Source organism: Vanacampus margaritifer, chromosome 9 (assembly GCF_051991255.1).
Source record: "Vanacampus margaritifer isolate UIUO_Vmar chromosome 9, RoL_Vmar_1.0, whole genome shotgun sequence".
In the NCBI taxonomy this organism is placed as follows: Eukaryota; Metazoa; Chordata; class Actinopteri; order Syngnathiformes; family Syngnathidae; genus Vanacampus; species Vanacampus margaritifer.
The window spans coordinates 27607228-27851020 of NC_135440.1; the positions used below are offsets into that span (position 1 = coordinate 27607228).

Genomic DNA, 243793 nt, shown 5'->3' on the forward strand with positions numbered 1-243793 from the left:
AAAACCACTCATAATACGAGTCTACAAGTACAAAAGTTTTGCTGAGCTTAACTTTGGTTTGTTCTATGAATGTTTTGGGTAATTATTTCATGAAAACGTGACTGTGATAAAGACTTCTTGGCCATGTTGGTTGTTTGCTACGGTGTGAAAGTAATTATTTGGAGTCACGTTAACTGAAAATGTATTTTCATTTTATATAAATGTATTGTGGCAGAGTATAAGGGATGTAAGACGGCGGCGTCCACGCGAAAATGGCAGAAAAGTCCAAACAAGCGTCTCACATCTGCAAATTAATTCCAATTCTCAATCCCAGCAAAACGAGTGGCCGTCATAAAAACTAGTTGTCATATCAAAATAAAAATAACGCAAAAGTACTCACCCAGCGAAGAATCCTGACGGGTGCTTGCAGTGTGTGCAATACTGCCACCTAGTGGAATAATAAATTCATGTTTATGTTAGCATCTGCTTGGGAAAAATAATGTCCATATTTAAGTCATATTTAATTGCATCGCTCATGTTGCAATGAGCAGCCAGACAGTTTTCCCTGTCGAAAAAAAAATCCGTTTTGGATTCTCTGGCTATCGTAAATTAAACACCAAAAGTCAAAGGAAAGACAAAACACACTTGTGGAATTCTTCATTAGATGGCAAACATGTTGCTTTGAATTGCAATTTAATTACAACTGCAGTGAAATGTGCACTAAGCCCATTCCTGAGTATTTGTCTGTAAATTTCTTTCCATGGCAATAATTTGCAGTAGTGTGAAAACGTGCCGCATCCTCCCGACAAGTCTGACTTAGTCACTAGAACACCTCAGGCTCCGTTCTTGCATCGCATCTTGTTAGATTGTCGTGACCTAACTCATTTTGCGGCCTGCGACACACTTAACATGTTGAACGTGCATCCGATGTGTGCGCCGGCCACAGCCTCAGCACAGGTTTCCACCTCAACGAATTTGCCCTCATCACCTGTGATTTGCAGGTAGGTCAACACGTAGGGACAGACGAGGGTCGCCGAGTGCGCCCTCCTGACACTTTACATGGCAAATGCATCTTTTGGATGGACGGATATTATTAGAGGCACTCAGTGTCTTATTGGCCGCATTATTATGTCAACTGACAGGATGTGCATTAGTTACTTGAGTGGCCGCGCTGCGGATTGGCCATAATGTTGACACACTGGCGGGCAGGCGGGCGAGGCCAATTTGGAGCGCAGCGTGAAGTGGGAAGAACCTGAGGCAGATGCGCACGCAGCTTTCATGTGGAACCGTCGCAGCTCAAGTTCCCATGAAAGAGGCACTAATGGGTTAACAGTAGAAATGAGCGGAGAGGGGAGGGAAAATCAATGCTTTTGTTGAGGGGAAGAAAGAAAGCCTTTCACAGGTCTATGTATCATTAAGCAATTGAGAAAGCTAATTAGAGTGTGGGGGTGGGGGAGGGGGGTGTACGGATCTCGCAGCTAATTATTTCCATGGCAACCAAACCTCCTGTAGATGATCTGTGGTGGTGAGTCAAGCAGAGCAATTAGGAGGCCAGTCTCGCACTGAGGAGCAACAGTGACCCCTAGTGTGTGAAGAAGGACATGCCCATGAAAATTGCAATCGCGGTCGTAGCAACAAATGTTTACAGATCAATAAAGATGTTTGGCTGCAACAAGGTTCGTTGAATTCTATCTTTGTTCATCTACAGTACGCCAGCAATATATATTAGGTGGCGGAACAATAAAATGTTCTGCACAAATACAATAATGCAGCACTTTTGTGTTTAATCAAGCAGGCCCACATTTCACACTTAGTTGAATAATAATGATATCATTTGGATTTCATTATTTGTATGTTTAGTGATTTGTATTGCCTTGAAAATCATGTGACAACACACTCCCACACATAATAAGTATATATAAAAAAAAAATCACCCTTTAACATAATTCTTACTAGTCTGTACTTGTACGGTGCCCCAATTCGCTTATTTTTTTAGTTTTTTAATTCTCGGAGTGAATAATATCATTAGGAATTCTAGACATCCCAATAATGTGTAAATGCTTTTCTCATAGGGTTTTCATGTTTTTGAAAATGTTGCACCGTACGCTTTTTTATTAAGCTTTTTTTTTAAAACTTTGCTTTTAAATCTCTTTACGTTTGTACTAGCTGCTTTCAAAACTTTAATGACAGTATGTGACATATTGAGTTACGTTGTGTATGAAATACGCTGTAAATCAGTGATACCATTTTTTTTCCTAGGTACTGCCTAGGTAGTGATGAACATCTCAACGGTGTGAATGTTTTGGTTTGTTTCTTAAGTGGCTCCCTTAAATAAAGCAAACGGACGACAGGGTTAGGTCAATCGTGACGTCTATTTCATTTGGTGTTAACACGGAAAAATAAACGTGAGATCTCGCATGTCCGTGAGGACGCGGGGGAGGTCCTTCAGTGTCTCTGTTTGCTGGGGTCAATCTTCTCCAGGTGAACCAGAGGTTTGAGCTGCTCAGCAAAAGAGCGCATGTCCTCCGACACGGTGTCCTGGCCGGCGGGCGCCAACACGCTCAGCTCCACCAAGTAAGACAGCGACAGACGCTCCGTGTTGTCCGTGTTCCCCGGGACCAGGATCCGCGACAGCTTGCTGACCACCACTTTCATGGCGCCTTTGCGGAAAATGTGCCCATTGGCCACAAACTCGTGGTCCATGCGGAAGCCCATCTCGTTGAGGAAGTCGGGCAAGCTGTGCGAGGCGGCCACGTCCACGCAGTTGCGCACCAGCGCGTGCCGGCTCTTGTCCCCCACCTCCGGCTGGCCCAGGTAGCGCAAGTGCCACGGGGCCGCCGGCTGCGAGAGGGAGCGTCGGGCCCGCAGGATAAAAGGGTTACCTTGTTGGCCTTTCAGCAGATAAACCAGCTCGTGGTCCGTGAAGGTGGAAGGTTCCATGTTGTCGCAAAGGCCTCGCAGGCGATGCAAAAGGCTTTCCAGGGCCTGGTCCAACACACTTCCTGAAGTCAGATAAACAACGCGGTTCTCAATGACACACGGCTAGGCCCGGTTGGTGATCGCAATCAATTGCAGCTCGAGCACGGTGATCGGCTGTGAGCGAATTGGCTCACTCAAACAGGGCAAGCAATCAGAGCGGACCCTTTCCTGATATGCTTGCGTGGCGCAAAAAAACATTTGTCTCCATTTTTATTTCATTTATTTGTAAAACACAAAAATATTCATAACGTTTGCCATCTCAATGCTACAATCCAAGCCTCTGGTAAGGCAGCAAACATCATCCTCTGCTGGTCAAAGTTAGACATTGCAACTTATTACACCATAATGTTATTTTCCCTTCAAAGTATTATTTTTTCTTAATTTTTTATTTATTTACAGTACTTCACGTTAATAAAATGTCGAAGCACTCTGGTTGTCAATACACATGCTTTAAAAAACACATTAAAACAATAATGATCAAAATGGAACAATTTTTGTGGGACCCCATATTGCCCAGCCCTATGATGAGTAGATATAAAAATAAAAAACTTGCTGTTTAAGTGCAAATTTTATTTATTTATTTATTAGACAGTATAACATCTCCAAAACACTTAATATGACCCCCACACATCAAAATGCTCAATGTTTCAGTACTTGTGGTAACACTTCCTGTTCTCGAACAAGGATTCCTCTCCTTTCGATGTTCCCAAGGCACACCTGTCCCAAGTTTGAAACCCTTTTAGTGTGCAAGCCCACCGCGTGAGAAAAGGCTCCAGTTATCTTCGATTATTTTTATGGCCAAAAAGGCCCTTGTGAGTGATCTGCGTAATGTGTGACATATCGGCACTTAAATGGGCTTACTACATACTGGCACTGCCTTCAAATGCCGTTTACTATCTTAAGATTGTCCACAGTGGTTCAGTTGTTTTTGCTTTGTACATTGAGTGTGCAAACATCTCGAATGAGAATTATACACAATATATCGATGATAAAGCCATAGCTGAAATAAAGGCTTACAACATTGAAGCTACACCATAATAATTGATGTACCTTGATTTGCACTGGTTTTGCATTTGCTTCCCATCTTATGTTCGTTAGCTTTGAGTGCTTATGTTTGTTTGCTCTGACTGCTCTTAAAAATGGACCTAGGGGGAGCCCTGCTAGTCAAGGTCTTGAGGGTTTTTTGACGTTTTCATGGGATTTTTTTTTTTTTTTACCCAAATGTGTTACAACTACATTTGTTTCATTGTGTTTATAAGTATTTTTAATATGTGCCTAAATAAAGGAAATGTAATTGGTATTGTGACCTCAAACAACGTTTTTGTTTGTGTACTGAGCGGGTAGTAAGGCTCTATCGATTTAACCATGGTGTAAGAGCTGTTCGTATTTCAGGTCTTCAAGTGTCTACGTCAAATTTGTGTTTGCTCTGTGAATGGAACTTGCCTTGCAAAAGATACTCCATCATGTTGATGGTGCCGCCGGTAACGGGCATCACAGTGACTGGGGGAGCCTCCATCTCTTTTCGGGAACGGCTTGCAATTAATCTCTATAAATTATGAAACAACATTTTTAAGTAAAGAATCAGTCAAAGTTAGCAGAAAAACAGTGGTGAGTCACCTTTGACTTTTCGAAGCTCCAGCTGCTGAAGGTCACCGGCAAAGACAGCCGCTGTCCGTCGATGAGGCTCGGTTTAGCCTCCGCAAGAAACCGCGAGGATCCAGTAGGCCTCGCGGTCGACTTTGTGTAGCTTTGTTAGCTATCGAGAAATGTCACCGCGTTCGAGAGTTGAGTCATCCAAACAACGTCCTGTTAATCACACTTTTAAATGTCGCGACTTGTTATTCAAGACATAAAGGCACCAGACCAGATGGGGGATATTCGCGGGTCTGTTCATTCAATCGATGTAGAGCGTTGTAACCTAGCGAGCTAAATAGCAGCTAGCACGCTAACTAGCAGCTCGTTAACTTGGACGGTGGCTAAAATGTTTGAATACGCGGCAAATAAAATAGAGCAGGTTTGTCTGGGAAGCTATAGAAGACATTAGTAAACAAACTACAGTAAAAGTTGTGCTTTTTCGCTACCCACTACTGTACTTCTTGTTACTGCTCTTCTTCTTGTGAATAATAGAGTAGATGCCACGGACTTCCGGGTTCCAACACTCGTACCCCCACCCCTGCTCCCCCGCTCATCGGCGGGAGGGCGTCTCGGCTATCTGAAATGCTTCGTAAATTGAGACAGACACTGCACACTCGCAGCCTCGCACCCGTCGACAGGAACATGCAACCGAGGGGCACAAAGGCGGAAGCAGCAAATACTGGGACGCGGCCGGAAACGGACATAAAGTTGATGGGTTAAAAAGTCGGAAGTCCCGCCTCCTCCGTGGCATATAGTCTATAGACGATTGGCAAACAATGAAATGGTGCATTTCCGCTACCTACTGGTAATTCTGAAAATTGAAATAATATTATGTGCTGTATCACTTTCTGTGTTTTGCGATGGTTTGCAAACTACAGTTTGGCTCTGGCTTTTGCTCTGGTGTACAAATCCAAACAACAACAACAATGTATTAAATGAAATTTACACAAACAAAAGATCTTGGATTACAATTGTCTTTTATTAACCACTTTGCAAAAGTTCCTTCCACTTTATGCTCATTTCTTTACTGCCTCTGCCACTGCGCATATGATACATTTTCTTTATCTTGACTCGTTTTTTTTATTGCTGCTGTTTTGCAGCTTTGATACGCTTCTGCCTGACGTAATCTAAGCAGCTGAGCCATTCTTGGACGCACTGGTGCCACCTGGAGGAAGAAGTCAAGTAACGCGCGAGAGTGCGTGAATTGGGCGCGACTTAAAACACTTTGGTCAGTCAGCCAAGTATGAAAATATAGCGCTAGCAAACATCCATGCGACTTTAAGCTAAGCGAACAATGCCGTCCGCGAGTACATTATTAATTTCTGCTCAACCCCCGCCCACCGCGGTGTGCGCTGCAATGACGTCACGTCGCCTTGCCAGCGAATTCAACTGCACAAGTTAGTGGCGCTTTTCTTTCTTCTCGTCTTCGTTGCCCTTGCAATCAAACATGTCGCTCAGCGTTGCTCTCGGGCTGCCGTCGTGCTGCTCCGTGCAATACTCGCTTGCTCTGCTGTGCCTCGTCGCCGTCGTCTACAAACTGGTCGTGATCCTAATTCAGAGGAGAGATGCCATTCGAAACTTTGAGGCGTTCACGGGACCGCCGGGCCACTGGTTCTTTGGGCATGTCTTGCAGGTAAGGAACAGAAGATGACGCGCGCGCAGTCAGTCTCGTGCAAGTCAAACGCTTTTGCAGGCACGACACTTGTTGGTCATGCTTGTTCGCTCTCTCTCTCTCTCTCTCTCTCTCTCTCTCACTCTCTCGTGTGTTTTGTTTCACAGTTCAAACAAGACGGGACGGACTTGGACCAGATGGTCAAATGGGGGGAGCAGTATCCCTACGCGTTCCCCCTGTGGTTTGGTCCCTGTGTGTGTTACATAAACATCCACCATCCGGATTATGTGAAAAGCATCCTGACGTCAACAGGTGTCTCGTGCATTTTCATTCTCTACTAACAGATAATCATGAAGGTCAGCATGCGAGACCGCAAAACCACCTGAAGGCCCAGACATACTTTTACAACCCAGGTTAAGAGACCAATAGAATTGCGTAACGCTGAAAAACATTTTAGTTATGTTTAAATTATGACTCTCTTTTTTTTTTATTATTATTTCAGTGCACACTTCCAACAGACTCAGCCAAACACACATTTTCTCCTCCGTCTAAATTTGGAATTCTTCACACGATCATTTCAAGACATACACAAATATTTTCTTAGTTTTGTTATGTCTTATTTGTTACTAGTTATAGATCATATAGTTGTGTTTACATTCTCTCAGGGTATGTAAACTCGAGCACGACTGTAGGCTTCATGTACATATAAGCTAAACGTAACGTAGCTTATAGATACCAACATGCTTTGAACCGTCACCAAAATTCGCATGCACATCTCTACTCGGGTCAACTTCAAACAATTGCTACAGAGTTTTGGATTTCACACAATTGTTTTTCTCACCAGCTGCTCCAGATGATGCAAGCAGCACAGTCGCATGCTGTTAAATTGTGTTATCGTTTAATATGGGAGGTTTTTCAGAAGAATTCTATCATCTAATGATCTCATGTCATGTGACTTTGTGTCTCCTTATTTACCTTACAGAGCCAAAAGATGATTTTGCATATAAATTCATCAAGACCTGGATTGGTAAGACAAGCTTTTTTTCCCTCCTGCTGCCAAAAGTAATTAGAGTATATCCAGTTCCCGTTTTTATGACTTGATACAAAAAAAAAACAATTTCTCTGCACACAAAATAGTTTTTCTCTTTATAAACATGCGTAGTGCTCAAACTGAGACGAAAGCGCTAGCTAGCATTAGCTCAATTGTTATGCAACCCAAAAAAAAAGCATGTTCCCAAAGTTGTGCAATAACAAAAATACTTCCCAAAACTCCCTGTATAAGTTTCTTCAGAAAGATTTTTTTTTTCAGAACATCATGTTTTGAGACCTGCAAAAAATATTTGCTACAATACTTCACCGTACTTCAAATGTCATTTGCACCCGCGGATGAAATTGTGAAGCTTGTGGTCAAATCTTTGCAAAACGTTGCACACCTTGCCGGGTTCATTCAAGTGAACGGCGTGAAACCCGGCGCACGATGTCAGTCGCGTTGCTACGCAAAGAGGACGTGGCCTACGAGAAAATATTAAAAGACCGGAATTGCTCACAATCAAATGAATGGCGAGTTGTGCGCCGTTAGCATAAAAAAAATGACAAGGGTTCAATATTTCATCCACAGCTACATATGAAACGGTAAATATGGTTAAGTATGATTGCAAAACACAATATATGGCGACTTCTGCTCGTTTCCAGCTGTCCTTCTTTTGCGAATATTGAGAGACGACTCCACCGCTGTAGGTGGCGCTATACACCATAGAGATGTCATTTAACAGAAGAAGACCAGGAAGGGAGTTTGCTTTTGTCATTTTTGATCAACCGTAGCGTTTCTTTGCTGTTTTCTAAATCTAAAATAACATGAATATTTGCTTCTTTAATTCATCCCGAAAGATTTAGTGATCTGACTTGCGTCCTCAGGTGACGGCTTGCTGGTGTCTCACGGTCAGAAGTGGTTCCTCCACCGAAGGCTCCTGACGCCGGGTTTCCATTATGACGTGCTGAAATCGCACCTTAAGTTGATGTCACAATCAGCTCAGATCATGTTGGTAAGGACTATGATGATGTTTAACAGACCAAAACAAAAGTGGAATGAAAGCGTACAACGACTTCACGTTCAAAACTCCGTGCAAATCTTGTAAATGGAAATCAATATTGAATCGTTGATGTGAAGCAACAGTGGGAATGTTCGTAGTGGTGTAAAATAATCAATACTTGTGATGTCTGATACTAAATCTTGACCCAGATTGTGTTTATAGCTCTGCAATGACAACTTGTCGCGTGTGAGCACATCCTCAACTCGTTTAGCGTATTTGTATAGCGAGCGAGTACTTTGAACCTTCAGGGAGAGAGAAATCATTGGCAAGGATGTTTTATAACTTATAACTAAAAGTCACATTTAAATGCACTTTAGCGAATGAGCCCCCCCCCACCCCAAAAAAAAAAATCAGTACTTGTCAATACAGTTTAATTTATTTGAATAGAAAGCAGAACTTTGGCGCCATCTTGTGGCAATTTGGTACCAATGAACTATGTTAACGTGAGAAAAGAGGAGTTTTCAAAGCCCTGCCTATTCCAAAAGTAGTGCTTTGGCACCATCTTATGGTATGTAGGGCTCAGGCGTGTAAGGATCACGAGATCATCGGCTATGTTGCAACTCCGTATTGCATACAAATTCATTTTTGAGCAAGAAAAGCTTAAATGGGACCTGTGGACTCGCTAGGACAAATGGGAGCGTTACTCGCGGACCGGCGAGTCCTTCGAGCTCTTTGAACACGTCAGCCTGATGACGCTGGACACCATCATGAAGTGCGCGTTCAGCTGCAACAGCAACTGTCAAACCGAGAGGTGAGTCGGGCGTCACGTCGGCGCCGGGCGTCACGTGCGGCGCCGGGCGCCAGCGCCGCACGTGACAAACGTCAACGTTTGCTTTTCTGCTTTCAGCGGAACAAACGAGTACATCAAATCGGTGTACCAGCTCACCGATTTGATCAACTTGCGCTTCCGGACCTTTCCCTACCACAACGACCTCATTTTCTACCTCAGCCCGCACGGCTTCAGGTTCAGGAGATTCTGCAAGCTGGCTCACCGACATACTGGTAAACACTTTTGACAACGGAGCTCAAATTGGGGCAAAAGTAGCTTGCGGGTGTCCAGTCACAAACGAGTCCTCACACGGCAAATCACACACAAACACAAAATGACCATTTTAAACAAACTCATTGTGTAGATATTCATTGCGTATTCAATGAAATTCTGTGTTTAGAAAAAAAGAAAACTCATTCACTGCCATAAATTCATTTAAAAAACGATTATTAAAAATTAGGGGCAAAAGGCGATTAATTTTTTGAAATTGTAATTAATCACGTGACTTCACTAGTTAACTCACGATTAATCACAAATTCTATATGTTCTAAATGTACAATAAAAAATTCATACTCTTGTTAACAAAAGTGGAAAAAAATGTTAAACTGATAGAATTAGTTCAAATGATTTTTTGACATTTATAGCTGTCAACGGCAGTGAATGAATAAAAAAAGAAAGAAAGAAAATATTATAAAAAATTCGGGGCGTCAGGTGATTAAAGTTTTTAATTGTAATAAATCTTATGACTTCACTAGTTAACTTGCAATTAAGCACAAACTTTATGCACAAAACTAAATGTGCAGTTAAAAAAAATCTAGATTTTCTTTTATTTTTTTTTTTACAGGAGAGCTCAGTATTGTTCATTCGATTTGACATCATCATTGCTCTCCTTTTTTTTTTTTTTTTAAATCCAACAAATCAATTAAAAAAAATTTAATAAATGTTTTTTTTTTTTTTAATACATATACATATATATATATACATATACACACATATATATATATATATACTTTTTTTTTGTAGAAAAAAAAATCTAGATTTTCAACAAAAGTGAAAAAAAAAAATCAAATAAATCCGTTAAGTCAATTAATACATTGAATAATCGATAGATTCTAAAAATATTCAATAGTGACAGCACTATATTTTTTAGACAACATGTGAGTGATTACATTGCAAGAAAAAACTTTGACGTGATCCACAAGGTCAATTTTCAAGGTCAGATTATAGGTCAAAAGGTCAAGTTACTAAAATATGCACCAATTGTCTAAATGATGAGCAGATTTGGAACCCTTGTTGGTTTCCTTAAAAAAAAAAAAAAAAACTTTTGTGAAGATTGACCCAGTCGTTCCTGAGATAAGAGTGGCCACGCCCCCTTTTGACCAAAATGCCCTCGTTTGGCAGGCCGTAACTCCCAAGCCGCTGCTTCGATTGACCTCAAATTTTAGAGTTCGCGTTGTGCCGTCACTATCAACAAGTACACCGAGTTTTATTCCAATCCAAATCTGCTTGGTGAAAACCACACATCGTTTCTGTCTTTGTCTCTTCAAAGAGGAAGTGATAAGAAAGAGAAAAGAAGTCCTGAAGGAGGCGAAGGAGCCGGAAGGAATCCAGACCAAAAGGAACTTGGACTTTCTGGACATTCTCCTCTTGGCACGAGTAAGTTGAGCGAAGTTGAGCCACGTGATCGTCTGGTTGCAGACAATCACGACAATAAGCACCGAAAGCTTTTGGGATGGTGCAATTGTTCGTCTTGGAATGACGACAGGCTCAGCATTTGGCAGCATTTTGAGGTTGCAAACTGCGCATAATCAACTCGTTTACACAGTGGCATCAAATTTTGGCGTCGAATAACACATTTTGGCTCAGACTCGTTTACTGGTGGATATTTTTGACTCGAATGACTACAGATTTGGAATCCTTTCACACAAAACCTGTTTTGTGAAGATTGACCCGGTAGTTCCTGAGATATAAGGGTTGCAAGGAAGGTGGCCACGCCCCTTTCCCCCCAGAGGGATTGACCTCAAATTTGAGATTTAGACAATTACAGTACAGACAGTAACGTGTTCAATGCACCCCAAATAGTCTAAACACCGTATTGTGATTAACTCATTCACTGGCAGCCATTTTCGCTGAAGCAATCCCCTTCGCTCCCGACTGTTTTACCGGATCTGGACTGATTTTGCAAGGCCCACAGTAGATTGTGTTCGATTGCAATAAAAACATGGAACCTACCAAAAGAAAAATGAGAGTCTCTTCTTTCATCCGGAATAAAAATATAGCTAAGTTTCATCATTATTCACAACATGGCCCTGGTTGATCTCTTATACTCTGTTGCCACCTGCTGGCCGTTTTTTAAATAACTACCATTGCTTTAAACATTCTCTTCAGTTCTGAGGCTGCATCAAAGCCTTCTGTATGCTCTAGCATAAAAAAAAAAAAACAGAAATACGTCTTTGGGATCTTGGGAATATTTTTAAATCGAAGGTTTTTGGAAGCAAATGAGTCGACGTCGATTGTTTTGTTTTCCGTGAAGGACGAGAATCAACAGGGACTTTCGGACGAGGACATCCGAGCCGAGGTGGACACGTTCATGTTCGAGGGTCACGACACCACCGCCAGCGGCATCTCCTTCGTCCTGCACACCCTGGCCTGCCACCCGCAGCACCAGAACATGTGCCGGGAGGAGATCGCCCGCGTCCTGGACGGCAAAGACCACATCCAGTGGTGAGAACACATTTTTCAACCGCCAGCGCCTCACGTCGACAGTTGAAGAGTTTGACGATGAGCGCGGATCGTCTTTGCTTAGGGAGGATCTTGGCAAAATGACGTACACCAGCATGTGCATCAAAGAATCGCTGCGGCTGTTCCCGCCTGTGCCGGGAATTGCCCGCAAACTCACCAAAGACGTCACTTTCCCGGATGGAAGGACCATGCCAGAAGGTTTAAAAAAAAAAATAGAAAAAAAAGAAAAACTGTGGTATTATGGCAAAATATGCTATGCTATGTTTATAGCATTTAGCCTACGAGTATGATCGAACGTACTCGTCAAGTCCAAAATGTTTACTCCACGTTGGCAGTTCCACACCTGAAAATATCAATTTTTTTATATTTTCTAGGTTCTCTGGTGGGCACAAGTGTGTATGCGCTCCACAGGAACGCGACAGTCTGGGAAAACCCGAATGTAAGCTGCTGCTGTTGAAGACACTTTAACACTCAGTGGCATTTTTGGCAATGATTTTTTTGAAGCGAGGATGGTATACGTTTGGAAACAACTTTCCTGGCGCACAACCACCAGTAGATGGCAGCGATGCCTCATTTTAGACTTTGTCCACTGGAAGAAAGCAGAATTTTGTGCAACCTACCTTTGTTCTACCACTGATGATATCCGTCCGTTATCTGAACCGCTCTTTCGCGGTTCTGCTAATTCTAAAAAAAAAAAAAAACAGAAAAGGGCAGAATGTCATTTTTTTTTTTCTTGCTAACATTTTAGCATGATGCCATCCTGGAGTTTTCCAAATCTCCCTTCAAGGGTTTGATTTGTGTTTTCTTTTGTCATCACAGGTGTTTGACCCACTTCGCTTCCTGCCAGAAAACATTTCCACAAGGCCGCCGCTTGCATTCGTGCCCTTCTCTGCCGGCCCCAGGTCCGTTTGTTTGAGACGCTGCAAATGCTCAAGCTTTTGCACCAAACACAAAAAGCCGACACTTTTTTTTTTGGAAGCTCAAGAACTGATCCACTTCCAAATAGCAAGTAGCTCTTAATCCAATGAGCGGTCGGCGATCATCAGGTGTGCCGAGGGAAAGGATCCCGTTTCACTGCATTTGACACAAAACTTTTCGTTTACAACCAAAAAAAAAAGGACCATTTCTGTCTATGCCGGTAACGACCGTAGAAATAAGTCAAAGCGAAGATTATTACGATTAACTCATTTGCTCCCAAAAACATACATAAAAACGTTCTATTTTAAATATTGCCATGGTCCCAAAAACGTATTTATACAGCAATATTTATACTTTTTTTTTTTTAACGTTTATTTATGCAAGAGCATCCAGACAGATTTGATGCAGCCTCTGACCTGAAGAGGTCACTTAAAGCAATGGTAGTAATTACAAAAAACGCCCAACAGGTGGCAGCAGAGTATAAGAGATCAGCCAGGGCCACGTTGCAACAAACAGCATAACTATATTCTCATGCCAATTGCTGCAAAACGGAATCAGATACAAAAATAAAAATAAAAAATATGAAAGAAGAGACTCTAAACTTTCTTTTGGTAGCTCCCATGTTTTTCTGCAAAATCCGTCCAAATCCAGTAAACCAGCCGGGAGCGACGGGGGTTGCTTCAGTGAAAACGGCTGCGAGTCAATGAGTTAATAACACAGCAACATGCCACTGTGGTGCCATGGAAAAGTTTGTCTTTTTTAGTTGAAAAGGGCTTACCTGAACTGGAATCTCGCCAACGTTGCATTGTGGCCAAAGGTCGAACCCTTGCTGGTTGCTGCGCCTTTTGCTGCTGGAAATATTCCCTCCTTGCTGTTGTCATGGTAACGCATGCGCGACGTATGTTTAGTTTTACGTTTGGTTTGCTGCCGCCTCTCACAGCAACAAACAGAGAAGGGCTAACCAGCTAGCTTATTAGTTTAGCAAGCGGCACAAGTTTCCAATCCAATGGAAACTTGTTCTCTGCTGTCAACAGGTTTTAGTGGATGTGACTCGACTGTTCTTGCTTTTGTTTTTTTTTTGTCGTAAAATGCCAACTGCCAATTGAATTCATAAATCGTAGCCCTAATTGGATCTTATTAAGTGTGTGTGCGTTCCCACTTTTGTAGGAACTGCATCGGTCAGAACTTCGCCATGAACGAGCTGAAAGTGGCGGTGTCCTCGGTCCTGAGGCGCTACGAGCTGATGGCGGACGCCAGCAGGAAGCCCAAGATCCTCCCTCGGCTGGTGCTTCGCTCGCTCAACGGCATCCACATCAGGATCAAACCTCTGGACGTCTGAGCTCATCACGTCGGCGACCACAACAATCTGCAAAATTGCACCCGTGCCTTCCTGCTGCCCCCGAGACCCCCGCCGCCATCTCGCTTATTGCACGTTTACGTTTATTCTTCGTTAAGGGGTTTCTTGGATTATTATTAACGTTTCGGTTCACATGCAAGTTATCTGTTGGCGACGCTTTCCTTTTTTTTTCTTCTTTGCAAGAATAACAAAAGCAATGCATGACCGTTAATGCACTTTTCCCTTTTGCAGCTAGAAATGTCATATTAATGTTTTGTTACATTGATTTGTAATAAAAGTGAAATGTGACAACACTTCCTCAGAGTTCACCTTTTTTACACCGCGTGAACATTTGACCTGTGAGCTAAAAGTAGTTATTGAGTGGCCCAGTGAGTTCAAAGTTCACCCAAGAGGTGGTCAATGTTTACCAAACATGACTTGGAAGTTTCTTTCCTTGTAAGACGCATCATTAGTTTTGAATTCAGGATCGTAGAACGTCAAATTCGTCAAGAACAAGAGCAACTCATTTATAAATCGCTTTAGGGGCAAATGCTTAACCTCACTTTCAACTGACATAAATTTGCAACAGGGCTGTCACTTATTCAATTCGTTCAGAATCGTGTGTTGCATTGATTATTACAGCAATGAATCAAGTTACCAGATAAACCCATTTTTTCGTCAAATTTAAGAGGATTCGCGGGCGAAAACATGATTTTTAATTTTTTTGCTTTACTTTACTTGGTAGGTCACTTCCATAACAGAGCGAAATTCAAATAGCATATTATTTGTACGCCTTAGGCGCATCATCTCACAGAAAAAATTCCTTGCTCAAGTTACTTTCCCGGGGCTTTGCATACCAACGCTGCTCGCTGGAAGTGGCAAGTTCTGAGAATTGCTTCTGTGAGGAAAAAAAGATGAGCTGTAAAGCGGAGTCCATTTTGATCGTTTCGTTTCACAGTTGTATTTTACAGGAGAAGTATTCCATTCAAGGATTAAAGAAAGCTAGTAAAACAATCTTTGACTGTAAATATACTTTCTATTTGATCATTTTAATTTGACATTAATTCTAAGATTCATCTCAAGTAAACAGGGATGTGATTTGACCAAAGTGAAATTATCTGAAAATTTAGGCGGGGGTCCGGGGGCCGCTGGCACCCAGCTAGGTCCAGGGCAGTGCCCTGGTGGGGGGACAAGGGGGGCGCAGCCCCCCGGAGCTCATGGGTTTTCCGTGTTTTTAAGTACTTTCAATGCACTCACATGACAAAGAAATAGACAAAACAACAGCATAAATTTTCAATGTCTATTGAACTATCCCATATAAAATGGCAGTTTTAGTCAACTCAAAATCAGTCACATTCAAAAACATTGGACTGCCTTTGCTTTTAAAAACTATCACTGAGAATATCATCATATCTAACTAATGTGATTACTAAGTTAACACATAAATAATGTTGAAGAGTTCAAATTTCATGAACAAATAATTGTATCATGACCAAATGAAAAGTAACTCATATTAGAGCATACCACGAATGTCTTTGTTATAGCAGAAGATGTTATCTGTCGGAGTCATGTGCATACACAATGAACTACTAAAAAAAAAAAAAAAAAATCGGAATTTTTAAAAAAAAAAAAAAGCGGAATTCCACGAATTAGCGGAAAAATCACATCCCTGAGTAAATATCCGTTACAAGCTGTGAAGAAAAAAGTAGAAGCAGAAGTAGAAAATGCGATTATGGAAAATTGTGCGATTAATTAGTTAAGAATTTCTAATTGTTTGACAGCACAAATATATATATATTGCACTTTATTGGATTTAAAAATGTGTAATTAGCCACTCTAACAATTTGATGCAGTTTGGAAATGGAAATCGTCGATTCTTTGTCATACCACTAGAGGGCGCCTGCGTACAACTGGTGCTGTTTATTTATATCACACTGACAATAATGGACCGAGGAAGGCAGCAAACAGCAAGCTTAAACAGGTTTTTTTTATATTTTTTTTATTTGCGTCCCTTGACATGATGTGAAAGAAAAAAAAAAAGGTTGAGACATAAAGTGAAGGTCAAGAAAAAACTAAAGGGCAAATATTAAAGGTATCCCTGATGGTGAGGTGGTCTCGGACCCTCCTCCCTTCACCCAAGCCACGAAAACTTACATAAAGAGGTACACTTCACAGCTGGCATTGAGTCACATTCATTCATTCATTCACTCATTCATTCATTTAGACTGCCGCTCTCCATTGAGACCAGCAGTTCACATAAATGCCGTCTTAAACCAGCTCGAAATAGGAGTCAAATGGGTTTCTTTCTTTTTTTCTTTCAAACTAACGACCGCATGTCCGCAAGAACGAACATTTCGTTCCCCCGTTTTATAAGTCCTTATAACCATTTAGTGCATTGCTCAAGAGTTCCTGAGAAGAAGAACAAGTGCAGCATAACAAAAACCAAGGCAACTTCATCCTGTTATATACATATTCGATTCGGTTACAATACAATTCTGTGCTAAACAAGAAGAAGAACATTCAAAGTATTCGGACATAAAATAAAACAAACCAAAAAAGTTTTAATTTGGTCCCGTGCGAGTTTGTTGATGACGCCCCAGCTTAGCGCAGTGCATCTTACAATTTGCACCAACAGGAGGCGCTAGAGGGCAGAAGCAAGCAGTGCTGCGTTTGAGACTACTGGGAAATTGCAACTTTCGCTATAAAGTCAGTGAGGAAGATGTGGGTCGAGCTGTTTGTAAGGCATTCTCGTAGAAAGAGCAGGACGCATGTGCTCGTAATTTGTCACGTGTTTCATAAACAAGCAATTTTCACCTCAAGTGTCGCCGTTAACGGACGGACACGCCGGCACCACACAGAGTTGCTACAAAACGCGCTAGCCTGTTAGCTCATGAGCTAGCTAAAAAGAAGAAAAAGCAGCTTTAAAATAGGCGGATATATTTTTGCGGCTCAAAATAAATGCTAGATGTAAAAATGTATTTGATTGACAGTTGGCAGTTTGGTGGGACGTCTTTTCAGCCAAAAATGGCGTCGACCATTTTCAAACCTCATTTGTCATAACCAGCGCTTTTGTATTCATTCAAATTTGCCATTTTTTTCTTAACTCATTCACTGCCATCGACGGATATGGACGTCAAAAATGTATTTGAACCTTTTCGATTAGTTTAACATTTTTCCCACTTTTGTTAACAAAAGGTATGAATATCTAGAATTGTTTTTATTGTATTAGAACAGATGTAAAATTTGTGATTAATTGTGAGTTAACTAGTGCAGTCATGCGATTAATTATAATTAAAAAATTTAATCGCCTGACCCCCCTAATTTTTAATAATCTTTTCTTAAAAAAAAAAAAAAAAAAGATTATTAAAAAAATGATTTTAAAGAAAAGATTATTAAATATTAGGGGCATCAGGTGATTACAATTTGACTTCACTAGTGAACTCACAATTAATCACAAATTTTATATCTGTTCTAAATGTAAACCAAAAAATTCTAGGCTTTTATACTCTTGTTAACAAAAATGGAAAAAAATGTTAAACTAATAGAAATAGTTCTAATTATTTTTTGACGTCTATTGCTGTCAATGGCAGTGAATGAGTTAACAATCGTGATGCGTCAAATTCAGAAGGCATTTTTATTTTCACTTTTAGTGGCCGGAAATATGAGGAGCAATTTTTTTTTTTTTTAAGTCCCACAGCTTCTATCAAATAGGAATTCATTAGAGGAAATATGATAAATATCAGCTTAGCCGATGAGGCGTTGCGTTTCAAACATCCCGGCTTTGTAGAAGGCGACGCAGATGCAGAAAGTCGCTTGCAGGGGTCCGACGTCATGCCAATAAACTCATGGTATGTTGAAATTGCTTCCCCCGCTCGGCGGCTACTTTTGGTCTTTCCTGAGCTCGTTGGCTTTTTGGGGACTCTACAGACCGTTACACTCATTTGGACTTCCTGCCACATGAATAATTGCCACCTGTGGCGTTTTAAACACAGGTGTAGGCAACCTTTTCCAAGAGGCATCCTCGTAAAAAAAAATCCATTGCGAGTTGGAATAAGAAAAAAAAAATGTCAAAATGAGGTTCAAATCAAAGGCCGCGGCTGTCGGAAGAGGCCGGAATGTTCTTGTGCAGTACCTGAAAGGGTTCACGCGTGCAAGGAAGCGCAAAGAAGGGACGAGGAAGCCACGACATAAGAAAATGATCAACCCGGGATTTCATCTCGCAAAAAAAAAAAAAAAAAAAAAAAAGAGCAGAGAAATAAATAAACACAATAAATAAATAAATAGAGGAAAAAAGGGAAAATGCTGTCGTTCATCCCCTCGCGACTAAAAGTGTGCGTTGGAAGGCTGACACCGAAAGTCTTTTAAAGGGCAGAAGCAACTTTGACCAAGACTTGGTCTTTTTTGGTCAATCAACACAGAAAACTTTGGAAGGAAGCTTGAAGAAGTTCTTTGAACCCAACATTGGCTAATTATATATATATTTTTTTTTTTTAAGTGATCAAATAACAAAATCTTTGGTTCTTCCAGCACCAAATGTAAGCAAAGACAGACGCCACTTGGCTGCACTTTTTACGACTGATGGAGCTCGTAGCGCGACGCGCAATGACAATATGAATTCTATTCATCGTTGCTCCATTTTGCAGCTCTGAATTTCTGTTTGCACCGTGAGCAGCGTCCCGGTCAACGCAAGTATGAACACCAACATCCAAAAGGGGAATCATATCTTCGACATGTTCCCGCTTGTCGAAGCAAAGTCTGGGCTTTCATGTTGCTTTCGTGGAATCAGTACCAAGCAAAAAAAATTCCATCCATTTTCAACCATCTCATTTTGGCTTTATAGCGCCCTCTGCTGTTGACTGAAAAAAAGACAAGGCTCACCAGTTTTCTGGCTTTGCGAGCCCGAGGGAACTTTGACGTCAACTTCAGTCGAAGGCGGAGGGCATGAACTGCCAATCCAGTAAGAAGAAGGATCTCTGACGTCTATAGTCGTCAATGGCAGAGAATGACTTTAAAAATGGCAGCAGTGTGAAACTTCCAATGTGGAGTAAACCTTTTGGACTGAAAAATACGCTTGAACGGTACTTGCAAATATGTTTGAATGTGCTTGTAGGCTAAATACTACAAACTTAGCATTTTTTCCCAATAATGCCACCATTTAAAAAAATGTTCATGCGTACGTAAATATGATTTATTCATAATGTATATGATTTATTACGTCTGCAGCACATGATTTCCATTCAGCATTTTTCCCATAATGCAACAGGGTCAATACCTCATGTCATTATAGGAAAAACATGCTATGTTTTTAGCATTTAGCCAACAAGTATGTTCAAATGTATTTAATTAGCATATTTGCAAAAAAAAGTATTTTTCCAGTCCAAAATGTTTACACCACATTGGCAATTCCACGCTTGCGTAGAAAAAAATGGCTCAATCTGCTTAATTCTTGTTCCTCAAACACAACATGAATCAGAACGCTGTGGTTAGACGATGTTTCCCGTAAGTTTGAAACCTACAAAGAAAAACATAAAAGAAAGAGAAACAAAATCAAACGCAAAGAGCCAGTGGACAAACAAACATTTGGAAGGACTCAGAAAACCCGTTTTCTTTTTTTTTTTTTTCTCCTAAGCGCTGTCGACATGGAGCAGCAGGCCCGGCCACCTGAGTGAGATTTTGTTTTTGTTTTTTAACGTGGATGTAATAATTCAAACATTCACTATTCCTCCTCCTCCTCCTCCTCCTCCTCCTCCTCCTCGCCAACCTTCTCTGCCGTTTGGCGTGGCCAGCTTTGACGCTGCGAGTGGCCTCCGCCGGCATCTTTGGCCCCGCCTTCCCGGCCGCCTTGCAGCTCGCCGCCTCGCAGGAGGAGGCCGTGGTAGTTGGCGAAGCGGTGCGGGCTGAGCTGCGCCAGAGCCTGCAGGGCGAGCGAGCGCTCCCTGTCGGCGTGGGCCTGGAACATCCCGCCTTCCAGCATGGTGGGCCTGGGGAAAGCCGAGGGGCGGGGCCGCGGCGGCTCGCCGGCGTCCGGGTCCGCTTCCTCTTGGTCGTCGGGTCCCGGGCCGGGCCAGCGTGCGCGCAGCTCCAGGCAGCTGTGGCCCTTGCGGTGGCGCTGCAGGTGGTCCTCCCGGGCGAAGGCCTTGTGGCACAGCAGGCACTCGAAGGGCCGCGCGCCGCTGTGCAGCGACAAGTGGTTCTTCAGGTCGTACGAGTGCAGGAAGCGGGCGGGGCAGTGCGGACACGAGTAGGGACGCTCGCCCGTGTGCTTCCTCATGTGGATCTTCAACTTGTCATTCCTAAACACAAAAACATTTCAGATGGTGACAAGAAAGCCCAGAATGTGCCTGCCTGTTCCAGAGGTTTCCCTCCTGCAACACACCTGGTTCAAATGATTAGGATCCTGCTGATGAGCTGATCATTTGAATCAGGTGTGTTGGAGGAGGGAACTTGCAGGATGTGCTCCTCAAGGAGCAGCGTTTGAGACCTATGATCTGTTTGTCAGTTCTATACTGCCCCCAGGTGGCCAATGTGGGCAGCAACACAATAGTCATCCAATTAATGCCAAGTGTGATCAAATCGTTTACATTCTTTTTATTTCTATTTCATGATGTCATTTGGTAATGTTTTTATAAAGTACATTATCAAGTGATATGTTGATTATTTAAAAAAAAATAGCATGACATCATTCAAGTGATTGCTCCGATTGTCTTTTAGACTTTTTATAGTATTTAGTCATTTATTTGAAGCACTGCCGCACTACACAACATAAATAAATAGAATGATAAAGTAAACAAAGTTGGGCAACCCAAAACCTAACACGCACAAATGTGCCACCATGGAATTAATACCATTCTTTTACTTGATCCTTTCTCTTAATTATCTAATTATTAAGAATAATCTCTCCCATTAGAAATAAAAAAACAAAGAAACAATGCAAGGAGCGACGGCACACCTAAACGGGCCAAAACTTGAATGATTAAAGAAACTTTGAAATAAAGAAAGAAAAAAACTAATGAGAGGGTGTGTACACTTGTGCAACCATACTATCTCAGTGGTTTGTTTTTACTTCTCCTCTCATGTTGTTTCACTTGTACACACTATAAGTTAACAAGAAGTGGGGAAAAAAAGTTTCATTGGTTGACCTTGGTTTCATTTTCGTAGAGAACAAAAACCTTCAGTTTGTGTAGAATTATTGCTTGGCTTCTCCCACTTTTGTTTTAAGGATTGAATTAACAGATTTTTTTTTTTTTATTAATCTTATCTTACTGTGCAGGTCAGCAGGCAAGCGAGCGTGATTGACAGGTGACCATTCCCAGACGTATCCCGCCTCTCATCAAGTCATGCGGGATAGACGCCGGCATGTGAGACAGGATTAGCAGCGCGGAAAATGGACGACCGCTTGAGGTTTGCGTACCTGGTGAAGCGAACGCCGCAGGCGGAGCATTGGAAGGGTTTCTCGCCGGTGTGCGTCCTCATGTGCCGCGGCAGTTTTCCCGCTCCGTGGATGATCTTCTGACAGACGGGACACTGCTGAGGCATTTGCGACTTCCTCTTCCTGCCGACCGCCGCCTCGGTCGTCGCCGGCGCCGCCAGGCCTTTCCCTCGCTCGGCCACGGAGGCGGCGGTGGAGGTGCTTTCCATCAGCGTGCCCTCGTTACCGAAGCCCTCCATGTCGTCTTCCTCGGACAGTTTGTCCTCAGGGGGCGCGGCCGGGGGTGGGGGTCGTTGGTGCATCCAATGCAGGTGGCCACCGTTTAACGTGGGCCCCCTCTCTGGTACTCGGACCGCCCCGGGGTCGCCGTTCTGCCTCCATCTGTAGAGGAGCTCCTCCGTTTCCGGGCTGAGGGGTCGGGCGGGGGGCAGCGAGTCCGACAGAGGCGAAGGGTACGAGACGGGAGAAGCGGGCGGTGGGTTCAACAGCGAGTCGATGTGATGCGGCCACACCTTCTTCACCTTCTTTCTGTCCGTTTTCCTTCGGGACGCGTGCTCACCTGCCGGCCTCCCAACGGCAGCCGCGTGCTGCTCCCTCTGCTCCTCCTCCTCCTCCTCTTTGTCCGGCTCCGCCTTCTCCCCCAGGATGTCCCTGCAGGCGTCCGCCACGCACTGGATGCCCAACAGCTGAGCGCCCCGCAGCACGTCCCTCATCCCGGAGCAGGGGATGGTCAGGGTGGCCGTGTAGGCGAACTCCAGCAGGGCGTCCAGGGCGTCGGGCGCCACGCAGTCCAGCTGGCACACGCTGAAACCTCCGCCGGCGCCCTCGCCACAGCCGCCTTCCTCCGCCCCGAAGAGCCGACGGAAGTAGAGACTGACGGCGGCCATGACGGAGCGGTGGGTCGGGTAGCGCGCCCCGCGAGAGGTCAGAGTGAGGTCGCACAGGAGCCCCGAGCGTCTCTGGTCATTGAGGTGGGACAGAAGGTCGCTGCTGTGCTCCGGGAAGGGGATCCCAATCAGACCGTCTTCGCCTGAAGACATCACCGCCTGCCAGACGCACAAAAAGAAAAAAGAAAATACATTCATTCCCTGCATTACCCTTGAAACACCACTTGGTGGCAGTGTTGCTTTGAAAACCATTTCCTCTTCCTGCTCCTTTTCAAAGTGTGAGTGGCTGTACTTTATTTTTGTTTTATGACCTTTTCTTTAAACATGTAGGACAGTCGTGTTGGCCTTGTTAAAGATCTTACGATGAGCCTTCATTCAACTTTTCCTTACACTGGCGCAAAGAACTTTTCTATCAGACATGGATTTGGTGTCCCTAAACATATGTTTGATGCTGATTTTTTTTCCTAGCACATCAGGTTTTTGAGAGATTTTCTTTTCTTTTTTTAAGCTTGACCTATAAAAGCTTGTGTTTCAGAAAATAAATTCCACCAGCCTTAATTCCTGAATATGCATATTATTATTATCATCATCATCATCATCATGAAAACCTGACGTGCTAGAGGAAAAAAATGCAGGCAGATTCTACTTCTAAAAAACCACAACAAGTTTAAAGTTCACCAGCATCATGCAACAGATTATATATTTGTATGTTTAAATAGATTTTTTTATTGAGGCGTTAACATACAGTATATGAAAACACTACATTTTAGGGGTGCCAGATTGGACTCCTCAAAATGGAGTCACTAAGCCACAGAGAGTAAACAACACAACACCAAACAACAATAAAACTGATTGGCCTGTCTAGCACCATAAAATGTGCGTTTAAAGAGACAAAAAGACGGTCATTTACGGGACATAATTATCCTTGTAAGGCCAGAATTTTTAATATAACTGCAGATTTGTTGGTGTACCTAATGAAGTGTCCAGTGAGCGTAGCAAGCAAAGCATTTCCGCGTGTCTCGTATTTGAGAGTTAGCGCTGACATGTGCCTCACTGGAGACACAGAGATCAAAAGCGAGGGCAAACCTAACCAGAAGACGCAACGGTGTGGACGGGAGGGGCTGTAATTGTTTGGGACGAGGAGGAACAGACACGGGATTATGCAATGGCGGGCCGGCGTAACCACAGGGCACTAGGTTAATTCCCTTTATAGCATTAGCCGTTTGATGAAAATACCTGAGCAAGAAGCAGGAGGACGTGCACTCGCAGGAGGAAGTGCAAGTGAGAGGACGAGGACGGTAAAAACAAAAAAGTGCCACATAACCAAGGCAGGCCGACGCTCACACCTGTGCTTGCTGTTGGTGCCACTAACGTCTTCCTTCACAATCTTGTTGAACTTCATTTGACATTTACTTACATCCTTATTTGGGCCAACATGAAACTTGCATCTTACGTGGAAACTAGAACATTTGCAATTTCGGGAGAAATTGTATGTGGAGGCTGAATAAAAAAAAAAAAACATTGAAAGATTTGAAAGGACATGGAATGAGATGAATACGTTGGATTGGTTTTAATCGGTCAATAAAAGGTGGAAACTGGAGGTGAATATATCAATATTTGGAATTTCAGCCTTTAGAAAATGTGGTCAATGTTGAGAATGGGACTAAATGAGATGGCACATTTTGAAATTGGAATAGTTTGAATGTGTCAAACAATGTTGAGGAAGGAGTGAATAATACGGGAATTTTGGAGGTAAAAAAAATGTGAATGTTCAAAAATTTGGCATGTTGAAAACCGTTCATAATGTAAATTGAATAAGCAGAATGATTTAAATTTCAAATGGGAACTGTCCGAATCGAGAAAATGAACAGTGAATAAGTATTGGGGGTAAATTTGGCCTCAATTGGAAGGAATGGAAGATTTGCAGGTGAAAAATGTTGAATTATGGGAAAATCATGACTTTCTGGAATCATGGTGTGAATTTTTGGAATACGTTGGATTTGGAATGATGACAATCGGATGAATTATGCGGAAGGAGAAAAGAGTCCAAAAAAGTGGTAGGAATGAAAAAATAGGAATAACTTTTCTTCAGCCTTGGGGGAGGTCTTTGCTTAAATGAACTGTGTGGAGTGTGGCAGTAGAAATGCTCTATTATGTCAAATTCGTCTGGAGTGAATCGGCTCTATAAATTCACAGGAACAAAGTGTTCCTTTATTTTTTTGAACAGTGTACAAGTGAACTCAATGAACTTTTTGTGTTATGTTCAATACTGAAATGTGTATAAAAAAAAAATCTCGTCATGTTTCTCTCTGCTCAATACGATAAGGCAGTCAACTTCCAAGTGTGGTACGAGAACCCATAGTTGTAAGCAGTCGCCCTCTGGTGGTACGCGATGGAATCACGTCAGTACGTCCCTTTCTATAATGTGTCGACATTTGTATCATTTCCTATTCGACTCAAATTCCCCTTGAGGCCTTCGGTACCGAGACCCGAGTGCCTCGTCCCGCCTCACCCTGTCCACATTCTACCTCCTCAACACTAATTCCCACACATGAGCGGACCAGATTTTCCACAAACAAGCCAAGCCCTCCGCTTGTTGTCTCCCTCCCATAGCAACCAGCAGCCCCCCCCCCGGCCATCCAATATGAGCGTTCCCACGACGCCCTGCACAAGCGCGCCGCATCCACCCGGACGAACCTGCTCCAAAACACACCCAGCCAAACACGCACATGAAGCTAAGCACACGTGTGCCAGCCTGTGGTCTCATCCAACACCCCCCCAGCCCCACCCACACACACATTTTGCCCCCACCCACCATTGTTACATTTAACCTGTTATGTGACTTAACTGCAATCTATTTAAGACTGGCAAAGGTGAACTCCACCCAATTGAAAAGTCAAGCCAATTAAATGTTTGACAAGAGCTTGGCAAATCAATGCTGAGGTCGCACACGCAGTGGCACAAGCAACATTTGTTATTCAAGACCAGCTTCAAAGGCAACTCAGCTCACAGATTTGAAATGTTTGCAAATTTGAGCGCCGCCACCTTTAAACTCAGGCCCATGGTAACAAAAACCTTTAACGTAGCATGAACATAGCATTTTTCGCTATTGGCCCAGCAGTGAAAAATGGTTCACTTTAATGAGACAATCTCAGAAGGGCTCATTTGAAGAAAGCCCCCCCCCCCCCCCCAAAAAAAAACTGTCAATCTTGATTGTTGGATATTTTGACTTGCACCTGGAAATTCATTTGCGACTATAAAATGCAAATTTTATCTTGTGTTTTTAACATTATGACCACCAGGATTTATTTATATTGCTGTGCTAAATGACCCAGTTGGGATTTTAAAAACGGGACTAATCCACTACTCAATTTGGCCCACTTTTCTGGGTTGTTGTGTACAAAACCTAAACAATTTGCAAAGTTTTGTACAAAATTTTATTGTTCAGAACAACCCAACCCCCCCCCCCCCCAAAATGGGTCGTTTTGTGTAAAGCAACCCAAAGAATTGGATTGGTTTGTATAAAACAACCCCAAAAAAACTGGGTCGTATTGTGTGAAACAAGCAAAGAAAACTAAACCCAACTACAACAAAATAACCCAGAAAGCTCGGTTACTGTTTTTATACAACTTGTTAATTGTAGTATAATAATAATAATCCCTTGTTTATTGCAGGGATTGCAGCATTCCAGTACACCCCCGCATACATAGACAAAGTCTGTGCAGTCAACAAATATACATTTTATTACTTATAATAAGCGCCACGCTTAAGAAATCAGAATAGACATGTGAAGTGCAGGCATTATTCACCACCTTACATTCGCCAGTGTAGTATCTGTGATGTTGAATGTCCAAACGTGTGCCCGGCCTGTCGTGTGACGTGCAAGTGAGCAAATGTCGCGTTGGCTAAAGAGTTTGCGTCGAGTGACTGCATGCGTTTATCAGCAAAGTGCTTGTGTTGATTGTAGTTTATGATTTGTTGAAGAACGAGCAGCAGCGGCTCGTGTCCATTCTCCATCTATGCATATTGCACTTTAGCATCTTTTATTAGGTGTGAAATAATCACAGACTTTAGACATTCTCTGTCTTTTGATGCACTTTCCTTGTGCTTGCTGCTACGCGAGTCTGCAGTAACATATATATCAATGAGATTATATATATATATATATATATATATATAAATATATAAATTATATATATATATAATTATATATATATATATAAATATATATATATAAATATATATATATAAATATATATATATAAATATATAAATTATATATATATATATAATTATATAAATTATATATATATATATAATTATATAAATTATATATATATATATAATTATATAAATTATATATATATATATAATTATATCAATTATATATATATATATAATTATATCAATTATATATATATATATATATATAATTATATATATATATATAATTATATAAATTATATATATATATATATATATATATATATAATTATATATATATATATATATATAATTATATATATATATATATATATAATTATATCAATTATATATATATATAATTATATCAATTATATATATATATATATATAGAGAGAGAGAGAGAGAGAGATAAATAATATAGCAAATAATCAGTTTAAAGTACGATTGAAAAAAGCCGCAATGCACTGAACCCGCAAGTTGTGATGGAGCTTTGTATACTACTTTTTCTTTTTTTTACCATTTTGAAATCTTGCCATCCACAATGTGTTGCAAATGGGGCCTTTGCGACGGGACCGCCCGCACGTGCCGAGGCTGCGTTAAAAACAAAATCTTACCTTTCCTGCCCTTAAGGGCAAAGGCGCTACGCATCTCATGGCATCCATCTTTTTTTGCTCTCTGCTTTTGAAAGCGCGTGTTCCTACTTCCTCCTCCTCGCCTCAGATGTGCAACTTTCAAGTTGTACTCTCTCTCGTTCAAACGCTCGTCCTCGACCCGTTTGGCGCATTTGTTCGTTTTCCTGCTGCGATCAAAAGTGACTTAAGACGCACTGCGGGTTGGTTACCCCTCCCCACTGTTACATAGACAACCGCCTACGTGCCCCCCGAACCCCAAAACATCCAATCGTATTCCGATAAACGTATTCAGAAGAAGCTTGACGGGCCGTATCCGGCCTCGGCAGAACCACGGACACACGATCAAATAAATCAGAAATGGGGGCTCAACAGCAAGTAAGACCTCAAACAAACAGCAACACTTGACATTTCGACAATCAAAAATGGTGGCCTCATCTCAGCACTGAAATGATATATTGCCATCAATCATGAGTCATTTTGCGCCAAAACACAAACATTGTGGAACGAGCAATCTAAGACTTCAAACAGCAAAAGCGACGCCTCGCTTCCTCTAAAAAGCACAAAACGCTCGATAGAAACCAAATGACATCAACTTGCCTTATTTTTCACACCAAAGCTTTTTTCATGTGCTTGATAGAGGTTAGAAGTTGACTAATTTGTTGCTTACATATTTATTTGTCCCTGAAATATACACAGAGGGGTTTGTTTGTTTGTTTGTTTGTGTTTGTGACGAAGAGAGCAATTTTAGGCAAGCACAAGATTCATCAAGTGTGTAAATGTGACGTTCAGACCTCATAAAAAAAATGTCTGAGCATAAACAGTCAGTACCTAAGGAAGTAACAATTTATTATTATTATTATTTTTTTTTTAAATGTACGCCAATGAAAAAGAGTGAAATTTCAGGTGAATTCAAGTAAGGCACGACGAGGGGGTTTTCGGATGAGCCCGCATGACGTTTCCTGTCCCGGACAAACGTAAATGCATCAAGAAGCATCACGGCTAGTTTGCGGCTAACTTAAAGCGCGCTCGGAAAATAAGACATGGCAACGGGGGGGGGGGGGGGGGGGGGGGGTTGGGGACTGACATCAAAGTAAAAACGCAACATGTACTATTTTTTATCTTTATAAACAAGTGTGAATTTGGTTGTTAATATTGACACTGCAAGAAGATCAAACTAATGAACACACGCACACACACACGTCACTACACACCCCTGAGTATTCATTTTTACCCTAACCGGTTTATTCATGTTAATTGAAGCTTTGGGCCTTTGCACTTCAATTTTATTTGCCTTAAGGTGTGTCCTTCATCCGATTCCCCAGCAAACCTATAGTTCATATCAAGAACGTTAACCCGAAAGCTGCCGTCGACTGCTTTGAGATCAACACAAATTGTTATTCCTTGACTTTATCGCGAGGCCGAGTTGAGCTTCCTCATTGCCGGCTTTCATTATGCAAACTGGCTTCCTCTCACTAAGAGGATTCATTTGTCACTTGAAGGCCACTCGTAGCATGTGGCGCATTTCATAAATGTTGTTTCTCGCCGACCCACGTCTGCACGCCACGCAAATAAAGACCAAACGTGAACACAAGATGTCTTTTTCTATGAGAACTTAATGCGTGTCCATTAGCAGCTTAACTGCCAGGAAAGTGAGCAAATGTGCACATGACTTCTGCATTTGAAGAAAAGAAAACAAAAGTGGGGGAGGGGGGCAGCGTCTGTACATACATCATGAACTCCCACTACACACACACACACACACACGCGGTGTATGCTCTTGTTTTCCATTCAACTGAAGTCCGTTTTGCCAGTCCACCTCAATTAAATCCGTCTCCAGCGTGAGCAGGAAAAAGTGACTTGTACGCTATTCAGAGAAAAGCGCGGCCGAGAGGGAGAAATGCTGTTATGAAGTCTGATGTCACATGTTTTCCAATGAGCCCGTGCACGAGCATGTGCGTGCGTGCGTGCGTGTCTGCTGAGTTTGTTTTCGCCAGACTGCTTTCGAAAAACCAGTGCCGTAATATCAAATAATAATTCTTACTACTTCTGTATCGATGACATCCACCAAGTGTTCATTGTTTACTTGTCAAGATTCCGCAAAAGAGATTTCCCCGAAACGCGTTGGCGGCGCTTGTTTCGAGGAAGAAAACATGAAATGGCTTCAACCAGATAAAGGAATTAAAGTTTGGCTGCTCGAGGGAACGGCTCTTCCGTTCCCCGCAATGCAAATGGACGGTCCGTCTATGGTCATCAATGTTGACATTCAACTACAAACACAATTAAAAAAAATTCTATTTATTGTTAGCAGAATTTATTTTCACAATGGAAACATTGACATGCCAATAGTCTATTTCAAATCCCCTCATTTTTCCATAATGGCACAGTCTGGTCACAGCGGTCATCTTACGTCGTTGTCCGTCAAACAGGAAGAGAGAACAAAACGAGCCAAATTTTGATGTTCATCCGCACCACAGCAGTTATAAAAAAAATAAATAATAATAATAATTTAAAAAAAGCTTGTTGTTTTTTTAGAATGGTACAGTTCCAATGATAATGTTACCTAAATCAACCATCAGTCATCTGCTAACTAACAAACAATTGGTCAAATGAAGATGCCTTATTGCCTTCAATGTTTGAATTTGGTCGAGCTATTTGACTTACAGACTTCCAAACTCTTCTTAAGGTGTGATGTCACACCGCCAACCAGGAAGCAACCTGCTCACTTCTTTTTCTTTTTTTTTAATGATAAAACAAATTGTTCCCATTTTCATAATTGAGTCACGTTGCTCACCCCAGAATTAGGAGCAGGCCACCTCCTGCGAACATACAAACTAAAGCATTTGAAATTCAAAGGTCAAAGTGAAGTCACTCCCTTGATGCTGATATATATAAAAAATAAATAAAATAAATGGTAGTCTTACATTATGTCATCATGAACCATTCTGCAACAATGATATATTTTTTTTTATTCCAGTTCTTACCCTATCAAAAAAAAAAAAAAAAGGTACAATCTTCAGTAGACTAGGAAGTGGCCTATTTTTAAACAAGGTATGCGCGCTATTCAAAGCGGTTGTAGTTCTTGTTCTTTCTTGGAAACGTAAAAAGAATCAATCAAAAATACGACGCCGCCAAACGAGCACGTACGCCTTGAAAGAGAGCAGACTGACAAACAAGAAGTGATTGCTCACAGAAAATGGAAGCCTCCTCCACCGTCCGACGCACGCGCACACACGCACGCACACACGCCACCGGCCGGCTCTTTTCACCGACGGCCACATGAAACATGAAGAAGCTCGTACCGTTTGCCCTCCACGCACTCGTCCTCCTCTCATGGCTGGTCTCGCGCCTCAAAGACCCAAACGCACTCTTCTTTACACTTGACTGGTTTGGGGGTGAGTGTCGAGCGGAGTGATTTAGTGGGACACCTTGGAGGGGAGGAGGGAGCACGTGTGGGGGGGGGGGGGGATGACAGGAGAGGCCCAGCGTGCACGCTTGACTCGACAACATTCGAACCACACATTTCAGCAGTCACACACAAAAAGAAGTTCAAGTTCCTCTTCTTCCCTCCACTTGGAACATTTGCATCCCGCCAGGAAGAATTAAAAGAGAATCCAACATGGATTTTTTTATTAAATGCTCCTTTGCACAGCCCTGATCCACATCACCCCCCCACCCCCCAAAAAAAATAGCCCAAACCCAAACCGTGTCCACTTTGCCCTCCTCTGACCTTAACAGAACTGGAGCATTAAGGTCTGTGCGTGTGCGTGTGTTTCAGAGTGAGCATGTGCAGCACACTGTGGTCTTAGTTCTAAGAACACGTTACATTATTTATTTCACTGGCAACCATCCCACCACACACACACGCACACGCACACGCACACACACACACACACACACACACACACACACACACACACACACACACACACACACACACACACACACACACACACACACACACACACACACACACACACACACACACACACACACACACACACGCACGCGCACCCGCACACAAGATCCCGCGCACTTGCTACTAAGCGTACTATCGAAAACAATTCTAGCGATATGATACAAGAGGGTTGGCACGTAAATGAATGCAGAGTTACTTGGATGACTCCAAATCCAATCTATGAGGTAGCTCAAGGGTCTGTAATAGGCCCTCAATTATTCATATTATACATTAATGATTTCATGCAACGTTTCTAGTAGGGGTGTTAGAAAAAAATCGATTCGGCAATATATCGCGATATTACAGCGCGCAGCTCTCGAATCGATTCGATATGAGAATATTCAACAAAACGTCTTACTTAGGGTTAGGATTCACACATTAAGCGTGGAAGAATGTTCTATTAATGGAACATTAAGCCTTAATATTTGATTTCAGTGCTGTTCAAACATGAAACAGATTGCAACCTGTTTGTAAAATGCAGTGGCTCAGTTAGAAGCCTGAATTTCCAGATCAATAAATACATTTTCATACAAGTCTTACAGTGAACATGTACAAGTTTACTGATTAGTATTTTCTAAATTGGAGTAAAAAAAAATAAAACCCGCAGGAATCAATTTATAGATTCGCATCGGGATCGAATCGAATCGTGACCTATGAATCGTGATACGAATTGAATGTTCGATCCACTTTTTTCCTACGATCGATACACAGCTCTTGAATAGTCACCGCTATTGATACCAAATACCGATACCACTAGTAAATAAAATTGCCCACCCATAAATGACTGATGATTTTAAAGAAAGATCTATATTTCCCAATATATTATTATTCCTTAAAATTGCATGAAGTTAATAGCATCTTTGCATTCATATCATTTCTAATTTCTTGTCCCTGATCGTAAAACGTCCGCAGGAGGGCGGCCGATAATGGTATCGGTCACCGCCGCGAGTACCGATACCTTTAAATAAGACTGGTACCGGCTCCGATACCTGGTATCGGAAGTCACCCGTCAGGATGATACCACCTCTGCCTCAATTTGAGCCAGAGAAAAAACCCTGACTGCATTTTCCCTAACATGGTGAAAAACCACGATTAATCATGGTGATTACAATATTGATCAAAATAATTTCGATTTTCATTTTAGCCATAATAATGCTGCCCTCATATATTATTTTATTTCATTTGTTTTTACTCTGTTGTTTGCAGCGCGGTCCACATTGCAGATTGAGAATCTTAGCTGGATAAATAATATTTCTTAAAGGGATACTTGACTCATTGAGCCATTTTCAGAATTTAAAAAAATATATTTTGTCCAGATGTCATTTGATAACTTCATATATATATTTCATGTACAATTGATAACTTTAAAAACAAATTTTCCACTTGCTGTCGACTAAAGATGACATCGTCTGCACTGAGGAAATAGTTAACGACCAATCACGGCTCAGCTGTTTTCTGGGTTTGGTCAGCAAACTGATTACCTCAGCGCAGGTGATGTCATCTTCAGAGACAAAATATGATCTTCTTAACTCTTTCACTGCCACTGACGTTTAAAGACGTCAAGTAAAAACCTACGGAGGGCTGCCAATGACGTCATCCAATTTTTTTTATGATTTTTATATATTTTTTCTTTTTTATGGGTGGGGGGAAGCCTTCCGCATCTGTGGTGAAAGTTTCAATTAGGTCTGTTGTGCCTAAGGACTATTTTTAGCCCCTAGAGGGCAGCGATGACTGTCTTTTGACAAGATCGGGTGGGCGTCAGTAGAGGCGGAGCTAGAGCGTCAAGCAGGAGATCAGAATGGAAAACAAAGAAAAAATGGCGACCGGTTGCGAGGAGCTCACGCCCGAGCCGTTTTTTTCAAAGACCAAAAGCATCGGCCCACGCTAAAAGAGCACATTGATGACGACGATGATCATCATCGATGATGATGATGGTGAATCCGAGCTTGACGGCGAAATTGGAACCGACGCGGCGGCTATGACGGCGTCATAAACGCGCAGCACAACCGAGCACGCACAGGCGGACGTTCGATCGGACGACGGAGAGTGCCCCGAGTCCAATGCATATTCATCGGAGGAAGTGTGTACAGTCTGCTACTTGCTATTTATTCCCCCGGAAAAAAAAGGCCGTCAAGAAAGTGTAAGGTTTGCACGCGAAACGGACAAAATGAAAGTAAACTGTTATGCGAGTTCAGCGGCGTCTCCTTGCACGCAGGAGAGCGTTACAAAAAGAAAAACTGTATTTGAAGCATTCACATAATTTTAAGTAGTACCACAGTTGCACACATTTGCAAATAGTTAGCGAAATTGTTTTGTCAAATTGTTACACTGTTGAATGGAAATAAACATATTTTGCAATCTAAAAACACTTTTTCCATTGTTGGTGAAAGCGTTTTACAGAAGTAAAGCACTATTTAGGTGTTTGTGGCATCATTCATGGACAAAAACAAGTGTACAATTCACTAGAGTGCATGAAATAACATCGTTTCACAAAAAGCTCTTTTGCTCCGTTTTTTGTTTCAAAAGAGAGAATTTCGGTGAAAGTAACCATTATCTATTGTTGATTACTGAAGAACGGAATAAGGTAGAAACAAACTTATTTTTTCTGATGAAAGATGAGAGTCCAATCTTTCATTTGGTAGTATGTGTGTTTCCATAGTCCAAACAACATTTTCTGTGGACCTTGAAAGATCACTCAAAATGCTTAAATCGGCTGGCACTGGCGACATCCCGTTTCTGAAAACGTCTGGCAGTCAAAGAGTTAATGTTAAAAAGGGCCCAATGAGTCTAGTATCCTTTTAAGAAACTATTTTTGTGCTGTAAATCATTCAAGTAGAGGATTTTGTGTGCGACTACAAGATTTCTGCCACAACAAAAGGAGAAAGGTGAGAAAAAAAAAAGCACAGGAAGAGAAGTTTGAAGGAAAAAGGAAGCGTTTGAGATTTTGAACGGCGTGAATTGGAGGGGATGCTTGAAGGCGTTCTTAGAAATCACACATGACAAGTACGTTTACGGGGGAGGAGACGGGAGGAGTGGGTGTCGAGATGCTCGGGGAGATAACGCGAAGAGGGGGGGCGGGGGGGGGGGTTTGCGTCAAACAGGAAAATCGAGTGGCGGGGGCCTCCGACAATCTGCGTTGGGGAGGAGACGTGAAACAAGAGCGCTCAGCAAAGAGTTGAGTTACAGGCCAAAAGAGAGAAGACGGAAATAGGGAAGGCAGAGCAACCGCCCTCACCGACGCAGACGCGCACATGCCGCCGCTGAGCAAAACCTCTTGCGCATGCCACGCATAACACACAATCACATCTTCGTTGATGACATGGCCAACTCTTTCAACATCTCCAATCGGCACATTCTGGCCCCATCAAGTGTGTTTGTGTGTGTGTGTGTGTGTGTGTGTGTGGGCGAACCATATTCGACATCTGACGTCAGTTGATTTGTCAAGACCAAAACTGGATGTTTGCTTTTGATTTGATGAGTTCAAACACAAATTACATCTGCTTAAAATGGAATGAGTGTAGAAATGAATACATTTATATTCATTATTCGCTAGGGGTGCACCGATCGATCAGCTGGCCGATTTATCGGCCCAGATTTCTCCGATTTAATTTGGGGGTGGAATCGGTGATCAACCGATCCCTTAAACAATAAACCGATCTTTTCCATCGATCTCATCTCTCTCGTTAGAGGTCTGAAAAAGTCAGCCACTGGCCTCTTCTGCTGACATGACTAATACGTTTTTCATTTGATATTTGCGAGAACTACTTCATGTGTACTTAAAACAACCCGTTTTTATTATTTCTCAGATATTGTTCAATGTTACACAATAAAACAAGATTGGAACACTGAAGGCGTATGCGGTTTGTTATGAAAACAATTTAAAAGGAACCCCGACTGCAATGACAAGTTTGCTCTATATTATTCATTTGGTTGGTATTAACGTAACTACGAGATTCATTTTTCAAAAACCATTCCCAGTTAAATACATTTTGTAGAAATTTTATTTGGACCTACGTCGCCATTGTTATTTACGTCGCAACGCATTCAGTGCGTAGTGACGTAGAATGGCGGCGAGCAATGTGAAAGCAAGGCAAATCCCTGTCAAAATGCGTCTGGTGAACGACGGGAGCACGGCGTGGGGGGGGGGGGGGGCGACTCTCCCGATCGCATGTTGCTTCAAGAACATGCTGTAAACACACACACACACACACACACACAACTAACTGATCCCGATCAGGTTCGCTTTCCTGTACTTGCTCAAGGTGGTCGAGCGGCCGGCACGACGAGCGCCACTCAAGACACGAGTGAGTGATGTCACACCTTCCTGAGTCGTTGTCACACACAGCCAATGACAGCCGAGTCGGGAAGGAGAACGCACTTCCCGTAAATCCGTGAATTGTGCCGCAAGGAGGAACTTACCGTACGAATGACTAATGTGTGTGTGTGTGTGTGAGTATGAATTAACCGCCGATTGCGCAATTACGAACATACAGTATAGCAAGAAAAACATATTCAGTACATCAAATAACTTAAATAATATAATCATGTCATGGACTCTATACAGTGCCTTGAGATACAAGTGACGAGTGAGTGAAGTTTTTTGATGGTACGAGCCATCGATCAGCAGATTTTTGTATGGCGGCAAGTGACTCAACTCACTCCAACAAGCAGCAATTAGCATCTATGTAGCGGTCTTGTTACCCTTTCATCAATATACAGATGAACAATAATATCGTAATACTGTTTTTAGTTCGTTAACGAAAACGTTTTTTTCTTTTTTTCAATTTTAGTTTGATGATTTTGTCCTTGCGTAAAAAGGGAAATGAGTTTTAATTAACTGGTTGCAGGGATGTGAATGATGAGAATGTGCAAAAAAGGTAGACAATTTCAATATTCGAAGGAAGCCCGTCGTGTCAGCGTTCAGTAAGCGGGTCCCATTCACTGTAATATGGATCATTCTCACCCTCAAGCAATGAAAAGGGTATTTTTCTTCCCCCACGAGGACAACGTGCGTGTCGGCGGAGTTCCCCTTTGACATGTGACATGTGAGTGGGGGTCACTCGCAAGCGAGGGCGTGCGTCTTACTCATCGCGTCTTTCTCATCGCGTCTTTCTCACTTTCTCTGAAGCGAACCTGCTGATGATAAGCGAGCGGCGTCTCTCTTACTCGAAGAGTTGAATCACAAGCTGCGGAGGAGGAGTCACGCCGGCGCGACGGTCCGCAGCGCGGGCGGGGACCACCGAGGCTGCGGCGCCCCGTGACTGAAAATGAGGAAATGGCGCACGCACAACTTCCTCTATTGACACACGTCGAGTGGGGGCAAGACTCAACTGTAGCACAGCGGACTTCATCAACACACGCACACACACACGCAGCACCTGTTGAGAATGCATCACTTGGGAGGAGTGGATGAGTTGAAAAGATGAATGTAATTAAATTATTGTGACCGAATAACTAAAATGTCCACAAGAAACTGGAAATGATGTCAACCTCACAATTGGAGTTATTTTTATTAGTGTGCCCACGAATGTGTGTGCGTGTTGCTATAACTCCTGTATCCAAAACAAGCGACCCCCCCTGCTCCCCCCCCCCCCTCCCGCCGCAGACACATGCTCGTCACCAGTCAGACTCCAGCAGGCCCACGGTCACATGATTTCTTACACCGTGTTGTCCAGCACACGCACGCACGCACGCACGCACGCACAAGCTTTTACTCACTGGCAAGTTCACGCCGTACACGATGATGACATTGATTTTCTTATTTTTTGAAATGTGAGGTTTTCTTTATTATTTGGGATCTGATTGTCAATCAATCAGGTTTTAACTCTTTGACTGCCAAAAACGTTAAATAACGTTTAGTAAAACCCTATGGATAAGTGCCAAAGACGTTTTTTTTCAAAACAGAGGTGAAACTAACCATTTTCTATTGTTGATTACTGAAAAACGGAATAAGGTAGAAACAAACTTTTTTTTCTGATGAAAGATGAGAGTCCAATCTTTTTTTGGTAGTATGTGTGTTTCCAGAGTCCAAACACATACTTTTCTGTGGACCTTGAAAGATCAGTCAAAAATGCTTAAATCGGCTGGCACCCACGGCATCCCTTTTCTGAAAACGTCGTGGCAGTCAAAGAGTTAACGCAAGTAAGGCCAAAAGATCTCAAGAAGAGCAACAGCACATCATCTTCGTGTAGCTTCGTGAGCTTCAACATTATTCTGCTCGATACAAACTTTGCCAGGAAATAGGAGCTCAGAACAGTCAGGGATTTTCCCTTCTCTTATAAAGACAATTCACTGATTTAAGGCCTACCCTCCATGAAGCGCCTTTTTTGATGAAATAATCTCAGTCATTATGTCGAAATACAAACCCAGTTTGAGTCTGATCACCCCAATATTTAAATTGCTTGGAACGCACGCAAATGGACAAGTTGGAGGACTCAAACTATACTAACTCATTCGCATATGAGCTAAATGCAAGCCTTTCTATACTTCCTATAAAGCCTCGTGGATCATTAAACTTGAGCGTCCGCTACCAATAAAAGTCCCCGTGCACTTTTTGGCAGAATTCCTGGAGCGCCTTTAAAAGCTGAGAGCTCGGCCTGCCCTCAAACCACACAGGAGTTAACTTCCAGCCCGCCTATGAAATATTCAAGCGCTCCACCACTTTGTCCATCTCCAACAGGCGGAGGTGTTTTTTTTTTTCAGGAAGCCCTGCCCCTATGGCAGAAGCCCCGCCTCCTCGCTTTAATGCTTGCGTTTTTGTGGCCTGGAACTACAGGTAAGGATGAGAAAGACCTTCTTCAAGGGCAATCAAATCGGTCACAAAAATGTAACAAAACACACAACTGTCCTATTTTTCCCCCGCCAACATCTTTTCTGTCATGATGAGTGATGTCAAAACAACGTAAAAATATGCATCTCCAATTGTTTGGATTGATTGAACACGGCAAGAGAGGTCTTCGTTTCATAACAGTATGCTTATTATTGCACTGCATCAGAACCAAGAGTTGCTTCTAGAATTTTAGTCACCATATTTAGCTATAAATGAATGCATGAATGCCAAAACAATAGAAACGCTTCCAAAAAGGATATGAACCAATTTGTCAATGTGTCAACTTTACCACGCTGCAATTATTACATTAAATTAAATCTCCCCGTCACCTGTCAGCAAATTCACCAAATGCCCGAGAAAAGACAGACAGAGACGGAATTGGACCTTGACACAAAGCAGAAAGTGGTGGAAACCAAAAATGTATTATCTTTCAAGAGAAAAGCTGTTACTTGTTTAAATGTATGCTCATTTGCATCTTTACACATCTAAAAAAAAAAAAGAGAAAAGCTCCACAGTATATAAAATATAATTTTAGTCGCAAATGTCATTTTATTGTATTGTGCCAATTAAAAATGGATGGCGGGTCAAAAATGGACACCAGTGTCTTATATGAATTGGTGTTCAAGTTTGACAAGTTCTGACTGTCTGTGAGGCCATGAAGGTATCGCAATGTGATTGGATGAGCAAAGGTCATGAATGTGATTGGATGGGCAAAGGTCATGAATGTGATTGGATGAGCAAAGGTCATGAATGTGATTGGATGAGCAAGTCCAGCTAGTGTTTGGAGGCTTGTATAGCTACTTCGATAAAAAAGAAAAGAAAAAAGACCTCATTGATTTATCGTTGATGTTGACTTCACATTTGAATAATTACGCAATATAAATATACAAAATAAATGAATGTATTTCAAATTTCAATTGAAAATATATTGAAATGAAAACATGCTCCTCTGTGTTTATCATCTTTCTTTTCAAGCACGCTTGCATGAAAAGGCAATTCATGGCAAAAGACTCGTCGTTGTGGAAAGCGGCATCACGTGACAAGATTATTTGGTGATGATTTGATGATTATTTTGTGAAGATGTGGCCCAACATGAATATGAACAACATTAGTAATAATCATGAGCAGTGCGTGTTCCTGACAAGAGCGCGACTCGTACCTGCAGTCCATAAAAAGCGGAGGAAACGGCTTGTTTTCTGTCTTGCTCCCTTTTGTAGCCTCAGCTGATGTCTTGCCTGCCACCTGAGGGGGAAAAAATAAAATTCCATTGGAGCATTTTTCATCATTACTTTGCGCTCTTTTAAATCCCATAAAAAGGACTTCAAATATAAGATGTGCCGAGTGTACAATAGTACACGCACGCTCACATGATACATCGACAATTTATCATGTAGGGAGGCATTGGAGAAGTGGTGCGGGGTGTCTCGAAAAGAAGCCAGCCACATCCTGTAACATCTGAAGAGATTTGATCAGTTAGGTCGACATAAGCAAGCCTTTCGAGGCTGTCTTTTTATATTTAGCCTATTTTTCATGATATGTTCCGCTTGAGTAGAAGATGTGGGTCGCGCTGGAGAAAGTGCCAGCTGATTCACTGCACATATGATGATGATGATGATGATGATGATGATGATGAAGTTTGGTAAATGGAAGGAAGCAGGCGAGCACAGAGGTCACGCCGGGACAGCGGCAGGCAGAGATGAAGCAGATGTCCAATTATCCCGAGCCGCAATTTCAAAAGCTCGCTCTTGGACCGTCGACTGTACTGTCCGCCTCCCTTCACGGACGGCAGCGGCGAACACGGAGATCACACGCAATCGAGAAAGAAACATCCCAGGGGTTTTGTGCACTCTTTTGAAATCAAAGACTAAAGATGAGCGTAATAGCAACGTGTCAAATGCTGTTTTTTTTCATCATTGATGTCCATGTTTGAGGCGATACATGATTGGGAAGAAATCGTTTTACTTAAAGCTGAAAAATGCGGCTCTAAACAAACTAAATGCAATGAAAATACAGCAGAGTTTCCTGCAATGTTTGACTGCCAGCCTTTTTTTTTTTTTTTATATTTCAAATGTATTCATGTTGTCATATTTTTCTCAATTTGTGATGTGATGGAATTAAAGCCGTGCTCTTGTTTTCCCATTCGGATCGATTATTTTGATTACAATTTATTCATTTGCATTACCTCTGAAAAAATATGCAATGGACCCAAGGTTAACAAACGGTTTGGTGTGAAATGACTTGGGACACAATTGTGGGTCGCTTCATCCTTCGGGATACAACGAACGCCGAAAGGTACCTCACCATGCGGAGGGATGAAATCTGGCCAATTATCAGTAGTTGTGAGAATATCGACGATTTCATTTTCATGCAAGAAGGCACTCCTCCGCATTTTGCTATTGTTGTTCGTTCCCTTTGGAAATGGATGGGTCATCGTGGTCCGCATGAGTGGTCAGGCAGAAGTCCTGACTACCAGTCTGCCATTTTCTTTCTGCGCGGTTTGGTTAAAGGAGCAAGTTGACCAAACTAACAACTTTGGAAGAACTTGAAGGGCGTTCCTTGTCAAATCCGTTTATGTTGCCAGGCGGCTTGAGAAACTGATGGCTAATGAATGTCTCCATATCAAGTTTTAAATAAAACTCATATTCATTTCTTGTAGGAATAATAGTGCAGAAATAAATTACAAGTAGGGAGTTACTTTTTAAATCACGCTAAAGGTGTATAGCATAATCCAGCCTTTACCTTACAACTACCAATAGATCACCACATTGTACCCCAATAAGTCACCCACCTCAATTATTTGTGCCATTCTGGGTAACCACGTGGTCCCGCGGGTGCCATGTTTGTCAGCGAGCCCTGACCTGGAAACTTCAGTTCCAACCTGCAACTGCTGAAGATCCACTTTCTAATATTTTGACCTGACTTGACACGAAGAAGTCAAGTGAGGTGGTATCGCACCTGCATGGGCGTCTCTCGACTGAACCAAACAAGTCGTGTGTGCCCATCGCAGGGGAAACCAAACCCAAGCCAGTCGAGCTTGTTGGGCCGGTCTGTCAGAGGGGCGAGCCAGCCTCATCTACCTCTGTGATCACACACGCGCGCGCACACACACACACACACACCACACAAACACAAGCCCACTTGCATGCCAGGCCTCCCCACCCCTTCAAGCATGCGCCAGTGCACAAAACACAGGGTGCGCCCTTGGTATGAAGAGGATAGTGATGATGATGAGGAGGATGATGAAAAGACCACGCACTGACATGACACAGTATGGCTAAATCCCCCCAGCTTGCGTGCGTGTGCGGCAGGCAGGTAACGTGCGTGTGAGCAGGTTAGGTTTTGGAAATCAGCCCACGACTACTATAATTAGCAAGTACACAAATGGACTTCACGACCCTTCTCTCTCTCTCTCTCTCTCGATCTACCGAGCCTCACCTGGTTGACACATGTATGCTGCAAACTATCACGCAACTGAGGACACGGCCGCGACGGTGGAATAGTAAATGGAACCGTGACGTGGTTCACGAGTCCTCCCGTGACCCTGTTCGGAAGCTTGAGGGGGGGGAGAGGACCGGGAACAGGCGCGAACATATACATACTATATATACAGTATATAAACACATACACAAATAAACAAGCAAGCAACACAATCAAGGTGTTAAGAGTTGAAATGTTAGCACTCACCTGTGTCACCTGTCCTGTGACTCGTCGCCTCCCACTACTCACTTCCTGGTTCGCATCGAGCCGAAATGCCAGCTTCTTCTTCTTCGTCTTTTTTTCTGTTCTTCAATAAATAAATAAATAAATAGAATCCACTCGTGCGGACCACAGCCTTGACTTCGTGTCACAAGTTGGTCCCACGGTGTCGTCTCCTCCACACTAGTCCACACCGCCGGTCAACCACCCCCCACCCCCTCGCCGGTGACTCTGCCTCCTCTGGCCCGCTCCAAACTCCTCCCGCTCCGCCTTCCGAGAACCAGGAAGCGGCTTGGCCTACTTAACGCCCAGCCAGGCACCCATTGGCTTCGGCGGCGTCGGAGAAGAGCACGCCGCCGGTGGTGGGCAGGACCCCGGGGGGAGGAGAAGGAAGGACGGGGAAGGGGTAAAACACTGGCGGCGGGAAGAAGGCAGGTGGGCGGGATTGAAGCATCAGGTGAGTGGGTGAAATAAACAGGATCCCTTTTACCAGATATTACAATGTTTTCCGTAAAATGGACTCAAAAGACCAACATCAAATGCGAAGTGTCGGCCAGAGAATATATGCAACTTCTGTGTGTTGCTAAACTGCTACCACTTGCTACAGCTAGCAAACAAATAACATTTTATTTACCAACAAAAACATACAAAATATTACTTACATGTTTATTCAGTAACATTAACCTGGCAATAGCCAGATTGATATTAGTGTCCCAATATATTAGTGGTATGTTGTAGCACACTTTTGACAAGACGAGTCCCACTTTTAAATTCACAGGTAAACTGATTATGGACAATTCCGAACATCCGGGCATTTCTCATATTTCCGCAATGCAAATGCTTCCTTTACACAGTGAAAACAAACGGCGTACTATATTGCAAACGACATTTTGAAAACAAAATAACCCACAGCAATCAAATTACAACGATCCAAAGTAAAAAAAAATAATAATAATAATAATTTTTCTTTTCTTTTTTTCTTTCTTGAGAGCTCAGTATTGTTCATTCGGTAATTTTACCGATTTGACATGTCATCATCATTGCTCTCTTTTTTATTTTTATTTTTATTTTGTGCGTGCGTGCGTGTGAGTGTGTACTCATTAGTTCACCTAAAACCTATTAAAAATCCCATACCGTTCACCTAAACCGAATACTTCAGAATCCAGCTAGTCGTGAGATTTTTCAATGAGCAGAGAGCTTGTTTTCCCGAGTAAGACTGCCATTTTGACTTGTGACGTAATTGTCCATACCCTTGCTTTTGAAGGTGAAATTTGCGTTGTATATTTTCAAAATTATTGTTTGGAAAAAAAAAATCACTTAAATCTAAAAAATATTCAACTTTGTATCTCAAAAATATACAGCTTTTGTCTTGAAAATATCTTAACATACACTTGGAGAGATTAACTAATATTTTAGGATATGTCGGGAATAAAATGCATAGATAGCAGTAGGTTAAAAAGACTGCTCAGACTCTTCTGATTTATCTTAGATAAAACATATTTGAGTATAAAGAGGGGAAGAAAAGTTCTATTCACAAGCATTGAGTTAAATGCAGACAACTGAGAGTCTCTTTGAAGTGGTTTTGAGTGGGAATCTCTGCTTTTCTTTCTAAGTTTGAATCCTCATCTGCCTCGCTCCTTTGTGGTGGGCTCCAAAGTGAGGGTGCAGGAAGTGGCGAGCTCCACCTACCCACTTTTTTACCGCCCCCCTCTTTACCCCCAAATCTCTGCTTGTTCTGTGCTTGTGCTGCCACACACACACACACACACACACACACACTCTTGCCAAATTCTTGTTTCAGCCAACGCAGGAGTGACTTCTATACGTTGTCGCTTCAACAAGTTGAATTATTCTTTTTTTTTTTCAGCGAGACCTCAGCATAATTGATGCAGCACAGAACAGAAGTTTGAAAGTTTCCTGGCGGCACGCCGTTGAAGTTATTTTTATTTTTTTTTATTTCCGCTTCTAAAAACCTCAAGCCTCACCCATATATTTTCAGATTCTGGATGTTATTCTTATCGTCAAACAATCAGGTCTTTGTCTACTCCGCAGTATTAATTGCATTTGTATTAGTTGTTATATTGCTAAGCTGTTGTTCTGTAGGCCAAGTCTTGTAGCTTTTGAGGGATTGTAACAGTATTTAAAGGCCAGCAATGCCAGCAGTGGTTGACTTTTGTCTACGATTTGAATACGTACAAACTTCCATTTTTCTTTGTTTTTTAGGATTTCCTTGTGTCACTTTGACAGATAAAATCGAAATAAATACTGTGCAACCTTTTGCCTACTTCTGTCTAAAATGTACTTTCCCCCAAAATAAATGGGTAATAATTTCCAGGGAGTGCAGACAGTGGAATCCCACGTTAGTTAACGAAAACTTGGCACACTTCGCAACAGTAACTAGGGGGACAGCCAGGTGCTAGCAAAAGGTCAATTAAAGGCACCATAACGGCAGTAAGGACAACAATAAGTGGTTCGCTGGAGCATTTGCCCCACCATGCAATTAAAAACAAATAAAACATCAGTGCGGGGGTAACCCCAAAGACCACATGAGTCACCCATGGGACTGTTTCAAAAAAAAAAAAAAAAAAAGAAGAAGAAAAAGCCCACCAGTGATGAGACATAGTGATTTCCTAGGAATGTCATAGAAGTCATCATTTGGAATTGTAAACATTCGCAGAGATTAATAAAAGTCAAGGGTTACATGTTGATATTTCAAGATTCAAGATGTTTATTTGCAGGCTGCAGTACTGCTATGTTTTTGTATGTAAGGCTTTTCTTGATAAACTTCCATATTCTAATGAAATCTGCTACAAATTGGTGATGATTGAGCGCCAATTGAGGCCAGTAAGAAATGATTTATTTTACTTTAGCCCTTGGTCCTGCGATGACTTGCTGCATGCTGCCTAGTTAATTTACAATTGCAGTCAAAATTTGTATGGATAACACTTATAGGCTTATAAATATCAAATAATCAAATGGTGGTTACTGAGCGTGCCTTGGCTCTGATGATCAGAACGTTGTCGCCATCTAGTGGGCACTGACATTTAGGCACTCAACTGAGGCTTTCAGCATGATCAGCGCTTGTTTTTACTTCTATCATCCATCCATTATCTGAACCGCTTATCCTCATATTATACTATACTATATAAAATGACATCACATTACATTATTTATTTGGTTCGTGAAAGTCAGCGTGTCCAGTTCAAACAGCCGGTAAATGTAAATCCAACGTGTTAATGCCTCCTATATGGCAATCATAAAAAGTCATCAAAGGTTCAATAAGTGTGCTGCCCACTGGTGAAGGAGGAGAGATATTAACTTACATGCAGACGAGATGGGACAGATTTAGGAAAGCTTAACCTTGGATACAAGCAAGGCCGCTCTGATGGGAGGCACTGAGATTATCTGGAAAATTGAAGGTAGAAGAGGCAATGCGGACGGTGCTGAATGAGTCCAGTTGCTTGTAGACGTCAAAGCCTTCAGTGTGTGAGCTTGAGAACAAGGTCGCCATGGAGCTGCAACAAAAGAATGGCAAAAAGACAGAATACTGTCATATCAATAAAGCTAGCGATGACAAGACTTTGGACTAATTTATCATTTTTGGTGTGCTATAATGCAAGAGTAGCAAAAATATTTCATGTTGCTGTCCATCCATCCATCCATGGTTTGTTGTTTTCTTACCTGAAATTAGAAGCGATGGTGACGTGTTCCACACAATCCTGTTACTTCCCGTCTGGCGCTGCCAGCAGCCATTGTCGTCACTGCACGTTAATTATGTATGCAAGGAGAAGGCGACACAAAACGTACACAAATATGCACATGCCTCAACCCACTCCACAGGATAATATCTAAAGCAGCTTTATTCTGATTTATAGTCACACATACAACATCATCGTCAACAGGACAATCAGTGTCATCTGTTCCTTCCACCACTCTGAGATGAATTTCTCTTTCGTATTCAGTTTTTTTCACACCTTTCAAAAGCTAGAACTGTGATAAATAGAAAAGAAAACATTTTGGTCCTTGAATATAGATATCGTCTAGGCATCATGGTATTATCCTTGTTGCTACCCACACAGAACATCAAACGTGAGAGGAAATGGAGAGAAAGCGACCTGGCCGGCAACACAAGGAGGAGGCCGCCGTGTGAACAAGAGGCCGATGGAGTGTTGAGGAAACCGAGAGCGAGCGCCGTCAAAAGGAAGCGTTTGCGTGCCGAGCTGTGAAGTGGCATGAAAGCGCAGACGCAGATGAAAGCCGGAGAGGAAGCAAGGCGGGCGAGCAGGCACGTATTTACAAGCAGCCAAACTCATACGGTTGAGCGAAATGACAATGAACACAAGTTGATGCGAGGGAAGTTTCAAAGTTTGCCAGCAGCATGTGAAAAAAAAACTACCGCACACACCTGGGACGAAACAAAACTAACATTGCTCCAAGTTATTCACGTGTTGTTATTACACTTTGGTGATGATGGGAAGCAAGAGTGTCTATTGCCTGTAAGCATTTGCTCCGTCCTTTTACAAACGTTAGGGGGGGGCGGGGTCACATTTTCATAGTTTCAGTACAGTGACATACAGTACTGTGCATAAGTCTTGGGTCAGAATTTGATTTTTTTTTTTTTGTGTCTAGACCAGTGGTTCTCAACCTTTTTACATCAAGTCCCAACATCATAACCAACGTAAAAATACAGCAGCATTTTAGAGGTTAAAAGCATATTTCATAGTTTCGTTTGCCACAGTAACATTATGCTCACGTTTGAACATTAATGCACCACTTGAGAAAATGAAAAGCTTTAAAGATTCAATGAAAACATATGAAAATATGAAATCATTGTAAACAAAATTTGACCTCTGCATTATTTGACCTATGACAGCGAAAACACACACTGCAGCAGGGGCCTGCTTAAGTGCCCAGGAAGAAGTTTGGGGTATCAGTGCCTTGCTCAAGGGCACAGCAGCCGTGTGTCTGGGCATGGTCTTGAACCGGGGGGCCCCACGGTGACAATTTTAACTGTCCTATTTTTGTACATTTATATTTGCTCTTTTCTGCTTGGCTCTCAACAAAAGCTGCTTGCTGACCATCCGCCCACACGTGAAAGTCTTAAGGGTTCTGTTGTAATGTCTTTAAAAGTGTGGCAGTACGGTATGGGCTGGCATATTTCCAGGTTCATACTGTGCCCCGTTTAACGAAGCAGAGATTGAGCCTTGTCCCCCTCCTCCCATGTTTTCTTTTCTCATCGAAGAAACTCGGAGCGCTGATAACGACCCACCAGGCTTCCTGTTCTGCCTCCCTCTGTTGGTCATTGTTATTTTTATGTTTCTTGGATAGGTTGAGACTGTCAAGACAAATTGTTTGTTTGTGTTACATACTTGGCCAATAAAGATGATTGTGATTCAAAATTTTCCAAAACAAACATTCCAAACCTGCTGTAACATTATGCACAGTTTGAATACAGTGATTCTTCCTCACGCCACAAGAGGGAGCTCACGTACGCTTACATTCAAGCAAGAAGAGATTGCTGTACTTTGGGTCACTGACACATCAAAGTGTCCAAGCACTTATGCACAGTATTGGAAGCTGTTTCACGTGTATTGCTGTTTTAGTTCACTATGGAAAGGAAATGGAACAAATTCCCACTCGCTGTTGTGTTTTTTTGTTTTTGCTTCTGCATCCCTCCTCCTAGCTTGCCCCAACCATCGTTGACCCACATATTTAGTGTAAGCATGTACACACATTGCATGTCTTCTTCCTTGACGGATGGCCTGGTTGAGTCACACAAACACGTGATGTTCTAAGACGATCACATCCTAGCCTAGCATGAATGCAAACGCCACGAAGCTGTACACATGAGACTGGATATCTGTCTGGATGTCAGCGTTACTGTGGTCTGCCAGCCGGAAAGAGAAAATTCCTCTTGCTTCTTTTACATGTTGGCAGGCAGTTTGTGTCTCAGCCCCTCTGAGTCTTTTCTGGCCACTGGCAGCTGGGGGTCATTTTTGCCGACCTTAGGGGGGGGGTTGTTAGCCGGGGTGGCTGTATGTGTTGATGGGACGGTGGAAGCCTGCAAGGGTGACTTGAGTTTGGATGGATTGCTGGATGCGACTGCGGTGACTGCGTTTTGTTTTGGAGGGTGAGCGGATGCAGCGGAGTCACTCGAAGATGTAGTGGCCAAAGAGTGTGGCTTTGTTGAGATCGGGCTTGAATTTGCTGGACGATTCAAACCTGATGTGGTGCTCGGGGTGAGCACGAGATGGGTTTGCTTCACTGGGTGAACGGTGAACCGGTCTTTGGTGGGGGAGCTTGTGCTGGCAGGGGCAGGATTTGAAGTTAGTGTTGACGCAGGTTTGGGGATCTGGCTGGAGGAGGGGGTCCTTGCGGAACTTAAGACAGGCGGCTGCAGACAGGAGGTTGGACTTGGGGATTTACTCAGGGAAGGGTTGGATGTTGGAGGTGAATGTGGCGCAAGTGTCTGCGAAGTTGTTTGGGAGAAGACCGATGGTAGTGTTGGAGTCGGGATTTGGGAAGTGCTTGATGGATGTGCGCGCGCCACTTGTGTGAGAGTTGGGGAGGGGATTGGGGTCGGTGCAGGGCTGGGACCAGACAATGGTGACACAGTGGGCGGCGTATTGGATGCTTTGACCCGGGCACCTTGCGGGGGTGTTGTGGACATGGCGACCACAGGCGATGGGGGTGAAGAGCTCAGAGACGACTTGGGTCCAAATGTTTGAGGCAATGGAACCGGAGTGGAAACAGACGAGTGCGGAGGCGTGGATGAGGGCGAGGGAGATGAAGAGCGGGGAGAAGGGGTGGCCATCGGTTTGGGACGTGGAGTTGAAGTCAGTGACAGTTGGGTGGTTCCTGTCAAGGGAGGTGTGGAGCAGGGAGGAGGCGAGGACGAGCGGAAAGATGCGGTTAGAGTTGGTTTTGGGCGGGGTGTCTGCGATGGCATGGGTGTTGGGGACGAGGGAGTGGGCACAGGTGAAGGGATGGCAGATGGTGGCGTTTGCTTTGGAGAGGAAGCTGCAGAAGGCATGTGCGGAATGGGCAAGGGGTTAGTGTGAGGGGCACACTGTGCGTACAAGAGGGGCTGAATCGGTGCTTGTATTTGCGTATTGGATGTAAGATTTGCAACAGGCTGCACCGGAGGGTTGGAGGTCAGGATTCCTGCGCTGCTACCTCTGGCCAACTGTCCAGCCAGGAAAGGAGCTGCCAGTAAATTCCCCCCAGATGCCTTCCGATGGAGAGGAGGGTGAGGCTGCAATCCAGCCCAGGAGCGGTGAGGCAGTGTGGGCTGGGATGCTGACAGCAGTCTGGCCTCCTGGGTCAGTCTGCCCAACGCAGGTAGGCCTTGACAACTATTACCCCCATAGCGCAGCAGAGCTTCCTTTGCCCCTTGATGGTTAGTCACAGTAGGGCTGCTGTCTAATGGGCCAGCAGAGGCGGGAGAAGGGTTGGTGGTCTGCATTTTGGGTACAGGAGGAGTTGATGCTCCTCCACCGGTTGGGGTGCCAAGAGATCCACTAAGTACTGACGGATAATCAGCCTGGAGTCGCAGGGTGTGGTGAAGAGTCCTTCCTTGTTGGACCGGCACAGAGGAGGCTGCGGCTGAAGGAGTTTTGGCCACCGGTGGGGACGTCAACCCGCCTAGTGGACCCATGGTGGAGGGGGAGGCAGGGAACGCTCTGGGGGATAAACCTCCCATCCCGCTCATTGCCATCATTCCAATGAGGGAGCTGACAGAAGGGCGCAGGGGTTGCAAAACTGGAGCACGAGGAGGCGAGAGTGGGAACGAGGAGGAGGGTGACGGCGAAATAAGAGGGGAAGGCAGGAAGAAGGTGCCTCCGAACGCATGTTGCTGCTGCAGCTGCTGGAGCTGCTGTTGCTGCTGATGCATGAGGGCGATGGCCACGTTACTGGTGGCGGCGGCCGTTTGCAGCGGGGCGTGTACCAGTGGCGCCCAGATTACGGGGCGGGGCCTGGGGGACAGGGCGCCACTTCCTCCGATGACACCGCTTCTTCCTGCCGCGGCTGCTGCAATGGCGTCCTGCATGGCCGGCATGCTGTCATGCTTGACGATCTGCTGCACCAGAATGCTGTCGCAGGAACCCAGACTGCCCGCGGTCAGGCCACCGCCTGCTCCCGGACCTCCTCCACCCCGACCCCAGCCACGGCCCATACTGCCCCCGAGTGAACCTCCTTGAGATGACTTCCGCAGCAGTACAGAGTTCTTCCGGCCTGTAGGGGAACAACACAAACAAATATTGCTTTCCAGTAAATGTGAACGGCAGTAATTCCTAACAACTGCTGAAGTGTTAAGCCGAGCTCAGAGTAGATGACTTTTTTTTGTCATTCACGATGTTTGCTATGTCACATTACCAAACATGGTGTCATAAATCCATTCTGTGTCTTGGACCGGGTACAAGTGTGGGTCCACGCCGGAGCTTGGCTCCACAGGAACAACGAGCTAATGGCGTGCGCTCCTGGCAAATGGTGATGCCGGAAGTGCAAAAAAAATTCGAACACGCCACACTTTCTGTGCCATGGCCGAGAGGCATCCTCGATGCTAGATCGGCAGTCTTACTGTGTCTGGCCGTTTGTCCTTTACATATTTTTTTGCAAATGAAAGAGTGTTGAGCGTAGATGGAATTAAATGGATCACCTCCTGGACGCCGCCAAAGACCGACAGAGGTGGAAGCATTTAGTGTAGCGTATATTATCTGCTACACTTATACTAGGTGATGGGACAACAAACTATGAACCTGGAAAAATGACGGTGATGGATGTAGACCATGACTGACAGCACACTGCACTAGCATTGAGGACCTTTGTACAGGTTTTACAGTACGATGTCCACAGTTTACCACTAAAACAAGTTATTTCTTTTGACGTTATTTCCATCGAGAAATGTTTTCCAAATCCGAACAGATTCAAAATTGTGTCATGGATGGTGGTGATTGAGTTCCCTAAAAGAGCCTCCAGCTTTTGGTAATTCAAAGTTTTTCTCTCCTAATTCAAAGATGTGCTCTGACCTTTCTACCAAGGACATGCTTCACAAAAGCGCTTTAGAACTTGGAAAATGTGGGCCCATAATTGCCGGATTAAGATGGAAGAAAAAAAGTCAATCCACTTAAAAAAAAAAAAAAAAGATGAAAAGTCTGAAATTACCTATACGGTCTAATCGGTCGACAGCAACGGTCTCGAAGGCCCGTCGCATCATGGGGTGCTCCTCCAGCACCTCATTAAAGCTGTCCACACTGAGAGAGTACAGCCGGCAATATGTATCCGCACGCACGCTGGCCGTCCTCCGCCCTCGAGTCAACAAACAGATTTCTGGGATAGGAAAAGGAACGAGCAAAAGAAGACCAATGAAGAAACGCAAACACAAGCGTCTTGCTCCCAAGACGACGTTGTCACCTCCAAAGTAAGAGCCGTCGCTTAGTTTGGTCTCCTTGTTGCCACGGGTGAGCACGCCCACGCGGCCGTGCTGGATGAAGTACATCTTCCTCCCCACCGTGCCCTCTCGGATGATGAAGTCGGCCGGCTGAAAGACCTCGAAGCGAAGTTTGGTGAGCACGGCGGTCACAAAGTTGGGGTCGGCGTTGGCGAACAGCGGCATGTTGGCCACCAGGCTGCGGCAGTTGAAGCTCACGATCTCCTGCACACACGCACAATGGGACAAAACCTTTTGTTCATACTTTTGTTTTTCCACAAGCAGCCTCGCCAGCCAACTGAGCCCCCATCAAAGCGCTGTTGCTTGTTTTTCCTGAAGCGGAAACACTAGACATGCAAACAACCAATTCCTAGGAATCAAATAAGGTTGTTTTTTTGTTATCATTAGCTATTTTAGCTTTCTTTTTTGTTATTTAGTTTGTACCCCCCTCACATACACCTGGACAGGATGTTTAAAAAAAAAAAAAGTGGATATGTCCTGGCAAAGAGGACCTTTGGTCACCCTATTTGAATATTTTTGCCACCTTAGCTCTCGACTTCATCAGCCCATTACGGGACACATTCAAACAAACAACCATTCACATTTTCACATATGGAAAATTTCGATTCATCACTGAACCAAGGATGAATATTTTTAACTCTTTCACTGCCAGACGTTTTCAGAAACGGGTTGTCGCCAGTGCCAGCTGATTTAAGCATTTTGACTGATCTTTCAAGGTCCACAGAAAATGTTGTGTTTGGACTATGGAAACACACATACTACCAAATGAAAGATTGGACCCTCATCTTTCATCAGAAAAAAAAGTTTGTTTCTACCTTATTCCGTTTTTCAGTAATCAACAATAGAAAATGGTTAGTTTCACCTCTGTTTTGAAACAAACGTCTTTTAACGTCTTTGGCACTCCTCCATAGGATTTTACTAAACGTTATTTAACGTTTTTGGCAGTCAAAGAGTTAAGTTGGAGCACGCAGAAAAAGACCACGCAAGTACGGCGACAGCAGTCATCTCGGGACTGTGAGGACAACGTGCTAAGCACTCGCCCACATTTTGTGTTTTGAATGTGTGTGCGTGTACCTCTTTAAGCGGTTCACTGAGTTCTCCCAGGATGTTCTCCTCGTCAAACATCTTCCCTTGGAAGCGGTGCTCGTAGTACTCGTGGATCTTTTGACGCACGTCTGCAGGAAGCTTGTGGAAGGACATGTACTGTTCCACCTGCTTGTACTGCACACAAACACCAACACTTTGTTATGATTATTGTACCAAGAGCTCTCCTTTATTCTACATTTGGAGCAGTTTCATGACAAGAAACTTATTACTACATATATCGGTTTGCATTTCCAAGTGAAAATAACATCTGATGTCTTGCATTCTGCTAAATAAGGTACTGCTCGCAGGTAAAGACGTTTCTCGTTCAAGCGAGAAAATGTTTTGCGAAAATTCTCTCAAAATTTTCTTTTATTTTTTTACTACATAGAAATCTTAGTTGATAAATAAAGGACAGATCAAATTACATTACAGTTTTAAATTACATTTAAACACCAAATTTTTTTTGATTAAATAAAAAAAATTCAATTCAATTACAAATATACATACAAAATCAAAATACAAAATTACATTTTAAATTCAATTAATTTATATGCTAAACATTGAATTGCAATACAATTGAAATTTAAATTAAATGTTCAAATCAAAAGAGAATATAAATCAAATTAATTAAATATGGAATGAAATGTTCGTGGCAACCAGTTTACAAATAATGTCTCATGAAAGACAGGCATCAAAACTAGACTGCAGTCCTGCATATTAAGAAAACTCACAAGGTGGGTTTTGGGACACCAGGCCATTGCATAGACAGGAAGTCAAAATGGAAGATCACATAGAGTTGGTACTCTTTGCGTTTAGAACAGTTTCCACTTCAACTTTCTACAAGCTGTTGGAGCATGACTAAGATTTTTTTTTTTTCTTCACTATTTACGACGTGAGAGGACATTAATGTTGGACCTTGCTATGACGCTTTCTCAATTTTAGTTCACGTTTAGTGGGATTCTTCCTCAACACACTCCCCAAAGAGGAGAAGCAATACAATAGACTGAAAGGTCTGGATACGATGAAAAAGTGTCAGGCGACGTCACCTTCTCCTGGTACTGGCGCCGCGACGAGTCCAGCGACTGAATGAGGGCGGTGGCGTGGCCGATGAACATGGCGTAGCAGGTGGCGCCCACGATCATACTGAGCATGGTGAGCCACACGTCGGTCATGCCCTCCGGGGCTTGGGCGCCGTAGCCGATGCACAGCATGTGGCTCATGGCTTTGAAGAGGGCGTACGAGTACTGCACGCCCCACGTGTCGTTCTGTCGGACAAAAGTAGGGCTTTATTCATGCCACGCCTTCCCATCACCGCTCAGCAAAGGCAGGCTGCACACATATCAGTAACACTGGGGAACAATGTGTGTGTGTGTGTGTGTGTGGGGGGGGGGGGGGGGGGGGATTCTGTTGAGTTACATTTTTATTCTGATTCAAATTAAAACTGCCATTCGGAATCCAAAATTGCAGTCAGTTGTCAGTCTAGCGCGGCAAGTTTTTTTTTCTCCAATGCTTAAACTCCAGATAAGCAAAACTGATGAGCTGTAGCAAGACTGTAGTAAGAAAAGCATGATTAAAATTGGACTCATCTACAGCTACGTGGCAACTTGTTTGTGCAGTTCCCAATAGATCAGCAATAGCAATATCAGCTAACAGCTAGCATAGTAGCAATTGAGAGTATCCTCTTTATTGCTACTATGCTAGCTGTTAGCGCTGACTGAACTCTTAACCTTGCAAACATGGGCATACCGTTGTTAATTCAATTTTGTTTTATGCAGTTTTTTTTTAGTTTTCAAAGCTAGTATCTATTCCATGATACATGTACATTTAGTTCACTTTTTTTTTTTTAAGAATGCAGGCATCCTATAGTGAAAAAAACTTGACAAAGTAGAGAAAAACTGAGATTCTGGATCCAAAAATGATTGACCGAACTAAACAAAAAATGTGTTAACATTGTTAATCAGGACAACTTTGACCATCTTGCATACCTTGTGATCAAAGTCGGCAAGTGTTTTATATATATTTATATATACAGTATATATGTATGTATATTCTGACCGAGTTTGGCTCATCTTTTTCTTCTTTTGTTCTGTCGTTCGTATTTTGCTCTGTTGTTCCATTCTGTCTCTCACAAGTCACTCCTGGTACTACAACAGATATCTGGTTCGGATGGCGACGCATGATTTTGGGCGGAGATATCAGTTCACATTTGGAACACACCACACACTGTAAGCGCATTCAGCATTCTCTGCCCTTTTTTCCTCGTCACGTTTGGGGTCGTTCTTGGTTTAAAATTGAACACGATGTTAAAAATGACCTCGCTTCAGGGGCTGACTTCACGCCACCAAGCAAGGGCACAATTAATCTGTCTCAAAGCACGTTCTGAACTGAAAAGTGCCACTTGAGAATGTCATTCATTACAACAAAAAATAACCACATCGGCTATAGAAGGACCATTATGTGATTATAAAGGTGAAATTAAATGCAAATTGGTCCCAATTAAATAATGTGTGCTTGTGTGGCCCAACACACGAGGGACTTTCTCCAGGGACAATCCCAGCATTTGCCTGCTAGGCAACAGTTGCCTAGGCAACGGCGGTGACATGACTCAGCGCTTCATTCGTTTGTCTCCTGTGTATGTATTGCGTTCAAAAAAAAAAAAAAAAAACGCCCATTGACAAACACACTTCCACCTCATCACTCTGGAGGATTGGTGTTATATTTTCCCCTCTCTCAGTGGATACGTGATGATAATGACGTTTTTTTTTCCAGTCGGCCATCTTTTTGCATGAGCAATTAACAGCAAACATAGCACACACACACACACACACAGATAAGCCTTAAAGGAGGCCTGTGTGGCCGCCAAGGGAAATGTGAAGAGCGCGGACTGTTCAAACAAAGCCAGCGATCTCTCTGTGTTTTTGAATGAGAAAGCAAACGTTGCGCTCACCACCATCAGGTTCTTGGAGACCCAGCAGTCCGGAGGGAAATCCTGCAACATGGGCACCAAGAACTGCAGACAGCCGTCCCAGTGGCACAGCAGCAGCATCATCCCGATCAGGTTGACGATCCGCACCATGGCGCTGGCCAGGTCGTACGTCATGTGGAAAATCTGAGGAGCAGCGAGTCATGGTGGACGTCGCACAGTGACTGGTAGACGCTTTCAACCCTTCTTTAAAATGAGGCTTGAAGTTTGGACAATCATTACAATGCATTCCATCGTATCGTTGCTGTCCTGTGAAAAATACTTTTTTTTTTTTAAACGTTTTGGGGATGTCTGTATCAGTTTCATACAATAAACATAAAAATGACCAAAATGGACATCAGTGTTTTTCACAGGACAGCGACGATATCAAGACTACATGTTTTATAATAATCTATAAAAAGTCCCGTCCTCATCCGTCCTCATCATGCTGTGGTCGATCCCTATTGAGCTCTAATTTGGTAACAAAAGCTCATAGTGGGACCACTCGAATGATGAAGACGAAGTAGGAGTCTTCACACGCACGCACTCGATGCAACAGGGACGTTTGCTGTCGTAGCGATGCATGAAGATGAATTGTGACCTTGAGGACTCCCTTTCTTAATTGTGATTGCACAGAAGAATTGATGTGAGCCAGTGGGATGGCTAATCATGGTTGATTATTAATCATCATCATTTCTTATGCAACATGCTGTCCAATGGGATGCACGATGGTGTTTTTTTTTTTTTTTTACTTAAAATGGCAACTAAAATACAAAAGGCCGTGTTATAAAAATGTGAAAATGAAATTGCGTTAAAAAGTACAAAACGGTGAAATTGATCCTGCCTGGCTGGGATCTCGGCTACCAGAACCGGCCCTAAAATGTGAAAAAGCCAAGCGACGTCAATACTTTCGGATCTGGAAAAGTGGACCCATGCGATGACTTCTGAAGTGTGTGTGTGTGTGTGTGTCTAGCAAGTTTTTGAAGTGGACCCCGTTGGTGGCGCGCGCATCAGAATTGCAAATGCAATTAAAGTTTGTCGACGGGCGCTCTCGCCAGGTCGTACGTCATGTGGAAAATCTGAGGAGCAGCGAGTCATGGTGGACGTCGCACAGTGACTGGTAGACGCTTTCAACCCTTCTTTAAAATGAGGCTTGAAGTTTGGACAATCATTACAATGCATTCCATCGTATCGTTGCTGTCCTGTGAAAAATACTTTTTTTTTTTTAAACGTTTTGGGGATGTCTGTATCAGTTTCATACAATAAACATAAAAATGACCAAAATGGACATCAGTGTTTTTCACAGGACAGCGACGATATCAAGACTACATGTTTTATAATAATCAAATGCAAACAGTATAGTCCCGTCCTCATCCGGACCAGTGATGGGACATTGTGATTTTCTAGGAATGTTGTATAATATAATTGAGAACGATTGTGAGAAACCATTACAATAAAGTTCATCATTTAAAATAACATATGATTAAAGATAGTTTGATAATATTTTTGTATCAAACTGGTAGCCTTTTGCACTATTTAGTAGCCAAGAAGTAGCTCTCACTTAAAAAAAAATAATAATAAAAAAATAAAAATAAAGTTGATGAAACCTGCCATAAAGTGACATGGAGAATTTGTTTTGGTATTTTTCATTAGGACAAGAAAAGGTTTTTGTTGTAACGAGAAATTTTCTCGTTAGGATGAGAAAATGTCTTTTTCTCAGCCGAACTTTCTTGTTGTGTCTGAGAGACATTTAAAACGTCTTGTAGTCTGCTAAGTAGAAAAATATTTTAAAAAGTTGTACCGAGGGAATGATGAAGTTTCTCATTCAAACGAGGAAATGTTCTCAGTTAACGAGAAAGTTTCTCTCTCTCTCTCTCTCTCTTACTTCCAATTTTCATGTGTATGAATATTGTAATTTTTTTACACATTTTGAAATGATTATTTCACCAAAGCAATATTTTTCTACTAAATCTAAAAGTTCCCCGTTATTATTAAAAAACACTTTTTTTTTAAACTACTGTTTTGTTTTTGCTAAGGATATACATTACGCCATATGTAGAGTACTTTGATGATTGAAATCATCCGGACTAAATAGTGGTGCGCGATGACAATATTCTGCCGCCAAGTTTGTAAATGTGCTTTGCCCGTTGAGTGTGAGGCTCGCACCTCCTCCCACTGGTGGATGTAGCGTATGAGTCTGGAGAGGCGCAGCAGGCGCAGCAAGCTGAGGATTTTGGTGAAGCGGACGATGCGCAGCGCCCGGGCCGTCCGGTACACCTCCGAGTCCAGACTGTCCACCATCAGAAAGATGTAGTCCACGGGGATGGAGGACACAAAGTCCACCAGGAACCAGTTCCTCAGGTAGTTCTGGCGGATGGCCCTGTGGCACAATCGGTCGGTGACATTTTATATTTGGCGCAGCGAGCTGGCCGCCGGATGTGCTCAGCTCATTCATATTCATCGGGAGAAAGTTGGAGCGTGAACAAAAAGGTCTTCGTCCACTGGCTGCTCAACACCTTTTCGTGTCACTCATTTGTTGGAAGGACAGAAGATTGCATTTGCATTAATGGCTGCTGGCCTGCGCCGTCCATATTACAGCAGAAAGGCAATACATAAATAAATAAATAAATCATCAACTGAAAACTGCCCTTGGGTTTGTATTTGCGAACATCACAGCCCACTTGTTTTCTGGGCTTGGTCATGTGACCTTTGCAATGCGAGCCCGAGGGCACTTTGGCGTCAATTTCAGTTGTCAGCAGATAAAATGGCAGCGCCCTGAGGTTGTTTCAAGTGGACAAATTCATCTGCTTCATTCATATTCCACGAACGCAATACTAATCAGAATGCCAAGTTTACACAAGTGGGAAGCACTTAGAACACACACAAGAAAAGTACCGCTTGAGAACGGCCCACGCTAGCTTAATGCTAACATATAATGGAAAATACCCATGACTTGCTAATAGTTAGCATCCATATTGGCGGTTTTACCTTTTAAAGCAATGAAAAATGACCACTGATCTGAATATATGACTGGACAGCCGATAGCCCATACACGCCTGTGCAAGCTGTTGAAGCGACAGGGTGGCCATCTTGCTCCTCCCATCTTGCCAGCAGACTACTGTATAAACAACACGGGTTTTTAACAAGTAAAAAAATAAATAAATTAGAGTAGATGCTATGTGCCGCTTTGAAGAAACCCTTTTTCTTTTATCGCTGAGTTCCTTAGACCCCAATATTAGATTTGGCAGAGGCATCTTTTGTTGAATTACAGTTATAATTCTTTAATGAAAATATACAAGTTTCCTTCTGTAAACATCATTAAACATATCATTTATACATGTATTTAAGACAGGTCGTAAAATGTTTGAAGTCCTCTTGTTTATGTTTAACAAATTTAAAACATCATAAATCATGCTGTTTCAACGAATGTCCTCCAATTTCGATATTGTAAGATCGTACGCTGAGAAACGTTTCTTGGGAGGAGCAATATGGCGGCCTCGCGACTTCAAAAGTCTTGTCCTATCGGCGATCCAGTCATATATTCAGATGAGTGAAAATGACTCATTTTACAGCAACTTAGTGAGTAGTAGAAGAAGAAGAAGTAGTCTATTCTTCTTCGTTTGTGTTTGCATGACTGTACTGTGCTGCCTCCTGTGGCCAAGGCAGGAACACCAAGAGAAGTAGCACACTTCATTAGATTGACTGTTTCATGCTTTATAATCTATTTAATGATGATATTACTATTATCTTTTAATGTATACAATATTAAAAAGTGCTACTTTTCCTTATTAAAACATAAGATACAAATCTGGGTTCTTTCTAGGATTAACGCTATTTCCATTCATCTCAATGAAAACGGGAACGATGATTTGAGTCACAGGACGAATGCTGTGCTCAACTTAAGGAGGGAAATGCGAAAAATGGAATTGAATGCAGTGGCGAAAAAGACACACGCGCTCACCGGGGGTCCAGCAGTATCTCGGTGCTGTCCTCCTTGACGATGCCCGTGCGGAAGTTGAGGACCAGGTCCACCATGAAGAGCGTGTCGGACACCACGTTGAAGATGATCCACGACGGCGTGTTCTCGTCTCGGAAGAAGGTGATGCCCACCGGCAGCACGATCAGGTTGCCCATCATCAGCACCAGCATCAACAGGTCCCAGTAGAACCTGCGCAAGGACGGACGACAAACCTCGGCCTCGCTTTGGATGCTCGTGGCTGCTCGTTTCGGTGCTACTAAGTAGTTTTCCGTCGGTACTTTGCGTCAAATCAATCGGCAAAAAACAGCGCCCTAAGTGAGCTGCGGAGGACAAATGGAGCTTTTCAGTAACCTTGAGACGCCTCATCAATCTGGACGGCATGTGTGTGTTTTTCCCGAGTGACGTAAGGCCCCTTTTCCTGAAAGTCTCAGGACGGACGGACGTGATTAACAGATGACAAACGAGACGACCCAATCATGTGCAGACCACTTGTGCCTCCTCCTTCCGTCGCTCTCATCCATCACGCTAACCCATATCGATGACTTGCCCCACACACACACACACACACACACACACACACACACACACACACACAAAGTGTGCCTTTCCAAGTGCTGTGGTCGATCCCTATTGAGCTCTAATTTGGTAACAAAAGCTCATAGTGGGACCACTCGAATGATGAAGACGAAGTAGGAGTCTTCACACGCACGCGCTCGATGCAACAGGGACGTTTGCTGTCGTAGCGATGCATGAAGATGAATTGTGACCTTGAGGACTCCCTTTCTTAATTGTGATTGCACAGAAGAATTGATGTGAGCCAGTGGGATGGCTAATCATGGTTGATTATTAATCATCATCATTTCTTATGCAACATGCTGTCCAATGGGATGCACGATGGTGTTTTTTTTTTTTTTTTTACTTAAAATGGCAACTAAAATACAAAAGGCCGTGTTATAAAAATGTGAAAATGAAATTGCGTTAAAAAGTACAAAACGGTGAAATTGATCCTGCCTGGCTGGGATCTCGGCTACCAGAACCGGCCCTAAAATGTGAAAAAGCCAAGCGACGTCAATACTTTCGGATCTGGAAAAGTGGACCCATGCGATGACTTCTGAAGTGTGTGTGTGTGTGTGTGTCTAGCAAGTTTTTGAAGTGGACCCCGTTGGTGGCGCGCGCATCAGAATTGCAAATGCAATTAAAGTTTGTCGACGGGCGCTCTCGCCAGCCGGCGCTGTGATGAGCGTGAGCGGGAAGTAGTGACCCGCGAGGAGCTGCTCAGCTGCCGTCGCGCTCCGCGTTCATTTCAGCCACCGCAGGCGTCGCCTGTGATTGCTGCCTTGTCTGATGAAGACAGTTGAGACCTTTTTTCCAGCATCCCCTCGAATAAATTCCTTTTTCAACAAGTCGTCTCATGTTTGCGAGCTCACAAGCTCGAACCGCAGTACGCGAATCCATTTTCCGTAGTGTTTGTGCTCATTTGGGTCGTGGGTGAGCTGGAGCTGATCCCAGCCGAGTGCTGAATTTGGGCGAGAGGCGAAATACGCCCTAAAATGGTCGCACATATATAAAGACTACAAAAAAAAAATCTCACTCACGTTCACACCTATGGACAATTTTGAGCCATCAATGAAGCTTATATTTCTATTTTTGGAATGTGGGAGGAAGCAAGATTACCCACATGGGAAAGACGCATCCAAGATTTGAACCCTGGATGTTAAAACCTTGAGCCAGACTTACAAACCACTAGGCCAATATGCTGTTTTTTGTCCCTAACAATTTGCAATGTTTTTCAATTCCATTTTAAGTCGCAACCGAAGCAGCCAAATTCAATCCAAAATGTACACAAACAGATGGCTCAGTTCCTTTTCAACAAAGTGCAACCAAAGTCATACGAAAGCTGCTGGGCTGGAAAAAAACAACAACAATTCCTTTCATCCAGTGAGAGCGCTGCTCGCGTTGTTCTGTAATTAATTGATGGAAATAAATGCAATAAAGTCCCGGCCGTACACGCCACCACAACAAGTAATAAGACTCGCACGGTTGGCCGTGGACAAAAGTAGTGAGACGCCGCCGCAGTCTTATTGCCTTGGATGCGAGTCAGTTTACTTCACATTCAGGCGGCTCGCTATACTTGGAAGAAGTGTCGAAAAAAGCCAAAGAAAAAGCTCAAGTCATCTTACATTATAGTCAATAAATGAGACGAAGAAAGTGCGTCAGCTCATTTGCATAATAACCGCCACCGTCTCTGCCTCATGACTTGACAGCAACGTGGGCCAAAGATCCAGAGCCACTTTCAAGCAAAAAAAATTGGAGAACCGCTTTAATGTGTACTGCGTTTGCCTGATTTGGATGTAAAGACCCTGAAATGGAAGCTGAAAGTCTGCCGCTGATTTCAAATGCGCGGCGCTTGTGTTTGCCGCCAGAAAGACAACGATCGTGTCCGTGTCAAAAAGCAGAAATATGAAGACATCCGGAAACGCTTTCCCTCGCAGCCTTGAGTGACATCATGCACGACGTGGCGGATTATGCTTGACTTCCTGCTGGCACGGCTGACTTTTCCCCCCCTGGTCTTGCATTCATTTCGTATTCTTCCACGAGCCGTGTGACTTAATGAGGTGAGCTCTTATCGGCAAGCCCCTTTAATGAAACGCACGCACGCACGCCGGCTCATATGTCGACTTTTGGTACGTAGACGTATCAGCGGCAGCTCTTGTGGTCACGGTCCGTGATGGACGAGGAGCAGCGGAGGGGCTTTAGCTTGTAAGCGGTCTTTGCTCTCACTTCGGACGACGGGTGCTTAACTGAAAAGTTAGATGAGGGAATTATGCATAATGCACACTCAAGGTGCATAATTTACAACCGCATACATAATTAATCTATATTCAATTGTAATCTTTGGCGGGCGGTCATTGGAATTATTGACATTGTGGGGCAGCTTTGCGTGGATTTCAATGAGGACTGAGAGAAGACACGCGCAACATGACGGACGCACAATACAAGCCAATGTCAAAATGTGGGCCAGGAGGATCCCTGGGGTTCGAGTCTTTCATCGTTGCGTCCGTCTGTCTGGCCCTTCTGGCATTTTAAGGAAGACGCTATCACACGGACAGACACTGGACTCGCACACCGTCGACGGCAGAACTTCCAGAGTGGAGCGCGATCCGATCGGTGACATTGCGCGACTTCCAATCGATTCACATCTCAAAATTCAAGCTTTTCGATTTGTATTTGTCCAACCTGCCACCAGCAGAAAAACGTCAAGAACTCTACCAGCCACAAGCTAGCTAGTCTGAGAAGCTAACGTAGCAATAAACGTCTTCACTCAGTCCAACGTCACAAACAGAAGAACGCGGAATACACGACGTCCAGCCACAGGAAAAATCCAAATTGAAAAATGAAGATGGCCAATACCGGCTTTGGGTGAGAGCTTTAGCAAATGAACGGCAATGGACGAAAACAGGAAGTGGAAACCCACCACAATAAAACCAGGAAACGCACGAAACAGAGGTCAACAAGAACAACATTTGAAGAATCCTCTTGATATCCTTGGGGTTATTTTGACCCCATTCACCCATAGGGTCAAATTTGACCAAAAATGATTGTGGGAAGGCAGCACAGTGTCCCATTGGTTCGCACATTTGCCTCACAGTTTTGAGGTTCAGGTTTGAATCTCAGTGCTTCCTCATCATGCAGAGTTTCTATGTCCAAAAACATGTCGGGCTCTAAATTTGTAGACAGTTACCTGTGCGGTCGGCGTAAAAATGGCCGCATCGTCATTTTTGTGCCTGGGGCAAGTCTGGTCTACCGTGTTTGGGATCGCATTGTACCTCGCTGGATGCTCCCGTGCATCTGGAAACTTGGTTACACAAAGTAGACTGCAGTCAGCGTAAAAACAGGCGCAAATTCATTTTCATCACATTTTAGCATGTTTGTGAATTTGCTAGACGCGCTACGTCGCGCGAGGTGACACGGCAGAACGATCTCACGCAGTGACCTCAGAGAGTCCATTTCCTTCACCCTGATGTTAAAGAGAATGAGGGGAGCCGCTTTGATTGGCCAGGAGTTGGCTGCATTCCATCCCAAAACAGTGCACAACAAACCTTTTTTTAAAAAAAATCTGTGCTAATCAATCAAAAACTGGGCATGATTTGTGCAGCGCTCATCAGGTTAGGTTCATCGAACTCTCTAAAAAAGTGTCTGTAGGTGTCAATCAACGCATTGTAAATGGTTTGTCTACATGTGCCCTGACTGGCGACCAGTCCAAGGTGTTCCTGCCTCTCGCCCAAAGTCAGCTGGACTCAATTCCAGCTCATCATGAGGACAAGCACTTAGGAAAACGCACGGTTGGATGTTGGTGAGGCAGATTGTTTTGTGCAGGTTTCCGAGTTGACAAATTTGAGAAGCGGGTTTTGTTTTGACGAGTGTGAAAGAAGCTCCCCGAGGGGGAACCCAAAATTAACAGCCTCGCTCGTCATTTTCTCCTCAGGCGCCGTTGACTCACGCAACACGCAACAGAACCCCCCCCCACCCCCCTCCCCTAATGCTGCCGCAAAGTGTCCGACACAAAGCGCTGTGTGTTTGCGTTACTCTCCGCTTGAAAACGTTGACAAGCCAAAGTGACACTCGCTGGAGCGCTGGAGCTCGGCCACGGGGCGCAACCGCCACGTTTGCATCGCAGCCTTCATCGAAGCCGGGGGAAAGCACCGATACTCGTCATCCGAACGGTGGAAGAAGCGATGACTTGAGAATCACAATGCGTTGTTTTGCTTTGGCCTTACTTGACACTTGGAAGAATGTCGTGCCGTTCGTTACCTCCAAAACACGATCACATGCGCTGACCTACATTTACAACTTACATTTGATTTGCAGCGGTTATCTTCCTTTCATAGCAATTCTTTTTGGCTGCCAGACTTCCAGTAGTGTGTATGTTTGTTTTTTAGCTTGTGCTGCGATGTTAATGAAATCTGCCCAGAGCCTTCAGAATCACAAGTTCTGACGCATGACACCATTAGCAATGATTTTTTTTAACCAATCAGATTTCAGATTCAGCACTCTTGGCCTCCGTCAGTTTTCAACTGGTGTTGAATGAACCCTGACGTGAAATCAACATTTGTTATCCTTGCAAACGTTCATCCCTCGTTAGGATGCGGACTTTGGTCGACGGTCTCGAGAGTTTAGGAAGTGCTGCGACCTTGAACGTACTCTGACATGAAATCAACGTTCGTTAGCGTCGCAAACCTTTACGGGCTTCAATAGTCTTGCGATGTGCACAACGGGGGCCAAATATCAGAAATGATTGAAATTCATTTTCAAGGCGGACTTTTGAAGAAAAAGTGGACATTGTGAGGAGAGGTCGGCTTGTTTCAACCCACAAAAGAATTTATTGGCCACGCGTGTGTGAGTGCTAATCTTGTGCGGGGCGACCGCTCATTTAGTATTCTTCTATGTCTTGTTTGCTTTTCTTTTTTTTCTTTTTTTAAAGATAGCCCTGCTCCTTTATCTTTGTTCTTCTGCTTCCCTGAGTTTTAGTTCAGACCACCAAATTGTGTGACAAAGTCGTTGCAGTCGGCGGCCAGTGGAGTAAAATGAGGTTCCCTCGTTTCAATCAAAAGTGAGTCGACACAAGCCAATTAAATGCTTCTGCGTTGTACTATTGATGCGTGACGACTTGCCGCTGCTTCAATTGGAATCTTCTGGGCTATGCATCATCTGAAATGGACGGTCAAAACAATTGGATTCTTCAGCTTGTGGTTGCTCCTCCAAATTCTTGTGTGAAGGCTCCACCTAATTTGCACGTCTGCGTCTGAGCGGCAGCAGACGACAGTGGAGTATTTTTACTCGCGCTATCTAACAAGTGGGAACGGCGCTGTCTAAATGGGACGACTTGTCACCTGCATTTTGCCTGCAATAGAAACAATCCTCACTCCTCCTGACGGCTCCTGCAAACACCGCCCCCCCCCGCCCCCCTCCCCCTCCCCCGATACCTATTCTTGTGCTGCCTTCATACTGCCCTACGTGGCCTCCAGCCTTTCCTCTCACTGCACTGCACAATATCGTAACCTCCCAATCTAACCCTAACCCAAATGTAAGAATAGACTCTTTGCTTTCGCCAGGAACAAAACGTTCTTTTTTTCCCTCATCTATAGTAGAAAAAAGGAAGGTTGCAGAAAATGCAGCTGTTTCTCCAACGGCACTCACAGTGCGCTAATCTCATATCTGATATCAGAGCCGTATGTAGAGAGAGTTTGGCCAACTTGGCTTCAGCAGGGTAACAAGATGGCGTCCATATGTCGTGTGACCAGCGGTTGACCAATCACAGCGTCAATCACGTTGTGATTGGTCAACTGCTGGTCACATGACATACGGACGCCATCTTGTTACCCTGCTGAAGCCGAGTTGGTCAAACTCTCTCTACATACGGCTCTGTCTGAAATGGGCATCGATGCCATCTACTGGCGGTTGTGCATCAGTAAAGTTGTTTCCTAGTTTGACATTTACAGTGGAGCAGTATCTGATGCCCCCCCCCCTCCCTCCCTCCCAACCCATCCCTGTTGAAAAAACCTCAACAAGTGGCAGTGAATGAATTAAATACAACACTGGCCAACATTTGTTTTGAGTGCCAAAGATATTTGCCAATATTTTTTTATTCTGGCTCGATTCACATGAATTGACTCGAGTCAGATTCAAGTCACATAAGTTGAAGCACCACTGATTGTCACACCCACCTAAGCGGTGCGAAATTCGTTTTCCGCATTTGACCCATCCCCTGAGGGAGCGGTGAGCAGCAGCGGTGAGCAGCAGCGATCTAACCCCCCAATTCCAACCTTGAACTTGAAACTTAACTTGAGTCAGAGTTGAGTCACATGACTTGACTTAAGTCATATTCGAGTCACATAACTTGACGAGTCAGAGTCGATTCACATGAATTGACTTGAGTCAGAATCGAGTCACATGACTTGAGTCAAAGTCAAGTCACATGACTTTACTCGAGTCAGAGTCTAGTCACATGACTTGAGTCACATGACTTGAGTCATATTCGAGTCACATGACTTGACTCGAGTCAGACTTCAGTTATTACTTTTAGTACTTTTAGCACTTAAGACTTCCTTGGCAAAAATGTATGAAAAGACTCGATTTTGACTGAAATGACTTGACTTAACAAGTCAACTTGCTTATAGTACCATAAAATTTACATTTTGAACATAAATTTGAGAGAAAATAAACGTATTTTTAGCCATTTTTAGGCATTTTTATGCATCATTGGCGCCAACCTTTTTTTCCACGTTGCCATCTGCGGAGGTTGAAGATTAACGAGTCTGTTTTGACAAAGTAGTGAGTAGAAAATACTGATTTGTTTTCAAATGTAGTGAGCAAGAGTAAAAAGCCATACACAAAGAATACATCGTCAAGTATAACACAGACACCTGAAGAATCAACTTCAGTAAAGTAACTAAGTATTTGCCAGCAGTGGTTTGTGCATGCGTTTTCTTACCTGAAGTCGCTGTAGGGATGTATGATCCACGAGCCGGCCGATTTGAGCCGTTCCTGTTCCAGGGCCACAGCCTTGTGGGATCCGAACATGCGCAGGCTAAACTTGTTGACGCCGGGCTGCAACATGGCGCCGAATTGCCTCTGGATGAAAGTGCTCTGGTTGGACTGGCTGTAGTCCTCCCCGTCCAGCCCCAGGCCCAACCCGCTCAGCGCCGACGGTCCCAGCGTGTCGGGCGTCCCCGCTGCCGTGGAGTTGCAGGCGGTGGTGGTGGTGGTCTCGGGGCCGGTGGCCACCACCATCACCCCCGTGCCCGTGGACGAGGAGGTGGAGGCCAGGGCGGCGCGGGAGGGGGCGAATCCCACCGAACGCGGCGGAGGGTGAGCGAGGGGCCCCGGGGCGGTCGGTGTGCCGGACGCACGGAATGGGTGGCCGGAGCTCATGATGGAGAGGCGGCGGCCGCGTCCCCCCGAAGGGGCCGCCGCGTCCCCCCCAAAAGACGCCTTCTCGCCCTCCAGGGACGCCTGCGACAGCCTGCAGCCCGGCGAGGGGAGGCTGCCCTTGCTGCGCCTCTTTGACTCGCCTCCGTTACGCCGGGGGAGGCTGTCACCCCCGGACCCTCCTGCGCTACTGGGCGTCCCTGCACCCCCCGCCACCCCATCCATCAGTGAGGAGGATCAAAACTATCAACGGCAGTATTTGGACCAGCAGCTCATCTGGGAGGTTTTGGACTTTGGAACCCGACGGTTGGCAACAGTTGTCAGAGCGATGCTAGTCTGCTACTGCCAACCCCAAAGGTTCGAGAGGTGCACCCATTTCACGCTGACATCTCTCCTTGCATGTATGTGTGTCAAATGCTTCTCTGCTTTTGGTGTCCAACACAAAAACACAGCAGAGTGCGAGTTGAATTTCCCCTTAACAGATGTAGACCAAAAATCTGAAATTTTCAAAAAGTCCTTGTGGAGGCCGAGTGCCACGAATGTCCGTTTGGCGGCAGGCAGCGTGTGACGTTTGTCCTCCCAGATGTTTCTACTCTCCTTCCTCGTCCTTGAACGCTCCGCCAGCGGCCCCCCCTCGCCTCTCCGCGACCACAGCCGCCCTCATCGCGCCGACGCAAGTCACATCGGCGCCGGATCTTCGCTGTGCCGAGTCGCTGGCGGAAAAGGAGGACGGAAGCCACCGCCGCTCACTCACGCACGCGATGTGATCCCGTTGCCCGCGTGCAAGACGAACGATGAGCGGGTGGCAAGGGCGTTTGATTCTCTGTCGGGGTGGGGGGGGGGGGGGGGCGGTCGTCGGTGCGCACTAAATTAGGCTCCCACTCGGAGGCGCGCCAGCCCGACATGAGTCGCCTCGGAAGGCATGCTGACGTTTACGGGTGGGGTGGGGGCTTGGGGGGCTTGCGGGGCTTGCGGGGGCTTGGGGGGGAAACAAGGCAAAAGAATAAGGATGACGGTGATGGAGGAGGGAAGTCGCGCCTGAAGCCTGGCTCACTCCTAAAAAAAAAATCCGAGTGGTACCGGAACACGGTCACCTTCTCCTCAGCATCATCCACGCGCGCTCCGCACTCGCCAAGACCCTCCGTGACATCGTGCCCACCCACAAGGACACGCGCGAATGATGATGATGATGATGATGATGATGACAGCGTCCTCTTCCTCTCCGTGGCTATTAATTTTCGTTGCCTCCGAACAAGAACAAAAATCAACAACTTGTTGAGCGCTTCAATTAAGTGTCGGCTCTCCTTGCGTCCTTCCGAAGACCGCGTGACGTCACGCGCGGATCTCACGCCTCCACACGAGGTCGCATGAAAACGATGAAAACCCTCCACACGCTTTCTTGTTGTCTTCGTGGAAGGTGTTGTTGGAATGGGCTTGTCGTCATGACGTCCGAACCCTCCCCGACATCCTCCAGACGCACGCACGCACGCACGCGCGCGCTCGTACCCCGGCCGGTTGTGCGTCATCCACGCGCGCCCATCCCAGGGGGGGAGCGTGACCCTCAGACAGCATGGCGACCTGTTCCAGCAAATTAAGTGCAGAAGGGGCAGGCGTGCGTCTATTTGGGGAGAGGGGCTTTATTTGCCATTCTCAAAGGGGGTCTAGCCTACGAAAAATCCCCGAATACTAATCAAATGTACTACAACATTTAAAACATGCAGTACAGTTAAACCGAATCAAGCTTGTTGACATTTTTCATATAGTACAATTTCATGTAGTGGCTCGGCGATAGCACATGTTAAATTTTTTAAATGCAGTTCAGTTGTAGCCTATATTTAACATTTTAGTACAACCTTTTCTGTGAATCATATGGTTTTCCCCCCCTGCTATATTTATGATTATGTTTAAACTGACAAACACTTTGGCCTACATATTTGAATATTGGTCTTTATAGCGGCAGCTCAACATTTTTTGGAGCTAGCCTGGTAGTATAGAACATTTGTAACAATATTACCAAATGGCAACTTTGTTCAAATGTGGGCTCCGGCAGCATGCATGACCTTGAGCCAGAATGACAACCAATATTACTCAATAGAATTATAGATGTTTTTCAATCCATGATGCAGTGTTTGTTACCCCAATAAGTGAACCACGATACGACTGACTGCATTGTAAAAAAAAAAAAAACAACAACAAAAAAAAATACCCACAAGCGTAAATGGTGAACGATTTCAGTGATTTTAATATCCTTCAACAGACGCGCAATCCGCTCATTTTCCACCCACTGACATGTTAAGGTCTGAGCGGCTGCAGCCGAGGGAGGAGCGCATCAAATGAAGGACTGTAATGACTTTATGACGGAAGCGTGTGCACTTGCGGGCATCTGGGTCATCTCAGCGGACAAAAGAACACATGAAGTCATCTTCTCCTATCTGCTCTCGTAAAAATCAAACAAAAGAGCAAGACGCCGACTGGAGGTAGGACCGAGTCCATCAAGCGCCTCCGTAATCGGTTCCATTTTGACCGCTCACGCAAATCGGGACCAGATGACACGTGATGAGTGCTTCAAGTTGCATTTATTTGCATACAACGGAGTCATTGCTTTGAAAAACGTACACGCAACCAAACATGCATGAGTGGAGAATGTTAGCAAGCGGTGCAAAGTGTAAAAGTCCATTTGGCTGGTTTGCGGTTATGTGACGTTGACGGCCCTCATGATGTTGGTGTGACCCGAGCCGGGGATCCAGCCGGTCACGATGATCACCATGTCGCCCTCTTTGAAGAAGCCTCTCGCCTTCCCTGCGCCACACAACAAATAAGACAAAAATCAGGACGGGATCAGCATCGACCTATCTCAAATTTGGACACAGGTCACAAGTTCCAGGGGCGGAGCTAGATGGTGGCCCGGGGTACGGCCACCCCGACATCTAGGGCAACATTTTCATTTCATTTTATTTGAAAGGGACATTGATGAACAACAAATTGAGTTGTAAATATACCAGATTCTAGCAGCAGTTGCTCATTTTACTCTAAAAACAGTTCAGGTCAAAATTAGCCCAATTATGGATCAAAAATGGACCGATTCACTTTATGGGTCAATTGGGTCATTTTGTCTAAAACAACCCAGAAAGTTGGGTCAAATTGACCCATAAAGTGGACCGGTCCTTTTTTGATCCATAATTGGGTTACTTTCATATATATTTTTATATATTGGGTAATATATTTGATATTGTTCAAAAATATATAATATATTATATATACTGTACATTTTTTTATATATATATTGGGAATATATGTTGTGTTGAAATTGTCACAATGATTTGTCCAAAAGGAAAAATGAATGAATAAAAACAATTTAACTAAACTTTTGACCCAACTGTTTTTAGAGGGAAAAGAAACAAGGAACATTTGACTTTTACTAATCAATGTCAACCAAAATCATTCAAAGTTATTATTTATCATATAATCCGCAGTCATAGTTTCATGAAATAAAACGCGTGCATATCCAGAACTTTGATCAACACAAATATAATGCAAGCAGGAACAAACCGAACTGGAAACATTTCTGGTTACAACAACCCTGATCGAAACACGCTGCTGGCTTTAGTCTTAAAAATATAAAAATGCAATTAAAAAAAAAACCTTACCGATCTCTATTCCAAAGTTGACCCGGTTGTCGACGTCGTCGGCCCAGACGGGCGCGGGTAGCGGGTGAAAGAGGACCGGAAAGACTCCTCGGAGCAGCTGCGACTGACGCGCCACCTGAACAATAACGCCGCTTGTCACCAACTTTGGGAAACGGAAAACCTGAACCGACATCCCGATTTACGCCAAACGGGACGGATCAGCAACGGCGGGACGTTTGCTGGACGACAACACGAACATGAACAGAACGGAAACAAAAAGCACCATTTTGGACCGACAGACTAATGGACAAATTGAATTGATCGATCATGTTTTATACCACCAATCGTTAGAGGGGAAGTCAACTCCCAATCATTTTTTGGCCAATAATATGTTCGATGAAGCCCCACTCGTCTAAATACGGCATCTTGGTTAATATTACGTAAGTGGAATAAAAGTTAAAAGCAGCAAAATCCAGCCGTTTTTATCAATGTCAGAAGGCGGCCATTTTGACACTTGCTGTCGAGCGAACGTGACGTCACGGTTGCTCATGTCTCAGGTTAAGAACCAATCACAGCGCAGCTTCAGAAAACAGGTGAGCTGTGATTGGTCATTGCCTGAGCAACTGTGATGTCATCTTCAGTCAGTCGACAGCAAGTGGCAAAATGGCCGCCCACAGAGATGGATCAAAATGGCTGCATTTCGCTGCTTAACTCACATTCTGCAAATGTCACATCAAATATAGTATTGTCAAGAAATGTTTAAGGTTGACTTCCACTGTGATCATTTTCTGGGTTCACATTTCAAGATGGTTTAAAATGAGAGCAAAATCTCGACCTTTGAACCTGCAGGATGATCAGTTGGGCCTGTTTGACCTCGTTAGCGCCTTTGGAGGCTGCTCGTCAGGTTGAAGGAGCCCCGCTAGCGGCTTTCGCCGCGTCCACAGCGGGCCCAGATGCGAGGCTGCGGATGACTCACCTGACCTCTGACCTTCAGGTGGCGCTGCCTCGCGTGCCCAGACGGCGCCCGTGTGCATTTAGCACACATGACGCGCACACATTTTTTTTTTTCATCCACTCGTAGTCTGCATTTGAAACTATTTTGTGCTCGCAAAATTGTTAGCATAGTTAGCAATAGTTAGCATGATGGACAAAAAAGTCAAATCAACACAATTGTTGAATTTAAAATGATCATCTCAAATATGAAAAATGAAAATGAAATGCGTCTTGTGTTTGAAATCAGATTTCATTTCTGTCCATATGAAGCTAACAAAGACATCAGCCACTTTTCAATCATTTGGCAAGCAGTGGGCGTGTTCAGTTTTTTTTTTTTTTTTTTGGTGTACCTGCGGGTTCCTGGTGACCGCAATGATTGGACAGCGGGGCCGATACCTGGACAGCAGGTGTGCCGCCCTGTATACACACACACGCACACGCACAAGATTAACATTCATGAGTGAGAAAGCGTCTTATTATGTGTGCGAGGTGAGGCGATTCCAGAGAATCCACAAAACACAAGTCAAAACGCAATCAAGACAAAAATACTGCTAGGCGCGAAAAGTGCACTTGTTATTATTATTATTTTGTATATATTTATTATTATTATTATAATTATTTTGATGGGAACTGTTTGAAGCCTTTTAAAAAAAAGGCACCACTGTCTTACACGATGAATTTGTTTTTGGTCATCATTTGATGGTGTTGTGGTGCCCACCTGCCACTAGTGGTGAGGACGATGATGGCGCCAGCGCAGCACTTAAAGGACGACTCGACGGCCCCGATGGCCGTGACCTCCGTGGGGTCCGAGGACAATGGAGTCAGGCGGCGCAACTCCTCGAATAGCTGCTGGTGGAAAATGGCCGCCTCTGCCTCCCTGCAGATCTGACAGAGCGACAGACAAAGATATTCGGCAGGGGGGGGCATCATGGGTAACACGCACACACGCACGCACGCACGCACGCACGCACCGAGTGCATCATAGCGACCGCCTTCACGGGAAACAGCCCCTTGGCGGTCTCGCCGGATAACATAACGCAGTCGGCTCCGTCCAGCACGGCGTTGGCCACGTCACTGCCCTCGGCTCGGGTGGGCCGCGGGTGGGCAATCATGCTTTCCAGCATCTGCGCACACACACACACTTTCCACATAATTCTATATTTTGGACCCAAACATTCCCCATTCATTACAAACGACAAATTCCACATTTCCCACTCACATATTGCACATTTTTACCAAATATCATTTCACCGAATTCCATAGAATGAAATCTCAGTCAATCAAATTTTCGCCGCCACATTCAAGATTATTCGATAACATTTCATATCCTTCAGCACCATTCCACGTTTCTATTTTTCTTTCTTTCAGCATTCACACGCAACGTCTCCAGCTTTTTGTTTTGTTTTGCCAAATTAGATGTTTAACTGACGGAAAATTGAGTGGGAATAAGAATTAATCTCCAGACTGTGTGTAGTCATCGCAAATGTTGATTTTCTTTGTTTTTGTTAGTCATCCAAATTGCACTGTTGGTTGTGAGTGGAAATGACGATAAATTCAAAGAATGTTGCTGAAATATTTCTTGAGCCGGAAGCTGATTCGCGGACGCTGACCTGCGTGGCACAGATGACAGGCTTGCCGGCCGAGTTGCAGCGACCAATCATCATCTTCTGGGCGATGAAGACTTTCTCGGCGGGGATCTCGATGCCCAGGTCGCCCCTGGCAACCATCACGCCGTCGCTTTCCGCCAAAATCTCCTCAATGCTGACACACAGAAGAGTGAGGAGGGGGAGCGTGTTTGGGATCGGAGCAGAAATAGAACGTTTCCCCGCCGCGTCCGCTCTGATTCACGTGGCAATCGTACAAAATGAGCGCCGCACGCAGATGAGATCGCTGTGACAAATCTGCCATCGGAAAATCGATCATCTTAAAAGGCCGCCGGCTGGGTCGTGAGTAATGGCGGCCGCCACGTGCTTGTGTCAAGAGACGTGAAGTGGTGGCCGTGCGGCATGCGGGCAGATTGCGAGAAGTGAGAGGAGGTGCGAGCCGACAGATGCCGTCAGCTGCATGACAGCTGGCAGGCGGCCATCAGCGGCAGCGCTGTCAGCGCCGCACCATCAACTCACGCGCCCTCGCCAACAGGACCGCGCCGCAGGAAAATGATGCTCATCATTTACTCAACTGTAGGCCGAGTTGTAGATTTTTTTTTTATGCTACTTCCTTACATTAGCATAACATTTCCAAGCACGTCCATCACACTCTGCCGATTTTTAGAATTGACAAATCTACCGACAATCCCATCGATTAGTCGGATTAAAATTGATTTGGAGTTATTAAACGCAATAATGTACACATGAAGTGCATGGATTCTTTTTGTATGTCTTTAAGACTTGTGTCCTGTGAGTGACGTGGGCGTCAGCAGTCTGTGTGGCGAGGCTTTGTCCATAATGGTGTGAAGTTGGACTCACTTTTGGACCCCTTGCCGACTCTCCACCTTGCTGATGACCTTGACGTCCTTCCCGTGCGGGCCCAGGGCTCGCCTGACGTCGCGGACGTCCTCCGCCGAGCGAATGAAGCTGGCGAAGACCATGTCCACGCCCTGCGCCACGCCGAACCTCAAGTCGGCCTCGTCCTGCTCGCTGACGGCCGCCAGGTTGATCAGGTTGCAGTCGGGCAGGTTGACGCCTTTGCGGCTGCACAGAACGCCGTCCGCCTCCACCACCGTGTCCACCCAGTCCGGACCTACACATCGCCAAAATGCTCATGAGTAGCCAAAAGTAAGGATTATTTTCATGAATGATTTATCTGTCGATTATTTTGATTAATTGTTGAGTCAGATTATTATTTTTTTTAACATTTTAAATCCTATCCCCTTTTTTTTTTTTTTTTTAAGAAAAAAATATTATTGATAATTATTATTTATTTATTTAGTATTTATTATATTTTTGGGGGACAAGTGTGGCAAGAGCAGTGACCCACCTGATCCAGCAGAGGGCACTGTGGGCTGAAAAAAATCTGTCATGTCCCACTTAAAAATACACATAACTGCCACCTACAGGACGGGAGTGTAACTGCCCAGCACATCCTGGTTTTGTAATCAGCCACTTGAATGAAGAATTAAGGTCATTTGGCCTTGGAGGCTTTCAGGTGGCTTTCTCATAGGATCGTTCAATTCGCGCTTCATTTTGTGTGGCGCCAATCTTTTCGTACCCGTTTGCAGAACTTTAAGTCCAATAAGGCCATCGTCGATGTAGATCTTATTGCCCCTCTTCAGGACTTGCGGCAGGCTGGTATAGTCCACCCAGATGGTTTTGCCGTCTGTGGAGTCTTTGTCAGCCGGCGCCGTCACCACCCGAACGTGGCTGCCCTTTTCCAGCTTCACCTCATCCTCCACTTTCTTCACACACAGACACACATTGTTGCAGCACGCACACACACGACTGCATATTCACATTCCTTTGCCCATTGGCTGCGAGAAGTCACATGGTTGCCTTTCTGCTTTTTCCCGAATCATTGAAATCTGTTTTGTTGGCCTTTCGTTGACCAAAATTGGAGTTTTGTGCGTTTCCTGAACTTCCTCCGTATGTGTCTGAAATGATGACTCATGATTGGAGTTAGTGAGGAGGTAAAAAGCCATCTGCTGCATTTCAAGTTGCCGTCAGATGGCAGCAAGTGTTGGCGGTGTGTTCATACGTTGTGTACTTTCTCCATGGCGACGCAACTACGATGGAAGAGAAGCCGCGTGCGTCACGCAGAGCATCAAGTAATCCAATCAAGACATGAAACGCTTTCCAACAGCTTGCAGTAATTTAGCACACAAAGTAGGCGACGTGCAACAGGAAGACATAAGGAGACGAGAACGTGGCCCAAAATAGCGCACAACAGTGTTGTTGTTCCCAACACTTAAGATGACTTCGCTAATTAAGGGCACCAAGACTGAAAGATTGACTTTCTGATTGCACTTCCGCCTCAGCGGAGCTCATTTACATCTTGAGCAAGCGAAACCGCACATGGCATGATCAGCTAGGCTGGCTGAAGATCCACAGCCCTTTTCAAGCACCAGGCGGACTACTGTACACGCCCCTGGCGTTGCGGCAAAGCCAAAAGGTACGCAGAGCCGCCGCATTAAGTGGGCCCACAGATTTGCATTAGCTAACGCTAGGGATGTAACGATATCCAAACATCACCATACGATAATTATCACGATATTGGCGGGAGGTTGCCGATACACAAAAAGAGGTCACAATGTTGTTTAAAAACAAAAAACTCATGCTAAAAAAACACCCTATATTGTGCTTTGTACATTACAGCAAGGAAAAATATTATATATATATATATAAAAATTAATATATATATATATATATATATATATTGAGGCACTTACTTGCTAATGCAAGCACACATTGAGTTCCTCCACATATTGACTCACAAGCATATTACGTTCCCCTTCATCTGACAATTAGAGTGGATTTTAAACAAAGGGCCAAAACATGCCTTGTGAAAATTAAACCGCACTAACTAACTAGCCACCAGAGGGTGCTAGAACTGCACAAATGGAAATCAACCTGACTTTTTTAACAGATGTGCTGCTTTTAATATCGTGACATGACGACGACGATATTGTTTTCATGTCGCGATGTCACAATATTGCCGTTATCGCTACATTCCTAGCTAACGCTGTTAGCTTTTGATAAGCGGCACATATTCGATTGCACAGTTCCAAAACACAGCACCGGGTCAACTTCTGAATGGCTTTCAAATGACTTTTGTGACTTTTCTGTGTGCGCTTTGCAGTTCATGATGATTTTTTTGGGCCGCTTCATGTGAAGCATACCAAACCTCTACCACTAGTTGTCATGGTAACAAGAACCCTGCAATGGCCCAGCAACAAAAATGGTCCAATTTTAACACCAAAATATGATCAAGTGTTCTTCATCTTTGATCCTTGGGATGTTTCATGCCACAGACATGTTAGAACAATAAATTGTTAAAAAAAAAAGAATCCGTCTGCAACGTTGTGTGTTTACCCCGTTGACTAATCCAGTGCGGATCTCCGGTCCTTTGGTGTCCAAGGCGATGGCCACGGGCCGATAGTACAACGGGTCAGACGTGACCGTCTCCACCGCCTCGCGGATGTTCTTGATGGTTTCGCCGTGGTACTGACAGACGATCGAGAGCGTCACCAGAGTGCGCGAGCAACATACGTCAGTCAACATTGCACGCAAACGCACCTCGTGGGAACCGTGAGAGAAATTCAAACGTGCGATGTTCATCCCGGCTTTGATCATCTCCTGGAGTTTGGAAACAGATCGCGACGCAGGACCTGAGGAAGGAAGGAAGGAAGGAAGTTTTATTATTGTTATTTGTATTATTAATTTATTTACTTTCAAAATATATCGGTGCCTTTGAGACACGAGAGACGGGAGAAAACACTGTCGACAGCACAACAAACCTTAATATTTCCGTTTTTAGCTGACACAAACCCAAAATGGTGATAATGATGTTTTTCAGCTTGGAGATAAAAATCTCTGTTTATATAGTTTGGTATGAACACGAGCGTCGTCAAAGCACTGAAAATGCATATGAGATGAAGAGTAAGTGTGCACAGATTGATTGAAAAAAGTGCACATTTTTCTACCAGCATCACTAAGAATGCGTGGCAAATAATAACAATAATAATAATCATGAAGAATATACGTCATTATTCAATGTGACGTCATTGTTCTTGGATGAATCGAGACCAATCTGTCAACAAGTCAAAGCTGTGACAAGTTGTCCGACTCCGACACGAGCAGCGCGCGAGAGCGTGTCTGGCAAGCTGCTGCTCGCTTGCTCGTCGGTGAGCGCACGCTAACGGACGCTAGCGAGCGAGCAGGTGCGCTTGCTGACCGATGGTGCAGACGATGCTGGTGTTGCGCGCCGTGATGGGCTCCTGGTCGATGTCCAGAAGGCACATGTGCTCCAGGAAGGTGTCGGCCATGCTGGCGTCCAGCTGCTGGCGCTGGATGAAAGAGTCGGGCAGCGTCATGGCCTCCGAGTAGCGTCTGATGCGAGCTGCCGACGTACAAAACAGAAAAATTGTCCAACAGTCAAAGAACGCTTGACATAAAAAGTTTGTCGAGTTCTATACAAGGTGAGTTTGAAAGTAAACCACTTTTCTAACAGCTGAACGTTCATCTGCTAGCAAGAGTAGCAGATGCTAGCTAGTTAGCACTTCACTCCTTGGAGCCTTCAAAAGCATTAGCGTTGAGTAAGCGGCCCGAACATTTAGCTCAGCACTTTTTTGTGCGCTACATTGTAGCGTTTGTTGTATCTGTCTTTATTTGTATCTACTTTTTTACGTTTATTATGTTGTGCTTTATTTGGCTGACAAGTCCGCATTGCAAAAAAACAATCTGGTCTCCATCAGAGGTGGCAAATGCAGGTCCAGAAAGTAAAAACCCTGCCACAGTTTGGCTTTAGTCCCTGATGCTAGCTATTTCCTTAGCAGGTAAACGAGCACCATGGGAGCTAGCAAGGGAGCTAATTAGCTAGCACCGGGGGCGAAAGCCGGCTGGAAGAGGACATGCTCGCTCGTTAACGTGTGAAAATCATAATTAGCATTAATGAGCGTGTCATGATGTGTCCGTCGGTGGACTGTCGGCCACTTGGGGGCAGTAAAACACTCTTTAAAAAAAACAAACATTTTTTTCCATTTTCAAGGGAGCAATACTTGATGGTTTTTATTGTTATTAAACTTTTATTTCTCCAGGAAAGGCAATTAAGAACAGATTTTTGCAAACTGAATCATTGGAATAAATTAATTATTTGTTGCAGATTGTTCCACTAACTGCCCCCCCCCCCCCCCCACCCCCCGTATGTAAGACATTCCGAATCAATATGGGGCTCCAACAGCACATGTTTGAGTAGAACGGAAGCACCTCGAGGGGGCTTGACATTTACCTCCAAACGCATTTGCATGATGTTGACGCTCAAAGCAAAGGAAACAGCAGCGTTACTTGCCACTCAAGCGCTAAAGTTTACATCTCGGGGGGGGGACAAAATATTAGGAGGGGGGTAGACGCCATTTTATGGGTGGAAAATTGCAACTTGAATATTGCCATCATATTGACTACGAAGAACGACACCATTTTGTTAGAATCCTCATGTCACTACGAGGGAAGATCAGTTTTATGAGATTTAAGTCGTAATGAAATCAAATGAAAATGGAGTCATAAAATTAAGAGAAATGATTAACAATTAACAAGTAAAAAAACTGAGAAACAAATTGTAGTACCACCAAAATGAAGTAACATTTTCTGAGAAAGAATTTGCAATGTTGTAAAAATCTATAAATAAATAAATATGGGGGGGGGGATGTCTGCACTTAAGACATTAGTTTTGCTGCATTGTCATGGATCAATGAGGTCAGATGCTTCTCACGCTGCTTTGGGAGTCATCGAGGTGATAAGAAGACACACCTTATCACCTTGATGACATCAGCAGGTGTGCCGCTTCAACACGACTCACCCAGATGGAGCCACCCAACAGCGAGGTCACGGAGTTCAACTTGATGTCAGGGAAAAGGTTAACCTTCATATTACAGTACAGGAATCCCCGCTCCGTCCACAATTCCAGCTTTGCAATCCCAGTTTTTTTTTTTGAAGCAGTTTTATAACTCAGTTTTGTTCTGCCAGTTTATTTTGGGTGCAATTCCACTGTTGCCCACTAGATGGCAATACACTATTTAAGAAAACTATATGACAATATATAAAAGCTCTTCAATCCTGCTTTTTACGCCTACAAAAAGTGACTGCCGTAATCAGTCATCGACGTTTTTTGTTTGTTTGATAAATGTAAGATTTAGTTTTTTTTTTTTTTTTTTAAAAAGCATTTTTGTTTTTATTTTACCTCAGTTAAAAAAAAAAAAAGTTTTGTTATTTTGTTATTTTTGGTTAACTATAACTATTTGCCAATGCGCAGCTTATTGTGAAGCGAGTCAAATTGAGTTTGCTGCCGCCACATGGCGCTCGTATCTCAAGTCTGTGCTTGCACGTCAAAGCAAAAAAAAAAAAAAAAAAGGGGCTCGTAAGTGTAACAGCGAAATCACACTATTTTTCGTTCCCTCACGAGGATGAGCGGTTATAGAAATTGGCCGAATTGATGAGCTCTTTGACGCGAGGGTGACAATCGAGCGGCAAGTCCATGACGGCCAATCGAAAGGTTTTCACACTCAGTGGAGCTTGAAAGTGGCGCCTCTGCCGATCACGATGAGACCACCGGGAGGAGGAGGAGGAGGTGAGTGCGCTCAACCTCCTCCACCTTTTCTATCTGTTGATTGTCTTTACCCCGCAACCTCCATGCGACCCAGTTAATCCCCGCACCGTTGCATGCATTACGTCACGCACACACACACACACACACACACACACACACACACACACACACACACACACACACACGCACACACACACACACACACACACACACACATTCTCGGTACATATGTGAAGCATAGCGTCCATGAGGTCGGTGACACTCTCCGTAAAGGAAAGCACATTCTTTGAAGCAGATAAGAGAGGTCAAACAAATGTCGAGACCAACAATGGGTCACGTTATGACATCAGTGCAGGTGTGCCGATCACTATATTTTTCTAAAATACAATATTGTAGAGTGCTCTTTTATAAACGCACGACACATTTTTTGGGTTGTTTTTTGGGGTGAGGGTGGAACGGATTAAAGTCATTTCCATTTATTTCAATGGGGAAAGACAATTTGAGCGTTGATCTCAAGGCACAACTGTATTAAAAAAAGACAAAGATAACGTTGGGATCGTAACCAGATCCACGCGATAACACCAGAATCGAAAAAATGAGACTCACTCACCCATTCTGTCTTCCGAACGTGTCCTTTGTCTGGCGTCCACTCAGCTCACACGCTTGTCCATAATGTAAGTCACGTAACCACGCCTACACCTGCCGCTCTCATTAACCCTCTGAACCCCCACCGCACACGCGCGCACGCACACGCAAAGGCGTGAAGGTCGTAAAAACGAAAGGAAAAAAAAACGTGTCTAATCTGTGGCTTACAACACAAAAGTTCAATTTGACATTTGTGGCATCGCTGCAGCATTACGCAACTTACACATAACCTGAAACACACACACACACACACACACACACACAAAAACATGCACACATTCAAGAAAAGAAAAAAAGAAAGAAAAGAAGAAGCTGGATCAAAAATGCCCACTTTTGAGATATTTACATTGATTTCCAATCGACATAATCGCTCACAAAATGTTCAATAACGTCCGGTGAGGATCACATTCATTCCCATTATTTTCTTTTGGAACATTTTCAAGTTTCAACTTCTTTTAAAAAAAAGTGTCATAATTGATGAAATATCAATGCTGGCTAATAATCCATGTGGGAATTAACCCAAAATTTGACGTCGTTTTGTTACATACAGAAAAGGAAAAAATAAAGAAAACAAATCAATGAACAGGGAATATAAAAAGTAACTTTTTTTTTTTGGGGGGGGGGGTTGTCTTGTGAGGGTTTTTGAGCAACAAGTCACATTAAAAGTTAGCTAAATCATTTTTAAAGATCTAATTAATACAAGATTATATAGTTAATATGAAATAAATTCAATTTATATGAAATAAAATATGTGAGCTAAAATAAAATCCCATAAAGTTAAGATAAAAATAGTTATTAATTTTACATAATGTACACATGATAAATATTTTTTTTGAAATAAATAAAATTTATAAATAAATTAAAAAAAACATTTATATGCAACAAATAAGATGAAATGAAATGCAATAAAGTTGCATTAAATTAAAGTAAAAATCAAATCCTAACTGTAATATACTTTTTACTTCTAAGCATGTTTGAAAAGCAACAACCTAGAATTAAGGTTAAAAATAAAATAGCATGAAATTATTTCAATTTCTCATGTCAAACTTCAGTAAACAAATGAAAAACTTGAATGTAATAAAAATGAAAATGTCACTTTCAGCTGCAAAAAGCTCTGCAGTGAATTAATTGAGCGCGCAAGAAATTCACCACAAATTGCAGGAACGTTTTATTTTAGTTGGCGTTCATCCATCCTGACTCTCTCGCACGGGTTGGACGCGCCGTCTGATGCTTTTATGAGTTTTAGACTTTGACAGAAGTCACACACTTTCTTCTTTCCTTTCTGTCTTTTATTCCAGCTGGTGTCTCATGCGTGCCGGCTGATTGAAGCAGGAAGCGTCAATCTTTAGCCAGAGAGCAAACACACCTTTGCACCTTCGCCGCACGAACGCAAGCCAACAATGGCAGGCCGGCACAAAGCACGATTATTAAAGAATCACAAAAGCAGAAGAGCATCAAACGTGTAACGACTCGCACCGTCCGCACTTCGGAAAGCAGCAGATTCTTTTCAAAAGGTGGACACGGCCGGCGTCCAGTACGTTCCGAGTTGGCACCTGCAGCTCATCAGAAATCAAACTTGCGCAAGTCGTAAAAAGTGTCGAGGAAGCAAAAGTTGGCAGGCAGAAGACGACGGGAGGAAAGTTGCCAAGTTGTAAAAAGCGCATGTCACGGGAAGAGAAGCACCAACCTGCTGGAGCCAGGACGCGGGGAGCCGCGGATCAGGAATGAAAAGCAGGCAAGCGGCAGAACGGGGAAAGGACCAGCGCCACCTACAGGACAACTTTGCCACACATTTCAGAGTCCTCATCGGAAAGTGCAGGAAAACAACTTTATTGCCACTTGATTTGCTTTCAATACAAAGTGAATCAGGGACGACGAGAAGAGTGTGTACGTGCTTGTCGGCTCAAAGAATCCTGAAGGTGATCCTGGGCGGCGACTCGGGCTGCAGGATGAGCGTCAACTTGGTGTCGATGTCTTGAGACGAGGACACGCTGAGGTGGAAGTTGAGCAGGATCTAAACACGCAACACAAGCAAAAGTCAAACTCATTCAACAAACGATAACAAATAAAACATCGGAGTGGGCAAACAACGGCCACACAAGTTTTACAAGGGACACATTGGCCAATTTGCTGGATTGAAAAAGTCTACACACCCCTGTTCAAACGCCAGGTTTTATGTGATGTTAAAAAAAAAAAAGTAAGACCAACATCAATCATTTTTATCTAATCTATAAACTGTCAAAATCAAATGAGTAATTGTTTTAGCTTTTTGAGGGAGGAAGAAAGCTTACCACATCATGTGTAAAAGTCAACACACCCCTAGCTTAACTCATTCACTGGCAGACATTTTCACTGAAGCAATCCCCTTCGCTCCCGACTGTTTACTGGAATTGTGGCCCACAAAATATTGTGTTCTATTGCTATAAAAACATGGAACCAAACCAAAGGAAAATTAGAGTCTCTTCTTTCATCAGGAAAAAAAAAGTATATTTCTATCTGTTTACATTTTGTAGCAATTAGCATTAGAATATAGCTAAGTTTCACCATTAGTCACAAATCTGCTTAGAACCGTGTGGAAATCAGCTTCAACATGGGCCTGGCTGATCTCTTATACTCTGCTGCCACCCACTGGCCGTTTTTGTAATAACTACCATTGCTTCACCCGTTCTTTGAAGTTCAGAGGCTGCATCAAAGCCTTCTGTATGCTCTAGCGTAAAAAAAAAAAAAAAAAACATAAAAAACATATAAATATGTCTTTGGGACACTTAAAACATTTGAAATAAAATGTATTTATATGTTTTTGGGAGCAAAGATTTTGTGATCATTACAAAAAAACACAACCAAGACAAATGCTGGCACATAAAATGTTCAGTTCGAATGAAATAAAGTTTTTATGACAGCAACAGTCCAACAGCCCAAACCGATTCAAAATGGCCGCCTGGCAGCACTCACGTGCATGAGCAGCAGCCGAATCTCGTTCTCAGCGATCCTGCGGCCGACGCACTGCCTGGTGCCGAACCCGAACGCCAGCGAGCGGAACGCAGCGCCGCCGTACGCCTTTTCCTCTCGCATGCGGGCCCACCGAGCCGGGTCGAAGGTCAGCGGGTCGTCGAAGACCTCCGCGCTCCTCCCCATGGGGTAAAGACACGCCTGGACCAAAGTCTGAGGGCGAAGAAGACGCTACGGTCCCGATTTTTGCACATTTGCACATGACTGCTTGTTGCGATTCGCTCACCCCGGCCGGAATGTTGTAATTCTGAAGAACCAGATCTTGGACCGGGTAGCGCTGAACCGTGATGCCGACTGGATACAGCCTGCAAACAACACAATGGCGTTGGCGACCACTCGGAATGAAAGTCTGAAGTCAATTGAGACAAGTCACAGGCTGCAAGGGCCTATGGTGTTCCACAGGGTTCAATTCTGGGGCCTCTGTTGTGCAGTATAAAGTTGAGCTGAGAAAATGTTGTAATATACTTTTTATTTGTACGATAATAATGAGTACTTCAAAAAGTCAAAAAGTCGTCTGTTGTTATTTGCGTACCTGAGAATCTCCTTGACAGTGCCTTTAAGTAGCGGCGCCCCCTCCAGGGCTTTGTGCGGGTCACCATCGGCCCGGCCCACCGACTGGGTCACCTGGCGCCTGACGCTCTCCTGCACCGCGGGGTTCCGAGCCAGCTCGAACAGAGCAAACTGCAGCGGTACCGCCGTCTGGACGCAAAGACGCAATCGGATCTCAGAGCGCAGATCCAAAAAGGGAGCGGCGGCGGCGGCGACGGTCCCGCACCGTGTCGACGGCGCCGGCCATCAGCTCGGTGATGTTGGCTTTGATGGCCTCGCGAGATAACTGTCCTTTCTCCAGGAGCTGGCCCAGAACTCCGGGGATCTCGCCCGCTTGGGCTTTGCAAGACAAGCCTCGCTTCATTCGGGCCTCGGCTGCAACAAGTAAGGTGGCAAAAGTACTCGCACAATGCAGACTTTGAAATGTGCAAAAGTAGAAAGTTGTTGTTTTACAGTCATAAAGAATGCAGAGAAGCCCCTCACCCAACCAATTATTGTTACGTTCGTCGGACGCTACCGTGGGTGAAGATGTGGTCCCACGCAGTGGCGTGCTGGGTCCACAAGGAGGCGCCAAGACGCTCCAGCAGGGGGGCGGGCAGGTAGAGGAGGGGCACGGTGGTGGCCAGCATTCTTTCCACTGCCCAAATGAACTTCTGAGACTCCATGGAGGGCGTTGAGGAGAAGAGGCCGATGCGCTCCCCGTACAGGATGTAGCAGCTGGCTGCAGGCGGGGAACCCACGCAAAACGTTCAGTCACGTCGTCGCGGCAACGCATTTGCTTTGTTCGAAAATGCAAGTTTGGGCTTTGCCACCATCTAACCCAACCCTTCGTCTGTTTGATCCTGGACCAGAGCATCCGTTTGGCTCTCATTTGATTTTTGGCAAAATCCTTTTGATCCCTGACTTTGGCCTTCCGGTCCTCAGCTACATCCATTTTTGAACTTATCAATACCGGACCCGGTAATATAATATATATATATATATATATATATATATATATATATATATATATATATATATATATATATAATAAACACGGAGCTGGTCCATGGAGCTCTGAAAGTCAAGACCAGAATTTGAAAACATATTCTAAAAGCAACTGGGAGCCAACGCGGTGACTTCAAGATGGTCGTGATATGGCCAATGTGTTGCGGTCGTCAGCTTGCTAGAACCTTTTGACCTTTTGACCTTGAGAAATTGTGCTCAGGCCTTTTGATTGTGGCATTTTTCTTTTGTGACACTTCCTCCAATTGTCCCGCAGCAGACGGCTTGTTAAGTCAATGTGACATCCTGACTCGTGTCCTTTTTCACACAGAGAATGTTGACGTTTTCAGACGTGCTGGCAACGCAGCAGGCAGACGAGAGACTATTTGGGAAGCGGCTTAACACCTGGCTGAGTTCCTTTTCCACATGCAGCGCGCGTTGGCCCGAGCCCGCCTTCTCCCTCAAACACGCACACATGCATGCGAGTGAGTCACGCCAGCGGCGCACGTGTCAATGTGTCATGTGTGGCGTTGTCTGTCTTCTATTTTTAAGCACGCGTGACCTGAAAGGTGTCACATGCTGAGCGCTACTTTGAAAAAGTCCATTTTGAGGAACGGAAGAAAGAAAGTGACGCACTTGCAAGGACAACAGAAGGAAAAGTGAGGCGTCTCGCGTCAACTCTGACCTTCCAGCGCAAACGCGAAGAGGTCCGGACTGGGGTTCAAGGTCAGGCTGCTCTTGCCGTGCTTTGCGCCGGCCTGGCCCTCCACCCGGCTCGCCATCATGCGGCAGAAATCCCTCGCCACCTCGTCCATGTGGGGGACGAAGCGCTGGACGGCCGCGCTCAGCATCACCTCCTTGTTGAGCAGCAGACGGTCGGCGCGCCACTCGGCGCCGTTCCTGGCCACAAAGCGGACCCGTCGCTGATGCCGCCGGGTGCGTGCGTGCGTGCGTGAGATACTGACTTGAGGAAGACGCCCTTCTCGTGCCCGCGGACCTCCCGGTGCGTGGCCCACGGCTGCAGGACCATCCGCCGCGGGTTGAGGCCTTCGCAGCGGAACAACTCGGCGATGTCGCGCGGCATCAGGATGTTGACGCTGCTTTGCAGGCCCAAGTGCTCCCTTTTGCACACAAACACGCTCAAGTCGGACATTTGCATTCGCTGGCAATCCAGGCGGGAAGATCAGAATCCAACACATACCGCATCATCTGGTATTGGCCTATGGAGAGGAGGAGTTCACGACCCAAAGCATAACACATCATGTGTTATCGAAAACTTTTTTTTTTTTTTTTTTTTAACTCTTTGACTGCCAGACGTTTTCAGAAAAGGGATGCCGTGGGTGCCAGCCGATTTAAGCATTTTTGACTGATATTTCAAGGTTCACAGAAAATTATGTGTTTGGACTATGGAAACACACATACTACCAAACGAAAGATTGGACTCTCATCTTTCATCAGAAAAAAAAAGTTTGTTTCTACCTTATTCCGTTTTTCAGTAATCAACAATAGAAAGTGGTTAGTTTCACCTCTGTTTTGAAAAAAAAACGTCTTTTAACGTCTTTGGCACTCCTCCATAGGATTTTACTAAACATTATTTAACGTTTTTGGCAGTCAAAGAGTTAAAAAGGAGGTTCCTAGGACATCAAATTGAAGATTTATTCCTTGTCAGTCAGTTCCAAAACACGAGGAAGTTAGCGGTTTTTAACATATTGAAATAGATTTAAAAAAAATTGAAAAATGCAAGAAAAACATTCTTGTCAGTGTTTATCAACAGAAACGGTAAAAATGCCCGTACATTGTTTTGTTTCTATTGTCGATGAAGTGACAAATTGCAAATCAGAGCAAAAGTCATTGGTCGCCTCCTTGGAAAAATTGCAGTGTGACTTTTGTGCCATCTTGAACAGAACTTTTTCGACTGAACGACTTTTAACACGCGGCGTGCGCGAACGTTTTAAGGTCCACATCATGCGGTCTTGATTTGCTTTCATCTTTTCAAAAATGGTTTGGATTGCATCGCTCTCAATGTAGATTACCGAGATCCAATCATTCGATCTTACTTGCAGGATGACGACTAGCGATAGATCACATGCGGCGTTCCGCAAGGGTCCATTCTCGGATCACTTCATGTCACACCTACTTCATGTAAATCAAAGAACAGATTGGATCTTGCTGCTGCTCTGTAAATGTCGAAATGGTCTTGCAAGATGTGTTGGTACCCGACCGAGGGAGGATCCAGATTCAGACCACTCGGGTCATCTGGGATTGGTCCCAGAACCCGAGTGAAGCACAAGTTAGCATTTCAAACACATTTGCAAGCTAGATTTGCATTTATCCAGACTGATGCCTGGTTTTAATCTCTTCTAATTCTAATTCTTTTTAGATTATTATATGATCATTTTTGCAATGACTTCATTTGTTTTTCTTTCTTTGATGCTTTTAATATTTTTATGTCAAGCATTTTGAATTGTCTCGTACATGAAATCTGCTAGACAAACAAACGAGTCTTACCAGGTTTTTGTGACCATCCCTCAAAAGCCCCAAAACGGTTTCCAGCTACAGATGGAGGCAAAAGCCAGAGACGAGCGGTACCTGTAGATGGGTCCGAGGCTGTTGAAGGAGTTCTCCATGTGCTTGTGGAGCAGCCCGAAGCGACCTTCCCTCCAGAAGGTGAGCAGGTTGAGCCATCGGTTGGCGCCCGTGTGCGGGATCTCCTCGAAGCTCCTCACGCGGCCCCGGACCGCCTTTCCCGCTTCGTTCCCGCCCGCCGTCGCGCCGAGGGCCCTGGAGGCGGCGGCTCCGGCAAGCCGCGGCGGGATGCGCATTCTCACGACGGCGGACATGCTCCTCGCCGGCGCCAGCCACATGTGAGGTCCGGGAAGCCTTGGACGCGCCGGCCCTGAGAGCCGCCGGTGATTTATGGATCCCGAGGGGTGGACGGTTCAAGAGAAGGATAACAAAACACGACAGCGCTGGCCGGAAAACACATCGGAGGACGTCCAGATGGACAAATCAAGCTTTATTCAAACATTTGCTCACAATTTGATTGACATTTGAGATCCTTCCTTGTATTTAACTCTTTGACTGCCAGACGTTTTCAGAAAAGGGATGCCGTGGGTGCCAGTCGATTTAAGCATTTTGACTGATCTTTCAAGGTCCACAGAAAATTATGTGTTTGGACTATGGAAACACACATACTACCAAATGAAAGATTGGACTCTCATCGTTCATCAGAAAAAAAAAGTTTGTTTCTACCTTATTCCGTTTTTCAGTAATCAACAATAGAAAATGGTTAGTTTCACCTCTGTTTTGAAACAAACGTCTTTTAACGTCTTTGGCACTCCTCCATAGGATTTTACTAAACGTTATTTAACGTTTTTGGCAGTCAAAGAGTTAAAAAGAAATGTAAAGAAACATTAACTGCAGGTTTATACTTAGAAATAGTTTAAAAAAGAAAGTTGCAATGGACTAACTTTTGTGATAAAGTGATTTTTAAAAAGTTACAGCTTTAAAGTTAATTACAGTTATTATAGGGATGACGGCGATGACATCGCCATGACAACCAGCCTGACGGGACGCAGACCAACACGGGATGTCTTAGTTCCAATTAATTGATGTTCACCGGGTGGAAAAAGACAAAAAAAATAATCATTAATGAATGAAAAGTTTCAATGGTTTCAAAATGCAATCGTACAAATACTTGGAAATTATATTTGGACATAAAGTGTAAAAAATAAGATACAATAAAAATGGACTTTTATGAAATATCATTGAATTTGACAGATTTAAAAAAATATATTTCCCCCCTCAACCTGTGTGTCCTTTAAAGTGATATACTGTATTTTAAGCGTCATTTATTATTATTATAATCCTAAAAACGAATACATGCTGCATTGTGTATTATGAATACAATTTGATGTTGTTTACAAATAAAAGCAGTCGGTTGCATTAAATCATTCATTTTTCTATTTATATCCCGGTAAGGCAATTGAGAACAGATTCTCATTTGCAAAGCGGACCCGGCTGCAGACAGCAGAATAAAAGAGAATACAAAAAAGGAGATGTGCGGCGTCCATTTGGACTCAAAATATCAAATACGATTCCTTGCCCGATGAAGACAGAACTCTATTATTGAACAATGTTACAATGGTTGCCCATGAGAGTGTTTTTTTTCTCCCCAAGAAGATATTTTGAAAAGATATTTTTCTGCAACAAGAGTTGGCGCGACGATCACATGACTTGACAAGCCCGCCCTCTCTGCGGCGCTTGGGGGGCGCGTCTGGCGGCGTTGCCCCCCAAGCGGAGGCCTCGGAAGGCGTGGAGCAGGTCGAAGCCGCCATCTTTGGACTTGCCGTCGGGACGCACCAGCTCGGACAGCCGGCGGGGGAGCGACACTTTGCCGCCAACGCACTTCAGGTGCTTGGCGTCCTCGCAGTTCTTCACGACGCGGGACAAAAAAACACAACGTTGGGGTCTTCAAGAAACAACAATGGAAGTTTTGCGAAACTCACTCGTGATCGCTGCATCCAAGAATGACGACTTGAATAAGATGATTGGACTCATTGCAGTGTTTTTATGTTCAACTTCAGAAACGTTTGTTCCAATCACACCTGCCCGTGTATTATTTCTGACTCTGGCACGGCCGCCATGTTCTTCAATGCTGCTGATGCCAAACTGAGTGTTGTTTACTCATTTGCATGTGTGTGTGTGTGTGTGCGTGCGCGTGTTATTTCTCATTCATGTAAAGCTGCCACTTGTGACGAAGCAGATTTTGCTTTGCTGCCTTCGGATCACAATCACACCTACAGATGTTTTCATTTCTTGACTCAGGCAAGCCCAGCTGATACTGATTTACATCTACATGTGTATTATGTTATTATTTATGTACTATTACCACCACATAACTGTTATTTTACTCATTCTCATTGATATGAGCTGCAAATACGTACACAGACGTTTTCTATATTTATTTGCTATCCATCTGTGCTGCTGCTGCTGCTTTGAGGCATTAAAAACGAAACGTTCCCATTCTATTCAATTCTCTTTTTGTTTGTATATTTATTTACACAAACCACACTTTTATTCTACGGCTTTTGACTCAGGATTGTTTTTTTTTTTTTTAATGTTATTCATTTATTGTTTTCACTGTCTTTGTTTTTGTGTGCGATTGTTACTCCATGTAAAGCATTATGTAGGCTGCGATGGTTGTTTATAAATAAAGATGAGTCGAGGCGCAATTTGAATATGATTTTGATTTTCAAAAGTCACCTACTGCCTTTTTTTCGCATGAATATGATACATTAAACAATTGAGAGTGTATCGCACAATGGCGCAGGGAAGTTGTTGAGTTTTTTACTTTTTTTTTTTTTTACTCATATTTAACAGCATCTTTGCAGCACTATTTCATCATTTCTAATAATTGGTGACCTTATTTATTTTTGCATAATCATTCACTCAACATTTTGTTTCAATTCTACTGTATTCAAATACATGACAGTTAAATTGGAAATATATGCATTCATATGCATTTGATAGCATTCTTACAAATAGTTGTCATTATTATATATTTTTCAAGTCAGAATCTCTTGAATGAGACGTCATCAGTGGTTGCAGTTCCATCTTTCTTTTTTTTCCCCATCTTGACGCAAGGTTATGCTCCAATTTGTCTATTTCTGGGATGACATATTGAGAAGATTTCATAACTTGGCCATCGGAGTGCTGAGTAGCGAGAGGATTTCTTTATCCGTGAAATTGCATTTCAAATGTGATGGGACAATTGGCTTGTGCTGAGCATTTACAACCAAATCACAAAGATGTGAGCAGTAAAAAAATAAGCCCAAGATGAAGTCATGAAGGTGTTTTGAGAAGCCGATTCCAAATATCAGCACGGTTGCCGTATTTTCCGTCTCCAGAGGCAAAATGTGCAGCCTTTCTAAAAATAGCGCCTGCGTGGATCTCCCCTGAGCGCCGCCGCCCCACAACGCACCTCTGACAGCTGATATTTCCTCCTGAAGTGAGCTCTCATGGCGGCTCTCTCGGCGTTCTTCTGAGCGTTGGTGGCCTCACGCAGCTTTCTGCAAGTAAACAAACAAAGCCTTCACAAAATCGACTTCACACTCTTTGGACTCGGTTGGCGCTCGCTCAAATGTAACAAACCCGATAACGGCTTTTTTGCATACTAAGTTACAGCTCCACATGATGATCGGAAACCATCATAAGAGAAAATTCACAGTAGGTTGACTTTTATCAAAACCGTATAGAGCAAAAATAAATATGTCTTGGTTTAAAACATTTTTCAGACTATAAGTCCCGCCCCCAAATCATGGTTGCTTGCACCTTTTGATGCTATAAAAGCTAAATCCTTGTTGTGACGGATGGCTAAGGCTAAATTAGCAAGCTAGCACACTAACAACATACGTCACACAGTCGCTATGACTACTACTACTTCTATTTCTTCTCCTTCCATTTTTTTCTTTTACTACTTTCTTTACAGCAGCAATAAGTGAAGAAGCGGGATTTGAGTTGAGGAAAAGAAAAAAATGTCAGTTGTTACAGGCCGAAGTTTTCCATCTAACGGCAACTCATTCGCTTCCGTCAACACAATTAGGAATTCATTTCTCAAAAAATATGTTTTTTTTTCTTCATGATGCCTTTTGTGATTGGTGTGCTTTATACTCTGGAGCATAATCAGAAAAATACGCTGAAACTGTTTGAGTGACGGAAGCGGTGACTTGGCGGTGACACTGATGCCGGTGTGTTGCGATGCCGGTTCATGGGCTAGCCAACGAGCTTGTTAGCCGGCAGGTGTCATGTGTGGATCCGCGTGAGATAGCGGGCTAGCGGCAGGCTAACGGCAGGCTAGCGGCAAGCTAGCGGCAGGCTAGCGGCGGGCTAGCGGCAGGCTAGCGACAGGCTAACGGCAGGCTAGCGGCGGGCTAGCGGTCGGACCATTGGCTGGATTGTCTGCAATGCTGGAAGAATTGGTTCTGTGTTTTTGGCCTGATTTTGACTTTCTGACCAGCGCTTTGGATGCAGCTGCAGTCTGGTCGTTTGTTTCACGTGCTTTATAAATAAAGTTGAGTTTCGATTCAGTCAAGCATGAAGACAACTTGTGATACGAAGCGTGGCTGTGTTTGCGCTTGCCTCTCTTTGTCCAAGTCGGCCTGGTAGGTGCGAGCCACCGCTGGATATTTGGCGGCGGGTGTTGGTCGAGGGGCTTTCCCCGACCTGCCGCAGCGTCCTCGTCCCCAACGTCCAACTTTGCACTTCCTGCGCTTGCCACGCAACTTCCTGTTGTTGCGTACGGCGCTCACGCAGCTGGTGAACCTCCTGATTGGCGCACGAAAAGATTTCTTGACTCTCTCCACCGATTCCATCGTCTACAAACACGACAAAGTCACGTTAGAGGGGAAGTCGCGTCCAATATTTTATTTGCAATGCGCTCAGACGAGTCGAACCGCTGATGTGATGAATTGCCTTCAACAAGAATGAAGCAGATGAATCCATGTGTTTTGCTGCATGTCAGCGGGCTGACATGTACTGCCCCCTGCTGTCGACTGAACTTGAGGTCAAAGTGCCCTCGGACTGGCTTTGCGAGGGTTCCGCCAAAATAACCTCCTTTGAACTGAAGCTGTCGCTTGACCTTTACAATATTCAGTCTCTGTTCAAGTATTTCTACATGATTTCTTTTCACAGAATTTTGGTCTCCATCATCATGCCAAGGTGGCGAGCATTTTCTATGACGTAGGCTTACTTTGCTCGGCATCTTTTTGGCTTCACAACAAGCGATAAATCCTGAGTAACAATTTCCGAATGTCCTTTAACTCATTCACCTGACAGCCATTTTAAAAAATTTCAAAAAAATGTCAATACCCACATGATATTATGTTCAATAATTAAATAGAAACCAAATGTGCCTGATGACAGAATAGACTCTCTCCTTTCTGCCTTGTCCCTTTCTTTTATAATCGACAGTAGAAAAATGAAGGTTGCAAAAAATGCAGCCATGACTCCCATGGACTCTCAAACGGTGTTTATTTCGTTAAAAATGGGTTAATGATGCCATCTACTGGTGGTTGGGACTGAGTAAAGTTGTTTCCAAGTTTGACATTTACAGTGGAGCATCATCAGATTCTAGCCCTGTTGAAAAAAAAAAAAAATGGATTGACAAGTATACTTGTCAAAGGCGGTGATTAAATGGTTGTCAGTGCGCCCCCAGTGGACGAAAATAGCAACAACAGTTACTTTTCATTGGAAAATTGCAACTAATGGTTCTATGATCCTTACAGGCCCGAATGGACCTCTTGACGGTTTGATTCGACTTTGAAATGTGATTGCGTCTTTGTCTAAATGTGCCCCGTGATTGACTGGCGACCAGTCCAGGGCGTACCCATCCTCTCAACCCGTGATCCTAATGAGAAGAAGCAATAGAGAAAATGGCTGCATTGCCTTTTCAGCCTCGGTGGGGGACTGCGCTTTACTCTGTCTTAATAGTCTCTTACTTATAAAAAAATAAAAATAATTCTGTATGCGACCACTGAAATTGCGTGCTATGAATGAATGTGACTTACTGATTTACAGTTGCTGAAGGAGGCCTGCGTTGTTGTTGTCCGCTCCTTCAGTCCTGCCGTGCGGACGTGACAGGTGGCATCCGGAAATCAGGACATGCTCGCAGGCAGTCAACAAGTCAGGTGGAGACCTGGACAAGGACAAGGACGACCCGTCCAACACACACAAACCAACTATAACATACAGTATGCATGGCGAGGCCATTTTGCAGGCGGAGAAAGATCCAAAAGTATTGGGACGGCAAGGTCCAATTCCTTTGTGTGGATTTTATACTGAAGACATTTGGGTTTAGTTAGTCTTTATTTTAGTTAAAGGAAAACACCATTTTATTTTTCTAGTTTCAGTCAACAAAAACTGTCAAGGTTTTAGTCTAGTCTTAGTCAAGACAATCATTTTAGCTCTGTATATTTTTTGTAAGCAGATAATGCTGAACATTTTGGGGGGGCGAAATTCGTTCTCCGCATTTGACCCATCCCCCGAGGGAGCGGTGAGCAGCAATGATTGCACTCGGGAATCACATGGTACATTTTCGTCTCATCTTTATGAGTGGACGAAAATGCATCCTGATTGGTCCCAGTTATTGTTTATTAATGAGTCTAATCGAGTTTTAGTCCAGTGAAAAATGTGTGTTGACGAAATAATTTTTGTTTAGTTTTAGAGCATCCATTGCACCTCCTAAAGTGGAGACTGAAGGGAGAAAGAAAACCGAACTGAAAGAGGCTGCAGTAAAGGCTTGGAAAAGGAAGAATGCATCCGTCTGGTGAAGTCAGCGGCAAGTAAGGGTCATGCCAACAAATTGGAAATGTTATGCATTTAGTCTGTTCCAATACTTTTGCTCACTTGAAAAGTGAGTGGCTTCAAACACATGGAAATGTGAAGATCATGAAATAAAAACTGAAATTCACAACTTGTGTTTCGTATTCATCGTTTGTCAAAAAGTCTTCAGTACACAACAAAAACAAAGGAACCGATCTTGCCCATCCAATATTTTTGGAGTGGAACGTAGGATACGTAAGCATGATTTAGAAAGTTGAAGAGAAGGTCGAAACGTAGAGCAGCGTCAGGGAACGAAGATGTTTATAAAACTGATGAAACAAATAATAGGGGTGGTGGTATGCACGGTGAGCAGGTATACCGTATATAAACGACAAACACGCTCAAGTCTTACCCGTGTTTGAAAGAAGGTGGTCCGAGTTAGCAGAAAAGATGATAGCAGAACTCCCGATCCGAGCAGATGGTCTCCGCCGCTTGCACCTGCCGAAAACTTGTTACAAGCAAGTCAGTGACAGAAGTTGCTAGCAACGCGCCTCTGGTTTTTTTTTCTAGCTTCCTCCCTGGTGTGCTTTGTGTCGATCCTGCGCGGCGCCAGCGACCCTTTTCCTCTTCTGTCCGTCCACCACCTCGCTCGCCTGCGGGATTAGCGCTTAATGAGAAGATCTCGTTAGCCACGGCAGGTAAAGACTCACGTGCTCGGGTGGAAGGCTTAGACACGGATGATGTCATGCCGACTGACGCCCGCCACCTGTTTTGTGAAACATCCGCTCGGCCCCGTTGACGGGACCATATTGCATTTTCCAAAAAGTGAAAACAGGATGCATAGCTACAAACGACAGTCGCATATTATGTTTGATTGTACTGCATGTTTAAACTGTTGAATTCCGTGATTCTTGGCTCATAGGAGAGCGCAAAAGTTGCATATGACACGCTCGCCTTACAGCCAAGTGGGTGAGAAATGGTGCGAGGAGCGCCGCCCGCTGAGGATTGGAGAATAAGGCGGCTAACTGATGTTAGCTCTTTAAGGTGGCTAAGCTTGCGGTGACACGCCACCGACATCGCGCACGTGCTCACCGAGGACAGCATGACACGGCAACGCACACATTACAGGCACGTGCACGAAGAATTCATCACAGCTGCACCCACAGGTTTTATGTTTTGTATAAAATAATAATATACAGTATATATATATATATATATATTTTTTTACTTTTTTAATTTACTAGTCAGATTTTTTCTTTCAACCTATCCCCCATTGCGACCCACCACGTTTTTGTTTTTCTGATCCCCAAACACACATTTTTGCCTGGATGAACTACTCAAGTTGCGTATAACAGAAATTCTGAATAATCAACGAGACCCGCCCCCACAGAAACTTTATAATTGCCTATCGATGCCACAAGATGGCAGCCAAACATTACTGGTCTTTAGACAAGGTTATGGCCTGCACGATAAATGAAGCTCCTCTCCCTCACGACAACATAGTTCGTCGGTACCAAGATGCCACAAGGTGGGCACCAAAGCAAAACTTTTATATTCGCTCTCTTTAGAATATATCAGATAACAGCTTTAAAAAAAACGTTTACTGGAGAATCCACAAGCAGCGCATGCAAATATGCGGGCCACCTGTGATCGTCTCGATCTCGAGTCGAGTCACTTCAGTATAGTTCTTTGGCATCAAGAAAGGGCTTTTGGCGCCATCTTAAGAGATATTTAACATGGCTTTAGCGCCTTCTTGTACCTGCTTAGGTTCCATCAGAAAGCACAAAAGAGCAAGCAACTTTTCAGGAAGTAACAAGAAAGAAAAAAAACTCAGCTAACAGGTGACATGGCAAGAAGTGAATTGTTGATATGGCATCTCCACTTATTTTAATACAGAAATATAATTTGAGATACAAGTGTTTTTTTGAGTTAAGAGCACACTCATGGAACGATATAAAACTTGTATCTCAAGGTGTCACTGCATTCACATTAAATCAGCAAATAACGTTGCCAGGAAAAGATGACGGATAAGCGCATCGTGCCATCTGCACACGCACAAATGGAGCAAGGTTGCAGGCGAGAACGCACGTTAGCAGCCTTGACGACTGCACTCTCTGCACGCCATCAATCTGCCACAGTCGACGGCAGGGACGAGCGCGCGCGCCGTGTTTGCATGTGCGTGACATTTGCTCCTTTTTGTTTCTTCCTACTCCACAAGCTTGCACTCGTCAAATGAAAAAAAGCAGCAGAGCTGAATCGTAATGAGACAAACTGGCTCAATAGCAAACACATTGACGGGAAACCTTGCAAACACTTACGAACATCGATAAGTCTTCGTGTCGAACAACAACGTATGAAACGCGGACGTGTGAGAAAAAAAAAACGTTTTGGTCAAAACAACACAATTGATTGCATTCAATTGGCTTATGTTCACGTTTCACACTGATATGTTTGAGCGTTTCACGGGTTCAAGTGTTCCTGTGGTGTCAGTGTCAAGGGAGTCCAGCTTTGTGTTCCAAAGGGTCCAGTGATCAGGAACTCCAGGAATCAGGAATTGATGATATATTTATTGATACAGAATGAATTGTTCAGCAATGTATGAAATATAAAAGGCATATTTGAGGAAGTGCCACTTGCCGGATCTGGCGGCTCTGAGGTGCGAACCCCTCCAGTAACCCCAATGCAGAGTTGCCGCTATAAGCTTTAAAAAAGCGGGAAAATTCGGTTTATCTCGTCGCATCACGGCTCGGATCAGTTAACCCTGACCCGACACGTGTTTCCAACGCATGCGGGAGGACGAAAAAGCGTCCGCTACATCAAGAGCGCAACACGTGGCAACACGTGGCAACACGTCGCAGCGTCCTGTGCCAAATTGCAGACTACGTGCCGAAGAAGTCACCGTTCTGGTCAAGCAGTCACGAGACTGCAGCAGGATTTCTAGCGGCGCTATCGAGGTGGCGTGCCGCTGCGTTTGGTACGCCACAAGATGACCTGAAAAGCTCCTTGTTTTCCAGGCGGAAGTTAGCGGCCCATGTTGAAGCTATTTCGAGGCGTCGGATTCCTTGCTGACTGTTGCGGGTGCAGAAAGAAGGGATGGTTCAAAGCCGAGGGAAGAGGGATCCGTTTGGAAGGCTCGTACTCCAGCATCCTCTCCAGGAGGTCAAAGAATTGATGGTGTTCCCTGCTCTGTGACAGCAGGTACTTCTGGGAGGGGGGGCACGAAGAGAGTCGTGAAGTGACGGTTTTAGCCAAGGTTGAAGGTTTGGTTGCAAGCTCACCCGCAAAGGTTTGCACTTGGCTCGGACCTCGCGTCCAGACGTGGAGCGTTCGTTCCAGTTGAGGCGGCCGCAATGGAAATAACTTTGCTTCCTGGAAACAAGAACGTTTCTTCAACGGCAAATACTGCACTGAGCTCGGGTGCTCGCCGTTCACTCATTGCGGGTTTGCTCGATTGTGGATTTTGATTTGCGTCCATAATATTATAAGTCCATTTCTACATACACGAAGTGCAAATGAAAGTGCAGCGAATTATTTATAAAATTGCGACGAAAAGAAGCATTAATGTTTACACGCATATGATATTTATAAAGTAAAGCATTCTTGCTTGATAATTCAATGCGGCTGGCAGCGGATGGCGTTTCCGCACTGCTCAGTGAAGGCAGACGTGTTCTTTCGCTCACAAAGCAGAAGCACGTCGGCGAAAACCGCAAATGCGGCATCCGGAACCAGAAGTACGTTTAGCGACAATACTTTTCCTTGAAACATACCGTCAATAAAATGTGTCATTATCCATCCAAACAATTAGTAAACATTTTTTAATGGCAAATAAATCTTTTCACTTTGTTATTTCAAGTCATGAACTTATTCATATAGAAAAAGCCTTAAAGGCAACCGGCTATTTTTCTGATTCAATTAGCACAAGTGTTTAAAAGGGTGGCAAATGTGTGGTGGGCTCGTCATGGTGCAGTAGATGTGCAACTCGCCCCACAAAAACAAAATACTAAATATACCTACTCATTTACGACCTCTACTTGACGTAAATTCACCATTGGTGGGCAGGCGTGGAACATTTCACCCGCGAAAAGTGAAGGAAAACGCCGTACGCCGCTTGTTACCTGCTCCTTCGAACCATTGGCTGAGGAATTGGTCCATGGATGTGCTCCATCATAGCGAGATGCTCCTTATTGTCATGAGTCTGCAGAAGCAGATGTCAGGTCAAGTTCATCCGCCGCTCTCTATTTGCAGTCGCGCAAAGCCGCCGGTTCGAGACCTGGTAGAGCGTGAAGCCCTTGTAGAACTCAAACAGGATGCAACCGATACTCCACACGTCGCAAGGGTGACTCCAACCCAACTCTGCAGCGGACAGAGGACGGACGGGTCAGAAGACGGCGGTGGAAGACGCGCGTGCCGTGCGTGCCGCGCATGCCGCCTTACCCAGGATGACTTCGGGGGCTCGGTAGTGACGCGTGGAGATGACGGTCGAGTGGTGTTCGAGATCAAACGTGGCGCTGCCAAAATCCACCACGCGCACCGTGCTGTCGTTCACGCGCTTCTCATTGCACTTCTGCAAGAAGAACAAATGCAGAAAGTGGAAGCAGTCCAGACGTTACAATCAATTGATTGCGGTTCTTTACGGACTACAAGAAGTCCACCACTTGGAGAGACAACAGCCTCCTCGTCTCAAAATCCAAACGTTCATACCGTTCAGCATTCCATGCGTCTTAGTCAAGTGCGCATTAAAATTTAGTAATTCAGTTTAGTATCCAGGTGGAACGTATATTCCTAACGTTCCAGTGGTCAAGTCATCCGAAGGTCCCCACACTGCTGCTATTCCAGTATCCAAGTGTGTCCACTGTTGTAGTATTCCAAGAGTTACATTTATCATAATCCCGGTTCTTCTGCAATCCATCTTCCAGTTTTTCCAGAGTTGTTGTTTGTTTGTAAGAGGGGACCTCAGGACATGTTAGCGTTCCTTACGTTCAAGCATTCCTGGCGTTCCGCCCGGTGTCATATTCAAATATCACATTTCTGGATTCAAACGGACCAAGCGTGACCAGTTTTCAGTGAGTTAAAAGTTCTTGCACAAGCTTCTGGTGCTTAAGGTCTTTGTGGGCTACAAATTCTTGATGTTCCAGCCATCTTAGTCTTTTAGTGTCTTAACCGTTCAAGTGTTCCAGTTCCTCATTTTCCAAGTGCTTCAGTTTTTCTAGTTCCGGTGTTTCTGGTGTTCCGACAGTCCAAGTGTTCTTGGTGTCCCACAATTCCTGGAGTTCCATTTATCCGAGTCATCCTGACATTTCAGTGTAAACGGTTTTCCATTTCCAGGGGAAAAAAACATTCAAGTGTTTCTAGAGTTTGCATGTTTTTCCCGGTTGGAGTGTTTCTGGTATTTCTAGATTTAGTTTTATCGACAGATGTGGAAAATGAGCTACGAACCAGGATTGTGTACACCAAACACACCGTTTTGGCTGTTCCGTAAGGAGTGCTGTATATGCAAAACATTCATTTTTGAATTGTACATGAAGTTGTTATTTACAGAGAAATGTTTTTGTTTTTTTTTAAACCTCCTAATATGAATACCAGGGATGTGATTTGACCAAAGTGAAATTATCTGAAAATTTAGCCGGGGGACTGGGGGCCGCTGGCACCCAGCTAGGTCCAGGGCAGTGCCCTGGTGGGGGGACAAGGGGGGCGCAGCCCCCCGGAGCTCATGGGTTTTCCGTGTTTTTAAGTACTTTCAATGCACTCACATGACAAAGAAATAGACAAAACAACAGCATAAATTTTCAATGTATATTGAACTATCCCATATAAAATGGCAGTTTTAGTCAACTCAAAATCAGTCACATTCAAAAACATTGGACTGCCTTTGCTTTTAAAAACTATCACTGAGAATATCATCATATCTAACTAATGTGATTACTAAGTTAACACATAAATAATGTTGAAGAGTTCAAATTTCATGAACAAATAATTGTATCATGACCAAATGAAAAGTAACTCATATTAGAGCATACCACAAATGTCTTTGTTATAGCAGAAGATGTTATCTGTCGGAGTCATGTGCATACACAATGAACTACTAAAAAAAATAAAAAAATAAAAAAATCAGATTTTTTTTTTTGGGGGGGGGGATAAAAAAAGCGGAATTCCGCGAATTAGCGGAAAAATCACATCCCTGGAATACATTTTCTATTCGAGAGTATCTTCCCAAACCTTTGTCACAACAAGGTCAACCCACAGCGTTTTATTTGTAAAAATACTTTTCAAGTGGGTAACGTTGACGGCTCACACATTTGAGAGTTGCATTCACCACAAACATCAAGAAAAGCATCCATTTTTTCTTACTCTATTCCCAGCCAGCGCGTCTGCTTTTGTTTCTAACCTTGTCAGCGTTGTATATGACGGAGTAGTCAGAGTTGACAAAAAGGATGTTCTCTGGCTTCAGGTCGGTGTGAGTCAGCCTGTTGTCATGGAGAACTGCAGTGAGAAGGCAGGGCGGGAGGAAGGAAAATGGCGGCGGGGGGGGGGGGGGACAGGTGGCGAGTTATCAGGAGGAAGCCGACGCCCTCTTCAGGCTGACACCTGTGTTGATTTAAAAGCTAGAAAACGTGACTACAACCACCAGAAATCCAAAGATAGTTTAGGAATTCTTCATTTCATAATCTTGGCCTTGTGTCGAATATCAGAGACCTCAAAAGACAAAATAGAAAACCTTTGCCATTTTTGTCATCAAAATAACCGCTCTTGTTGGATTAACGGTTGCTAATGTCGCTAAGTCAATTGGCCACCAAAGCCACATATGAAAAAGGAAGCCATGCACCAAAGTTGAATTCTCCAATTAAATGAAGTTGAAAAAGTCAAGCTGAACTGCTGTTGTTAATTCATTGGTAGTTTAGTGCTAACTAAGCTAACTCATTTGCTATCCCGGTGAGGCGCATTCGTGTTTAGATTTTACTTTAATGCAATAGTGATGTATTTAGTTATGCAACTTTTATGTAATTCTGAAATTGGATCTGGAGTCCTTCAACATCTCGTGTGTGTTAATGTAAATGATTTACTGTCTTCAAGAGTTTGCTGCAATTTTACTTTTTCCAACATGGTGACAGGCCAAAAGACGTATCGTTGCAAATTTGCAACCATATTTAACTTTAGTTCAACTCAGACACATTTATAATCTCATATCATCCTCAGAGTTGAGCTTCTCGCGGCTTTTTTTTTTTTTGCAGCCACATAATCCTCTTACTGACATCAGACACGTTCATCCAGCAGCAAGTAAGGAATAAAAATAAAATCAGCGGACGGACTCACAGCTGACGGCGCGGCAGATCTGGTGGGCCATGTGTCGGATGTGCTGGATGGGGTACGGCAGGAAGTTGTTGCCTTTCTGGAAGTCGAAGGTGCTGAGGGACAAGAGCTCAAAGGAGATGCAGATGTGGCCGTAGTAGTTGAACCAGTCCAGCATCTGCACGCAGTGGCTGCATTTGACAATACAATGATAGATTACCGTAATGCCCTGGACTGGTCGCCAGTCAATCACACGGCATGTGGCGACAATCATTCCCACTCTTACGCAATAGTAAAGGCAATTAGAGGCATCTATTTGCATTGCCGTACTTTTCAAGACTGTATTAAAAAAGAAGCCACAATTTGATGAAACGCGTTGAACTAAAAACATGAAATGCGACAAGATGAGAAACTCACTAAAGTTTGTGCTGATCTTTGTGGCAAATTTTCTCCAGCACGTTAATCTCCAGCTTGGCTGCTTCTCTGTACTTGTCGATGTTCTTGATGATCTTCAGAGCAATCTGACGCCCACTTCTGCGTGTTCAAGAAACATCCGGAATTATCATCACACTTGTTGAATTCTCCTCAGCTGTCATCCCCGCTTGATTTTGAGGATCTTTTGACCTGCTGTGGTCCAAACATTGCACCACCTTCCCGAAGGTCCCCTCGCCCAGCGTGTCCAGGATCTCATCTGTGAGAAGGACGGGACTGTTATGACGCGCCGAGTGTTTCTAAGGTGGCAACCCTGAACTGTTACCTACATCGGTCTTCGAGGATGTCCCCGTTTTTGTAGACCAGGTGGCCGTTCTCTGTGTCTCGGTCGCTGTCCGCCGCTGCTTCATGACTTCCTCGCTGGAAACAAAGATGAGAAAGGTGTCATGATGAACACAAATGGGATCTTGATAGCCAAAGCCAGGGATGTGTCATGGGGGACGTGAGTGATTGAGGGATGGTGGACCCAAATGCAGAACCTGACGAGACCGGCCGCCATGACTGGACAGGACGTGACTAGACTGGTCGCCTGATTTGCCTTGACTTGCTGTGAAGTGGCTATGACTTGGCTGGGGCTACGGCTTGACATGGCTGTGGTTGTGACTAAGACCACTTGGCTTTGACGAAGACCACTTGGCTGTGACGAAGACGACTTGGCTGTGACTAAGACCACTTGGCTGTGACTAAGACCACTTGGCTTTGACGAAGGCGACTTGGTGGTGACTAAGACCACTTGGCTGTGATGAAAACGACTTGGCTGTGATGAAGACGACTTGGCTGTGATGAAGACGACTTGGCGGTGACTAAGACCACTTGGCTGTGATGAAGACGACTTGGCTGTGACTAAGACCACTTAGCTGTGACGAAGACGACTTGGCTGTGACTAAGACCACTTGGCTGTGATGAAGACGACTTGGCTGTGACTAAGACGACTTAGCTGTGACGAAGACGACTTGGCTGTGACTAAGACCACTTGGCTGTGACGAAGACGACTTGGCTGTGACTAAGACCACTTGGCGGTGACTAAGACCACTTGGCTGTGATGAAGACGACTTGGCTGTGACTAAGACGACTTGGCTGTGACGAAGACGACTTGGCTGTGACGAAGACGACTTGGCTGTGACTAAGACCACTTGGCTGTGACGAAGACCACTTGGCTGTGACGAAGACGACTTGGCTGTGACTAAGACCACTTGGCTGTGACGAAGACCACTTGGCTTTGACGAAGACGACTTAGCTGTGACTAAGACCACTTGGCTGTGATGAAGACCACTTGGCTGTGGTGAAGACCACTTGGCTGTGATGAAGACGACTTGGCTGTGATGAAGACGACTTGGCGGTGACTAAGACCACTTGGCTGTGATGAAGATGACTTGGCTGTGACTAAGACCACTTAGCTGTGACGAAGACCACTTGGCTGTGACGAAGACCACTTGGCTGTGACTAAGACCACTTGGCTGTGATGAAGACCACTTGGCTGTGATGAAGACCACTTGGCGGTGACTAAGACCACTTGGCTGTGACGAAGACGACTTGGCTGTGACTAAGACCACTTGGCTGTGACGAAGACCACTTGGCTTTGACTAAGACCACTTGGCTGTGACGAAGACCACTTGGCTGTGACGAAGACGACTTGGCTGTGACTAAGACCACTCGGCTGTGACTAAGACCACTCGGCTGTGATGAAGACCACTTGGCTGTGATGAAGACGACTTAGCTGTGACGAAGACGACTTGGCTGTGACTAAGACCACTTGGCTGTGATGAAGACCACTTGGCTGTGACGAAGACGACTTGGCTGTGACTAAGACCACTTGGCTGTGATGAAGACCACTTGGCTGTGACTAAGACTTGACACACAAACTTCCACACAACGTAGCCAATGCACCCACACTGACTGAACCGACCCCACAAACTTAATACACCTCTGCTAATGACTTCACAAGACACACAAGGGGCTGAGGGCACGGATACGTTGACACACGGGAAGGGAAGACACAGGCGGACGGGGCTACACAGAAGGCAACGAGGAGAAAGACAAGGAACACAAGACAAAACACTGACAACAAAGAACACAAACACCAAAAAGCAAACAAAAACCCAACCCCACAGAACCGAAAGGTGGCAGAATGAACTTTTAACAGCTGAGTGTAGAATGTTAATTTATCGGTTTGTGCACTAAGTGTGACCTCAGCTTGTTTACAAAGGTTAATAAGCTGTGACATCTGACCTCTTTGAAGGCGTCAGGGCTCTATTTCCATCCACATTCTGTGACTGTTATTAATATCAGAAGCCTCAGCGTGTGAGCAGGAGCCGCTCATACGATGACGACGAAGGTGCGTAGTCAGAACCAAATCGCACTTTGAGCGCACAAAGATACTCACGGACAAGCAGAGGCACAGACAGTCCAAAAAGCTTTTGTACACAGACTGCAGCTCTGTCTTGCCCATTGCGTCAAGCACCTCGGAGGAGAGGATGGAGGAAGGAAAGCGGACCGGGGAAAAACCAGGGATGGAAAATGACCTGCAGTGTTGTCAGACCCAATCAAAAGAGGAGCGTGGATGAAAAAGAGCAACGATAAGAGAACGAAGCAAGTGCGGCAACTCCAAAGGCAAAAGTGAGAGAAGACGACAGGACGGAGCTGAGACTAAGAATAAACTTCAGCGGCGCTGGCAAAGCCTCCTGCCGCCGAGGAAGAGTCAAGATGTGGTCTTGGGGACGAAGGCGGGAGGGGACAGAGCTCGGGTTTCATTTCACTTGACTGCCCTCCTGGCACCTCCTTGACCTCGCCTGTGTTTTGCCACACCTGTCCTGCTCCGCATAGCTGACATCTCTCTCGATATACGGCACACGCTCGCTTGGCCGGCTTTGGAACTTTATTGCGGGAATGTCAGGTCAGGCATTTTTTTTGACTTTTTTTTCTTCAAAAAACTGGCTATTAAAATTTAAAAAGCATGCTTATTTGAAGATGTAAAAATGTTGTTTTTAAACTTTTGACCCATAGAACGAACAAGCAACAGAGTGATTTGCTTCACAAATGAAAAGTCTCCTCATCGTAGTTGGGCCCGCGTTGGAGCACGATGTGCCCGTATGGCTCCACTTGATCCGCACGAATCTTGCCGGTCGCCAAAATGTCTACAACACAACAATAACACCACTCATGGGGACATGACAAGAGGAACATCCAATCAGAATAGAGAAAAATCATTGACGTTGGGTGTTGGGTGTAATCAAACCATTCAAGCTCTGCAAAACTTTACTTTGGAACTTTTGAGTTAATCAATTTAAAAAAATGGGAGGCAACCGATGACCTCAACATGGTTAAAAACAAAAAACACTGTTGTCCTACCAAGAAGGTTTTGAAAAAGGTTGCTGACACTCCTGCGGTCAGCTTCTGGAGGAAGGAGAGCGTGAAAAAGCAGAGCTTTCTCCTCCGGCCTGGACACACAAACACACACACACGCACACACACACGAACATGCACGCACAGTGAGTCAGTCTCCCACGCAGCCGAGAAAACGGCAATGATTCTTACCCAACGGACTCTGGCAACGCTTCCGGAACTTCAGCGAGGTCCGGCAGTTTGACGCCGGACCGGGACCAGCTTGTGCATGCAAACGGAGAGACGGTAAAGCTTAGCTAGATAATCGCATTTACAAACTCGCGATGCCTTGCCATGCAAATCATCTTTCACCATTGAAATGAACAGAAGTGCAATTTATCTGTTCCAGCCATTATAGTTATTTTTGAACGAAAAAAATGCAGTGCATAAAAAAAAGGTTCGAACATTTGTTGTCCTCACAACCTAAAAAAGAAAAAGCAAGCACAATGTATGTATTGTCAACACTAACTCTTTGACTGCCAAAAACGTTAAATAACGTTTAGTAAAATCCTATGGAGGAGTGCCAAAGACGTTAAAAGACGTTTTTTTTTCAAAACAGAGGTGAAACTAACCATTTTCTATTGTTGATTACTGAAAAACGGAATAAGGTAGAAACAAACTTTTTTTTCTGATGAAAGATGAGAGTCCAATCTTTCATTTGGTAGTATGTGTGTTTCCATAGTCCAAACACATCATTTTCTGTGGACCTTGAAAGATCAGTCAAAAATGCTTAAATTGGCTGGCACCCACGGCATCCCTTTTCTGAAAACGTCTGGCAGTCAAAGAGCTAATGCATTTCCTTCCTTTTTGTTCTTCAGTGGTGTGTAAAGCAACTTAACGAAACATTAGCGCCACCACCTGATCTTATCCTTCCATTGCAAGGAAACCAATGTGAATTGATCATGGCATGATGTTGCAAAAAATGTGTGCTGGCACCATCTAGTGGTGGTGGCGTGAAGCACACCAATCACTGGAATTTGGCCGATATCTCAAGACATTAAAAAAGGAAAATGAAAATGTGAAGCTCATATCTCAAGGCATAAAAAGAAAGACCTTTCTTGCTCTGGCGGGTACACGGGGGAGATCTCGCGAGAGGATTCCCGCTGCTCGGATGCCTCCAGTGGAAGTGAACCGAGACCTGACACACACACAAGACAGGCACAAAATATCCATATTGGGACCCGTCAATTTTTACGGTCAAGTCCAGTTGCACACAATTTGTAACAATCTCCGTAATCACCTCCAATGTGTAGCGATACCACCAATGCAAACATGTTGCGCGGATCATAATCAAAGCGTGTCGAACATTTTCATTACGTTTTACATCTCAAAGACTTTTCTAACTTTTAAACAGTGTCAATCAAAATCAAATATTATTATAATTATTCATGCCGAATATTTGATATAGAATTATATAGCGCTCATAATGCTTGGGTCATAACATGAAAGTAGATGGTTCCGGTCTTTAATGCTTGTTTTCTTACCACTTGAAACATTTTGCATTTCAGCACAAATCCAATATTTAGAATCCTTTTTAGACTATTTGTAGTAGATATCTGCTTTTCAGTTGGTGTGTTTAGTGAATTTGCTCAAACATGATCCTACACACTCCTTCGAGTATAACACAAAATATTGACATTTGACCTCCAGTTTAACATTAGCAGACTAGACAATCAGCTCAATGCTAGTAGTTCAAATTTGAGAGCATTTTCAGTGAGAATTTGATGTTATAAAGCTAAAAGATGATCTCATGTTTCTTTTTTCCCGTACAGTGTTCCGTCGCTATAACGTGGCTCACTTTTTGCGGCCTGGCTGTTTCGCGGATTTTTATTTTCAAGTAATGAACCTATTCTTGAAAATTGATGAAGGTCTGAACATTGCAAATGTTTAAAAAAGAAATGTAAGAAAATGTAAATGCATCCATACGGAAAGTGTATAAAGTGTGTAAATGTAAAACATATAGCTAACTACTTTGCGGAATTCATTCCTGGCGGCTCTTTTTGGAAGCCCAGCGCAAAACGAGGGAAGACTGTATTGTATTTCTTACACTTTCCGGATTGTCAACCCAAATGACGAGTGTTTGGATGTTGCATTCCCAGCCCTCGTGTGTTATTTCCATTCCAGGACGCCCGCCCTGACCAAAGCGACACAGCTGCCCGCCCTCCACCTTTGCCATCGGCCCCGAGCCCCGGAGAAGCCCCGTCCCCGAGAAGCCCCTGCGTGTACCTGACACCTGAACCGCCTCGGCTTCTGTTCCGTCTCTCGGCACCTGCCACCACACACAAGACGATTGATCAGACTTCCCGTCCTCCGCCAAATAAGTGCCCCGCCCCCTTTTCCTTCCTAACCTCGGCAGGGCTGCCGTCCGGCTCCACGGGACGGCTTTCCTCAGAACTGCTGGACTCCACGCCTCCTCCACTGGGTAGCAGCTGCGCGTCGTCGATGGGCGTGATGGTGGAGGATTGTGTCCAGAGCAACAGCAAATCTTCGGGTAAGGCTGCAGAAAGGAGGTGAAAGGTGAAAGGGGAACGGCTTGCTGGTTTATTTTTGTCAAGGTTACGGAGGTGAACTTTTAAAAGAGCAGCAGGTGCATCAGCACAAGGGAAGCATGAGGACAAATAATGCGAATGAAGGCCAATGCTGTCGTGCGCAAGATCGGTGAGCTATTTTTAGAACGGACCCGTGGGCGACTCATGTTGTCCTTGGAGCTAACTAGTACCCACTGGCATCTTTTTTTTTTTTTTGTACATTAACAGCAAAAAGGCATTCATGTTTGCAGTGTTCCTCTCTCGCTCGCAAACGCCATCCCCCTTCCTCCGTGTGTAACCCCCCCCCCCTCTCTTGCCCTCTCCTGCTCTCTGAGAAGGAGAAAAAAGGTAAATCAATAGAGGCAGCTCGGTTACCCAACAGATCTATTGTGCCCTGATTGAAATGCCCTCAAAAAATATAAAAGAAGAGCTCACTAGCGGTTATTGAAACCTTAACTTGGAAACAACAGCAAACGGTCAAACCGGTGATCGGCCCACGCCGAGTCCATCGGGTACATGAAGGCAGCGGGTCCGAGCGGAACTGACCACCGCAAGGCTGGCTGAGCAGCTCCCGAGCACTTTTCAGCCTGTGCGACTCGGGCGGCAGGAAGGGTCGAATCCTGGTTTCCAGCAGGGGGTCCCTGATCTGCTGCTGCAGCTTGTCATGCGGAATCTGCGTGAGCGGGTCGAAGAAGATCAGCTGCCTCCCCGCCGCCCGCTTCTTCTTCCTCTTCGGCTCCGTCTCCTCTGGGTGGGGCGCACCCTAGGATGGAAGAACGCACGCCGACATTTGAAGAAAGCAACATTGGAGTTGCGAACGGGACATTTGCGTCCACGTTTGGGACCGCAAATGATGAGAACGGACGGCTGAACTTGCTGACGCAGCAAATTCGCTCGTGTTTCATTGAATCAAAAATCTTGTGTTCATTATTATGAGTTACTGGGTGTTGATTCGGGCGTTATTTGAACACTCACAGTGAAGAAAAAGCTCTAGGGGTGGTGTTATTTCAGCCTGGAGTCAAAACTCATTGACTCCAGGCTGGCTTACTTTGCACATCCGGGCTCTTTTCTCCTGCAAGGCGGCTGCGTTTTTCACTGGATTTTAAGGACAACTGCGGGTCTGGATTATTCGCTTTTAGAAGGTCAGGATGAAATGATGCCGTTCTTGAATTATTTTGTTCATGAGTTAACGTAGCTTTATCGACCTTCAGAATCATAAAAAAGGCCGATGCCGATATTTGTCTGCCACTTTGCTGCTAACATTCTTCCGTCAAATACTCCGCCAAACAACGAGTGCCTCACCTGTGTACAACGAGGCGCACATTTTGCTCTTTGATTTAGTTTGAATCCTTGAGCGACTTTGGCGCCAAGAAGTGCCATAAAACAAGGGCTGGAATGAGAAGTAATTGCTGGGCTTAGAAATGTGCTGTCGCTGCCCGCCAGCACAGAAAGCAAGGGTGCATGCTAAGGTCGTAATCCCGCAGATTCGCTGCAAATGTGCCAACAAAAGGCAGAAAAGACATGAAAGTGACGCACTTTGAGGCGATGTCACGAGATCATCGCTTCTTCTCTATGACCTCACCTCTGATCTCCAATACTGCAAAAGGTCAAAGGCTGAGGTCATCTTGCGTGCATATGATCTGGTTTTGACGATGGAAACCAGACCCGGGCCAAGTCCAGCCCAGCCGTAATCTCCGACCGGCTCTCACAGGATCCATCAAGTGGAAGCAAAATGTCAAATATGTGGTTGGAAGTTGTGCTTTTGTTTGATGCGCGCACGCGTGGATGCTAGCACGAGCCGAGTTGCGAGCATGAGCTAGGAAAGGGTTTTTTCGCAGCTATCAGCAAATCAAATTTTTGAATGCAATTTCAAACCAATTTAATGGCCATGTTGTACTGCAAATACACACACACGCGCGTACACACACTCAGTCAATTACGACGTTTCATCGTAATTAATCGCAGGATTGCTATAGTTAATTTGCGATTAATCGCACATCTGTTCTAAATGTACAAGAAAATTTGTTTTTTTATGCTCTTGTTAATGAGCATAAAGGTTTGCAAATATGGTTACCAAATACAAATGTGGTTGTATCTTTTAGTTCATGGATACAATCATTTTATAGTTAGTAATTGATAAAGTTATTTGAAGTTAAAAAGTTATACTCAATAGTGAAAAGGAGTGTGAAACATTGTCTTGATGTAGTTTTCTGCCACTGGATAGCATTAGTGTTTCATGTTGGACATTGGTGACAGAAACTGTACTCTTTTTACTTTTTTTTTCTTTCAGAGAATACAGGCCATTTTGTTTGTTGTGAATTACAACTAGTTCCCAGTCCCGACAAATACATGCGTCGTTTGGAAATCCCCCGTCGCCTGCACTGTGCTTTTTATCATCATTATTATTGTTGCCTCAGACAAAAATCTTCGTTTCTTCAGGTGTTTTGCAGCTTTTGCATGATAACAGTAATCGCGCGTCGACGTTCGACTCGACTTCCGTCTGGAACGACTGCCGGGGAACGGACGACGTATGGCGTAAAGCCGTCTGCACGTTTGTAGTTTTTTTTTTGGTGTTTGGCAGAGTTGACAGCATCCACCTCAAAGTTGTTTAGTGCCAGTAAAAATGATGCCGAACCCCCGCAAGTCATGACAAAGGTTTCATTCATCTCGCTGTCAGTCAACGGTTCATCAGCAGAATTATACAAATATGAATTCAAGGTTCAAATCGTATTTAGTGTCGCTTTAAGGCCTTAATTTCAGCCCAAATCCATTTAATGACTTTGAATGTTTTTTAATGAGCCACAAAAATCCTTTTCGTCTTGTGTCACCAAATTAGCAACGTTGTGCTAAATTTATTGTCTTTTCTGACTCCTCCAGCAGCTATTTTCCCCCAAAAAATAAACTAGCACATGCGCCTGTTTATTTGGACCAGTGAGCCTGCTCCGGGTTCTACCTTTACCTCTGCGACTGCTGACTCCTGCGCTGCATCCGTGGCAGACGACGAGACTGGCGGGAGGGTGCCGACGGGGGTCATCTCCTCAGCGAGAGACTGAGGCATCCCCTGAGTCTCATCCTGGGGATGCAAGGTGAGGTCCTGCTCCTGGCTGGACACCGTAGTGGGACCCACTCTAAGAAAGGACAATCACAGCGAGGGTTTGGTTTTCGTGACCGGCGGAAATCTGGTGTGGAGTATCTCTGTGCGGAGGCGGGTTAGACCTAGTGTTGGCTATTTGGCAGACTAGCATAGTTTGGTGGAACCCGAGAGGGAGGGCTGGCCGCGGTAGGCGTGATAATCAAAGTGGCTCCTTTCATAATGAGATGAGCGAGTCTCATTTTTATTTGTGCAGTGAAGTGGGCACTCGTTCGTGTGCCCCCCATAGCCGTGCCACCCCAGTAAGATGATTTAAAAAGTGCGTTACACTGATTCATATGGGTTGATGCACACTGTTCATATATTTAGGAACAAAATCTACCATGCATGTCTACAGAAGTCAGAGTCTCAAATTCGCCCAAATTGCCTTAGACCAGCCGTGCCAGGATTTAGACTTTCTCCTTCGTTGCACAGAAACGGCCATCTTGGGAGAAACCACTCGACCAAATTGGCAAACATGCACAGTGAATCTTGCGCCGATACAAAAATCCGGATACGCGAGTGCGTGTGCGTAAATGTGTAAAATTATTTTTTTACGTGAGAGCGGTCGCTGTGGTCGCTGTGGCGGGGCTCGGCTCCCTCACCGGCGCCCTCTCGACCTCGGCTTCTGCTGCCGGCGCCGCCTCGGGCCTCAACAGTTCTGAATGAGGACGCCAAGACAGGACGTTGCTGTGTTGTGTGGTGTCATGGCGGGCAAGCGGCTTACCGGTCAGGAAGTTGTCGGTCTGGGCCAGCAGCACTTCAAGCGTGTCTTCAACGTTGTCGTCCAGATCTTGGCCAGAAAACTGCCAACAGGAACAGACGATTGAAAACGATCACATGACAGCACTTGAATGACAGCGAAACAAGAAAAAAAGAAAAGTATTTAGTCAGCCATCCATTGTGCGAGTTCTCCGTCCCACTTCAAGTGAACAATGAAGCTTAGGGTTGCGCAATTACTTGAAATTCAATTACAATTTCAATTATTACACTCCACAATTACAAAATTGGCGCAACCGTAAACAAAAATAAAACATTAATACTCATTTTGATTGAATTGTTTAAATGTATATATTTGCATTTTTTTTTTATGTTAAAATAATTCATTTAATAAATCTGATTTGGTCTGAAAGAAACTTGCTTAATTATAGTGTTTCAATGAAATTAATTTGTCTTAATATTTTTTTACGTTTAAACATTTTCTTGTTTTGCACCCAAAAAAAAACATTGATCGTCCTAGTCGTGATTTCAATTCTTACCAAATGAATCGTGATAAATATTTTCTTCATAAATGAGCGGCTCGAATGAACCCTGCAGCGGGTGAATGCGTGTGTGCGTGCGTGCGTGCGTGCGTGCGTGCGTGCGTGCGTTACCTCGGGCGCGAAGATGAGTTCCAAGTCGTTCATGGTGATTTGTTCTCGAGACGCGGTAATTCCTGGAAGAAGGTCAAAACCAATTTTTGCCGCTAATGAGGACAAGCAACAGGAAATGGAAGATGATCAATTACTGTTGATTGGTGAGGCGGAGCGGGCCGGGGTCAGCGGTTGGATCTCGGCAGAAAAGGCTCCTTGTTCAGGAATTTCCTCCATCGGACACACAAAGATCACGTCAATGCAACAAGTGCGTATACATGCGGCAAGACCAGCTTTGTGTTCTTGTGTTACCTCCGCCAAGCACAAAACGAATGAATTAGCTGCATGTCTTTGAACAACTTTAAGTCAAATACTTCATATTTTGCAAGAATTTGGGGCTCCATGAAGCGTTGTGTCCTTCTGTGGTCTCCGTGTTGGCAGTACCTGCATCAGAACGCTGGGACTGGGCCTAAACTCGTCCATCTCTCCAAACAGAGGGTCCAGCCCGCCATCGATCTCATCCAGGCGCGCCATCGGGTCCGTGAAGAGTGTCATTTGTCTGGGATGAAGCCGGAAGCGACACGCTTGCTCATCGGGCGTCCGTCAATGCACAACGTGAGGCCTCACCTGCCCGGATCCTTCATGTCCAGCCCCTTGGACCTGCTTTTCTTCAACAGCTGGCCAACAATGTACTGAAGCTCCTCTGAGGGGGACGGCATTTCAATACACTTATTGCCAAAGATGTGCTTTCACATTTTTTTGTTTTTATAAAACTAGTTAACAGCATTGTGCGTGTGTGCATGTGATGCGTGCGCTTCCTCACTCAGAAAGATGACACACTGGCGGTGGAAGACGACCACCACGCCATACTGGAGCTGAGAAGACAGGTAGAGGGAGAAGCGAGGCCGTGGCAGGTTGGGCTGAGGAGGCGGGACTTGCACCAGGATGTAGCTGATGATGTCATCGCTGAGAAGGTATCAAGCGCATGTTAGAGCTTCCACAGAAAAATGTTGTCATTTTATTTGTCCAAACAAATCGAGCTTTAGTTGTACCAAAAGAAGAGAAAAGAAACCATGTCGGTCTAAAATTACCAGGTGCGCTTCACGTTGACTTTCAGGAATTCCCGGCGAGGAACGGTGATGCCCCTCGTTGCAGCCAGCCTGCATACATTAAAAAAAAGAAAAAGAAAAAACAAAAGTTTCACTAACACACTAACTAGACAGAACATTTGTTATATCCTGGACTGGTCACCAATCATTACAATCAATCACAGGGCACAAACAGATAACTATTCCCACTTATGGGACACGAGGACCCCGTTGGGCTTCTGTTTCGCCATCAAGTGAAAAATACAAGATAGATAGATACTGGCAGGGAAAAAAACACGTGCCTTACAATTTATTTATGTTTTTTTTTTTGGGCTGGGGGGGGGGGGGGGGTAAAGTGATAACATTACGTTTTTCAATTTTTTTATATAGAAACTTTGGTATGAACAAACATATATTTTCCAAGATAATACACGACAATTAAAAAGATAATACATTTTGTCAACAGCATAAGATTGATCACAAAAGACAAAGACACGTCATTATGTCCTGTATAAGCAAAAGAGTATTTTTCAAAATGCTTCCCATTCATGCTTCACTGCTTGCATACACGTCAAATAAACTCGATTGTAGCTCCCAAAAAAGCTTTTGTGTCATTTTAGCGTCAATTTTCATTCTAATTGAGGCCGTCTGGCAACATTAGCGCAATTTCAATAAAGCAGCCACGCACGCGCACGCGCCAGAAGCACATCATTTCGTTTTCTCATGACATGGTTATAAAAGCGTGCTTTAATCTTACGCAGGGCGAAACACATGCCTGAAAACTACTTTTGACAACTAGTACATGTGTACTTGTAAATTAAAAACAACAAAAATGCAATGCTCGTAGCTTATCGTTAGCTACCTAGCAGATCGCATTTGATCAAATGATGGCGAAATGATGTAGCTTTTACTCACCAAATGGTCGAGAAGCAGCCAGAGTCTCGTTTCAAAACAGCGGGGTAGTAAAACATTTTGGCCACCAAGAAGTGACTTAAAATATTCCTTATGGAGATGCTCGTAAAAACTTCTAGTGAAGTTTTTAAGTGGCGCAAAAAAATTTAAGTGGGAATTTCTTTTTCTTTTTTTTTTTACATCGGATGTTTCCGAGTGGGACGCTGTGATTGGTCCATCCCGCCGGTTGCTAGGGGGAGGAAGAAGATGCTCGTAGAAACTTCTAGTAAAGGTTTGGTTGGTGTCGACAATTTAAATTAATTAAAATTACAGCCACCTCCACAGAATTCATACAAACCATGTTTCCCCCCCCCCCCTTGAAAATAAGTGGAGTAATCGTGGAAAAAGCCAAGACATTCAGTTAAAAAATGTACATGACTTTTTCACAACGGTTGAAGGAGCAGCACCAGGTACTGATTGCCTTCCATGGAGTTCCATCGTCATATGGAAAACAACGTGAAAAAGATTCCCGCCATCAATCAAATGTAGCAGAAAAATGAAACTCACAAGGTCTTATTACAGGTAGACAAACGTTCACACCAGTAAATAAGCCAATATAACAGTATCTAAAAATTAAAAAAAAGTTTAAATGAGTTTCTTTCATTTTATACAATTGACTTTGGAATGTCCCATACACCGCTTTGCAGTGATTACAATCCTATAAGCAAAAATCATCATGAGCAATAAACTCAATCTAAATGATAAGCACGGAGCGGTGATTGCTTAAAGAAAATGACATTTTATTCAAATGCAAACCAATACTTCTTTGGATGAAATAAATGCATTACAAAAAAAAGAAAAATGGAAAGAAATGAAATTCAAAATTGAAAGCAAATGATTTTTTTTTTTGCTTGGTCTGAAAGGCGGCAGGTCACAGGAGTCTTCCTCGACACTCGGTCGAGCCGCAGCAGCACAGCAGCACTTTGCTTTCCACGCTGCCCACCTCGTAGTTGTAGTCCCACGTCAGCTCCGTGCCCGCTCGGATGCGCCTGCGCCACGACGCCATTGAAACCACATAAAACACGCTTCCAAAACAAAAGCCCAAGATGACATCTTTGCGGCAAAACTCACTTGCTGGCAAAAAAAGCCACCCAGGGGAATCTCAAGTCATGCGTGTCCACGAAGACGTTCTGGACGAACAGGTTGGGACTGCAGCTGTGCTGTAGGGCAAAAAAAGAGGAGGTGATCGAGATCACCAAAAATGGCTGCCGGTCACTCACGTTGAGGTAGCGGCCGAGGTTGCCCTCCAGTTTGGCGTCGATGATGTAACACGACTCTTCGCCGTCGAAGAATTGCCGCGTGTTTCGAGGGCCGCTCTCGCCGCCGCCGCCCGTCGGGCCCTCCCGCCCCGACTTCCCTGCCGGCCCGCCTTGAGAGGCGGCGCCTCCGGGCGCGCCCGTCTTCACCATCATGCCGTGGCTGCCCTTGAGCGCGATGCCGCGCGTGGATTTCACGGCCACCTGCTTCTTGACCACGCCTGGCGAGCGGGAGGGGCTCACGTTAGGAGCAGGTCGCGAGGATGCGGGCCGCTTTTCTCACCCGGGGCCACTTTGTCTTTCTCCTTGTTGTCGTCGGATCCCGAGCTGATGGTCTGGACGTCGTCGCTGTCCGACAGGGTGGTCACGTCCAGCTTTTTGCCGGCGTCCAGCTTCATTTGACTGCGGGTCCAAAAGAGCACGTCAAGGATCGGCTAATATTGCTGTTTGGTTTTCACGTTAGACAAATAGACAGATATGTTTTTTTTTCAGGGCCGATGCCAATTATTAGTGTTCAAGGAGGCCGATAACCAATATTTAATATTCTTTCTCAGTTTAAAAAAAATAATTAAAAAAAAAAAAGGCGTGAATTTATTTTTAATTTAATTTTTTTTAGACTTGTTTTAATGTCAAACAAAAACAAAAGGTTCAGAAGGTTTCCAAGGTCAGCAGCATCTCTTATAAAGTGAACTGAAAATGTTAATAAATAGTTCCCTGAGATTAAAATGGTTTTAGCTTGACCTTTGATCAGCCATTAGATTTCGAAAAAAGGCCGATACCGATATTCGTCAAAATGCCCAGGGCCGATTATCGGTCTCTCACTATTGGATTTCATGTGGAGATTGGTGACGCACCTTTTGCCGTCTCCAGAGTCCTGCCAAAGAAATAGAAAGGGATGAAAGCAGAAAACCCAATTAGAGACCAGATCAAGAACACAGAGTCAAGCTTTTCTTTTGCACGATTCCAAAGTTCGAGAAGAGTTTGAGCATCCTCATCCTCATTTTCTCGTGTGTGAACTCGCCTTCTTCATTCCCTGGCTGGTGAGCCAGGAAGCCACTTTGCTTTTTCCCATCTCTTCGGTCACAGGCAGAGACTTTTCGTCACCTTTGCCCGCCGCGAGGTTCCCATCTTGACTGCCTGAGGAAGGAGGGAAGCGTCCGACAAACAAATGTCAGCCTCAGCCTCAAGTGCGATGGACCGTCAGGCCTGGAGAGGCGGCGGCAAGTCTTCAAAATGACTGTTTTTATGTTTTTGGAACCTAATATTTATTTGTGTGCGCATTTGTTGGGCAAGCCTCGGTGAAAGCCGGCTGTTTTTTTTTTTTTTTTTAAGGTTGAATTCAGTGCTAGTGTTTGTTTGAGATGTCTGGTTTTGTTTGCAGTCCTTGAATGCACCTTGCACAAAGTCACACAAAAAAAAAAAAGTCAAAGTACGTTTCAGCTTCTCTCCCAATGCAGATACTAAAAGCTCATGTCGTCTACAATTTTCCCTAACATTTATTATTGTCTGTAAATTGCAAGTAAATAATTTCACAGCCGTTTATGTGACACGGGTTCACATTTGTGTACAGACTACAAGCATGGCCTCAATAGTTTTATGACTCCCTGTTTTAAGTGCTTTGCTGCCGCCTTGTGGCAACTATGTGCAATCACTTTTGGAGGGGAAATCAATTATTTTTGCATCGAGGCTATTCATTTGCATCACGTTTTACAAAAGAAAGAAAGAAAAAAGCTCAGCGTTTTTTGGGAAAGTCAACGGCGGTGCATAAGGTGGTCCGTTTGGAGCACATGGCTTCCTTCAGACTTGGCAAGCTCACCTTCCTTGTGACCTTTGGCCTGTCCCCGTGTGGTGTAACTCCTCCACACAGAACTGCTACTGTAGTACGTGTCCTTGACAAACGTGTCGTCCGAACTGTCGCTCTCGTCACTCTTGGAGTCTTTTTCTTCCTCCTCGGCGCTTTCCGACGACGACCTGGAGCTGTCGGCTGCGGGAGTTGAAGAACCACCAGACGAACATTGAGCGAGTGCTGCGCCCGAGTTGCACCCGCGCCCGAGTTGCACCCGCGCCCGAGTTGCACCCGCGCCCGAGTTGCACCCGCGCCCGAGTTGCACCCGCGCCCGAGTTGCTCACCTTTTTTGGCCTGCCGTCCAAAGGTGTTGGCGGACACCAAGGCGGACGGTTGGATCTTTAAGCGGGACATGTCCACGCCGCTGCCCTCGCTGTCGGAGCAGTGGGCCTCGCTCTCGTAGCCCTCCTTGAAGTTCTCCACACTCTCGATGTGGTCCAAGTTGGCAAAATACTCGTCGCCCATCTCCAAGCCCTCTTTGTCGGCAAAGTCGTCCGTCAGGATTTTACCTGAAGGCGCCGAGCAGAGACTTTGGAGCAGATGCCGAGCGTGAACCGGAGGTGCGAAAGCGGAAGGCCACGTACCGGCGTAGATGCAGACGAAGGAGCCCCGCGCCACGTCGTCCAGGCAGCGGATGCCCCAGCCTTTGTTTTGGGTCTTGAAGAGCTGAAGGCGCACCTGCAGGCCGTGCTGCACCAGCCGGTTGGTGCACATCTGAGAGCAACACTTGCAGCGCTTGTTGCACTCGTAGATGCTGAGCAGTGGCGGGAAAAACGGCAGCCAGTCAGCAAGCATGCCATGATTTCAACGGAACGTTGCAGATTTCTCACCCTGTGGGGAGGCACTCCTCCAGACGCTTGTTCAGGAAGCCGGCGTTCGGGTTGATCTGTGCACCCGGAGTGCAACCGGTAGCCTGCAGTGTCAGCTGGTGGCAAGAACATTTGGACCTGCAGCCAAACGCAAAAGGGTGTACAACACAAAACTCAAATGACAGCATTTTTAGTCCTCTTTTGGCCATCATTGACTGCGGGGAATTTGGTGCACACGGTAGTCTTAGTCTTAGTAGTCAACTTGTGACTGTTGTGATTTCTTTAGGATTAGAATCCCTTCATACTCAACCATGGCGAGCAAAAACAAAAAACTAAACAAAAAAGTGTTCGGAAGAATATGTGCAACATGAATCGAATTCACATGTAGAACGGAACAAATGGTGTTCCACAGGGTTCAATTCTGGGGACCCTGCTGTATTTTTGCGAAGGATGTAACGATATTCAATGATAATTATCACAATATTGTGGGGAGGTTGGCAATAAATACAAATCAAGAAAAAAGGTTTCAGTGAATGTGCATAAGAAACAGCTTCAGTGCCTCCAACAATGTTAAGACGAGAGCCAGTGAGTCGCGGAGAAAAACAAAAACAACACACGAACTCCACACAGGGGTGATCTGAAGACGGACGGACGGACGGACAGAGTGCAACTTGACTCACTTGTCCTGACAGCCATCGGTGCAATCGCAGCCAACCAGGAAGTCCAGACTTGCGTTGATGAACACGCCGTCCTCAGGAATGCGCTCTTTGCCTTGAGAAGAAGCGACAACATTCATCCAAGTCTCCGTTTTCATCACATTCGCCGGCCTCAGGACAGAATCGGTACGTCGTTAACGGTTTCCATCCATGTTCTTACTGTAGGCAACTTTGGGTGGCGGCGTGGAATCGATCTCGTTGACGCAGGAGAGCGGGATGTCCTCGTTGCCTCCGGTGATGTCCGGGATGTAATAGAAAGGCCGCAACGGCTGGAAGTTGCGGTCCACCAGCACGTAAGGGTCCAAACAGAACATCTCCAAGAAGATGAAGTCACATTTGGTCTGGAAGAGGTAGCGCTGGATCTCGGCCATGTTCCGTAGGCAGAGGCCGCACGGCGCCTTGTAGATCACGTGGAAGGTCATCTGCGGCGGGCGGGGACAAGACGGACACGCTCGGACACAATTCGAACGATGGCCTGATTCCTGCCGTCGGCGCGCGCTCACCTTGCGGTTGACCTTGCGCCGGCCCGTCATGCGTCTGAAGTCGTACAGCAGCGGAATGAGGAGCGGGTTCTTGCCCCGGTGAATGTTGCGCTTGGCCGGACGCACGCGGTTCAAACAGGCCGGCTGGCACAGGTGCTCCATGTAGAAGATGCGGTCGGTGGGCGCTCGGTACGACGGCTGGTGCGGGATGGTGGCCGCCGGGGGGGCCGGCGCCGGCGGGGCGGCGGGAGCGCTCACCGCTTTGGGGAAGATCGGAACCGGGCTGGCGCTCGCTGCCAGACTGACAATTCTTTCGCCAAGAAACGAGAAGCATCCGGTCAGCTGACCGCTCAAAACGTGCGACTCGAAATCGATGGGTTGGTCACCTTGGCACGTTGTTGCTGGCGAGCGACTGCATGACTTTGGAGGCGTGGGTGCCGCCCACGCCTGGAACGAACGGCGACGTGCTCTTCTTGGCCATCTGATGTTTGCTACTTCTGTGGAGCGCAAAGAGGAAAGACGTTGTTTTCTAATCATTTATAGCTCACGACTGATCAATTGACTTCGGTCAATATCGAACTGCTGCATTCACTTGTTTCCGATGCAATGCTCGACTTAACATCAAAAGTCAGATTAAGGTCAACATTGAGGTTTTGGAACGATTGGGGATAACCTGTTAATATGTGTGAGCAGACAGAGACAGAATTCTTAACTCTTTCACTGCCAGACGTTTTCAGAAACGGGTTGTCGCCAATGCCAGCTGATTTAAGCATTTTGACTGATCTTTCAAGGTCCACAGAAAATGTTGTGTTTGGACTATGGAAACACACATACTACCAAATGAAAGATTGGACCCTCATCTTTCATCAGAAAAAAAAAGTTTGTTTCTACCTTATTCCGTTTTTCAGCAATCAACAATAGAAAATGGTTAGTTTCCCCTCTGTTTTGAAACAAACGTCTTTTAACGTCTTTGGCACTCCTCCATAGGATTTTACTAAACGTTATTTAACGTTTTTGGCAGTCAAAGAGTTAACTCATTCAAACCCAAAAACGTGCAAAACTTTTCTTCTTTTTTTTTTTTTAAATACTTTGTCCTTTACTCCCCAAAACGTGTTTACACGTTTAATTTTTTTTTTTTAGAATTTATGCAAGAGCATACCGAAGGCTTTGATGAAGCTTCTGGCATGAAGAGGAGGCTGAAAGCAATGGTAGTTACTACAAAAAAACAGCCAGCAGGTGGCAACAGAGTATAAGAGATCAACCAGGGTCATGTTGCAACAAGCTCTTTTTGCCAGTGTTTTCACCAGGAATATGAATCTTGACAAAACTTAGCTCTAAAGCTAATTGCTGCAAAACGGATACAAATATTTTTCCTGATCAAAGAAGAAAACTCTAATCTTTCTTTAGTACGTTGCATGTTTTTATAGCAATCAAACCATATTTTTTTTATATCCGTGAGCAAAGCGGGTTGCTTCAGTCAAAGAGTTAAAGGCGGTCAACATACTCGACACGTGTGGCCGGAGTGAGGAGGCTGCTCGATGTGGTGCTTGCCGACTGTTGGATTTGAGGTGTCAGGACGGCCTGGGGGGGTGTGGCCTTGATGGGCGTGGCTCCCACATGGCCGTCGCTGGTGTACTGGACCACGGGGCCTTTGCTTCTCAGTGCACCTACGGACCGACCCGAGACACAAAACACTCAAATGGGACATTTTGCTAACACGTGCATCAATAAATACAAAGTACCGGACCCAACATGAGCACCCCTGCTGCTGCACAGTATATTATAGACTCGTCTGAGTATGACGAAGCGTTAAATGACATTTGGCCTGAAAACCGAGCATTCGTCTCAGTCCAGGCATCGTTTGCATGCATTGGCGTGGCTCGTACCCATGTTTGGTCGCGTCCTCTGCTGACCGGCGAGCTTCTTCTCCTGCGTGTTGGCGGTGGTCATCTTCAAGTTGAACATGGGCTCCAGCCTGGTGGAGCCTCGGTAGATCCACTCGCTCCTCTTATCATCCTAACGTGAAGACAAGCAAACTCTTTGGATTGGACAGGGGTGTGCAGACTTTTTATACGCAACGTTTTTTTTTTGTTTCCTTTGGTTTCTTTCGTACCAGAAAAAGGATCTTAACCAAGCTGCCGTCCACTTCCTCCACTTTGCTCTTCCACCAGGTCCCCTCCCACTCGGTTTTGATGATCTGCCCGACTTTGAGGAGCACCATCGGCCTGCTGGGATACGCCGTGATGTACTCCTCGATGAAGTCGCGGCACGACGCGTCCTCGATGTCCTCCCACGTGCGCTTCACTGCCAAGCCAATCCAACTCGATCGGTGCTCATGTCGTTCAAACGCGCTTCCGAAAACATTCGCTAAATACGAGCCACGTGAATGCTAAAAAAAGGAGGGCCACGAGATCTTGTTGCTACAAACGAAGTATCAAAGGGTCTTTTTATACATTTTTTGACGCTTGAGCATCCAGAAGGCTTTGATGCAGCCTCTGACCCAAAGCGGTCGTTTAAAGCAATGGTAGTTATTACAAAAACGGCCAGCAGGTGGCAGCAGAGTATACAACCAGGGCCATGTTGCAAAAAAATGCTCTTTGTTTCCAACAGGTTTGTGAATAATGATGAAGCTCAGCTAGATTCGAATGCTAATTGCGACAAAACGGAAACTGGTACAAATGTACTTTTTTTCCTGATGAAAGAAGAGACTCTCATCTTTCTTTTGGTAGATTCCATGTTTTTACAGAAATCAAACAATATTTGGTGGGCCTTACAAAATCAGTCAAAATCCTATAAAGCAGCCGGGAGCGAAGGGGATTGCTTCAGTGAAAATTGCTGCAAGTGAATGAATTAAATGCACTTTTTCGTTCTAATGAGAAACTTTCTTGTCGTAATGACTAAATATATAATTAATATATATCCTGAGGAAGAGAAAACTTTTTCTTGCCAACAAAGAATTTTCTCATTTGCACGAAAAACTCTCGGTAGGATGAGAAAGGAGTTGATTGCTTGCTGGCGAGGGAGACATTTTGCTTTGCATTTCTGAGTGAAAATGATTGATTGGTTATATTTTCACTTGGGATTTGACTTTAAGGACATTTCTGCTTTAAGTCATAAGTCATGTCTGAAAGACATTTAAAACATCTGAAGTCTGCAAGATAAGCTACAGCTCGCAGGTTACGACGTTTCTCGTTCTGTATGGAGCAAACCAGTTCACTGAATCGAAATGATTTTTTTTCTATGCTGTCGATTTGAAATAATGTCAAGTCTTTGAATTAAAAAAAATTTAAAAAAATACTCGAAACAAATCATTTGTGGTTGCAGACGTGCGAAGTGAACGCAGAGCGCTTACGTGGCCGGCAGACGGGGAAGAGGTCCGGCAGGTTGACGTAGGAAGCGTAGCCGTCGTCGAAGAAGATCAAGAACCTGCCAGACAAACGGGACGTCAGGCGACCGTGTCAAGGTGGGCGGCTCCGCCTCCACCTTGGCGTGACCTCATCTGATTCTTGGTGGAGGGCATCTCGGCCACGATGCCGGCGTACAACCACATTTGGTGGCTGTCCTTGTACTTGGCCACCACGCGCGCCCCCACAAACAAACTCTCCAGGGTGGGGTTGTAGTCGAAGGCCACGTGGTTCCCCGACAGCAGACTCTTGCCTTTATCGAACTTCACTTTGTATTTATAGACGTTTGTGCCTGCGGGTGCAATCAAACGACGGCGGTCAGTCGCTTGCACGCGCGGAATGCGACGCCGCTGGCGCACGCGCACGCACCGATGGGGTTGATGGCGACCAGGGTGCCCTTGTGCCACGTCTTCATGCGTTTCTTGCCCAGGATGTTCATGCCCACCCACAGCTCGTCTTCCCTCTTCTTGGGACTGACGTGGCCCACGGGCTGAGCCAGGATCTGAGACACGATCACGGCTGGCGGCATGGGATGGCTGCCTGCGGGATTGCCACATTGCGCTTACATGACAAGGACAGACGAAGTCAAAGTAAAGTGAGTCAAAGTGTGCGCGAAAGAGACTAAATGAAAGCGACAGACCAATAATCGGCATCAATATTCAGCATTTTGACGACTATAAGCATCGGCCATTTTGAATAAAAAAGTTTTAACTTCAGGGACTAACTATTTAAATTGCCAGAGATGCTGCACCTTCTGTTTTTGTTTGAAATTAAAACTAAGATAAGAAAAAATGTAAGAAAGTACTTCCGATATTTTTTAATTTTGGAAAACTTTATTTACTATAGAAAACAATAGGGAGCTGTTTACTTACGTTTTTATTTCACTTTTGAAAACATGCTACTGTCCTGCCCTGAACTTTCTGTTAGATTTTTAAAACAAAAGATGTCTATTGACAAAGATTTTTTTTTTTTACTCCGATATTTAACGAACCCTAAAAGTTGTTCAGTAAACATTCTTAAAAAATCTAAATATTTTTCCAAATTTCTCATGCCAATATTTTCCCTTTTAGAAAATAAATATCGGCTCCAAATATCGGTTGTCACCATCCTTGACTACCGTACTAATAATCGGTATCAGTATCGGCCCTGACAAAAAAACAACAACATAGTGTGTATGTTGTACCTCGGAGTTTGAACATAGTTCGTTCTTGCGAAGTGTTCAAAGTCCAAATCATTTTTTCCCATAGGAAATAATGTAAACGCAATTAATCCATCCCCAAGCTCCAAAAACAGAAAAATTCCTCTTTTAATTTCTATTTATGTTTTTTTACATTCACAGTAGAGTACAGTATTTAAACAATAAAAATACCTTAGCTTTTTTGTTGTGATGTGACGGCATCAGCGCTAGCTTTAGTTCAGTGCCGAGTTTGTGTATTTTACATTGGGCATATTGTTAGACTACTAAGCGGTCCTTGCGTGCGTTGTTTAACGCCAGGCACGTTGTTGAACAGCTAAGGGGGGTCCTCGTGCCAGTATTTACACAAGTAGTCACGGTAGTTACAACGGCGCGACTGTGGTTCGTAGCACTGTATGTTTTCTTTGCTGCCACTGGCACTGTTGTCTTTCTTTGGGCCCTTGGCCAAGAAAATTGGCGTGGAAAAATCTAAATGCACTCGCCAGTATGGAGCATCTCCGGGAGTATTCACGATCGGACTGGAAGTGAGCAGTGCGTCGTCGTCGTCTCAACTACCGCAACGTGAGAATTTGGCGTTGCTCGGCTTCGCTCGGCTCACCGTTTTCAAGGTACGTTCGGCTTAGCTTGCTCTGCTTGTGTGTTCCAAGTCCGAAAAGGAGTTCAAACTCCGAGGCATTTCTTACTCCGATTTTTGGGTTGAAGTCCGAATCATACGAGTTCCGAGACATTCAAACCCAGAGGTTCCACTGCATGTGTATGTTTGAGTTTGTAGGGTTGCATGAGCGCGAGCGTGGCCACCTGACTGTCCTGGCGATCTGGACATGGGGGCCGCTGGCGAAGGCCTGGTGACTATTTGGACCAATTTGTTGACCTGCTCAGCCGTTTTCCTGAGCGCACTGCCGGTATCCTGAGTCCGACAGCATCATCATCATCATCATCTTCATCATCAGGGCAAATGTCAAAAGATTCCATGGCGCTTACCATTGGCTCTTTGAGAGTAATGACGGGATTCTGCGGCGGGACCACTGACATGCGCAAAAGAAAAAAGCAAAGCACCAATTGATCATTTGAATCGCAAGAAAGCGATCGTACATGAAGAGATTTCCCGAGCTCACTTCAACATCTGTCCAAACGGACAAAATGAGATGAGATGAGAGAGCGGACCGTCTCAGCAATGTTCTGAACTGTTACTAACTCTTTGACTGCCAAAAACGTTAAATAACGTTTAGTACAATCCTATGGAGGAGTGCCAAAGACGTTAAAAGACGTTTGTTTCAAAACAGAGGTGAAACTAACCATTTTCTATTGTTGATTACTGAAGAACGGAATAATGTAGAAACAAACTTTTTTTTCTGATGAAAGATGAGAGTTCAATCTTTCATTTGGTAGTATGTGTGTTTCCATAGTCCAAACACATAATTTTCTATGGACCTTGAAAGATCAGTCAAAATGCTTAAAATCGGCTGGCACTGGGGACAACCCGTTTCTGAAAACGTCTGGCAGTCAAAGAGCTAATATAGATTGGGAAGATTGGATTTGTTTGTTTTTTTTTGAATACTTAAACCCCAATTTTATGGAATAATTGATCGGCCCAGACACACCCAGATCCCACACAAAGTTGAGTTTGAGGAGCCTGGTTTAATAATAACCGATAACCCATATTTCAAGCCAATGTTCAATTGCAGTAAAAGATCAAAATCAAATAACTGTTGAAATGCCATTTATTTTATTCTTATATATTTTGATAATATTCATTTCCTATGAATAAAAAAATTGACAAAAATTGCATGGAGCTTCCAGGGTCATCAGCAAGTGTTAAGCTAATTAAAAACTAAGCAAATAAAAAGTTTTCTACAAATAAAGATTCTCATAATTTTTACACAACTGAAAGGCTAAACTCTCACTTCTTTTAATTTGAATGTAAACTTTTCCACAAATTAAAAAGTGTAGGGAGTTCCCAGTGTGAGCAGCATATTTTATAAAGTTAAGTGAAAATGTAATGAAATACATAAATATAAAGTTCCCTGAGGTAAACACAGTTTGAGATTGATCTCTAAAGTCACTGAGCGACAAATTCATGCCAACGTAGCAAATTTGAGGTTTTCAGCAAGATTCCTAAAAGGTTTCAAAAGATCTTGGCAGACAGCGAAAAATTGTTTGAACATGTTGAAAATTTCTTGGCGACAAGTAAAAACTGTGTACATCTTACAAATCCTGCCGAAAATCCAAAATTCGCTACGATCGCAAGCATTCACTGCTCAAATTAGGGGGAAAAAAATAAAAAGGGCCACTGCTGATATTTGTCAAAATACAAATATCGGAGCGGATGAAAATTAGTCTATCCCTATTAAACGGGGGTTCGAGCGTATGTCAGCAAAGGCATCCATTTTGAACAGGACGTGAAAGTACTCACAGCAGCCAACAGCGATGACATCATCGTCGTCGTCATCATCGTCGTCTATCTCGATGATCTCGCCGCTCAGAAGGCTGACGCCGTCCTCGTCATCCTCCGAGCTGCTCTTGTACGCCAGGCCGCTCTTCTGGTACGTGTCCCTCACCAGCTTCTCGCACTCCACCAACGACCTGCGGTGCGAGAGGACGCCGCTTCAGTCAGCACGCAGGAAGCGGCGCCGGCGCCGGCGCCGCGTGGGCTCACTTTTTGGCGTCGCTGATGAGCTTCTCCGTGGCCGCCTTCTCGCACTCCTTGCGCTCCACCCACTGCGTCAGCTCACTGAGCTGAGCTCGTTTCGTCTGCACCAGTTCGCTCTTCTCCACCATCTCGTCAATCCACTGGGTCAGCTCGTTCAGAGAGACGCCCAGCTCTTCCTCCAGACTCGGGTCCCAGCCTTCCACCTCCATTCTGAAAGAGATCGGCAACAATGTTTTTCCTCAAGCAGTTATGATGTGCTATAATACCTTGACAAATAAATACATTATTTTTAATTATTAGGGCCTGACCTATATGAATTTGTTGAGGAAAGTTTTTGTCAAATGCTACCTGTGTCATGTTTTTCGCAGCTCACAATTTTGCTTGTACGAACCATAGTTTGAACAAATTTAATGTCACAACCAGTGATTGAAGATAGTCTTTTTTAATTCAACCATGAAAGTTTGATTGCTTATTGCTAGAGTAATGGTGGTTTCTTTCCCCGACAAATTAAAATAATTGTTGCTTTAAAGGAGAAACAAGCATTTTTCCCCCCAGCTTTGCAAATACAAATGTGCGGAAGCGCACTGATAACACATAATTAATTGTAAAAGATTTGGAGCGCCATTTGTGGGGAGACTGCGGTTTGTACTTTGGCATCAACTGTACTTGACCAGCACAAATCTATTCCAAGCAACAAGGCTGCGTCAAAGCCATTTTGTCATCATCAACCCAGCACAGTTCAGAGGCAACTCTGAAGTTGAGTTGCTGTGAACGGATCCCGCTGCACGTTTCACCGTCAGACACATTGTTGATACATCGTCATCGTGCTGGGTGGGTGGGTATGAGAATGAGATGCTTCCGTTTGGGGAAATAAGATCAGGTGTGGGTCCTGATGGAGCGCTCAAGTGGTCGTACTCCCTTCGTGAACACGTAACGTTCATTGAAAGTCTCAAGACGAAATGACTCAAACGCCAAAGACAAAAGTGGCCGGCTCCATTCAAAAGCAAACATGCTAGCACGTTAGCCTAGCCTTAGCGCGGAGAAAGTCTCCCGTGTTGAGCGACTGCCTGCAGGCAACCGATAGAACGCACACAAACGTGTTCGCTCTCAAAAGAGCGAAAGTGGAGCAAAAGCAGGACTGGAAGAAAACACTTACCCGTCGCCGGTGTCCATTGTCTTGCGCGTTCGCACGTCAACATCAACTGCTAGCTGGCTAAAGCTAGCATAGCGGCGAAATAAAACGGCGCATGTTTTATCAGCCGGGATTATCCGAGTGGGCGGTGTTGTGAAGGAAAAACCCCACCGCCCCTCGGATTTGTCCAGGAACACACAAACGTCCAGTTTTCCCCCTAATTAAAATTGTAAATCGCGATTATTAATTAATGACAGAACACAATATGCGATGTGTAATTATGTTGTAAATTGCAAACGAAACAAATCAATTCTTTCATTCAATAATAATATCAGATTTTTTTTATTTAAATGCCGTTTTAAAATGTTATGTTAATGTTAGTTTCAATTCGTAAGTAAGTAATTACATTACGGTTAATTCGATGAACAGTAAAATGCAATTTATAATTTAATTTAAAAATCCTATAATTTATTACATTGCAAAAGTAGGATATTTTATATAATTGAAAACTTGTGCTATGAACACATTTGCAGAATCCTACGGGGAAAAAACTAAAAGAAAACGTGAAAAATTCAGTCATATTATTTTGGGTGACTATTGCCTCTACAAACTTATAGTAGCTTACTAAATACACACTTTGTAGTGTTTAGTTCCTATTACGTCAATATAAACACCTCCATTGTATAAAATGTAAAAAAGCTGTAAAGTTGACTGATGTATAACTTCTATAGTCCTGCGGTTATGAACAGTAAAATAGTCAGGATACTTACATTTATTGTTGAACTTGTTGAATGCAGTTCAAAAGCAAGATGTTTGTGGGTGGTGGGATACAGTCAAGCGCATACAAGCTTACTGAGTGTTATCGGTTTGTTTTTTGAGGGGGGTGCAAAACGGAAGAAGTGCTCGTTGTTGAGGTGTCCTTCAGGCCTGCGTGGGCTCCTCTTGGTACATGTTGACTGAGATGGTGCTGTAAGGGTCCAGCACCATGTGAACACAGCGCACTATGGTCACCAGCAAAAAGAGGCACAGCAGGAGGAAGAAGAAGAGAGCGAAACCCTGATCCACATCCATGTTCATCCGGGTAACGGGAACCAGGGGCCGGTCCATGAAGATTCAAAAAATGTAATAAAAAATCTTGATCAGTGACTTTGTGTCGGAAAAGTGTCCGACTCCAGAGTTGTTGCGTCTTCCTTAGTGCTGAGTGGACACTGACTGCCCCGACTGGACACCTGTGACCCGCATCCATTTTTGATGGGGTGACGACGATAGGCCAGCTACTTTTTCTGGGCTTTTAGGACACAGCAAGCGACAGTGAGGAGAGAAAAGAACTTGAGAGGGAGACCTTTACTCAAAGAAATATTGTACACCAAGACAAGTAACAGCTCCAAAAATAATTTGCTCTCCAACTACCACCAAAATGACCAACATTAAGATGCTCTCGCGCACTCAGTCCAAGTGTTTGTTGATCAAAAAACATGCTGAGGATTTATTCCTAAAACAATAAAAAGCACTCTTGAGTGATGGGTCCCATTTAGTGAATGGCGGCTCTTCAAGTTCCGTAAGAAGTCTTAAACTTGCTTTCCTGATAGCTGCCCACAACCTGGTAAGAAGAGACGTGATGAAGATTTGACCGCCCGTGAGCCCAAATGGGGGAAAGGGGCCGAAAGAGGATACGAGGCCTCAAGGGACTGGAAACCGACCTGCCCAAAGAGGCGCATGTGACTTACTCGACACACTGCAGCTGTATGTTCACACCACGCTTAAGGGGTTCGAATAAACATGACATTCCAGATACATGATCCCAATGGCTACTCGCACACGTCGGAATTGATAGAATCTGAAAATCCACAGAACACGGTTGGTCTTATTGGCTTATTTTGTCATGTGTTGTGTATTAAAATTAAAAAAAAAAGGAAAAAAATTTGCAGATTACTGTTTTACTAATTATTATTATTTTAAGTGCTAATATTGTAATATTGGACGATTAATCAGTTGCTGACTACCCAAAAATCGGAAGTTGTTTAACTCCTAATCGTAACTCAAGTCATTGCTTGCAAGTCAAGGCAAAAAAAAAAAAAAAAGTTTTCTAAATTACAACAGCTTGAAAGTCAACCAGCATCGCAGAACAGATTGTGAAAAAAAAATCTCCCTTCTCTTTTGTCTTTTATCAATATATCAATTTAATACAAAAACAAACATTTTGTTCATGTGTTGAACATTTCATAGACATTTACAGACTATTTATATTTGTGTCTCTAAGAGTGATAAAAGTTCACATCATTGGAAAACCCCTGCACACAGAACAACTGAAATGAAGACAAGAGTCACAAAAAAGATCCTTACATACAGCAAGTGTCAAAGTGTTACACACAAACAACGGAGAGTTGTCATTTAAAAAAAAAAAAAAAAAAAAAAAGAGGCCAAATTTCAATTCATTTCAACATTTAAAATTCTTATTTTTTTCACCAACATTGTGATTAAACTACAAAAAGATTTAGCTGGCCAAACTTTCAGTCCAGTTTCAATTGCTTGTCTCAAACACACAAAAAAATAATATTAGTTTGATTTTTGATTTATTTTTTTAAATATCTTTTTTCTTTCCCCCATCTGTGTCCCAAAGACCCTGATTAAACCGTGAGAGAAAACACCAACCAGTAAGATCAATCAAGCGACCTATCGGAAGTGGGACAAATCACAATTGACTAAATCCAAAATGACAATTCAAAAAAGACCTCCATTCCAGGACACTACAGTTAGGACACGAATAAAGAATGGCTTTCAAAATATACAATTCACGTTTTTTTTGTAACTTATTGCTGTGTGTTGTCTTTTTACATAGTTCAGTTTTTTTTCTCTTTGTTGTTTACAAAAAGAATACAAAGTGGCCCTACGTAATCGCAGGGCGACGGAAGAGATGACCAAGCACAGCTGAAAAAGTCTTTTCAAATGGATCATGATACTTACATATGCATTTGATACATACAGTATGCACAGGTGTCGACCCAAAAATAACAGATTGGATAGAAGTTTGACAAAAACAACAACAAATGTGTCAACGCAACGCTGAGTGTACAGTGGAACCTCAAATCTATCAGACCAAATGTTTGTAAAAAAAAAAAAAAAAAAACAGCTTTAAATGTCATTGAAATGTTGGCAATCGTGCGTAATAAAGCATCAGCACGCCTCACTTGACCTCATCAAGTGTTTCACTTACAAGCAAATAAACAAACGGTAAAGCATTCAAGTTGCAAATGGCTGCTCATTCATTAAAATGTGGTCATTTTTGTTTTTTTCATGGTCGGTTGTCATTTGCTATTTTACATGTCAATAGTGGGGTTTCCATCCACCCATCTTTATTCGAATTTTCAAGAAATGTGAAAATAAAACCAAAAAGGGCCCAAAATCTGCACACACAAAAAGCGTATGAAGCATATGAGAAAAGGAAAATGTGAATTTTGGCTATGGAAACAGATTTTGCGAATAACCGTTAACAAGACTAAAATGCGGACAATAAAGTAAGGTATGTTTTGGGGGGGACGACGAAACAAATCTTTTTGGAATTTAAGAAGCGAATATTCATGCAATTTTAGATGGAAAACGGTTTATCAACAATTACAAAAGCAAACTCATACGACGTCATCGCACGGCGCAGTCGCTTTCTGGTCTTCTTTTAAATTAGTGGTGGATCACATCTCTTAATGGTGTATAGCGCCCCCTACAGTGGCGGAGTCCCCTCTCAATATTGCCAAAAAATCGCATGTCCCTTTTGCGCATTTTCAGTAAATTTGCTTTAAAAAATTCTAAACAATTGGGACTACAGATTGATTGAAATGTACCATTTTGCTTGAGATTTTTTGGGGGTTGGGTGGAGACTAGATGGGGCTCACGGTTCATCCGCAAACGAGTGGTTGGAATGAACCGATCTTTTGAGTGATTTGTACTTCCCAGCCACAAATGTTTACTCAACGCATTTGGATTTTGTGCTGCCATCTCGGGAAAAGAGATTTTAAATTTCAATGAGTTCATTTCATAGGAAATTATTTCTTACAGTAAGGTTGGCAGTTTTTGTTCCCTCTCATTTGTCTGTGTAATATGTGCAGCTTTTAAAGCAGTTCAACTTTTCATTTTCTATTTAGTGGGTGGAGCTTCTATACCATTGTGCTCGACAATGTTGCTTATTGGAAGTTAAACCAGCATCAGTGAACGGGTGGTGGTCCACTTTGGAGGTTCCACTGTACATTTAAAAAAAATAAAATAAATACTACTGTGCCCAGAGAAAAACAGAAAGAACGCGTAGGTGAAGCCACGTCCAAAGTAGAAATCAAGGTGATGTAGAAGCACTCCATGAAAGCATGCAGAGGCCTGACGTTGATTTCAAAACGTTCATATGGGAAGCGCAAACAGATCGTGTGCTCGTGTGTGACAATTTAAAAAAAACACACACACACACACACACACACACACACAAAAGCAAACACACGCCTGCCATTTCCTGAGAGTTATATATTATTAAAAAAGAAAAGAAAAAAAAGATTGGATCCATTCAGTCTAAATGCGAGAAGTTCAAATGCCTGAGAAGAATCAGGAACATACAAGAACAAAAGGCCATGATGTGTGTGTGAGGATTGTGAATAGACTCACGTCCTTCCAAATGATTTTTTTTTGTAGGCAAAATGGCTGCCATCCCTCGTTTCGTTTTCTTACCTGCAGTCAAGACTGTCCGTGGCTCCTGGTTGAGCAATGCGATGGAAGCCAAGCAAAAAGCAAAGAGAACAGGAGTGGAAAGTAACAAAGTCGTGAAGGGTTTGGGGAAAAGAAAAAGATTGTCACTCGTTAAATGAGGGGTACATGGGAATATCAAAGTCATCGCTGTTGAAGTTGCTGGGCTGCTCCAGCATGGACAACACGTCCTGAAAAGACACACAGACAGATTAACTTCCACCCAAATGTTCTCGTGCTTATCCCAGAGGACGTTTGGGACACCCAAGGAGGACAATCGCCGAAAACGAGCTCTTGCGTCATCACTCACAGTAAACATGTCTTGCTGGTTGCCTTGCGCTTGCGGGTGCTGCTCTGCGTTGCTTTGCGAGTGCTGCTGCTGGCCCGGCCACTGGGGCCACACTGCCTCCGTTGCCCGGGAGGGGAACTGCGACTGAGACGCATCTGGAGAGGGAAAGGCGGCTGGCTGTCAAACCGACAATTTTCTGGGACAACAAAGTCAAAGCGGGTTACCGACCGTAACCGTTTGGGTTGGCGCTGGCGCGCGTGTTGATTTGTGGGTAATTTGTGGCGCTGGTCTGGCTGGGCGCAGCGCCGGTGGGCATCTGGCCAAAAGAACTTGAAGAGCCGCCTCCAAATCCGCCCATGGGAGCAAACGGTGGAGACATGGTCTTTGCTGCTTGGGGAGCCACCTGCTGAAAAGTGCAAAGTATTTTCCAAATCAATTATTGCACCAATTAGCAAAATGATTCATCCGTTAATTAGTTATTGGCTATTAGAGGTGTCATTAATCACAAGACTTCAATACTTAATAATCGTAAATTTTATATCCGTTCTAAATGTACAATACAACATTTTTCTTGTAAGTTTTTATACTCTTCTTAACATAAAAGCAGAAAAAATGTTAAACTAATAGAAATATGGCTGCATATTTTAGTCATTGATACAGTAATTTGATAATACTTCATAAAATGGAGTTAAAATTAAAAAGATGTACTGCACTGTAAAAAAACGAGTGATAATGATTTGTGTTGGGATCATTTTTCTGCCACTAGATGGCATAATTGCATTTGTAAGACATTGGTGACAGCTCAGTGCATTTTTCTTGACGCGTCTGCTGCAATTTCCCCAGTACAGGTTCTCCAAGGTTCTCAAAGTAAGGGGCGGTCATGAATTGCGCGTTAACAAACTTTAAATTTACTCAAAATTAATGTCTTAATTTTGACAACCCTACTGGCTATAAATTGATTTTGCATTATTGACCAGCAAAATGTGCACATGAAGTACAGTAATTATGTTCCATTTGGGGTCGCCGTTCCCACACTTGATATTATAATTCATATCTGTGACCAAACGGTACATAAACGCGTGTGAACTCAAACAGTTTAAAATTTTTAAACTCTCTTTGGCATTTACACACAATAATTGACAGCACCTGATTATTGAACTGTGTTCCGGCGCCTGCTCCGGGACCAGGCCACCCTGCCGCCGGTCCTCCGTGGAGGGGGCTGCCGGTGTTGGAGGGGGTGGCGGGCTGCGGGGCTCCGTTCTGACGGGACATCTGGGCCAGCATCTGGCCTGCTGAGTGGGCTGGCTGTGCCATCTGCGGCGCCATATTGACTGGCCTGCACAGTGTGGAAGCAGCGTTGTAGGAAAATGAAATCAAAGAACAAGACAACATGGCTATATTAGAATAATAATAATCAAAAAAAGTTTAAATATATATACAGTATATATATACATACACATTTAAAGCTACTAAACGTAGAATATCCAATTTCGAATCGCTACTGCCACTTGTTGACGAAAAATGAAACTACGGTCTAAAAGGTGAGAAGAAATCTTCCACATCCAACCTGTATGCATCTGCGGCGCGAGCGGAGTTGAAGTTGTTGACCGGCGGGTAGATTTGGGCCGAGGGCGTTGAGGTGGCGGCTAGGGCCTTCGCCTGACTGGGGCCTTGGAAAAGGGAAGGATACATGTCGGGCTTTTCCAGGCTCTTGCTGTGGTCTGGGCCGGCCGACGTCACCGGCTGCACCGGCATCTGAGGATAACCGTTATCAGTGATTATCTTCCAAATACTCGGACTAACATCCGTATGATGTTATACAGCTTTATGGGTACATTGGAACATTCAGCAAGATAAAGTCGCGCAAGCATATCGTTGCTGTCAGGTGGAATCCTTGCATAGACGTCATTTTGCTAACATATGCTGCTGCTCACCAACGTCAGCACGACACCAGCACAAAACCATGTTTAATCACTAACTTAATATGCCAAAATAAATGAAATACATTTTAAAAACCACACAAACAAATTGGGCTGTCAGTGCTGAAAATGTGCATGAGCATTCACATCAAAGTCTGCGCTGATGCCTCTCCCCGAATCAGACAAAAAGCCTTTAATACTTCACAAAAGCAAACAACTGCGCTTATATCATCTTCGCCAAACTCCTTTTCAAAGGTCGACAGCCGGCCCGTAAGCCATCAAACAACAAATCCAACCATGAGCTGAGGAAGCGGCATCAAATTGAGTTTTTAAGATGAAAATGAGCGGATCATTATCCAAGATCAAGATTTTGCTGAAGGAGGTAAGTTGTATCAATAAAGCAAATTCATCCACCTCAATACTCGAGATCAATATGGATTGATCATTGGAAGCGTAGCTAATAATGCGAGTTGACTCGTGCTTTTGGTCAAAACGACATTTGACTAACATCTGTAAGCATAGCAAATTACATCAGCACAACATTCTCTTGGCTTTCGTGGTGATTTGACATAGCAAGCCTTTTTTGATGGCTTTGGCCACTTGATTAGGTACAGCGAGCACCAGCGCAGCCCGTCTTATCGTGTTAGTGGTTTTTAGAGCTGCACAATATTGGAAAAACATGCGATATGTGATATGATTGTTGAATATTGCGTCATCGATATTATTGTGGTATACAACATGTACCTAAAAAAATAACATTTGTATTATCTAATGAAAGAATAGCACTTTTTTCATGTGGCAAAATAAATAAGCGCAACATATTCTTAGTTAATTAATTGTAATTAATTACCCTAGCTAATGTTTAACTATGGGATGGTGATGCACATTTAAGTTTGCGTCTGACTGGTCAAATTCAAATAAAAGCATACGATTCCATATGAAACTTATTGCATGAGTTTGCGACATACATATTGCATGGGTCAATATCGCAATATTGATATTTTTTCGATATTGCCCAGCCCTACTGGTTTTGCAGACATAACACCCCGACGGCTCGTATTCCATATTTAAAAAGGGGGCTTGCGCTTTATTAGTACAAGCCTGTGGTACGTCAAATAAATTGATGACTGACAATTTTGGGGACGGCCGCAACCACATCAAAGTCATATTTTGCTTGATTTCTCTGGCCATGCAAGCGTAGCACTTGCAGGTTAAGGAATGTGCCCATCCAGTTCAACTTTGGCCAACTTTCACAAGAGAAAAGGCCGTCCTTGGCTGTACCTGCGAGAGCGTTATGGGTCCTGCCTCATACAGGCCGTCTCTGGCCCCGCCCCCTTCTAGCTCGGCCTGCTGCTGTTGCTGCTGCAATTGCCTGTGAAAGGAGAAGATGACGATGAGTGCCGATTGCAAGTGCCGTCAAAGCGGGCTTGTTCAAGAATGTCACCACACCTGCATCTAGCCAGTGAAAAAGACATACAAAAAAAAAAAAATAATAATAATAATAATATAAGAGCCCACCACCGGTCACCACGGCAACACCAAAAAAGAGAGAAGGGAGAGTATTAACTTGACATTCTAGTTTAGCATTTGCTGCTCCCATGCAATGACACCTGAAAAACTTGGTTAGAAGTAGGGCTGGGCAATTAAATCGATACAACAATTTTGATTTTGCCTTCTCACTCGCTCAAGTAAAAGCGTTCTAATCAAAAGAAAAACGAGTAACACGCCGTACGGCGCAGTGTGTGTGTTCCTGCGTTGTGAAAGCACCCGAACGCACCATGTTGCTTGTGCAGCAAGTGTGCAACGCGTGTTCGTCTGCCTTCCCTGAGCGTGCTTGAACCCCATTTGGAGTACACTGTGAAACTTAACAACAAAAACAATCAAATACGAATAGATACTTGGTTTTAAAAACACTACCCGTGCTAATGCTTGTCAATTGTCTAAATTCTGGGAGTGATATTCCCACAAACAACGATTAACTCTCACAAATGCTTCAGACAGGTGATATCAAAACTCAAACGGCACATATTTGTCCTAATCGCAATTATTGAAGTGTGTACTCCATGCATACACAGCACCGCGCTGCCCCTAAGAGGCCAAGACATGCACTGCAGGAACAGCCTGTATTTATCATTATGTATTGATTTTTATTGCCATTTTTAAAATAGTATTATTTTACTTTGTTACTAATTATTTTTTGGGTTGCTCTTTCAAGTTATATTTAAAGTTGAGTTCTTGGTAGTTGAATAAATATGTTTTCAAACCAATGAACAAATTGTGATTCCGATGTCAATTAAAAATAAAGACGATGATTATTTGTTGTACAGTTGCCCAGCTCTAGTCCGAAGTTGACGAGCAACCATCTGAAAGCGTTTGCCATGCATTCTCACACCACCAGCATTGCTGCCAGGAGGAGGAGCCAGTCGTTCGTCCACCACGAAGAAGCCGCTACCGTCTCGTCCAACCTGCTCTCACCTGGTAGCGACGTGTGCCGGGCTAACAGCGACGGGGGAGCTGTTTGTGTTGCTCTGACCAAGGGAGGGGGGCAGCAAACCCCCCGGGGAACGGATGGGAGTGAGGGGGTCCTGAGTCGCGTTTCTATTGTCCCCCACCCCCCAGAGGTGGAATATAGGGAGACAGGGGTCAGTGTGACATTTGAAGTGTACAAGGACGTGGGAGTGGGCTCATGGATTAGCATTCACCTTACGACGGTGACATCTTTCAAATACATACGTTTAATGGTGTGTTATCAGCAGCAAGAAAAAAGAAGAAGCTTGAAATAGGAAACTCACTTGACATTGACATTTGTGCAGATGATGTATTCAATCTCTTCGGAAAAGGGATTCTGGAAGGTGAAGGAGCTGGTCCTTATCCAAATCCATTCTCTGGATTTGGAGCGGAACCTGAACATGACTGAAAGTACTTGTCCCTTCAGCTTCATCACCTGCGGACACACAGTGACAGGAGCATGCTGACCTTCATGCAAGTAAGTGGCAAACGCACGACACTGCACGTCTGAAGAGCATCTCCAGCAATTTGCCATCCAGCCCATTTGCAACCATTCAAGTGAATTCAAACACTTGCTGTAAGTTGAAGGCAGCTTGCAGTTTCATTCGACCAAATGACACGTTTTTGCTGTGAAGATGCATGCGTGCACAACTCAAACATTCTCTGATTTTCCAACAATAAAATTGAGCTAGAGACCACTACAAGGGCGGGGCTAAACTGCTTTGCCCCACCCTGTGCAATGTCGTGGTTGAGCACAAATTTAAGTCTGAAAAATTGCAACAACCGCCGTTGTAATAAAGTGCGGACATAAACCACAAGAAAAAAACATATTATGACAATAACCACAGTAAAATGACAATTGATTGAATGAATACAACAAAACGACAGGCTGGACAAATCACTTTAACTGAAGCGGTTTCAAATCTGTCAAAGGGGCTGAAAACTGAAGGTGAGTTGAGTTGGATTAAATATGCGTGTTTTGTAATGATGTTATTATAAACAACTGATCGCCTGTTGCCATGACCAAATGTGTGCCGTGTATTACCAAAGTTTCTACACGACATGGACAAAACCATCTGAAAAACGGAGGCAGAATTTGGTAACTGTCTATCATTAGTTAGCAGACCCTCAGAAAAACATCTCAAGAACCCATGCCCAAAAAGTCTGCCATTTTGGATTGAAGCAGCCATTTTGTCATTTTGCTTGTTGCGCAGGTGTCCTGTAAAAAATGAACTACATTTGCTCCGATTTGAGGACCATTTACAAAACAGATGGGCAACACTGAATTGTGAAATATTTACTTGTCTTCGTTGTGTGTGGACGGAGCATGACAACAAAGTGTAATGACTCAGCCAAGAAAGCAGAACTCGATAAATAAGGATGAAATGATCCCGCAGTGGACACATTCCATACATCTGTCCAACTCCATTTCTTACATAATAACGAAACACACACACGCTAGAGAGAGAGAGAGAGAGAGAGAGAGAGAGAGAGAGAGCGAGAGCGAGAGCGAGAGCGAGAGCGAGAGCGAGAGAGCGAGAGAGCGAGAGAGAGAGAGAGAGAGAGAGAGAGAGGGGCTGCACAGCCGCCTGGTTGCAAACATTCATACACGCTCCACTACACTGCTAGGTCATGTTTCACACATGTGACCTTTAACAAATCACACTAAAGGACAGAAGGCATTAGGAAGCCAACTACTCACGCGCGGTGGGTAAAATCAACCCCAGCAGTAACGCCACAATAAGACATAAGACAGAAACGTCAAAATATTGTGTGAATAGGGTGACGTTCAATAAAGGCTATTGTGAAAAGGATTGACTTACTTTAACACCATTAGGACCGCCCCTCATTTGAATAACATTTCGTCCTGACCAGTGTGAGTGTGCAACACGAAATAAATAAATGTGAGAGCAGAGCGTGATTGATATTTAATTCTATTTATATATTTTTGTATTTATTTTTTCAATGTCGTTTTAGATACATATATATATTTTTTTTCCATTTATATATATATATAATTGGAATTTTTTACTTATATTTTTAATATCCGTTTTTATTTTCACTTGTATTAATTTTGGTCTTCCATCCAGCCTGGGCTCGACTCACCCGCGAGCCTAATGTGGACAACCAAACTGTATTGATTTCGTACCTGTTGGAAGCTGTCCCGGAGCAAGCCCTGATCTTCTGGATGGGCAAGTTCTAGAATGTTCTTTCCCAACAGCTCCTAAAAGACACAGCATATGAGGCAACGCTACATCATTGAGCTCCTCTATTTAAAACGGAAAAAGCAGAGTGTTCTCCTGGGAGTGTGCACCTGAGGCTGGTAGCTGACGGCTGCCACGCAGCGGTGGTCCACAAACGTGAATATGCCCTGGCAGTTGTGGCGCGAGATGAACTCCACCGGAACGCTGATACTGTTGACGTCCGTGTCACCTGGACAGCAGGTCACCTGGGGCGGTATTTGGAAAAATGCACTGACAATCATTTAAGCAGCATTTGGAAAAAGTCCTTCTTGTGACTTGGTAACATAAGAGTTGTGTCAGTGACGGATAACAGACAAAGCATTTCAAAAGCCAGCCAAAGTGCGCAAACATCAGAATGCAGAAAAGTCTCAAGCCTGACCATGAAGTAATAAATATGTTGTTCTCGATATGCTTGCAGGACACAAATCACATTCTAAGCAGACGTACGGCGTTATTCCAACCTGTAGTCTGCCGATTGCAACGAGACAGTAGCGACTCCCCTGAGTGTTGTCCGCTTCATTGTCTGATAAGGACACTCCTAAAACACAAAAGTGTGTGTCAGTGCAGGACAACAAAGTAGAATGTACACTACAAGAAAAAGTATTTACAGCACGTTACTTCAGAGCCTTGGTCCAAAGTGCATTTCAATTATTATTTTTTCAAAAACACACAAAAAGAACTGGCGACTCAAGTTGATGAGTTTTTTGCAAAAGTATGAAAAATATGAAACTAAGACAGCACATGTACTTCGTATTCACAGCCTTTGCTCAGTACTGCTCTTTGTTGATGCAACTTTTCAAACAATTACAGCCTCAAGTCTCGTTGAATAAGCTGGCAACATCAAGTACTGAGCGAGGCTTATTCCTTGTTTTTGTTCTTTTTAATTTGCAAGAATTTCAATACATAAATAAATAAATATATCTTTTGTCATTCTGAGGTATTGTGTTTGTAACTTAGCAGAATAAAATGAGTTGATTCCATTTTGGAATCCGTCTGTCACAACAAAATGAAGGAGAAGCGACGCGCCAGTGAAAACTTTGGAGACGAAGCGTATGAAAGGTCAGCGTCCAGCATGTTGTACCTGCAGGCGGCCAGGACCGGATGTATCCTGTACAGTGGACCACCACGTACTGAGGCTCGCCTTCCTTTGCGGCGCCCAGACCGTTCCTAGTTTGAAGCAGCAGCATTCAAATGCTCAAACTTGGTCCTTCACATTAGCACCATAACAAAGTGGTGGTTTTGAACCAATCACCTGTTTCTATTCCGAAGGAAGTTTAGTCTGTTCATGGACATGGGTTCCACTGGACACGAGCCACACCTGCAATTAGATACAAGCCACCATTTGACCAAATGGTGCATTCAGGGACACCTCTGACTGTATATAAATCAACAATCGGACACCTCATTCTGCATATGAACGATCGGCGGGCTCCCATCGTCATCCGTGCGGAGGATTGCTGGCTCTCCTTCTTCACTGTTCCCGTTTTCAGGTCCAACATCCTCCCTTTGAAGGAACACAATCAGCATCCCGGACTTTTTGGGCTTTGTTTTGCTTTCCCGCTTCATGCCGGGCGTACCTGTGTTGTTGTTCTCCGCCGTGGACAGCTGCTCCCTCAGCTTCTCCGTGTCGTCGGGGTGCAGCTGGTCGTAGAGGGACGAGCCCAGCCAGTCGGACTGCGACTGGTTGAGGACGGGCGTGAGCGAGTCCGACACGTACACGATGCGACCGGTCTCGCACGACACCACAAACAGGAAGCCGTCGGCTGCCTCCAAGATGAGGTGCTTCAGCTCCTGCAGGCAAACGCCGTCAAAAAAGCTTCTAAAAGACATTTACAAGCACTTCAGTTTGTGCGGGAAGTCAATTGGATGGAAACACAAAGCTATGACTTGCTTTGGCCCTGGACCGGGTTCAAACGGGACTCTACCAACTTGAAGTTGTCACAAAAAAACAACATTATTATGACAACTTGACTTTTCTTTTATAGGCGGGCGCGCCAGAAAGAGCAGCACAATGAAACGAACTGACGATTTTGGCGTGCTAACATTTGAGTTCTTATGGTTACACTGGTTTTACTGGTGCTATTTCTCTTATTACATAACACATTTCAAATGTATTTTTCCCCCATTAATTTCAAAGGGGGAAAAAAGATTTGAGAACCAAGATTAAACTTTTTATAAAAATAAAAACTTCATCTGTATGTGAAAAAAACTTACTACTAAAAATAATTCCTCTTTTTACTGCAGTAAATTGAGGCTCCCACTATTTCGTTACTAAAAATAATTCCTCTTTTTACTGCAGTAAATTGAGGCTCCCGCTATTTCGTGAACTTTTGCCCAGTCCTAACTAAATGTTGTTCTGCTTCTCATTTATTTTGGGTGTAATTCCACTGTCGGTCACTAGACGACACACTATTTTGTTCAACACTAACAGGGTTTCCCTCCATGCTTTGTAAGCCTGGCGGTCCGCACCCAAACTCCAAACCCTGCTAATGTAAACGGAATCAATCCGTCACTATGATGAGATGTTCCCCCTTCCCAAATTTGTCTTCACCTGGTCGGTGAGAAAGGACGGTTTGTAGGAGCCTTCGGCGTTGGTGTTTCCGCTCCCTCCCAGCGACTTCATGTGGGACACGGCCATTCGCAGGATGGTGAGCTTGTCGGGCTTCCGCGCCAGCGCGCTGCACGTGGGCACCATGTCCGACAGCTCCGTGATGTAGGCCGTCATCTTGTTGCGCCTCCGCCGCTCGATCTCGCTGTGGTTCTCCCTGAGGCGGACAGGACAGGAGGGAGAGCCAGATGGGGCGGGCGGACAACGCGGGGAAGAGTTTAGAGTTCATGTCGTAATGTGACGTTGGCTCGTCTCTCGGGAAGAGGTGGCGATGAGATGATTTTTTTTTTTTTTTAAAGAAATCAAAATCAAGGTGACAAAGTGACAGTCTGCTCTTTCAAGGCCATGTGTGTGTGACAACAGAGAGCAAATGCAGAGAGAGAGAGAGAGACTGAGGAGAGAAATAAAGAGAAAAGGGAAGCGTTACCAAAGTGAAACATCGTGTAGTTGTTAGTGAGCCAGCATAAAGGAAAGCGGGCTTAGGAGAGACCACCAGCTGTTGGTGAAGAAGCGCAACATTGCCAGGCTTGAAATTTCCTGTCAAGATGGCGAGTGAGCTTGTGGTCCCAACAAAAGTGTTAGGAGGAGTCGGGACACGACTTAAATCATCAGTGCATCCAATCGGGACATGTTGACAAGCGGGAGGAGGAGCCTCCCGCCATACCTGGACACTTTTTCCTTATCTGCAAAACTTTGATCCTCTTCCAAAAACCTGGAAGCAAGACCAACCCGCTAAAACGCAGCAAAAAATTATAATAAAGTACTTGTGCGCTTCTCTGAAAACAAGGTCCCACCAGACGCTCAAACCCAGTTTGGGGGATATTTTTTTGTCCCTTTAAAATCAATCACCCAATCAGACTTTCGTTTACAATGTTGCATTTATACAACCAAACAACCGTACTGAGATTTATGCTGCCATTTGTATGTGAAAGTATTTTGAGCAGTGAAAAAAAAACAGTCGCCACTACTTATTGTTAAAAAAAACAGAAGTTCAGGGGCTTTATTTGAAAATATGCTGTTAAACATGTTTTTTTTTTTTAAATAAACTGGTTATTTGATGACAACCAAGTAAGTTTGTGCGTCAAGACAAGAAAAAAAAATCAATGGCTAATTTTTTTTTCATGCTAGTTGTGTATTCTCAGGCGGGTGGTTCAGCGTCCACGTAATCCACAAATGTTACCAAGCGAGGTGGATTTCATAATCGGCTTCATACAGTTGTTTTACTCTCTAGGTGATTTGTCATCTTTTGTTTAGGCAATGAATACTTTTCATAGCAAAAGCAATCAGGATGATTCTTGCATGACTTTTGGCAACAGCAAATACTTTGTTCTTTTCACAAAATAAAACAGAAAAATTGTTCACATGCCAGTTGTTGCAATTAAAACCACTAAAATAGGCCTTAAGTTAGTAAGTAACCCTTGGAAAGTCTCGGATGCATCGAACAGATTTGGACATTGAGCCTTGTGTGAGGCTACAACAAGTCCAGGATAAGCTTACCTTTAGCTGGTCCTTGAAAGTGCTCACCTACTTCAAAGCCACTGGCTGCCAGCAAATTGATTCAAAAATAAATACAACTACAAATATCCTCTTTTAGTGGTGTAATAGATACAGTATGTTCTATGATTGTCTTGCCACTTGCGGTATTGTTGGCATTGAAAATTTGGGGTTGAATGATTATTGGGGGGCATTTCAACTATGGAGGTTCCACACTAACTAGATCAATAAAAAAGGTGCGAGAAAAGGAAAAGAACAGGGAGCAAGGACGGCTTTTGTTAACGCAACACAAATGCACCGAACCCGATGGCCCTACCTAGCGAAGCGCTCTTTGTCGTTGGAGCCTCCTGTGTCGTCGTCACACCTGATAAAGGAAAGAACACGCAGCCATCAGATGAAAGCTGTCGGCATGGAATCACGCAAGGCAATGGAGACGATGATAAGACTCGAGTACCTGAACAACTTGTTTCCTTCGTCATCGTCAAAATCGGGGCTGCAATCCAAATAGGAGACAAATAAAATAACAGCAACGCATAAGGTGAAATTCTGAGCATCCTTTTGATCACTTACGCTGCTCGTCTCTTGCTTCCTTTTGGAACGACAGCCCCGCCGCTGGCTTGGGCCCCGCTTGCCCCCAGACCCAGATCTGGCTCTGCTAAATCTATTCATAAATCAGACAATGTGGCACAAACGACAGGTCAATTCCAATAGCGCCTCCTGCACTCAACGGCAATCCAGCATTTGACATACTGTACATAGACGGAGAGAAAAATAATAGAAATTGTTGGGTATATTCGGAAAAGTTGGTAGGATGAAATCAAACATTTCCAGAGAGATCTCTGGATGAGAAATTTGATTTGATTTGAATTCCTTGGCCACCTTGTTCACCAGACATCACTCTCTTGGACTTCTTTCTACGAGGCTCTGTTAACGATTTCTTGCATCAAACAAAAATGCAGTGATGCTGAAACATGGCGATGAAATTAAGTAGTGTAACTGATCTAGTCCACTCAATTTGTATTTCATAGAGTTGCATTTACAATATATTGAGTTGAATTGTAAAGATGGCTATCCTGTAATTTATTAAGAAGGAAATTAAGGAATCATTGCAACAATATTCACACAAATACACAAACATACATTTGAGTCCAAGAATATCGGGACAGGGACACAATACTCATCTTTGGTCTCTAAACAGTAAGCACCACGATGGATTTCAAATGAAACAAACTCGATATCCTTTACAAAGCTCATAAAGTCTGCAGTTTAAGCACATCTTGCGTCATTTCAAATGCATTGTTGTGACGTTTGGCGTCCCCAAAAATAACATCACAATATTACACGAGCTTCGGGTCGACAAGCAAATGTTAAATATAACTGCATACGTCATTTTTTAACGTTTATGGAAACAAAAGGGGGAAAAAAACAAGAAGAGTCAGTCCACTTGCCTCGATTCAACCTTTGTGAATTTCTATGACCTGACTGATAAAAATATGCAAAGATGTACATTAAAACACACACACACTTTTAGCAAGCACTTTGGTGTTTGTTATCGACTGTAAGTTAAAAGTGACTTGAGCAATTTTGCAATTAGGTGCTGTGACTTGTGCAACTCCCTCTACTCTCAGTACTTAGCTTAGCTTCGAAGCTAACTTAGCCACCGCTGTCACGCTATCTTTAGCAAAGTGTCCGACTTAACTATTCGGCACAAAACGCGCAGGAAATGACAAGCAGCAACGTCCATCCATGCCGGTAGAATTTCGAGTGGACTTTTGTGGCACTTTACCTTGGTTTGAAGATGACATGTCCGTGTGGAACAACATAAACAAACTACTTCGGGGGAGAAAAAAAATGGACCAAATCCCCCGCTCCTCCCTCCCTCCCCCTCCCTAAGCTACAAGCTAACTAGCACAGCGGCCAAGTCCGCACTGGCACGTCTTTAATGGGCGGCGTAACAAGTCCGAGCCATGCCGAGCGCGTTTCGACGCAGCCCTCGAAGGTTCGAAGGCAAGAAAAAGCAAACTCCGCAACGCGGAATGGGGCGTTTTCCCGATTTGTGTCGGCTTTCAACAGCACTCTGACTTCAAGATGGCGCTCCTAGCTTAGCGAGCTACCAGCACAGTGTTTTGTTTGCCGGTCCTCCTATTGGACGCCGGCGCCAGCCAGCTACAAATGACGTCACAAGTTGGGAAATCCGTGCTTGAGACCCGCCCCTCCGGCGCCAGGCGCAGGATGCGAAAATCAAATCAAATTTGCAAACAAAACAACAAAATCGTTCAAATTTGCAAACAGAACAACAAAATGGTTAAAATTACAATGGTATCACCAGAAATGCCGTTATTTTTTTTATTATTTGGGACTGCATTGCTTCTGGAATGCGTATTTATCGTTACAGCTCTCCCCCTTTCCTTTCCCAGTTTCCCCTCAAAATTCTGCACACAACACCCTAGAATGACCACATGGAGAAATTAAAAGCCTCGCGGAACATTTGTAAAACAAAACACCCGTTTTTCATCGAAATAAATTGTAATGCCATCAATCCGTTCCATCTTCTCCCCCAAAAAAGAACGCCTGTAATTTGTTTTGTTTTTTAAATAGGAAAAAATAACGCTGACATAGTGAAATAGAATGTAGAGATATTTAAACAGGCTTTGCCACTTTTTTTTCTCTCTTTTTTTTTTGCAGCAGCAGCCCCTGCTTGTTTAATGCTAACAAATAATGGTTATCATCGTTTGGCTATTTGAACACACACAAGTGGTGGCGCCACACACCAGAACATAAGTCAATTCTTCTTAATTTGAACTGACCAAATATATGCAATGTGATGACACACAGAATTGGACCGACATAGAGGACCCGAGAAGAAAAGAAATCCTTCCCTCGCTCTGAGACTTTGGAAAGAGGAGCAATTCAAACAAAAGAGGCTAAACAAATGAATGCATGTGACATAATTCTTTATGGAATATAAAAAACTTAGAAATCAACCTTTATTTTAATGTGTCATTTGCTTCTAGTGCTTCAGTAAGAAAGACTACAAGACGTCCGAGTTTGTCGCTGTGATTTGTAATCTTTTGCTTTTATTATGAACAATACTTCTGCGTCATTTAACCAAAAATAACACTGTAATCTGGACCCAGCTGTTGCTTCTGCGTGACTGGAGGAAGAAGTTGAAGATGAAAGCTTGCTGGTTGGTCGGTTGAGGTTAGTTGATAAGGAAAGAAGAAGAGGAAGAAAAGGTAGGTGGCGGCGGAATGAGGGAGGAGGAAAGTGAGTGATGAGGGATGACATGCTGCTCGTGGTGTGAAAAGGGAGGCAGAGACCGAGAAGTACCGGGACAAGCTGAGAGGAGAGGGAATGTCCCATAAATGACAAATAAGGCACTTGACAAACATTAAAGCATAACAAAACATGGCTTTGTGATAATGACCTCCTGGCAACATCAAATATCACACTTCAACACTCTTTTCATGTACAAAATGTTCATTAACATTACCCGAGCAACTCGGCAGTGGTCTCTAAAATGAGGAAGGTTCCACTCGTTTCAGTAAATGGCAGAAAGAAAGAAAAACGAGACAAACATTCAAAGCTGTGGTTCCGTCAACGGGTTTCAAACATCGCTCGGCATACTGTGTTCCCACAAATAGCACATATTTGAGATGCATGCCGATGACGGCGCTAAGCTAGGAGGGGCAACGTTGTAAGCGATTCTTGCACGTTGTGCTGCTGAAATATGCTTGTTCATATCACCCGTACAATTACGAGCAGGAAACTTTCAGGGGTAAAAATGTGATTTTTCTTAAATGCTCTTTACTGATAGCACATGTTTTGGCAATGACAAAAAAGTTAAACCCATGAAATTGGTTGAGAAATGAGCAAGTAACGACTTACTCTCGATGGGAATGTCGCCCCTACCAAGATGGCCGCCTCAAAAGCACGGCTATTAGCAAGGCTGCAATAGCGCGCTGCCGTATGTAGTCTTCATGTATGCGGGTCGAGGTGCTTGTGATTATTTTTGGATGCTTGTGAATATTCTCGTTCATTCTGGGCATGAAACGGATGTTGAGGTTTTGAGCAGGCTTCATCGGCATCGCTTCCTGCAGCAAGACTTTGGAATGGGATGGCCGTCCTTTCCTCCATCACAAAGACATTTCAATCCATTTTGCCTCCAACGAGCAACCTTAACGACTGTCACTTTGCTGTCCAAATGAAGCCATGAAACCATTTGTGCATTGCATCCAATTTGGAGGATTTTCTCTCTCTCAAAATGAGATGGAAATGAATTGTTTGATGCACTCTTCAAATAATTGCAGCATGGCTTCTTTATTTATTTAAGAGTTGGTTGTCAGAAGTGGACGACGTATCTGGCCGCTAATTGGGCCACGAAATCCGCTTGATTTGTCATAAGAGGATGAGGAAGCTGGTGACTTCCTGTGGCGCATGATTGGACTATTTGAGGGGCAGACATTATTTGAGGAAACACGGTATGCTTAGGAAATCCTTTTCTCGTGGAATTGGAAGTGAACCAAAGCGTCCCAAGCTACGTACACGGAAATTGTGAGGCACAAAGTTGAAAAAATACAAAGAAATGAAAACAAGAGGAAGTGTGGGCTTGTGCAAAGGCATCGCAATAGCTCGTTGCATAGACACAATTGAGGAAAATCAATGCCCCGTCTTCTCCTTTCATAAAAGGGATGCTCCATTTGTTCACTTTCAGTTGAAGCACAAAGCGAAAACAAAGAAAGCGTCGGGTTGTAAAATGGCGGGTTTTGTTTTTGTTTTGTTTGTTGAAAGAAGCCGTTAGCCGGCTGTAAGGCACGCAACAGTTGGAGCGAGGAAAGCTACGGAGGACGTGGCGCGGTCGCTCCCCCCTCCCTCCTCTCCAGTTTCGTCCCTGTCTCCAGTGAGAACGCGTGCGGACCCGCGTCGTCATCAAGACGAAGAACGTGCCGCCGCTTCCTGCTGTGTTGGTTTGGCTTTGTACAAATGAAGGTGTGTGTTGTCGTGCTGTGCAAAGGTAACTGCCAAATTTGCATCTCCCTCTTTGTCACTGCGTGCCTCCCGCCGCTGCCGCCGCCGCCGCCCCGTTACGAGTCCTTGCGGCGCGCACGTCGTCCTCGCCGTCATTCCGCCTTGCTGTGGTTGTTGTTGTACACCGCGTGGCCGTTCTGCAGCGGCCCGTTTGCTTTTGGGACATTTGGAACGTCGTCCTCTTCCTCCTCGTCGGACTCGTCCGTCTCATCCTTGTCGCTCCGCTCGTCGTCCACTTTTTCCTGCCAATAGAAATCAGCGTATGTGAGCGTGATGATGGTCAGTGAGCTGAAGGCCAAAATAACCTGATGACGTTTTCTACGTAATTGATATTTGATAAAATTTTGGAGGATTGAAAACAAGTTAAAATTCCTGAAAAGTGAAAATCTTCTCAAATTGACACACCACATAAAATAGGCCAGGTATTGTTAAAGGATCTTTGTGCAGTTTGTCACTCTTTTACTCGCGACTGCCACCTCTGGCCCAAAGCGTAACTGCAGCATGTGTGTCAGGCTCGTTCATGGTGCGGGTGCGAGTACATGCACGATCGAAGACATGACTTCAAATGAGGTCATAAAAATGCCGCTCCCCTCCCCAAAGAAACTGTGGAGTGTGCAGGGTCCGCACACTCTACTTTAAAGGGAAGATTTCAGCTGATAGGTGCAGTCGGGGCTCTTCGTACTCATCCGGGCATTGGTGGAGCATGCATGATGTCGAAAAAGCTGAAATACGACCTTTTTAAACGGCAAAATGCACCCTTAAGAATTTTCCTATGAAATTTAAATTCTTGAAATCGTGATTCAATATTTTTGGGAATGTTTAAATATGATTTATTTATTAATATTTGTTAAATATTGAATATTTGAACAAATTCAATTGAATCTGTTGATTCAGTAAGAAGGACTACACAAATAATTATGAGTACCCTTTGCCAAAGTATTTATTAAATGTTTGAGCAACAAAACATCTAGAAATTTCCACAAGAATAACTTTTTTGCGCACATGGGCTACAAAAGCGCCCTCTACTGGCCAAGTGCTGAATCATTCCGAGAAGTTACTGAATCACTATTAAATAGGGGAGGGGTCAATTCTGATCCATCGATGAATCAACCCTGGCAATTTAAGTATATAAAATGAGGCTTCACGTCATGTGAAAAATCCATCAGCACTCTCTGCTTTCAAATGCTGTGCATGTGTGAAATCGTCACACGTTTCCTCACCGTGACAATGAGGCGCTCTAAAGCAGCCTAGCCAGCGTGAAGCCCCTGTCCTTTCGCAGACTGTGGCAAATAAAAATGCCCCCACCCGCCCTTGTTGCCCTTTCTATCTGTGTGTGACTTGCGCACACTCACAGCCAACAATGAGGCGCTCTATAAAGTGGCCACGCCCCCTTACTATCTAGAAGGAAGATCAATTTGTGGGGTGTAATCGTAGCTAAGTTCACATTGCAATTGTGCTGCATAACCACCAGGTCCAAGTTCTTAAATAGTGGGGAGGGGCGACGCCCTAAAAAAGAATCAGGAAAAGTGAAATGGTGAAAAACAGCAATTATCTTCTTCGTCTGGTGTATTTAGAACAACAAGAACGAGCCACCAAAAGTGTCCTTCTTACATTGTTGGTGAGGAAGCGGACGGCAATCCGTATGATGAGAACGGCCCAGAAGATGTGAAGACACTGCAGCACCATCAGGAGACCGTTGAAGAAGTAGTAGCCAAAGAAGGGCTCGTAGAGGGTGACGGGGTAAACCCAAGTGCAGTAGATGATCCTGCACACGCCGCACACGCCGCACACGCCGTATCGTTACCATCAAAACATTTCATTTCATATGCAGTGTCATGCAAAGTTTGCCGTCCACTTTAGCATGTCAATTTCCATGATTTGTTAGCATTAGCTTGGAATGCAGCGAATCATCTTTCAAAATGTTATCAAAATATACATTACACATGAACTAGTGACTTCCTCAGAATTGGGCGAGCCATGCAATTGCATTTATTAACTCTTTGACTGCCAGACATTTTCAGAAAAGGGATGCCGTGGGTGCCAGCCGATTTTAAGCATTTTGACTGATCTTTCAAGGTCCATAGAAAATTATGTGTTTGGACTATGGAAGCACACATACTACCAAATGAAAGATTGGACTCTCATCTTTCATCAGAAAAAAAAGTTTGTTTCTACCTTATTCCGTTTTTCAGTAATCAACAATAGAAAATGGTTAGTTTCACCTCTGTTTTGAAACAAACGTCTTTTAACGTCTTTGGCACTCCTCCATAGGATTTTACTAAACGTTATTTAACGTTTTTGGCAGTCAAAGAGCTATTGTATGCGCCTGCAATTGCATTCGATTTGATCTTTTTCGTACATTTTGTATGGCTGTTTGTGTCGACTTTATCTGTTGAATACTGTTTTTGTTTAGCGTTCTCACTTTTACTACATAGAGTCATTTTAAACTTTGGATGTTTTTGTTGAAGTCATGATTTGAGGACCAGCGACCACTTTGTGGAAGCTCATCAGGACATCCTAACCAAGAAAAGAGAATAAATAAAGAATAAAGCATTAAGCTAGCAGGCAAATCTTAAGGAATTGTTTGGTGGTTTTAAATATGCAAAGTGTAATTCTCTCTCTTTTTTTAGTTTGACAATAATAAGAGCTTAAGGTCTCTTGAAGAACATTTCACTGGACTTGAGTGGAGTTCAATGCCACTATCCACTCGGATGTCAAATGATCGATTTAAAAACTCTACCTCAAAAGAATTGATGAGCCCGGTCACTCATGAGGCAAAGTCTCATTGATGAATTGTTTTTTTTTTCTTTCTTCTTTTGCGTGTTTAATACATTCAAGTTGCAGAACATCAAAGTGACCCAAGTGTGCAATTGTGAACGGTACCGGAAGGGGAAGATGGCGAGTCGAGTGACGATGAAGACTCCGGCGAAGACGATGAAGATGTAATTGCACGCATTTCGCCAGCCGGCATAGTTGAACATCTTGGCAGACTGGAGCGAGAGAGTGAGTGGGGAAAACAGTTGACATTTCGTCCACTGGGGGGCAGTGTCACGTCCGTGTTGAGGTCACAATCGGCTTGAGAAGCTCAACACAACATTTCCTTTGTTGCTTTGTCGAATTGCGCGTTTACCTCCAGGAGGTAATCGGACGAGTCGTGCACCAGCATGATGAGCGTCCCGGCACGGATGTAGTTGACGCACCACGAGAAGCTGATGAGCAGGATGGTTGCCACGTGGTGGACGATCTGCTCCTTGAAGTCCTGAAAGAGGCATCGCAACGCTTTGACACGCTTTCCACGTCCGCGCGCTTAAAAGCGCTTTTGTGCCTCTTTGGCAGGATTTTCACTCAGCTGACACACGTTGAGCAAAGTCCACACACGTGCCACAACAGTCCAAAGTCCACGCACACACGCAGGCCAGATGGCAAAAAGATTGTGCGGAACGTGCTTCGATTTTTGCCTTCTACTGACTTTGCGTTTGACGTCGGAGGCCACGCTGAAGAGCAGCGAGGCGTAGAAGCCCAGTTCGATCATGTAGTACCAATACTGAGATGGCAGCAAAGTCTGAGGAAGAGAAACAAATCCACGTTCAAGCTGCTTGGTCGGTTTTCAAAGAGGAGAAAACAACAACATTAAAACAGAATGCGGTGACGTCCTCCAATTACTTAACAACATCACGACATGTCTAGTATTCGGACTGCAAATGTTTTCATCAAGGTTTTGACCCTTCATGCGGTTTTGCTTTCTTTTTCACATTTCATTTCCACTTTAACTCTTTGACTGCCAAAAACGTTAAATAACGTTTAGTAAAATCCTATGGAGGAGTGCCAAAGACGTTAAAAGACGTTTGTTTCAAAACAGAGGTGAAACTAACCATTTTCTATTGTGGATTACTGAAAAACGGAATAAGGTAGAAACAAACTTTTTTTTTTTCTGATGAAAGATGAGAGTCCAATCTTTTTTTGGTAGTATGTGTGTTTCCATAGTCCAAACACATAATTTTCTATGGACCTTGAAAGATCAGTCAAAATGCTTAAAATCGGCTGGCACCCACGGCATCATCCCTTTTCTGAAAACGTCTGGCAGTCAAAGAGTTAAGATGAATTCACTCAAAATCAAATGAATTCAATTATTATTATTACTCAAATGATTCAATCAGATTAAACTGGTATCTCAAGGCATGACAATCGGCCTTAACCCGGAAACCAGAAGAAAACAATTCATTTTAAAAATCAACTACGTGCAATTCCTGCATTGGCCTTTTTGCATTTCATTCCAAACTGCCGCTTCATCAATTCCAATAGAATTCCTCCAAAAAAAAGCACTTGCACAAATAAAGGCCTCTCGTCAAAAAAACAAACAAATGTGGCCACCTCGTGAGGAAACCTCGCGTCGTAGTAACCCTCAACTCGTTAGCGTGAGATGTGATGAATCCCTGGCAAATTCACATGGGATGGAACGTGTGATCCTAAAAGTGCGATTTCCTTTCGGGAGACGTACCAGCACGGGGAAGCCTCGCCACATCTCCTGCACGTCATACAGCCAAGGTTTCTGCAAGAAGGAGCGCAAAAATCAAACTGAGAACGTGAATGAGGGAGGAGGGAGAAGATGGGGGGGGGAGGGGGGGGCGTTGATAATACTCACGTCGATGAGTGCGGCCAGGCCAGCAATGAAAGCAAGAAGGTAAAAGGTAAATCTCCAACTGCAAGAGAACACACACACATACAAACACACTTTCTGCTCAGTCAATGGGGGGGGGGCACATTTCCAAACACGCACACACACACGACTTGCAAGGCAACGACAAAAGGTACGCGCGCACACACAGGCAATCAGGCAGTTTGACTTCCTTGGGGTCAAAGTCAATCACACTTTTATTTGCACCCGAGTCCGAGTGAGCTGATTTGGATTAATACCCGATCCAATAGGGCTGTGCAATTAATTGAAATTCAATTACAATTTCAATTATTACACTCCATAATCACAAAATCGACATAAACAAAAATGACATAAGTCACATTTTTTATTTATTTTAAAATGATTAATAAATCTTGTTTGCTCCAAAAGGAACTTACATAATTACTGTAGAGTGTTGAAAATAATTGTATTTGTCTTCATATTTTTAAATGTTTAAACATTTTCTTGTTTTGTATCCCAAAAATGATTGTATTTGAATTATTACCAAAATAATCGTGATGATTATTTTTTCCATAATCGAAGAGCAACAAAAAGAAACAAAGAAAAATCACATTTTCCTCAATTGCAACCTACTTTTTTCATCCGATCAGAAGGAATATCAACACAGAAGTAAAGCAAATCAAATATTTTATTGTTAACTTTCACCCCCAAAAAATCAATATTGAACATTGGCCCCGATTTCCAATCACACGATTGATCCTCCTCCTGTCGTGTTGGGCAACACGTCTGCAAGTGTGTCCGTCGGTTTCTCTTGCTTCTTGTATTTCTTTTTCTACCGCTACAAGTGAGCCAACACTTACGCAAAGAGGGGAAATTCATGCGGAGTCTTTGCCCCTTTTTGTTTAACAACTTCAAAAATGTATCGTGTATTTTAAAAACAAATCTCTCATTTCGCTTTAGAGGCTCTTTGAAGGTGTCAACAATCCTCACGACATGCAAGAAATTTTGCGCATGAATGGAAAAATGCGGAAACACAAACGTCCTGCAGCATCAAGTGGCACAGATGGACAAAAAGGGGGCAAAAAGGGGACATGGGTCCGACATGGGTAAAAAAAAAGGGAAGCCGAAACGGACGGAAAGACACAATGCGGCTTGTTGTGCGTGTGCGTCACACAATGGCTGGATTCAGACACGTTGTGACCCCCCCGAGCCGGACACACGACAGTGAGTGACCGACATGCAGTCTCATGCACGCGCGCACGCACACACAAATCGACTGGGGTCATACTTGCCACTTAAAGGGCCAGTTCCTAAATAATGTCTCCAACACTTTGAGAATAATCGAATATTGTCTGTGAATATTATCGCTTGTTTTTCGTTTCAATGTTCATCGTTTTGTTTTTTAGTTTCATTATGACTGCCTTGTCAGTTTTGCAACTTTTTTTGTTTTTTTTGTTAAACTGTGCTTCCGCTTCTCTAAACGATCACACCCGAACATAAGTGTGAGCGGCGATTGTGTGGCTGATGATTGCGCGTGTTGAGCAAAAGGTACTCGGAGGTTTTGTAGCATGTGCGGGCTAAAAATAGAGCGCTACTTTTGCCGGCAGAAATGTGCTCTTACAGCGTCGAGTGACACATGAATGGCAGCTGCTCGGAACGCCGCGGCGAGCAACGTGACCACCCGTGACATGTCGGCCGCAAGCGCGCGCTTACCTGGCCTCTCGGAACTTTTTCAGCAAACTGGGCCTGTCCTGATTCCTCCGTCTTCGAAACCAGCGTTGCGCTTGTCGTTCCGAGCAGCCCGTCTGCTTGCAAAGGCTGGCAAGTGAAAGCTGCAATTGTGCAAAAAGCGCCGATTATTAACGTTTGGAGGTCAAAGACGCCGGCCGACGTCTTCGGACGTCTTCTGTACCTGTGTGGGGTTTTTGCTAACTTTGCAGTAGTAGGACTCCAGCGTGGGGTTGTGAGGCACCCTGAGCCGTACTGTTTCTTTGACCCCGAGTAGAGAAGCCAAAGGCGTCGCCACCATCCTGAAAGAGGAAAATGGTGGTGGCCCCAGGAGAGCACCATGAGGGACACCATAATTGGTCATTTACTAATCATACAGAGCGAGAACATTTGCATGAAGGATAAAAATAAAAGGGCAACCTATCAGGAAACAAGACGACCCTCAACAGGCCAAGCCCCGCCCTTTCAAGTCACACGCATTCAGTCACAGATACGCAATTGTAAAAAGTGAGGATGGCAAAACCAATAGGACAAAAACACCTGCGGCTTCACATACATATAAAACCCAATACATTTTTGAAATATGGATGAATAATCAAATAAGTATATGGTCGCTACTTTGTGAATTTTGTCTGTTTAGAGAACGTAAATAAACGAGGAATTACTGTAGTAACGTGAATGCGTTGGGAAAAAAAATAAACACTCGCCGCCAGACTGACAAATATAATTGCAGGAAATATAAAAATCATGGCAATGACATAAAGCGTGGAACTGCCATTGTGGAGTAAATCGTTTTGACTGGCAAGTACGTTCGAACCTATTGAAATATGTTTTGAATCGAGGGATGTTCGATTATGAAGAAAATATTAACCACGATTGATTTGGTAATAATTGCAATCACGATTAGGACCATCATTTGTTTTTTGGTACAAAACAAGAAAATGTAAAAAATATGACGACAAACACTATAATTATGCAAGTTCCTTTTGGACCAAACAAGATTTATGAAATTTGTCATTTTAAAGTAAAAAAAAGTGCAAATATATAAATGTAAACTACTCAGAATTAGTATGAATAATCTTTTATTTTTGTTTACGATGATGCCGATTTTGCAATTGTGGTGTGTAATAATTGAAATTGTGATTTAATTATGATTAATTGCACAGCTCTATTTGAACAAACACTGGCAAATACGTCCCAATGTACTTGCAGGCTACAAACATAGCATCTTTTCGAATAATGCCACAAAGTATTACGTACTTGCACATGCCCAAGTCAATACCCCGTTGCATTATGGGAAAAATGTTGAACCTTAAGAAATGATGTACTGTACTGCAGACATAATAATAAATCATAAACGTTTACAATAAACATTGTTTCTGACTTTCTGACAGTTCCACGCTTCTGCCGCTATTAGCATCATTTTGGGGAGTCAAGAATGGTCGGAAAGAAACGAGTCACATGACTTGAGCAGCTCTGCAGATGAAGAAACACAAACGGACCGTTCAAAGAGCTGCCGCACGATGAGGAATAAGATGGCGATGGGAAGCGCCGCCCACAAGTCGCTGGCTTTGGCGTAGACGCGCCCGTCCCGGTCCTCCAGGTCGGCCCAGCCCAGACCTTCCGGAAACCACAGCCGCTCCTGCCAGAAGCGGGCGCTCAGCTCCGACAGCATCCTGCAACGCAAGACGCAGGAATCACCACGCCTGCCAACGCGGCGGCGGCTTCACGAGCGGACGCGCGTGACGCCGGGCACAGTTGGCACAAAAGTCATTTCAAGAATGAGCGCCGGCCCGAAGGCCGCGCCCCGCCGCGCCTCGGAGGCCCGCGCGAGGGAACGCGACTCACAGGCGGCGCAACTTGACATTCATGCTTTCCAGCAGCACATCCCTCGGCCCCTCGACGCAGCGCACCCCGACGGTTTGAGGGCGTGGCAGCGTGAAAGGGGAAGCAGCGTGCGAGGGATCGTGACTCATCGGCCGGCTGGCGCGCGACAATGGAAGATCTGTTCGTCATCTGTAAATGATCAAGTCCGTGAAGCGTTTCCGTCCCCGCCGCTAATCAGTTAAGGGTTCCCCCCTCTTGGTGCGCGGAATTGTCCGCTCCCTCGACGGCCTCGGAAACACGCAGCTTGAAAAAACACTGAAACTTGTAAGTTAGTTGTTGCCGTATATTTACGCTCACTTATAAAGGAAATATTCATCACCATTAGGATGAGAATTCATTTTTGGGTACAAAACAAGAAAATGTTTACAAATTTGAAGACAAATAAAATTCTTTGGCGCCATCAATGGTTTCATTTGCCAGACTTCAAGATGCTAATTGTATGATTTAACACAAAATATCAATTGTTTTTCAGCATGCTTTTCGTCGGACATCTTTGGTATGCTTGAGGAGGCGGAGCAAAATATGCTGAAGTGAAATTTACTGTCAACCCAGATTGAACGCTTCGGCGTTAGAATCTCAAGAGGAATTTTCATCCTTTAAAAAAACGTCTGGTAGGACAAAAATACGGAAGTTCATTGTGTTTCTACAAAGAGATTTTATTTATGGAAGATGTTAAATTATAGATTGTGTTAAACAGCTCTTAAATAATGAGTTTTTGTGGCGGAAAAATAAGAAGAAGCCTTTTTGGTGTGACGTCCTCGAGAGGAGCATCTCGTTAAGAATTGGATTCTTTCTCTTCATGTCTCCACTCTTTGTTTTCTTCCGCTACTCGGCGGGGAAAGCCGTTTCTGAACCAGTGACAAGTTTCACTTCAAAAGATCCAACAATAAACTCGTTCAGGCCAGCTTGAAAAACAACAACGCGATTATTCAAAATGGAATAATGATATTAAAATCAGCTCAAGGAATATTATTTGGGGTGTGCACTTATTTGTAATGGAGGATGTTAAGAGATGTGGAAAGTGCTGATTGTATGTTTTGGAGAAAATTGCAAAAACATGTCTTGAAGTTGCCACAAGTCACGTTGCAACAAAATCTTATTTAAGGAATGACAGCATCGAGTGCTGTGCGGTCCATGAAACACTGGACCGTATGGTGGTCTATTTTTCCCTTCATGTCATGTCAGTCATGACACCCCCCCTCCCTCCCCCCACTCGCACCCCAGCACACGTGGTGGACAGGATAGCTGACTGACTGTATTTTGCCAACTCTTCAAGCCAATAGCATGAATGTTGCGCAACATCCACTAAATGAGAAATCAAACCCAGAACAGATAAGAAAATGACTTTCTAAGCACATATAAGGGGAAAAGTCCAAAGGGTAGGAACACACAAGCGTCGGACCGCTCGGAGGGGAAAACAACGCAAAACATTTGCGCAGTGCAGCAATGTTGAAGGGAATTTCCCAATCAAGGCGACATTTTTGGGCTGATGTGCTGAGATCATCTGTTGATTTCAGCAAGTGGAAGCACTTTTTTTTTTTTTTTTCTTCCCCTGAATAACATTCCAATTGGCCCAGCGGATCATATGACCCGGCTCTGACCATTTCAAAGGTCCAATGAAACTGGGGATGCCTCTGGCGGGGGGAGGGAGACGGGAAGTTGTGAGTCTCCCTCTTGCTCACCACAAAGCTTCTTTATAAAGACCAGCCAGCGGAAGTTCTCCTCAAATCTGCAAAATAAAAGTCTATCATCGGGAAGGGGGGGGGGGGGGGGGACGACTCTCATTTCGGGAGTATTAGCAAAACTAAACAATGCAAAATGGAACCTGGTACTGAGTTAGGGTATTTGCCGGGAATGTAAACATATGGCCGCCATATGGCGGGAGATGAACAAGTTGTAGAGTTTTGAGACGGACAGCAAAAATGGGTGTGGCTCGCGAGCAGAAGTGAAAAGTGAGCGAGCGAGTCCAGCGCAAACCTTCCACGTATTGCGCGTCCACAAACATGAATCATTCGGAGCGAGCACAAGTTTTCCAAAGACAAAGAAGAGAAGAAGAGAAGAGCGTCTCGTCTGCACGCTGGATGGGGGGGGGGGTATATGGGGTCGGTGGGGGTTCGGGTGAAAGGCAAAAAGCAGACATCGCAAACTTGCATCACAATAAGCCTCACATCAAACAACTTTTGGATGGAAAGTATAAATAGAGCACAAAATTCTTTCATGATTCCAAGAACAGCAACTGACGTTACAGGAGACCTTCGAGTTCCAAAACGCTTTCTTGTGCTTTCCATTGTCACAAACGTCCAAAACGTCCTCGTCGTAGGTTATATAACGCAGGCAGAAATGCGGTAAATATTTGTATTCAACCAAAACACTTCTTGGTCATGAATCTCAAACAAATGAAAAACAGGAAGTAACCGAGCGCAAATCTTTCCTGAGAGTCCAAATCCAGCAATTTCAGCCTTTCAACAGCAAATATTCTCTGATTTCTGTCATTTTCCCTCAACGCAGACGGATTATCTTTGTGCTTCTTCAATGTCAGACATTTGCAAACATCAGCTTTCACTTCACACTGTTCAACATGTTCGATGCGGACGCCAACGCCATCATCGATATCCCGACCGTACAGCTTGCAAATTGTGTTCCTGAATGGGCCGTCGCGTCGCCGGCGTTTTCCCGGCAGCGCCGCCGAAGCCTGAATGCGCGCATTGTGGGCTGAAGTGGCCGTCGGGCAGGTTGGCAAGCTTCACGCAAGTAAATGCTTCATTAGCGCTAACTCGGGTCAGGCCTTCCAGCGTCATCGCAATTTTGGACATTCCTGACAAAGTTGTCGGCTGGCAAATGCGGAGATCAGACAAAGACGGTCAAAGTGTCTCTCGGTGTATTTAGTGACCTGTTAACCAAATGGCCTGCGTTTGACATGCAGTCGCCAGATAGCGATCGTAACAAAGTTAACCTCCGTACTTTCAACACTGATTTGTGAGCTGATGAATTATTGATAAGGGTATTCAATCAGCGAGCAGACAGAGGAGAGACGTCACAATATGGTCGTGCTGATTGTCTTCTGCCGACTGGATGGAGGCGGCCAAGTCTGCCTTTTAAGTGCCGTCTGACCTTGCTCACCACAACACCACCGACCGTGTGCCGCGTGGCGTGTACTGTATGTGATGCATGTGAAATTCATTGACGAGAAAAAACACAGAGGCTCCACCCACCTGAGACAGACAACAACATATCCGTCTTCAACGGAACGACTCATTGTTCATTTAAAGGCTTATAAATACAGTAGTAGCGCAAAGTATGACTCATTTCGGACAGGAAGAGAGGAAGACTTTTGGCCAGCTTTAGCTTGTGATTCCATGTCAGGATGGTTGGCGATGACGGCCAGCAGTCGCCCGGCCAACCCAGCAGAAGGTGGACCGACGACCGCTCCCCGGACAAGAAGTGTTGCTGCTTGTTTCTTAAAAAAGTAATTGGCTACAAACCCTCCGTATTTGTTGTCACGTGACAGCGACATTTAAACAATGACTGAAGGTGACTTCTAAATGTCCGGCCGTTCATCTGACTTTGGGCAAGAAGGGACAACCTGGACTGGCTGCAAGTCAACTGGAGGGCTCGGAGGCAAACAAAACATTCGCACCTCTGGCCAATTTAGTCTTCAATAAAGCTTACATCCATGACAACATGCAAACTCCACGCAAGGCAGATCGGAGCGCTAAGGACCATCTATGAAGGCGACTGCGACTGCATGCTGTGGGCCAAGCGTTTTTAACGGTCCGTGTACATTATTTAGCCAATCCATTCACTTAACTCTCACTGCAAGTCTACACGACGGGCTGCCAATAAACTGCTATTCATTTTTCATGAGCACGTTTTGAGTCCTGCAGTTCCTGTAGATGCGCGCACCTCCAGAAAGCAACCTATGGATAATGGCACAAATCATGCGCCTTAAGTAAGTCATGCTTGATTAGTACATAAAACGCTATCATTTATTCATTGTAAATACAGTAAGTGTGTACTCAAGAACCACAGTGGCTCAAACAGAGATGAACAAAACATGACATTATCTCAAACGTACACACGCCGTGACGTGAGCTGGAAGCCATCCTGGACTGGTCGCCAGTCCATCGCATGGCACAGGACAAGTAAGATGTCACACCTACAACCATTTACGGAGGTCATTCTCAACTGCAGGCTCAGAACCCCAAAGTGGGTACAATACTGTAGACCTGCCGTGACATTTCAATGTGACACACGGTGCAGGAAGACATTTTCGCCACAAGAACAACCCGCAAGCCTTCAGACTCCTGAACAATCTGTCAGTGTCAACCACACACGTGCAAGCTTTTTCTAAATGTGTTATTCTTGCTTACTTGAACGTTAACACTGTGATTTCAGCTGCAACCTTGAATAGTCGAATGCCAGCATCTGTGGACATTATATGCTTCAAATGTATCTTTCAAGATTTATAATTGCTGTATTCATCTTGTTATTTTCTTTGTATGAATGAAGGGCGACCGGCAACGAAAGAATTCCATTGCTGTGTGTGTGTGTGTTTTAAAATTGTATTATTATTTTGTTAATGTGCACAAAGAAAATCATAATTTGAATCTAACAGCACTCAGGCAGTGAGGAGTCTCAAACTTGATGAGTATATGATCAATACATTTTGATAAATAATATACAAGAGCTTTCGTTTTTTATTACTGCCAACAGTCACTACTCGTCCAGCTGTGTGTTAGCCTACTAAGCTAACTTTCACACAGAATGCTAACAGCGACGCTCGAGTATCACAATACGAGCAAAAAAAAAGACCACGGTGTGTTTTTACAGCAACTGTATGTGAACGTTTGAAACATTTACGAGACATTTTGCGTCGTTTGATCGCCACGAGGCCCGCTATTTTCAGCTAATTAAAGGACTGGCGTGAGTGCGTGATGACGTCGTCGCCATTCGCATGCCAAGCCGCCGCAAAACGCTTCACAAACGGGATTTACTTTGCTCAAACCGAGAAAAAGGGGGGGGGGGGTCGACGACGACAGCTTACTTGTTTTTCTCGTCTTCTTTTTTTCCCGCAGGGAAATGTGGAATTCGGCTTGGCAGAAAAAAAGAAAAGAAAAAGTGTGGTCTCCACAGAGACGAGCGAGCTAACGGTCCCGCTGAATGAAATGTGTCCCAGCTCAAGATTTGCACACGCAGGCTCTTTACATCTTCGCCCAAAGCGAAAGTTCAAGATCACTTTTCGGATAAAAATGTCCTCAAGAGGCCGTTAAAAACATCAAGTGGAGATTTCCACGCGTGGCGGCGGCGCGTGATGCTGCAATGCGCCCGCTTTTTGTTCCCGTCACAGTTGTCCGCTTGTTGTTGTTGTTTGTCCTCCCATGCGTCGTTTTTGTGGGCTGCCCTCGCGTGTGGCAGCGAAGTCCGTCTGGGTGCGCGTGGCCGGGCACGGGCGACGGCAGGCCTGAAGGAAAAGATTGCGAGCGAACGCAGGGCGGTCAGGCCGGGCGAGAAGGCAGACAAGCAAGCGGGCAGGCAGGACGCTGAGGACGGGCCGGGAGGGGGGGGGGGGGGGGTAACGGAGAGGGAGGGACGTGACGCTGGATGGCTGCGCGGCTTGACGTCCAAGGCGTCCCACGCTGACACACATCCGCGTTTTGTTCCGCTCCGAGGACACACAGGCAGGCAGACAGGCAGACAGGCAGACAGGCAGACAGGCAGGCAGACAGGCAGACAGGCAGACAGACAGACATTTGAGAAAGACCGACCGACACCCCAATCCGTTTGTCCCCACAGCGGCCGCAGATGTGTGCAGCTGTGTCCACGCTGGAGATGTCCTCAACTCAACTAAAGCCTCACTAACTGCTGTCATTTTTGTCACCACTGCAACTCGTTAACTTGAGCGACACGTGAGCACACGGGACTTCAGCTCAGTGAGCACCCACTTCAGGGATGGCCTTTACGTAAAATGTTGCTTAATGATGTTTCATAATTAGGAAACAAACTTACACTTAACATTATTTACGTTTTTGTAATGGGGACATGGCAGGCCTGACAGTTAACTAGAATTTTGTATTAAGAGATAAAAAAAAAAAAAAAACTGTAACTAATGATAATAAGCGGCCAACTCCCTTAGAGGAATATATGAGATAACACACAACTCTTGGCTCATGCAGTGTGTCTTTTTTTAAAAATCCTTGCAATGACGCCTCTCTCTGGTTACAAGTGGAATTACACATGAAATTACATTTTAAAATGGGAACTAAACCCAAGAGGGGTTTTCTGTTACATTTTTGCTTTTTAAAATTTCAGGGGTTTATAGTTCACTTTTAAATAAAAATAGAAAAGATCACAAATAATAAGCATTTAAATATATAACAAGAATGATGAGTAATATTGACTGCATACTTACAAAACACACACTCGTACAAAAAAGCTTGTCGACAAAAAATAAATACATTATTATATAATAAAAATATATAATAAAAAACATTATTCAGTAAAACATGATTGATATGCAAACATAAGGCAGTTTTTCTTACAGAATAAAAATGCATGAAAATGATTGACAATTCCAACATTGCTTGCATACACGCTTTATAAAAGACGACAAGACACTCGTGTGCAGTATGATACTTTTTATTTTAACTTAAAAAGAGAGCGAATCAAAAACAGGGTTCAATAAATTAGAAATAAATATAATCGTTGTCATCATTAATAATACATACATTATAATTACTCCATTGCGAGAGTCTGACACAAACAGGCCCTCGGAACGTTTTGTTTTTTTGTTTTGTTTTCTCTAGAAAAATTCCAAAATGAAAATATTGCAACCCACTCAAATCCCTTTTCTCCCCCCCCCCCCCCCCCCGATAAACAAAATAATTAGATAAATAAATAAAAAATAGCTCAAATATTAAAACCTCCCGAGTAAAAGTGCGGCGAACCCCCTCCCTCCCCCTCCCTGTGTTTTGCACCTAAAATCTAAGTAGAAATTTAAAATAGGTTAGTGATTTGCCATTGTACAATTTGGAATGTGATAATCCCTTTTTATGAAGATGATAATGTTACTAGTGGTATAATAATAATGACAATAATAATAATGTTGTTGTGTCCTTTTTCAGAGTTGCTAGAGTTCTTTTTGCATGTTTTCTCCCATGTTTTTAAATGCTGTTCTTTGTCGACTAAGTTATTTATTTACATGATCGTGTTTTCCTTCTTTGTTTCTGTCATTTCTATTTTTTTTTTTCCCCGCCTCCTGGTACTGAAATGAAAGCACCGCCGGCTGGTCGGTCCCTCGATATTTGTCAGGTAATAGAGATGTAAAGACATGTGGTCTATGGATGTGATATATGCATCAGCAGTTTTGCTTTCTTGTAGTAAAGCGTCCACGTACGGCAGCCTGGCACTGGACTCAAACACCCCGTCGGCGACAAGATGGCGCTCTCGGCTCTACGTGGTGTGTGTTTGTGGTATGTACACTTGTCGGTTGTGTGTGTGTGTGTGTGTGTCAGTGCAAGTACATGAACGCACTCCGCCAATGCACAGAAGTGACGAGAAAGCGCTCTGGAATTTCCACCTGGGCTCAGAAAGGTCACCTGTGGACGGAGGGAGGGTTGGACGGATGGGGAAATGGATGGACGGACAGACGGACGGACGGAAGGTATGATAATGGCGGTGGTCGACAGGGGGGGAGGAGAGAAGGACAGAAGCCTCGTTAGACGTCTCCAGAGAAAAAAAAAAAAAAAAGACGTGATATGTTCCGTGCTTTCTGGTGTTCAACCCGGCTTGGAAGTCAATCATCACGTCACGGCAGTCGCGCCGCTCCGTCGCGAACGTCCACATTGTCAGCTCATCCGAATGATGGCATGCGAGTGTGTGCTTGCAAACAATATGGATATTGTTTTTGTTCTGTCTTACGGGACAGGAAGTAACTAACAGTGGCGTGCAGTCAGGGCCTTCAAGGCCTTTTCTGCCGGACCATACATTAACTACCGGTAAATAACGAACTTTTTTTGACCAATCAGATGACAGCTCCAATGTGTTGCCATGTAAATGTAATTTGCTCAAGGTCTTCAAAAAGTGCTGGCTACGACAAGACACTGAAAGTAGTGACGGACAAATGAAGCTTCATGAAGCACTTGTGATATTTTTTGACTCCGCTAGATGGCGGTCTTTGTTAAAAGATGGAAATTTCATCCATTTCTTTTCCATCTTTAAACCAAGAGGATCATCTAGAGGAGTCCAAAAAAAATATCGCGCGTGTTTCGTAGAGCTTCATGAAGCTTCGTTTTTTCCATCACTAAATGGTTGTTTGTTGTTGTTTCGTTTTTTTAACCAATCACATTTTAGATGGACAATTCTGTCTGCACGAATACTCAGAGCGACGTGGCCATTTTCCCGTCCACTGATTGGTTCAGATATTTTTATCCCTCTGATTGGTTGAGCTTAAAATGTGCACCAAAAGATTGATTTACGTTGGAGGATGATGTCAGACATGATTAACAAAAAAAAAAATCATTGTTAAGGCTTACTTTTCAAGAAAAAAATGTTTTTATGAGGCTAAGTTCACCAAAACAGTTGCTAGCTGCCTTGTTTCAACCCGGAAATAGATTTTTGGGGGCATTTTCACTTGACTGTACTTTTCTGAGCTCTAGCGGACAAGCAGGAGCAAAGAAAGAGGTTTAATGCGCCTGCATCAGAATCTCTGTGAGAAAGATGTATTTTATATCAACTTCTTATACTGATAAATACTGATTTATAAACTGCTCTTGTAGCGTCGAGATTTAGAGGTGATTTATTGGAAGATAAAGGAAACTGTGTTTCTTGCTATAAATGCAAACACACAAAATGCCTCTTTCTCTTCTTTAATGCCATGCAGACTTGTATTGCACTTTTGTATATTATAATGCAAGTTCAATTCAAATTAGTGCTCTTAAAAAAAAATACATGCAAATGTTATGTACTTCAAGTACTGGGTTTACAAAACAAATGTTGAAGGTCTGTAACATTGATGATTCAGATATTGGATTCTTTTCATACCACTAGAGGGAGCTCACTACACTTTTGAGAATCACTGCCCGAGTTGATGTTTTTTTCCCGATTTGTTATTCTTGTGCTCTCCGTTGCTTGTCATATCGTGCATTTCTACGCGATTGGAACGATGACATGTCTTTACTGATGATGAACATGTGTTGAAAAGTACAACGTCAACCCAGCATCCAGTGTGTGACTCACAAGTCAGATTGCTTCTCCTGACATGCGCCCAAAGAAACAACATTGACACAAAACCCACAGAAACGGATCAAAAACTAAAGAATCAAAGCACACAACGGCTCCAATGGCTGCTGCATGCAAGCAACAAATGTCCAACCGTATTTATGGTGCGGTGACTTTTGACCTTTTTTTGATCAGAGCGTGTGAGGGTCAATAGAAAAAAATCCCGGCACAATGCAACCGACAGTCTGTGGCGGTCACCACGGCAACAAGACATGCAGGTCAGCACACGCACGGCCGCTCGCTGGAGGTAACCGCACAAAGACCGCCGCCTACCAACAATCAATCGCCACGGCAACCCAAATACAGGCCGACCAATCAACTTACAACAATGTTGGAGGAGGGGGAGGCGGTCGGGGCTTTATGGCTCGCTAGGCGGCCATTGCCGTAGCGATGGGGGTCCTGCTGAATTGCGATTGGACGGAAGGATCTGGGGCGAGTTGCCATGATAGCAAAAGGACGCAACAGCAGCAGGAAGGAAATTAAAACGTCGACGTTTAACTTTTGTCCTGTTTTGATGACATTGTAAGTTGTAATAAAAACATGTTCTTCTGTAACTCGAGGCCAGGAGCATTTGTTTATCTATTATTTGCATTTTATGAGCAAAAAAGTAACGTTTGTTTTTCAAACAAAATAAGCAATCATAAGATACACAGAATATGAACGATATTTACAATTTATAAGTCTCTCAAATAGCCGCACTTTTATTTCTTGACAATTTCCTCTATTTGTAGTTTTAAAACAGAGCAATGTTTGCCAGGGCAATTCATCCTCCAAAATCACACTACGTAGTTTGTGGGTCCATTAAAAAAAAAAAACAAGACAGGGTTCAAAAGTTTTCTTATGAGAACGCCACGGGTCACAGTTTATCCATTGCAGTTAGCTGGTATGTGTTTGAGAGTCACTTGTTTATCATTCACTTTCATTCATCCAAGAATGGTAGGTGCTGCTGTTTTGGTTAGTACTAAGTGTGTGCATCTTCACACAAAAGGCGGTTTTCCATACATGGGGTGCGAAACGTTTCAAGGACAGTTGGATTTGTGAGTGGAACGATTCGATTCAGTCCGACTTGGATTTGGTACGGCTCAGTTGGAGACGGTATGATGCAAAACCTTTTTGTTGTCATTTAATATTCACTTGAATGAAGTTATCAGTACTGCAAATGTGCCATGTCCTCATATCGCTTTACAATAAAAGATGATTTGATACATATATTAATATATTTCAGAGTGGAACGATTCATTTGGGTTTGAGGCACTCGCATCTTTAAAAACAAAACAAAACACGATTTTGCGGTTCAAAACGGTTTTCGTGTGTACGATATTGTCCGCTAAAGGAAATCATCAAAAGAACAGAAGCCACTATTTGAGGAAATACGATATCAAGTATTTTTCTCGTACTGTTTCCACCTCCTCTCTTGATTTCTTTCCCGTGTTTGACTCCAGCCTCGGTTTTGCACGTCCTTAACAAGCTCACCTTCATTTTTGTATGGATGCTCCGTCCTGTCCGCTGTCTCTCAGTACGGGCGGTTTGCGTCCTTGGGCCTCTTGAGCTGCACTTTCAGTCTCTTCATGCCGATCTGGAAGCCGTTCATGGCCTGGATGGCGGCTTGAGCGCTGGCCGGGTTGTCGAAACTCACAAATCCTGCCGCCGAAGGAAAACCAAAAAATCAAAGAGGACAAGTTGTTTTGATAATCCTTGAATTCACTTCTTCCTGCCTCAACTTGGAGACGCACGCCGAACGGCGTTGTAGATCAAAATGATTAATGGACGGCGTAATTCATCCTCCAACCCCGCCACACCCTTGTTTTTGTTGTTGTTTTTTTTATCACTTGTCCTTTCCTGTGTCCGATACGGCTGCTGTCTGCCCTTCCGCCCCTCCCTTTTGTCTGCCACATCTGTGTGTGCATCGTGTGCGCGCGTCTCACCAAAACATTTGCTCTGGTTGGTGGCCCGGTCGACAAACACCTTCGCCGAGATGACATTGCCAAAGGGCAAAAACATCTGCAGCATTTCGGAATCGCTGAACTCCTGAGGCAGGTGGTAGATGAAGATGTTACATCCCTCGGGACCTGACACACGCACACGCACGCGCGCACACACACACACACACACACACACACAAACGCACAAGACAACTTTATAGTGGCCGAGTGGAGAAAAGGGGTGTGGTCCTAAACACAGACAGACAAAAAGTCCCATCATCACCTTCTCTTTGCTGCTGTTGCTGGGGCTGCTGGTGTTGCTGGGCAACCAGCGTGGGCTGCTGGGGGAACGGCTGGCCGACCAATCCGTAGGCGGCGGGGTACGCCGCTATTGGGGCAGACAAACGGCAACGTTATCCCATTGGGCTGCGCCAACAGGTGGCAACACGGGAACGTCCAATGGCGCCTGTTTATTTTCAAGCCCAAATGTGTCCCGCTGAAGGTGAAAACTATAAAATGTCTGTAAAAAACAATGAGCGAGACCACCGCTGTCCCCCACCTCCCCTTTTCCACGCTGTGGCTATAAATCCTCCACACACGCAGGACATTTTCAATGATGACACACCACCCACCACATTTGAAAAGATTCCACAGGTTTGCCTTCCTGGTTGGACATTCGGAGCCTCACTGGCGTAATTGAATATAGTAATAACTTTTTAAAAAACAAAGAAAAACATATGCATGATTAGTTTGAGAAGCAAAATGATGCATTTATAAACCAATTCAGTAATCTCTCACATATTCACAGTTTAGTGTTCACAAATTCACCCGTTTGCAAGTTTTTTTTCCGATGGAACCTCAACTCTGCTAAAAACACTCTGAGATGCCGCCAAATCCTTGTCTACATTGGAATTGGGGTCAAGGAAGTATGTTGAAGGAACTCATCTCAACTGAGAAACAAGAAATTTATATAAAAATAGTCCAATACAAGAGAAAAGGAAGAAGGAAAATTATAGATGAGAAACAAATGGTCGCTATCCAGCGGAAACCTCGCATGTCCAAATTAGTCAAAGTTAAAGCGTTAACTAATGAATTTATCACAAAAAAAATGATCGTGTTAATTTTGAGCGCAGATAATCCTTTAGCTGACAGCGGATGGTTACGTTGAAGGTAGCACAGGTTGTGTTTGAGCAATAAACATAACCACATGCATTCAATTAAAGTATTTAATAAATATTTGCAGATGACATTCAGAATATTTATTGTCAAACTATTGGGGTCATTTTTTTTCCCATTTTTAATTATGCAAGTAATTAACTGATTAGAAAAAGGAGGATGAGCAGCGGATCAAAAAATGTGGACGACATCCTCATAACATTTAAATGTCAAAAGAATGAACACATCACAGGTGCTCTTTAAATTTGGCAGGTAAAACTTTTGGATAAAAAGCCTTTTTAATTAAGCAATTCATTGTGATTAATCCAAATTCTAAGATGTGATTAATCTGATTAAACTGTTTGACAGCTCTAGTTAGCCCAAATATGGTCAAATTATCCCCCCCCCCCCCCACAAATTGCTACTAATGGTCCTTCCCCCATGAAGAGCAGAACAAATTGCGAGCGTTTCTGTGTGAGTTGTGCACGCCCACCTGTGTAATGCTGCATGCCGGCGTAGGCCTGCTGTAGCGGGTCCAAGGCTGCTGGAGTCTGAGCTGCAAAATCAGGGAGGGAAAAAATTCACATTGAAAAACAAACTGTTCTTTTTAGTTGTTGTTTGAAATGTCCTGCTCTGACTCGGCGGTTTTGCGAGAACTTGAGACATGGACAAAAAACAACAACAACAACAACAAAAAAACGGAGCATTATTATTTCCTCCGTTGAGAGAAGAGACAAAAAGCTTGACCAAATAGGATGCAGAAAATCCGTTTTCACTTGACGTGGGCGGGAAGAATTTATGATCATGCATGAGCAGCAAATTTTTTTTTTTTTTTGGGCTGTCAGAACCACTTCCAAAAAAATATGACAAAGGTGAAACAGAGGCTGATGTCAAAAGAATTTGCATGCATACAATTTTGAGGCTAGTAACACAATAATCCATTTAAGAGGAATAAGCAAATAGGCAGAGATGAATTATTTTATTTAATTATTTAGTTGTTCGGGCCCAATTTCAATGTTTTAAAGATGATTTGAACTGAAGTTGAGGGCTGATAAAATGATTTTAATATAATGTTGAGACAAAAAAACAAAACAGAAACTAGAACTGTATGGTGAGCAGAGATGAATTCTTTTGGTGTCGGTTCAGCTATGAAATGTTTAAAAAAAAATATTCTGACTTGAATTCTGCTAACGTCAAAAAACATTTTTCAATATTCACGGCATGAAGTTGTGAAATAATCTGGATTCTCTCATTATTCGTTGACCCGGTTTCACCTGCGCTGAGGTGGCGCCGGTCCAAATACCTTGATATGTGTGAATGCCGTTGGTGTATAACGTCTCGGTCGCTTGCTGCCCGTTGGTTGGCGCGGGCACGCTGCCGTAACCGTTCACTCCCATCGGCGGCGGGAGAGCCGGCACAGGCGTGGCTGCGATAGTCGGCGGAGTGTTTGTGCCTGCGGGCGTGAATCGGAAACACCAAATCTCAGCCATTGTTTGACAGACAGCGCAAACTTCGCAGCCAATTTGGAGTTGAACTGAAAACGGAGCTTGAAATGTAAACAAAACAGCGGTTCAGGCGTAACTTCAAGCAAGTTGAGTTTGTTGCCGCCCTGCAGCGGTCGCGTCTCAAGTTTGGAGTCAAAGCAAAATAGCTTCCGAACGATGTCATAAAAACTTGTAAGTTGGGTCACACGTATCTCAAATTGGACCATTTTTTCCCTTGCTATATTTTTTGTGCAGTAATGTTCCAACCACTCTCAAATGTGTTGTGTTGAACTTGGCAGGTTGGATGTGCAACTATGGCAAAAAAAAAGAAGAAAATAAACATGTTCCCTGAGCAGAACCTCAGAATCAAGTGATTCAGACTTGGACTCAGGTGCAAAAAACTAGGATTGGGACATCCCTACTATGCAGTAATAAATTGCTGTGAAAATGCAGAATTGCGTCATCATCGTGCGCCTACCCGAGGACGGCGTGATGGGCGTGATGGGCGTGGCGATGATTCCGTTGGCATTGAGCGCCGCCATCTGCTGCATCTGTACGGCGGCAACTGTCGCCACGGGGGACAAGTACGCCGACTGGGCGACCAGGGCCTGCTGTTGGACAAGCTGTAGCGGGGGGGGGGGGGGGGGGGTACGTGGAAGACAAAGAGACAGTTTAATGCTTATGGGAAGACACGAGAGAGGAGGGAAAAAAAATAAGAGCCAGCGAGTGATGGAGGAGCAGATGAATAGAGATCTAATTACGCGAGCATTATGCCCGGAGTCAGTGGGTTAATGGCGGCGCGTTGCAGGGCCAGCTAAATGCCAGATGACGTACGTCCTGTTGTCCAGCTAATGACGTTAAGCTCAATTAGGCGGCCGATAGCCTCTTGAAACTTGGGACGTCCTTTCAAGAGCGAGCGCGCCACTTGCCTGAGCGTTGACCGCCTGCGTGTAGGCGTTGTAGGCGGGGAAGTTGATGGTCATGGGGCTGAAGATGCCCAGCTGGGAGGCCACTTGCTGCATCCTCCTCAAACCCCGCTCCTTCTCCGTGTCGGCGAACTTCACCACCAGACTGGACGACGCCCCCTGACACCAAAAGCGCATCGCAATCATTGTCGTGATTAGAGATAGACCGATATGTTGTTGTTTTTTAGGGCTGATACCGATGTCGATTATTAGAAGTCAAGGAGGCTGATCATGTTCAGTTAAGGGGGAGGGGGGGGGGGGGTCGGGGTAAAAAATGTTCCAATCTTGACTCTGTTGTAATATCTTGAAGCATATTTATTGAACATTTTTTCTGACTTTTCAAAATATTGATTTAAAAAAAAATAAAAATCTTAGACAATAAATATCCTTGTAAATTTCTAACAAAATGTTCAGGGGGCTCCCAAGGTTATCAGTAAGTCTTAGAAAGTGAATTGGAAACAAGTAAATAATACCATAGCTCTCTCTTTTCCAAAATGTAAAAATACCTGAAATGTTAAATTTTCACATTACTTTGTTTTAATGTCAAACAAAAACAAATGGTTCAGAAGGTGCCAAAGGTAGGCAGGATCTTATCAAGTTAACTGAAACTTTCAATAAATAATTCCCTGAGATGAAAATGGTTTGGGCCGATACCGATATTCGTCAAAATGGCGCCGATATTCCTAGTCATGATTGCTTTGTTGGAGGTAACAACCGGATTCGATCTGTTTTCTCATCGTTTGGAGGCCTGTTCTAAAAATAGCTCGCCGGCGATGGGACATTGTGATCTTCTAGGAATATTGAAGAAAAGATTTTTTGAAAACAGAGAAGATCATGTTTGACATGAGACCGCTACCGGTACGAGTTTTCTTTCCATGTCTTGTACGGACACAACGAGCCCAGCTCAGCGTTTCATAGACAAAACAAAATCGTGCGTTCTAGCCCGGAGCCCGATTAGGAAGCCCGATTAGGAAGCCCCTTCAACTCACAGGCATGGTGCGACTCCCGTGCAGGCTATTGATTGCAGCCTGGGCTTCGGCGTGTCCCTGGAATTTGACAAAAGCACACCCTAAAGGAACACAAAATGAATAAACCCATCAATAAACAAGGAGTGGGCACGCCAACGTGAGCTCCACTCCGATGAGCGCGCAGGTCACGCACCTTTGCTGGTGCCGTCGGGTCCTCTCAACACGGTGCACTCGTCTATGCTGCCAAAGGGTTCGAACAGCCTTCGAACGTCCTCGTCGCTCTGTTGCTTTCCCAGCATGCCCACAAACAACTTCCTGTCCTCTGTGGAGGAAAACAAACCATTAGGAGTGAGTCCGCTCTTGAAAAGCGGATTCTTCCCAGCAAGAGGTACTGTAGAGGGGATGAGGGGGGGGGGGGGGGTCCTTGCATTTACGATTGTTTGATTGCGACAATAAAACATCATTCCGGCAGTAAGGAAATGCGCAGGGCAATCGCATGCATTGTTACCTGCCACACGTGTCACAACTCGGCCAATGAAATCATTCAATCAAGATTGTTTGTCCAAACAAAATTAATAGTTTGTGCATTGTTATTCAAGTTGAATTTGTTTCCACACTATACTCTCAACTCAAAACCCCTCACTCCATTGAAATGAAATTAATCCAGCACCTTTTTTTTTAAGGATAATGAACCCTTTATAACAATGTCCATTTTCAAATAGAGCATAAAAAAGTGAATAGTTGGTGATTTATTGTTGATTTGTCATTTGAGGCAGTATATTACGGTGCAGTAGATGTAGAACCAATTAAAGAGGAATATACTTTTTCAACTACTACTATTGTTCTGTCATATGAATTATTTTTAGTAGGAGAGGAGAATAAAAAAAATACATGCCATTTTTGTTCAAATATCTGTTGCTTAAAGCGTTGTCAAAGAGCAATTAACATTTCCCATGTTAGCATTTAGCTAGCGGGGGACCGTTATTAAGGCAACATTGCTTGGTGGTTGTAAATAAACAATGTGCACTCCAATTGGCATCCATTAAAGAGAGGAAATCAACGAATGTCTTCATCAAACAAATCCCTTTTGCTGCCATCGTTTGGTGTCTCCTTTTTAAAGCATGACATCGTCCGTCCACGCGGAACTTTCTTCACCACTTGCCTGCCTCAAATTCACCACCTTGCTCCACAAAAAAACTTGGATTGGCCGACGAGGGAGTTCGTGAACATTCCTCGCGTGCTTCCCGACTGATTTAGGAGTCAACTCGAAGCGAGACATGACGTGCACAACCTTGGCTTAAACATCATTCCCACCTCGCTGGAGTGCATTTGGGTTGTTTTTGTAGGAAGCTTCCACTAATGTCCACCAGGGAGCAGTATTCACTACAGCGGAACAAGGAGAGTCTGTTGTGTGGAGGCTGCCAAGCTCCCCACAGACCACTCGCCATCTCTGTCTCATCCATTTTGAAGCTTCTCTCTGTCACTTAATGTGCGTGTGTGTGTGCGCATGCGTGTGTGTGTGTGTGTGCGTGCGTGCGTGCGTGCGTGCGTGCGTGCGTGCGTGCGTGCGTGCATCTCACCTCCTCTGCCTTCGCTGTCTGCTGGTTTCACCTGGATCGGCCGATTCATCTGAAGTAGAAAAACAAGGCGCGTGAATCCACGTGCGCTCCGTAATGTGCGCTGTATTTCACAATTAGTCTCACTCGTATGCTTTCATATCCGTTAATAGAGAGAAGCCGGCAGAAAATGTCAACAACGTCATACGTCCGCTTGTTGAGTAACTTTTTGACCTTGATTACAGAAAATCCAGTGTATTCTTACTCTGTAACTGTGCAAAGGATACCAGTACTACAAAAGTCCAGCAATACCATGCGGTGAAATAGGAAATGACCCAAAATATTTTTGATACTCGTATGTATGCACAGTTCAACAGATCGCCAAAAAATCTCGACAAAAGTGTGTAAGTATTATTATGGAATTTTCAGTAGTAAGGCGGGGAAAAAATGGTCCTTTGGCTTTTTTTTCCCCACATTTGAAGCTTCAAGCATACACAAGCCTTACAGAGTGTCTACAAGAAGGTGGCCAGTGAGCGAGTGCGCAGAAAAGTATCATGGGAAGATGATGTGAAAATATATATTTTTAAAATGTAACATTTGTACGTATCTTAGTTTTCATTTCAAACAAAAGGTGCAGAGCAGTGCAAGAGACAGCAGTATTTCTTTTAAAGTTAATAGTTCCCTATAATTAACACAGTTTTAAATTGATCTATTATCGGCTGTGAGCTCTCAAAAAGGCAGAAGCCGATATTCATCAATATGTTGAATATCGGCGCCGATAATCGGCGAGGTATTTTCAGCAAAGCAAAATCAAAATGTATGCTATCGTGTGACATCCTCAAATCAGACCTGATTTAATCATGACAAGAACTCATGAATTATTTCCTTGTATGTGAATGTTATTGTGCTTTTAAACCTCATTTGGCTAATCACATTTGGCATTTATCACTCATGAATTCGGACCGAGGATCTTTCTTTCTTTCTTTCTCTTTCTCTCTGTCACACGCACGCACGCACGCACGCACGCACGCACACACACAATCAGAGTGGAGTACCGCAGGGGATTGAGAAGTGACGAGATTAAGAATGAAGGCCAGCTGATCTGGATTACAGGGCAACTACGGATTAGACGAGGGACACGAGTAGGTTGCGATAGAGGCAAGGGAAGACGAGGAGGGGAGGAGGAGCGGCGGGACGAGTGACAAGTGTGGGAAGCTAACGGCCACAGTGGTCCCAAATAAAGTCGGCAAATAAATAAATAAATAAAAAGATGGAGAAGAAGTGAGAGGCCTTGGGGGACCCCGGCTGACTTTGGAGCGACATAAAGGGCAGATGGAAGGCCAAGAGGAACACAGGCAGTGAATGGGACCGCTGGAGAGGAGAAGAGAGCCAGATAGTGGTGTGTGTGTGTGTGTGTGGGGGGGGGGGGGGGGGGGGGGGGGGGGCATTGCATAGATGGAGAGATGGAGTGTGGGAGGATGAAAGCAAAACTGGCGCTGGAGAGGATGATTCAAAAAAAGAGGGAGAGAGAGAGAGAGAGCGAGAGAGAGGACGGGAGGAGGCAAGCGTGATTCAGTCGTGACTCGCTCTGTCTAAAAAATGTCACGACTACCGAGATCCATCGCCCGGGATTTATTATGCATGCATGCACACACATGTTCTGCACAGCCCTTCAGCGCACACAGCCAGAGCAGGAACAAGTGCAAAACACACACACACACACACACACACACACGCACACACACACACACACACACACACACAGTGCTTAGTCATAGCACTGAGGCAATGAGACGGCGTGTTAATGCCACAGGGAACGAGGCGAGCAGCGGGAATGACGGCGATGAAAGAAAAGTCAAGAAATGCGAGAAAAATCCCTGCGAGGGAAGAAAGGAAAAGAGACTTGCCGAGAAAAAAGGACAATATTGATTCCAAGCCGAGTGAAAAGAACAACAGCATGTGGCCGACACGCCCATTTTTCCGAATTGAAGCTACGGAAGGAAGGAACATGACAATGTCCTGATCCAAAAGTACATATTGCCATATATGGTATTGTACGGCTAAGCCAGCATTACATACCGTGATACAGATATTTCATATCTTGTCAAATCTCCTCCATGTTGTGTCAGTGAAAATGGCTTCACCGCCCAATAAAAATGAAAGATCTCCAGTTTATGACATTTTCACAAAATGACACATTCACATGATCCACGTTCTGTTTTTAGCAAAAGATAAACAAGCCATTGATAATTGGCAAATTGTGACGTGACCAAAAAGCGAAAAACATCTGAAATGAATTTGCATTGCATTGACCAAGATTGCATTCCAACGGTGGCGGGCGGCCATGTTAAGACTCGACTTCCGAATGAGCCGGGCCATGAATCAACAACGGGGAGTTACAAAATCCAAAACAAAAGGGAGGACATAAAACAGAGGACGTGATTGGAGGGAGGGAGTGCAAAGAGGCACGAGGGAGGCGTTGAGAGAGAGACCAGGCAAGGGTCCCAGTGGGGTGTTAAGGCAATGTAATGAAGCTGGTAATTGAGGAGGGGGCGGCGCCGGGAGAGACTGATCCATACCTTTGATTAATCAGCTCTTAGCTGTCACCACAAGCTATTGATCGAAGGCAAGGCCATCACAGGTGCGAACACACACGCACACGCGCAGGGGAAGGGGAAGCGATGATGCACATTTTTAACCTTTATTGACTGGAGCTGTCGGCTCACATAAACTTACAGGAATGACGCGCGCACACACACACACACACACACACCAGCACCACCAGTGTTCCCAGTGACCTTGGATTCACACGTCTCTCCCCATCCAACCGTTTGTCCAACCGTCCATCATTCGCACGCTGCCATCCGTCTTGCGCTATCAAGCCATCGATCAGTCACGTCTTGTTCATTGATTTGAGGCCGTGTTGTCGAGATTGTTGCCAGATCTGCGCCACTCACATTCCTTCTATCCTCCAATCTCTCCGGCCCCAGCTGCATTTCTCCCTTCATGAGGCCGTCATTGCGACTGTGAAACGCACTCAACGGTGGGGGGGGGGGGGGGGGGGGGGGTTTGGGGGGGGGTTTGGTTGGTGGGGGCTGGGCTACCTGATCCGTCAGTCGCTATCATGCCCGATTTGTGCTGAAACTGACATCTCAGTCTGGGAATATCGCAAGTGCAGCGAGAGGAGGAGACGGCAGCCGCTTCCGCCGAGACAAAACAATGGCGTCGGAAAATCGTCCAGGCGACCGGCGGGTTGCCATGGCGATCGTATGACGGCACACGCGGCGAGGTAAACAAGGATGCCGGTTGCCAAGGGCGACTGCTGCGATCTTCTGGTAAACAAAGAATTTGCGCCGGGAAGCGCTTTGCCGCCTTCGTGCTTCTCCTCTCTCGGGAAAAAAAGGTGGCAACCGTCTCAAATCATCAATGAGGAAAAAATGCATGACTAGAAGAAGGGAGGCAATGTGGAATGTCCGTCCAACTTCAATATCCTCAGGTGGGGTCGCAGGGCGCGGCAGACTTTGGGTTACCACCAATCACACGACACCAACAAACAAACAAACAAACAAACACATTCACATCTACTGGATGGACAATTGCCAGTCGGCGCACCTCGCAAGACCCTCATTATGACATCATTAACTGCATGCTTGCTTTTCGACACTTTTTGTAAAAAAAACGGTGGTGAGCCGGAGAACAGATAAGCGCATTTACAGAGAAGTTCGCCGATGGACTCGGAGCGCCGTTATGGATTCAATGTCACGATAGTCGGAGATGTTGGATGACTGAGCAGAAACATTATTCGATGTTTAGCGCTGTTACTGCTTTCATATTGTTGTTTTTTTCTTTCCTGTTTGTTCTTCCATTGCACATTTGCTTTAGACGTTAGCGACATGCAAATTTACAGTGTACAACATTGATGCTCTGAAATTCATTATCGAGTCAAAAACTTTTTTTTTTGAACTTCATTTGTCTGAAGAATACACTTTTGGTGGGAGCTACTTTTTCTTCTGCTTAGCAACTGAAGTATCAGATGCGGAACAATGGCAGAAGGGGAAAAGTATGACAGCTCCACAATGTTGTGATGTGGCGAAAAAACTGTAAAGGAGTTGAGATGAACCAGAATATGTGGAGCTTTAAGACCGCAACATGATTAGTATTTGCGGGAATTTTCTTAACAATGAAAAAGAGGAATCAATTCTCCATAACAAATCCATTCACACTCATCATTACTCTAACCAGCTCAGTGGCCGAGTGGTACAGTGTCCGCCCTGAGACTGGGAGGTCGTGGGTTCAGTTCCCGGCCGGGTCATACCAAAGACTAAAAAAAATGGGACCCATTGCCGCTCTGCTTGACACTCAGCATTCAGGGTTGGAATTGGGAGGTTAGATCACAATATGATCCCCGAGCGCGGCTGCTGCTGCTGCTGCTGCTCACCGCTCCCTCAGGGGATGGGTCAAATGCGGAGAACGAATTTCGCCCCACTTAGGTGGGTGTGACAATCAGTGGATCTTATCTTACTAACGCGACCTATTCTACTGTCCACAATAGTTTTCTCATTCCTTTTTTTTCTATTGGCACTATTTACGATTTTTAAGATATTTTTAGTGTAAGTGAAAGCGTTGTGCGAAATGTCACGGTAACTTCAACTTCAAGACTTAGCGAACCTCTTGGAATTTCAGCCCGTGCGAGCTTATTGGTGGACATTTTTAACCAAAACTTATCAGAAAATTGAACAACTTGAAGAACAACTTGCAACAGACCAAACGAAAGAAAGAATCAACTTATACTGTTTTGAGCAGATTCTCTGTTGGCAACGTCACACAAAAACGTTTGCCAAAAGGCCATTTCTACCCACACAAAAATTCCTTTTGCAACAAATCGTCCGATTTTCACATTTCTTGCCGCGCTGCACTCGGGTAAAAGTGGCCAATTAAGCATTTTGACAGGCTGTCATTTGGGGGGGAAATCTTATCACGGCCATCAATCGTATTTGTTCAAATTAGGCAATGCTCTTGTTTTTTTTTTTTTTTTTTTTTTTTTTTCTGGAGAGCTCAGTATTGTTCATTCGTAATTTCACCGATTTGACATGTCATCATCATTGCTCTCCTTTTTTTAATTTTTTTTGTATGTGGGTGATTATGTGTATGTGCGTGCGTGCATTCATTAGTTCACCTAAAACCTATTGAAAAAAAAAAATCCCATAGCGTTCACCTAAACCGAACGCTTCCAGCCAGAGTCGTGAGGCCGTACACTTGTGAAATAAGTCAGAAATGAAATAGTAGCCGCACAGTGTACATTTGGAATAGCAGTTAGCATGTCAGTTAGCATGAGCCGCTTGACAAAATCAGATGGGATCGACTCATCTTACCCGCGACCAGGATGAGGACAAGCGGCAAGCAAAACAAATGGAGTGAGCGACGTTTAAAGAGTGTTTCATTATTTCTACCATATGGAGAAGAGAATGATGAACTTGCACAATGCTTTTACAGTTGATACATTTTCCGTGACTAGGATTTGATCTGAACGGCCAATGTTGTCGTTTTGGCCCGTCAAGTACGACGGCCGCATGTCAGACACGCCGTACAATCTTTCTTTCCGTTACAGCACACACGTGAGCAAAGGCAGGCGCTCCTTTCAAATCAGATTAGCCTCTCATTACTCACGTTCCAATTAAGACTTCATTAACAGCAACCATCTGCATACGAACAGGCGCTCCCAAGTGCTTTTTTTTAATTTTTTTTGATGCGGTCTCCTCGGCCAATTGGTATGTGAGCAGTGGCGTGCGGATGCGTGCGATGTATGTGATATATGGCGGCCACTCAAGAGGCGGCCGGCACGAACGAGGGCCTGCATGCAAAGCGCACTTCCATTTGCATGCCAACAAAAATGTCCGCTCACTTGCAGGAGACCGTCGCTCACACGCGACACACTTTTGCTCCCCTTGTGTTTGCGCGCACACAAACACATCCTCTACGCGTACAGTTAATCTCACTCCCTTCAGTAATGCAGGGAGGATTGTGCCAGGATTAGGGGATATTAAATCCTTGGATTATCCAATCAAATCGTATTCTACTCCCTCCCCCACCTACGCAAAATCAGCGGAACGAACCATTGCCCCACATCCAGACGAGAGAGGAGGAGATCGTGTGTGTGTGTGTGCGTGCGCGGGTTATTTGGAACATGGATTAAATGAGAGTGTTAAATCATTTCCATATTTGCATTGATTGTGTTTTGCTATGAAAACGCTGGAGGGCAATATCCTCCTCCTGTAAAAATGAATAATGAAAGTGATTACAGTGCACAGCATGAGAACACACAATTATTTTGGTGCATATGTTAAGTACACGGTACACGGTAGCCGCCGCCCCCCAGCCTCTCACACGTGTCCCGTTTCCAGAAGTATTTTTATCCCGCGTGATTTTTTTGTTGTTGCCTGCGTTCCTATTTGCAAGCAAAAGCCTCCTAATCTCTGGCCGATGGTGACTCTGCTATCCTTGCGTTTTGCAGCCATTCTTCTTTTCTCTGGATTTGTGCAGCACAATCAGCTCCTCCTCTTCCGACGCTCGTTTCCTCGCCGTGATTGCGAGCGTGCTTAGCGGACACAGAAATTCATTATGTGTGAATTGGACCAAAGCGAAATCGGGCACAGGCGGGCGAGCGCCTCGTCTGCCTGTTTGTGTCACAACAACAGCAAACCCAAGTCGAAAAACACGTCGGGACCGTTTTTTTTTTTTTGGTCAGTCACTCACCGAACTTGTAAAAACCACAAGTCTTTGTTTCTTTGCGTTCCTAAATGGTGGTGCAAAAAACACGGCTTTGAGAAAGACTTGCTTCCCAACATTTGTCCGTGTATTTGCCGTACATTTGGGTTGAGATTTTGGAGTCAATGGAAGCAGATGGTTACGTTGAGGGGTCCGCGCACAACAACATTATCGTATTGTGATCGTCAGGAATAACCGGGACATCCTCAGTTCACCGATTACATGCGGACTACAAGCCATTTCAGAAACTCACATTTTGAGACCCCATTTTCAAATTGCTCTCTGATTCGCAATTGTTGTGTGACGAAGTGGCTATAAGACACTTAAAATAATATTTTTTATGTAAGAATGATCCATGGTCTACATCTGAGCAAACAAACGGACAAACTTTCACAAAATGATTATTATCATTGGCTTTTGCCTATAAGTACCACCTAAACAAAAACACTTAGCCCTCTGAGTACCACCACAAATAAATGTTTGTAGTGAAAGATAAAATTCTAATGTATCATAGTTAAAAGTGAAATACAAATGAACTGTACTTAATAAACACACTGTATTGTATTCCCAAAAAGTTGAAGCTACTGTAACAAAATGTACAGTTTGAACAGTCAGCATTAGCGCAAACCTTCAAGCTTATGCTAAAACGCAAATAAATTAAAAAAAAAAAAATCTCAAAAAGTTGTCTTCTTGTTGGTTGTACAAAAAAAGTTGTACAAATTTTGGGTTCCATTAGTAGTGGCAAATGTTTTTCACCGATTTATCTTGGTCTCGTTTTTCATATGACAAAAACCTGTCATTTATAGGGTGTGTAGACTTTTCATATCCAGAGCACATCCTGGGCCTTTACGATGCCATCCCAAAAATGTGTCAGGTCACTGATGATGACGATTTTGTTGATTGACAAATCAACAAAAGTGTGGTGAAGATGAAACGTGCAATGTGTTTATTCCTACATTGTACTAGCTATAGATCATAAACAAAGGAAATATGTATTATGATGTTTGCATTCATATATTAAATATTGTCATTATTTAAAAAATGGTTGTATTCATCTTTTTTGCATCACCTCATCTGTGTTGCTCCGAAATGCTTTGGTCTTGTGTTGCAAATATTTGTTGAAAGCGATCGGTCAACGGTGGAAGGATGCGATCTACCTGACGCGTGCGTGGGTTCAAACACGAGCGTCCCCGTGAAGCCGAGCGCGTGCGGGGCGCGCCTGTTTACACGGCTCCTTCACAGCTGGATGAAAACGGCGGTAGAGCGGCTTCACCGGCGGCCCCTCCTCTTCCTCCTCTCCCTCATCACGTTTGGCTTTGCATCCGCCGCGTTGCCTAGCAACCCGGCATCTCGCTCAGCCCCGTCGCCTGGCAACCGCCGCCTGCTACCGTAATATATAAAAAAAAGAAAAAAGATCCCCATTCCCTCGGTCTTCTGCCGTGCATTTTTCACACCTGAGGAGTACGCGTTGTTGATCTGGCCGTTAACCCTGAATCGGTCTACCAGCTGGAGGGAGTCCCCCCCCCCGTCTCAGCCCCCCCCCCCCCCCCCCCCCCTAATGATGCTATGGAGCGCACGCATGGAGCAGAACGAACCACCTCGTTGATTTGTATAATATCACTGTTTTCGTCAGAGCATCCTGCATGAAGCGAGCGGAGCACTCAGTGAAATTTGATCCTTTGGATTGAGCGGCGCATAATCCAGCAGGACTATAGCGGATAAATGTTAGACCTATGCACTTGGAGCTTCTTTCTATTTTTGGGGAGTCTAAGTCCTTTGGGAAATGAGCCGGAGAATTAAAATGGCTGCTCAAATCCATACAAATTCATGATTGCAAAAAAAAAAAAAAAAAAGGAAAATGAGATTACATTGAGGGCAGAGCCAGTGACACATTTGGCAAGTTTAAAAAGCAGAAAGAGAAAAGTACAGAATAATGTGGCATAGGGCAGGGCGATATGGTGAAAAAATAACATCTCAATTTTTACAGACATTCAGGACGATTACGATTTTAATCGATTTTAATCGAATAAACCCAACAAACATATGACCTTTTTGACAAAATTGATCCATTTTCATTTAAATTGATGCGAGGAAATATGGTCCTTTGAAGTACATTTAAAAAAAAAAAATCTGTTTAATTGTACTGTAGTTATTTTCAATACATTTAGAGCTCTTTTTTTTTCTCTTTTCTTTCCCTGCCACACTGTACTGGCTTCAACTCGTTTCCAATTGCGCTGATCTACTTGGACGCGCATTGTGCGAGCTGACAACGTCCACGTCCGAATAAAGCTGCAGTGAAAAGGCAATTATCCCGGCAGCGGACTGAAGTGTGCTGGCTGGCAGAGACGACCTCAGTGAAAGGGTCGTAGCCCAGGTGCGACCCCAGTCCTGTCATCGTCTCACACACACACACACACACACACACACACACACACACACACACACACACACACACACACACACACACACACACACACAGCCAGCGCCGCCTCTGACAGATGTCTTTGTCCAACAGTGACAGAAGTGCGCCCAGACGTCACCCCGCCAGCGCCGGCACCTCCCGGAGACGCTATTCTTACACCCAGCAGCCGCCTGGCCCTTCCTCCACGCTCATTATGGCAAACTTTTGTCTGTTTCTTCTCACTAACCCGACCTCCCCTGCTCCTCCCAGTCTCACCCCCCCCCCCCTCACAGTCTATATGCCACTATTCATGCCAAACCTCTTGATGACCCACAATGCTCTTAACAAACACCCCCCGCCCCGCCTCTTTTTTTTTCATTTTGATGAATTCACTCGTTCCATTCACTCTTTCCTCAAATGGCCCTATACGTCTGCCTGTATGCAAATATTAGCATATTAGCATATTAGCATCCAACACACTTTGCAGCCAGCTTTAAAAGAATAGCTTTGCCTTTTTCCATTATAGTTAGTTGACATTTCATTTTGACTTTTGTTTTTCAAATTCACTTACTTTTACATAGTTTTTAGAGCAGTTTTGTTGGTTGTAAATAAAAATTTAAAAAAAGAACATAAGTCTTTAAAAACATTTAAACGTTTAAAAATAAAATCAATAAATAAAAGTCGGTTTCTAAAATGACTAAGAGACCAGAATTGATTCAAAGATTCGGGGCTGATTTCACTTCTGTCGGCAGCTCATTCTATTTGCATGCAGCATAATAGCTAAATGCTGCTTCACCATGTTTAATACATAGCCTTTCTTGCATGCAAGATGAAAAAAAAGACTATATGGATGGATGGACCACACAGACAGACAAACAGACAGAGGGTGAGTGAACTACAATTCCCAAACAGCTTTTTCGACCTCCCTACTTTCGTATGTCTGTGCAAAGGTACGAAACGGTCTGACCCAAAATAAATACGTTTAAAATCGACCCTGAAAGCTCATGTATGAAATTAATTGATGAAAACAAAGGACATCTTAGCTAGAATTATAACAAGTATAACAACCTTGATTAATACCACGACATCATACGTGTCATACCGTTTCTCCGTCAATGTACTCAACCCGTGCCGGAAGGTGCGCGTCATCAAATGGTCACGCGCAAAAAAAAAAAAAAAAGCGTGAATGTTCTAGAATACAATTGAGAGGAGGACAGGATGCTGGCAACGTGATCCGTGTGTGTTTGGAACCCGGCGCTAAGCCTACTCAAGTGCAAATGCTGGGACCGTCAGACATCTGTCAAGGTTCCAGCGCTTGATTTGGACGATGTACAACATACCGCACGGCCTGACCGAGGACCATGCTGAAAACAAGCTAAATAACCAGCAAAAAAAGTTCACATGAAAGTCATAATTTTATGAGAAAGAAGTAAAAAAAAAAAAAAAAGTCATGTTAATAAGAAGAAGGTGTAATATTGTTGTGTTGTGATTTTCTAACGGCGGGTCTCAAGAGAGGGAGCGAGCAGCTGCTGGTCTCAGACTGTTGACTTTGGGTTCAAGGGGGGAAATTTGGCCTCATTAAAATTGAGACTTTATTCTTTGTAATAATCTCATCGTTTTGTATATCACATTTATTTTGTGAGCGTCTTTCAACGGGATCCAAGAATGCTTTATCTCATAAAATTACAATTTATTCTCATGATAGTAAAACTTTATTATTGTAACTCTTCTTTTTCACTAATGAATTTCCTGAATTATATTTTTAGTCTTGCAATAATAATTTACTAACGATTCATCTGCCTCTTAATTTTTCATTCATTGATGAATTGGAAAATACATTTAAAAAATCCATTTTTTTTTGAACAAGTCATTTCTACGGGAGCGTGGAACTGCTAATGCGGAGTATCTGTTTTTGACTGGCGAGCACGTTTGAACATAGTTGTGAGTATGTTCCAACATACAAGTCTTTAAGCATATTGGAACGTACTTGCAAATAGGTTCAAAATATATTCACAAGTACGTTCAAATGTGCTCACAAGTATGCGCCAACAAACTCGCAAATACATTCGAGCGTGTTTTTAGGCTAAATGCTACAAATATAGCATATTTCCCCCTAAATGCCACCGGGTAGTATGGGGAAAGTATGCTATTTTATATATTTATTTATTTATTTTTCAGTGTGGCTCTAACGCTTCCTAATACTTATCGATCAAATGCAATGACATGTAAAGAGAAACAAATCGAGGCCAGCATTTCCCAAAAAGAATTGCAATGAAAGCGTCCGTCTTAAAATGAAGAGGCGCGCTTGTGGCATTACAGGCGAGGAGGCTTGAAGGGGAGTTTGGATGGCCGAGGTTCTATACGGCATCGGCCAGCTGATTGCGTCGTAACTCAACTGCTGAATACGTACGTGCGTACGTAAGCCATAAACGTAAAAGAGGCCCGCGTGCGTGTCTGTTGCCGCCTCATATTTACGTGTCACTTCACCTTTGAGTTACTTTCTGACTCTGACAGACGGAAATCACATCCTGCCGCCTCCTCGCAATCGTGCTGAATTTAGTGCTTCAGCAAGTCTATTGCGATTTTTATTCTCTACACTTTTTCGCCGTGAAAGAACTCCCAGATAATATTTCCAATTGACACCGTTCAAATTTAAACTTGCTTCAAAAATTCACGACTCCCAGGGTATGTATCGTCTGATTCCACATTACTTAAAAATATCAACTTTTCTCCATTCATCTTCAATGGGACAGACATTGAAATTTGTCAGCATCAGATGACACTTTTCAAAATAAACACGCCACATTAGCCATGAATTTGAACAAGTCAAGTTAGGTCAGTGCTTAGAGCAATTGCCTGCCACGATAGAGAACCTGAGTTCAAACCTCGCTTGGACCACCATTTTGTACATTTGATGGCTCGATACCAACTGAATATCAGATTAGGAAATAGAGGATCATTTCCCTGAAATGATTAAATCCCACTTTAGACCGATTGTAGCTCAAAGTTTTCTTTTCATTCATTTGTCATTTAAGTACAATTATAAAACTGTCATTTTCACATCATTTCTCTTTCTATTTACTTCATAAGCACATGCATTCAACTCTTAGCATTCAGATTTTGCAGCATTCCCACACAATTTCCGCATAAATTGCACTTTGTCGAGTTCATAAGAGTGGCTGAGATACAAATGTTCCTCGTTGAGTGTGCGTGTGCGTGTGCGTGTATATGTGTGTGCGTGAGTGAAAGGAAGCATGCGTGTGCGTGTGTCCTAAAGAGGCAGGTGCTCTCTGGGGTCATACTTTTATGAGGCTATGATTAGATTCTGCCTCATTTTTGTGATGAAATATGAGGCAGGCCTTCTTTCCCTCTCCATGTTGCATGCACAAACGCACAAACACACACACACGCACATGCACGCCAAAGACTTTTGTTTAAAACAAACAGGCCAAATCCCCATCGGTCTTAGCTGTACACAAACCACAAACACCCCCGTCGCTCTGCATCCCCCCTCTTTATCACAATCTCTGGCTCCGCCTCTTTCCCCTCTACTCACAACACACACTTCATTCGACATTTGTCCCCCTACTCCCTTCCCATCCCACACACAGCGGAGATAAAAATAGAGAATCAGAACGAGGGAAGGGGAGGGGGTGTGGGGGAGCGGCAGTTTGGGGTGGGGGGGGGGCGATACACATCACAAACCCCATCAGGCGGGGAGAGATAGAGGCAGAGGAGGAGGAGGAAGAAGAAGAGAGAAAATGAAGGAGAGAAGCAAGAGAGGAAAGCGTGGTTGTGTTCTAAATTGAAAGTGCAGCAGTAAGCAGTGAAGGGGAATAGTAAACAGTGCTGCTGACCACATAAATATGCTAAATTAGCCCACAAAGTCGCCCTAGTGGATAATTGCTCATCATAGCTTTGCCCCGTCGGGAGGCCTCCTGCCAGGCATCTTAGATTCCACATGGAAAAACACGCACAACGTTACACGCGCATCCCGTACGACCAGCGCGGTGGAAGCTCACAAGTTGAACAGTTTGGAGTCGCAAACTCGGAGGTCAAACCCTCGTTACCACGTCAGACAATCCTTACAGTGACGGCATCATTAAATACAATGACAAAGAAAAACAGCCGCTATCACACTTTGCCTTTCAATTGCTTATTTTGGATAATAACGTCCGAAGCTTTGCCACTTTCATATGCATATGCAAAAATAACGCTTATGACGTTAATATTATCCAAAATATTGCGAGTTTCATTCAAATATTTTCAAACTGTGATTGTCATGTCATCCTAAATTTGGGCGACAATCAGGCGCATTTTTTTGGACATAAAGCAAACGCAATTCGTTATTGGACTACGATGTGCACATGTACTGATCCATTTAGGGGACAAGCAGTCCTGATTGCACAGTGCATGGCCGGGTTGTGTTTGTCACTCACTTTTGCGATGAATGTCTTTTTTTCCCCCCTTTCTTGAAGGAAAAATATGAAACTGAGATGGTTAGACGTGATAGCAATACTTGACGATGCCGTACCGCATTTTTAGAGCACAAAATAGATCATGAAATAAGTCCAAAATAAACAGTGCTGTGTTTATGCATAAATCACGTCACAGAGATGACGTGGACTGGACAAAAATGTCCAATATGGCAACATACAGGCTATGATGTTATTTTGATAATTAATCGGCTTGAACCTTTTTTCATGGAATCAGATCAGGACTTTAAGTTACGTGTTTGTTTAATATACACAAGATTTATTTCTCTTTGGGTGAGGGTGTCAGCGAACAGCTTCAAACTTCTTCTTTTTGGTTTGCTCACAATCCGCCTAACTGCGACTTGTAGTAAAGTTGTTTGCCGCCTTTTTTGTAAACATGCGCGGTGGTTCGGAACGTTAGAATCTTACGGTGTTTTATGATTAGCCTGGAAGCAATCAAATCACTGTAAATTATTGATTCATTTGCTTTAAAATGAGAACAACTTGGAAGACGAGCGGCATGTGTCATTGTTTATCAACTCCTGGAGGAATTTTGATGACACAAAACACGACAACTAACCAGAATCCTTCCATCATCCCGCCTCAAACTCCTTTCAAGGTATTCGCTTGAGAATTGCGTCATTACACACGCGTTGAATCAATAGCCCCACTACAAAGTGCATATTTTCACAAGTGCATTGATACATTGCTGCTGTAATAATGATGCGTATTAATAATTTAGCAGGCATCCAGTGTGTCATGGCAAGCGAAGCCCTGTATGTGTGTGTGTGTGTGTGTGTGTGTGTGCGTGTGTGTGTATAGGCTGGGCTCTAATTAAAGAACAGAGCTCCCCGGATAGCAGTGAAGCATGACAGCACACACCTGCTAAGCTGCTTATCACACTTTAATTTCACCTACACTAAGATTCGGGGAAGTCAGCATGACCAAGCCAATGCGCGTGTTTGTATGTGCGATTGTGTAGCGAGTCTGAAGTGGAACAAAGATGAGGGGAATGATAACGGGCGAGGGAGGAGAGAACGGATTTAAATGGACGAGAGGGGGAGAGCGATATCAGCGGCAGAGAACAAAAGCAAGAGATAAGGCAAAGATTACAGCGCAAATACGGCAGCTGTAGGCTGGCAAAGATTGAGATGGCGAGAGCGGATAGAGCCGGCCAGATATGCCGTGCGAATCCAAAGAAGCCGCGAGTGGCGCTGATGACGAGGACGGGAGCACACGTTGGCTCTCAACGTTCCCAGGCTGGATGGCGTGCGAGCGCTCATTTGCATGCGTTTCACGCGGGCCGTGCGAGCACGCGTGCAAAGTGAACGCCACTTGCCACCCAAGGTCCTCCTGGTGAGCGCTACTCCACTTGAAGCGCCACTGGACAAAGTCGCACTGCACTTATTTTTGCCACAGTAGACGCCAATATGCACCGCGTTGTTTAGGTCCGTTGAATACTAAATACCGCAATAACTCAACATATTGGAAGTGTTTTTCTATGACTGAAATATGTTTTGTCATACAGATGGACAACGCTGTCAACAACAACACTGAAATTGTCTTTTCTCACCATTGCCATGAATGGAAATGAAATGATTTTTTTCCAGCCTCACCCCCTCCAAAAAGTTTTAATACATAAAAATAGCACTCTGTAATATTGTACTTTATTTTAATAAAAAGTGTAATCAAATAAATAGTCAAAAGAATGCTAAGAAATAAACAGTTTGCGCATGGTGATTTAATGCTGCAATCCAAGTCATTGTACTGATCTTGTGGCCATCGGGAGGCAATACATGCACAGAGCCGTGTATAGAAAGAGTTTGGCCAACTCGGTTTCAAGCAGGGTAACAAGATGGCGTCCGTATGTCATGAGACCAGCAGTTGACCAATCATGCTGTGATTGGTCAACTGTTTGGCCAAACTCTCTCTATATACGGCTCCCCCCACACTAATACAGTTCACCATAAAGATGGGTGCACCAAAAGCAAGAAAATACAGAAGATTAACACATTAGCTTGAAGAAAAAAAGTTCTAATGGCATTTTATTTATTAATTAAAAAAAAAAAAAAAAGTATGGGCAACACAAGTTGTCAAGTTTGGTTGAAGGAGCAAATCGACTGGTTTTATGTTCAGTGTGCCTGTGTGGGTCTTGTTAGTCCAGAGAGATGGTGGCAGGAGGCTGGCAGTCTGTTTCCGAGGTCAGAGGTCAGAGCTGAGCCTCTCGTCAACAAATTCAAAGCGGGGAGGGTGGGGGTTGGCGTGGGGGGGGTGGTTGGGGCTGCTCTCTGAGCTATAAAACTTTCCTTTCAGGACAAGCATTAGAAGGACATGACATCCATTTTGATTCTTTGGGACAGACGGGAAAGTCAAAGCTTGCTTTTTGGATTTAGTTTGGATTTGAAGGCCAGTTGAGCCCAAAGCAGAAGAGCACGGCGGTGTTTGTTGAAATTGCTATCACTGAATAACGGTCGTGTCACTCGTATCTCAAGGCGACACTGCACGCAAGCTTTGTGCGCAAACGCGCACTGATGTGAGGCCGATATACGGGAGCTATTTCATATCCCCGAGGGAATGTCGCTCAAACGTCAAATACAGCAAAACACGTCCCACCATCACTTCACTGATCAAATCTCCCTCTGTGCTTTGATTTCCTTCGAAGTAAACAGAAGGTGCAGGATGTTGGCCATCTGTCCATCTCGCGCGTTCTTATTCTCTCATTTCCCAGCCCGCTTCGGGTGGACCCATCGTTAAAACACACACACACACACACACACACACACACATACAGTACATGTACAAGTGCATGTCGATCTGCATGTGTGGCTGCTCTTCATTGAAAGGGAACACTTGACGAGCCACCAGAACACGCAATTTAGAGATCCCAAGACACCCTTTGGACCAAACACACACGCATGCACTTCAGCCCGCTTGTCCCATGATGAGCCCGGAATCAGACTATGAAAATGAGTTTGTGAGAAACTAATCATGCAGCTTAACAAGTGGAGCTGCTGAGGAAGAGGAGGCTGTGAGTGGTGGTGGGGGGAGGGGGGGGGGGGGTGTGAAACGGTCAAAAGGGTCAACTAATCAAGAGGAGGGGAAATGAAACGAAGGGTGCGGGGGAGGGCAGTAGAGAGCGGGGGGGGGGGGGGGGGCGTCGACGACGAGTGGAGGACTTAGGAGAAGGGTCGCCATAAATGACTGTGAAATGAGAATCCGAGGAGGACGAGCGTGCGCGCAGCCAGGGGTGGGGGGTGCGGGGGGTAAAGGACATTAGGGAAAAAGGCGCATGAAGGGATACCACGGAGATATTTGAAAGAAGAAAGCGGCGAGCGCTGAAAGGGATGCTTGTGAGCAGAATATCCAGTCATATTGCGCCGGCGCCGGCCCAGGAGAGAGTGCGGGACATAAAGGGAGAAGATGAACAGAGGACGGAGGCGGATTTGAATGGAAAAGGAGATAAAAGGGAGGAAGAGGCAAAGCATAGAGCGCTGAATGAGGAAGAAATAAAAAGGACGTGGCAGAGGGATGATGTGCGAAGAGAAGGATAAACGGTCTCAATCCGGTCAGAGGGGGCTTTAGAAAAAGGTGACAGGTAGCGGCAAGTGATGGCAGACCTAAATTACAATGGAAAGATTTTCCTTTGTATGGAGAAAGGCAGTGCTGAAAACCAACCGCCTCCTTTAAGGTTGATAGTCTGGCTGCCCTGAACTAAAGCTTGTCAAATCATTTTAGGGTGGGGGGGGGGGAAGGACATCTGTTTCTTTCAATTAGCTTTTTCATTTTAGAGCTATCAATATTTTCGGACAATTAATTGATTGATAATTCATTGGTGGATATCAAAAATGCTCCCTGTTTATTATCTAATAAAAAGTGAAACAAGCTTGGCTGCGTGCTCCAATTGCTGATGGTTCCTGACAGATAATAATAATAATAATAATAATAATAATAAAGAGTGTTGCGCACATCACGAGAGGCAAAGGTCAGCGGATGAGTCGACAGACAGACGTGGGGCATCGGCAGACAGTTGGGAAATGATTTTTACATAAAGGTCAGCCCCCTCGGAGGGCCCCTAATTGGATTAACGCCACACTTCACCTGCTGCGTTTGCATGTGCGAGATCATTACATGATCACAACAGCGACGTGTAGTAGAGTGTGTACATGTATCGTGTATGTACAATCGTGGAACTTCCAAAGTACTGCAAAATGCCCCCCAAAAAATGGTAGAAACAAAACAAAACAAAAAATGGACATGCCAACATCTAAAGCAGCCACGAGAAAATAATTCATTTCAATTAATTAGTCCGAAAAGGGTTTCTTAACTACAAATAGTCTTTCAATGGATGGTATGTAATGTAGTGGTAGACAGAGCAGAACATTTCACACTGACACATGCACATGAAATAATTGAGGCAAAATGATCAGTATTTCAATACCTGTATACTGTGCAATATGTATTTGTTGTTTGTTTTCTTGCATAAAATATGAGACTTTGTCTGCGCAGTTAAATGTTCAATGTGGAGCCTGGATTGAATTACAGTAATCCCACGTTTTTATAAATGATGTTCCAGACTACGAAATTTGCAAAGTAGTGATTTTAAAGCTTCCTACATATAATGCATGACTGAATGTGTGGGACTTTGTCATTTGGAAGGCTGGCCTGATGAGAGACATCCGAGTTAGCAAATGCAGACTTGGCTAGCCTGTTAATCAGCTAAACCGTTGAGTGAAGGCAAATGGCAGGTTGTGAGTGAATATGTGTTTGTGTCTTGTTAACTTTGTTCAATAAAGACATTGACCAAGTAGCAGTAGTAGTGAAGAGATTCGGTGTAATTAGCAGTGGTAGGCTATATTAAACGAGCTAGTGACTGATTAGGGTAAGCCATTTTAAAATAAAAAGACTTTTAAGTTGGTCTCCATTTGGCTCCATTTTTTGGGGGTACTTGCAAACGGCAAACGGCACATTTGAGCAACGTTCAGTTTCACAACATTCTTGAGTGAAGCAGCACGCTTGGAGCGTATTTGCGAACGTACCCACATTGATTCTGAGGGCAACGAGCTCTGACATTTATAGTCTCGGTTATGATAAAACAAATTTCCCCTCAAACTGTTTCGACTTAGAAGGAAGGGGGGGGAAAAAAATCAAGAAAACCCGCAAAGCAGCGAGGCAAAAGTGCAACAGATGAAGTTATGGTCACAAATGAAAAGCCACAATAACCAAAGTGCAAAGTAGCAAGGAAATACTGTGTTTTTAACTTTAGGAGCTTCGGCTGTACAACGACGTCACGTTCTGCACGTGAATATTCCCCTTCCCCCACAAGAGCGTTCCAAACGCTTTCCCAGAGAGATCTTATCGGTACGCTTGCCTGCGGAGATGTTGCGGGAAACCAAGCCAGAATGAAATTGAGGTCTGTTCGAGGATCCGAAATGCACATCAGCTATTCTCTCTTCTAACTGCCACAAATAGTTTGCGATAAGGCAGGAGAACGCCATTTGGACGTCACCTATCTCTGTTTTGCACATCCCATTCACAGCGCCGGGAGCCCCGGAAAAAAAAAGAGGGAAAAAAAAGGATGTTGAAATAATGCAAACTATTTCAAACAGTTAGCGTGAAATCCCTTTTTAAGCGCTAGAGAAATCAGGTCAGAGAGAAACGCGAGGGGAGGGACAAAGCGGCGAGGGAGTGACAGAGAAGTACAGCGTATGAGACAGTCACAGAGCTCCATCCATAATGAACGCTGTCCCGGCCCCGCTCGGCACCGCCACACGATCCCTCAGCGGGGAGGCAGCCGGAGCGAGATGAGACAAAGGGGAACGGCCACATTAATTACACACGCTCTCCAGGCGCTAGCTATCAGGCCGTGCTAACGGGGGAGGGCGGGACAGGGACGAGTTGGACGGACTGACAACTATGGGCAAACGGAGACGATGATACACGCATGCTCGCCTTTGCGTCCCCCCCGGGGAGACGACGGAGCGTTTGTCCTTAGCGGCAAGACGCCTGCTGGCTGCTCACGGCTCTTATTAACGCCATCTCAACTTCCAGGAGCGCGCGCACCTGCGCTTGACTTTGTTGATAAACAGGGCACACTACATTCAGTTAGCGGTGCAACAATTCATTGATCAGTCGACAACTAATCGATTATCAAATTAAGTGACAACTCTTTTGATAATCGATAAATTGTTTACAGCGGTTGTTGAACGTAAAATGATGTCCAAATCTTCAGATTTCATCCTCCTTGTGACCTCATTAATGTCGTTATCATACTAGAAGCATACGTATAACTCAGGACTGCTCTCTTTGTGTTGCTTAAAGATTTGTAATGAACTTAACGTTGTTGACAATTTCCATTAAAGCTGCTCTTTGTAACAATTTGCCCCAAAATATCTCTACATTAGCCTTTTTATTTGATCATTTATGACTGAAACATCTTCTAATTAGTGCATTAACACCTTAGCTGTTCACAATGTGTATTCCTGCGAGCCTCTGGCCAACAGTTCTCAGATTGGATTCGGATTCGAATTTCCCGCCCTCTGTCAGCCGATGTGACGTCACGTGCATGTGCATTGTGTTTGTGAAGAAGGGAACGTGCAGTTTCATTTTTTGGCCACATGTGGCAGCAGCGATTCGAAATTCCATTTCCTGCGTTCCGCAGTTGTAAAGTAGCGCAGTTTCATTTTCTAATAAAATGTTGTTTTATATGTCAGTTTTACAGTAAACTTTGACTGTGAGTGACAAAGAAACAGCTTGTACATTTTACTTGGAGCGTTGTTTTCTATCAGTCAAACTACACACAGCCACTCTTACAAGTGTGAAAAAGACCAAGGGTCACCGTGGAACCCGAATGAATCCACCCATGGGAAATTTATTTTGACATTTGAACAAACCCAGTCCTATACGCATCGTTTTAATTTGGCTTAATATTTCTGGTGAAATAATTTTTCAGTACAAGGTCTTACATACAGGGTTCGATTGTCTCCTCTTATAACATAAGGAACCACTAGAGTGCAAAAAACAGTAATAGAGAACGAAAGAAACTTAAAAATAAGGATTCATTATTCCTCAAACTGCTTAGCAACATCAAAATTCATCCACACAAACACCAAGCATAAATTGTCCGCATCCACTTATATGTCCACCCATATTGTTATACACATTTACACATATTGTATAGATGCATATAGTGTATGTATACCTGCACGCACACATCCATCGACAAACACAAATTTGTATCCAATTTTGCAATAATTATGTGTGCCACTATACCATTGTTTTATAAATCACAAAACTTGCATTGATATATTTTTGGAAACTCTTTAGTGCGTTACACCGTTTCGTTTCAACTCAACAAGAATTGTTCCACAGGTTAACTGGTTTGACTGCTTTTTGCTTTCATGAACGTAGACGTTCCCCTCAGTTCAGAAGGTCCAACTGTGTCAGAAGAGCCCCTGAACACAGTCGGGGAGCACATCATTATTGACTTTAAACATAAACTCTAGTGGGAGGTGGTGTTTAAGATCTTGTGCACGCTAGTTGTCATGTCGTGTGCACTGTGTGGCTGGTGTGTGATACGCACTTACCCCCGGTAGCGTTTTCTGCTCGTGAAGGGCGCTCTGGGCTTTGAGTGCAGACTCCCTCGCACAGTACGTCAGAAACGCACATCCTGTCACAAAGACAACCAGTGAGGAGCAAAAAGGCATAGTGGGTCAGGGAGAGGCTCAAAAATTCATCACTTTCTTTTGGAGTCTCTGTATCATCCTTGCCCCACGCCCCCACTCCTCTATCACTGCACACTAGGGCCTTAATCGGTTAATCGGCCCATTATTGGCCTTCAAACATCGACCAAAACAATCAGCTAATTGGGCCCGATGGACCATTATTTTCTCCTTAAAACATTATCGAAGAAAATCGAAGTTTCCGACGCTGTGAAAGTACCTTGAATGCACCATTTTGCCTGCTGCGTAGCATTAGCAAGTAGCTAGCGTGTAGCGTATGTTACTCTGGTTATTCTGTTGTCCCCAAGCGTCCTTTAAGCTGTTTAATGACACCTCAGTTAGAGTTAACTGTAAAACTAAACACACGACGTTAAGAATTACACCCACTATATATTTAAAAACAAAACATGCTTCGTTTTTAAAATGTTGCTAGCCTAGCACTAATGCTAAAAGCAAAGGGAGGATCCCATTCAAATGCTAACAGAAAGTTAGCATCGACTTCGGGAGTGTTTTTCCTTCCAATAACTAATATCCACTCACAAACGCTGTGGGTGGGTACACACACCCACAGGTGAGATAAACGCAATGGCACAAATTATTCACAAATATGTGAAAAACAAGTTATTTTAATAGAATTCAACCGCAACTTTCTTCTGTACTCACTTTAAGTGTGTACGCCATGGATGCACGGCACCACACTGCCCCCAAGAGGTCAAAACAGTCAGTATTCTTCTTACTGTTTTTTCAGTTGCTATTATTTTAGTTTAGTCTAATCTTAAACAAGTAAAAATGATGTTACTATTGACACATACATCTACACAATAGCCTTGTATACTTTATGAAATGTTTGATAAGGTCTACTTCACGTCAATCAAAGCAAAGAATCTTAATAGCGAAAGTTTGTGCGTAGGATTTAATTTTTTTTTTTTTGTCTTATGCGTTATATGTATTTTTAGATCATCGGCAACCGGTATTTTTTTCTGCCAAAAATCAATATCAGCCTGAAAAAATGCATATCTGTTGGGCCCTACTACACACATACAGCACTGTGTATAGGAAGACAGCGTTTGAAATCATTAAATGACTCGGACAGGATTTGCCCTCCCTGATGACTCGTCATCTGCCGTGACTTGTTGTGCGAGGGGGGTTACAGATATGAATATTCATGCACTGCAAGGATAGCTAACAACACCATGATGATGCACTTGAGAGCAGAGGACACTCCACGGCACGTCACAGTTCAGAACGGCACGGCACGAGTCAGCACACACCACAGCACCACAGACGTGTGCGCGGGGCTAACAAGGCCTCGCCGGCCGGCGCCGCGCACTCACTCACGTCTACGCCGGCCGCATACCAAACCACTAGGCATGCCTCACGATCACTCCAAATACACCCAAAACCCGAGCCCCCCGCCCGCCCGCTGCTTGCCTATGGGCTGTACCTGCGTCTGTGTGTGTGAGGGAGGCTGGCCGGAGCCGTTTACTACACCTGTCACCAGCACTAAGACAACAAGATTAGCAGCAGGTTAGCATCCCGGTAACAAGCTGATGAAGTGAAGTACGTCAAGAGGGAAGAGTAGACGTCATGATTAGGACCATCACAAGGATTGCGGGTGGGTGGAGGGGACGTCACAGATGACAGCGGAAGCGACAAAGTCAAACGCCTTCCAGCACGTTGTCGTGATGACTCACTGAAAACGTCACCAGAGCTCATTTTAGTCAGCATCAGTCGACTCATTCGGCAAGTTTTGGCTTATAGCGGACATTTTGCGACACTTCATTCGGAAATAACTTGATTGAATATGATAAGATCCAGTGGAAGTTAACATTAACCTATTGGGTTCACTTAAAGCTAAACTTAAGCAATTAATCACAAATATTTTCATAATCGATTCATCGTTAACTTAATTGTCTAAAACCTCCATTTCAGCCTCTCCACAGTAAATGTTGTCCGATTTCTGCAGGCAGCCCTCCATGAAAGCAGACTGATTGTTTTTTTTCAAAATGACGCTCGCTGCTTCGCGGTTCAATCTATTGCGGATTCACTCTATCGCAAATTTTCATTTTGGACATTCAGAACCTGCTTTCGGGTTTAAGTAAGCCATTTTAAGATTAAAACTTGAATGTAATTATCAAGCCAAAAAGTCAGGAACACTATCGCCTTTCACTTGGAAAAAAATCATTTGGCTTATATTTGGACATCACATAAAGTCACATCAATTTTTATTATTATTATTATTATTATTTTAAATGCCCCTTAGCGGCTTCTATAGCGAGTTGGTCAAAATGAAGACTTGTAATTTACTTTTGTGAGTTATTTGGAATTTGTCTCTGTATGCCCTGCGATTGGCTGGCAAGCAGTTGAGGGTGTGCCCCGCCTACTGTCCCAAGCCAGCTGGGATAGGCTCCAGCATCCCAGCGACCCTTGTGAGGACGAAGCGCTTGAGAAAATGGATGGATGGAGTTATTTGGAATTAGATCACGTTTGAAAAATACTTCATTTTAAGGAAATGTCACCTACAGCTTTTATTTCCGCACCTACTTGCTATTTTTTGTCCGCATTCCCATCGACTTGAGAGGACTCTCAGCAGCCCCAAGCCGTATTGACCAGATTTTTTGTGAAGAAAAGTCTTTGCTTTGGATCTTCTACGACTGCTGCGGTGCATTTAAGTCCTTTTGAGTGAAGATGCAGAATGCTACTTTTGCTAACTTACACAAACGTTTGACGTCAGTGGCTGATTCCATTTTAGACGCGTTAATACCAAAAATAAAAAGAAGCGTAATGTGTTCCAGTTGGGAGGTTTCACTGTATGTTAACAAGGGACAAGAAACACACACACACACACACACACGAGCATCTTATGGTCCATCTCATTGCTTTTAAGAGGAGCTTACTGTGGCCGAGAGGATTCTCAAAACATCCGATTCTTCCTCTTGTATCACACAGGCTTACAGGCCCATTACACTGATTGGCGCATACAGCCTAATCTGCTTCATAACACACACACGCACACACAAAAGAGCCCCTCCGACAGTGTGTACTTTCCACACTTCATCTCAAGTTAAAGTTGGACATGACATCTTTACATAATAGTCTGCAGAGTGTTCAGTGTTTTCTCCATGTCACGCTGCAGGAGAGGAAAGGAGGTGTGACCGTTTCCATGGCGATGTCTAGCTGCATCTGCCAGGACAAGACACGTGCGCTGCGATGGCGCGACTCACCTTTGTGCATGCCGGTGTATTTGTCTTTGATCACGGTGAGTTCGTAGATTTTGCCAAACTGCTCAAAGATGGGCTTGAGGTCCTTCTCCTCCAGATTCCGGGGAATCTGCCCCACAAACAGCTTGATGGCGTCGGCCTCCTTCATTGGGACGGAGCAGGGTGGGAGGGGTGGGGTGGGGGGGGTTACAGGGGGCCGAGGACCAAACAATTCAGAGGCAGGTATCCCCGAAGTGGAGGAGTGGTTGCCGTTTGCTGGATCTAAATGATGGAAAATACAAATTGTTATGACGCTCGGGGGGGGGCCCGAAGTCTAGCTTGGGGGCCGTTTGCAGCCCACAGTTGTTTTTTTCTAACGTTCTTACTGTCCCACAGTGCATTGTAATAATAAACTTAACACGATGAAGATGCTTTAGCGCTACATTGAAAAGAAAAAAAATGAAATGAAATGTTGAAAGAGATGAGACTGATTCTCATTATTTTGGATGTAGTTTTACACAAAAGTCACAGAATTTAAAACATGAAATACAATCAAACATACAGCTATGTAGTACTTAAAAAAAAAAAAATCAGATACAGTACATTTTTAAGTGCAGTTCAGTTGTATTTAACTTTGTGTTTAACTAAGTGACTTTTCAACAACAGATTTGTTTTTAAATATTGACTTCAGTAACTTAGCTCAAAATACATTTTAATGGAATCTTTAAGTCAACTTTCCCCCATAACCGTATTAATGTTCAAACTGTGCATGTTGTTACGGTGCCTTACAATAGCAAATAAAGTACATTGAAAAATACATATACTAAAACCTCTGCCTCATTTTTTAATTAACATTAAGGCTTCATTTGCATGTTGCTCATGATGAGTCAAGAATTTCTTAAGGAGGTACTTGAGTAAAAAGGAGACTACTGAAATACAAGTTATCACATCTACTTTTTTCAACTGTCATCTCCAAGAAAGCAGAGGCTGTTTTTAGCGACTGCTTGACTTCATATGTGACTCAAGACGCAATTTAGCTCGCAAAACTTGATAATTGTTTCTCAAAATGAGCTCCCCGAGTTTGCCCGGTGGTTAAGCGGCTCGCATATCTGCCTCGCATTCAAGTAGTTCCAACTTTTGGCCCTTCCTTTGTGGAGTTAAAGTGACCACATTTTGACACTGGAGACCCGCAAGGCTGTATGTTGAGCCTCTTGCTGTACAGTACGGCCTGTCATCTATTACAAAGAGGAGACAGTTTTTTCTTACTCCTTGCCGACATTGCCACTAGCTTTAGTGTGTTGAATATTCAAAAGAGGATTTTTGTTCTTTGAGGTTGGGCTTTGGCTTGTACAAAGATGCGTAAAAACATGCCACAAGGTTTCATCATTTGACACATTTGGTTTTTAGATGCTTGTTTTTAGTTGTGAAATTATTTGAAAATAGTCCTGAAATCTCTGGCTTGAGCTTGAAAATGCACATAATTGCGTAGCGATTGTGTGTGTGCCTGATGACAAAGAGCCTGAGCACAGCTTCTGCTGAAACAATTATGCAAATTTTAATGAGCCAATCAAAAAACAATAATGGCACTGTTTCCCTTCGATCAAAAGAATGAATTGGAGTGGTGGGGGGGGGGGGGTGAGACAAGGTGGAAAGCGTGTGCGTGTGCGCGCGTGTTACCTTTTCGGTGGAGAAAGCAGCCGTGGGGATGCCTACAAGTGCAGAAAGGGAGAACAACATGATTGCATCGGACGGGCTTCTTTGTTTAGGCAGCTGGAGGTTACAACACGGATGTCATGGGGGGGCTCCTTTTGCTCTTTGTCCGACCCCCACACACCTTTTCCTCCCCTCCCTCCCTAAATACACACACGCTAGTGTGAAAAGACATGTTCAAAAGTCTTACCTCTTGCAGGTGATGATTGTCACACACACAAAAAGGAGAGATGCTCGCGTGGTTGTCTTTCTCTCCGTGTGTCCCGTCCTCTTGCGTGGATGGATGCTCTCCCTCCCTCCCTCCCTCCCCTCCTCGACTCGACTCTCTTCTCTTCTTTGTGCCTCCTCCTCCGATACTACAAGTTGTGTCTTTCCACAAAAATAAGCCAAGAGGGACGCGATTGGAACCAACTAATGGCTTAAAGTGGCAAACACTTGACAGGAACTCGCGAGAAGCTCAAATAAAAGCGCCGAGGTCCTCGCGCTAGCTTGTTTTCACTTTCACGACGTGGTGACGATGACAAACTAGATGGCGGGCGAAAAGGGTTAATTGCCGCTCGTGAAAAGAAAAGAAAAACGGGATTTTTTTCCCCGCCTTCTTTCCCAACCGTTGGAAGGCTCGTCGTGACTGTTGTGGCTTTGTTTTGTTTGTTGTTGCTGTGTTCGGAGGGTGAAAAAGTGTCGTTTGTGTGTCTGGTCGCGTCTCACCCGTCCGACGGCTGCCTTCCCTTTCACATCCTCTGCCGGTGTCCTCGCTCCCCACCGACGGCCCCTCCCCCCAACCCCCCCACCTCCCCCCCCTCCCCCCCCTCCCACTGCCTGTGACGTAGCTCCGGAAACCGTCGACAAATAGCACGTAAATTCACACAAAATACACGCACCACGCTCTATTTAAACTCTTAGGTTCCTAACGGAAAATGCGGTCAAACTCAACACCATTACATTTTCAGCTGAATAATAACAGCTAAATATTTATCAAACGTGTTTTAGAACAGTTTGCGTGTGCCATTTGTCGACGTTGCCTTGGTGTCGACTCCTATTGTTCTTGCCTGGAGCCCTGGCCTTGGTGCTGAAACTACACGCTCCTCTTTATTCCTACTCTCTCTGTGGGAAACAAACAAAGTACAATAATACCGACGACGAAATACTTGGTCATGATTAGAAAGCTTAGACCAACGACTCACAAATACGGCCAAGTTGCAACCCCTTTTAGATAAGGCTTGAATGAAAAACAGGAGGTTCCAGGACTGGTGTCACAAAAGATGTAGTCAGGTCCATAAATATTGGGACATGGGCACAGTCCTCATCTTTTTGGCTCTAAACATCAACATTGTTTGAGTTACAGTACTGTGCAAAAGTCATCAGGAGCTTTATCTTTATAATGATATTTTCACAACAATCACTATAGACTTGTATCATTTAAATTTGGAGCAACAAACTACATTTCAACAACCAGTTACTAAAACACCAAATCATGCACACCATACATACAGTTATACAATATTATCCGTATTTTTATCAATCAGTATGTGCACTTGTTGAAATGTGACCATCGTTAATGCACTTACAGTTTTCTTTGTCTTTACATACATATTATGCGTATCAGCAAATATATAATAATCATCAATATTTTAAACCACTGTCAACTTGTACAGTACAAATATTACTGTACTATATCATAGATTGTTGTTACTGTATCCGCAGAACTCTATACTCCCTGTTTGCTTAGCCTGTTCATGCATTCAGCTGAATAAAGGAATATGAGAATGAGGGGGCACGGGGGTGGGGGGGCTATATGTTTGCTTCCGATGCCCCCACCCCTCCGACGCCACGCGTGCACGCGCTCACGACCGACTACAGCTGCCGTTCACGCCGGAGAGCAAAATCACACTCACGCCCACTCCGAGTAATGACGACAGGGGAGGAGGTGGAAGGACTTGGCCTACTTTTCACTCAATTGTGCCGTTTCACTCAATAGCAGGGAAAAAAGGCAGCCAGTCGACGTTAGGCCAAATTGACGTGTGCCTGCATGCGCGCGTGTGTTGGTGTGAAACGAGAATAAAGCAAGTCACGGGGTAATTTACTACCGAAAGGTCACCATCTGCCTGCCTTGTGCTCTCTGTAAGCGAGCAACTCCGTCACGTACAAACACGCACTCGCATGTATTTCACCACACTGGGGGCGTCTGGCGGCACCCGGCAGAGGCACGCGCTGCCCCGCACGCACGCAACGCTCGGAGGAGGTGGACCGCATGCAAGCGGGGAAGGCCGCACGCCACCGGAGCTGTGGAATCTCCACACGTGGCCAAGAGTGAAAACTTGAAGGTCAGGAAACCTCTCACTTTTGAAGGAAACAAAAGTAATGGGACAAATCAACACTCAAACTCGTGAATAGTTGGTTGGAAATCCTTCACGGTCATCAATAGTCGGGTTTCCATCCAATTGTTTTTGAGGGAATTTACTGAAAATGCGCAAAACGGACATGCGACTTCTGCCCGTTTCCATCTGTTGCTCTTTTGCGAATATTGACAGCGGACTCCGCCGCTGTAGGTGGCGCTACACACCATAGAGATGTGATCCACCAGTCATTTAAAAGAAGAACAGGAAGCGACTGCGCTGTGCGCTGGAGTCTTATGTAGCGTTTCTTTTTGCATTACATTAATATTTGCTTCTTCAATTAATTCCAAAAAGATTTATGTTTCTTTCGCCCCCCCCCCCCCCCCCCCGTACACAGCAGACATGAATTTACGCGCACAAATAAGCCCTTTGACCTGAAATGTTGTCAGCGGCTCGATGATCAATAAAGTCGCTCCCATCATCATTTTACTGTGACGATTAGCGACCCAATAAAAATTGACCCGCAACCCATTTTAGCTCCTGAGCTCATCTTTGGGAAACCTTACGATAAAGTCAGGCAGGACTCCGGTCCCGTAGATGAACAAGCAAAGGCGCTTGGCCCCCCCAAAGTGAACGTTTGTCAAAGTGGCCCTGATGGTTCCCAAATGCAAATGTGCAGAAACCTCACATGGCTAAAAGTTGTTCCCTTTTTTTTGGTCTTTATGGTCAAAATTGGATTTTGGTGGGGACCAAAAAAAACAACAACTCGTTTTAACTCCAGTTTTATTTACCTAAATAAGCTTGAGAAAGAATAAAGATGACTCAATGGCGCCACCCATTGACAGTAACGGTAACTCCTCCTTTTTTTTCTTTGACAATGAACACAAGTCTTCATCCTTTGTTTCGGTTTTATTTTGTTCACGTAAGCGTTGGGATAGTAAGTTTGTCACACTATTTTTGTGTACTATGAGATGCGTGTGCGTGAACAGAAACAAGTGTGTTTGGAATCAAATCCGGTGGTTGCTACAGGGAGAAAAACAGCCCAAAAATAAATTACATGTTCTTTGATACAGATAAATTACTATCATTTCTTTTTCATATACAGTATCTCATATGTCACTACAAGGAAGACAAGATTTGGAAGACTTGGAAGCATTTCAAGAATCAAAACAAAACAAAAAAACAGACGGGGATTCTCAGGTACAGTATAAGCCAGTTAGATGTGAATACATTCCGTCTACAACACCGACCGCGATAGTCAGTTAAAAAATATAAGCGCCTACTCTGGTGAAAACATCTTATACACATGAAAAACATACACAATATACAGATCCCTCCCTCAGCTTACCAGTGGGAGCGCGTGTGCTGATTTTGTGCTGTGTGAAAGGTACAAAAATAAAATAAAAAGGAGCTTAAACCCATGCGGGTACTCGCACACGTACATTATATACATTTGATCATCACAAAAAATATTTACTGTCAGGGCAAGACAGAACTAGGATGTTTTTATCAATTGCATCATCCGACTTGCGATAACTGTTGGAATTCGACATTGTGAAAATCACCTCGACTTGCTGGTGTGATTTAATGACAACAATAAATGGCTTGAGTCAGATTGAGTCTGTGAAATCATCTTTGCTGTGGTACGTACCGCATGGCTGACTTGCTTGTTGATCCTCCACCATATTTGGTCATTCACGGCCTCCTTTGGTTTGTCTTTTCTCTTTCGTTCTTTTTTTTTTTTTTAAGCTGCAATGAACGCTAAAAGGCCACTTAAAGGGAATATTTTTGGCAAAGAAATACAACAGAAATCCTTCGGGCTGCATTGTACACAAATAAAAATAAGTAGAACCAGTCCACTATGTAACCCCCGCCCCCCCCGCATGAAGCACATTTTGGAGTTTTCCTTACGGCGTGCCGGTTCGACCCAGCGTTGGTCATTTTGCAGACGAGCGCAGGAAGGCGGATCTGCAAGTGACTTCAATCATGGCCAGTCAAAGTGGCAGAAGCACATCCGACCCCCCGAGCCCATTGCATTGTAAAAATCCGACGATTCAGAGGGTTTGACACCCACTGCTCACATATTTATCAATGAAATGTTTGGCATCCACCACAAACATTTGCGGAGCTCAGAATCAGCCTGCTTGTGCGCTGATCAAATTCACCGCCGGTATTTAGTTGTGGTAAATTTGTACCAATTTCCTGCCACCAAATTGTCACTCCCACCCGGTGCATCGCCCAGCTTGATGGAGACGGACGGGTCAGCCAAATTGGCAAAAAGGCGCAGCGAGCCTTGTGCCGATACGAAAATAAGGATCTGCCGTCTACAAAAGCAGAGCCCTTAGAGTTGGAGGTGGTAATGATTTGCTGTCTGTGTAACTCATTCCCTGGCAGCCATTTTCACTGATTTTGTAAGGCCCACAAAATATTGTTTGATTGCTATAAAAACAGGGAAGCTACCAAAAGAAAGATTGGAGTCTCTTCCTTCATCAGAAAAAAAGTATATTTCTATCTGTTTACGCTTTGCAGCAATTAGCATTAGAATATAGCTAATTGACATCATTATTCACAAATCTGTTTAAAACTGGGGGGGGGGGGGGCTTTTTGCAACATGGCCCTGGTTGATCTCTTATACTCGGCTGCCACCTGCTGGCCATTTTTGTAATAACTACCATTGCTTTAAGCCACCTCTTCAGTTCAGAGGCTGCATCAAAAGCCTTTCTGTATGCTCTAGCATTAAAAAACAACAACATATAAATATGTCTTTGGGAGCATTGTAATATTTAAAAATAAAACGTATTTATACGTTTTTGGGAGCAAATGAATTAAGATAAGGAGTGTTTTTTTTTTAAATCGCTTGAAAACAATGTCCTACTCTGTGAGCACCATCCTTTGCAAAATAAAAATAAAATAAAAAATTCTTGTCTCTATGTGGCCAGTCTGCTTGAGCAAACGCAGGGAGTGAAGATGTGGCCACCTAAAAAGTGACAGCAGAGAGAAGCGGCCGCTTTCACAGTGTTTCTACCTGAACTGAAGGCACTAAATGTTATCGACAACCTGCCTCCGCAGGCGAAAGATCTACTCTGGGCTGTCCATGTCCATCTCGGTGTGTGTGTGTGTGTGTGTGTGTGTGTGTGTGTGTGTGTGTGTGTGTGTGTGTGTGTGTGTGTGTGTGTGTGGGAAAGGGGGCGATCAGGCAACTGGAGCCCAATCCTGAACTTCTTGCCCACCGACCGGGCCTGCCTGCCTGCCGGCCTGCCTGCAACGGGCCTGTCAATGTCTCTTGGCACGCAGCGCCGCGCTGTGCGTGCACGAGGCACAGCACGCCGTTTTGTAGTACGAGTAGACGCACAGCCTGGCCTGCACCACCATCACACAGTTGTGCCGTCGGTCCCTGCAGTTCTCGTCTGTGGTTCCAAAACAAAGACAGAGGGGGTACCGGTTGGTGCAATACTCCATACAGCAGTTTTTTCCCCAAATAGGGGTTGCAGTGCGATTCCGGGGTGGCTTGAGACCTCAGGGAACATGTTTGTTTTTTTGTGTGTGGACATATTAGAATGAAGTGTAATTGCACATCCACTACAGTATGTGGCAGTATGTGGCAATCTCTTTATCATCACTATATTTTAGGCTTGTTATACATTTTCAAAATTGTTGTATTTTATAATTCTGCACTTTTATAAGACATGTAATTTGATGATACAGCACTATGTATTTTGCACTTTGTATGTTGTTTGCACGTAACTTTAACTCCTTTTAATAAACTAAAAAAAAAACAGTGTAGACTGAAAAGTCAAACAATTCTTAAAAAAAAAAAAATGCTGAGAAACATTCACTGTACGTTTTCTAAGAAAAAAAAAAACGGGGAAAATCCAACATAACCTCATAAATTACAATATGGTCAATTTAAATATTGTTTTCAAAAAACTATACTTTTGGTCAGTCCACGTGTGGATGTTATTTATTTATTTATACAAATTACTGACCAATCTAAAATAGATTTGCCTACTTTAAGGAAGCAATGGTTGAACAAGTATGACATTTTTGGGGTCTCTGAAAAGTGACAATTTTGGAGGTAAAAGTTTTTGGTGCGATATGAAAAAGAAATAAACAATACTGATAAAATTATATTTTTTTTGGGGGGGGGCAAATGTATGCATCACTTAGAGTGACCTCTCCAGGTGAAAAGCAAGCGTGCAGAGGATTTGCTTTGAACAAAATCCTCTTCTATTTGCACATCGTTGAACGTGAATGAGTGAAGTGAGAGCTGTGAACGCGCGCGCGGCGAGCGGCGGCCAACCTGTGACTTGCGGACTGCAGGGTATGACGTTGCACGCTTCTTCCTGTTCGGGCTTGATGTTGACGTCACAGTTTTGGCCGTGCTTTTTGTCCGCTGTCAGGCACCGTACCTCCCTCATCTGCAGGCCTCTCCCGCAAGAGCGAGAGCACTGACAAAAAAAACAAGCAAAGAAGAAGCACATTGATGATGATGATGATGATGATGCGCTTGGCTTTGGTTCCGTATGGCGAGCGCGTTCGCATCTCACCGCGCTCCACTCGGTCGCGAACCACCGCGGATGACAATCTGCCGTCTCGCACTCCTGCACGGCGGCGGGCTTGTCCAGGTGAGCGCATTCGGACGAGGGCGCCGCTGTGAAATCGTTGCCCGTCTTCTGGACGCAAATGACGTCCCGACGCTGGGTTCCGTTCCCGCAGCGAACGTTGCACTGAAACGCCAACATCAACACAAAATCAGTGCAGAAAGTCTTGACTTTACAATGAAAGAATGATTATTTTATTGTATTTTTTGCACAGCGAGTTGAGAGAAAATTCCAATGACGCCATCCTACGGCGAATTCTCTTTTCACAATTGAAAAATTCCTCATAAAAATTCACAGTCAATTTTGAAGACTTCATTTTACTCTAAAAAGAGTCAATTTGGTTCAAGTTAAATTTACACTTTGAGGAGAGTCAATTTTACCCAAAGTATTTTTACAGTGTAAATGAGACAATTGGCCTGTCCCATGACAAAAACCTAGTCAAGTTTTTTTCACTCAGAAATTCTAAGTACATTTTTTAGTACATTTGACTAGTTAAAAAAAGAATTTAAGCAAAAAAGCTCCACAAGGTTTGCGGAACTAACTCACGACCTTCAGCTTGTGAGACGGTCACTCTACCACTTGAGCTATGCCACTCTTACTGCCAACTGTTTGCTAATATCCAAAAGGAGTCAAAAAAGGATGAGGTACGAAGATTCCAGCTGACACAAGCGAAATGCGCGTCAAGTCTTCGTCGCAGTCAAGTCGTCTTCATCGCCGCTAAGAAGTCATCGCCTCGGCCAAGTCAAGTCACTTCACGGCAAGTCAAGTCACTTCACGGCAAGTCAAGTCAAGTCAAGCAAATCAGGTCCCATCACGTCACGCTCGTTCCAGTCATGGCGACCAGTCCACTCACCTTTCTCCCTATGTTTCATTAAAGTAAATAATCTGTCTGTGAATTATTTGTGTAAAATTTACTATTGAATATTTGACTGTGATCAGAGTGGGACCAAACAGACTGTTTTTAGAGTGTAAAATGTTTCCTTGAAATACGCTTGATGAATTCAAGTCAAGTGGTCATCCGGAGGCGCCGCTTCAGTATTCTTACCTGCGTCCACGGGCTGCTGAACCAACTGGCCACGGGCACGCAGGGGCCCCCGTTGCAAGCTTTCAGCTCGGCCGGTTTCTCGCCCACGCAGGCCCCGGCTCCCTCGCCCTCTCGGACCCCTCCGCGCGTCAGGCACACCACCTCCCTCTTCTGCACGCCGGGGCCGCAGCGCGCCGAGCACTTGAGCGAGCGGAGCGGACGGCGCGTTTAGGACCAGCATTTGTGGGCGTGGCGTGCGGGCAGGGCGGGCGGCACACTCACGTCGGCGGACCATGCGGACGAGTACCAGTTGGTGACGCACGGGCCCATGTTGCACTCCTCGCTGCCCAGCGGACGAACGCGGGAGCTGCACTCCTTGTCGTTCACCACGCTGCCTTGGTCGCTCACGCAGCGCACGCTCCTCATCCTCTTGCCCACGCCGCAATCAACCGAGCACTGCACGCACGCACGCACACACACACAATGAATTAACTCTTAAAGAAATTGTCATCACAAACAAGGCTTCAAGCTGTTTCTTTATCATCTGCGTAGAACGACTAATATTAGTGTTGTAGTAACGACGTCTCAGAGAAGCGTTACGAATCCCACGAGAGTTCTAGGCACTGCGACATGATTGGTTGCTGCATTCAGGCAGGACTACCTAGAACACCAGTGGGATTCTGTCTGTCTGTCTTATACTGACCCCATGTGGCCAGGCAAGGGTAGTACATGTGAAGTTGCAGCATTTAATTCATACAATGAGACAAAAAAAACATTTCAACTGTAGATGGATCATTGGATACATGAAACATACACAATAGATTTTTGGGGGGGTCACTTTTGACACAATATCCGTCATGCAAGGAACCATCTGATTTATAGCAGCCAATCAGCAATCAAACAATCATTCACAATGAAATATTGTATATCTAAACAAATATCATACACAGAAAGTGAAAATATCTTGTAATTACAGTACACTACAATAAATACTCTTTTATTTATTTTCTAAAATATATATCTACAAGCAAAAAATGATGTATATTTTTAAAATAATATTTGTCCTACTTGCTGTATCTAATAATATTTACATGATATGTATTACTCACCTATTTTGGGGGGAAAGGGGTACTTTAAAAAAAATTCAAAATATAATTAGATTCGGATTTTTAGAATAAATAATGCATACTTTTAATAGACTAGAATTGTATTTAATCCTGACTCCACAACATTAATTGTATTTTACTTTTGCAACTTTTGCCAAATTCTTGCAGCATCATGTTTGATTAAAATAAATCCTGCATCATTATCTTGTACTACTATTTAGTGACACGTCATTAGAATTGATCATTAGTTATACACGTGATTGAATAAAATAAAATAAATAAATAGTGTAATAAAGTGTGTACCCTGTAAAATATTTGTAATTATTATCTAGCTATTTTTTTTAAATATATTTTTTTAATCTATTGACTCCTCTCGTTAATTTTCTTTCTTTTTTTGTACATTCCTCCACGTGGGATCAAAATAGTTATTTTCTTCACGAGGGTCTCATTACAATATTATCCCCCCCCCCCCCCCCCCCCCCCCCAATCGTTCCCAAAAATGCTTACTGGTCCGATAAAGTACCGCAGTAATTGAGTGTGAAGGGCGAAGGCGGGCGACGTTACCGTGCTCCAGTCGGCGCCGACCTCCCAGTGCGAGCAGAGCTGCAGCTGGCAGGCCTGCGTGGACTCGGGCGGGACCAGTCCGGCGCAGCGCTGGGGGTGGACCATGGTGGAACGGTTGCCGAAACTCTGCCGGCACTGGAGCTGCCGCTGCTGGGCGCCGAGCCCGCACGACACGCTGCATTCCGACCAGCCGCTCGCCTCCCAGCTGATCGGAGCAGACAAAGACGAGACGCGGCCACGTCACAACAAACCACTTTGAAGGCAGCGACATTTCCCGTTCGACGTACCGGCACGAAATCTTGCAAGATTGAATACTTCCAAGTTTCAACATTCTTTGACCACCACAATGTCAAGTATGTTTATATTCTTTCGATATGTTCACTATGTATTTATGTAGTTATTTATGTACGGTAAGTATTTATAGATTTGATTTATTGTTGATAAAGAATTGAAAATGAATGAATGATATTGTTTGAAAATACTGAATACATTTTGTATGTAATAAGCTCAATATTTTTTATTTTGTAGATTTCAAGTTTTCTTTTTTGTTTTACTTATATAAGGTATATATTTATTATATTTGTTAGCTAACATTATCATTATGGCTTTATATTTATTTTTTATATTTTGATTTATTTGTATAGATTAAAAAAAATAGAACTCATCTGTTATTATTAGTTTGGCTTTTTTTGTAAAGTTACTGTTTTGTTTTTATATCAATTTGTCATTATTACCTTTATTTACCTTTACCTTTATTTATTTTACATATTTCAATTTGATATATTTCAATATTTTAGATTAATAGTATTCATGTGTAATAATAACTATTTAATAATAATAATTTCATTATTATTATTAATAACTATTATTACTACTATAAACTACTATTAACTATTGAGTAATATTTATTATTATCATCATTATTATTCCTAATTTATTTAGTATGTCGTACCTGTATTTTTATTTGATTATTTTAAAAACTCATATTATTGTTATTATTATTACCTAATTGTATATTTTATTATACAATTGTATCTCTTTTATTATTTGTATAAATGGTTAAAAAAAATGGATCAATGGATGTTTTTTTTATTTTAGAATTATGATTACTACATTTAAAAAAATAAAAAATATTGTTTTATTTTACCATATTTTAATTGTATCTATTGTTTTGTTTTAATGAAATATATATTTTTTTAATCATGTATTTTTTACGTGCACGTCTTTACTCACAATGGCGGACAAGCGTGCGTATTGCAAGGCTCGTCATCTGGTGCCGGTTTAGCGGCAGAGTCGCATTTCCTGTCGGCCACTTCCTCATCTGTGTGGCGATCAATGCAGATGATCTCTCGATATTGATAACCTGGTGTGAGGCGAAACCGAGAGTGAGATGCGTACTTGTAGTTACACAAGGCAGCCACACGAGGGAGACGCAGCACATCTTTTCAAACCAGTCGCTGGACGCTCAAATGACCAGCTTGATGTTCTCTTGGTGCCTTTGACATATAGGAGGTTCGAATAACTCACATCATGTGACTGCACTCCTAGCTCAAAGCACTCTTATCTCAAGTCATCATGTGACACTGATATCAATGGAAATGTCATTTGTATCTCAAAGCGGCACTGCACTCGCATCTGTTGTGACTTTTGTGTGCCTGACCTTTGCCACAGGAAGCGGAACACGGCGTGAGCGAGCCCCTCCTCCACACAAACGGCGGCTGCGTGTCCAGCGGCAGGTCGGTGCGAGGCGGGATGCGAGCGTTGCGATTGGGCGCCGAAGCCCGCGGCGGCGACCTCTCGGCGGCCCAGCGCTCGGACGCCGGGGGAGCGAATCGAGAGGAGGAGGTGGAGGGGAAAGAAGGGATGGAAAGAGGAGGAGGGGCTTCGTGGACGGACACGGTGAGGGGACCTGCGGGCGAGGACGACAAACAGGATGACGCGAAGGCTGCAAACATAGTGATGATGTCATCGTCATGATGTCATCACGCCTCCTTCCATGTAGGTCGCGCACGCACAATTAACCACAACAACATCAACATTTGGCCACTCCCATAAACACATCAACCACTCCCACATGATTTTTACCAAGATGAGTCATTTCAATTCATTTTGTTTTGGGAATAATGAAACTTGGTTCTTGTAACTTTTACTTGCAATTCTGGTTTGGCTTCATGTTGTAAAAAAATAAAAGACGACTTTATGATGATGATGATTTTTTGTTGCATTTGGCATTTTTTTCTCATTTAAAAAATATGACTTCATTCTCATCACACAACATTACAAGCCTCCTGTACACTAAAATTGACAAAATAGTCGGACTTTTCTTCTAAATAACAAAAATAACTGACTATTGTTGGTATTATTCGATTTTTATTTTCTTAAAGAACTAAAAAAAAAAGAAGAAGACTTGATTGACTGAATGTAACTTTCCAATGCTGCAGTTACCGTTGTGGGCCGTGCGCGCGTAGTGAGTGCGAAGTGGCGCCCTCCCCTGCGGCGGCTTCTCACTGGACGTCTCGCCCTCCGTCTTCTCCACGGGGATGTAGAACTCGTAGTCGATGCCCGGGTTCTGCTGGTGGAAAATGATCTGCACAAACACCGGAAGTGCAAGAAAATTGGCACAAGTAGACAGACAACAGAAAAACACTCACAGGCATATATTCTTAATCCTCTGCCCAAAACTACTGGCTCACTTATAGTAGTAAAAAAAAAAAAAAAAAAAGTATTGTTCTTCTTTAATGGCTTCTATATAAATGCATTGCACATGACTGCCTCCTGGTGGCCAAGGTGGGCAGCACAATGAAACGCATTGTAGCATTAAATTATAGTTTCATTTTTTTTTTTTTTAAATCAGTATTCCCATCAAATGGACTTATTTTCCAAACGCGATGGCTTGCGTTTTCGTCAGTTGAATATAAACATGCTGCAAAATGACGGCTTGTAAACGCTACCGTCCATCTGGAGTCGCTGAACGTGCCGCGGATCCGCTGCACGCAGCACGAGGCCCTCACGTGGATCACACTCGGACTGGCCAACAACACAAGGTCATCCAAACATCCTCAGCCGTTTGAATGTGCTAGTTTTTGCTTTGAAAAAAAAAAAAATCATCTGTCCATGAAGTGTTGAGCTGAAGAGCGTACGTGCAGCAAGTTTTGCTCCCCTCATGAAGAATCTCAATAAGTAGGCTCTGATTTCCATTTGGAGTGTGGAGACTTTGTGTGTTTTTTGTGTACTTTCCAAGTGGCGACGCCCACACAGAGATGTCGAATTTTCATCCATCTGGAAATGTTTTCACAAGCAAGCAAATGTTGTTTTGCACACCGATATCCTCTCCATTCCAAATGGACCACTTTGCTCTCATAGTAGCAATATGTTGATTTTTGTTTTCTTTGCAGTGCAGCGCTAACACTTCAAATGAGTTCAGCGATAATATGAAGAAACAAGGCCGCTGAAGCGGATGTGCGTGTGCGTCCTCCAGGCGTGTGCGAGCGATTGCTATTTTTACCGCCTGCCGCCCTGAAGTGACTGCAAGCAAATCTGCTGATGAGTCCCCTTTCTTTAATAAAATCATAGCCTGAGGTTAGCGTCGTTATTAGCCCGCCGTGCGCATTAGCCAGTTTGGAGTTCTCTGCTGTAATCCCGACACAATGTTGTCTCGCGCCGAGATCTTGACACACATGAGGGGAATTTCAGCCTGTGGCCACGCATGTTTTGTTTTCTCTTTGTATTTTGTTATGATGTCAAATAGCCCGCGGCCACGCTGAGGATAAGCGCTTCAGATAATGCATGGATGTCAAATACTTTGTGCTTTTTGCGCCTTATTGCTGTGGAAGATACTACAAATTTTGGTATTGATCCGATGACAAGTCAATACTTTTTAAAAATGGTGGTATATGTTTTAAATGTATTTTTTTAAATTAAGGTAGCCGTATCATCAAATTGCTTAATCACAATCCATTTAAGTGTTTTTGTTGTTTCCTTTTTAAACAAAGGACAAAATTAGGACAAAGTTTCATTGATAAATGAAAAATATAAAGAAAATATAAATACTTAATGTATATTTTTTTTTCCCAGAGACATTGACAACCAACATTTTTTGTTGTCAATCAAGTGCAGAAAGTGATCATAAACAAAATCTTTTTCATATACTGTTCAGAAACTACAAATTGAAAAAAAAAATGAAAAAATTCTGCCTCCCTTTCACTTCTTTTTTTCAACCTACCAAACCGCTGCAGTGCATAAAAGAGCCAAACTGAAACTAAACTACTAGATCGATATTATAGTGCCAGTATCGATCCGATATCCGTAATGACTTGGTACCGATAATATCGATATTTGGATCCAGAGGTGGCAAATCCAAGTCCAGAAAGTAAAAACCCTGCCACAGTTTGGCTTTCGCCCCAAGTGCTAGCTAGCTAGCTCCCATGATGCTCGTTTACCTGCTAGGGAGCCAGCTAGCTAGGTAGCATCAGGGGTTCAACTTAAAGCCAAACTGAGGCAGGGTTTTTACATTCAGGTGCTCGCTCGCTAGCTAGCTCCTTTCTGGCTAGCTCCTTTCTGGCTAGCTCCTATGGTGCTCGTTTACCTGCTAGGGAGCTAGCATCTGCCACAGTTTGGCTTTCGCCCCAAGTGCTAGCTAGCTAGCTCCCATGATGCTCGTTTACCTGCTAGGGAGCCAGCTAGCTAGGTAGCATCAGGGGTTCAACTTAAAGCCAAACTGAGGCAGGGTTTTTACATTCAGGTGCTCGCTCGCTAGCTAGCTCCTTTCTGGCTAGCTCCTTTCTGGCTAGCTCCTATGGTGCTCGTTTACCTGCTAGGGAGCTAGCATCAGGGGCTAAAACCAAACTGTGGCAGTGTTTTTACTTTCTGGACCTGGATTTGCCACCTCCGTTTGGATGGATGCACCCGGCGCTAGTGGAAGACGCGTACTCACAAAGAGTTGCAGCTGTGTGCTGGTGGGTCCGGGGGCCCTGAGGGACTCCCCCGGCTCGTCTTCGCCCTCCGCCTGCGCTCGAGGTCGGGCGTACGTGAAGGTAGTCCCGCCCGCCCGGTATTCCCCCGGGGGGTCCACGGCCCAGCGGCCGTTCACCACGGAAGCCCCCGTTCCGCTCCTCATGGCTGCGGGGTGAAGAAGGTGTGTCAGAGCCACGAACGCCGCTTGGGCCAAACGCAGCGGAGAGCGCTCATTAGCAAACGCGAGCTGTCAAGACAAATGGACACGCTCGCTTGCCTCGGCCCTCAAGCGACGTGAGCTTTATCTTCTCCGACGCTGCCCAGCCACAACATTTACAATCTCCCGCTAAAGCCAGCAAACACCCCCTCCGGGGCTAAATTCACACTTTCAACAGATGCAGCGCTGCCTCCAGCTACGAGTTGATTGCATTCCACCACCAACAACCTCCACTCAAATCACTTGACTATCAAATCATCTTCCTCCAACAAAATGAATGAAAATGATATTAATTTGTTCCACCCAAAACATAATAAGAAAAAACAGCACTCTGTAATGTTGCACTTAACAAAAGCATCGAGAAAGAACATCATTAAACAGTTTGAACACTGCATCTTCTAGTGTGCCCGTCTTGGCCACCAGGAGGCAGTATAAAACTACACTCGTGCAGCAGACACAAACCAAGAAGATTAGTACTACTGCCGCTACTTCTGCTATTACTACTAATTCTTCTTTGTAAAAGCCCCCCACCCCAAGCCCAAACGCACCCCATAGTCCCACCACACGTTGTGTGTTCACGGTCACAGATATATCTCCATTTTCGGCCGTTATTTCCAGATCTACTTCCACTTTCAGCCCCCAGGTGGCAGCACACTAATGTATTTTACTCTGTGACGAGAAAACAGGAAGTATTTCAAGCTCAGCCTCATTTTTGCTGAACAGATGAGAAAGTGATTATTGTCCGGATTAATCCTCAGCCGTTCTGCGGTTTACGTCTCCACAAAGCAACAGCTGTAGGTTAGCAATCGATTCACATCGAACTCGTCCTTTTCTATAATTGAATGCTGCGACGAAGGGGGCTTGCCTGTGACGTGTTTTTGTGCGCCGCTCACCCAGGTAGTTGGGACTGGCCCGTCGCTCGGTGATGTTAATGAAGGTGGCCCCCGCCGGGATGTCCAAAATCTTGTGGTAGCCGAGGGGAACGCTGACATTTTGGAAGCTGCCCGTCACCTTGTGACAGGCCGAGTCCCGCCCCCCGCAGACGCCGCACTTGTCCAACACCGAGCCGGAGCCCAGGACGCCGTCGCAGCCCTCCGTCTTGTCGGCGCAGTTGGGGGTGGCCAAAAACAAAAAAGACAAAAAGAAAGGAGCATGTGGTTGGAGGGATGAAGACAAATGGACATTCCGATCTTGTGAACGTTTCACATGCATCGTCGCCGTTTCTGTCGCTGATGTTGCGTAAACGGGACGTTTACGAGCGCGACTGCTGCCAAACGCTGAAAGGGTGAACGAGGGCGAAAGGAGGCTGACCAAACGTCCCTTTTTACGAGGACGCAGACACTTTTAGGACCTCCTTTTTATTGTGGCTCGCATTTCTAACTATGGCCGCGTTCACATGGAGATTTCAATCTATTCCTTTTTCAGTTGTTAATTGATTTGCTCAAAAGGATCTTTTCTTTTCTTTTCAGAGAAAGTAAGAAAAGAAAGAAAGAAAATACAGAGGAAGTCAACCTTAAAGGTTTAGTCTAAACATGACATTCTGATGAATCTTACATTTGTGGAATATGAGTTATGCGGCAAAATCCAGCCATTTTTATCCATCTAAGGGGGCGGCCATTTTGCCATTTGCTGTCGACTGAAGATGACATCACAGTTGCTCAGGACTCGGGCAACGACCAATCACGGCTCACCTGCTTTCTAAAGCTGAACCGTGATTGGTTGTTACCTGAAATCTGAGCAGCTGTGATGTCATTTTTATGGTTGGATTTTAGCGCTTGACTCTATAAAGCCGGATCCATGAAATATATGCGAGAAAATTCAGATTCTTTGTAAGCAAGAATATTTATTGGTCCTTTTGAACAAAAATAAATAAATAATTGGGGGTAACTTCCATATTTGACTTTTGATTTGTGTCATATTTGATCACAATGCTTTAAATTCGTACGTTATAACTCTCAAAAATATAATAATAAACAGACATATCAGACATATTCGTTTTTTTTCACAAATCAGAAAGAACATTTCCCAATATTATTAAGTACAGGTGTCTCCTTTCTCAATTGGGGCGACCTTGCAAGGTCGCTGGAAAAGCCATCAGATGGGTGACACTGCCCTCTAAAGGATTATTAGTGCAGTGCATGTGTCAGATCACATACATCATGGTTTTAATGGGGGAAATATGATTCCACTCATGAAATAGAGGGCTGAAAATGTCTCGTATTTAGTCGACTTTTCAGAACGCTGCAGCTTGTGAATTTCCCAACGGCCAACACTGGCCTGCTCTCGACGTCACAAACACGTGAATTTGGCTCCACTCACCAGACATCGTCCTTCCACGCAAACGTCGTTGGAGGTGACATTGAAGCACGGCGTCCCGTCCCGCACTCGCTCGGCCTGGCGAACGTAGAAGCGATAGCCCACCGGACGGCACGTCAGCTCGCACTGCTTCTCCGGACCGACTGCAACACACGTCAGGAGCGTCAACGTCGGGTTACGCCACAACTGGCGCCAAAGCCACAACTGGCTTTTCTGTCAGTGACATTTGACGCAAGATGACCAAATGGATTCGCCACTCGGGTCAGGTGAGAGTTTGTCGAAGGCAAGAGCAGAAGCCGCTCATTGTCATGAGCCGCAGTTTCCCAAAGTCTTGCTGCAGTGGCGGCAAACGTCCGCTTCCGAAAATCAAGCCTCAAAGCAGAAGTGAACACGAGCCCACGCCAGAGCGAGCGCTGGAATCACAAGCAAGAGGTGAGATTTGCGAGGAGCCCAGGAGGCCCAAGCCCGATGGTGAAATATACGTCGGTGGAGACGGGAGGAACCCGAAAGGAAAACACAAAAAGTCCAGCACGGCTTTCAGCGCTCAAACAGGCTACGGGACTCCCAAATCTCACAGGGAGGTCAGAGTCGGATTTTAAGTTGGACGAATGTCTAACATGTTACTGGAAACTGTTGACTGGACTGGACTGACTGGAGCGTTAAGCTTTGACATTACGCCTATTCGCTATTTTCACATTAATCTACGGTGGAGTCACCACTGGCGAGATCGGCGTTCATTTTTTAATCGTAGCTAAATATCGTAAATGATTTGCCGTATTTCGGTGATGCGGTGATTACTTTTCCACATGAACCGTTAGTGCAGGATGGCAGCAATACGTGTGAGCCAGAAGACCGAAAATGTCCAAAGATGATCAAGTGCAACGCGCCACTGGAACTTGCCGTCGACGATAACGAGGCTAACGGAAGATAGCCTCCCACAAATCGTAATCCTCCCACAGGATGGCCGCAGCTGCCGGCGCATTTTCAAAGGCTTTCTTGAACAAACAGTGACTTTCATTCAACATTCTTCGCCAAGCCGCTAATGGCCTCGCTGACTTTCACATCTTTGAAAAGTCCAGGTAGGACCTTTAAAAAGGCACACACACATTCAAAGGGCATGCTAACAGTTAGCATGGCTAATGGCAGTTTCACAATCACGATCCTTTCAGAAAAACACAAACGGTTGAGTAGCACACGTAGACAAATATGTTGATGTCTTTTAACATTGAATTGCGGAGGCCCGCCTTGGACAAGAACAGCGTCATCCGTTCCGTTCCCTCCCGAGCGCTCAAAGAATGAGCTGATCTTGTTCTCAGAAAGAATGCCTTTCCAAATAAAGGCTTTTAAAAGTGACAAAGCATTTGAGAAATGACTCATTCGGGCAGCTGGCGGCCCCAGGGATCGAAATTCTCTCGGGGGTAATCGACTGGAGGTGTTGCGGGGGTCAAAGTCCTCCAGCAACGTCTGCGTCTGCCCTGCGCGTAAATGAGCGATGGCGCTACAGACGTGAGCTCATAGTGGCGGAAAAGGCTCACAGATTGAATTGGAAATTGGAGGCGGGGGTAAAAAGGACAAACCTTCTTTGCTCCTGGAATGGACATTTTTTAACGCCGTATCAGATGTCGCTACTAAATGACCAGAAATCCACCCACAGTTACACCGTATATTTATACTCTCGATATAATAAAGCATGACAAAAATGTGGTTTCTTCTCCAAATATTTGGACTTTTGGACATTTTGGAGCTGGCATGAAACGGTTTGGATCTGGCATGTGTGCCACGTTATCCCACAGTGGCTCCACTCTCCGTTGGACAACATATCGCTAACATACGCTAGGGCCTCCAGGTCACAAGGTTCAAATACCAGATTCCAAAACTTCTCCTTGGGCGCTCAAGGCACTTGGAAACACACACACACACACACACACACACACACACACCTGCTCAGGTGTCTTATGTGCGAGCTGAAGAAATTGACAACATTTCAACAAGAAGACATCAGAACGGGTTGAAAATGCAGCGGAATCTGCTCGCAAATCAAGTTCGGCATCAAAGTTCCGTTCCTGGTTGACTGGAAGGCCAAATTAATTCTGAAGGAACATTAAAGCGTGTTTGAAAAGGAGTCACAAAGTCGTATATTAGGCCAGTAAAGAGAGTGACTGGATGAATATGCTGTTGATGGTTTGTCAACTGCTAGGAAAACAAGGCCAAGGTCAATATTGCCTTAGTGTCATGAGTAGACAAAAACATCCAAACTAAATGTTGTGAATGCTTTATTTGTTTTATCACAGGAGGACGTTGTGGTGCATGTTTTTCCACACTGCAGAAGAAAAAAAAAGGGTGCCAGGAGGAAAGAATGCCAAAAGGACGGATTGTTAAACGACCGTCCCAAGGCAGTTGCTAACGCTAACGCTAGTTAACAGCTGTGCCTCCTCGTTTGCTCGTTCCCATGTCACTCGACTGTCCAGGCCCGCCTTTTTTCAGGCAGACACGCATTCAGCGTCACAGATGTAGAAAGTGATGATGGCGAGAAAAAAAAAAAAAAATATATATATATATATATAATATATATTATTACATTTTTTTTTCCAGATGAGACAAGAAAAAACTCGCAAATTTGCCACTTTATAAAGTCGCAAATGATCCAAAACTCAGAAACTTACGAGAAATACACGTAGCTTACTACTGGGCTGTTTGTGACTTTTTGGTCGGGTTTTCAAATAAGGAAATCGTGATTGCTTGAACCATAAAATGTTGAGCATTGGCTCATTTGAAGCGTTTGGTACGGCCAGCGGCAAAGACGCCTCGCTTTGCGGACGTCCACGCCCTGAGGATCGAGCGTTTGAGTTCATTTGTTAAAATACATATTTACTTGGAAATTTATGCTTCCGGAATGATCATTTACACATTTTGGTATTTTTTTTTGTACAAGTAGCTAAGTTGATGTGTTGAATCTGCCGCGCTGCATTATTCACTTGCATTGACCTAAAATATGCTAGCTTCTGATTGGTTCGTGTTTAGTCAGCTGATCAGGAAGTGTTGTCGCTCGAGCTGCCTTCTACGATGAATTCAAGTTGAAATGAACCACCAACGAATCCTCACGTTAGACTGTGGCTACACTACGTCTATTTCTTGTAAGTTTTTTTCTGGCAAATTTGCGAGTTCATTTCTGGGAATGTTACCCCCCCCCCTGAAAAGAATAAATCAAATATACATGGTCCTAATACGCCGTCGTAGTATATGCAGGGAAGCTTTGAAATAGATAACATTCATACTTGGTCGCTGCTTAGCAAGGGATTACGAGTACAGTGGAAATGCGCGGCCAGCCAGACAGCGATAGGACGAGGACGCGTTTGTTCCCAGCCTGCCGCCGGGTCGCGTTGCAGCCGCTCTCATAGTTGTCTTTGAGAGATTAGAGCGCAGACAGTGGCAGAAAAAGAGCCAAAAGTGCCAAGTGTGTGTGTGAATGCTCGCGTCGCCTTCATCCTCACTTGATGCCCCGCCCCCAGCGCAGGTCCACTTTTGGGGACAATGTCTGTCAAATGTCTTCCCCCCCCCTTTTTTTTTTGTCCTCCGCTGCTTGCGTCCCCTCCGTCACTCTCTGAGCTCAGCGTTCAGCTGCTATTTGTCGTCTAAATATACTTCCTGTCGCTATCTGGCCATCTAAACACACTCGGGCAGAGAAAAAGAAAGCCCGAGGCAGCGGCAGCGGCGGCGGCAGCAGAGCTGGGACAGGAAGTGATGGGAGGCGAGGCGGGATGGATGGCGGGTCAGCCCCGGCAAAAACAAACAAAAACAATCCTTTGCAAAATGAATTTTGCATTCGGAAAAAAATCATTTTATTACCAACTCGACTACGACATCAAGTGATTATTATCAGCATCATCATTAGGAAATTAGTAAATACACAAACGAATTCTACAATTGTAAAACGATTGTTAATAATTGCCAAAGGATGTTTATAGTTCAGTTATGGCACGCTTGTTTTGGAATGAGAACACAAGCAACACATGTTGTCATATTGATTGTATTGATATTGAAGTCTTGCAAATTGGCCTTTTTTGGGACGTGAACACTTGCAGAAATATTTGGTTGCCCTCCAAATGGGCGCGAACGCGAGCCAACACGCACGAGTTGAGCGCGTCAACACTGACGTCGTGCGCAAAAGACGGGAAAAAACACCACAACTGCTGCCTCTTCTCTTCAACGGAATCAAACGCCTTCCATTGACCCGGGGCGGCTCTTGCGCAATCGTTTCCTCTCTCCCTTTTTTCCTTCCTTCCATTTAAGAAGAATTGATGTTCCATAATTAATCGCTATTGGATTGAAATGAAGCGAATGGAATCAGGAAACATCGAATCATATTGAACTCCTGTGAATCCAAATCAAATCCATTGAGGAAATTAGAATCGATAGCCAGCCCGAGAAAAAAAACTTTACTCATCATTATCGATGCATTCATCCTGCTCATTGAACAAAATGTGTTATTCCAGTTGTTGATTTTTTACTTCACCTCTCAAAAAGATTGAAAACACATTTTCAAAGCAGTTGGAAAATGTTTGAAATGATTTAAGCCGCTCTCATTTAGTTATGGCGCAAAAGTCTGGCATTTGAAGAGTTTGTTTATCGTTCGCGCTCCCAATACGGACGTTTGTTTTGCTGTCGGAGATTGCGAAGATTTCCCCGAAGATGTCACACTCGCATCGCTTCACCTCCCGAACGCTGCCGCTTGATCTCATTCAGCAGGAATCTGCTGAGAGGAGAAACTTGGCAGCGCTGCAGGCAGCCAGAAAGGGCCAGAAAGGGCCGCGTCGCACCCGTGACGCGGGAACAGAAAAGACATTTTGGTTCTCCGTTGCTTTTTCTGCGCGCGAATGAATGAAAAACGAGTTGAAGCCCCGATGAGTGTTTTTGCGTGTGCGTTCTCACCCTCGGTGAAAGGCTCCCAGTCGTAGAGCCGATCCATGAACTCTTTGGCGTTAAAGGCGGCGCATTGCTCGGCTCTGGAATCCAGCGGGGCTCCGGCGCACACCTGAAAGAAAAAAACAAACGTCAACGGCCATTTTGTGAACATTCCGTCCCCGGAGAGGCCATTTTGCAAATGTCGCTAATAACAAAGCGGGGAAGCGGCCGAGCCGGCTGGCGAGCACTCGGCCATATGGAAGGAATAGATTTTCCCGCGAGAGGCCAAAGCTCGTAAATCCGTGTCGGCTTTCAGTGGGCCACCGCAAAACGAGCCACTTGGAGCGCATTCAAGCGCTCCACCTGCTTTTCAACAGCACACGTTAGCTTGTGGATTTTGCTGTCACCGGAACTGACCTCTTGACCTCCACTTACACAAGCACAACAAGTTGGCATCTTTATGTGCGTTCCAGGAAATACGAACAATGAATCCCACCTGGCAGATTGCATTTATTTGAAGCACTTCTTCTACATTTATATGTTTGGAAGCGTACTTCAAATGTAAGCATCAACTTCCTTCGTGTTCACACTTGGTGACGATCGATATAACGACCTGTCGCTCTTTCTCTGTCTCAGCGTTTCTATCTAACTTTTTAAGCCTACTCATGTTGTAGAATGAAGCAGCAGAAGTCCTGATGTTAGCGCAAATAGGCCACGTCTGCCATCTAGTGGTGAATGGTGACAATACAACTTAGAACTACAGTCAATGCATATTCGCAGTTCAGGACCTGCAAATTTTCATAATCCCCTTTTTTTTTTTTTTTATCAATATTTTATTTTTCACGTTTTTTTTTCTTCAGATTTTCTTCTCATTTTTGTGCGGAAAACATACAGTATATTGAATGTTTATTGCAGTTTTTTTTGTTTTTTTAAATAATCGTTTTAGGGGTTAAGGGGTGGTGGGGATGAAGCAATCAAATGAATTTGTCCTAATGCTCATCATTATTGTTAGTAACGAGGGTATCGATCACACGTGCGCTGGGCCGAGTTTGTTTATTGTCAGTTCAGCTTTCATTCCTTCCTTCAGCAAATTCGCAGAAATCCTGCCTGCTTGCTTTCTGTAAACATCCGCAAGCACAAGTCGGACCCAGAGCAGTCGTCCAGCCGCGGGAATTCTCCACGACATTTTACTCAAACACACACGAAGCGCCGCCATTCAGAATAATCCCACATGTTGACTCTGCCAGCTCCGCCATCTCCTTGTTCTTCATCCTGACTTTTTGTTTCCACTCGTGTCAAGTCCCACAGCTGCCGCTAACAGCTGGAATCTTCCTCCGCACTCATCCGAGGAGCCGAGAGCGATGGGACGCTCAACTTGACGTCAAGCTGCCCCTGCCACGAAATCCAACAGGCCGAGCCATCAAAGAGTCGTGAACAGTTTCACACGTCCCACATCATGATCAAGACAAGGAGAGGAGGATGGCGTGCGACTTTGACCTCACCGTCGGACAAAGACAAGAAGAAGCGCTTCCCGCGTTACACAGGACACAACTGGAACCCCACAATGCACTAAAGACAAGGATAGGGGTGTGTGTGTGTGTGTGTGTGAGTGTGTGTATGGCTTTGTCTTTGCGATATTGTGGGGCCTATACCCGCGTTTTTTTAAACTACCATTGTGGGGACCGACTTGAAATTGTGGGGACATTTTTCCGGTCCCCACAAGTTCAGACCTTTTTTTTAAGGGTCAAGACTTGGTTTTCGAGTTTAGGTTTGAATTGGGTTATGGTTGAGTTTAGGGGAAGGGGTGGGGGCAGGCAATCATTTTCCATGCTTGGGGTTAGGGCAGGGGCGGGCACACTGTCCCCGAGGGCCGGAGTTCTGCAGGTTTTGGATGTTTCCCTTCTCCAACACAGCTGATACATGATCAGCTCATCAGCAAGCTCTGCATTAGCCTGATAACGATCTTGTTGATTGAAATCAGCTGCGTTGAAGCAGGGGAACATCCAAAACCTGCAGAACTCCGTTTGCCCACTACTGTTGTGAGGCCCACCAGTCCATGTGGGGACATTTTGCTGGGCCCCACAAGTTTCAACCTCTATTGAGGGTCAAGACTTCGTTTTCGAGTTTAGGTTTGAATTGGGTTTTGGTTGAGGTTAGGGTAAGGAATGGGGATAAGCAATCCTTTTTTTATGGTTGGGGTTGGGGGGAGGGGTTAGGACATGCATTATGTCATGAGATGGCCCCACAAAGATAGTAAAACAAACTTGTGTTTGTGTGTGTGTGTGTGTGTGTGTGTGTAAGGATGGGCAACTCCCCCAACGCCATCAAATCCACATATAAGCCAGTATAGTGACAAAGGCAAGTATGTGTGTATGCGCGTGCGCGTCGTCTGCAAGTCCGATACCCGACAGCGTGACCGAAACAAAACGAGGCATTTACAAGCACTCGAGAGGAATAATGATATGCATGCTCGCGGCAAGGTTACTATAGTTCAAGAAAATGAACCAAAAATAGAGCAGCAATTTGTGGAGAAATTGTGCTTGAATGCTAACATTTGAATGCATGCGGAATGATGAGGAATGTTTGATCATAATAATAATGTGAAATACTATTGAATATGATAGATGTTAAATAACTAAACGATTATGATATGAAATTGATGTACTAAAACCTGCTCCAGCTGGGATTCGGACCCTAGACTCCCATGCACTAGTTTGATTTAACCACTGGACAAATCGCTGACTCGGTAGCTAATTATATCGAACAATGCGATATAATTCTGCAAGCTGTCGTTGAATTTGCTAAATGAGTGAATGTTGTCATTGAAAATATGAAAATCTTAACGTGAAATAACTATAATGGATGTTAAAAAGCGATTGCGATTGGCTGGCAACCAGTTGAGGGTGTGCCCCGCCCACTGGCCGAGCCAGCTGGGATAGGCTCCAGCTAACCCTAACCCGAGCCCGCCGCAAACGTTAGCGGGCCAAGTGTGTGTGTGTGTGTGTGTGTGTGTGTGTGTGTGTGTGTGTGTGTGTGCGTGCGTGCGCTTGCAAGTCAGTACACAAGCAGCACCTGAAGTCTCGAAAGCTCCCGCGTGTAAACCGGCCTGCTTGCGGTCGTTCACGGCCGTAAAGACTCCAGCGAGACGTAAACACACGTCGGGCTCCGATTCCGATCCAACGGAGGCCTGGGAGGTGCTCTCGAATGAGACGGTGCAGACGTACATCCGTGACATGATTGCAGTGGGGGGGGGGTGAAAACAGAGTGGGGTGGGTGGTGGGGGGGCTAATGGAGCGAAAGGAGGGCGGGGCAAGGGAGAGGCAGAACAGACGAGGGGAGTCCAAACATTTGGAGGATCTGGAGAGTATTTGTGTGTTATTGTAAGGATGGATACACTTGAATGTGGACTGGGTGGGCGTGGGCGTGGGAGCACCCCCCCCCCCACACCCCCCACCCCCTCTGACACATACAGCAAGGGAGGGCTAAGCCCAGAAAGATATATGTTAGTTTTACGAGGTGAGTTCAAGAGCCGGCGACAGGCGGAGAGACAACAAGATGAGTCGGGACCTGCCGGCTAAGTCAAAACATTCGCCAGGAACAAGTCAACAGGAAACGTTCGGCGCGAGACGCGAGACGGAAGAAACGCAAACGAGGCAGAACACAAAATCGTTAGCCAACAAATTGAGTACATTCGACCCCCCGTCATTCGCAAGAGCGATTGGGAGCCGCCCCTCGCGCGTGAAAAGACAAAATGTGTGCACAATCCACACTTCTGGGAAGGCATCAGGGTAAAAGAAAACGAAAATAAGAAGAAAAAAATTATTTAAAAAAAATCTGCAACAAATGCCAATAAACATTCAACATACATGACGACCTGCAATTTTGCTGCAAAGTCCAAAAGGTTGACATTCTTCACAGCACGCGCCGCCTTCACGCGCACAATCGCTCATTGTTGCCGTCGCTGGCGGCCGACAATCCACTTCTTTGCTGGCCAACGGTTCGAGTGGGATTATTTTCTGCAGGCAAACCTTCACCATCGAGCGGTGAGCTGCACTCGAAAGCCGGCACGTGGGCCAAAACGCTCCCTTTCCTCGTTTCATTTTCACTTCCTGACATCATGTTTTCCATTCCTTGAGAGAAAAATCAGCAAAAGACAAATAAAGAGTCTCGAGTAACGAGCGGCAGGCCTGCAATTCAACATCTGCACGTTTTTCATTCCACTGCAGATGAGGACGCGTCGATTAATTAGCGGAACAATATTAGAGGCGGTCTTGTACTGTGACCAACATTCTGAGTTGTCATTCTTACAAAACAACATTTGAAGTCACGCCACTTGCATTTTTTAAGGCACACAACAACTTTTTTTTTGTCAGAAATCCTTCTGTTGCTTTTGTTAGCAGAATCGGAGGCAGCGGCGGGCGGCAATTTCGCAAGGAAACATCAGCGGGACTTGACACAAAGAGTGAAGGACGAGAAAAGCGAGCAAAGAGCAGATGCGAGAAAAGTCAAGGCAGCTGCTCAAAGTGTAACTTAGAACACACACACACACACACACACACACACACAGTCCCATAATACCGCACACATACAAACACACGTGTGCCCTCATCACACATAACACTCATGGGTGAAAAACAAAGACTGAGCCAGACACAATTAAGGACTTTTGGACAAGAGAATCGCGTGTGTGTGTGCGTGTGTGTGTGTGTGTGCGTGTGTGTGTGAGAAGGGAAGGGTCCCGGTGGTGCGTCATCCGGATTGACGCCTGCACAGCTGGACACGTGAACTCGATGCATCGAGCGCAAGAACGACTGACGGCGGTCATTCCTCAAGCATGACGGCCATGTGACACACACACACACACACACACACACACACACACACACAAGGCTGATGAATGATTAGAGTCAAGGTCGACGCTGTGCACGCGCGCGCGCGTGCGTGCACAGCGTGCGTGCGTGCGTCTTGAAGATCGCTCTAAAAAGAGAATTGTTGAACCAAATTAAAATGACAAATTAAATTGTTGATCAACTCAAAATTGCCTTCATTGGTAACACACGTTTGAATTAAACTAATCCAAAGCGAATATATGAAATCTAATTAATTAGGAGTTCATTAAAAATGACAACATTTTCACTGAATTATTTTTTAAATAACTTAATTCAATTTAACTTCAATTCCATTCAATTGTATGTTAGCAATTGAAGCAATTTTATTAAGACAACAATTCAATTTGTAATCTTAAATTGATTCAATAGTTCTCTTTTTAGAGGGATGAAAACATAACCCAAAGCATACCACATCATGTTTTCTATCTACGCTCTTCTTTCCTGACAATCATGCTCTGGTTTTATGGTTTAAAAAGTGTCAACTGTCATTTTTTATTTATTTTTTCCCGCTTTTTCCCCGCAGTCACGTTTCGCAGGAAATGTTATTTGCTTGAAATAATGAATGAATAACTTTTTGTTATCTGGATGCGGGTGTGTGCACGGATGATTGTTTGTCGTTAGCGATTAGCATTCTATGGCGGGAAGCAGCCAGCCATTCGGCCTTGACCCCCCCCCCCCACACACAAAATCAGGAAGTCAGAAGCGCAGCATCGATCAACAACGTCAGTGAAGGATGCCGTCCGTCCTCACGAAGCAAACCGGATACGAGGCTACGAAAAACGGCACACGGGCAAGCGTGCTAACAAAAACAAAATACGAAGAACAAGATAAGCAAAAGAAAGGCGGGAAATGTCAAAGGGATGTTCAGATATTGAAATATTGTTTACTTTCCAGAAGCGACTTTATGCTCGTTGTCGTCGTCGTTATGCTTCTTCCTGGTACAATGGAACGCTTTTATTTACAATAATTCCTCAAACGAGTTGATGGAAACTTTTTTTTTTCTTCCTTTAGCCTGGGGGGGGGGGGTGGGGGGGGCAGGTTGAAAGTCACAAGTTGGCTGCAAACTCAAGTGTGTCCTGCTCTTCATTACTTCCTAAAAGAAGTAACTGTTTGCAGCAAAAATGTTTTAGTCACGCTCGAGCAGCCTTTTGAAAGAACCCAATCACTACTTTTACATTCAACAGTCGACCACTTGTTGTCTTATGGAGAAAAACGGTTGATTTCCCTCGAAACGAGCGAGCAAGCCTTCTCCAAAAAACAAATGTTTGTTTTCTTGGCATGTCCAGCAGTGCCTTGAGATACGAGTTGAATTCATTTTGGGAGCATGCTTGTAACCCAAAGCACCCAAATCAGATTTCCCTATTGAAATGAATGGAAAGGTTGTTAATCCGTTCCGGCCTGCCCCAAAAAAACAGCACTCGATGACAATTTAATGCCGCAATCGGATTCATTGCGCTGCTCTCTCAGGTGGCGGCTCCCGAAACGCAGAACACGCAAAAGGGCCTCAACCTCCGTGACGGGGCCCCATTTCATGCGAGGGGACACATTGTGGCATTGACGACAATTGACGTCTGAGGAAACGCCCAGAAATGGACTTCCTGTACTTTCAAAGAGATACTTTTAGGTGACAACTCTGCTCTCCACAACGGGAAGCTCGGGTTCGATACCCAAATTGGGTGAATGCCACTTCTCTAGTTGGCCAAAATGTTTTTGGTGCATGAAAAACTGAAAATGTCATTTACTTTGGGTCCAGGAAGCAGAACGAAGAAGAAAAGTACTTTGACTTCTTCTACTACTTTAAATGATTCAGTGAGCTGCAGTCATTTTTTTTTGTAGAGGATAAAGAATATATGTATGGCTGCAAATATTTTATCTACTTAAATATCCGAAAGCAACGGCTGTCAATGCTAACAGTTAGCATATAAATTACACATATTTGCATTCTTTGTTAGCATTAGGCTAAGTGCACTTTCCTAAGATCTTTATTTTTGACTTGAAACTTTGACTGGCCCGCTGGAAACTTCTTTTGAGGCGTCGTTCACGATTTACCAAAGTGTCGTTTACTGCCAAATGAGTCGAGTTCACGTACGGCCACCATCTTAAGTTTGTGCTCGCAAGTCAAAGCCCAAAAATCAAACACTGCATTCTTGTGTCTTGCATTTTGCAAATCGTGGCGGAGAATCAAAAGGAATCCAGCAAAGCTTGTCACTTTGCAGCGTTGTTTTGTCCGCCGCACGACTTGTCAATAAAAACATGGCGGCGCTTCCGTGAAGGAAATAATTCAGCAGCCGCAACTTCTTTGAAAAGGCTGCAAACAAGTCACAAGTCTTCCGCTAAACAAGCCGTGCAGAACCTTGAAAGAAAAACTTGAAAGGCAAGCGGGCCTCACTCGCACACGCCATCACAGTCCACAATGACCACGCGCGTGCGTGCGTGCGTGCGTGCGTGCGTGTGTGCGTGTGTGCGTGCGGCACAACCCATCGGGGGCTGCTTTGTGTCTCGATTGTGCACGCACACGCCTAATAATATGCTTCCTGCGTGGCAACGCCCCAGCATGACATCATGACAAGATGGAAGCCAGGTGAGCGTGCGGTGGGAGCGTGTTAGCGCGTTGTGCGCAATTTTCGTCCTTTTACGAAGACCTGGAGTGTTGAAACAACATTTCTGCTGCTTTTCTTCTTCTGGCTGCTCATTCTCAAATACAACCCCCCAAACCCCCCCCCCCCCTCGCTGCCCCCGTGCTTCTGACAGGAGGTCCTCTACACACACACACACTTTTCCATTAATTCTTCCTTTCTTCTGGCACACACTCGCATTCCGCTGTTTGCTTCCCCACAAACGTGTCCAGGTCGGACTCACGCCGGACTCACAGCGGACTCATGCCGGACTCACAGCGGACTCACAGCGGACTCACGCCGGACTCACAGCGGACTCACAGCGGACTCATGCCGGACTCATGCCGGACTCATGCCGGACTCACAGCGGACTCATGCCGGACTCACAGCGGACTCACGGCGGGTCCACAAAGCAAACTTAACAGTTGAGCCAGTGAAGCGTCCTTCCGGCGGCAAGCAGCTTTTTCGTTTTCCGAGACACTCAACACAAAGTGTTTGAGACGCAAGATAAGATTTGCAAACGAACATCCTCACACTTTTGATATGAGGATTATGCGGTCCGTCGATATTCCGCATTTAAACACATATTGGCATCAGACATTTTTAAAAATCCAACCGCCGATAAGCAGCCAAATCAAAAAAAAATGAGATTTTGAGACGCATGCTTGCGCACGACCACGTCGTATCCCTTTGGACACCCCCGAACACAATTAATGAATTAGAGCCAATTCCAATTTGCAAGTGATTTGTCGGGGCAAATCGTGTATCCACAAATATCGGAACGCTACGTTTACGTTTACGTTTTGCATCTTTCACTTATAGTTTTGCAAATGTGATGTTTTGTTTCCCGTGAGAAAAATGGAATATAAACTGAGGAGGGCTCTGGCGTCAGCAGACGCGGGTCAATTCATGGAGCCCAGAGTTCAAAGCAAACATGGCGAAGCAGCATTTCATTGCTACGCTGCAGACAAATGCAATTAGCTGTTAAGCGTAAATGCTTTTAAATCCGGGCTTTTCCGATAGCCGTGATTAAGATCTTTTGAAGCAGTTTTTAAATCAAATTCTTGTTTTTGCTCCGTATATTCTTGGACTTATTTCGGTAAGCTGCATTTTGTTTTGTTTTTTAATGTATTGAAATGACTAACGATTGTGTTTGTAAATGCTTGTAAATGTTGTACTTTAAATGATGTGAAGCACATTGAGCTAGCTTGCCTTGGCTAATGAAGGTATTTTGATCCTGCTGAAGGGCATCGAACCTCCCTCCGTCTCCCTCCCTTCCTCCCCTGCACACAGTTTTTCTTGCACGTCCACGAAGAGTTTGCCGTTTTCCCCGCAAGCGAATGCTCGCCCATCTTCATTTGTACTTCACACGACCGCGCGGCCTTGAACTCACCACCTCCTCCCCAAAACAGAACCCCTTTCACTGCTACTTCACTGCAGCACCTCCTCAAAGTCCGACACTCAACTTCCATTGCCATGTTCACAGTAAAAAAAAAATTCAAAAAAAAAGAAGAAAAAATTGTGAGTTGTTTTGCTAACTGGGACAAAAGAAGAGCAGCTAAAATGTGACGCGGCACCGCTGGAACAAACAAGGCTAAAGTAGTCAAAATTCGGTGGGTTTAAATATAGAATTTTTTTATTTTTATTTTTTGAATCTCATTTTTAGTTTTGTATTTTTTTTTATTAATATATATCGTTTTCATTTCCATTCATACTTATTTTTTGCATTGAATTTTTTATGATATTTTTTATATTAGTTTTTATTTTCACTGCCATTCATTTATGTATTGATTCATTTTTAATGTTGGCAGTTTCGGTCCCCGAAATCACCAGACAGCGATCGGAGAGCAAACGCGGTTCCTGGCGGGCGCCGCCGGCAAATGATCTGAAGAGGAAAGTCAAGAGTCGGAGCGTGCCGAGCGTGCCGAGCGGGCCGAGCGGGCCGAGCGTGCCGAGCGGGCCGAGCGGGCCGAGCGGGCGCCACTCACCACTTGGAGAGCCGGCATCCACTTGCACTTAAACTGCCAACGCCGCCGGCTCCTTTCTATTTTTGTCCTCGTGATCAAATGCGAGAGGATCCCGTCCCGCCTCACGATTGCATTTGTGGCCACACGTATGATCGATCCCGGCAAAAGCCGAGGACCGATGACACGAGGACCGCCGATACTTTTTAGAAACGGGGGGGAAGCACTTTAGTCGCATTTACTTTATAAAAGCTTTGCAACGGTTGAGTTGCACTTTGCGTTGTTGGCAAAATAAGCCGCAAGTGTGACCGGAAGAAGAACGTCGGAGACAACGCGGCGACAATCTGCGACTTTGGCTGGAGACAAAAACAGACACGAGTACGGAAGAGAAGGAGGATTTCTTTTTTTCTCTTTCCAAAATGTTTTGGATTCGTTTCAAGGAGTCGCAGCCAAGGTGACTCGTTACAATGATTATTCTCGGAGCAAAATCGGGCTTTTATGAAACAAAAGGAGCCATTTTGAGCCACAGTCAGCTTCATAAATATTGGGACGTGCACACGATTGCCGTCTTTTGGCCGCCACAACAAATTTGAAATCTTGAAAACGAGATGCAAACGTTCAGCTTTCACTCGAGCGGGTTTTCGTGCAAACGAGGACTTTGATGCTAAAGTCAAAAGTCGGGCAAAAAGACAAAGTGGTGGCAAGAAAATGTGCAATATGAATCGACAAGTATAACGGAGGGGTATGGCGTTCCACAGGGTTCAGTTCTGGGGCCTCTGCTGTTTTCATTGTGTTCCATCGTGAGAATTTTTTTTTAAATGTTGAATTGCGTCCGCAGAATTTGCAAGGCCAAGCTGAGCAAGTCCAAAACCAAACGAAGACTTCCTGAAGTTGCAAAAACAAAACGCTTCCTCAATTGAAAGTGAAGACAATCAGATTGACTTCCTTCTTCATTTTGTCCACCAGAAAACCCGACACCAGGGTTCGCCAATGGCGGTCCTCTGGGTCCGGAGTCCTGCAGGTTTGAGATGTTTCCACCCAACGGCACACCTGATTCATATCATCAGCTCATCAACATGCCTGATGACGATCCCGATCCGAAGCATCAGGTGAAACTTGTCAAACCTGCAGCACTCCGGACCTCGAGGAGCGCAATTGGTGAACCCGGCCCGACATCTACGTATTGAATTCGAAGACATATATTTAAACAATATATATTTTTCAAGAAAGAGGTTTTTGGAAAGTGACGGGGTTCCGTACCTCCGCCAAGGAAAAGAAGCGCTGCACTTGGACAGAATTCAGTCGAACCTTTTCATACTCGCGCCTACCAAGCGGGTGAGGCATGCGGTCTATTTTGACCAGAATGTGAAGTGACCAAATATGGTTCCCATGTCTGATAACGGATTACATTTGTCCTCGTTGAGTTGGATGTGGTTCAGTCGAACCCATCAACGTTTTGGCTTCCTCTGCAAATGTCGCTTTTAATCGCGGGAGCGCCGGAGCGCGGCATTCTTGTCTTGGCCAAACCGAGGAGCAACTTGGATTTCGTCACTTGCCCGTCCAGTCGGGCCCGCCCAAGTCGCCATTACAGGACAGGACAGAACATTTTGCCACACCCCTTTTCTGTGTAACAGCACGAGCACAGCAGATGTGTGTATTCTGGTCTTCATGCACACACGCACGCACGCACGCACGCACGCACGCACGCACGCACGCACGCACGCACGCACTTGATAGGTTCCATGTCAGTGCTCCAGGACAACAGGCCAGTGTTGGCGCTCGGGAACGATCAAACCTTCCAAAAACATTCTGCTGACCTTCACGTTTTCTCTCCACCGGCCGTCAACGCCTCGCGCGGCCTCATTAACGCTAATCACCACTAGGGGGTCTCGCACCCACGCACACACAACATGAAGGTAAATAAAGGTCACGTCGGATTTCTTGCAAATCCAGCACTGACTTCACTTATCTTGTTTTTCAAAATAAGAGCAATTTTTGGGACCATTTTTATTTATTTTTTTAAGTGACGATTTGAGTTACGAGTGCTTTTATTTGAGTTACGAGTGCTTTTATTTGAGTTACGAGTGCTTTTATTTTTGGCAATGAACCCGACTTGCTTCACAACAAGCAGCAGATTGTGAACAATTGTTAAAAAAAAACGGAAGTTTACTTTAAAAAATAAATAAAATGAACCTTGTCCATTCAAAACAAACTACACACAAAAAAGAAAAAGTGTAATATAACAGAATTTTACTTTTTCTGTATTCTAAAAATATCATTTAATTTGGGTCAATTTGAGTTGTTTTATACAAAATGGCCCAATTTTTGGACTCAGTAAAGGATCTGCCTAATATTCATGAGTCGCTTTACATTAAAAGATCATTTTCTTGGCACAAAGTTGGGTCGAATTGACCCAAGTAGAAGATCGCTCCATTTTTGAGCCAACAGTTTTTACAGAATGCAGTTTGACTTTGATCTTACCTGCGAGAAGCACCTTCGATATTCCTTCTCGAGACCGCCGCATCTGTAGTTGAGCGTCGTCGTCGTCCTGCCGCCTCCGCCGCCGCCGCCCGCCTCCTCCCCCGCGTGTGGTCCGAGGGGGTGCTGCTGCGGCGGGTACACGTTGCCGGCTGGCGGGGCCTGGGGTCCGAATCCCGGGTGGGGCCGGTGCAAAGGGGAGGCGTACGGCGAAGAGGCGGCGGCCGACTGCGAGAGAGGCGAGCCGGGCGGCGGCGGCGCGGTGACGGTGCGCCAGTCGAAGCGGCGGTGACCGGCCAAGACTGATGATGATGATGATGATGATGATGATGATGAGAATGATGACGAGGGGGAACGTGGCAGGAAGTGAGGAGGGGAGGGCGGGACTCGGACCCTCCTGTGCTCGCTTCTGGCATGCGATTGGGGCGGAGCGGTAGAGGCGGGGGCGGCGGTGGTTGCATCCTCATCCTCATCCTCGTCCTCCTCATTCTGGTCGCCGGCGGCCAGTTGCGGCACCGAGGTGGTGCCGTTTGCTGTGTGGCGAGCTTGTCGACTGGGCCGGTGCAAGGGCAGGGAGAAGGGGACTTTCCCGTAGCCAAACTGGCCCGGACGGATGGAGGAAGACCTGCGAGGCGCACAACAGATGAGCAACGTCGTTGCTTGCCGCCACACGAAATCTAAAGTGAGCAGGTAAGAACCGCACGTGGGATGACGTCATATACACAAGTTACAAAAAAAAAAATCAGGATCTGCCTCCAGTCATATTATAGTAATAACACAGTAATAACATAATAACTGAGCGTGGGTCCAACTTGCAATGCTTTAATGACCCAGAAGATCATAACAAAAACTCCCGAATGCCAAAAGTCAAATCCAAGCTCGTATTTATGACGGAGTTTCATTTGACGGCGGTTACAAAATCATCATCTCGTTCACGCCGTTTCCCAAAACGCTTCTCCCGAGTGCCCCTTCCATCTTTTTGAAGGCGACTCCTTCTTTTCTGGGTCCACACAGGAAGAGGAATTCCAGAGACGCCTCACGTAAGCCATGCAAAATTTCATTTCCTGCACGTCCCTTTGCAGACGAGCTCGTGGACGCGTCGCAAATCAAATGTCACATCTCGCATTAAGTGTCCTCGCCGTTTGTCTTGGGTTTGGAAACCTCATAAAAAAAAAAAAGAAACGGGTATTGAGCTCATCGCCGCACAGACACGAGGCCACAATTTGGAATTTAACCGCATTCATACTTGAGTCGCACAAATCACTAATTTATTCATTGTTGCATTTGCACATTTTTCTTTTCACAAAAATTTGTTGAGTGCAGCGACAAAAAAAATGCTACTAAACATTCAATACGCGTTTTTCATGAAAAACGAGAGGAAAAAAATACCTGCAAATGTGCTAATTTGCAGAATGTAGTATTTATTCTTTGAGGGGCAACATTTAATCAATTTTCAAATTAAACAATAATTATTTTTGATAAATCGATACATCGTTAAAGATCCTCTTTAATTTAAAATCCATGTTTACTGTTGTTTTTAAAATTCAAACATGCATTTTTTTAAGCTATCAAATAATCGACAACATAATCCACAGATTGACTGAATTATTATTACTAAAAATATTCGATTTTATTTATTTAAAATTGTATTGTATCTATTTTATTATATTGTATTGTTTTATTTATTTAAAAAATATGATTGTTATTATTAGAATTGCTATTATTAAAATAACTGTAAATTGCAGCCCTGCCTGTGACTTTTGTAAGATTAGTAAATTATTTTTTTTATTTTCAGAGTGAGCAGTTTTTCACGCATGCAGTTTTCAAAGTCATGTTCTTTTATTGGCCACGGTTGTGTGCGTTGCGCTTGTCGGCGTGCGCTCACCTCCTGACCGGCAAAGCCTCCCGCCCGGCGCCGACCGACCTCCTGCCGCCGCCGCCGCCGTTGCCGTTGCCGTTGCCGTTGCCGTTGCCGTTGCCGTTGCCGTTGCCGTTGCCGTTGCCGTTGCCGGGCCTCCTGACGCTGCGCTGCTGCTGCTGGTAGGCCCGCGAGGGCGCGCGGTAAGGTGAGCGGTACACGGAAACGCGGTTGGGACCGCCGGGGTACTCGGCTTGGTAGAAAGTCGGCGAGGGATCGTCGCCGCCCGGCGGGGTGTTCCGATAAAGCGACAACCCTCGGTTGGGATCGGGCGCCCGGCGGTGGGACGGCAGTTGGCGGTTAGGTTGGAAGATGACGGGACCCCCGACGCCCCAGTTGGCCGGCGGGTAGGAAACGGAGGGCGGGGTCGGCGGCAGGCACTTCCTGCTTCTCTGCGACACGCCCACTCCGCATGACTGGGAGCAAGAGGACCACTCTGTCCACGTTGACCACGCCCCTTCCACGGGCTCCGCCTCCAACGCCTGCCGGGACCGCCGCACGCCCACCTGACACACACCGACAAAAAAAGAAGAAGGTGTGAGACACGAGTGCTGGATGGTGGCAGTGAAATCATCTTGGCGTCGTGGCACCCACGTCACTCACATTTTAAAGCCACAAACACTCAAAGTCACAGATATTAGTGTTGAAATACGTGCACCTCACATGCACATTTTGTTGTTTAATATGGCGACCATTACTCGATTGATAGATGGGAAAATTATGAAAATATTCAAGAGTTTTAAATTCGATTTTTTTATTTACCGTCAGATACAAATGAGCTGTGTTTTTAATCATTTTTTGGGTTTGATATTTTATTTTATTTTTTTTGGGGCTTTGACTTATGAGCGCAAACTTGTAAATATTAAATAGTAAAAATATGTCGTCGGCCATTTTCCGCTTAGAAGGTAAAAAATTGAATAAGTTGAACGCGGTTTTTTTTTCTTTCTTTTTCATTTTTTCAAAGGTTTGAGTGTGCAAAAATGTCGTCACATCCTATGAAAGATGTTGACGTGGCGAGGCCGGCTGTCCCAATACTTTTGTCGCGTTCCTCTGCTTAACGAGTGGCCAGATGATGGCGAGGCCAAAACGTAAATCCTCAAGCCTGGCGAGATGGCGAGGCGGTTGGGGAGGATTCCCGAAACCTGCCGAGCCAGCAGCTTGACAGCAGATGGGCCAGCGTGTGTGCGTGATGTGACGTGTACGGCCTTTGACCTCCTTCCTGCGCGGCGTCAGATGATAAAAGTCATTTTGTAACAAGTCGCCGGCTGGCCTGTTTGGCAAAACAGCAAAAGTGAGCCGGACAAAAGTTTCCATTCAGCAAAATGTGAACGCTCCACTTCCTGCACGCTCGCAACGCCGCGCGAGGTCGTCGGTGCGTGCGGGAAAGCCGAAGGCCGGCATTTCCGTGCACGTGCTCAAGTTCAATCCTGGAGAAACGCAATCCGCCAGGTTTTTGTTGTCTCCCTCCTCCAACACGGCTGAGAGGCTCCCGCAGAACGTAATGATGAGCCGATGATTGGAAACACCTGGTTTGGAGGCAGGAGACATCAAAAGCAGGCAGGAGTGAACGTGTCAACTTGTTTTTTTTGGTTTTGGTTTTTGTCGTCGTGCGCTTGTCGAAACCTTCCTGCCGGCATCCGAGCCTGTTCCAGAACGTTAAAGTCAAAGCGGGCTGGAATGCAAATGACAAACGACGGGAAATGGCGGGAGAGCAAGGAAAGCCAAAGGAGCAGGAGAAAAGGGTTGGGAGGGGCACGGAAGCTTGGGGGGGGGTCAAAGCGGACGGGCCTAATGACTGTGTGTGTGTGTGTGTGGCAATGAGTGACATCAAACACAGCTGCCACATAGCTGGAGCATTAATGAGCAGCGCGCGCTGACCCTGAAGGAGGCCGCCCGCTGACCTCCTGCTACTTGCTACTGCTAAAACTCCTCCGACACTGTACGGGCGCCACCTCAAGCTCAGCGCCAAAACTTTTTTTCCTTTTTTCTTTTTCTTTCTACCCAACGATCACAAAGGCGTCACTGTGGCTCCTTGACAGCTACGGGCCCCAGCGCAGGAAAAAAAAAAAAAGGATTAATGACTCACAAAGTCACACACGCTCGGATAAATCACGAGCTGGCTTGCGTGGGCGGATCGCGCCGGCCTGCGTCACGCGCGGGAACAGACGGAAAGACGGACGGCGAAAAGCAAAGAGGTGAACTTTCAACACAAGTTCAGCAGAAAAATATCACGGCGTGCTGTAGGTTTTTTTTTTTTTCTTTTTTAAGTTGTTGCGGGATTTCACAAGCTTTGCTGGGGCAAAGCACGGCAAAAAAAGATAAATGAAGGATTGATCATTGATGATCAAAAATAAACATCCGATCATAATTGATTAGTTGTTGATTAATCGTTGCAACTAAATGGCAGTTTTGGCGGCAATTCGTTGCCGGTGCCGTCAAGCTGCTCTTTTGACTATTATGGGATGCGAACACAAGTGTGAAGCAACTGGGTTTGATGGCTTGACCTTTGACCCGGCCAGAAAGCAAAGTCAATGGATGTAGTGTGCGAAGAGCTGATGACTCACCTTCCTCTTGGCCGGCTTGGTCACGGAGGTCGCGACCTCCGCGAGGGCCCACAGCGCGCACAGCCTGCGGGGGAAGAAGAGCACGAGAGGAAGTGACTTTTAAAAAAAATACAACTCCGCGTCAGCGGCATGTGACGGGACTCTTTTGGCGGCGCACAGGTGGCGCGCTCAAGTTGATTTGACCGTCGGTGTGGGAAATGCCGGCAAGACGCTAGCAAACGTTGAAACAGCTAGCATGTTTTCCCTTCACATGCCTTTCTCCGCAAACCAACACGCACACACGCACACACGCACACACGCACACGCGCACACAATCAGTCAAACGTCTTCAATTGAGCCGGCGCCGTGAAGTTTCTTTTATTTGCGGCTTGCTGTAGAAACAATGCGGTTGATGTTGGATTTGGACTTTTGACGTTTGCGAAGCGCGACGGCCCGCAAACGTCGGTCCAAGCCACAATTTCACTTCACTTGCCTTGAAGGTAGACGACTTCATTGTTGCTTTTTGGCTTTTTGCTTTGGAAAAGTGCTTTTTCGTGGTTTGGTCTTTTTCTCAAACAGGTTGGACTCGATTTACTTTTCGGTCAAGTCAATTTGAGTGCAAAAATGGGTCTTTTAGTGTAAAACAACTCTGAAAGTAGAAGATCGGTCCACTTTTGACCCATACTTGGGTTATTTTGGAATGCATCATATGGGACATTTGCATAAGACTAGGCTGGGGGTCAACGACCTTAAAGACTCAAAGGATCGTCTCACACAGAAAAACAAGTCACCGAGAACACAAAAACTTTTTGGTATCAAATGTGACAATCACATTTTTATTTTTTTTTTACGTATTCGGTTTACGGCATCAATAAGCTGCTACGAAGAACATCATCATGATATCAACGTGCACTATCAGTGTGTTGATGCCCAACGTACGCTTTCAGATTCGATTTGGAGCCGCCAAAAAACTTTGTCATGCGGCCGGCGACATGCAGCGAAGGAACGCGCAGCGAAGGAACGCGCAGCGAAGGAACGCGCAGCGAAGGAACGCGCAGCGAAGGAACGCGCAGCGAAGGAACGCGGAGCGAAGGAACGCGCAGCGAACGAACGCGCAGCGACCGAACGCGCAGCGAACGAACGCGCAGCGAAGGAACGCGCAGCGACCTGCCAAGATGGCCGATTCACAATGACAACATATGAAGAACAAATGTCAACCATTTGGAACGAAAGACTGCTGATTTCTTTCCTAAAGTCGTCGCGAGCCACAGCGGAAGGTTCGAAGGTTGCTGACCCCGAACGAGAAAAACTAAGAGAGGCTGAAAACAATCAAACCCGGTCATCATAATCAAGACCACAACAAATCAACGAGCCGACCCGGACACAACTTGACGTCCCGTTTTTTAACATTTGTTGTTAAAATGATGTTGAAATTTCAAGCGAGTCGCTTCGGAAACGTTTCAAGCAGATCAAGTGCAGATCAATAAAGTTGTATTTTGCTTGTTGTTGAATTATATGAGCAAGCCCAGTTTATAAAACACTTTCTTTACTCGTAGTTGTAATTTGTGATAAGAAGAACGTCGCTTTGATGAATTTCATCACGTTACATAACTTTTGTTGCTTTTATTGCATTTTGCAAAATTCTGACTTACGATCACCGAACACGTTTTTCTGTTGCCGACTTGACCGACTTTAATTCCGTGTTGAGGAACGTGCTTGCACTTTGATTTTTTTTTTTTTAATGCAAACCTTCCAATGTCCTCGTCCCGATGTTGGAGTTTTTGCCTTTTGCCGTTTTTCTAGTCACATCTTCAAACGCAAGCCAGGATCCACACAGAAGCTTCCACACGCAGCGTTGGAAGGAAAATAACTTCCAAGGCATGAAAACGACATCGAGGGTGTCAACAAGAAAAGAAATGATGAATAATTAACGGTGACGCGTCTCCAAAACACATTCCCGATGAGAAGAAAAATAGTGAGGGAGGCTGCCGAGAGGCCGGCAACATTATTGAAGGGATTTCTGGCAAGTACCTGTCACAACAATCTCCCATCTTCTTTAAATGTGTGCTAAATGGGGCAGGGTGGCCTCAGGTTATAAAAGAAGGCCGACTCCATTTTGAAACACACGTGAAATTTCCCAAACACGAATGAAGGCAAGATGTAACTTTTCCGCCCTCATTCCAAAAGAGTTCATCACAAGTTGAGCGAAGCATGGCATGAGTTCAACGCTTGAGAAATGTCAGGAAAAGCCTACTAGAACATATGGAAGTTCAGTTGTGGTAAATGGCAGCATTCGATTTCATTTGGCCTTGAAAAAAAAATGTTGCACGAATGTGCTTTTAGGCTTCGAAAAATGTGCTTTGTTTGGCACTTTGCAAGCAGTTGATCGGACCCGAGCCAATTGGGCCTCCTCAACTTTGACTTGTTGCCACGATATGCTTTTGTCAACGCGAGCCCAATTTGCCTTTTGTGTCATTTCCAAAGAACGAGCCGACCCTGATGCGATCTCATCTCCCTCAAAACATTGCGGACAAGCGCGTTGCAAACAAGTGTTGCTGGAGTGCTGACATGCCGCTAAACGCCTCCCTCCAATTCGAGGAGGACTTTTCTTCCCTTTCAACAACAACCGCAAAGCAAACTCCAGGCCGGGTAATTGCTCCCCTCTTGCCGCTGTGGTGCACCGCTTTTGCTTTTTCTTTCTCTTTCTCGCCTTCGCTTTGCCCTCGCAGCTTGCGCGCAAGTGTCCCCAAAAAGACAAGCACGCGCACGCACGCACGCACGCACACGGAGCTCCTGACAAAAAGGCTCCCGGGCACAAGAGACCCCCCCCGCCCCCGAGATGCGAGCTCGCTCGGCGACACTGTCACACATTCTTCCAAATCAATTGATCGCGTCCATTTTAAGCGCAAGCACGCGCTTCAAGGAAAAAAAAGACAAGTTCGTGCGTAAAAGCGAGCCACAGGTTTGAGGATCAATCCCGTCCCCGATCGAGTCCCGCGTGTGCGGTGCGAATTCTCGTACCTGAAGAAAGAAGCGATCCGCATTCTCCACCGAATCCGCCAGCGACGATCAAACTGATCGCTCCACTTTGGGGATCGATTGTTGGCGCGTGTGGGAAGGGGTGGGGAAGGGGTCCGAGCAAACAATGAGTGTCCAACTTGTTGTCGTCGCCTCTTCACTCTCGCTTCCTCTCGTCCGTGCGTGCGTGCGTGCGCGTGCGTCCCCTTCCTCCTGTCACTGCTTTCTGCCTGCCCGCCCGCCAACGTGCAAAGTGGGAAGTCTTCCGTTTTTCCCCACCACTCCTCTCGCCCCCCCCGCCCCCTCCCTCCTAGAAACGTTTTTCTCCCTGCTTTAAAGTAAATCAACTTAATGATACATTTGGTGGTGAGACGTTTACATGCTAGTCACAACTAGTTTGTCATATTTATTGATGATTTATTGGAGCTGTCCTCTTTTTTTTTTTTATATTCCAGGGTGGAATGATGAGCTCGTGTGAGCTTTAAAAACAAACATGTGTGCTGAATTTCCTCTTGGCGCAAATGCTGGAGGTCATTTGGTGACCTTTATTGAGCCATGGGAGAAAATCTCACAGCACACAAAAAAAAAAGTCACAAAAAGTATATTGAGGCGTCTTTTTTTGTTGTATGACGAGCAACCGACTGGTTGGACCTTCTGCCATCTAGTGGAAGAAAGTTTCATTGTTCCTCCTTCCATTGTAAGTCAGTGGAATCGATAGATGAACAAAACAAACTTATTTGTGATCAATAAATTCCCATCACACGCTGTTTGGCAATCATTGGCGACACCGGCAAGTACGACGTCCGTTGCCATGACAACCACGGCGAGCAAAGAAATGGCAAACTTGAGAAATACAAACTTTAAAGTAAACGCAAGCCAGCATAACGAACAGCATCTGTATTCTTTTGATCAAACCAAATTCAGTGCAGCTCTGCTTACCTTTTGGCTTTGAAAGTGTTTCAGATGATGTAGACACAAAGTCAGTCGGGAGTGGCAGATCTTCATCATTTGCATCTGGAAAAATCTCAAAAGCAAAAGCATTTTGAATTCAATCAATCAGCAGTGTGGCACCGCGCCACAGGGTGGCGCTACTGTGTTTGTGTGTGCACGTGTAGCACTTTTTGGTTTTTAACGGTGAATGCTTTTTGACGTCGAGGAAGCCTACGGCTATTTTAACACATGGTGGCGCCGAGCCCATTGTTTTTTTCCCCTTCTTAATAAAGTGAATCTGTGAACTGCCAGTTCTTTTGTTGCTGTCCTGTTCTTTTTTTTTTTTTTTTTTTTTTGCTGTCCCGCTGCGCCATCCATGGCCGCTCAGCCCGCGCGCGTTACACTTGACGTTGTCTTGCGGTGAATTGGAAGAATTTGAAGCTTGTGGATGCCGAGTCCGTCCACCTTGGGTGGTTCCTGCCGGTTTGCTGTGAAAAATTTGCACCCATGTCGTTTCCGCCCAGATTGACGGTTTTGGTGTCCTTCCTTGATGATGACGTCGTCCAAATACTTCAAATTGCAACT

At 44.3% G+C, this 243793-nt stretch overlaps 15 protein-coding genes and 2 long non-coding RNA genes across 37 annotated transcripts; 3 read left to right on the forward strand and 14 right to left on the reverse strand.

Moving 5' to 3' along the window:
* Positions 1 to 2332: 2332 nt before the first annotated feature.
* Positions 2333 to 5302, reverse strand: med18 (mediator of RNA polymerase II transcription, subunit 18 homolog (yeast)). 3 transcript variants are annotated; one of them, XM_077576672.1, is made up of 4 exons: positions 4576 to 5302; positions 4402 to 4504; positions 3613 to 3675; positions 2333 to 2981 (listed from the first exon to the last, which is right to left on the reverse strand). In XM_077576672.1, the coding sequence occupies exons 2-4, from the start codon at positions 4472 to 4474 to the stop codon at positions 2425 to 2427; spliced, it is 693 nt and encodes a 230-aa protein (XP_077432798.1). In that variant the 5' UTR covers positions 4475 to 4504; positions 4576 to 5302; the 3' UTR covers positions 2333 to 2424. The 3 variants fall into 3 exon arrangements, with proteins under 3 accessions (XP_077432798.1, XP_077432800.1, XP_077432799.1); XM_077576674.1 differs by lacking the exon at positions 3613 to 3675 and having other exon boundaries at positions 2333 to 2977; positions 4398 to 4504; XM_077576673.1 differs by lacking the exon at positions 3613 to 3675 and having other exon boundaries at positions 4576 to 5301.
* Positions 5303 to 5760: 458 nt separating this feature from the next.
* On the forward strand, positions 5761 to 14374 carry cyp4t8 (cytochrome P450, family 4, subfamily T, polypeptide 8). Of its 2 annotated transcripts, XM_077576711.1 has the most exons (12): positions 5773 to 6226; positions 6373 to 6517; positions 7188 to 7232; positions 8120 to 8247; positions 8922 to 9046; positions 9143 to 9297; positions 10614 to 10720; positions 11598 to 11788; positions 11871 to 12004; positions 12181 to 12245; positions 12626 to 12708; positions 13892 to 14212. In XM_077576711.1, exons 1-12 carry the CDS (start codon positions 6041 to 6043, stop codon positions 14061 to 14063), a joined length of 1536 nt encoding a protein of 511 aa, XP_077432837.1. In that variant the 5' UTR covers positions 5773 to 6040; the 3' UTR covers positions 14064 to 14212. The 2 variants fall into 2 exon arrangements, with proteins under 2 accessions (XP_077432838.1, XP_077432837.1); XM_077576712.1 differs by lacking the exons at positions 11598 to 11788; positions 11871 to 12004; positions 12181 to 12245; positions 12626 to 12708 and having other exon boundaries at positions 5761 to 6226; positions 13892 to 14374.
* A 3284-nt stretch (positions 14375 to 17658) lies between these two features.
* zbtb7b (zinc finger and BTB domain containing 7B) lies at positions 17659 to 42058 on the reverse strand. 2 transcript variants are annotated; one of them, XM_077574946.1, is made up of 4 exons: positions 41683 to 42058; positions 39158 to 39240; positions 21472 to 22535; positions 17659 to 20353 (listed from the first exon to the last, which is right to left on the reverse strand). In XM_077574946.1, the coding sequence occupies exons 3-4, from the start codon at positions 22527 to 22529 to the stop codon at positions 19777 to 19779; spliced, it is 1635 nt and encodes a 544-aa protein (XP_077431072.1). In that variant the 5' UTR covers positions 22530 to 22535; positions 39158 to 39240; positions 41683 to 42058; the 3' UTR covers positions 17659 to 19776. The 2 variants fall into 2 exon arrangements, with proteins under 2 accessions (XP_077431072.1, XP_077431073.1); XM_077574947.1 differs by lacking the exon at positions 41683 to 42058 and adding an exon at positions 40787 to 41226.
* Positions 41876 to 56814, forward strand: LOC144057414 (uncharacterized). 3 transcript variants are annotated; one of them, XR_013295241.1, is made up of 4 exons: positions 41876 to 42151; positions 45774 to 45979; positions 54385 to 54456; positions 55188 to 56814. It is a non-coding gene; the product is annotated as an uncharacterized LOC144057414 (long non-coding RNA). The 3 variants fall into 3 exon arrangements; XR_013295242.1 differs by lacking the exon at positions 54385 to 54456 and having other exon boundaries at positions 41879 to 42151; positions 55188 to 55381; positions 56167 to 56814; XR_013295240.1 differs by lacking the exon at positions 54385 to 54456 and having other exon boundaries at positions 41884 to 42151.
* On the reverse strand, positions 45537 to 68639 carry LOC144057412 (uncharacterized). Of its 2 annotated transcripts, XM_077574944.1 has the most exons (9): positions 66665 to 68636; positions 59155 to 59361; positions 57360 to 57573; positions 55179 to 55340; positions 53278 to 53496; positions 52220 to 52366; positions 51109 to 51349; positions 50860 to 51024; positions 45537 to 49929 (listed from the first exon to the last, which is right to left on the reverse strand). In XM_077574944.1, the coding sequence occupies exons 1-9, from the start codon at positions 67324 to 67326 to the stop codon at positions 47618 to 47620; spliced, it is 4329 nt and encodes a 1442-aa protein (XP_077431070.1). In that variant the 5' UTR covers positions 67327 to 68636; the 3' UTR covers positions 45537 to 47617. The 2 variants fall into 2 exon arrangements, with proteins under 2 accessions (XP_077431070.1, XP_077431069.1); XM_077574943.1 differs by having other exon boundaries at positions 50860 to 51349; positions 66665 to 68639.
* Positions 68640 to 69658: 1019 nt separating this feature from the next.
* On the reverse strand, positions 69659 to 82443 carry pklr (pyruvate kinase L/R). Of its 3 annotated transcripts, XM_077576947.1 has the most exons (13): positions 82306 to 82359; positions 80584 to 80848; positions 77607 to 77771; positions 76949 to 77040; positions 76745 to 76876; positions 74928 to 75114; positions 74186 to 74459; positions 73331 to 73481; positions 72692 to 72844; positions 72439 to 72605; positions 72071 to 72137; positions 70749 to 70863; positions 69659 to 69900 (listed from the first exon to the last, which is right to left on the reverse strand). In XM_077576947.1, the coding sequence occupies exons 2-13, from the start codon at positions 80585 to 80587 to the stop codon at positions 69794 to 69796; spliced, it is 1614 nt and encodes a 537-aa protein (XP_077433073.1). In that variant the 5' UTR covers positions 80588 to 80848; positions 82306 to 82359; the 3' UTR covers positions 69659 to 69793. The 3 variants fall into 3 exon arrangements, with proteins under 3 accessions (XP_077433073.1, XP_077433074.1, XP_077433072.1); XM_077576948.1 differs by lacking the exon at positions 80584 to 80848 and having other exon boundaries at positions 82306 to 82443; XM_077576946.1 differs by lacking the exon at positions 82306 to 82359 and having other exon boundaries at positions 80584 to 81193.
* On the reverse strand, positions 82433 to 88075 carry cyp11c1 (cytochrome P450, family 11, subfamily C, polypeptide 1). Its single transcript, XM_077576951.1, has 9 exons — positions 87750 to 88075; positions 86126 to 86281; positions 85846 to 86060; positions 84694 to 84897; positions 84403 to 84551; positions 84160 to 84326; positions 83854 to 83932; positions 83571 to 83780; positions 82433 to 82632 (listed from the first exon to the last, which is right to left on the reverse strand). Exons 1-9 carry the CDS (start codon positions 88022 to 88024, stop codon positions 82522 to 82524), a joined length of 1566 nt encoding a protein of 521 aa, XP_077433077.1. The 5' UTR covers positions 88025 to 88075; the 3' UTR covers positions 82433 to 82521.
* Positions 88076 to 88262: 187 nt separating this feature from the next.
* On the reverse strand, positions 88263 to 95706 carry LOC144058474 (uncharacterized). Its single transcript, XM_077576950.1, has 5 exons — positions 94894 to 95706; positions 93728 to 93855; positions 92301 to 92536; positions 91144 to 91231; positions 88263 to 89594 (listed from the first exon to the last, which is right to left on the reverse strand). The coding sequence occupies exons 3-5, from the start codon at positions 92531 to 92533 to the stop codon at positions 89388 to 89390; spliced, it is 528 nt and encodes a 175-aa protein (XP_077433076.1). The 5' UTR covers positions 92534 to 92536; positions 93728 to 93855; positions 94894 to 95706; the 3' UTR covers positions 88263 to 89387.
* A 1322-nt stretch (positions 95707 to 97028) lies between these two features.
* clk2b (CDC-like kinase 2b) lies at positions 97029 to 104964 on the reverse strand. Its single transcript, XM_077576952.1, has 11 exons — positions 104644 to 104964; positions 102530 to 102620; positions 102393 to 102459; positions 102186 to 102302; positions 101793 to 101959; positions 100867 to 100961; positions 98916 to 99045; positions 98752 to 98834; positions 98597 to 98676; positions 97760 to 97850; positions 97029 to 97685 (listed from the first exon to the last, which is right to left on the reverse strand). Exons 1-11 carry the CDS (start codon positions 104707 to 104709, stop codon positions 97503 to 97505), a joined length of 1170 nt encoding a protein of 389 aa, XP_077433078.1. The 5' UTR covers positions 104710 to 104964; the 3' UTR covers positions 97029 to 97502.
* Positions 104965 to 105117: 153 nt separating this feature from the next.
* On the reverse strand, positions 105118 to 114982 carry LOC144058472 (meiotic recombination protein REC8 homolog). Of its 4 annotated transcripts, none has more exons than XM_077576944.1 (17): positions 114655 to 114982; positions 113743 to 113811; positions 113475 to 113617; positions 113279 to 113354; positions 113096 to 113210; positions 112807 to 112882; positions 112673 to 112734; positions 112027 to 112105; positions 111858 to 111960; positions 111129 to 111297; positions 108653 to 108932; positions 107990 to 108138; positions 107868 to 107910; positions 106695 to 106779; positions 105795 to 105863; positions 105609 to 105697; positions 105118 to 105394 (listed from the first exon to the last, which is right to left on the reverse strand). In XM_077576944.1, exons 1-17 carry the CDS (start codon positions 114708 to 114710, stop codon positions 105291 to 105293), a joined length of 1767 nt encoding a protein of 588 aa, XP_077433070.1. In that variant the 5' UTR covers positions 114711 to 114982; the 3' UTR covers positions 105118 to 105290. The 4 variants fall into 4 exon arrangements, with proteins under 4 accessions (XP_077433070.1, XP_077433068.1, XP_077433069.1 ...); XM_077576942.1 differs by having other exon boundaries at positions 108621 to 108932; XM_077576943.1 differs by having other exon boundaries at positions 108605 to 108932.
* A 423-nt stretch (positions 114983 to 115405) lies between these two features.
* Positions 115406 to 128314, reverse strand: setdb1b (SET domain bifurcated histone lysine methyltransferase 1b). Of its 2 annotated transcripts, none has more exons than XM_077576941.1 (25): positions 128205 to 128314; positions 127055 to 127258; positions 126812 to 126981; positions 125380 to 125423; positions 125197 to 125305; positions 123573 to 123743; positions 123294 to 123495; positions 123152 to 123225; positions 121913 to 122103; positions 121686 to 121815; positions 121304 to 121466; positions 120186 to 120296; positions 119821 to 120109; positions 119478 to 119739; positions 119282 to 119372; positions 118623 to 118739; positions 118377 to 118546; positions 118077 to 118301; positions 117763 to 117930; positions 116968 to 117083; positions 116801 to 116820; positions 116230 to 116348; positions 115911 to 116167; positions 115762 to 115850; positions 115406 to 115679 (listed from the first exon to the last, which is right to left on the reverse strand). In XM_077576941.1, the coding sequence occupies exons 1-25, from the start codon at positions 128219 to 128221 to the stop codon at positions 115562 to 115564; spliced, it is 3627 nt and encodes a 1208-aa protein (XP_077433067.1). In that variant the 5' UTR covers positions 128222 to 128314; the 3' UTR covers positions 115406 to 115561. The 2 variants fall into 2 exon arrangements, with proteins under 2 accessions (XP_077433067.1, XP_077433066.1); XM_077576940.1 differs by having other exon boundaries at positions 123573 to 123764.
* A 787-nt stretch (positions 128315 to 129101) lies between these two features.
* On the reverse strand, positions 129102 to 129426 carry LOC144058330 (cortexin domain-containing 1 protein-like). The gene is made up of 2 exons (XM_077576736.1): positions 129410 to 129426; positions 129102 to 129294 (listed from the first exon to the last, which is right to left on the reverse strand). Exons 1-2 carry the CDS (start codon positions 129424 to 129426, stop codon positions 129102 to 129104), a joined length of 210 nt encoding a protein of 69 aa, XP_077432862.1.
* Positions 129427 to 132866: 3440 nt separating this feature from the next.
* Positions 132867 to 146083, reverse strand: arnt (aryl hydrocarbon receptor nuclear translocator). Of its 4 annotated transcripts, none has more exons than XM_077575047.1 (20): positions 145747 to 146083; positions 144531 to 144621; positions 144415 to 144453; positions 144277 to 144324; positions 142410 to 142623; positions 141436 to 141649; positions 141260 to 141362; positions 141111 to 141176; positions 140940 to 141025; positions 140320 to 140396; positions 139930 to 140064; positions 139765 to 139839; positions 137900 to 138051; positions 137583 to 137705; positions 136389 to 136479; positions 134756 to 134943; positions 134335 to 134524; positions 133417 to 133591; positions 133210 to 133343; positions 132867 to 133090 (listed from the first exon to the last, which is right to left on the reverse strand). In XM_077575047.1, the coding sequence occupies exons 1-20, from the start codon at positions 145781 to 145783 to the stop codon at positions 133007 to 133009; spliced, it is 2322 nt and encodes a 773-aa protein (XP_077431173.1). In that variant the 5' UTR covers positions 145784 to 146083; the 3' UTR covers positions 132867 to 133006. The 4 variants fall into 4 exon arrangements, with proteins under 4 accessions (XP_077431173.1, XP_077431172.1, XP_077431175.1 ...); XM_077575046.1 differs by having other exon boundaries at positions 133417 to 133594; XM_077575049.1 differs by lacking the exon at positions 137583 to 137705.
* LOC144057470 (uncharacterized) lies at positions 135352 to 140788 on the forward strand. 3 transcript variants are annotated; one of them, XR_013295250.1, is made up of 3 exons: positions 135352 to 135489; positions 137506 to 138093; positions 139706 to 140788. It is a non-coding gene; the product is annotated as an uncharacterized LOC144057470 (long non-coding RNA). The 3 variants fall into 3 exon arrangements; XR_013295249.1 differs by having other exon boundaries at positions 137506 to 137848; positions 137921 to 140788; XR_013295248.1 differs by having other exon boundaries at positions 137506 to 140788.
* A 924-nt stretch (positions 146084 to 147007) lies between the features above and the next one.
* Positions 147008 to 162842, reverse strand: cers2b (ceramide synthase 2b). The gene is made up of 11 exons (XM_077576321.1): positions 162284 to 162842; positions 156855 to 157028; positions 155537 to 155654; positions 155338 to 155456; positions 153631 to 153688; positions 153487 to 153537; positions 152458 to 152550; positions 152119 to 152247; positions 151872 to 151978; positions 150600 to 150753; positions 147008 to 149230 (listed from the first exon to the last, which is right to left on the reverse strand). The coding sequence occupies exons 2-11, from the start codon at positions 157025 to 157027 to the stop codon at positions 149081 to 149083; spliced, it is 1152 nt and encodes a 383-aa protein (XP_077432447.1). The 5' UTR covers position 157028; positions 162284 to 162842; the 3' UTR covers positions 147008 to 149080.
* A 1338-nt stretch (positions 162843 to 164180) lies between these two features.
* Positions 164181 to 201219, reverse strand: LOC144057462 (CUGBP Elav-like family member 3). 2 transcript variants are annotated; one of them, XM_077575038.1, is made up of 15 exons: positions 201025 to 201219; positions 200802 to 200833; positions 199149 to 199406; positions 195790 to 195872; positions 174590 to 174638; positions 173203 to 173331; positions 173031 to 173110; positions 172006 to 172161; positions 171555 to 171699; positions 170896 to 171045; positions 170086 to 170148; positions 168721 to 168825; positions 168441 to 168584; positions 167989 to 168156; positions 164181 to 164834 (listed from the first exon to the last, which is right to left on the reverse strand). In XM_077575038.1, exons 3-14 carry the CDS (start codon positions 199291 to 199293, stop codon positions 168029 to 168031), a joined length of 1377 nt encoding a protein of 458 aa, XP_077431164.1. In that variant the 5' UTR covers positions 199294 to 199406; positions 200802 to 200833; positions 201025 to 201219; the 3' UTR covers positions 164181 to 164834; positions 167989 to 168028. The 2 variants fall into 2 exon arrangements, with proteins under 2 accessions (XP_077431164.1, XP_077431163.1); XM_077575037.1 differs by lacking the exons at positions 200802 to 200833; positions 201025 to 201219 and adding an exon at positions 197369 to 197427 and having other exon boundaries at positions 199149 to 199294.
* A 2845-nt stretch (positions 201220 to 204064) lies between these two features.
* On the reverse strand, positions 204065 to 242524 carry adamtsl4 (ADAMTS-like 4). Of its 2 annotated transcripts, XM_077575648.1 has the most exons (18): positions 242282 to 242524; positions 239282 to 239345; positions 236771 to 237223; positions 236685 to 236737; positions 234803 to 235424; positions 222881 to 222983; positions 217955 to 218094; positions 216529 to 216733; positions 215399 to 215583; positions 212911 to 213052; positions 212126 to 212374; positions 211699 to 211828; positions 210466 to 210670; positions 209078 to 209251; positions 208817 to 208996; positions 207718 to 207897; positions 207471 to 207618; positions 204065 to 206577 (listed from the first exon to the last, which is right to left on the reverse strand). In XM_077575648.1, the coding sequence occupies exons 1-18, from the start codon at positions 242302 to 242304 to the stop codon at positions 206444 to 206446; spliced, it is 3390 nt and encodes a 1129-aa protein (XP_077431774.1). In that variant the 5' UTR covers positions 242305 to 242524; the 3' UTR covers positions 204065 to 206443. The 2 variants fall into 2 exon arrangements, with proteins under 2 accessions (XP_077431774.1, XP_077431773.1); XM_077575647.1 differs by having other exon boundaries at positions 236685 to 237223.
* Between the last annotated feature and the right edge of the window lie 1269 nt (positions 242525 to 243793).

Excerpts from the sequence above, each read along its gene's own strand:
- cyp4t8 (XM_077576711.1), top strand. The coding sequence starts at position 6,041 with ATGTCGCTCAGCGTTGCTCTCGGGCTGCCGTCGTGCTGCTCCGTGCAA. Across the intron at positions 12,005-12,180 it reads TGGAAGGACCATGCCAGAAG|GTTCTCTGGTGGGCACAAGT; the intron begins GTTTAAAAAAAA and ends TATATTTTCTAG. Across the intron at positions 12,246-12,625 it reads CAGTCTGGGAAAACCCGAAT|GTGTTTGACCCACTTCGCTT; the intron begins GTAAGCTGCTGC and ends TTGTCATCACAG.
- LOC144058474 (XM_077576950.1), bottom strand. The coding sequence starts at position 92,533 with ATGGAATCGGTGGAGAGAGTCAAGAAATCTTTTCGTGCGCCAATCAGG. Across the intron at positions 91,232-92,300 it reads GCCGACTTGGACAAAGAGAG|AAAGCTGCGTGAGGCCACCA; the intron begins GCAAGCGCAAAC and ends GTTTACTTGCAG. Across the intron at positions 89,595-91,143 it reads GGAAATATCAGCTGTCAGAG|AACTGCGAGGACGCCAAGCA; the intron begins GTGCGTTGTGGG and ends CGCGTCGTGAAG.
- setdb1b (XM_077576940.1), bottom strand. Across the intron at positions 119,740-119,820 it reads GGCGCAAGGTCAACCGCAAG|ATGACCTTCCACGTGATCTA; the intron begins GTGAGCGCGCGC and ends CGCCCGCCGCAG. Across the intron at positions 116,168-116,229 it reads GAAAGACAAAGTGGCCCCGG|GCGTGGTCAAGAAGCAGGTG; the intron begins GTGAGAAAAGCG and ends CCCGCTCGCCAG.
- pklr (XM_077576947.1), bottom strand. Across the intron at positions 72,138-72,438 it reads GTCCTCACCACTAGTGGCAG|GGCGGCACACCTGCTGTCCA; the intron begins GTGGGCACCACA and ends GTGTGTATACAG. Across the intron at positions 70,864-72,070 it reads CGGTCACCAGGAACCCGCAG|GTGGCGCGTCAGTCGCAGCT; the intron begins GTACACCAAAAA and ends GTTATTGTTCAG.
- adamtsl4 (XM_077575647.1), bottom strand. The coding sequence starts at position 242,304 with ATGCGGATCGCTTCTTTCTTCAG. Across the intron at positions 218,095-222,880 it reads CTGGGAGCCTTTCACCGAGG|TCGGTCCGGAGAAGCAGTGC; the intron begins GTGAGAACGCAC and ends CGTGTGTTGCAG. Across the intron at positions 209,252-210,465 it reads TCGGCGCCGACTGGAGCACG|TGCTCGGTTGATTGCGGCGT; the intron begins GTAACGTCGCCC and ends GCGTGCGTGCAG.
- clk2b (XM_077576952.1), bottom strand. The coding sequence starts at position 104,709 with ATGGGCAAGACAGAGCTGCAGTCTGTGTACAAAAGCTTTTTGGACTGT. Across the intron at positions 102,621-104,643 it reads GTCTGTGCCTCTGCTTGTCC|CGAGGAAGTCATGAAGCAGC; the intron begins GTGAGTATCTTT and ends CTTTGTTTCCAG. Across the intron at positions 100,962-101,792 it reads GATCTGCCGCGCCGTCAGCT|TTCTCCATGACAACAGGCTG; the intron begins GTGAGTCCGTCC and ends TTCTCACTGCAG.
- med18 (XM_077576672.1), bottom strand. The coding sequence starts at position 4,474 with ATGGAGGCTCCCCCAGTCACTGTGATGCCCGTTACCGGCGGCACCATC. Across the intron at positions 3,676-4,401 it reads GATGGAGTATCTTTTGCAAG|GTGTGCCTTGGGAACATCGA; the intron begins GCAAGTTCCATT and ends AACTTGGGACAG. Across the intron at positions 2,982-3,612 it reads AACAGGAAGTGTTACCACAA|GAAGTGTGTTGGACCAGGCC; the intron begins GTACTGAAACAT and ends ATCTGACTTCAG.
- cers2b (XM_077576321.1), bottom strand. The coding sequence starts at position 157,027 with ATGCTGTCGGAGCTGAGCGCCCGCTTCTGGCAGGAGCGGCTGTGGTTT. Across the intron at positions 152,551-153,486 it reads GGCGAGGCTTCCCCGTGCTG|ACTTTGCTGCCATCTCAGTA; the intron begins GTACGTCTCCCG and ends TCTCTTCCTCAG. Across the intron at positions 152,248-152,457 it reads CCTCCGACGTCAAACGCAAA|GACTTCAAGGAGCAGATCGT; the intron begins GTCAGTAGAAGG and ends TGCCTCTTTCAG.
- zbtb7b (XM_077574946.1), bottom strand. The coding sequence starts at position 22,529 with ATGTCTTCAGGCGAAGACGGTCTGATTGGGATCCCCTTCCCGGAGCAC. Across the intron at positions 20,354-21,471 it reads TGCGGCGTTCGCTTCACCAG|GAATGACAAGTTGAAGATCC; the intron begins GTACGCAAACCT and ends TTTTGTGTTTAG.
- LOC144058472 (XM_077576942.1), bottom strand. The coding sequence starts at position 114,710 with ATGTTTTACTACCCCGCTGTTTTGAAACGAGACTCTGGCTGCTTCTCG. Across the intron at positions 111,961-112,026 it reads GACCGACAACTTCCTGACCG|AACTGTTGAGGCCCGAGGCG; the intron begins GTAAGCCGCTTG and ends GTCCTCATTCAG. Across the intron at positions 105,864-106,694 it reads TACCCGCCAGAGCAAGAAAG|CTGGTCCCGGTCCGGCGTCA; the intron begins GTCTTTCTTTTT and ends TGCATGCACAAG.
- LOC144057462 (XM_077575038.1), bottom strand. The coding sequence starts at position 199,293 with ATGAAGGAGGCCGACGCCATCAAGCTGTTTGTGGGGCAGATTCCCCGG. Across the intron at positions 171,700-172,005 it reads CGCAGGCGGTCAACGCTCAG|CTTGTCCAACAGCAGGCCCT; the intron begins GCAAGTGGCGCG and ends CCCCCGCTACAG. Across the intron at positions 168,157-168,440 it reads CAACCAGAGCAAATGTTTTG|GATTTGTGAGTTTCGACAAC; the intron begins GTGAGACGCGCG and ends CTTCGGCGGCAG.
- cyp11c1 (XM_077576951.1), bottom strand. The coding sequence starts at position 88,024 with ATGTGGCTGGCGCCGGCGAGGAGCATGTCCGCCGTCGTGAGAATGCGC. Across the intron at positions 83,781-83,853 it reads ATTACAACATTCCGGCCGGG|ACTTTGGTCCAGGCGTGTCT; the intron begins GTGAGCGAATCG and ends CTTCGCCCTCAG. Across the intron at positions 82,633-83,570 it reads TTCGGCTGCTGCTCATGCAC|ATCCTGCTCAACTTCCACCT; the intron begins GTGAGTGCTGCC and ends TTGCGTGTTTAG.
- arnt (XM_077575046.1), bottom strand. The coding sequence starts at position 145,783 with ATGTTGTTCCACACGGACATGTCATCTTCAAACCAAG. Across the intron at positions 142,624-144,276 it reads GACAAAGAGCGCTTCGCTAG|GGAGAACCACAGCGAGATCG; the intron begins GTAGGGCCATCG and ends TGTCCGCCTCAG. Across the intron at positions 136,480-137,582 it reads CCGGCACACGTCGCTACCAG|GCAATTGCAGCAGCAACAGC; the intron begins GTGAGAGCAGGT and ends CTCCTTTCACAG.
- LOC144057412 (XM_077574943.1), bottom strand. The coding sequence starts at position 67,326 with ATGGATGGGGTGGCGGGGGGTGCAGGGACGCCCAGTAGCGCAGGAGGG. Across the intron at positions 55,341-57,359 it reads ACATCCACCAGTGGGAGGAG|ATTTTCCACATGACGTACGA; the intron begins GTGCGAGCCTCA and ends GCTGCTCCTCAG. Across the intron at positions 53,497-55,178 it reads TCTCCAAGAACCTGATGGTG|AACGACACGTGGGGCGTGCA; the intron begins GTGAGCGCAACG and ends TTTGTCCGACAG.